The 288,358-nt window shown below is 40.5% G+C and overlaps 3 protein-coding genes and 1 long non-coding RNA gene across 5 annotated transcripts; 1 reads left to right on the forward strand and 3 right to left on the reverse strand.

Moving 5' to 3' along the window:
• Positions 1–82,977: 82,977 nt before the first annotated feature.
• On the reverse strand, positions 82,978–84,325 carry LOC116995720. Its single transcript, XR_004417773.1, has 3 exons — positions 84,230–84,325; positions 83,550–83,605; positions 82,978–83,065 (listed from the first exon to the last, which is right to left on the reverse strand). It is a non-coding gene; the product is annotated as an uncharacterized LOC116995720 (long non-coding RNA).
• A 14,772-nt stretch (positions 84,326–99,097) lies between these two features.
• MSRB3 (methionine sulfoxide reductase B3) lies at positions 99,098–179,076 on the reverse strand. 2 transcript variants are annotated; one of them, XM_033059049.2, is made up of 8 exons: positions 179,021–179,076; positions 159,163–159,289; positions 155,059–155,130; positions 145,767–145,875; positions 143,880–143,957; positions 133,191–133,219; positions 106,478–106,575; positions 99,098–101,573 (listed from the first exon to the last, which is right to left on the reverse strand). In XM_033059049.2, exons 2-8 carry the CDS (start codon positions 159,236–159,238, stop codon positions 101,409–101,411), a joined length of 627 nt encoding a protein of 208 aa, XP_032914940.2. In that variant the 5' UTR covers positions 159,239–159,289; positions 179,021–179,076; the 3' UTR covers positions 99,098–101,408. The 2 variants fall into 2 exon arrangements, with proteins under 2 accessions (XP_032914940.2, XP_032914941.2); XM_033059050.2 differs by lacking the exon at positions 155,059–155,130.
• A 1,037-nt stretch (positions 179,077–180,113) lies between these two features.
• Positions 180,114–223,111, reverse strand: LEMD3 (LEM domain containing 3). Its single transcript, XM_033058129.1, has 13 exons — positions 221,587–223,111; positions 205,945–205,982; positions 203,495–203,561; positions 196,310–196,377; positions 194,366–194,445; positions 194,138–194,286; positions 193,411–193,512; positions 192,344–192,446; positions 191,930–192,108; positions 185,470–185,551; positions 182,684–182,789; positions 182,515–182,593; positions 180,114–182,292 (listed from the first exon to the last, which is right to left on the reverse strand). Exons 1-13 carry the CDS (start codon positions 223,061–223,063, stop codon positions 182,129–182,131), a joined length of 2,694 nt encoding a protein of 897 aa, XP_032914020.1. The 5' UTR covers positions 223,064–223,111; the 3' UTR covers positions 180,114–182,128.
• Positions 223,112–240,452: 17,341 nt separating this feature from the next.
• Positions 240,453–278,256, forward strand: WIF1 (WNT inhibitory factor 1). Its single transcript, XM_033059189.2, has 10 exons — positions 240,453–240,636; positions 240,733–240,872; positions 258,534–258,642; positions 264,175–264,315; positions 267,283–267,378; positions 268,973–269,068; positions 270,417–270,512; positions 274,389–274,484; positions 275,098–275,193; positions 277,420–278,256. The coding sequence occupies exons 1-10, from the start codon at positions 240,501–240,503 to the stop codon at positions 277,539–277,541; spliced, it is 1,128 nt and encodes a 375-aa protein (XP_032915080.1). The 5' UTR covers positions 240,453–240,500; the 3' UTR covers positions 277,542–278,256.
• The last annotated feature ends 10,102 nt before the right edge of the window (positions 278,257–288,358 follow it).

Raw genomic sequence — 288,358 nt, forward strand, 5'->3', positions numbered from 1 at the left:
CAAGGGGGGCCGTGAAGATGCTCAGAGGCTGGAGTACCTCTCCTATGAAGACACACTGAGACAGGTGGTGTTGTTTAGCCTGGAGAAGAAAAGACTCCAAGGAGATCTTGCAGCAGCCTTCTAATACCTAAAGGAGACACAGGAGAGCTGGAGAGGAGATTTTCACATGGCCCTTTAGTGACAGGACAAAGGGGAATGGCTTTAAACTGAAAGTTTAGGTCAGGTATTAAGAGGAAATTCTTTACTGTGTGGGTTGTGAGGCACAGGAGCAGGTTGCTTGTGAGAAGGTGAGAAGCTGTGTGGATGCCCCATCGCTGGAAGTGTTCAAGACCAGTCTGGATGGTGCTTTGAGCAATGTGGTATGGTGAAATATCTCTCTGTCCATGGCAGGTGGCTTGGAATTACGTGATCTCTTAGGTCCCTTCCAACACAAACCATTGTATCATTCTAAACAGCACAACCCTTTCTCCTACAGACAGATCCTCTTTCTGCAAAAACCAGTTCTCAGTCTCGCTTACTTTCTCTTCACTTCCACAAAATGGTGCCAGCCCAGTTTTGATCCCAGTACTGTTCAAGAAAATTGGAGACAACAGGTATTACACACAGTTGGCTCTTTGAAAAGATGTAGGAAGTAAGCTCAAATTTGGGAGCTGGGAGTGGGGGTAGCTACCTTTCTGACATCTGTGCTCCCTCCCCAGCATTTTCTGGGAGCAGGGGACTGGACACAGCTTCCATGTGAAGGGAATTGCTGCAGATTCAGTTGGAGAAAGAGGAAGATGTGGACTGGGCCAGACTGGCATCAATCACCAGGAATGTATACATTAAGGAAAAGCTGTGAGTTCTCAACAGTGTCAGCGCATGATTTCTGTGTTGCGTTTCTTTTTTACAGCAGCTTTTCCAGAGGAGGTCACCGTTACATTGCTCACTATAAATGAGCAGGGTAGGGCTGTCATTATCATGCCTGCAACCTGCAGAAGGGTAGGAGGTGTTAAAACAGAAAGGTGGGCCTGAAGAAAAGGCTCTAAATGATCATACTGAAAATTTTCCATCTCAGAAGTTTCTTGGAGTCTGACTCTTGATGTTTTCATTAGCTGGGGAGACAGGGGGTTAGCAGCTGTGCCCACAGTGTTTGAAATAAATCAGTTTCTCCAAATTCAAACTCAAATTCATTGTCTCCAGCAGCAGGTCAGAAACTAAAAGTCATGACCAGAAGAGGGGTCTCAAAAGTTACAAGTGATGTTACAAGCTTGACAGAAATGAAAATATTTAAGCAGCATCTGGGGATGCAAGCCCATCAAAAGTGAAACTAATGTTTAGTATTTTCCATTACTTGTGCATTTTTTCTGAAGCTCCAGCTCCTGGAGTTCAATGATCTTCTATTTAGACGCAGAGATAAAGGAGCAAAGAAAAAAGCAAGAGAAATGTGTCCTAAAGGCTTTAAAGAAATCACCTGGGATGAAAAGGTTGTGTTGAGTTTGATTTTTTCTTAATTTGTAATGAATTTATTTTTCTTAAGTCATTCAGTACTGATAAACAGTGCTAAGTAGAAAGTTGTTTCCACTTAGAACTGTGGGAAAGCTCCTCCCAGGACAGATACCCCTTAACACTTTGCAACCTGTGCAACTTTGTCACCTCTTATACAACTTTGTCACCTCTTATACATTACTCTGTCCGCCTTCAAGACTAAAGTTCAAATGTTCCAGGGTGGTAATATATCTATTTTTGTTATGGCAAATCATTCACTGCAAAGACAAAAACCTAGAGTACAACTGCCTCAAAGGCAGTGCCTTTCTAAATCACAGTAAAAATCAAATTAATTTGTCTGTATTTTTTGCTGCTGCAATGGCAAAGAAACTCAGCTATACCTGAAGAAAGAGGTGATGTTTGAAAGAAATATCTGAGAGAATTACTGATGCTGAGACCTGTGTCATTTTATGCCATTAGTTTCTTTACAAAGCTGAGTCTCTGGCCTTTGGTTTCCTCATGTATCAAATGGAATAATTTATACTTTACCTGACATCATCTGTGAAATAATTAACATTTGTAAACAGTTTCAAAATCCCATTGAGAGGTGGAATACCAAAAGAATGCAATGTATTTATGGTCTCTGAAAGTATAGATCACAGGATCAAGCCTGGAAGAGACTTTGTCCATGTCCATGTCCAACCATCAACCGAGCACTACCATAATCACCCCTAAACCATAACCCCCACATGAGTCCCACATCCAGATGCCTCTTGAATCCTTCTAGAGACAGTGACTCCACCATCTCCCTGTACAGCTTACTCCAATGCCTGACCACTCTTTCAGTGAAATTTTGATTTCTTAACCTCCCCAGTCACAACTTAAGGCCATTTCCTCTCATGCTTTCACTTGAGACATAGCAGAAGAGACCCATTGCCACCTTGCTATAGGTAGGTATAGAGGGCAAGGAGCCTCTTTTTCTCCAAGGTTCCCCCAGCTCCCTCAGCCACTCCTCATATGACTCACTTTCTAGCCCCTTCACCAGCTCTGGATGCACTCCTGCACATCAGTGTCCTTGTGAGGTGCCCATAACTGAGCACAGCACTCAAGGTGCAGACTCACCAGTGCTGAGTACCCAGGGACAATAACTGCCCTAGTCCTGCTGACCACACTGTTCTTGACACAGGCCAAGATGCTGCGTACCACGTGGGCACACTGCTGGCTCATATCCTGCCAGATATTAACCAGCACCCCAAATTCCTTTCAGATGAACAGCCCTCCAGCCACTCTTCCCTAACTCTGGAGCATGGGATTGTTGTGACCCAAATGCAGGACCCCATGCAGAAAACAATTGTTTTATTTTACTACCAGCCACTTTTTGGTTAGAATTTTTGCTAATAAAATACTGTCTTTGCATGAAATTACTTGGTTTGAGCATTAGGCTTTTTCAACTCCTCCCACTTTTTAAGGTATGCTCTATGTCTGGTTTTACCCCGAAGTAAATGTGTATGGGTAAATTATGAAACCCTTGAAGCTATTTAATGGAAATTATGAGACAGTATGAGCTGTCATAGCATCTCCATATATGTAATGTTTGGTGATGTGTGTGTATGTATTCCCTTAGTGTTCAGAATGACTAGCTGTTATGCCCAAAATAGCCTTTGTACTTTACTCATGTGTTTTTTTTTCTCGACAGTCACACTGAGTCTTTGCAGTCAAAATTTCCTAGCCAGTCATGCAATCAAGTACAGATCAGCTGTGTTCACACTGCCAAAGACAGCCTGTACCTCAAAGGCTCTTCAGCTTAGCTACTTCTCACAACTTCTTAAAAACAGCTTCATAAAGGAGGCTTTACGTAGATGTTTAGGCTATTACCAAGACCACACTTTCCAGTAATCTGACCTGCCTTTCCCTGAAAAGCCAGCCAGGGAGGGATTGCCTTTGGAGGTGAGGGGGGAGATGTCCAGAGGCTCAGATTTCTTATCACGCACCATCACCTACCTTCCTGGGAGGGGGCGGGGTGTGCACGAATCTCCCTCTCCACCTCTCTATCCAAAATAAGCAACCCACCAAACACCAAAGCGACAATTTCTGCTTCTCCATCATGTCCTGGCCAATAGTGATGCTTTGCCCTTTTGCTTCCCTCATCTGCAAGTCTGGGAAGGTTGAGAGTGACGCTTTGGCGGAGACACAGGTCATGACTCCAGCTACTGATTTCCTTTGGGGAGGCAAGGAGAAACCTGATGTGAGACCTGTGAGCACCTGGTGGGTAGGTAGAAGCCAGGCAAGCAGCACTGTGCCCACCTGCATCGCTGAAGGTGCCTCTGGGCAAAGGGGGGCTGGAGCCACCGGCTAAAACAACTTCTGCTTCTCTGTGCCTTACATTTGGTGGTAGAAAATGTAGGAATTAGTTGAACAGACAGCAGAAGGCCAGTGCTGCCTGGCTTCAGCAGAGCCTGTTTGTGCCCCAATCAATACAGCCCCCTAAACAAGAAAAGAGTGGTTTGGTAATAATGAGGCTTTACACAAATAAGATTTGTTTGTTTTGAAACAAACCACATTCCATTTAAAATCCAGAATGGCTTAGATTTTTATTTTTTTTTTGTAAAGAAACTTATAGTAATAATCCCTCAAATGGGTATTATTCCTGTTTGTAAGCAAATAGTTCTAGAAATCACCTTTCCAACAAAGGAAACACTGACTTGTTATACAGAATTTACTGGAAAAAGTTACTGATTGTCCAGGCAGCCATTCAGGGGTGTGGGTGAGGGGGATGTTTAAATATAGAAATAGTCATAACTACCATGACTTCTAAAATTGGAAAGAAAAAAAGAGCACAAACAAAAATTTACAGTGTCAGTGAAATTATTCACTGGAAAGTGAGGATAATCCATGCTCATAAAAAGCAGAAAATAACTTCATGTGGTTGACAGTTTTATTATACGAACATAGGAAAATGGTGACAGAAAACGGTATTTTGATGCTGATTGTTTTACTTGTGCCTCTTTCTCCATGTTTTCTTTTCACACATCTGAGCATTTAATACACCCTGACTGTCAAGTAATAAGCAAATGGAATGGTGTGAATTAATTATCTCTTTCATTTAAATGTACATCTTAATTAGGATTATTCATAGGAGAATTGACATCCTGAAAAATTCCTTACATTTAAGAGATTTTAAAATAACAAAATCACTGAAGTTTAAAAAATATCACATAGGAATGGCATTTGTTTTCCTTAACTGACTGGGAGACATTAAAAAGTGCATCCCATTGACTTTTTAAAGACCGAAAAAACAAAATAAATTAAAATAATTAAAGAACTCTACTATTGTAAACTATTATTTTTTTAAGTACTGAATCTCTAATTAAAAAACAAAATCCAAAGTGGTAGCCATTATTAAAAGTGTATTCCACAGGGACAAATACAGATTTCTATTCCTAAGAAAAAGGAAACTTTTAAAGAAGAGTTTATAGAAGGCATGGTTTATTATTTTTGAGGGTGGAAGGAGACTTGGTCACCGACTTTTATTTTATTTTTATTTAGTTTTAAATAGAACCCTCTAAATATTTTTCACACAGAAACTGGTAACATGGAAGTATTTGCTGGCTTTAGGAAAGACTGAAAAGATTGACTTTTCCTCTGGCATAGCTTAATTGTTAGCAAAAACAAAGCAAAACACACACTAAAAAGGCTGTTATTCCACCAGCTTGGGTTTGGTAAGTGCCTGTTGAGTAGCACAGCAGAGAAAGGGAAAAGGTCAAAGTTTACATTGAGCTGGATGCTTTGTGGGGTCTCTGAATTATGCACTAGGGCTTGAGCTGTCCTTTCCTTGCATGTCCCTTGCCCCCGCTGCCTTGCTTCCTGCTCCTGCTTGCCTTAGCCCTGTGAAGAGAGGAGAGGAGGGGAGCGAAAGGGAGAGGGGAAGGGAGCTGGTTTTGACCCAGGATAAGCATCACTCCTTGCCACAGTGGGTATTTGTCACAGGAGAGAATGTGGTGCTGGGGGACGGGGTGGAGGAAGGCAGTTTAGAAGGGAAACAAAGCTGGAGGGAAATGAGTTCTTATAAATTAAAAGTTGAGCATCTTAAGAGATAATAAATAAAATACACCTTCTCCAGATACAGGGAAAAAGCACACCAGTGCAGTGGATAGCAGAGAAGCTATGGAAATACGGATTAAACCTTTAAAAGGAGAAAGAAAATGAGGAATTAAAAAGAGCTCCAAAGATACTTTATTTTCCAGCAAAAGGCAGGGTCAGACACATCAAAGCATCTTCCCTCCATGTGCCTTTTTCCATTCCTAGAATCTGTGTTTCCTGAGTTTCTCATTTTGAGTCATTGAGGGCCAAAGAGGGGGTAGGGGAAGGGGAAGCAGCTGGGCCACTGCTGCAGACTACTGAGCCTGAGCCTGGTGCCATCTGGGGCTGTCCCTCCACGCTGACCTCTGCAGGCATACAGGGTCCCAACCACACAGTGAAAAGGTAAATTTAACCAGCTGCTTCTCCGGAGGGCTCTGCCCAGCTGGCACACATGTACCACATGCCAACTGCCCCAGGCTCCAAAACCAAAACAGCAGAGGAAGGGGTAGGTATAGCAGGTGTAAAAGTCTCATGGGCTCATCACCCCCTCAACTGGTCCCATTTAGTAATCAGGGCTCTGCCCACCCCACTGTGAGGAAGCCAAAGTCTTTCCCTGCTGGCTCCTGATCCTGACTGGGCTGGAGGTTGGATGGCAGGAGATGGTTATAAATCCTGTCACAGTAAGGAAGGGATTAAACCTAAGTGTCCCAGCCTTAGGTAAATGATCTAACTCTACTGTGTTAACCATAACACACATATTGGTGCCCTGGCTCAGTAACCAGTCTCCAGGTGAAGGGAAGACCTTTTGTTTCTGGAGTCAGCATGAGGGCAAAGCAGCCTCTCCAGGGTTACAGGATGCTCTGCTGACCTCTGGCAGCTCCCTACTGGGCTGACAGGCTGTGTGGGGTCCCCAGGGAAGCAATTGCTTCCTCAGAGCAGAAGCAGCAGCAAACATCATAGTTGAGAGGTGATTTGGGTTGCACTCTGGAGGCAGGGACTTAAAAAGAAAACAACGTGCAATTCTTGGGTGCCTTTTTTTTTTCCTCCCTGGACCCACGTATGCAGTTTCGAAAAGGCTTTTGAAGTTAGCTCACTCCTGTTTTAACCAGCATATTTTTAAACAAACCTTTGTACTTTGTATCCATGGTGAAAATGATTAAAATCACCGCTAGTTAGCTGTGGCTACGCATGGGGCTTACCATGATTACTGAAACTGAACAAGACCTAAGGGTGCTAGAAGCTGCCTCTCTAACTAAAACTTTAACTACTTATTTAATCAGTTGTTGATTATTTTGCTGATAATGATGTCATAGTATCAGCAGAAAGAGTGCAACTCTTGTTTCGATTTTTGTAAGACAAATACCTGCTTCAACTGAGCTATAGGACAGCAAAAAAGCTGAATTGTAACCTCCTTGATGGCACAGACAGTGTCTTCTGTGCCCAGTATTCTTTAGGCACAAAATTAATCTGGTTAACTTAGCAACTAGGGTATACTGAAGGCTTTTTGTAATTTATATTTGTGGTAAGGTGTAGTTGGAGACTCAGTAGCTTAGATGCAGGATGGAGTTGAGCAGAGATGAAGGCACTGTTTCTTCCCTCCTCCTCCTCCTTCTGAGTTTTGCATGTCTGGAACTCCTGCCTAACCAGGGTTGGGACCTCAAGCCTGTTGTCTTGTCCCAGAAAACAATTCCACCGCTGTAAGCATATTTAGATCACATTGCAAGGGCTATTGTATGAATATACATTAATTCAATTAGGTTGCTTGTCATGTAGCTATTGTGGAGCTGTTGTGTATAAACAGTGGGCTTGTACCTTTAATATTTAACATTGTCTTATGTTATGATCTGGATTTTTAATGGCCCAAATGTCTCCTCTTTAATAAAAGCACTGGTAGCTATAATGTTTTTACTTACTTGAGTGGAGCCCCAAATAAAATTTTGTTGCAGATTAGCTAGTGCGCATGAACAGATATGAAGCAATGGAGGTCGCTCACATCACCTTAGTCTGTGACATGAGCGTAGCTCATGAAATACCAACCAGTCCCCAGCTTCTGGCACTCATGGCTGCACTGAAGCATATTTGCCACTCAGATTTGCCAGGGTAACATTCCCAATCTTCTGTCTTTAAGAGCATCTTTTAATTTTTAACTCTTTTATGGTCTTGTTGCATGACATATGGCAAATAATTTTACCTTTTCGGGCTATATTTTCCCAAACTACCCAGTGAGAATAGCACTCAAGTAGGACTCTGAGGACTGTAGGAGACTAAATTCATTAGCATTGTTAAGGTGCTCTAACACGGGTAGGCGGTAAGTCAAATGCATATTTAAAATTGAAGAAATGTCTGATTTCATCTCCAGCTGTTTGCTGTATGTCGCTTCTCTGACTCTTAAGAAAATGTTGCCATAGAGACTTTAAAAGCTGCTGACTATGGCCCTTGCTTTTATCATCACTGTATATTTTTCATGTCATGGTTCACAGTTATACCTTTTCCTTAGGCAGATTTCCTCTAACAAAACACAGCTTTTACTTCTACTTCTCTACTCGTGAAGAAAGAGTGCCTTTACATTTGCTTGCATATAAACTTTCTGCATTTTTTTTTAGTTTTAACACGACAGTTTTAAGTTGAATAGCTGGCTTTTATTAAGCTACTTTTTGTATTTTACTAGACAATACAATTTTGTATTTTACCACAAATCTGAAGTGATTACAGAAGATATTTCAAGTACAGCAAAAACCCAGAAGGATTCAAGTTTCATTCACCTTCCAAAAAAATTATGATGCATGTCACTAATGCTTTTTTTTTCCCCACAGTATTTGCTAGTTTAAAAAAATCATCTTAAGAAGATAAAGTTAAAAAATCACATTTGTAGTGCAAGAGCTTTCCTTTTATTTTTGTAACTGCACTTTCCAACAGAGCTCAATCTATTTGTAATTACTCAACACTACAGAATCTCTCCTTGAGCAGAAGATTAGATAATAAAGTGTCTATGACAAGCACCAATCTTTAAAAGGGCCAGAAGAACAACACCTAAGATAACAGTAAGAGCAAAAATTCTACTTGAAAGAATACACTGGTGTTTCTATTTACTAACTTATCAGCTTTGCTTAAATTAACTATGACTGAAGTATGCTCTACCCTTTTCGTCAATTAACTTTTCATTCATTCACAAATTTGTTGGGCCTCACCCTGGAATGAGACCCTTCATTCTTCAAAGAGCCAGGGTGACCTGCTACAGTTTCCAACTAATCAGAGAAAGAAAAAAAGGCTGAGATTAAACCCCAAGGAAGCCAGGCTATCTTGGAATTCACTTGCAAGAATAAACATTGTCACTTACAACAAGCAGATCTGCAGATATTTAACAAACCCCAGGGTTCTCTACACAATGAAGATTTCCACATTTGATTGCCATCCTCTCTGCCATAGGAGTTCTTTTAGGTCTTTATCTAATCAAAAAGTTAGCTGGTGTATTAGACAAAAGAAACTTCCAGCACACTTATAACAATTTAGACAACCCTCTATGTCACTGTCCATTGCAGGCTGCTCTGGTATTGTGAATCTCAAAAATCACATTAAAATCATAATTCAAACAAAACTGGAGACATAGTTTATGTGTGCAGTAGGTCAATTTATGTGTGACCTTTATTTGTTTTGCAAGAAGAACAGAAACTCAGAATTTACTGTGGTTAATGCTACCATTTCTGAACAAGCATGGTAATAACTTAGCATTAATGCATCCTTTTACAGAAAATGTTTGTTCAGATGTCTTTTTACTAGCAAGAATGGGAATTGTGCACAGACAGAATATTCAGAGTTAAACCGATATCTGTAACCAGTGTTACAGATATCCTGAGAAAATAAAAATACGGCTCTGGAGTCAGAAAGTTAGTAAGAGTTAAGAAAAAGTTTATCTGACCTGCTGGGCTGATGGCATTCCCCTCCAGTGTTGACTATTGTTTTCATTTTATGCAGCAGAGTGTTCAGTTTAGTCAGAGCTACCTGGAAGACACCCATCAAAAATGTCTGTCAAAGAAAGATCTAAAAGAAGTAGAATTATCAGCAAACATGGGTATGGGTCGTGAATGTTTTTTCGTAACTACTATGTTCATAGAAGGAAGGAGATAAAACAAGGGAGCAAGAAATGTGAAATAGAATGTGCTAACCATGCATTACATATGTCAAGAAGAATGAAAGCAGGATGAAAGGGGTGGCCAGATCAATGGTTTTCATGCCAGAATCATCATAACACACATAAACACATCTCCAGTGATTATTTTGACTCCCTGTAAGACATTTCTTCCTATTGCCTTTGCTGTATTCTGCAGAAACAATGGAAAATTAAATCATTCAGTAAATTGAAAGACAGAGATGTAGAAAATGGACAAACTTCCTTGGGCAGAAAAGTCTGTGTGTCCCAGCCTCTTATGGGATGTTTAGATGCAGATCAAGAGAAAAGACTACAGTGTGAGGAAATAGGATTGCTTGTGTAAGTGCACAGTAGCTGGGTTTTTTTGTCTGTATCTTTAAAGAACAACAAAAATGTACGTATGTATGTACGTACATATGCATCTGTCTATCTATCTTTCTGCTTACCTGCCCACTCACCTACCTACCTGTGCATAACGTTGCTGTAACTGTGAATAAAAAGATAAGCAGTGCTCTATAGGGTGAAGTGGGGTGTTTGTTTTTGGTTTTTGTAAGACCAACAAAGGTAGCTAGGCAAAAGAGAACAGCAGTGGTATTCAAAGCCTCCTTCAAGTTAGATAGCCGCTGGAAATGGATTGGGCCCACCCAGCAGCTGTTGTCTGCAGTGGGTTGCCTAAACTTTCCTGCAAGTCCTTCCACTGTAGAACTGGGGAGTGCTAAACAGATGGGGGGAAGTGTGAAGCAGGCAAGGATGGTGGATTCTTTGGTCAGCACAATTATATCTGAAAGCGGATGTCTGCCAACCACCTTCACTGCACTGAGAAAATGAAAACTGCAGTAGATGAGGCAGATGACTTACCCTCCATTTTAGCGTAGCTTGGGTAGTCACAATAAATTTTTAAATGACAGTTTGAAACTAGGTTTTGTTTCTTAAAACACAACATAAATGGTCTATGAACCTGTGGTTCCTCCAGAACAGCAGCAGTTCTGGTCTCATGTACGCATCTTAACTCCCACTAATCTAATAATCCACAGATTTTAGTGGTAGCAGTAAAAAGCCCCAAGGGAATAAATAAGGAATACTGTGGTAAACAAACAAGAGTTTGCACAACCTGTGCACCTTTTGCAATATATTGGGGATGGAAACATTTGAATGAATTTTGCAACATTTGGGATGGAAATTAACAGAATAGTTGTCTCCATGCAAGTAGCAAACACGTCTCAGACGTTTTCACAACTGACTTGAAAATTGGTTTCAAGAGGGCAGTAGCAGAGATGTATTAAAACCACTATTGTTTGAGCCCTTTATCCTTCTTGTTTAAAATTTTCTGAAAGACTTAAAATTGCCTTCCTTTGAATTCAGTTAACCTAGTTACTCCATATTTCTCTATATAGGTTGTGGAAAACAGGATTTCAAACTGTGCATGAAGAGTCTGTTAACAAATACATAGTGCCAAATTATTTGGTACACAGGACCACTGCAGTAAAAACAAGAGGGATGGATGGATTAAAGGAGGAATAGATTTTGCAAGGAATTTGTATTCCTAAAGGAAGTGGTAACTTCCAAAAAATCTTGAAAACCCATTTTTCATACCCGCCACTCTTACCACCTTCTTAATATAAATTGGGCTGTTCGGTAAGATGTAGTTTTCTGGCCCACTGTGCCGTGCCATGGTTGAACAAGTTGGGTGAAAAACAGCCATGTGAAATTTTCACAGCACAGCACACACCAATACAAAGCCTTGCCTTGGTTTCAAATTTCTTTACCAATCCAAAACCCAGACAAGGTTTATTGAAAGGCTTGTTAAGGTTCGCAAACCACAGGATGAGTTTGTGGGTGTGCCAAAGAAAAGAAAGGTCTGACAGAGCAAACAGAAACTGGGAGTAGATCTACTTTGTGCTTTGCCATGGGCTGTCTGTGGGTCTTGGTCAGCTTATCCTCCTTCTTCTCTGCGTCTCAAATTGCACTGCCTGAGTAATGCTGCTGAACTCCCTGTGCCTCTGGAGCATCAGGAGGATGAATGGCTGGGAAGCCCTTTAGATTAGTGGAGTGTTAAACTAGGACTAGAGCTGGCTATAGAGACTTCCCAGTAGAGGCATAACAGCAGAGCTCCAACAGACTCAGCTGGAGAACCCTTTTTCTGATTTGCGGGAGTCATCATAAGGAAAATACATAATATTCTCCTGAAGATAGTTTTTTTGACTTCTAGTGTGCCCCTTTTCATTAATTTTGTCTGGATACCTATGGCTGCTAGTCCAATTCTTCTAAGGCAAAGGAAATACTTCCATAATTATAAAATTAATTTTACCAATTTGATTCTCCTCCCCATTCCACCAGAGTGGAGGGGGGAAGAGAGTCAGGTTGGGCAAGCAGCTATGCAGTGCTTCATCTCCAGTCAGGCTTAAAAGCACATCTGAACAGGGCATTGGAGGGACAGAGATTTGGGTTCACGGGTAAGAAGCAGGCAGAGCAGGCAGCTTTACTCCCATGTTCACAGGCAGACTGGTGTGTGTTCGTGCATGGAGGAAGGTTCCTATCTGTTGTGCTACAGCTCCTTGCAAATTACCATGAAGTCACAAACTGGAATTAGACTGTTAGGAAAGCTGTGAACCTGGGTTCAGTTTTATTAGGGTCATTTAGCATTTCAGCAACTATTTTACCAAGGAAGGATGTAAGAAAAGATGGAAAGAAAGAGAGAAAGAGAGAAAGAGAGAAAGAAAGAAAGAAAGAAGAAAGAAAGAAAGAAAGAAAGAAAGAAAGAAAGAAAGAAAGAAAGAAAGAAAGAAAGAAAGAAAGAAAGGAAAGAAAGAAAGAAAGAAAGAAAGAAAGAAAGAAAGAAAGAAAGAAAGAAAGAAAGAAGAAGAAAGAAAGAAAGAAAGAAAGAAAGAAAAAGAAAAGAAAAAGAAAGACAAAAGGGCAAACACGGAAAACATGCTTAATAGTTTAAAAAAGTCCATATACTGATGTTTTCATTCAGGTAAAACTATGCTGCTCTGGACCACATATCTATACTTTAATGAAAAACAGGATGGCATGGAAAGCAAGTCCACTGACTTCAGAGAGCACTTTGTTGTAAAGCTGAGTAAACACACTTATCTGTTTGCTAATCTATGCTACTGTTTGGAGAAATGCAACTATTTAAAAATGTGAGATTGTGCTAAAAGTATTCAGGTGTGCTACAAGTAATTATATAAAATAAGGTATCTCCCTATGACTCCACATTTAATCAAGTACCTTTGCTTGCACTAGCACTTTGGTGTTTAAATTCCATGATATGTGGTTTTTGACCATGTTATTAGAAGTTTTTAACATATCTTGTTGTTTTGTCTATAAGCTTCATTTTTATATTGCAAGTCTGCAAAGCCCTACCCACAAATTCCTGGTATCGGCCAGAGGGAACAGAACTTTTTCATGTCTGTAAAAGAATTTTATTGGGTATTAAGAAAACTTGCTGCAACCACATTCATTGTGGGGTGATGAAATCAGAGGCTTTGTGACAATCCCAGTGAAGTGTCAAGATATTGATTACACTGAACAATTTTGGCCAAATATCATTTTGCAGAAGCCACACCAAATACTGTCCAATACATTCAGAAAGGGATTTTCTACTGTGTACGTCTAGACATACAGTCTCGAGAGGATAGAGAAATAATGGATACAATATCTGCAGCCAAGCAGTGGGAAACAGGGAGGTCTCTGTTATCTTTACTTCATATTGGATGGAGTGAGTCTGCTGCAGGTTAATTTTGAATTCAGTAGATATGATTCTGATATAGAGCTATATATCATTTTAAAAAAAATAAAAAAAATTAAAAAGGTGCTGAAATCAAGACTACCAGCTACACATAGGGCCCCAAAAATGATCAGAGGGCTGGAACACCTCTCCTACGAACACAGGCTGAGGCTGTTGCGATAGGACAAGGGGTGGTTGTTCTAAACTAAAAGAGAGTAGATTCAGATGAGATATAAGAAGGACATTTTCTACAGTGCAGGTGGTGAAAAACTGACACAGCTTTCCTAGAGGGTAGTGGATGCCCCATCCCTGGAAATATTCAATGTCAGGCTGGATGGGGCTCTGAGCAACCTGATCTAGTTGAAACTGTCTCTGCTCATTCCAGAGGGTTGGACTAGATATCTTTGAAGGTCTTTTCCAACCCAAACTATTGTATGGTTCAGTATTTTTCCAAATGAGGGGTACCTCCAGCTTTTTAATACATTCATATGATTCTCAGCATTTCTGAGGGGAAGAATTCATTCAAAAATGTGTGACCAGAAGCCAGAAGGTGTGCATGAAAGGACTTATTTTCTTGGGAACTAGACATGGCCCAGGCCAATGAATTTCTTCTGTCTAAGATAGGAAAGATCAGGGCACATGTGACTGACAATCATAGCTAAATGTAAAGCGCATTTGTTGAACTTGTCCTCATGAAGCTCCAGGAACCATTTCAGTGTTACTGGCTCACATATATGTGCACATGTGTGCACCTGCACACACACTTTCAAACACATCCCCATTTATCCTGCAGGAAAAAAACCCCAAACCCATTAGACACTGTTGCCTGTAATTTTCAAGTCTGAAGGCCTGGACACAAATAAACATTAGGGTTATAATGTATAAGCAGGATAGTTTCCAAAATGGAAAGTTTGCTATGAACACATCCAGTGACCACTTTATAGCTCCACCCTAAAACTTTACTGTTTCTTTGTCTTTATCACCACTAAATACCTTGTAAAGCCAACGAATCTAATTGTATTATTACTTCCAATATCTATACATGCCACTTAGGAAAAAGTCACTGTTTATGCAACTTTATGTTTATGCTGTTTATGTTTATGCTGGTTTTGCATTTCAGGATAGTTTATACCCACTGATTAAATATGATGACACATGCAAAACTTGTCAGCTTTAATTAGGTGACATACATCAAGTACATTGTTTTATAGAAGATTTTTTAAAATACATTACATCATACTTCTTTACCACTTACTGAAAATACAAGTGCATTTTCTAAATTCATACATTTTGTTTCCACATAAATCTGTTTGGAAGATAAGTCTTGTAGATTTATCACCTGTGTATCAACAAGGAAAACTGAGGACACAGGCCTAGGTCTTCACTATTGTAATTATTCTCTTGCAATCTAACAAAGTCCTGAAGTTCCCATGAAAAAAATATACATGAAAGAATTTTATTAAGTTACAGATTAATATTATGCCCTTTACTTATAAACTTCATGCTGATTAATCAACAGAGCGTGATTTCTTAAGAGCTGTAGAAATTTTCTGCGACTGTGACATAGCTGTGACACTTTGAATCTGTAAAACTCAGTCCTCTGCCTTGTGCCATGGGTTCTCTGGGTGCGATAACCACATGTTAAACACACACTTAACCTCCCAGCAGTGCATGTCACAAGGCCACTAACATGTACGTGTCCCCCAACGGAGCTCCGAGGAAGAGAAGAGCGGGGAGGCAGGATTACAGTAGTTGCTAATGATAGCTTGCCAAATCGGTCTGTGGTCATCCACTGGGCAAGTCTGGAAAACTTCCAGTGTAGCTGTTCAGACTGCTTGACCGGCTGATATACAGGAACTTCTCTGTAAAGTGCTGCCAGTGTCTTTATACCGATGTGGAACAGGACTCAATAAAAATACTTTTTCTGGGGGAGGAGGTAGCTGGTGCTCTATTTTAGCTGGGAGAAACACCGTGTTTCAGTCGGACCGGCTGGTAACCAGAACTCGCCGTCGGGAGTGGGGAGGGGGTGCCGGGGAGCTCGGCTCGGGCGGGAGGTCAGCGCGCCGCCTCGGGCTCTCGGTTATGTCTCGGGAGCCTCCTCAGGACCCCGCACCGCAACCCCGCGGCTGGGTGCCGAGTCAGGAGCGGCAGCCGGGGTCACTTGGGGCAGGATGCGCGGCGGCGGCGCTGAGGGCGCTGAGGGCGCTGCCTGGCACGGCCCCGGCCCGGCCGGGCCGCTCCGCCGCACGGCCCGAGGCCCCCTGGCGGCCGGGCTGCCCCCGCACGCGGGCCGGGAGCGGCCTGCTCAAACCGCGGTTCAAATCCACCGCCGCCACAGGCGGGGACCTGCCCTGCGTCCCGCCCACCTCCTGCAGGTTTTGTTTAAGGCAGTGAGGCGGGAATGGCTTGCTAGGAAAGGTCTGCGCCCGAGAGTGGGAGTATCCGGATGTACGTGCCCACATGACATCCTGCGTGTTTGTGTGGGCACAGGCAGGGCACGGTTGTGACACGGTTGTGACACGGCATCTCCGAGTCACGGCTGCTTTGGGCTCGTAGGGGCCTTAAAGATCATCTGGTTCCAATCCCACTGCCATGGGCAGGGACACCCTCTGCTAGACCAGAGCTCCAATCAGCTCCAACGCTTGCAGAGACGGGACATCCACAGCTGCTCTGGGCAACATTAGCATCGTCTCTGTACGAAAAGAATCAGAATAAATGCACACTAACGCACGAAAAAGGGTGTATGGAGAGAACCAGCTCTGCTGAGCTACTATTCTTGTAACTACATTACCAGTATTAAAAAGCAGCCAAACCCATCTCTTTGCTGTAATAAACACAACAGGTTTAAACAAATACACAAACTCGGAGGCCTATAAAATACAAAATAAAATTTTGAAAGAAAAGCATTTGTGACAGTTGTCAACAGCATTACAAATTCCTGATGCACACTGGAGGTTTTGCTAAGTCTTGAATGTAAGATTTCCTCATTTCTTAATTTGCTGCTTGTTATCCTTGTCAGAAAAATACCATCTTAATGCTGTTCTCCAAAGACATAAATAATGATAACTGGTTTTATTTTTTAAGGTTTTTGTTGTTGTTGTTTTTTTGTTTTTTTTTTACTTGTAGACAAAAAAAATTTCTGGAGAAGCCCACTGTGATTTGCAAACAAGCAAATATAGTAGCAGCAAACATATATATATGTATATTAAAAAATGTATGTATATATATGTGTATGTTCCAGTAGAAAGAATGCTTCCCTTTCCATCAAATCTTTGCCAGAGGAGATGAGTTCACTGTATCAAGAGATTTGTAGAATTTGTAACATTCTGGATTAATCTTATCTTCAGAATACACACAGTCACCCCCTTCTTTCTTTGTACTCACAACTGTTTTCTCAGCTCCTTTGCCTCACAGCTGCAGTGCTAATAATTTATCGTCCCAGTTGCCTCCCTCATAGTACTTGATCTGAGTCTTCTTCAAAGCCAAAGGAGTGAGCTATTGGACAGGGTGCGATACAGGCAGCATGCGAATGAGGGGGGTGAGAGTGAGCTTCAGTTTCTCTTTGGTCATGAGTTCATGAGCCTAGTAATGCTGATGGGCAGGGTAACCAGAGAAAGCAGAGATTATAAAAGACAACCTTTGAGATGAGGCCAGATCATCTTTGATGTAAGGTGAATTTGTATGGCTCTGTTTCTCTAAGCTTGCACTAAAACAGACCTAGCTGGCAGTGGGAGATGGAGTGGAGGAGTTCCCTGAGTGGTGTCAGGAGGCAGAGTAATGTTTCTTGCTGTCACCTCAGTGCAAATGTCATGATGAGGGTGAGTCTGAAAGGAGTTTGGTATCTCCATGATCCCAGTGCAGTAGCAACCCCTTTGGAAATACCAAGTGTTGGCACAAATGACAGCAGGCTCTGAGCTACTCCAGCGTGTGCCAGCAGACTGTTCAGCAGTGCGTAGGCCAGCAGCTGGGGTGACAGAAAGGTGTGCTTGGGTTGTACTCTGGGTTTCAGCGTGAGAGCGAAGAGCAGGGCCAAATCGTGTTATTAGACAAATATGCAAACTGGATTCGCTCACATGTGGAAGTAGCAGGCAGCCAAATACATTCAGTATCAAACATTTGGAATGGGATAGTTTCCTCTGAGTCTTCATGACCCAGGCTACTAGTGATAAAAGGAAATTCACTCTATGTGAGCTAAAAGTTATTTCAGTGCCAAATTCCACCTCCTGCACCTCATTATCTCTCCCCTTCTGCACTCCTGGCTGGCTTCATATGAAGGGCTTTCAGTGCTGAGCCAAACTTCTTTGCTTCCATTTTTTTCCTTTGCTGTTCACCTTGATGTTTTCCTTTCCTTTCTCTTTGCATCTCTCCATGCCATGTATGCAAAAACACTCAATCTCCCAGCCACTGGTGAGCAGGACTCAGCACCTTTTTACCTTGCTCCTGAGTCAGGCAAGACTCCAAGATGGGGGACCAAGTGGCTGTGGCCATAAACATGGTGTCCAGTGCCCTCTTAGACCCACCATGGTACCCATACATCAGCACAGGCTGGAAGCTATGACAGAAGTCTTAAAATAGACCTGTCTCTTTCTAGAATCGCAGCTTGAGACTAGAGGAGGCATCTTCCATACCTAAACATGCACTGGATGCCGTAGGTAGGCAAGTTCACAGCTTGTCTGTTTACCCCTTTGTGGTGTAAACTGTAGTAACTCATTGCCTTCACAGAAGACTTGTGCCTCTGTAAGTTCTGTTCTTTTTCCAAAATTATGTCCTGAAGTTAAACGAGCTCCGTGCTAAATTGAATCCATCATACATTTTCAATTGAAGCTGACCAACTATGTAAAGGTTTCATTACAATCACAGTTTCAAATTAGAAAATGGCTGTTCTTGAGAGCATTTTCACATTTTTCAACAGAAATTTAGAAATAGTCTCAATATAAAAAAATGAGACTATCCCAAACCCTGGACTTCTTGTTGAACAGAAATTTTAAACCACAGTGTTTTACATTGTTTTGAAGAGATCCCCCTTTTTTTTTGCCCCTTATTTCCAAACAAAAACATTGATTGAAATTTACCTTGTGTGCAAAAGAGTCCCATGTAAATCCACCCTGTGTGTAAAAATGTCCCATATTATTTCATTTTGTTTACTTCCTAAGAGGTAAAAAATTATATAGAAGTGTGCCCACTCAAACAGAGTGGCTTACCAGGGGCCTTCTCACATCATGGCTTTCTGGTGATGTGCAAGTTGCTTTGGAGCAAGATCTGCAGAGACCTTCCAGCAGTATAGGTTGATACAATTTTTCTAATGTGCAGTCTGATATGAGTGCGTTCACACTCTGATTGCAGTGCATTCAGAAGCAGATCTGCAATACCTTATTGCCTTAGTGACTGCTGTAAAAGGCTCGCCCGTGCCAGCACCTGAATCTCCTCCTAGGATGTAAAAGCAGGGCAGGGCAATAAGAGAAGAGAGTGAAAAGTGGGAGGTGATGGAAGGATGCAGACTAATATGTCTGACAAGGTGTACACCAAGAATATCCCTAGTGTTCCCATGAGCTCTAGGGAGGAGAATGGAGGATGTGAGGGCCTGGGTAAGTTTTCGGTCATAAGGTAGGGAAGAATAGCTTTGGATCCTAGACTGAGTCTAATGACAGAGAAGTCATGCCTCCTTGCTCCTGCATGGACAACCTGCCAGAGGACCAAGAGCTGCTACTCTGCTATTATGAAGGCCCTGTAGCTGCTGGTTTGTAGGCAAAATACATTTGGAAACATGGGTTTGATAATCTGCAAGTCTTTTAAACTCATTGTCTTAATAAAAGAGAAACAAACTACATTGCTCTTCTCAAGGACTAGAGGAAATGACTTGTTTATCTGCTTTTACCTACCAAATAGGATGTGTTGGTAAAGACTACATATTTATGACTATGATTTCCTTAATAAAAATTTCTTCCAGAGGACCCAAATGTCTTTGTAAACCTTGTCCCTGTATTAATGTGGGCAAACTGAGATGCCAAACAGCTGAGACATGATGTTTCCTAAATGACAAAGGAGTCAGGCACCCAGCTCTGCTTGGCTTTCCCTGGGAGCAGTGCATCTCAGCCCCCTTGTAAATTCCAGCCTAAGCGATTTGCCCCAGGGTCATGAAGTGAGTCAGTATGTGAAATGGGAACAGAGCCAGGCTATCCTGACGCTCTGTTTCCTACCCTAACCACTGCACTACTCACAGGATATTTGGTCATGCAAATCTCATTGCACAATATCTTGCCAGCAATGTTTTGCTGTGAAAAAATTGTCACCCCTAACAGCACATGGAAACAGATAGAAATAGTAAACCCGAGCCATTCTATATATTCAGTACTACAGATGACACATCCCACAGTCAGATCTTATTACAATCAAATATTTGTGGTGAAAGGACTGAGATGAAATGATGCAGTCCTGATAAAATGGCCATTAAAGACCAGATGTATGCACCTGGAAACTGAGACACACTGCATTAAGTATCAGGCCACAAGTACTCCATTTCCTATTTGGGGTCAGTTCTAAAGTCAAATGAGATCACTTCTCATGCTGAGAAGACTCCTTTTAATCTTAAAAATTAATGTAAAAAATGAAATCATGAAATAATGCAAGTCAGGTATTCATACATGTTCACTTAACCCAAAGAAAAATATGTTACAGTTTATATATATATTTATATCTATAAACTCAGTTAGCCAGTGACATAAATATCAATTTATTAGTGCAGCTGGAAGGAGAATTTGTCACTATAAATGAAACTGTCATTAGTATACTGAAATTAGTGAGTTATAGTCAGTTATCTCTTTGGTTATGTGTGCATGCGTGCATGTGTGTGTATATATATATACATACACAGATATATATATATAAATAGTACTCTTTTAGCACTTGCCCACTCAAGTATTGCACTGACATGATGAACTGATATGGGTATCCTCAAACTGCAGTTTCATCTTTATGAATTATTTTAAATATAAAGTAAACTTGAAAATAAAATGTGACATTTTCATTCTTTGGGAAGGAAAATGAGAATCTAGAGGACCAGATTAATAATACAATACAATTCTTTCCTTGATCCAGCAGTAAATAGTACAACAGTAAATAAATACAAATGTTACAAAACATTTCCCTTGGTAAAACATTTCCCTTCTTTACAAAGATTGAACTTGCTGTGAGTTTTGCAGTGGGTGTCCGGTAACTGAGTATAGTCTATCAGCTTTCCATTACACTGTCTTTAGTTGGAGCACAAGACCAAGAAAAACACCATTTTGCCTTAAAAATAGCCACAGTCTCCCTGAGAAGCAGATTACACTGAGCTACAGCAGACTCTGTGGATGGGGAAAATGTTTCTCATTTCCGTGTGCCCATAGCCTGTTAGCATTATTTACACTGTGGGATTTCCCAGATACCCAGAGGAGTGGAGTTCATTCTGCTGAATGTTATGGAAAGATGTCATGAGAAAATAGCACCTGCCTGCAGATATAAGCTTTGTGCTGTCACTGTGCTCCTCTGCCCTCCTTAGATAATGCAAATCTCTTTCAGTTGCCATTTTCCAATACAATACAATGCTACAGTTTTTCTATAGTTTTCAAAGGTGAAAAACTAAAATATGCCTTTTAATCATCACGTGCCACCAAAAATGGGAAAATGGAGCAGCCAGCCAGGCTTGGTTTTGCATCCAAGTGGTTAGAGGACACTACTAGATCATACCTTTTGCATGCCTTTGTGCCTGCAGGAGTATTTAGCACCTGCATTAACAGAGGAAACAAGTTTCCATTCAGCAAATTCTGTTCACAATAAAAAGTAATACCCCACAGTGTAGCTGAAATGCCATGATAGAGAAGGTCTAGGAACCGTTAAACATGCTGGAAACATGAGCAGAGACCTCCAATGAAAGACCTTTAAGGCAAACATTGATATCTCAGTGTTGATTCCTTTGTTATTAAGATTCAAGAAATTAGTGTATTTGGAAACTGAAGGGAATGAAAACTGAACTTCCTTTTCATTCCCATTGCACTTGGGTTTGAATTCTCAAAACCACTTCAAAACCTCTCTAGCAAGTCAATAACCTAGCCCCTGCTAATGAGGGCTGCCAGGGATGGAGGCCAAACTGGCAATGCAATTGCATTTTAGACATCTATGGTCGCTGGCCAACACAGACTAGAGAGTCTGCTGGGGTTTCTGCAGTGGCAAGAACTGATCATCAACCATCAACCACTGAGGTTGTGAGGGATGTCATCACTTGTCCTGCCGCAAGCACCTTGAACACGGTTACTTGCACGATGTTTGCACTTCCCTGTTTCCTGGCTTTGATAAATGTGAAGGTCAGAAGTCCACACAGAATCCGCCAACTGCTGTCCAGACTTAGTGTTGTCCCACAGCCATGATAGGGAAGCCTTATTTGGGAGACATCAGTTCCTCTTAAATGGGGCCTGACAAAAACTCACAAACAAGACCAAAACTTGATGAGCAGAGTGAGACTGAGGACTTGAATGTTTGTGTCCATCCTGTCCAGGCTGGGTTATTGCAGTTATTGTCTGTGTTTGAATCCAGAAGCAAATTAATCTGCTCTCCTCAGTGGAGCAGGTTAGCATGAGCTCTCTTTTTTTCCACTCTCTACCCCTTCACTGATTTGTTGTGCACTTTGTTCTCTGTTTCCAGCTTTTACTTCTGATTTTTAGAGGACTCTAAAGCTGACTTAGGACCCCTTTGAGTCATTTCACTACCACATTGCCACAACTGACTCACTCAGTTCAGCTGTGTTCCATGAAGATAATACAACTTACAAAACCTCAGATGAATCAAGTAAACAGAAAACACTTTATTAAAATCTAATGAGATTTTAAAGATAGATTTAATGGTGTATGACTAGTGCTTGGGCATGCGACATCTTCTGATTTTGTCTTAGAAATAGCATGACTACAATACAGGCGATTAAAATGTTTCCCACTGCCCAGACTAGACAGAAAATCTCTCCCTAGTAGTTCCCATGACATATACAGATCTCATTTACCTCAGTAGCATTTTAGCATCCCATGAAGAAATTCTATAAAACCCCTAAGAAATCCATTGCCTACAGTAGGAAATTGAGCAATTTTATTTAAACTCAGCCAGTGCTGGCTCTGGGTTCGCTGAAGGTGTGGACAAACCCAAACACATTAAATATGATACACATGGCTAAAACACAGTTGAAGGAAGTAGGTCAAGCTTTCTTCTGACAGGTTGGGGCAAGTCTCACCAGTGTATGTGCATTTGGCTTGTAATCCAGCCTGTAGTTTGGATCCTTCATTTGAGAATGACCTGTTTTGTCTTAATTTTATCCTCTCCCTCCAGCAGTGGGGGTTTTGTGTAACAGCTACACAGAACAGCTGCTTGGACTATGCATAGGCCAGTTTACATTAGCCGGGTTTTTCTTGAGAAAGTCATGGTTTAAACAAATGGTTATGTCTATTTTAATCATTTTTGTCTTCTTTTGAAGTGTTTTTTCAAACATTAGCTTTTTTTTAACTTCAAAATCAAGTTTAGCTTTACAAATTAGTCTGCTCTGTCATGTCCCCTTTAAACACAGCTGTTACTACAATGTAAACAGGGTTTTAAAAATTTAGATAAACAGTTACAAGAAAGAGGTCTTCAAGTGTTTTTAACACATGGTCAGTTCTTGCTTACTTGATTTTCCGTGGTTTAAAAATAGAATTCAAAATACATGCTGTAGTTCACAGATGACAACCCCCAATAATAACACTTACATAGTGTGTTACGTTTGCAGTGATGAGCAGAGAGACACCAACTAATCCTCCAAATGGCTCTGTGAAAGGGTGAGCATTATTTTATAGTAGCCAAAATGCTGTTTTGTTGATTAGAGTAGGAAACATTTGCAATGATTTCCTACCCTTTCAAACAGCTCCAGTCCTGTCAGTGATAAGAGCTGTTGGAGTCCCGCTAGTGCTGCAATTACTGTATGTAATATATTACTGTATGTAATATCTTTATGTAGCAGCAGCCTGCTGGAGCACAAGGCAGGGACCAGGGCTTACTCAGTGGAACTAAACACTTGGTATCTGTGAAAAAAAAACATGGAAGATTAGTGGTGAAAATGTAATTTTGTTTGTAGACCCCATGTTACCAAAAGAAACTGGTCAAAATAACCAACAGCATTATAGAAATTAAATGAGAGGGCCGGGGTCATCACCAAGGGACACAGTGTCTGGAGCTCAGAATGGGATTTAAAAGATTCTCTGCTGAGACTCTGGGCATTCATCCTTTCTTGGCAGCTTCATCTCTCTTTAACAGAGCTATGCTCATTCCTTTTCTGAAAATTTTGCCATTATGTTCAGAAACTGGCCTTGCCAGGACATTACCACCCTGTTAAAAGAATGTCAGTCATGTAATGACAGGGTGCACGTGATTTTAATGTGAACACTTCTGTGAATGAGAGAAAGGGCATGGGGATCATAAATCTGAAAGTGAATGTTTTCCTTTTAATGAATTGAGAATGACTTCAAACTTAGGAAGCACTAAAATAAAGTGAAATTATGAATGAGCTCTCCCTTTGTAGTCATCTCTAACAGCTAAATGTGAAGTGTGTGGTATTTGTGTTGCATTCGTATCAGGCAACTGGGAATGCATACAGAGCCATTAAAAGTCTAGCATACAATATCATACAGTTTTTGTTTTTTAGTATGAGACTCCATGCTGGTTCCCCTAGACGAAGTTACACGTATGCTTTCATCGTCAAAGCTCATTTTCAGATACTTACAGCTATGTTAAGACATCACCTTTTTGGAATGTGTGTTTCCAGTATTGGACTGAACTACTTCAAGCAAAACTGGATAGGCCTTCTGAGAAAATTTAGAGTGAAATAGTGTGTTTCAGACACTATAAAGACTACTTGGTTTGATTTTTTAAAATTGAGAACAGTTGCCTCTTAGGAATTTGCTCTGAGTGGTAGGACTCAGATATCATCATCTGTGGGAGTCAGGTACCCAGATCCCTTTTGAGGCTGTGGTTCTCAGGTTGTAGTTTAAGTCCTCTGAGAAGATCAATTTTGAGCTGGTATAGTTCAGTCCAATGACTTTGAGGGTTCACAATATATGTTGTCACATAATGGACTATTGGTGTAGGAAGAAGGGATTTTTATGGCTTAGACATTAAAACTGAGAAAGACTCAGAGGATTGAGACTCATTTCACTTTAGGCATCAAAAAAACTAGGCACCCAAGTTCAGACCATCCATGATCAAAGGCAAGAGACAAGGCACCGCTAAAGGAAGGCCCATTAGAAAGCAGTATTACTAAGGTAGAGGAGATGAATCACTCCTTAGAGGTATCCTTAATGAAACAGAGACCTGAAGAGGTTAGGTTTTAGTCAGCTAAAACTGATGAGATAAAAGCTGCTTTAATACCAAAAGCTTATTAGCAAAATAAAAATAAAACTAATTTCTTCACACACCCTTCAGCCTTTGTTGTGGACATCTGCAGTATGTGATATGGAAGGAGGGAAAACAAGATCACTCTCTTACACAATACAGTATATAAATAATATCAGTTTTCTGATATTTCATGTCGGCCTGTGAGCTGAGAGGAAATTTCAATCTGATAGTTGCTCTGCTGTTAGTTTATTTATAGTCAAATGCCAGAGAAAGCAGAAGAAAATGGACTCTCAGTTTTAATTAGTGGATACTTTTAAAATAACCCTGTACTTCCCCTCCTCCCCTCCTTCTGTATGGTATGCAAAGAAAATGGTTTGGTGAAAGGTAGTATCAAAGGGGAGAGTGCCAAAAGGAGACCTTCTGCCTGGTACCTGTTTCCAGACATTTTTTATAGGAGCTTTGCCATACTGAGCATGAAAATTGTGTGGAGTGGAGCACTGAAAACTGATATCTGGCATCTGATATCTGCTTGATTAATCTTCTAATGTACACCTAAGAAAATACCCGTATCACACACTCCCAGAAAATAAAATAAAATAAAATAAAATAAAATAAAATAAAATAAAATAAAATAAAATAATCAGGAGGGAAAAGAAGGACAGGAAGAAGGAAGGGAAAGGAAAAGGATAAAGAAAAGAAAATGAACGGCTGGATATTGAGTCACCTGCCTATCAAGAAGTAACAAAGGCAAGCTGCCCATCCATCCGTCCATATCTTTACCTGACCACAACAAAGCTTTTTATTGCAAGACCATGTGTTTTCCAACCCTCTCCCTCAACACACATTTTCTCTCCATATGATTTTCGTCATTCATGGTTGGGGATGAACAAGATTGAGATTTTTATGGCGTTTTCCCTTTTTTTAAAGGGAACTGAGTATAAGATGGACAGAGAGAAGAATTTTGTGAAGAAAAGGTGAGGAGTAAAAAGCCAGTTAGTTCCTTAATATCCTGGTTTCAAGGATAAATTTTGTTAGCTCTTTCAGAGAAGGGTCCTGTTTAAAGAAGAGAAGCTAGGGATGCTTGACATCTTTGCTAGTGATGCCACAGAGCTATCCCTAAAAGTGACCTTTGCTGCTTTGGACTAATGAACACGCATCATACAGATGTCTGTTTCCCTAGTCCCCAGCCCCACTGTGACCGTGATCTTACAAGGAGTCATTCTTTCCATTTGTAGTAGAAACATCTTCAGTACTGTCACGATAGCAGCCTCTCCATGCACTGGGCTACACAAGCTCTTTGATAGAGTAAGGCAAGAAATTTCATGTGTTAAGTTATACACCAGAGGGAGTTCCATGAATGCAGTACAAACATCCTGATACTACCAAAGAAAAATCTATTTTTAAATGACAGGACTTGAGAACCACAATCCATAGTTCACACTGTAGCTTCTCCTGTTTGCAAAACTTATTTTCATCCGGGTTTATTTGTTTTGCACTTTCCATAAGCAGCCAAACTTAGACACTGGTGAAAGCAAAATTACTCCTTGAATATTTTTTCCCAGGATGGATCCTCTTCTATTTCTCATTGAGAACACTATGTCAAACTGACTTCCGGAAGGTGATATTAGAAAGTGGGATCCATTTAGGATCGCATGAAACAAACGTAGTTCTCACATTTGGAACTGCTTTAAGACAATATCAAAGATTTTGCAGCCATTTGGCCCTGTGCAATATGTATAATGATGTACAGCCCTCCTCCTCTCCCTGTCCACTCCCTACATGAACATGCAGTTTTGATGTCAGTCTGCTTGCTGAAAGGGTTCTATCATTAATAACTCATCTTGTGTTTCATTCGTTATCATTCTTTGTCTCCTGCCCCTCTTGAAATGTTACAAATTCCTTTACAGAAGAGCAGCCAGTGTCTGACTTTTCCCCTGTATGCCTGAGTTAGCAATGTTGAGCTTCTCAACAAAATAAGCTTCTACAAAAATGGTGTCCACAAACCTGCCATATACTTTCCTAATGACTTCAGGAGTTTACTTGATTCTAGGATTTGAATTACGGAGGAGACACAATGTACCAAATAAAATTCCTGATGTTCTGTCAGGTCTTCTTTCCTGCTTTCTTATTGTTTTGTGTTGTGTTATCTTTTGCATTTAATCAGATTATTTTTGGACTCGATCTCACCTTGCAGCTGAATGTTTTCCCTGTGAGTAATGTAATTCATGAAAAGGTAGTGTCCCCATTGAAGGTCACTTTGTAAGTTAGAGAAAAGGCTTGTATATTATGAGTGTTTGATAACTCTGACTGTGGGCTGAGTTGCTACTGCTCTTTGTCTGAGAAACTCAGAATCCATTAGGCTGATAGCCACTGTTCTTCTGAGGAAACTACAGCCCTTGTGGCCCTTCCTGTTTCCTTTCAACATTCTTAATGTGATAGTGGAAGAGGATATCCTAAGGTCAGACATTAAAATGTGAAGTTGTGAGGTGATGATTAAATGGGAACACAGTGAAAACTTCACTCTTCATTATTTTAATATAGTCCAGCCTCTGCTGATATAATCATTTCCAGCAGATATTTAAGGTAGTTATAGAAACGATTAAAAGAAAGGCCTTTCATTTATTATCTTAATTATATTTTCTGTGTTGCCTTTTTTTCTTTCTTTCTTTTCCCAGAGACCAACACTAAGTGTTCATGTTTAAGACTTACAAGCCCATTTTACAAGACAGTAATATATTTTCAACTCTGCTTTTCTCTTTGATCTTTCAAAGTATAATGCCTTACAAAGTGTTATAGCACTGGCCACTTCAGTTGAAATTCATAAACATTTTCCATCATAGCTCCATTGTTTCACAGTCTTACAAACTTCTGAAAAATCTATTTTGGGCTGAAACTGTCCATTCTCAGTCACTGCAATTCATTTTAAAATAGGGTTATTTTCTGTTCAAGTTTTTTTTTTAACTTATGGGAATGGTAGAGAGAAAGAAGCACCACTTTCTCACGGTAAATGGTTTTCTGAGCACTGCTACAGCAAAACCAGCTGAAATATTAATTTTGAACTTCTTTCTGTGAGCTGACTGGAATTAGTTTCTTCATAAAGCATTCTTCTAAATCAAACCATACGATTAGAAAAAGTGACAGCATCCAGGTGCATGGTGCTGGTAGATGTGATCTCTCACTTGTGGAAAGATATGGTTCAGCAACAGGGGAGTCCTGCAGGAGTGTTCATGGGCTTGAAGAGAGACACACTCTTCAAAAATGGGGTGTAATCAAAGGGCAAACCCAGAGTAACCAAGGCAAGGTCCCACAGTAGCCAAGGCAAGGTCCCATGTGAAAACAACAGAGTAAAATAAAGTGCCATGCTCTACATGGTGAACAGGCACTGGGGCTCTGGCAGTCCTTGCTTCCCAGCTGCAAGGGAGGGGAGGTGTGGGCTGCATTGGCAGAACTCATGCAACCGCAATGGCTTTGCACTATCAAGGAGAATATTAGGTCAGCCACACAGGAACAGATTTCCATTCCCGTTTTCATTATTTAAATGCCAAAAGTATTATTAATTTACATTTGGATTCAATCCAGACTTCAAAATACAGAGGATGTGCAGCTAAATTACAGTTCGCTGCTAGAACCTTACTTTTGCATTTTCCAACATTTTGTGATTTTAACCATTCATCTGTAGAAAAGTATCGGCCCAGGCTTTTCCCCCCCATTTAATTTTAGGCTGAGTATGGAGTGAGTACAATAACCTCGGTAAATTAAAGTGTCATGTGATTTCCTTTCTGTGAGCTGAGCGGATGTGTCTGCAGAGCTGTAATGAAGGAGAGTAAGCACAAGAACAGAGAGCTTGCGCTCCAAGCACATCAAAGCCCTTCAGTGATTGTAGAGTTCATGTGCAAAAAATACAAATGCTGTGTGAAATTCCAATTTGAATGATGTATTTGGATGAGTTGCTGTCCTCTCCTATCTGCTATCAGGTCCTCATCTGGAAAGAAAGTATGACAGAAGAGGATGGAAAAAGCTTCAACAGTAAAGATGTGCTAAGATTAGGCACATCAGTAAAAGCCTTGCAACTGGTCTCTAAATTGTTACACCTGGCTGAGATTACAATCTTTTGCCAATTCATGTGCAGCACTTACTTGGAGCATAAGTTAACTGCGGGCTTGTGCAAGTGATCAGGAATTCATTCAGTTCTAACTTCAGGTCTGGTATTTTCACTTTTCGTTTAGAATCATTAGAGTTGTCATTACATCACTTCAAGGAAAGGGAACAGACTCATAATGTTTTGAAGAGATGTGAGGAACAGTTGTTGGCCAACGCTGACCTCTTTCAGCTCCCATTAGATAGAGTCAAAACCTTGCAGCACTTCCAGGAAGCATTCAGAATGAATGAACTCAGTAATGAGTTCTCAGGCTCTAGGTTACCTAATGAATTCTAGGAGAGTGGAATCACGTAATGAGTTGAAAACACCTAATAGCAAATACTTCAAGCCGGCTGCCTGTGATTTCTGAAGTACTTTTGACTTCCTTTTTAGTCCCAGCCCCATTGCAGAACTGTGTGGGGATGACAGAAGGATTTGGATAGTCAAATATCCAAACACTGGCTTCAAAATGGCATTATGTATTAATGATTCCCAGAACAAATTTGCTCAGTTCACAAGTGAAAAGCTGAGGGGTTTTATGTCTGCCAGCTCTCCAAATTCCCCCTGGGCTGTGAAGGTCAAGTTTGTGCTATTTCCTTCTCACACATCATCATCATCGTCATCATCAGTAATTTGGATTATGAGGGCCAAGCTGTGCCTCAGTTACACCTATGAAAACTCTAACGTGTTTCATGGGGTTAAGCAAATGTAAGGAATTGTCCCCATGGCTGCAGAGCTGTGCTGCAAGGCCAGCACTGTACAGGGACCTGCACATGGGATGAGTTTCAGCCCCCTCTCCTGTGCCCCACAGCACGGGGGGCACTGCCTGCATGTGAAAGGTGTGACCCTGCAGTGTTACCTCCTGGTCACCTGAGCTGCTACACCTCGTGAACCCTGCAGGGATTTGTGGATGAATTTAGGCAGCAGGCAGGCACCCTTGCTCATACGAAAGCTGACGTTCTGCTCGTAAATGCAATGGCTGCAGCTAGGTGCTGGTGCATGTGCTCAGGAAAAATTCTTCACTGTGAGTGTGGTGAGGCACAGGAACAGGAACAGGTGAAGTTGTGGATGCTCCATGTTTGGAAGCGTTCAAGGCCAGGTTGGATGGGGCTTTGAGCAACCTGATCTAGTGGATGGCATTGCTGCTCATGACAAAGTGGTTGGAACTCGATGATCTTTAAGGTTCCTTTCAACCCATACCATTCTATGATTTTCTGTCAGCTCTGGAAGTGCCTTAGACCTTATGTTTGCTCTCCTGATGCCTGGGGTTTTCTTCTGGATTACAGGGCTCAGACCTTGCACTTTCTTTGTACCGGACTGGTACAAAGACTGGACTCATACCTGGACTCATACCTGTGTTGTAGAGCAGCTCCTGTACCTTCAGTCAGCTGAATATGTAAAGGACACAAATTATTTCCCACAACTTTCTGAGAAGGCAATATTGCAATGAGATTTAGCCCAATTCATGAAGTAGTGCCTAATAGGGAGCAGACTTCCTGGGGAAAGAAGTGTTATTTTTCCTGAGAAGTGTTACTTTTGTCACTTCTCACATAAAGGCTGTACTACAAACCCATCTCAGTGTGACAGGGGTGGCTGAAACTAAAAGCTGTCCTGAGTCACACTGTCCCCCAGAGCACATGCCGGTATTTTGTAAGAGGCTCCCAGATGACAGCTCTCTGCATGCAGCGCTGGACAGGGCTGAGCAGCCAAGCTTCCTGTGTAGGATTTCAGGATCAGACTCTACATGAGTTGAAAGTCTTCCCATAACATGTGCACAACAATGCAAATGAGAAAGCAGGTGGCTTTCTGTGCCTGCAGAGTATGTTCAGGGGCATTCTCAACTATGTAATGGCTCTGTCTTTTATGTTGTTTGGTATTCGATGTCTACCTGATGCAGGCTGTGCTTGGGAGTAACTCCAAGAGCCTTGCTGCAGCCACACAGGAAGCATTAAAAGAGGAGAACTAGACCATACGTTTGTTAAATCTTAGGCTTATGGGGGATATTGAAAATTTATTGCTTCCTTAGATTATATTTTGAATATTGTGGGTGCTTGGATATTAAGACCCATCATCTAAGCAACACAATGCACAGCTGACAAAAGCTTTTTTGACCTACTTTTTCTGTACCCTTTCACTGCTGGACTGTTCTGGGGATGGTGGAGTTAATCTGGCGTAATTTCCATGGCACCAGGTATGTCCCCAACAAGACATAGCAGCTTTTTCCATAGATTCAAGGTGTTGAGAGGCTGCTGAAATCCTTTCAGCTGTGGCTTTACAGCCCTCCATCACCTCCTCTGTCTCTAATGAGTCCTTGGTACTGATGCTTCCACAGGGGTGTTGCTGTGTTTCATGACCCAGATAAATCTTTGCCAAAGCAGTGAGCTCCCTTTTAAGTGCTGCTTCAAGTGCCACATTTTGTACTAAGAGACTGGAATGGAACTGAATACTTCATTTTTGTACTAGGAAGTAATCTTATCCTTAAAATTTTTTTTATATGTCAAAGTTCTACCTATGTGAACTACACAAATGCTTGTGAACAGACACCCTGGTGAGCTACACCAGGTGAAATTACTTGGAATCATGAAATGCCAAAAAGATCACTCAGAATTGTAAATGTAGTGGGAGCACAGAACCTCTGCTGGCAAAAACGTGTTCTACCAACAAACCAAAGTCTATGGGAGAAAATAGGCACAAAAGAGTGAAGCGACTTGCTGTACAGCTTATTCAAGTCCTTATCTTATCCCCAAATGAGAGAATCAAGCAGTACATCAGAATCTGTGAATTTGACTTGATTCCCAATCATTTAAAAAACTTGGGATAATATTCCCACTTTGGGAAAAAAAAAGAGGTTGAAAAAACTGAGGTAGCGTTCTTCGTATTTTCATCTTGTTCTGAATAATGGCCTCATAAGACAGGTTCTTGTTGGCAAGATATATTGTACTTAGCATTTTTATTAGAATCTTCTTGTTTTCTCCCTTCTTCTGAAAGTTCTGAAACGAAGTATGTCACCACCATTCCTTGTGGTCTTTTGAAGCATATCAATGGCTCTGTGATGACATGGGGAAACATGGTGCCGTTCAGATTTGTCTCAAGTCTTTTTCCAATTAGTGAATCCAAAATGTGTGAAAGCTTCCTCTGTATACTTCATCAAAAGCAGTTTGCAAAATGGTAGCAACAAAGTACATTACTCCCATTAGCATCAGAAAAATAGGTCCACTGAAAATCACAAAACTGGGATAAGCATAAAGGCAGGCTTGTTTTTCTGAAGTCATGCTCAGGGAGAACCCTAAGTCACATATTCGTGAGGTGTTTAATAGTGTCAGGCAATTAGCATTTGGTTCTTGTTGCAGACGACACCGGAGACATGTCAATCCTACAACCAACTGAATTTGATCCACTTGTTGTTGAATGTCTGGTCTCCTCCTTTTTAATCAGACATGGTTAAAGTTATTCCATTTCTGCACTTTTAAAACTATACTTTAGGATTTTTCCTTTCAGTCAGTCAGTGATCATTTGGTAAGAATGGCACAGGATTAAGGAATTAGACCTGCACAATACTAAAACATGTAGCTGGCCCCTGGCTTTTGTGCAACCACTTGTTCTGTCTAAAAGGGTTTGCAGTGCAGCGGATGGGAGAAAGGAAACAGCCTTCACCTGATCTGTTCATTGCCCAGAAAGCAATTGCTTTTACACTTTGCTTATATAACCCCTGCTTTCCTGCCTCAGCCAAGGATCCTGACAAGGACAATGAGACAAATAAGATTCCAGTTGGCGGCCCCTTGACCCACAGGGCTATTTGTGCTGGGGTCAGAAATGCCAGGTTCTCTGGCCTCTCCCCTCCTTTTGCAGAAGGAGCTCATGGAAAACCCACAGGAGAGGCAGAGGAGCAGAACCATAGACTAACTCAAGAAACCATCCCAAAGTACGGGCAGCTGGCACCTGCACCCGTCCCAGGTGCTCAGCAAAGTCTGGTTGCTCCTCTGCCACATGCAGGAACTTATCCACGAGACATGGAGCAGCCTGAGCTCCCTGAAACAGCAGCTCCCTTTGGCCAGCAATGCCAACACCATACCAGGGAGGAGCCAGGGCTCTCTGGTCTGCCCGATGTCAGCTGCACAATATGCCTGGAAGGGAACAGAGTCTGTAGACATGGAGCTGGCAAGATCATCTGGAACTGTGCTTATTCATCTCTGCCCATCCTCCCTACAGGAGTTCAAAGCACTTCTCCACAGGCACCATACTCACAAACACAGAAAGAAAGGACGAGAAGTCCTTGAGCTTGAGAAGCAGCAGGACCTTAGCCTCACACCAGCACAAGGAGCTTGCTTTCACAGTAAGGGAGTTCCTGCTTGTGGAGGCATTTTTTCCCTGAGGAATAAAGGAGTCAGTACATGTCATAGGAAGAGATACTAAATGCAACTTTGCCTGACAAAAACTAGGTAGCAACCAGACCGGCAGAACCATTGGAAGGGTATGTTAATGTATCAACTGAGAAAAGCTAACAGTGAACTATCAGAAAACTGTTCCTGTTGTATTAATCAGTACTAAAATACACTTTGTTATATATGGCTATATATATATATGCATATACATGAAAGAAAAAAGGGTGTGTGTGTGTGTATGTGTTGGTTAATTCCAGTCTCTTACTCAAAATCAAAAAACAAAAAGAAAGCCTAGTAGTAAAGAGTGTTTCCAGGAAGTTTCTAGGAAAGTGGCCTGCTGCTGGGGTAAATGGAAACCTAACTTACCCAGTGAAAGGCAGTTACATTTATAGTTGCAGTACCTAGGTGACACAACGCTTATGAAGGCTTTGCTGGAAGACAGCCTGTAGACTGGCAGAGATAATTATATCTACAGTTAGAGTCATCTGCAGAACTGATTATTGATTACTGTTATGGGTCATGCTGCACTCTTTTTGTTTGGTAACCTGAAAACATTAAAAAGAACCACGACCCATGAATTCTTGTTGTCATGGGCAAGCTGTGACCTTGCTGACCATAAAGTATGCGATGCCATGGAACTAGAGCTCGATGAGGGTTGATATGGCAACAGAGATGGCAAAATCCAAAGAAATTGGTACTGATAAGATTTAGAAAGCCTTAATTATTTCAGTAGAAAATGCATGGATCATATGTTATGGTCAGAGAAGTTCTATTACCTAGAAAATTTTATTTCAGTCTATTAATCAGTTATTCTAGGAACAAATCCTTGAGAAACTTTGGAGTGAAGTAATTGAATTTTAAAGGTGAATGACATTTCCAGGAAGATATCAAAGGTGAAAGAGGAACCCAAGCAAGCACACTGAGAAAACTTATGGCCTCATCAACTCAAAATGAACAAATTATAATCAGTATTCAACCAAGATATCTTCATAAAGTTTGTCATTATGTGAAATTTCACATAATGAAATGCTGAAGTTCCCAAAATAAACTGTAAAAAAATGTGTTCAATGAGGCACACCACTTATTTCCATAAAATTAATTGATATTTTTCTTCCCCTCTTGCAAAATGGCTAGCAATTTTCCAGAGGACAAATAGGGATATTACAGATATGGTTCAAAGCTTGTGATCTTGAAATACTAAGTTCTAGGCAGAAGAAATGGGGTAAAATAAAGATAAGAAGCTAAAGTTTTATTCATAGATTACATAAGATCCCTGCTTTGACTTCATTATTTAGAAGGGACTGTACCTCTGATCATTTTAATTTTTATATATATATGCTCTACACTTAGCCATAATGCATACTAGCTGCTTTCTGAACTGGTGTAGTTGATAAAAATTATTTTCATGGGATCCATATTGAAAAACATTATTCTTGTGCTCAGCATGAAAGGAAAAGATGGCTTCAGTTTTGAGTAGGATGGTCATGACTCAACTACTGCAAAATTTTTATGTCGACCTTGACAAAACGAGAGACCAACAGCTTACATCTTCTATAGAAGAATTGTTTTCAGGAAATGATGAAATTAATCATAGAAAAGATTTTTTTTGTGTGTGTTTATAATTCATGGGAATTTATATACTGAAAATAATGGTTGTTTTTTAATATGAGTAAATGTCCAGTTTTGACAAGGTTAAGTAATATGGTTCTGTCCCATACTCCATCTTTCCTTTATAAGTAAAATCTCTAAATACTGTGGATGACACTAAATGTATTTTCCCAGTCTCTGTATCCTGTGTCCTATGATTGTGTATGGAAATGCAACACAAAACTAAAAAAAAGGAAAAATTTCCTCGACTGTACCACACCTTCTCATTCAAGATTTTTGGGAGATGTTGTGGAATACACATTTCTTGTGAAGCAATGTTTTGAATTTTTGAAATCAACTGTTTCTTGGTGCTAAAGATGAATTTTAAAAAATAATTTGGAAGTAAATGGGTATGGTCTTCTCAGCCCCAAGGACTAAGATCTCTCACAAGGCTATTTGTAAAAAGTCAGATTTTTATTTTGATTTTCACTATCCAGAATATAAGAAGAAATGTGAGGGGGAAAAATAATTAGGTGGTCACATAACATAATGACATGTACCCTGGATTTGTAGAGAACTTTCTTTTTACCAGGATGTTATCTGTCACATGAGAAAAAATTGTGAGTACAAAATTTATTTTTATGTGCGATTTGTCAATTGATTCGTACCATTTCTTCAGATTGCACGATGGTTCTACATGAGAGAAAATACATCCCTCTCCAGTCAGGCAGTAACAGCAGCCAGCACCTCTCTCATTCCAATCGCATACCTTTTTTTAGGCAATATATTACATACAAAGAAACCATTGTACTTTCACTCCTGCCAAATGTGATACAGCTTACAGGAGACAAAGGAGCAGAATGGTTCCTTTTAATAGATCCTAAACCTTCAAGTAAATATAGAGAGGTTGCTCAAGCGCTAACCTCTGAAAACTGAACCCTGCAGCTTTGATTGTAGTCGCTCAAACAAACCAAACTCGGCAGGGCTTGCCCAGTGGTAATTGCAATAAACAACACACAAGAACTCCCAAATATTGCTCAACCGAGCACAGTGTTGGCAGCCCGCCAGGCATCTGATGGCCACTTCTGATCTGCGTACAACTGCACGGCGCTCAGCCGCCCGCCGCTGGGAGGATGGCAGCAGCCCAAGGGACCAGGACGGCTTCCCTCAGCCAGCTCCACAGGTCGGCAGTGGAGCAGAGGGGAGGCACCGGGGAAGTCCTGGACATCTGTGGATCACATTTGGCCTCTGCACCTCCCCTGGTGCTTACGCACAATGAGTCAAGGAATAATACAACACAAGTCGTGGAGAGCAGTAGTACAGCAGAGTACAACCAGTGTGGCCAAAATAAACAAGACTAACAGCACCTTCCATTCAGAGCGGTGCTACTTGTAGCAACTAGGAGCATTTTATTATATTTAAAGCAAAATAGCATATGGGGAATATGTCACTTGGAGAAGAAAATCGCCTGTGTAGAGAAAGACCTGTTCCCATTCATGTTGAAGTCACCAACAAAACTCTGACTGCTCCTTCCCAGTAAGCTGGTTTGCCCTAATATCAGCAGTGATTTTTGCAGGTTGTAAGCCTGTGCATTATCATGGCAGAGCCCTAGTGAAACACTGGGTGGTAAAGGGGGTAGATTTCATCAGAGGAATCAATATTCAACTTCTTAAGTACGTGGGAGCAATTCCCCTGCTGCCACCACTCCATGCTGTGCTCCACTGCCTTCCCCATTAAATGTGTTTGAACACATAAAGTTGACCTCTGCGTGCAGAGAAGGGTTCCAAGGGAAAACAAAAGCTAAGTTTTCTTTCAGGATTGCCAATATGGGCAATATTACTTATTTGTAGTTATTACACTGGTTGACAGGAGGCTAGGGGAAAATAATACCTGCAGAAACACTGTACCTGATGAGGGAACCCCAGCTAGAGAGCAGTAACAAAGAGACCAGGCAGTGACGGTATATAAATTAATCATGAGTGCATGACAGGATGCTTTGTGCAAAAAAGCAAATTGCTATGTTTGGACATGTTCCAAGGGAACCTGAGTAAATCAGTGACATAAAGCATTCCCCTTTTCACAACTTAGAACTCAGGCATGAGATCCTGGCTCATGTTGGTGAGCACTTAGTCATACCAGCAGTCCCACTGACTCCAGGAGCATAACTCATGAAGTCTGTTTTGTTCTGGGCCCCTTGATTCCGAAGAGCTAGTAATAAACCAGGGCCACCTAAAATGCAGAAACACAATTGATGAAAAGGTCAGGGGTCAGATCTATCACAGAAAAGCAGGTAGAATTTGTTCAGGCTGGTGAAGAGTAACAATGATCTTTTCTCAGGAGGTGATGCAGGTGTCAGTGAACGATTTGGAAAAAAAACCCAAAAACACTCTAGGAAAAAAGTTCCATGAAAGACAGAAGAGAAGGTGCAATAAATGCCATTACAGTAAAACTCACAAGTGCAGCCATATGAAGAGGTCTTTAAAGATGTGTTCAGTCAGGCAAGAGCAAGCATACCCTGAGAAATCACCAAAGTGTATAGAGCTCCCCCTCCCTCCCCTCCCCACAATACGCACAAGACAAAACCAGACTTAATACTGAGGAGTGAATGTTAAACAAACACAGAATTAAAGTAACAGTACTAAAAAGTGCTGCAAACTTAGCCTCTCCAAAACCCAGAAGGGCACTCAGTAATGGTTCCCACCGCAATTTTGTTGCAATTAAGGGACACTCCAATCCCCACCCCACTGTGAAAGAAGCTAAAGCAGAAGTATAAACAAAACCAATAAAAAGAAATTATTGAACAGCAATAGTGGTTGTAACAATTTCATCACTGGTAAAGAAAAAACCCTCACATTTTAAGTCTTTTTTGATGTGAGCAGGAAAAAAATCAAGCTAGTTTTCAGAAAGAGGAAATCACACCATTTTGGGCTCTTGGAATATTACAGATCTGCCAAAGGTCTTGTGACTGAAAAACCTACTAAATTGACAAATTGATTCATATGCCTGAGTATAACCAGGCTACTTTTAGTCTGTAAATTCACACGGTATTAAGGCTCACCTAAGTGTCACTGTGTCTTAAAAGGTACCAAATATATATTTTAAAAAGACGCAATTAGACTGAGTATTGTTACAGGACAGAAGGCCATGAATACTGTTATTAAGTTGTAAGCCTGAGGTCATGATTCTCTACACTATCATGAGATAAATGGGGGACTTACTTTTGCAAATCACATAGCTGGAAGTCATGTTTTGACTCTATAGCCAACTCATGGCTTTCCAAGTGCATACAGATATTTTAAATTATGCCAGTGTTATTCAGTTGATTCACAGTCTCCAGATAAGCCCCTTCTAGACAAGAAGACAGTATATCCAGCATCAGTATTTCTGTCTATCCAAAGCTGAGGACAAGACATCCCTAATGCAGCCAAAAAACAGTAACATTCAGACATTACTCCATAGCTTAGACTGAATTTGCAGTGTCCCCATGAAGTACAAATATACTCTACCTTATATTGTATAATATTCTGCCCATCTGGCTGTACTTTAAAGAACACAGACAGCAAAGATGACCCATATTTCAGAGTCCTCAGTGAGGAGACCAAGTACCCATCACCAGGAGTGTATTCTAGTAGTCTGAAAGGGCAGGAACCACCAGCAATCTGCTTCAGTTAAAACAGCAATATCCCTGGCTGATGAATCAACTATCCATGATCAGATACATTACTAGCAGCCAAGAGGCCCAACACAAGCAAGGTAGCATTAAGATTTTAATCTTACATTATCAGGAAACAATTTACAGCTTCTCATGAAGATATTGACTCCAAAGACTAAACGATGTAACAGCATCTGAATCACTATCCCTTGAGGTGGAAGAATCGCTGCTTTTCCTAAACTGGAGATTTGTTAGATGGGCTCCAGCTGTCAAGCACTTCCCCCGAAAAAAAAGTAAGCAATGCTACAGCTGCTTTTATGTCCCAGTTTCGGTCATGTCCCCTGCTTCACATCCCAGATACCTGTGAAGTCCAACAAATTATCAGATTCCAAGATGCTTTTCAGTCATTTCCTCTGCAGAATGTAGTGCAAATGTTCCTTATCTCCCTTAAATGTCAATGGCTTCCCAGAGACTGAGAGGCTATGGGGATGGTATAGCATTCATGAATCAAGTATTTCTCATATTAATGGATCACTTTATGATGATCCCTTTCCTGGATAGATGAGTAAGTTACATCCATTTGTCACTAGAGCCAAGCACTGAAAGAGACTGCCCAGAGAAGCCTCAAAATCTCTGTAGCTGGAGGTTTTCAAGACTTCACAGGATAAAATCCTAGACATCTCGGGCTGAACTCTCTTTTGACCCTGGTTTGAGCAGGAGGGTGGAATAGGTGACCATGGGCCAAAGACCAATGGGTAGTCCAACAAATGCTGTCTAATGAGATGGGTACAGAGATTGCATGAAATACAGTGTAAATGGTTAAATTGTCACTTTGGGTCTATCCTCCACCTCCATCACAAAACAAAAGCAAAAGCAAAAGCAAAAGCAAAAGCAAAAGCAAAAGCAAAAGCAAAAGCAAAAGCAAAAGCAAAAGCAAAAGCAAAAGCAAAAGCAAAAGCAAAAACAAACAAAAAACAACACAAAAACCAAACAAAACCAACAAACAAACAAACAAGTGCCAAACACTGCTTGCCTTGGAGGCTGAAACATCTAATGCCATGAGTCCACTTGCCTCTCCCATTCTCTGTGAAACTGCAAAATCTCTGGTGGGGACAATGGAGAACTGCTTTGATGTTGTGAGGCAGGAGAGAAGTCATATGCAAATCTAAAAATACGTGGTAATTGCAGTGTTATTTTTGTGGTACCATTAAGACTGGTTTTTATTTCAGCAAGCTTATAGACTTTATGAGACAATTTTAAAAGTCAATTGAAACAACAAGAAAATATTTAATTGATTTCAAAGTTCTTTGCCAAAAGTTTAAGAAAGAACCCTGAACATTGCTTAGTTTCTTAGACAGATTTTTCTTTAATTTTTTTGGCTTATAGACAAAATTCTAATTTCAAAATATTTTACCATAAGCACGAAAAGCAGAAACATTTTTAAACAAATGCACTTTCTATTAAAAATAATATGAAACAAGTGAAAACCCTGAGAAAAAAAATATTTTGACAAAATACACTTTTTCATACCAACATCTCAACACTTCCTTAGTGAGAATTCTTTGTGTCTGGAAGTTATTTCTGATATACATAGTGTAGGAGAGGGAAGAATGAAGCTCTGGTGTGTATAGCACTGTCAGACGTATTGGAATAACCTCAAAGGCCTATGAATGAAAATCCCAGTCAGACTGTCTCTACAGGAAATAGTCCATTCAAGGTCTGGATCCCTTTCAGAGAATTTGCTAGCAATATATATTAGCATTTATCAGTAAGCATTAAACAAGTCTTACAGGTATGTTACCGGCTGTTTGTTAATAACCAGTATGAGATTTTTCCAGGGTCACTGCCTCCTTATTTGCCTTTCATGAATGCAGAGCCAGTCAATCTCCAGGGCATGATAATGCTTCATCTCTTGCAAAAGATACAGATTTATCACTCAGCTCTCCAAGGGAGTTGCAGCGCGCTTGGGTTGCGATGGCTACTTTCTGACATCTAGAATTTAATGTGTGATAAGTTACTGTTTGCATGTATGATTGGAGGAGACTTTTCTGGTTTTCTTACATAAATTAATCTGATTTATCACCCAAAGGTTGGTTTATTTTCCAGGTCAATTTGGAAATACGTGGAGTCGAAAAATATTAAAGAATTCCTCAGTCTGTGTTCATTCCCCTAGGAATGTGCACTTCCAAAAGAATGCAAGCAAACAGGAGACTGGAAAGCCATCCTGTCCTGCATGCAGGATTAGACATCAGTACAAACGAGTGTAGACCCTCAGAGACGTGCACAAGAGTAAGTGGGTAGAGACCAAGTGGCTGTTTTTCTTGGTCTTTAGGGTGAGCAGGTAGCACTTTTACACTGATCTATTTTATCTTCTCTTCAGTCTCCCTAAATACACAAAGTTCAGATTTTGTTTGGTATAATGCTAATGACAGCAACTTTCTTCAGTACATCCTTCTCTCAGTGTCCTTAGCCACAGCCAAGATCTGTGATTAATGAGAGAAAATACTGCAGCAATGTCCAAAAGTTCACACTGTCTACTGGATATTGTTCGGATATCTATGTGGAAGAAAATTTAATATTTTCCTTTATTTTAAATTAATTTTTATTGAATTACAAAGACTTTAGTGCCTGCTGGTATCAGTTTTGACACTGCTGCTGTAAGCTAAAGTCAGAATTTTAAGCCGTGACAATTCCTCCACATCTGCCCTGAATTTGTTGCTTAAGACTAAGAGATCTACTGCAATACTGCAGTACTGCAATACTGCAGTACTGCAATACTGCACTGCCAGTTGCCTCACCTGGAAAAGGCCTGCAAAGGATACTTCATGGCATCCTAAGAAATGAAATCTCTGCAATTCCAGGCAGTTTTTGAGGAACACCTTTATCTGCAGGTTTCATAGAACCAAAGAATATTTTGGTTTGGAAAGGACCTTTACTGGTCATCTAGTCCAGCTGCTCTGCAGTGGCACCTTCAACTAGACCAGGTTGCACAGGTCCTGGTTCAACTTGTCCTTGAATGTCCATCTGGACAGTCATCATGGAGTAGCCATCAACAGACTTCCATGGATTTGTACTAACCTTGATTTTAACCAATATATCCATTAAATCATCGTGACATCCTTGTGTCAGCACACTGCGCAATTGGGTGAAGAGATCTGTTTGGTTTAAGTCTTGTTCTGTCCAGACAGTGCATTGAAGTTCTTCTGGTTTTTTGATTGTGGTGAAAAGCTAAAAATAATCATTTCCCACTCTCCTGATTTCAGGATTTTCCTTTTTTACCAGCCGTTAAAACACACTGGGACACAATGGGAAACTTTGTGTCTCTCACAGAACATGGCAAGCACATAGAACACACTTTTCTGAACACATCTGAGTTAATTTGCAAGCTTTTTCTTTATGGATTCTGTGACATTAACAAAATCAGCCAAAGGAGCAGATTTGAACAAATGGTGCAGGATGAACCATCTGGCAGCCAAGAGGCATTGGATTGCATTTACCACAGTATGGGCAAAGCATGCTTACTGTGAAGCTTCAGAGAAGCTGAGTTGCATGTGGTCACCTCTGGGCCAAACCTGGCCTCTGTGATGCTTGCTACTATATCTCATTCATCTTTTATCTTTGGGAATTCTGTTAAGCCTTGAAGCACCACAGAAATGACAAGAGGTTTTCATTACAGATTGGTGAGTGTATTCCCTCAAGAAGGTTCTTGGCATCCTGTGAAAGTAAGTGAATCACTGGCTACTCTGGCTGCTGCATAACTACTTATTGTTTTATTGAACAAGAGAGTAAAAAGTCACATAAAACCTTGCATATTATAAATGACCAGGGTGTAATTCAGACCTGCCTCTATGTGCATTAATTTACACATTGGTCCTTTTGGAAAAAATGTCAACTGAATAAATATAGCTTAGGCTGAGCACTTGCACCACAAATGATTTTTATTATTTTTTGGTTAAATTCCACTCATCTTTTTTTCTCCCTTTCCTGGCATGTGAGTTTTTCAAGTGCAGAATGAAACCTTTTGCTAACAAGGGGAAAAGAACTAGGACTACAGAAAAAGCACATACCTTTTCCAAAGTCATTAAGAGCAACTTTTGGCACTTTTCGTATATGGGACATAAAGCTTTATGAACCCAATCCTTAATCTCTAGGTTCTCTGACTGATTTATATGTTTACTTATGGTATTGTGTATTTTCTTCTTCTGAAGAGCACAGTCAAGTCTCTTAAAATTTGTACGCAGGAGACCTTTATTATGTCAACAGAATAGTGTGAATTTCAAGAAAGGACTACAAGCTCCTCAGTACTTCAACATCCCTTGAGTCTTGGTTGGATATGTATGTTTTGGAAAAGGCCAATTTTAGTTTCTCTAACAGAGGCACATGTGTCCTAGAGTTTGTATGGACTTTCCTGGAGCCTCTCCGAGGGCCTGATCCCCAACAAAGCAGCTGTGAGGTGCTAAGTGCCCACAGTGCCCATGGATATCCATGAGTCACCACTGAGAAGTGTTGAGTACCTGCAACTCCCTCTGAAGTTAATGGACATAGCAGGTGCTCAGCATTTCTTCAAAGGGTGGTCGGGGAGACGGGGGAGTACCCTAACCCTGAAAAAAGCCTGCAAGCACAGGGAGGCCCTAAGGAAAGAAAATTTGCTGAGGCCCCCTACATACCATTCTTCACAAATCCTGCTCCTGTGAAAGGAACAGGGAGCCCTTGTGCTCTGGGAGGCTGCACACCTGAAACACCTTTTGTACTACCCTCAGGACTGCCATTTAAAGGAACAGAGGTTAAAAAGTCAGAGAGGTGCCTGCCAGGAGTCACCTCAGCAGGGAGGAGCATTCCCTGCACTTCATCCCTGCACACAGTATGTCCACAGCTGTCAACATCCTTCTGGAGAGCTCACAGCACTCTGGGGTGTTGGCCAGTCCTCCCAGCTCTGTCTTGTCCATGAACTTGCTGCTGACGAGGCCTCTGCTCCTTCATCCAAGTCAGTAATGAATCAGTTAGACAGTACTGGGCCCACTATTGAACCTTGGGGACACCACTTGTGACAGGCCTCCAACCAGACCCTGTGCCACTGACTGCAAACATGTGGGCTCTGCTGTTCAGCCAGTTTTCAATCCACCTCACTGTCCACTCATCCAGTCCACACTTCCTGAGGCTTCCTTTAAGGATATTTTGAGAGACACTGTCAAAAGCCTTGCTGAAGTCGAGGTAGACAATACTCCCTGCTCTCTGCTCACCCATTCAGGTTGTTGTTTCATTGTGGAAGGTCATCAGGCTGGTCAAGCATGATTTACCTGCAGTCAATCTGTGCTGACTACCCCTCGAGTCTATGTGTGCTGATGAACTTAAGTGTCAGCTTTTGTATGCCATGAATAAGGTGTAGTGGGCTAATAGAAAGGCTTCCTATAAAGATACAGTAAGGAGAGGCAATAATTGTGGGTCAGGACTTTGTTGGGTGGTGGGGGGATGGCATATTGTATACTTGTATCTATAATATAGGCAATATATATTGGCATGAACAGCCTATATAGCTCAGCAGCTGCACAACCACCTGTGCATTATGCTCTTCCCCATGCATGCCATAGATCTGCAATTGTATTAAATTGGAGACGGAAACATATGGAAATGGATACAAGTACTTGACATAAAACCAGCCAATCATCCCAAAATTTACACAGGATCTGTAAATGAACCCTCCTTCCACTGAATGTAGCACTAGCTAGCATTGCTGATATTTCCGTACACAAATGCTTAATTGGGAAACCCTTCTTTTGGTTTTCAGGTCCTTTGAGCTCAGCAGATAAGTTAAACTTCATGTATGTGCAATAGTGAATATCAAGTTTTAGGTAATCCATTACATGTGCAAGATGTATTATTCACCTTTGTAAAGGCACACATTGCTATTATTCCCTTTTGCATTGCTGGGATCAGAGTGTTCAGGTTGCTTGCATGTCAATCTCTATGAAGCAAAGGCAAGAAGGTGATGCAAAGATCTCGAGAAACTCGTGCTTTCTTCATTACTCCAAATCAAAATGTTGCAGGCACATTTGCCTTTCAGAGGATATTATCGAGTCCTTCTTCTCAGAAAAACTACAGAGGAGGTTCTTGATTCTGGAGATGAGATTTGTATAGGGAGACTGGTTTCCTGGTTTGCAGCTACATCAGTGTTTCAAGCTGGATCTAGGTATTAGTTCTGAAGTGAGTCTCTTAATTGCCACAGTTTTTCACACTTTGTATTGCCCTCCCAGGGTGTGCACACTGAATTCCTTTTGGAATCTCCAGAGGACCATCAAATGTGCTCCAACTTCTGATGGGCCTAAATCCAGAGGAGCAGACTAGAGTTAGTCCAAAATAAAAGATGGGGATGTCAGGGCCTTTGCATACACGGCTTTGAATTACAGAGATGCTCCTACTGCTCCAAGTGATGTCTGATGCAGAAATAGAATCATAGAATAATCGAATTGGAAGGGACTCATCAGGATCATTGAGTCCAACTCCTGACCCTGTTCAGGAAACCCCAAGAGTCACACCAAGTCCCTGAGAGCGTTGTCCAAACACTTCTTGGCCTCTGTCAGGCTTGGGGCTGTGACCACTTCCCTGGGAGCCTGTTCCAGTGCTCAACCACCCTCTGGGTGGAGAACCTTTTACCTGATATTCAACCTAAACCTCCCCTGACTCAGCTTCACACTATTTCCTTGAATTCTGTCCCTGGTTACAAGAGTGAAGAGATCAGTACCTGCCCCTCTGTTTTTCCTTGTGAGGAAATCGAAGACCATAATGAGGTCTCCCCTCAGTCTCCTCTTTGCCAGGATGAACAGACCAAGTGACCTCAGCTGCTCCTCGTACAGTTTCTCCTCCAGACCCTTCACCATCCTCAAGGGCCTCCTTTGGACACTCTCCAACATCTTAATGTCTTTTTTATTTTGTGCCTCCCAAAACTGCTTGAGATGAGGCCACACCAGTGCAGAGCACAATGCGACAATCTCCTCCCTTGCCCAGCTGGTGATGTTGTTCCTGATGCACCCCACAGGTGACCCTCCTGGCTGCCAGGACACTGATGACCCATGTTCAACTTGCCATTGACCAGGACTCCCAGGTCCCTTTCTGCAGTGCTGCTCTCCAGCATCTCCCTATCACTTGATAGTTATCAGGCAAGATGAATAAAGTGCATCATTGATGTCTCCTCCTTCCAGTTGTGGTGCCAGAGGGAATCTCCATGAAGCTATTAAAAGAGGTACCAATATAATGTGTGTAGGTTTTCCCCCTTTCCACTGCAGAATTCAAACTAATTAAGATGATGATTTACAGTACCTTTCCTTCAGGGCTTTTTGGCAAGTATATTACACAGTGTGTGAAAGGCAAACGCATGGTATCAACTATAATCTAAATAGAAGAGAAGAGATGTGACCATGTCAGTAGTACATTGTGGTGCACATCATCTTCTACAGAGGCAGCAGAGACAGGAAATGGTTTCTACACTATGTTGTCCATGTAATCCAAGAGTGATTTATTGTTGTCCATAGATTATCTGAACCACAGTGGCAGCATGTCTCCTGTACCTTCAGATATTTTCAGATGTTGCAGATGATGTTATGATTATCTGATTCTACTAAAATAAGTTTTTACATGGAAGATTTGCCTTTCCTCATAGAAGTTTGTATCAGCTTTTTATTTTGCACTTTCCTCTAAAGAAGGAAAGATTATGTTCATTCTGTGCAACAACTGGTTAAAGCAGAATGAATGTGCAGAGGATGTAAGAGGGAGAGCTGTGGAGAGGTTCCTCGTTTTTGTTAAGGAGTGGAAACATGCACAGATTAAGCCCAGAGAGATGCATCTGAGGGCAGAATATGATTGGAAGGAGTGACTATAGTTTTTATTGATAATACATGTTTTTGTTTCCCTTCCCTTCGAACAGAAAGAATGCTTCATCTGCAGGAATAATCCACTTCTTTTGCTGAGATAAATGACTCAGACTTCTTCCTCATGGTTCATTCCACTGTAAATACAATTAATGACTCAGAGTCAGAATGTTTCATTTCCTGCAAATACAATTATTGCCTTGTAAAGCAGAGTATCTCCTCCCATTATCCCTTTAGTGACAGAATAATAATTACTACAAGTACAGAAAACTCATCTTAGTCCAGCTGAGTTCAGTTGGAGAACAACTGGTTTAGATCTGCTCCTACTATTAAGGGAGGAATGTCTTTATTTGTATTACACATGATGATTACTTCTGATTATCTCTGCAGAGCTTTAAATAAACAGGGACTTTAGTGTCTGATTAAAGAAATAATGAGTTCTGAATTATTTCCTCCATGTGAGTGGAATTTAGGGAGATTCCTGATATGAACCAAGCCCCAAGAAGGCAAGGTTATCCCCCTTTAGAAGGCATGTATGTGGTTTCTCCAGCATCTACCTTGTCTTTCTCAGATGGTGTAAACCAACACTGCTTTTGTCAGCATCAGTGGAGCAGGGACAGTTTTCACCAAAAGCCTCTGGCTCTGTTTTTTCTGCCTTCCTATAAGAATCTGTTTGCACATGGGATGCTGCCTTGAATGTGCTTCCCAAAAGGGACACAACAATGCATTTTGTTTCTACCCTGTGAAGTATTTTACCACCCTGAAGAAAAATCTCTATGCTGAAGCTTCAGTTCTGTGTTACTGGAGAGCTGTTTTCACACCATTCATAGCTTTTACTGTCAGATGGTTTTCCCTGCAGTAAACATGAGACATGCATACACAGGCACTCAAGGCCAGCTTCAGCCCCATAAAGAATCCACAGCAGCATTTTATGGACTTCCAAACATTTGGCATGAGCAGCAGCAGTTAGAGATTTCCTCTACTGCTGACAGTCTACAACAAAAAGGAAGTTTTGGGGAAGTTTCAAAAGAGGCTAGCACAGCAAAGGAGTGGCAGCACTATGCTTGCAATCTAGATGGACTTAACAGTAAGACTCAAGCTGTGGTGTTGACTGCCAGAGAGACTAAACAACAGCACAAGGAACTTAAAAAGTATCGAAGGTATTTCCCCAAAGATTAGCTACCCACGTTGCCATTGTAAGGGAGGGAAGGAAACTTCAGGCTCTCTGACAAAACCTGAATTAGGCCACCAGAAGCAAGCAAACCTTGGAAAGCTTGACCTGCCTGACACTCCAAGAATTTCCATGTGCAAGAGAATAACGTGTTAAGGGAATTCACCAATATTGCTTCAAATTTCCACAGAAATTCCTCAGGAAAATGGAGCCTCAGTACCTAACCAAAAGGAGATAGTAAATCTCACATGAAATATCCACTAGGGAGAAATGTGGAAGGAAGCTAGCACATTAGTACATGGCCAAGAGCTAGCGGGGGGAGACAAATTCCTCAGTTTGTCTGTGCTGAGGTGGACCAGGTCAACATACCATTCTCTAGTTGAAAGAGGGTCTTTGTCCTGTTCTGGAGGTTCCCCAGAATTGTAAAGGAGCTGAGAAAAGAGAAACTCTCCAGAGTCTTCTTTCCTGAGCTGTATCTTACAGCTGCTCTACAGGAGGTTGCAATTTGCCCAGCAGAGCCAGTAGATGAAATGCACCAGAGCAGCTTTGGTTGCTGTGAAGAGAATCTAGCTCAATGTGCCATCACGGAGGCATGGGATAGATGAGGTTTGTATAAGAATAGCTGAACTTCAAGTCTTAGTCTCAAGGGTGTTGAAATTTCCTCACTGGAAATCAGAGGAACTCAGCTTCCAAGTTACTTTGAAAAACCAGAGTTCTCCTTTTTCATCATGTAGAAACCTTCCAAATGTTTATTCACATCTCAGTCTTTAAAGTGCATACAATTATTACATTTGCTAGGTCTTTTGTACAGCAGAGAAATTACCATAAGAGTTGGGGATTTTACCACCCATTTTTGGATTTTGGTGGGATGTGTGTTTCTGAGAAGATGTAGCTGGTAAAATTATTCCATTCCAGCAGGGCAAGTGAGAAAGCTCTTCTTGCAGGACCTAAAGTAAAAAACTGTCATATCAGCAGTGTTGGAAAATCAACCTATGCTGTGCAGGGGATTGTCCCCATATGCTCCTAAGTTTAGTGTAGAAAAAGTTCCGTGACTTTCTCCTGCATTTAGTTTGCTAAACTACAATTCACAGACCTGGTAGCACTTTAGGGAAGAAGCAAATTTTTCCACCCTTCATGCAGTGGTCCCTTTCCCCAAATCACTCTTGATATAAGTAATTCACAGTCAAGGATTGCACACCTCAACACAACCTTTACCCTCTGTTGACGAAAGACAACAGCAATCTGTTAGTTCTGCCAGTTATATAATGGAATGACTGAATATACTTTGTACAGCAGCATACATATGCCTCTTCTGAGGTACACTGTGGCTCTACACTGAAAATTTATCCACTGCTTATATGAGCTGGAGCCTAGAAATCTAAGCTCACCTAAGAGGTCTGGTCCTTTTTTCTCATTTTTCCATTGAGTACAATGGTTAGGCATTCACAATGTGGACTTTGAAAGATGAATAAAAAGCCACAGTTGAGCATTAACTTTGTCTTACCTTGTCAGGAGTAGATAATTGCTGCAGAGTCAACACCTCTGTTCTGAGTAGTGACAGGGGAGGACAGCATCAGATGACCCTTCCCTTCACTTCCTAACCTGTAGCCAGAGTTTGGCAGTCTTGGAGAAAACCTGTGGTACATGAGTGGAAGGATCCACACAATTTGTGTGCAGTGGCTGATGGAGGAACATCTCAGAGCAGGTGCCAGGACATCTTCTTCCCCATGCCTCCCCACTTCACTGAGAGGGAAGAATGAGGCTGGATAGGGCTGAGAGGCTGAAGTGGGGACAGGAAGATGGGGAGGGGGAAAGAAGGGGGGAAAGGGGCTGACAGAAGGAATGGGGTGAAGAGCAAACAGAAACCAGAAAAAGGAAGGATTTTCATGTCTCCCTGTGACACACCAGCACAATTCATGAGAAAGGCAAACTTTTGATAAGAAAAATATTTTATACTCCTTGTTGGCTAAAATATTTGCAGATCCCTGAGGTCAGAGAAACACTTTGGGTGCCATTACACATGCAGACAGCAATCACATTAAAGGTGGGAATAAGCACAGCAATATTACTCCAGTATTATTTTAGTCATGAACGAATCTGAACGCTGCAGTGAGGGCTGGAGGGTTACAGATGGGATCAAGAGGTGGCTCATAAAACAATCTTGACCTTAGGAGCGGTTTCACACCCGGCGAGAGCTTGTGTGCATCTGTGGGAAAGCAGCCCCCGCAGACCTTGCTGCTATACCTCCACCAGATGTGAGGGCCCATGGGCAGCATCTGGTCCTGCACAACTCCAAAATTGAGTGCACCAATGTTATATGAAAATCCACATCACACACTGCACATAATAAGTGAAAGCAGAGTGCAGCAGGGTAGATGCAACATCAAAAACTAGGCTGCCAAAAAGTGTAATCTTCTTCCAGGAAATTTATTGTTTGGAGGACTCCGTGCTATTCCCACAGGAAGATATTGGCTGCTGGTGGAGCCATGGGCCAGCCCCAGCTGCTCCTGCATGCAGCATGCAGGGCTGGGGTGCCAGGGCGCCCCACAAGTGGGCAGGGGCAAAGCTGTGCTTCTGCTCTAGGGGTCACAAGTGATTGCACACTTCCCCACCAACACTGTGCTACTACTCCCACCATCATGGTAGTAATTTTCTTGCTTTGGCTTATTTTTAAGGACTCAGCAGGTCCATTTCCATGCTGGCCCACCCCTGTGAAGTGGTACATGAGCTTGTGCTTTGTGCCCATGGAGAGAAGAGGGGTGCAACTGGGGGACTGATGGGAACAAGCCCTCTGTCCCTGATCCAGTCCCACTAAACAAAGGGTGCTTGTCCAAGGAAAAGAAAAATCAGCCCCCCACCCAGCTGGGGACCAGATCCAGGTGGTTCAGAAGTGCAAACAGCATATAACCTTGCTTCTGTCTTTCTCATTTCTTTTTTTTACTGATCTTACACACACACACGCACGCACACACACACACTATTTTTAACCTCTAAAAAGAAGTTAGTAGGATTATTTTTTTCCTATTGGCTACAAGCTATGGTGAAATGACTTCATATATTGACTAGATTTTGTTCCAAACATGTTGAAATATTTGTGTGAGGGCTGTGTATTGGGACCCGTCAGAGTGCTGTACAGGTTGATGCAAGCGATACACTGCTTGCCATGATACTGAGAATGCTGGCCCAAGCACAGCTCAGTGCACAAAGCACTTCTTATACCCAGCTCTGAGCAGCCCAGCCTCATGCTAACAAAGGCTGGGAGTTCATTTACCTCTTTGCAATCTGCAGATTCATTCACAAATGTTTTCCAGCACCTCTAGAAATGGCATATGTGTAGATGGCTGCATCAGGTATGAACATGCTTTGCTTCATCATTTTTAACTTACTTCTTAGGAACTCTTGGCTTTAAAAACACAGATTTTGTTTGCATGCAGAATTTTAGCTTAGAAATTACTCCTCTTTGCCTCAATGGCCATGTTTGTCCTAAGGTAATGTGACTTAGACAGAAGAGACTTTCTGTGATTCTCTTTCAGTTTTAGTTGACAGGGGATATGACCACTGTGCCATGGGGTCTGTGGGGTTTTTAAGCCTTTATTACAACCCAGATGGTTGGTACTGACAGAGCCAGTTTTGGGTGTGAGAGATGGTGGCAGGCACTGTGGGGCTGGCCTGTGAGGCTGGACCATCAATCCCCAGTAGCCATGGGGTAATATGGACCACCCTGTGAGACCCTCATTCTTTGAAGGCTGGGGCATGTACATGGTGCAACATGGCAGGAAAACATCAGGAAGCAGCTTTGGGAAGGTGGCTGCCTCCAGAGCCACCCCTTTTGTAATGGTGATGGAGAGGATTAGTTTCAGACAGATAGACCTTGACACCACGTCTGTCTCAATCATTTTGGCTAAACCACCAAGGCTACTGGCTTCAGGGCAGTCTGTGTGTCTGTGCTCACAATGACATGGAGGCTGCTGGCAGGACCAGTCTCCCTGTAGGAGTGTGGGTCCAAGGCTGGGAGTAACCATGAATGATCCTTTTGTCCCCTTTCCCCCCTCCCCTTCCTCACACCAGCACATATATATCCTCAGGTGGCCAAGGACCAGGGTATAAATTTGACTTCTCCTTAGTCAAAACTTCCACTAATTTGATCATGGTTTTGCCAAGGAAGGAATAAATATGGAGCAGGGACTTTGGGGATTTGTGCTATAAAAGTGAGAGCTGGAGAAGCCGAGACTGAAGCAAATATCTGAAGCAAGCGGTCACATCCAGGCATCCTGGCTCCATTCTATTTGTAATTCTGGCCAAGCCTCTACCCCTGGCCTCAACACCTGTCCACATGTAGGACACAGATTATCAATTGCCAGAGGGAGATCTCTGACATTTGATAACAACAACATCCTGAGTTTCCTGGGGGTCAAGTCAGCTCTAGGTCAGGCCAAGTCACAAGGGTTGAGAGCCAGCTTCCTACTTCTGACCCTGTACACTTGGGCTGTGCACAGCTCTTTGTCCCAAACTTCTGCAACACAATTATCAAGCATACTCATATTAAGATGAGTTGGAAATTTCACACTGAATGCAAAATAGATCACCCCATACAATTCTCCCATTTGTGTAGATGTATTTCACCTTGGTGCCAGCATATACATATTTCCAGGTATAGCATACATCCCTATCTTGTGAAAATTCAGACACTTCTTGTCCACTGCCTGAAAATTTGAGATTTGTCTTTTCCTTAAAAGCTTTGATGTCCAGTCTAGGAGCAGTTTAAATACCCAAAGGACTGGGGTTAAAACCAGCTGAATGATCGCCAATGCAGTCTTAAAAATGAATTTCCTGTTCCATCAGGTGTGGGGAAGTCCTTTACTGCAGCTGGGCCAATGAATCGGGCACCTTATTTCTTTCATTTTCCCATTAGCCAGTGTGTAATAAAGCACCACAGACATCAAGCATGATTTAAATCTCCACTTCTACTTCTGCTCAATATGCATGTCTGTGTAAGGTATAGGATTTTTTCCTTGGTCGCTTTTCTGTTTCAATTTATCTCCCTCACTCTGGAGTTTGCTGGTGAATACGATGGCATCAGACTGTAGAGACCTGCAGCTAATTTACTTATTCTGTTTGAATAAATGGCTGTTGACTCTTATAGAAGTAGGCTAGTCTTCTCATGCAGTTGTAATATCCTTGAGTCCCAGCCACAGAACTCCTAATGCCAGTTGCATAAAAAATACACTTTTCATACATGGTTGTATTTGTCTTTGTTTAATGCTTTTTCTGCATATCCAGCTCTAAAATTCTGACCTTGGAAAGGTCGTATTGTAAATGTGTTTTTCTGAACACTCAAGTTCTCCTTGCTCAGGTAGCTTTTACTGCTTGTCCTACCACAAAAGAGGAAGGAAAGCCTCCACGACATGGGAAAACTATAACTCTCTTGCTGTAGGAAGCAGGGTCCTTGTGGGACTAAGTGCACCCTGCTACATACCCTGCACTGGCCAAGGAAGCCACTGCACAGTGCAATCCTGGTTTGATGCTATCTTCTCCTGGAGCTCAGATGTCACCTCCCACATCCTCATTCTTCCCGCTGCGCTTAGGGTTCTTAGGATAGCACTCAAGGATGGCTGCTGAAATCGCCCCAGTATCCCCAAGGATACAAGGGAAGCTAAAAGCGTAGAGCTCCAACAAAACTGGCAGCCTGTCGTGGCGTCTTTTACCACAGCAAGCTATGCCCTGTGGTTACTCACAATAAACCAGGTGGCACCTAAATAATTTTTGCCTTCTATAATGATTCGTCTCTATAAAGGCTCAGGAATGAATCAAATCTATTGAATTAATCTCCTCCATTTCATACATTTCCATAAGGTGGAGTGGCCTCTGTCTGGATACAGTTTCTAGAAGAAAAAGTGTTGAGGTCTAAGGATAGAGGTTTATGGTCTTCTTGAAGGTACAAATGCAGCACACTTGACAACCATGCTTGGCAATTAGTTATGCTCTTGAGAACCAGTTACATACAATAAAATGATCTAACACATTCTACAGATTATAGGGATTGAATGTATCACTTATATATCTTTGGGATAAGGTTTCAGCATATGCAATCAAAACCCATGAGCATGAGGAAAACCAGTGTCTATCCACTGTGTCCTTTTCACAATGCCATTCTGTCAAACATAAATTGGTTAGACATTTCAATTTATTTACTGTCATTTCTCAGCTATAAACATTCTGAATGGTTTAAAACACTGAAACCTTGCCATAGCATCCACAATAATGAAAAGTGTACGTATTTTGCAAGCTGAACAGCATCTGGGTTGTTCAACAGCTAAAAGATACCAGCAGAAATTAAAACTTGGTGAAGTAACCTTTGAAGGACAACATACTCCTCCTTTTAATATTTGTTCTCAACTCAGAGGCTTCGGGTTAATTATTTTGTTTCCAGCATATGAATCAACAGCTTGACTTTGCTAGATGCACAGTTCTGTACCCCTGAATCCTAAAAGCATATTGTTTACACAACATAATCAGCAAATGAAAATTATCTTGTTCACAGAGGATCTGGTTCCCACAAAATATCCACACCCTTCCTTGCTCATGAATTATGGATGTCTGGAGCCTTTACCAGAAACTTGGCTGGGCTGTGTAAAATAATTTTCTGGAGTGTGTGTTTTATTTTGAATGAAGCAAGCAGGCAAGAGGCCAGTAGGATTAAAATGGATTCTTTATTTAAAACAACTCACAAAATACAGCAGCTCCTACCATTTTGTTAGTGTTGCCTATTTCTTTCCAGATCCCTTTTCCAGGCTTTGACTGGTGCTCTCAAGTACACTCTGCATCTCTCAGGGCACATCAGAGGGTGCCCAGGGCCAGTCGCCACCAGAGAGCCAGTGGACACGAGAACAAGGAGACTGTTATTGGAGCCCCAGCTGCCAAGTCACTGGGTCCATTATCCCAACCTAGCATGATGAAGGGACATCCATCTTCCTGCTCACTCAGCTTAAGGAAAATAATTCCTCCAGGTATAATCTGGAAATACTGTGAAGCTTTAATTCTCTGAAATCATAACAAAGAGCTCTCAGATTCCCTGATGAAAAAGGGAATGCTCTGTATCTGTATAATATTACATTGCATTCAAAGTTCTCTGAATTTATTTGGAGAAGATTAAAAGAAGTTTATTGAATACAGACAAAACAATAAATGAACCACGTCCACAAGAGCTGGGATAACATGAGGTACTCTGGCAATGCCAAGAACTGCCCTGCTTGACTAAGCATCATGCAATAACCTTCTCCACTCAAGCAAAATCTACCTGTGTCGTCTCATTTAAGTCACTGCAACATTTTTCTTGGTGTTGAATTTGATACAAAATTACAGACAAACCACACAAACCTGAAACAGGAGATATGGACGTCCTTTGCTGAAGAGGAGGTATCCTGACAGCAACAAACTACCTCTAATGTCAAGAAAGATATCAGAGTATTGTAAAAATATTTCTTGGTGCAATTGAACTAAATGCTGCCAAATCATTTAGCAATGACCTCTGACAGGAGAAGTCAAATCCATGTCTTAGACTCCCGCCACAATTACTGTTTCAATGTCAGCTGTCTTCTGCTGTCAGACCGGAGAGCCCTGGCTCCTACCCTATGCCTGTGTCAGCAGAGTTGAAGTGTTTGAGTTCCAGCAACAGCCATCCCTAAAGGCCCATGAAAGCACTTGTTCTTACCCACTGCCCTTGGGTCCTGATCATACAGGAATCCCTTCCAAGGCCACCGCCCTGAAAACATGGATCATCCTTTTGCTATCTGACCTCCAGAGAGCCAAGAAATGGCCTCTCCCACAATGAAAAATCTTTCCTGCCTGATGATACCCTCATTACAAAAGTGGCCTTGCCACCTCTTTAATCACTACACGTTCTTTCTTGTTTTGTCTTTCTATGTTCACTGCTTCTTAGTTTGCTCAGCTCAAGAACTTTGACTTTTACAGGTTATCAACACCATAGGCACTAATCCTTGCAGACCACGCTGAGCTGTGGGAACAACTGCTGGCCCCATGCCAGCCGCTCTCCCAAAATTGCCTCTTCTCTGTCCCACATCTCACAGTTCTGAGATCCCGCTGAGGCTGGGATAGACAGAGGTGAGCACTTCTAGCTAAGACAAATGATACTGAAAACGAGGGAGAAAAGGTAAAAAAAGCACAAGAGCCCTGTAGGTACAATTGGCAGCTGTGTAGCTAGGAGGACTTAGAGGGCTCCAGAAATAAAGCATTTCTCTGTGCACTTTCCAAGATTTGTTTTGAAAAGATGCCAGGCAGAGCTCTTCAGAGCTGAGTGCAAGTTGTAAGCATGATGGTGACATCTTTAAAACTGGCCAGCTACCAATGGGCTTTTACAGGGCCAGAGCGATAAGGCTGGTAGAAGATTATTTTCCTTGTTGTAGTAAAATCACAGTCCTAGTTCTTATAGCTGTGTAGGTATTTATCCAAGAACATATGCTAAAGAAATACCTATGTCACTGAGACAGGAGCAACCACCATAATTTATATGAGAAGGTTGACATTCCAGTATTAAGTAAAAAAAATATTCGTGACATTTGCCATTTTTAAATCACCTCTGGGCAGGATATCCAGTCAGACATTGCCACAGTCCAATTAACCAGATAAGAGGAGGGACAACAGTTAATGTTCAAAACTACACAATTCTCCCCCATTCCCTTGTCTGAAAATAAAAAATAATTAGAGTAGGATTATACATTTGTTATCATGTCTATTAATAATCGGCCCAAGGACGTGGAGAAGAGATCTCTTGACAAAGCAGAAATTAGTAAGAAATAGTTTAGGGAGATCTGCTTAGAGTAGATTAGAATTGTTGTTGAAAAGGTTTCCCTCTCCCCAGAAGATGCTTGGAGTTGCAGTATCATATTAGGGTAAAATACTACAAAGGCTGCCAAAAAAGCATCAGAAGAAAATAAATGTAAGAGGAAAGACTGAGGTGGTGTTTCAAAGATTACAGGCTTAATGTTCAGAATTTCTCCAGTCCAGTTTTTGCACTATCAGCAAAAGGTCCAGAGTTAAAATAAAATATATGTATTCTATTTCTACTTTCTAATACTATTGAATGGGTTGTTAAAATTTATTTCGTACATATGGTGTTTTCTTTGGCTTATAAGGCAACCAACACTGAGACATCCACTGTATTGCAAAAAAAAACCAAACAAAACAAACGAAAAAAGTTTTCGTTTTATTTTGGTGTCAAAAAGGGTCACGTCTCTGACTTCTGCTATTTCTGATCTGAGTGACTATGAAAACCATTTTTGTGTGCAGGACAAAAGGGTCATCTTGGAGCTTGTGGAAGTTAATTATGCTTCAAATCAGAGGGAAGAATGAAAGGACTATTTCTGAAAAGGAGTAAACACAAAAAATACAAAGCTACTAAAAATTATCATCCAGCCACTAGAGTGGCAGGAGTCAGGAGTGTTCAGTGCTTCAAACAAGTGAGAATTGGAGCCAAGGAGGGAGGGGAAGAGTAGGGAAATGCTTCTTTTGGTAACAAATTCCATCCTACACATATATAAATATCCCCAGACAGATGCAGACAAGAGGAAGAAGATCTGCCCAAGAAGACAAACAGTAAGACATGCTGATGAATTTATGTATTTTCCTGCTGTAGTTCCACTGCTGCATATCCTGTTTCCTTCTGGTCAGATAAGTATGTAAAAAAACCAAACTAAACAAAGCAAAATTCACTAGTGCCTCTTGTACTTCGAAGTGGAAAGAGAGGAAACAGAAAAAAAGAATGCTGCTTCCAAGGGCACACACTAAATCAATCTGTAGAAAAATGGAGGCTTGTAAGATTCTATTAATGAAATAAATTCTCTGTGTATGACAAAAACTTCCTAACTTAAAGCTTTCACTGATAGAAGAAGGTACATTCTCCCATGTACATTAAAGCCATCAGAAGCAGTTTTGTAATCACAACACTTCAGCTATTGCTTCCTGTCACAATCATCAGCAAAGTGACGTGCTCCTGCCCATTGTAAATTAGAAGCTCTTAGTATGAAGTAGCAGCAGTTGTTTCTTTCCCAGATGAAAGACTCAAAAGCAGAACAATTTTTCCTATGCTATTTAATGAGATAAGATGAACCTGAAGTGAAATCTTTGCCTTACAAGAAGACCCTAAAAGGTAATACTTGCATGCAATTGCACATGGTAAGATCATTCCTAAAAACACAAGACTTAAGTGCCTGAGAGCAATCATTAATGCAAAGAAAGGAAAGGTGGGTCATATTCAGTAGCTGCAGTGTGAAATTCTGTGTCTTTCTGTGTCTGTGGAATTTAACAATATTACCACTCAAGATTTGTGAGATTTGTTTTAGCAGGGCAGTCAGGAAAGTCTTCCTCTTTCTACCTGCTCTCCAAGATACTGTGGTAAAACAAACCATTTCTTTCTCAATCTGTCTGCATGGTTCCTCATTATTAATTGTATTTCCCAAGCTTCAGGAGTGTCTTCATTAACCTTAGGAAGTCTTGTTTTCAAATTCCAAATGTGGTTTCTTCTCTGATCCGTCTTACATCCCCCTCTTTAAAATGAAAGGCTCCCATTCATAGTTACCCTTTCTTTCCTTCTCTTTTGCCAGTTTTCAGTCCAATATGCTCATTGTCCTTCTATTCCATGACTTCAGACCTTAGACATTTTAACCAACAGTGGAGAATGTTGTCAAATGCTTTCTGAAAAACAGAGTCTATAATATCCTTTCCCCTTCCTTACCAGGGCAGTAATTTCCTCAAAGAATTCCAACAAATTAGTTAGGCATGATCTCCTTTCCCTGAATTGATGTTAGCTGTCTTTAATCAAGCTCTGCTTTTCCAAGTGTTCCCTATTTGATTCCTTAAAGGAGTTTCAGAGTCTTTTCCTTTTAGTGAAGTTAAACTGACTTTTCCCAGTGTTTGGGGAAGCTGTGTCCTTTTTTTTTCTTAAGAAAAAAATGGTGAGAAATAAATTTCAAGTCATTTCAATAGCCTCCCATCTAGAGACACTTACTCTCCCGGATTCTTAAGCACAACTTTTGCCATCAAGAAAGGGGATGCGTAGTAGGAAGGATTGAAAGAAGAAACACAACATTACAGATGACACCTTTGTGTAGTCAGATGGTATATTTTGAAAGCTGGAAACCAAATAATAAGTATTTCTGATGAAGCCTAAGATTTGCATGGATCAAAATCAGGTCCAGTTCCTCTGCAGGCAAGCAACAACTGGGACCCATACAACCCTCAGTGCTTCCTCATGATCTCACTCTGGAACCTCTGTTGAAACGTGACATGGGCTGTGCTGAAGTCTTCAGTGTATGTATTTAAGGGGCTTTTCAGGCTGCTCCCTGAGGTCATCCTTCACTTCAAGCATGAGTAAATTGGGAAGGGGGGTGTGGGAAATTAGTCCATCAGCATATCCTCCTATAAACACGAATGATGTTGTGCATGACCTGGCTTCATGATGGCATGAATCTTGCACCTGGCCATTGTACCCGGTCTCATGAAGTAGCAAAATACCCACAACATAAGTGCATCTTAGGGAAAAAAGTTTTCACCACTGTCATTGGTAGGAAAAAGGAAATAAAAGACGTCAAAGAAAATAAGGAGGTTCAGCCTTTTTGAAGTATATGTCATCCACTCAAAGTTACTGCAATAAGCACATCCCATGAAATTTCACATTTTGATACACAGTTGAATTGTATGCACTGTGCATTTCTTGGATTCCCACCTCTGTAAGTGATGCTGAATTGATCTAAGTCTAGAAATAAGACATCCCTATGTCAGTAGGTTTCTGCCCAGAGTGAAGGTGACTGCTGGATCCCTCTCATTTCAAACACAGATTGTTAACACAGACGGTTCTGGGAACATATCATTTACTGCTCAGAAGGAGAGGAGGTTCTAGAGGCTGCAGAATCTCTCACAGGTAAAGAATATGCAGTAATTTAATGACTATAAGGCACACCTTAAAGCCTAAAATTTTGATCGAAACCCAGAAGTGCGCCATATAATCCAGTGTGCCTTATATATGGACAAAGTTTGGAAATTTACCAACCCGGAAGCACGAGCCGCGAGCCAAGCTGCGAGCAGTGAGCCGTGTGGGGCCATGCAGCTCGGCAGGACTCGCGCGATTCCGTTGCTTATTGGTTACTTTGTTGCGCACAGATCCTTGCTGCAAAACAAAAGGGTGCCTTTTAGTCCAGTGCGCCTTATATATGGAAAAGGTTTGGAAGTCTGCCGACACCCAGAAGTGTGCCTTATAATCCGGTGAGCCTTATAGTCATGAAATTACTGTACATTTTAAAATATACCAAAGTCAGTCATTTACATCAATTGTGCTTGAAACACTAGATAGCCCACAAAGTTATTTCTTCATACTTAAGGGGACAATGCCCACTTCCTACTCCTGACTCGTCTCTCATTTTCTTCTTGCCACAAAGTACCATTCTTAGAGCGTCAGACTTCTGGGAAGAGAGTTTCCTAAACTCTCTCTTAAAACTTTCTCCCTTTTTAAAAAAAAACACAACAACTCTCCCATAAAAAAACCCAAAAAACCAAAAAACCCCACAAAAAAAACCCAAATAAAAACAAACAAACAAACAAACAAAAAACCAAATCAAAACAAATAAACAAACAAAAAAAACCCCAAAAATAAAGGTTGATTGTTTCTGTTATTTTTACACTATAAGTATTCAGAACCTCATCTCTCTGCTGTTCTGATTTTCTTTCTTCCTGTTTCCAGATTTCATGGCCCATCCATTTGTCCTTGTGCTAAATTTTCCCTTTGACTTATATATATATCTTCTTGTTACCTGAAAGATCTCCTCTCTTTTTGCCATTCTGCTTCTTTTCTCACTTCTGGTCTCTCCTTTACAAAGTCTTATCTCACTCATGACAGATGGTCTAAAAGAAAATGTTGGTGGATCAGGAACCAACTTTGTTCCACTAAACTGAAAGTCAATTAGAGTTTTGGTTTCAGGGGGAAAGTGACTCGGATGTGCTGAACTGCAGGTAACTGACCTTAGCTTGTGGCACATGTCAGGTAAATCATGTCACTTCAAAACACAGCAGAAGGGATTAAAATCAATATTTGAGACAGGAGCATAAGCATAGTCATTCAGTTGTGTTGCTTAGATTTGTTCTGGAACTAAATACAGCAGTCATCCCAGCTTCTGTAAATTTTCTGGGTTTGTTTTTTGCAGAACTGATGAGAATTAATGGCCCATAAAAGGCAGCAGACACTCCTACTTTATGAAGCAACTCCTGGGGCTAGTACAGGATCTGGCAAAATGGTGAGGGTGTCAACCCAACACCAAAAAGTTGCTCTCACAGTCAGAGAAGAGGGAAATCAGGGGAGTGGGATCCTCAGCTGCCAGCCCATGGGTTAGAGCATGTACTCTTCCCAGCCCTGGCTGGAGAGCTGAGCACACAAGGATGAGCCAGAGGAAGGGCCAGCAGAAAGTGAATTCCACAATATTACTCAGAAAGCCAAATCATATTAATAATCATATTAATCTTATTATTAATTTCTGAAATGCTAATGAAGGATAACCTTGCAAGACTGGTGAAAGAGCAAAACTGGAACAGTTTAAAAAAATATTTATAAACTAATTGGAAAGTATATTGTACATGGTTTTATGGAGCAGTCAGATGATGTCCTTTTATAACCAGCAGCTTTTCATCACAGTGGGTGCACTGTCTCCAGGGATGTCCAGTACAGTGTAGGGAACCCAACAGAAGAGCAGAAGGAGCAGACACACTTAATCTCTGTCATTTCAGTCCTGTCACAGCCCAAGCATACAGCAGTAACTCCATTATTAAATCTCAGCCCGACTCAGAGTGTTTACAGACCTTCTACAAAACCAATAAAAAACTATTTTTGAAAAGCCAGGAATGCTGGTGTTTTGATGGACCATTAAAAGACACATTGTACTGATACAATTTTATAATTTACCTGTGTTACTAGAACCTATAGCAGCTTCTTCCTGTTATCAGGTTTGGCGTTTTTGATAGATTTCTGATTGACCTGACACCACTGCACCTGAAAATGTATTCTTGCTACATATCTGGTGTCTTATTAAGTTCCACATAAAAATAATGAGATTCAGCTGATTTAAAACCGTGCCTTGGAAACAGGCCTTCAGTTAAAGATGTACCTCCTTTTCCAATTCCTATTCCTTGTTTTGGCTAGCTTTCCTATGGTGACTGCCAGGCTGGCCCTCAGCAGACCACCCTACACCACTCACCCTTAGACCTTACCAGGCCTCCACAGGAGTGCAGATGTTAAGACAGAGACCTGCTTATGTCTTTTTAAATCCTGCTGTGCCCCTTGTCCTGACTCAGCATCCTGGTGAGAGCAACGTGATTACTGCTAGCATTGTCACTCACCCAGCTGGCGAGGTCCCTGCAGTGGTGATTTGCCTGTGGTAGCTTCAAAGACTGTCAGCATCACCTCCCTGGGGTTTACCAGATGCAGGTTAGCAGTTGCCTGCTTTGTAGTACATGCCCATTGCAAAAGGACTTATGGAAGAAAACCACAAAGAAATGAGCTGTAAGTGCATCCCATCATCCTCCTATGGTGGGCCCAGAAGTCACAGTGTTGTGAGCCTGCCTCAGTGAGAAGTGGCTTCTTAGCTGACATTTGGGCATGTGGAAGGCTAATAAGGGCTCACGCTGCTTTTCAGCCAGCTAATCAAAATCACTTGTGGTTTATTTCTAGCCTTCACCTTTATATGCACTGAGGAAAAAAGTCACTGGTACCATCCACTGAAGTTGTCTGCATTTTTTCCATGTCCAGTCAACTCTTGATATTATTCTCAATAGACTAATACAGAACATATGTAAATTGGACTGTAAGAACATATTTAGTATATTTACCTTTGAAAAATGAAGTTATGATGAGGAATGAACATCAAGGGGGAAGGGGGTGGGGAGATGGCTGGGAATATTTCATCAGAACACAGCTAATCTCCAATCTGGATGCACTGTTCCCAGGTGATCAAGAGTTGACTGAGTTTCAATCAAAAATGTGGCTCCTTCCTTTTGTGCTTTAAACCAAAGTGAGCTTGAATTCTCTGGGCTAATCTACATCTTTTTCTCATTGCAAGACTTGTCACTATTCAGTACAAATAGCATGCTTTGCTCAAGGAACAGCAAGAGTAATGAAGGCCGAGGCTGTTTGAATTGTGCCTGAGATGCATTAGCAAAGCTGTGGGGCACTTCCCGCAGCACCTGCCTGGGCTGTTCCTGGCAGCACTGGGAGCTGATGGGTTTTCCCTTTCCAGATCTTCAGATGAAAACGACTTTTAAAGAGGCAGCTCCTATCGCATGCTTGACTTCAGCAAGGAAAGGCTGATGCTTAGGTGGGAAGAGAAATCATCCGTTCCTTTTCATCGTGACCTCTTTACCTAAGCTTCACAGCACATCTGGTGCTCTTACCCTATGCCGCTGCCTCTGATACACCCTTTCTTCTTTCCATTTTCCCCCCTTTGTAACTTATCCCCCTCTTATGTTACCACCTTTCAAAATCATAATAGCTTAATATGATGTTTCCTGCTATCATTCCTTCCTCACCTCCTCACCTGTGGTCCTGGTTGCAGCCATAAGCTCTTTGGGAAATGGACTTCCTCCGCCTCCTTTCTGCATCTGTTGGATGGGGGCCCAGGCCTGGTTGTTCTGCAGGCTAATAAACGTGAACAAAAGTAGTGATAACAAGTAGCAACTCTGCTCCTCAACTAATCAGTTCCTATATATGATGAGTACTTTGCTTCTTTAGAAACTGCATGTCCAATAGCAGAAAATGGGAATTAATCTGTAATGTTATGTGTTGTCAGTTCAAAGGTCAGTAATCACCTCACCTGCATTATGCTGACCAGATACAAAATTAATTTGGAATTGAAGCTATGGGAATACATTTTTAATGAAACATTTGAAGATGGAATTCCTGAAGAAATTAGTGAAAATTTTTGCAGAAGAATCAATAGCAAGAAAGTCCTGAACTACTCCTTAAGAGTTCACTAGTCAAAAAAGTACAGAACTTGATCCAATAAATAATACATTGTGAATTGTTCGCACAGCTGTGCTCTACTTGCGAGGGAAGTTCAGGGGGTCTAATAATCCCTCTTCATGTAGAATATTTTGTTACATGGGGAAAATAGTATTTCAGAGGAGTCTCAATTTTTCTCCTGTAATAAATTTAGAAACTGTTTGATTTTGGCATTTGCAAGGAAAACACTTTTTTTCTCACTGCTGCGAACTATCTCAGAATAGATTTTTTAAAGGAAATTGCTAGCATGGCTGCCATTAAAAAAATCAGCATTGGTTCAGTAATTACCACACAGTCCAAATGATGTAGTACAGGAAAATATATTTATCCCAGAGATAGTGTGTGGTAACTTATGGTAAAAGTTGCTTCTTTAGGAGCAGCCACCACAACTCCATCTGTTTTAGCTAAAATAACTGTCCAAGTGACCCCAATTTCAACTTTATGAGGCTCACACTAATAGGGAATCTGAAGAAAATGAGACAGAGTTTAGCTTCGTGTCACTACTCACATTTTCAAGCTCTTTATCAAGTATCTCTTAAAAGTGTCCTGTGTGCTAGAGCTCCAAATGTCTGTCTGCAAGTGATGGACTCATCTTTAAAGAAACAGATCCACTTAATGTGTCAAGCTACAAACATGAGCCTATTGGTGCATATGAACTAACATGTCACCCAGTGATTGATGTTTCCCTATTACTCTGCCAAAATACATTAAGTTAAGCTCCTTTTCATCTCCACAAATAATAGGGACTACAGATGGCCCTCATTTGTAATCCTCAGGAACTAGAACAACCAAGCAATGCGAGAGGGTGTCAGTACCCATTGCCCGCCTGAAAAGGATTAGGGAGATTTCAGTATGGAGCAGTGTTACAGGAATAAAGTAACAGAGCAAGAAATAATGGAAAGGAAGGGGTGCTGACAGTGACTGTGGGCATTGGTGAACTGTGCAAATGACAAAACTCTCTGAGCAGACAATCACAGAATTATACTGTCACAGAATCACAGAATGGGTAAAGTTAGGAGTCACCTGGTCCCAACCTCCCTGCTCAGGCAGGGTCATCCCAGAACACATTGCACAGGCCTGCATTCAGACAGTTCCTGAGTATTTCCAGTGAGGGAGACTCCACAATTTCTCTGGGCAACCTTTTCCAGTGCTCAGTCACCAGTAAGGTAAGGAAGTCCTTCCTCAGGCTCAGGTGGAACTTCCTGTGCATCAGTGTCTGCCCATTGCCTCTTGTCCTACTGCTGGGCACCACAGAGAAGAGCCTGGCTACATTCCACTGACACCCTCCCTTCAGATAATTACAGACTTTGATAAGGTCCCTTCTCACTTGTCTCTTCTCAAGGATTAACAGTTCCCTCAGCCTGTCCTCATAAGAGAGATGCCCCAGTCTCTCAATCACCTTTGTTGCTCAGTGCTGGACCTGCTCCAGGAGCTCCATGTCTCTCCTGTACTGAGGAACCCAGAATTGGACACAGCACCCCAGCTGTGGCTCACCAGGACTGAGTGGAGGGGCAGGATCACCTCCCTAGACCTGAATGCCATTCCCAATGCACCCCAGGATTCCACTGGCCTTCTTAATGAGAAGGACACTCTGCTGGCTCATGGACAACTTGTCCACCACAACCCCCAGGTCCTTCTCTGCAGATCTTTCTCAGCAGGTCACCTCAGCCTGTGCATGAGGTTCTTCAGATCCAATATTTTAGTAGTGCGCACAACTCAAATCTGCATATTCTATAGTGGCATTCTGGTCTCAGCGAATTACATGGCTCACCTACTGACTTCAGTTTAGGTCAGGATTTCATCATGGCCTGAAGATTGTTGAGATCCTGGATGAGGATATAAAAAAGTGGAGTTTGTTTCTTGGCACTGTTTGTCTAGTGAGCTTGTGTGACTGGGAGATGGCTGGGCATCTGCTTAGAGTTGTGCAAAGCAATTCCGCTGTGGCCTCAGACCGTTTGTGAACACTCCCACTGTAGGTGTCTTGGTTCCAGCTGGTCATAGAATCATGGAACAATTGGAGTTGGTAGGGACTTTAGAGATTGTCTGATTCCAATTGCCTTTCCATGTTGACGTACACCTTCCACCAGGCTGCTCAAAGCCACATCCAACCTGGCCTCCAACACTGCCAGGGATGGGGCATACACAGCTTCTCTGAGCAACCTGCTCCAATGCCTCACCACCTACACAAGTAAAGAATTTCTTCCTTTCATCTAATCTCAACTTACCCACACATTTGGAAACCATTACCTCTTATCCTGTCACTAGATGCCCTTGTGAAAAGTCCCTCTCCAGCTTTCCTGTAGTCCTCTTTATGTACTGGGAGGTCTCCCCAGAACCTTCTCCTCTCCAGGCTGAACAGCCCCAGCTCTCTCAGCCTGTCTTCATAGAAGAGATGCTCCAGCCCTCAGATCATCTCCGTGGTCCCCCTCTGGCCCCACTCCAGCAGGTCCACAGGTTAAGGGAGCTGTGATCCAGCAGACCTGGGAAGAAGAGTCTGACTGCCCAAAACACGTTTTCTTGGAAAGCCATGCTGTGTCAGCAGACAGAAGACAGGGCCCTGTATCACCTTCACCAGGATCAGGGCCAGCAGCAGCCAGGGCCCCAGCTGCCAGACTCTTCTCAGGGTTGCACACACCCTACGAATTGAAGGCATTTTTGGACACAGCATATGTGCGTCTGCTCACCAGTAAACGTGTCCTATCATTGTCCTCAGAGCTCAAGTACACCTCAGCCAGCCCTTGGCTCAGGAGCCTGCCACTCCTTCTGTGAGGAGGAGGATGGGAGGTGGATGCAGGTCTCCCTCTCCCATGGATTTCATTTTACCTCACATCAAAATTATTCCCACCTCTCAAGTGAAGGGAGCACATTGTAACACAGATAGTCTTCACATGATGCACATTATGAGAGTGAATTCATGTCACCTCACTTTTCAGAAGAGAAAAAAAGCAAAGAAAGCCAATTATGATAATTTTGAGCGAGGGATTTGTGAGGCAGAGGATGGTGGATGTGGCTGTGAGCAGACAGTGCCAAGTGCAGTTCAGAGGCCAGGCAGGAAGGGAGCCCGGCCTCCAGACAGCACAAGAGATAATGAAGGACTTTCCAGACACTGTTATCTGCTTCAGCAAAGTGCTGAGACTGGCCAGTGGACCTTCCCCAGGGTAAGATGTATGCTACTCCTCGGAGGTCCATGCTTAGCTGGGGAAGGAGGCTGGTGTGGGTCTAGACTCAGAAACTGCAGAGACAGGGATGTCTGCACCTTCTACAGGGTCGCTGCTTGCATCCAGAGGTTTGGCTGGATCCCAGACATGTGACAGAGGAGCAGACACCATTCTTCCACGTTTTCACGTGGTGTTGTTACTCCTGACTGATGGAGTGTAATAGCAGAATGATCATAGCAGAACGATCCTTCTGGAACTGGCACCAACCTCTGGCACTGCTGTGTTTTCCCTTCTGCCCCACTCGCTGCTTGCTTCATCAGTCCAGTGAAGTGCTGCAGCTGGCTCCTAACACCCAACATTCCTGCCATGAAACTCGCTGTCTGATAGAACTCCAAGTCTGGCTGCTCATCCTGGATAGTGCCATGGTAGCATCCCTCCACCACCCTTTCTTCCATCATGTTGACAGTCATCACCTTGCATTTTCCCCACTCGTTTCTTGACTCTCTGTGCAGAAAGAGATCGCACCAGGGCATGGGATAACCAAGAGGTATCCCAGCCTTCTCACCCTGAGCAGGCCCACACAACCTCTCTGTGTCCCCAGGGACCGGGGACAGCTTCACAGTATGTTGGATAAGTGCATTCCTCTCATTCTGCACCTTCCCCAGGATGCTTAAGGCCCCCAGCATCATGGTCATGGTTCACCGGTTTCCGCCTGTTGTGTTCACCACCCATGTTTCTCCCTCTTCTCCTGTCACAGAAAGCCCCAAGATGAACTTTCAGGTGAGATGGAGTTTGGAAGCTCCCTCTGGCCCCAGCTAGAGAAATAGTGGAGAAAGAGGGAAAGGTGGGCAAGGGATGGGGAGGAGTTCATGTGGTGAGACAATCTGGAGGCTGGAAGCACAATCTAGGCAGAGTGTGACTCTGAGGTAAAGGGTTCCTCCCATGCATGCTAAATTGTGCATAGCTTTTCCTTTACATTAAATATCCTACTTCATAAAATTGTATGTATTTTCTTGTCAGAGATCCAGTCTTAGATGTTGGATTCAATTGACTGACATATCTTTATCTTAATCTAGTTGAATTTAGATAGGACTGTTCTCATTACTTCTGCAGCACCAAGTGTCTCAAACCTGAACCAACTGTGTTTTCCTCTGGAGTTTAATATAATAAAGATTTTAACAATCATATTCATAGGATTCCAATTAGGATGAGGTTAAAAATACTGATACAGTGCAAAGATAAATGAACTTTGTGTGGTAACTAAGTACTGGATATCCAACATCAAATACATCAGTGATGACATGGGCATTAATGTACATGTAAAGTATGCATATGCAAATTACTGACTAAATCTTATATTTGTGTGCATAAGAACATGCTTCCTTCTCTATCTGGAAAGGATATAGGCTGAACTTCTGCATCTGCTTTTCAAAACAAAAAGCACTCCTGAGATGGAACTCATTAGTGCAGGCTGGTCTACATTTCCAGGACAGCTGAAAAGGTAGTAAAACCAGAATTATTCACTTCTCTTAAAATTTAAGTTTTGCAAATACTTGGATGTTTCATATCTACAGAAAGAATGTTCCCCTTTGGATACAAATAGCTTGATCCTGCAACCACTCCAGAGTCATATGGAATGAAATTGAAAACAAAAGCCATTTTCATATCTGCTGTCAGTCTTCATTTAAAAGGTGGGGATGAGTGAACCTTCCTGCTCGTTTTCTCATGACCATTTCTGGGAAAAAGATTTTGTTTTGAGTGAAGTCAAACAATTGTTGGCTTTCATGTGGGGCACTGTTGGTACTGATGTGGCCATGTTCAGTCTATGGGTTTTGAGGGCTTGGGAGAAGGGTTTTAAGCAACCCATCAGCAGAAACATAAGTAGGTACATTACTGAAGAGAAGGACAAGAGTCTTGGAGAGGAACTACACAATATAACTCAAATAAGAAGACAAATCCCATGGTCTGTCTGGGTTGATATTAATGTGCTGCACTGAAGGAACTTGAAGGAACCATGTGGGATAACTGTCAGGATTATTTCAAAATCTTGTTGACTCATTTCCCATGTCTTCTAGAAGAAAAATGGTGGAACTTTCTACCAGTATCTCTTTGTGTTACACAAGAGACGCAATCCTGATACTTTTAACAGAAGGAATATCCAAAAAAAGGATCTGCTCTCTAGTAAGTATCTTCAGAAGGGTTAGCTGCTGTGGTGCAGCACAGCCGTTCACTGCCATGAGATCCAAGGGCATCCTGCAAGGTGGCTGGGCTAAGGAGTGCAAGCATGGTTAATTCTGGACACTGTGGGACAGAAAGCCTTGCAAAGCATCGGAGCTAATATTGTTGGACTGGTATGTGGGTTACTGTAAACCAATTCAAACTTTCCTCATTGCAGTTCTTGTTCAGTTAAAACAAGCTTCCAAAAAAGAGTAAAAATATGTCTTTTCTAATGGCACGTAACATCTATGCTGTATCAGTCAGTAGGTAATCTCTGCAATATTATATGTTCACTGTATGTCACTATAAGAAACAAAAGCCTTTGCAAGTAGTGGTTGGGGTTTTTTTAAGTGGAGAAAGCAGCTCATTACGAAGTTATTGTATTAACAAGTTCAACTTTTCTGCTTATTCCTTCTCTCTCTCTCCAGAAATATGTTCTAGTTCAATGCAGTTAAGTGGAGTTTGAATTTTTCTCTCCCAAATCTCTGTTTAAAATCTCAAATGCCAACATAACCCCACAGTTCCTTCTCTTATCTAAAGTCCCCTTTCTGTAGGACATGGGGGGGTCTTTCTAGGGGCTAGCACAGAAAACAGCCAGCCTTCTGCATCCCAGTTTATTTTTTAATTTCTGGATCATCTGCTCAGTGGCAGCATTTCAGCTGTTCATGGAGTTTTCCAGCATCCCACAACCTCCATTGGGTGTGCTGAGGTTTTTATTTCATTGTTGGTTTCCCTGCTACGCTGCCAATGACTGACAGCACACATATGCCCCCTGAGAGCACGATGGACTGTGTATGGTTCACCAGGGACATCCTGGCGGCTTGTGAACCGATGCAGGATATATTGTCAACTATGTGTTACTGATATATCCCAGCTCTTCTCATGACTCATATCTTTGAAGGTTTGTTGTTTTTTTTCTACTCCAGCAATTGACGGTGCCTGGAGCAACCCAAACCTGGTCATTAACCAATAAATACTTGGTTTAAAATATCCTAAGTTAACTAATTTGCTTTAAGAGAACTGACTGAGAAGTCATTTATTTAGTCCTTACGATCATATCCTAACCGGGTGCCTAATTTACAGCTGATTCATAAATGTGCATCTTTAAAAAGCTGGCTCCTGTGAGTCCAGCTGCACAATGTGAGATGGAAATGAGCCGTGAGCAGCCATGGGATGTGGATGAGAGGGCAGGAATGGCAGTGTTGCCTCTGGGAAGTGCTTCTCCTGCACCAAGGGGCAGCGTGGCTTCCCCATACCCCCAGTCACAGTCCTGACCTGGGCTGTGGCCACCTGCCCCACTGCAACTCTCCTCTCTGCACTGCACTCACATCCTTTTGCAGACAAATACATTGCTCCTGCTTATGGTGTACATGCCTCACACCCACACTGTGCTCACTCACATCCCGCACACACATCTCACAAGTTCACAAACACACCTTGCACATCTGTTCCCTCTCTTCTTCTTGGTGTGGTACCAGGCCTATCTTCAACACCTCTGGGAGAAAAATTGAATATTAAATGTCACCTGCTAGTCTCTTTGGCATATCAACAGACAGTGCAGTGGGACAAAGAAAATTAGGTTTTTTCTAATCATTCAACCTCTGCTAATGTGTGACCCTAAGATAAAATTTTATTTAATCACCGCTAATTTTATTCTTGCTTTACCAGTCACAACAAAAGCTTCCCCATTGTTCAGGGAAGTCATTGAGTCATCATCCCTGAAGGTATTAAAATATCTGTAGATGCATGATTTAGGGACATGGTTTAGCGAGGACTTAGCAGTGCTAGGCTAAGAGTTGGCCTCAACGATCTCAGTGATCTCTTCCAATCTAAATGATTCTCTGATTCTACTTCTGAAGGAGTCCAGATCCTCAAGTTCCAATTTCTGAAGATGTTTTGGTCACACTGTAATGGACACTGGCTTCAGTGCAGTTAAGCAGGCAACAATTCTGGATGAATTTGATTCATCCCATCCTGATGACAAGATATCCTCCCACTTTTCCAGCAGTTCATGCTGGGGTTGCAGAACTGTGGGGCAGTCACCTCTGCTTGTGTGGGTAGCACAGGTCCCCAGGCTCTTTTCTACAGCCCAGAGGAAAGAGGGTGCATCACTGTTACAAACACACTGCTTTCGAAACAGCTGCTCTTTGACACCTACAGACACCCACCAGCTCTTCAGTGTCAATTTTATGTATTTCTGATGGTTCAATTCAAATTAGTAGTAAGTCAGAATGAACATAAGAAGATGCCTCCCACCTACTTGGTGCTGTGCTAAGGAGAGAAAGTTCCCACAGTCCAGTGATTGACCACCTTCTAACTCGCTTCCTAGCTTCTGTTAGAGTTCTGCTACCTGGACAAAAAAGGGGTGAGTCTGAGCTTTTGACTGATATTAATACCCTATTTTGTGAGCAAAAAGCATCATTTACCAGGACACCATAAATCTGGTACAACTTGTTCACTGGAATTCAAACTGACAGTTTCAGTAGCTAGCTGCAACTTCCCAGCTAGGCATATCCTAGATCAGAGGAAAATCCACGGAGTGTGGAAAAGTGGTTAAAGTTATGATAATTGCTACAGTCCTGTATTTTCTACCAACAATGAAATCAGCTTATAACTCCAGAATGGAAAGAATTATTCCATACCACTCTCCATTGTTCTGCATCATTACCAGGAAACAGGGCTATTACATAAGATTAGGTTAACCCTAGATGAGAAGATACATTTTGTTTTTAAAAGATATTAAATAAAGAAGAAAGTAAATACTTTCTGACCTGGAAAATTGCTATTGTGCACATACATCAGAAAAAGAAGACTTTTTAAAGAACATCACAGGCATAGCAAACAAAGTAAAATCCATGTTAAGGCACGTGCTGTGTGCTCAGCTAAACCAGGGATAGCATAGCACATTAAATCTTTTCAAGAACACCAAATGTGAATAGTTCTGCTCAGAAATAGCCACATCCATTAAGGGCTGATAGTCACCACCAAGGCTAAACCCAGCCATGGCTACCCTGTCACTGTGGGTGTCCCCACACTAGACTGCCTGTTCCAGCTTTGGTGGTGGTGCTCAACCTGCACGAGTCTGTGCCAGGTCAGCACCTGCACCAAAACACCTCAATAACTCAGGAACCAATATTCCCTTCTGCAAGACACACCTGCAGCTGGAGCTGGGGTCAGGACCACTGACATGTGCCACTCTGATACACTAGAATTTGGGGAGTTTGATTAATCTTTAGGCTTTTAGATAAGTTACCAGTAAATACCAGTAAAAACATAACATAGATTTTGCTGTGGCACACAGTCATCTTAACACAGTCTTTAATGTATTACAAAAAACCAACAAATCAGTCAAGGTGTCAGCTATTACATAAGCTTTGTTCTATAGAAGTGAAAGGATAATACAACAAACAGGTAATTTTCAGCATCATTACCTCCCCATGTGACATGGAGCTGTTTCTAGGCTGTTCCATGTAATGCTTTTTTGATGCTCCAGTCCTTGTTTTCAGCTGTTTTCTGTTGTTGTTTACTTGAAGAGAAGCAGATTTTCCTTCTGCTACAAAGTCATTCTGCTGCTTCTGCCAAACCTTTTGCATTGACTGGAGAGAAACCATGTAGCAAGAAGGAAAGGTTATTCCCCACCAGATGATGAGAAATACACTTCTCTTTCATAAAGTAAGAAAGCAGGACGAGGTGTGGCAGGTTCAGGGGTTGCCCACCCTGCCTGCATGTGAGTGCTGCAGACAGACTTTGGAGATGATGTCCTTTGGAGATGAATTGCCCTTTCCTGGCGCTACAATCTGACTCTGCCTGAATTAAGATGTAAACCATATGCTGAAGTCAATAGCATGGATTTTATTTAAAAGCAAATGGATGGCAGAGAGAGAGGTAAGGCAAAGGAAAAGAGAGAGAGACAAACAGATTAAGTCTAAAAAAGATATCACCACTCCACAGATTCTGACGGTATCCCATTGGTCTTTCAATGGTTACAGACTGTACGCATTAAGTGGTAGGGGAAAAGAATCCACAAAAGTCTCTTTTAGTGGGGTTGATATTGTTCAGGGGTTAGGTGGAAACGCCCAGGGTAAGTCCCCTGGATGATGTAATACTGGATCAGGAATATTTCATGAGTCTTTGACACTTTCTAAGATTCTGCAGCTGTCTCTTAACACTAGTTGAATCAATTCTGGCCGCTTATGGTCCATCACCCTAGATGAATAGCTCAGGCTACTTGTGAATGTCCTTGTCCTTCTGGGTGCTCCCCGGAAGGGTTTTCACAACTGAGTGATTACATAAAGGAGGACACTGGAATGATAAGAAGGACTATCCCACGACGCTTATCAGCCGCTTCCCTTATCTGGAAACCCAGTTTGTAGCCTCAGTTGTGCCTGTCCTTCTGCACTCTGTGCACCAGGAGCAAAGCATTCACCTGATTGTTTGAGCCATGAGCACCCATCTCTTGCAGTGGTTACTGCAGGTGTCAAATATTAGCAATTCCATCTCTTACAATTCTGGATACATTCTTCTTTGACCTGGATAGCTGGACAAGAGTACCACCTTATCTTATCCTAAGGTGCTTTTGCAGTCCAAATCAGCAGACATATTCAGGGAGGGGTGAGTTTCCGCAGATGAGCAGCTGTCTCTTTGCAGTTTGCTACAGGGACAGAAGTCTTTGGGTGCTCTTAGCAATGTTTAAGCTATTAACCATTTCAGTCTCTGGCACCTGGGAGTCCTGCTGCTCTCCAGCAGCATGGACTCTACCATAGCAGCATGGAGCATCCTGTGTGTGGCTAGGTCCTGTGGCAGGAATAGAGAGTCAGTCTGGTCAGTGCAATGCCCGAAGAGTGAGTCCCACACCTGGCAAGAAAACACATGCAGCTAAATTTGCACGTTGCACCCAGCAAAGATGCTCTTCTAACACCTCCTTTCCCCCGCTCCTGTGCCATCCCCATTGCCTGTGACTTTCTATAGTTACTTGGATGCTGAATTAGAAACATTTAAATATACTCTTTGATCCTCTACTGGAAATGGTAGCCCAACACATTTGGCTGTTAGCAGATTGTGGGGATTGTATGCACAGGCCTGTAGAGCAAAATATATTTGGTTTTGTATAGAAACCCAGCTGTGCTCACACACGTGCCATGGCACATGCTGCATTGAAGTGTGATGACAATCACAACTGGAAACACAAGACATTTTCAAGGCCTGTAATTGAAGCAAAGAAAAAAAGGCTGGGCTTAGAGCCTGTAGTGATCAGTACCAGGCCATGCTCTCAGCAGAATGCTGCCTTGTCACTGGCAGCATTTGACAGACTTAGTAATTGCCTTCCAGGCCTGGTGGCTGCTGCTTGTGAAGAATTGGAAAACATAGCCATGTGGGACCAACCAAGTGGCTAAAGTCTGTGCTGGCTGAGTTCACCTGCAGGCAGCAGAGTGGCAGCAGAGCTGATCCCTGAGGGAAGTGAAGCAGGGAAAAGAGGGCTGGGAACCTGCAGCTCCTTGGGAAGGTGCCCTGTTACATCGGTGCCCTGTTACATTGGTGCCCTGCATCTCAGCCCAGGGAAGGGTGTTTCTCCCTGGAGCAATGACTTCATTACGTGCCAGTGCCTTTTGGGAGAGTGACTTTTAAGTCTGAAGGCTGCCTTCAAGCCCCTGGGAGCCTCAGCTGAGATGCAATTGCTGTGCCACCAGCCATCCTGAGCCTAACAAACTGGGCTTTTGTATTTCCTATCTTGCCTTACTTGGCTTTCCATGGTGTGTTTACTCTTGCGCTCTCCCTCCTTCTCTCTGAATTCATGCCTGTACATACCCTACAAATATATGTAGAACAAAATCTACTAATTTATGTACTGTACTTGGGATACTGTTGGTTTATTTCCCTGGATTAGAGGATTACGTGCTAAATATGTCCATATATGCTTGAGTATTCAGTCAATCCTTTAGCAATTATTTACTGTCAGTCTGACCAGTGTGGCCTGGGTTTAATTTTCTGCTGGGAAAATTCAGTGTCACCAGCTTAAACTTGCTGTCTAGGGATCCAAGAACTAAATGCCCCATGTCAAGTAGCAGGAAGGACTAACCTCTTTACTTACCAGACTTTACCAGGGCTTAAAGAAATGAGCTTTACTAGAAGAACTGAAAGAAAGAAGGGAAAAACAATAAAGTATCAGCTTGGAAAATTTGGTGAATCTTCCCAGTCTCAGAGAAAACTAGGGAGAAAGTTGCTGTCTTGCACCTGAAATGCAAGAAGGGAAAATTACAGCATATTCCAAGAAAAGTAATCACTTTAATGACTTGGCAGAAAGGCCTAAGATGCCTATGCTGTTCTTTTTATTAGATTCAGCCTAACACTATCTTGCCAGATACTTGTTACTGTCAGTCTTCTTTGTTTTCACCACTTCTTGTCTACCACCACCTCACTGCCCAGAACATCCCCAAAGTATTCCAGTATTCCAGCTTTTCTAAGTAAGGAGAAGACACATGACAGTGTCTCTTAGAGACATATCTGGTTGGTCAGATATTCCTTCCCAGAAACTCTCCCCCTTTTCTCATGCTCTTACTCAAATCTTAGCCTAAATCTTAGCCCAAATCTTACCCCAAATCTTACTCTTCTTCTTATGTCTGCTGGCCCCTGGGGCATCTAGGACACAAGAAGTCAATTTTTCTCAACTTTAAAATGCAAATTTTTGTAACAAATAAAATTCCATTGCTTAATTAAAACTGGCAAAGAAATCCCAGGTGGTGCAGTCAGCTCCTTGTGCTCCTCTGCTGCTGGCTGGGGTCTGTCTTGAGCTCTCACAGCTCAGCTATTCTTCTCCCTCTCCTGTCAACAGAAACAAATTCAGTTTTTTTCCTTTTAAATCTCCCAGCCCCCATTTTGAGGATACGCATGTAAATTATATCTAAGAACACACGTATGTGTGCAGGGAACGCATTTGAGAAGGGAAGGCAAGAGAATCCTCCCACTGCCTTCCATTCTGTGGGTACACTGCATTCCGGGAAGAAGTCAACCATGTGAAGGGTCCTAATAACAATTTTAAACAAGTACATAAGGAACAGTGCAGAGTGCCTGTGTGACTGTTTAATGTTTCAGTTGAATTATAAACTACATGCTCCCATCTCTTGGAGTGTCTTTGGGCAATCTCCACATTGAGAGGAGCTCATTTTGAGGGCGTGGCCAAGCTCTGCTGTCTCTGAGGTTCCAGACCTGTCCAGAGAAATTCTGTCTGGCTCCAGGTTTGAAGACAACTCTGGCACCTGGAGATTTTCTAAACTGTGTCTATGTTAGTTGGCCTGTAGCACAAACCACAAGGCTATGACAATTCTGATTCTTCAGAATAACACAGGACCAATTTTTTCCTTATATATTTTCAGAATAGCTTGAGGTTATGTGCCCAGTTTCATTGTTTCCCTTAGTTCTATAAAACAATATCAGTCTTAACTTGTCTGCATGTTCATAGAGGTGGTTATTTTTTTATAATTAACAAGAACATTAAATCAAGACAGTACTTGTTTAACATTTCAACACATTTTTGTCTGAAGTGATTCACTCAGCTTGTTTTCCTGGAAAAGGTGTTTTCTGGGCTGTAATCCCCTAGGTATGTGTTTCACCTTCCAATACTGAACTGGTATGGACATATGGAAAGAAAATCTTATCTTCTTGAATAATACCTAATACCATTTCCAGAAAAAATAATAATGATTTGGCAAATCTCCACCTATTAATGTTTTATGAGTAACTAACCCCTCAATATGCTGTTTTCATCCTTCTTCTCAGTACAGGACAAAATGTCCCAGGCACTCCAATGCATTTGCCAAGTTTCTCAAGCACTGCATCATCATGGCTTCCAGAGATGCTCATTGTAATAACAAAAATCATGGTGTACTGTTTGATATTTATGTGGATATTTAATGTATTTTTATAAGCTTTCTTGCTCTTTCCTTCCCTTTTGGATTTTTACTTCAATGACAGGTATGAGCTGTATGCATAATACAGGGAATGTATTTAATACACAACAGTTGTTCTCTCACATGCAAGTGGTTTCTATAAAGAAACCATCCATCACTGCTATATAATAAGCCACATCTTTTCCTGAATGGTCTGTCCTTCTGAACTGACATATGTGAGGATAAATAATATCTACTATAAAACAGGGAATGTGCAAATACTGGAGTTACTCTTGGAAGAGTTATTAATTTGCGATAAAACTATTAAAAGTGCCCAAATAACTTATGAGTCCAAAACTTATTCCCAAAAGGAGGTGAGATCTAAACCAGTGAAAAGATGTAGATGAGTAAGCAACAAAAAACAACCTAAATCCTAGCGTGGCTGCTCCAGACTATTTTAGCTCTTCAGTCCTTCTCATTTCATACAAGTTGCACACTCATACTTTCATCAGTGACATTTCCTGGGCTTGTATATATCCATAGAGTCATCTCAGGATTTTTGAAGCTAATTCTTATGCCTCTACAGGTTAGTCTCTTTGCTATAACCCAGTTTTCCCACTGTTGACTGGAATAAGAGCCACTAGGATTGTCCAAGACCCATAATGTGCTTCAGTACCCACCAAACCTACGTGTTTCCTAACTAGTCAGAAACTGGTGATTGATTCATGGCCATATGTCAAAGTCAAAATGTTCCATGAAAATATTTTTGATTCTGGAAACTTTTGCCATACCCAGATTGGAGCTTTCTGGTCAGTCTCGCAGGCTGTGTTCTCTGGCAGTAGATGATGCCCAGCTCCAGCTCAGGAGTTGCAGCTCCCAGCATGCCTGGTCTGGAGGCCCAAGAAAGAATGGGACTGAGGAGTTTCTATGCTCCACACATCGCAGAAACTGTCCAGGAAATGCTGTGAGTCACGTCTGACACCATTGCACTTCAGATGCGGCAGCTACCCGAGATGGCCACTCCTCTCCTCCCCACGAGCACATCTGCTGTGTTTGATTTTAGACAGGGCAAAAAACAATGTTTTGAGCTTCCTAGAACAAAATACTTTTAGAATTTCATTTCCACAGGAAAGGTAAAACTTTTTTAGGCTTTGTTCCAATCCAGAACGGAACAAGAAACTGTCTGGAAATGTCAGCATTTCCACAGAAACAAAATGCCAAGTTTTGACCTACACTTTCTTTTTAAAATCTCTTTTTAATCTGAGTCCCAGAACATGAATTGCTAAATATTCTGTGGAAACTGTGGTTTAAAAGCCCTTGTTTCTCATGAGGATATTTCAAATTTCTGTACCCACATCCTTCACCTGGAAGTCACCTCATCCATGTGTCTCCTCTCCACAATTGTGTATTACGCTACTGTGTTGTGGGGTATTTCTGTCTAAATGTGGTACTGTGACAAAAAAATGCAATGTCAGACTATTTGCTAAAACTAGAATTAAATTAAATTATATGATCAAAGTGAGCAATGCATGATAAAAACATAATAATGTGCAAAGAGAAAGGATCTGTGTTTCTCTGAACATGACAGAGAATCATTTATACTTTTCCTGATAATATTGAATGATGATGGAAGGCATGTCCTTTTATATGCATGGGTTTTTAATTTCTCCTAGCATGAAGTGTGCCTCCCTAGGTGTTTGGGCTATCTGATCCTCTCCTGCTTTTTCAGGGACTCTCACTTGCTCCTTATGACGCCACTTGGGCTGCATGGGACATTTTATATCCACTTGCTACCTCTATGCACAAGTGAACCTGTTGGCCTGTTCAGAGAAGGGTGGTGATGGGAAGTGAAAGTGACAGATATCTGGAATTATTAATTTCTAATGCTGTGAAAAAACACCAGTTTTCAAAAGCGTAGAAGGCTAGAAATAAACTAAACATTACATCAAGCAACATCCTTCCCATTTCAGATATTTTGCCTGCAATTTTGCACATTGTCCTTCAGGTGGCAAAAAGCCCTGGCTTCTCTAGGCTTCACTCCTCATCACTGGAAAAATGTCCTGCCCAGCCTTGCAGAGACTCCCCTGAGTAGTCACAGTGAGCTGCCTTTCCTGCTGGCCAGTGTGGACTCTAAACATCTCTTTTCCACCTCAACTGTTTTCTTCACACTCCTGGTTTTAAATTCTTGTGTTGTGGTCTGCAAGACAGGAACCTGGAGATATAAATGTAGAATAATTTTATCCCACCTGAAGCTACAAAATTTTTCTTCCTCCTTAGTTTAGGAAACAGCATATTCCAGTGGAGGATGAGTCTCACCTGTTTATCATTTTTGTCTGGACATAATCACATGCATTCAGTAAAGAAGACACAGATTCTTTTGTAGACCTTCCTAATAGGCCTTAACTCACAGCTTCCTGATACCTGCAAGTGAACAATCCTGCTAGCAATAAAAAATAATCTCCCAGGAGGACCTCTGATCCTGAAGCAAATGTTGTTTAATTCACCACTCATTAGGAGTGTATCTGGATTGATTTATTGAGCACTTCTGACTCCAAATCTTTTGAACAGCATTCCTTCATGATTAAATAGGGAATGGATTCGGGCAACACTTCTGGCAGGCAGAGTGCAAGAACTCAAGTGATTCCTGAAAACATTAATATCATGTAACTTAATGAAAATATACTACATGTTGGCATGCACTTGGCCCAGACCAGGAGGGGTATGTTTTCCACCCAAGGCTCTGGTAACTTCTGTAGTAAATACAGCTAGAACAATTCATTAATTATGCATTTGTGGTTGTTCCATCTTTGTTTATTTTAGAAATATGCAGTCACATCCAATCCATAATAAAAGGGGAAAAAAAAGGCAGTATCTTTGTGTCCAGAGAAAATCAGTATGTTTGGTAAGTACACAACAGTCTGCAACAGTAGATAGTATTATACCCTCTAGGGAATCAGCTTCTACTTTTTGCTTAATATTCAAAGAACAGAGAAATGGATAAAACTGTATCAAAAGTCTTTTATAGGTGTCTGGCTACAGACAATTGCTTTCTAGTTGAGAAAAACAAACTTTCTCGCCAGTTGTACCCAAGTAATTGCAAACATTGAGAGAATCGGCCTCCGTTCTCTGAGCATATAAACATTTAGAACCTTGTAATAAGAATCAAGAGAGAAAAATGTAACCTCCTGCTATTTGCCTCACTATTCTCATTTGGCTACAAAAGCGGGAAGAAGCGTGGAATAGGCGGTTGGCTGTATGACTTGTTTGGCCGATGAAGGTACATGCAGCAAATCCAGTATGTGCACTCCCCTCTCTCCTGGCTCCCAGTTAACAAGAGAGCGCAGAATCTGGCTTGTGTCCCCCACAGAGATTCCAGAGAATTTGCCAGAATATTTGCATCTACATAAATCACTAAGAACAACTGTTGCTTTAGGTGCCACTTGAACAGTAAGCAATGTCATCAGCTCTCATGAATTCATCACAAGATTGCTAAGAAAGTGAGCTATTATCTTCAATCAGATCTCCTGTTCACAGGAAACTAAGTGGCTTTAGGGAAAAAACCTAATGAGAAATTTTTGAAATAGTTTATCTCAACTGACTTTTGGCACCTAGCTCTCCAAATCAGATGTCTATTTCTGGTGGGTTTTCTCTGCTCGTATCAGAGCAAGAGCTTCAAAAAGTGAACTAAATGACAGAAGAGCGAACAGTGAGTGACTAAGGTCCTGGAGTTAGGTGCCTGTTGCATAAAGTTACTAAGAATTATGCAGAAAGACCTGTGATGTTGAACATTGTCAAACACAATTTGTCATCAGTAAGGATCTGACAACAGGAATTTCTGTGTGGAGCAGACAGGTTCCTGTGAGTCTGCTTCATTTGAGATGTGCAGAACCACAGTTTTTCCCAAAAGAGGCACTGTGGGTTAGCTCCTTCAGCTACTGCACAGGGTATCAGAAGGGTTGGAGAGCAGGACTCCTTGCTTCATGAGCACCCATAGGACTGGGAAGGGTGAGTTGGCAGGGAGGGTGTGCACATCTCACCAGGCTTCCCTACACAGAGGCTCCTGAAATGGGATAGTGCTGTTCTCATCAAAACACTGATCCCAGAAGAGCTGACCTCTCTTCAGGTGGCTTCCCAGAACCACCCTACTATGATGAAATTTGGCATAGTCCCAGCTGCTTGCTGAGTGCCATGAGGGTGCCATGAGGGCAGCCTCATCTGGTATGGTTGGCAGGCTCCCTCCTGAGATGTAAGCAGGAGCCTCAGCAGAGAGGAATGGAATCTACCCATCTCCAGGCACTGTCTAACCAGGGAACAGGACTTGGTAGTGTAGGTGGGGGAGGGACCCTTCCCTCAGCAGCATCAACACACCGGAGAGCAGCACAAAGCCATTAATTACCTTGTGCTGCTAACAAGTGACAGAAAAAGCTTTGTGTCTTACACTTGCTCGCTGAAAATGCATGGAAAGTTTGTTCACTCTTCTGAGACCTTTCCAAGGGGCCACACAAGTGGCGAGCCAAATAAAGCCAGACACAGCCAGATCTGCCTTTTGCTTGGGCCTTCTGGATAAAAAAGTTTGTGGTACATGAAAGGGCTCTTTGAAGTGACTGATGTTGATGCTTGCAATGCTTTTGGGTGAGCGCAGAGAATACCAGGGCTGATGGTGTCAGGAGTCAGGGGGGCTCTTCCTCCTTGCGCATGGAGAATCTGAGGATATCCGAGAGCTCTTTCTAATACACTACGTGTCTGTATTTAAAAGACTGCATAAATTTAGATTCTGCTGAAAAAGGAGAAGAGTTCGTGACACGGGGCTGAGGGTAGAACAGCATTTGGTGCGGCTCTGCGTCCTGCCTCGCAGTGTGGCTGTGTCACCAAGCCCACCTTTCCCTGGGTGGCTGCTACAAATTATTCTGATGGCAGGGTACTGTTCTGATGGCAGTGAGTGGATTCGTTTTTAACAAAAACGAAATTTGTGATCTAGGGTCTCCAGAATAAAACACACAAGAACCTACCAAGTAGGTGGGCTTTTTACCACAGTTCAAAGAGCTGCCAAATTCCCTTTCTTCTTCTGGTGCTGAAACAAATCAATATCTTTGATACAGAGTTTTCCATGTAGATTAATTGCAAGAAAGAAAGAGGAAAAGAACAAAATGAAAAACCAGTAAAGAGAAAAAAAATCAGCTTTGTGTCAGTTCCAGGACAAAATCTACTCCACAGGGTGAGAGTTTGTGAGTTGGTGGAACTTTCCCTGTGTTGCGGTATATTTAAGCACTAATTAGAAACCAAGTGTTTAATGTCTTGGGGCAAAGGTGTAACAAAGAACAAAATCCAGTCTGCCGGCTCCCATTAGACCAAGAGGCATCCACATCACAACCTTGGCCCAGCTTAACCCTTCTGGATGCAGCTCGTCTCCCTCTTGGACAAGCAGGTAGAGAAGATCAGTGGCATTTTCTTCTGGGAAAGCAAATGGTGCAGAGGATTTCAGCTGGAATGACCTGGCAAGGTTCTGGCAAGGAAGTGGAATGGTGCTTGTGTAGGAAGATGGAGTAAAAAAAACCAAACAGTGAAGGAGTTACATGAGGTCATCTTTTTAGCCCCTTACCCCTGCCATCTTCCTTCCTCCTTATTTTAAAAACAGAAAACTCTAGGGCATAAAGCAACCCAAAGACAAATCCAATCTGTTCAGCTGGAAGCTCCTCCCTATTCGTAAAGTCATGAATAGTTCTCAAATATTTCCAGTGTGATTAAAAGGAGGAAATTCAAATACTTTATAAATTTGGGTTATAGGATTAGGCCTGTAATAGTTTTACTTGGCTTTATAAGCCCGATCCTGTCCCAGTGAACATGATGGGAGGTCAGTTATCAAGCCACAGGGGGCAAGATAAAGCTCTATATGAGTTGCTATTTTTTACTCTTAAAGTTAGTCTTATTGGGCCCAGCCCAGCTTCAGCTGAAGTTAATGAAAAGACTCCTGCTGACTTTAATGGGAGCTGGATTGGCCCTATTGTCCTTTGTTGAGTAAAGTAATTTTTAAAGGTCAGGAGGTGAATGAAAAGAAAAAGAAACAACTACATCGATAAGCTTTATTCAACGTGCTCACCTTATAGAGAAGTGTTGTCTTAGCTGGTGAGAGTAGCTCAAACTAGTCCTTGTAGACTCTGCAAGGATAACAAAGTATGATTTTACTCAAAAAAACAAGTGGAAATGAAAATTCCTGAGTTCCGATTTAATGATCTCCCAGTGGCTTCTATCTGCCCAATTTACAAATAAAACAGACACCAAAATTATACCCTAATCTCAATGAAAGAAACCTTATGCCAGTGCAATTCCACTGACTTTAATGGATTTCTTCTTGATGCTTCAGTGGATCTCTTCTTGACTGACATGGGTGGGAGAACTAAAATAAGATGTTAGGCTTCTAATTGCTATAGCCACACTTTGACTTGGTCTATGCACTCTGCTTTCAGGACAGTGTCTCCTCCATCTACTCCCAAAGCAACTTGGCAGTCAAAGTGACAGGGAAGAGAAGGAGGATTAGTTAATGAATCTTCTGACTGTGTAAAAAGGAGCACAGATACAGTTGATTCTCCAAATGTTCCCTTCATTCTGAAGGACAAAGACAAAAAGGAAATAAAAACTTACAGTTGTGCTTTGTGAACCTTCTGGGTTTTGACTTGCCCTCTGCATCTTCTCCAGCTCTTAAAAAGAAGCAGAGCACAGGTTTTATCACCGCAGTCAGCGGATAAAACTATCAAATGAAAAGTTGCTATTTTTACACAATACTTTTTCATTATAAATTATAGAACCGTCTCCCTCAGAACAACTCTCATGCACTAATTGTCAGAAGATGCTGTTGGCAATCAGCTTCACAAAATTTTTCTTTTTTCCTTTACCCTTTTTACAGGATGCATTTTAGGATTCAAGGGACATAAAACATGCTACATTTCTTGGGAAATGCCTGAAGGAGTTTGGTTTTGATTTCTTTGCATTGTCCTTGCTAAATATTTCATGCTGTGAAATTCAGATAGCCTTCTCTGATAGAGGAAGTAGCAACAGGAAAAATTAAAGTGTACACCCCCTCCACACCCCACACCCCAATTTACTGCCATTTTATATATACAAAAATAATCTCTACCAAGCTGAGATGAAACAGAACCATCTTTCCAGCAGATGGTTAAAACTAAAGGGAGAGAAGGATGCCTTCATTGGGCTAATCCAAGAAAGGGAAAAGCCCTCTAAGCAGTTCCCTTTCCAGGCAGGTTAACAGTCCTGCTCTCAGCGGGTTCTGACCATCAATGAACTAACCCTTTCCTCCAACTCACCTCCCACTGGGCAGGAATTCAATGCATGAGCAGAGGTCAGTGTTAATGCCATCCTGCTAAAGGCATCCAGCTTTCATTCACAAAACAAACCACTTTACTGGCTTCAGAGAGAAAAGGAAGTAACCCAGGAGAAAAAAATGAACAAAGATTTTCTATTAAGCGAGAAGCAGTTTATGATATAATACGAGTTGCAAAAGGGTTGAATCAAACATTGATATAATATATCTTTAAAGCAGCTTCTTAAGTGAGAATCAATGAAAGATTATTTTGCCCATGTCTAAGCTTAATGGCACACTTACACAAATAAGATGAGAAACTACAGCTGCAGTGAACACTTGTGCTGCCTGCTGCAGTTTATAGAACAAACATTTGGGATCTATCTGGCTAATCATGATATATTTTTCATGTGATCATCTGTTTATGCTTCTTTGGTTTATATGTCTTGGGACTGGGCTGTGTGCCAAGGGGCTGGGGGCTGCAGTCAGCAAACAGCCCCCGGTCCCACGGGACCCTTGTGGGACCCTCAGCTGCAGCTGCTCCAACCTCACAAGGGAACAGCCCCCCACTCCTCCTGCCCGTTTCTGAGGATGCAGTGTGTTTGGAGCTGCACAGCTTAACCCCTCCTGTTCTTCCCGCAGCCCCTCCTGCACCAGAGCCACAGACTGAGCATGTATATGTAAGGACAATGGTATATTCTGTTTAGTGCACGTTTTAACCAAAAGGCTGTATGGTGTCCTGGGGTAGCTCAATTGGGCCAGTGGTAGAGTCACTTATTTCTGTGCTTGCTTCCAAAAAATATTTCTTTTCTTACGTGATTTGTGTCATTTGGACAATGGCAACATGAGGAACTTGCCATGGCTGCCTACTCCGCTGGGTGCCCTGGGCTGGCGACTGTCCCTGTGTCCCCAGAGGCTCTGTACTGTTGTTCCTGCACTAGACCACCCCCTCTCTCCATATGTGATTCCCACGGCTGTTTCACCAGGCAGAAACCTTCATCTTTCAGCCATGTTTCACCAGGCAGAAACCTTCATCTTTCAGCCATGTACATCCACAGAGGTTGTGCTTTCCACCCCAGCTCCTTGCCTTTTGCCTCCCCATGCACATCCCCACAGCCAGCTTGCACCCCAGGGTACAGGGCTGATTTCTGCCCTCCCAGACCACAGCCAGCAGGAGCAGGTGGCACCAGCCAGGGGCCAGCCCATGTCGAGTCACCAGTGGTGCTGCTCGTGCCCATGGCAGCCCCCATGGCCTCCCTGCACCAGGCTCAGCGGGTGCTCCTCTCCAAAGCACAGGTGCACCACAACTCACTGCTACAGTCACATCATCAAAGCTGAAGGAAAAAAATCAGGGTGAAATCTGGGCTGAGCAGCTGTTAAGATGCTGTCTGCATGCGAGGTCTGCTTCTCTCCCATAGATGAAGAACAGCTAGCTCAGAAATCACTGAAGCAGACACACTTCTGTAGCCATTGCAAAATACAGAGATTGAAATAATTGTAAAATAAGCCAGTGATGGCCTATGCCTCCAGCTCCAGGTTATGATAAATTTTAGAAGTGTTGATGCTGCTAGTGGGACCTCCAGCTGTGATGAAGCAAAAGATCCCTCAACATCACAGCACTATGCAGGCACTGGCAGCAGGCAGAAGGGTTCAGAGCAGCACTTGATGACGTTTTGGCCAAGGAGTAAGTCACTGTGAGTCCCCATCCAGAGTGGCTGCACAGTATCAAGAAGGAAATGCAGAATGAAGCTGGGTAAAGCCACAGACATACAGCTCCATAACAGTGACCCATGCTGTACCTGGCCATTCTGCTGATGGTCAGTGGGGTTACCCACATTCCTGATTAACAGGTAAGTAGGAGATATCACAGTTCTCCATCAGTTGTCATGCATCTGCTCTGCAGAGGAGCACAGACTCCCCGCACAAACAGTGTGAGGGCTGTGGGGGTTGTGCCATACAACCCTCAAAGGTGCTTGCTCCATCTCAGCCAGGCTGGGGGCTCGTGGGGTTGCTGGCTCTCCAAAGAAAACTTCAGCTTGTTCTCGCCCTTCTTCACAACAGAGGCTAGAGACTCCATGGGTCTTTCTGCACACACAGACACTATGACTGGGAACAGTGGGGTCTGTTATGCCCTACCTGCTCTCACAGTAACTTAGGATTTTGTGGGATGGACATCACCTCTGTACCAAGAGGGCCACAAGCCAAAGTAGTCTTATCTACTGGTGGGATCTGAGCCATAGTGTGTGGAAAACTGCTCCTACAAAAATCCCACTGCTGGGGAAAAGACAGTTGAAGTCCCAGTAGAAGCAGTCTGCTCATCTGGAAAGTGCCTGTACTTTTCAAATGCCTCACAGCTGAAAGCAGTCCCACACAGCCTGGCATGATAAAGGATGAGTGAGTCACAGGACTCTGCAACCTCTGTGGCTGCTGGAAGGGCAGCCCTGCACACAGGACTGTCATGCAAAGCTGAAGCATGTTAAACTCCTGGCTGAAAAGGGTGAGTGAGTGTTTCTCTGTGCAGTCTTTACCTCCCTGAAGATGTTTACTTTGCTCCTTGTGCTTCCCCTCTATTTCCTTCCTCGCTACTTCACACCACTAATATGTTAAGCACAGAGTAGCAATGAAACACAAGACATGAAAATGCAGTCTCAGCAGCAATAGCTCTCAAGCTGTGCTGGAAGGAAAAGATTAAAGTAAGATGGGTGGCTGAGGGAAGGGAGCAATGTGCTTGTCTGACTGGTGAGTCCCCACAGGGAAGCCCAAGTGCAGTGGTCTCTGCCTTATTTACATCTCCATGGCATAGCTCTTCAGTCAGTAGGAGTACCATGAAGATAGAGGATTGCCATGCAATCGACCCTTCACAATCAGATGCCAGCAAAATTACTGGAATGTGTCCTTGCTACTATGCAGTGTGACCAAGGAATAAGAAAAGGAGGTACAGAGGGTGGCAAATGAAAGAACTGGGGAGGGAGGTCCCCCTCTCAGTCTGGAATGTCCCAGTTCATACACTTTTGAAAAGAAATTGTTTTTCATCATGCCCAAAGTGGGTTACACAGTGTAAAGCCTCCTCCTCATTGTTCATTAGCATCACTGAGTCTTTCAGACAGAGCCTGGAGGCCTTTTGCCCATGTTGATCATATTATGTCCTACGGAGGTCCTGGGGATGGCTGAGCGAGAATAGTTGGCTGCCAGAGAGGCTCGTAGTTGCTACACTGGCAATTTTTCTTTTCATCAGTCATTTTTAGGCAAGCCAGGATGTTTCTTTCTCACAAATTTTGATCTAAAAGTACAGGCCTCAGACTGCTTAATATTCTGGGTGCTGAGGGAATTTCAAATTCCTGCAGTGGGACATAAGTCTATTGAAACTCTTTGTAGTATTTGAGACCCTCTGTAATACTTGAGTGGGTTCAAGTTTTTTTTTTCTCTTTTTACAATAGCAATATGAGAAAGCACAAAGCTCACATATCTGATGATTGCACAAGTGGGATTTTTTGGGGGGGTGGGAAATAATTTCAGTCTGATCTTTCTCCGTTATTTTTATTCAACTCTACATTCCTTAGTTCAGCTCTACTTAAACACAAAGCAGAAACAATGAAGTGGCCCTTGTGTGAGGAGCAGCACTTGGAAGAGACAGTCCCTGGGAGACCACAGGTGCTGGTGGCCTCGTATTAGAGGACGGCGACTGATATCCACCAGTGTCTGGAAACACCAGGCCTATTCACATGAAAAATAAATCTCATGTGAAATATGGGCTTCCATGGATCATCTAGTAAAGGTGAACTTTTTTATATCGTATTGCACACTAGGAAATAAAAACCAAACTGCACTGACAGGATGCATTGACAGTGCCCTTTCTACAGCAGATTTTTATGCGTTTTCCAGAGTCTTTAATTCTCTTACTTCAGAGTCCCTCTCACTGTGGATTTATGACATGTTTCCTGCCTCCCTTCTCCTCATCTGTTCTCCCACATCTCTTACTTGAACTACTTTAAAGTGACACATTGACGCATATCCATGTGATGAAAGCGAGCACATAGCTCACATATTCTCTGCAGCGTGGTGACCCCGGACCAGCCAACACCCCCAGCCAATGTCTGAGCACAAATGCAGGGCACAGGCAGAGGGACAAAAAAACAGGGAGGTAGAAAGTCTTGGTCTCCACGGAGTAGTCAAGATATTGCTCTATTACAACCCTTTGGATGCCTTCCTGGGGCTACTGGGTGAGAAGTAAAACTCTTACTGCTGCTAAGTCAAAGGCTGTGATGGCAGCACTTTGACAGTCCCGGTTGGAATAGTTACCCTCTGGTAACTTCTGATACCTGACACAGATTATTTGCCTTCAAAACCCAAAGCCACTCCACCTCTCACCATCTCTTTCACCTGTGACAAGCACCCTCCACCCACAATCTTCCTCCTCTTCCTTCCTCTAACCCCAGGTAGCATCTGCTTGCTCAGCTTCAAGTAGCAAGGGAGCAAAGATAGTATCCAGAGCTAGGAGCCAAGGGTCTCCTGTGTGGCCATGCTTATCTGGGGACTAAAGCAAGGATGGTGAGTAAAAGGTTCTCCTCTCACTGACCTCAGATCACTCATAATTGCTTTTGTACCTCAGTTTGCTCCTACATAAATGAAACGAGTCTATCTGTTCCCTGCTGGGGGTTTTTTCTCCTTTCTATCTGTGTTCTTCCCCCATTCTTACAGATTCAGTTCAATGCCCAAGAGCATCTGTATTTGCTAATGTTTTGAATGAAATAATTTAGAACATGTTTTGAAGTTCTTCTGCTTCTCAATGCACTGCATCTCATGGAAGTGTGAAATCCTAGCACGAGGTTCAGACTCACAGATTAGTATACCAAATGCTGTAAGAAATCACTGTCCTCTCCCCACTGATGCTCATCCTTGTTCTCTGCCCAGACAAGGAATCTCCTTCCTTTGGTCCTTACACAGAAATGCTTATTTATTAGGACAGCCTCCCATCTCTCTGCAAAAAGTGAAATTATGAACACCCTTGTAAAAATATTGATCCTCAGCACCCCTTCCCAGGACATCTGTTCCAGGGCAGCCTTTCCAATGGATGCTGTGAGCAGCAGGGATTACTCATCCTACAGAAGGAGCAGCACATGGTCGCTTTCTGCTTTTGCCTTCTGCTGGGCAGAGGTTTTTGGAGGATGTGCACTTTTAAGGGATGCATTAATTCACCTTTCAAATGATCTGGCTGCTTTCTGCAGCTTTGGAGGCTGCACATGGTCTGGCTGCATCATCACAGGGAAATTCCTTGTTCCTGGTCAGTACAAACAGAAGTTAAATCTCAGTTGTTCTCTGTGTAAATGTGGACATCAATGCTGTGTGGCGTTACAGCTACTAAGACCCATTTCCCTACCACTAGAGTAAAAAAGAGTGTTTTCACTGTTAATTATGTGAAAATATATAGCTCTGCCTTTTGATATGCTTGCAAAATCCCCTACAAGGAGGTGTCTTCAAGGATATTAACATTTTTCCAGTGCTATCATGGATCTTAGAGCTTCCTATCCATTGAGATTAGCAAGGGGGCAGTTTTTAAAGAGGGCTATGGAAAATCATTACAAACATTCAAACCTGTGAGGTCATGCTCTTCCATAACTTTGCCAAACACCATGCATTTGGATTAGTTCAGACATCTATCACCTGTAATAAAAATATGAATTGAAAAAAAGCCAGTTCAAAGCAAGGCTTTCACAGAATTTACCAGCATCCCATAGCATTCTGCGGTACTGAATCCAACAGAGCAACTCAGTGTTGCACAGAAAGATTCTGTCTGTTGCTTCCACTAAAACCTCCTGCCTGGAAATTTCACTGGATTCCTCTAGTTCTTCTGCCACAAGAAACAGAGTTCCCTATCCATCTTCTCAACATAATCTTACAGTGTTCTGGTCATCTGCCAGGAAACATTAGACACAGACAAAGAAGCAAGGTTTGAGACGGAAATAGTTAAAATCTCACTGACAGCTGCATTAAGTGGGAAGCAGCCTGTTCATCTGAAAGTGTGAGAATGAAGCTTGCTGTGTACAGAGAAGTGGGCATTTGTGTGACTTCTTAGTTTAGACATAGTCCTTCACAGGTTCACTGTATGCCACCATTCCAACAGGTCTAAAGGGCTTCAGAGTAGCTTTTCAGGAAGATTTTGTAACTCAGGTTAACCCTGACCTAGAAAACATTAGTCCATTTCAATACTGTAGCTTTGCTCTCAGCTCAGAACTACATGAATCATATTGGGAGTTCAGCACATCAAAGAAATGTAGAAATGAGAATGAGTTGACCTCTAATTCCAGGGAAGTGTCACAGGAGTCTTGTCACCATTTAAAGTCACCTGCCTTCCAGCCCTCACCTTTAAATTCACAGGTATTCTGGCCATAGTCCCTCTCCTCTTCCAACACAGGCCATTATTTTAAAAGGTTTTATTTGAGTTTTGAGCATTCTGCAGATGAGCTTCATTCTTTGTCTTCTCTCATCATTTTCTATAGCATACATAATGCTATAGAAAAAGCATTTAATATAGCTACCGAAAGACTAACGTTAAACCTACTTTCAAAGGGACCTTAAAATCTGAGAGACTGATAGTCTGTGTGAAATCTCTTAAGTGCATCAAGGTGGTTATCACAAAGACCTCTTTGGACAAAGGCCTTTTCCATGCTTCCTGGCCAATTAAAACTGGATACACACCCATTAAGTCTGAGGCACACACTTCTGAAGAGTTTGCTAAAGTCGATAGTGGAATTTGTCCCAGGACAGCAAGGAGAGCAAAGCCTAGGGTCACAGAGCATAAAGCACTATGAAGGGGTTTGCAGGATATGGCCCTCAGGCATGAGAAGTGATCTTTTTGCCACATGCAGCTGAGGAGTCTCAAACAAATGTGCTCTGCACTATTGCTCATACAAATGGCATTGGGCTGCGGAAGCATGGAGGAACCATTTCTGCACTATGCTGTCAGCTGGCGAGAAATTTTGCAGGAAAGAAAGCACACAGCAGCTCCCAGCTGCCTTAGGCTGCAGGCATCAAACCTACAGGCAGCCTTGCTGACACTACATAATTGTCCACAGGTAGGGTAGGCTGAATGGCACCCTTTGAATCACAGGGTTTCATGTCTCTGGCAAATGGAAAAGCAGACATCAATAGATGATGAATATAGTGAGAATTGTATTCTAATTGGAAATAAGATGTATATTACCTTGTACTGGATCAAATAACATGAAGGATTAAAATGGCTGTGCTGAATAATTGAGATCCCAGTTGTATAATTTTTCCTATCATTTTAAAGTTATGCCACGGAACCAGAAATATTCCACTAATAAAAAGGGTTTCTCATAAAAAGAAAAAATATCAAAGAGCCATCAGTGAATAGGAACATTAGAGAGAGAAGAAGAATTTTCCCACTCCTTACCCCTTTTGTGTATCCAAGTGCTACTTTATAAGCTTTGATTCTTTTATAAAATTATAAACACAGAAAAATTCCTGAGAAGCAGCTAGTGTACTCACATCAGACATAAGGTGATGCTGAACATTTCCCTAATTTTTCCACCCGTGCATTTGAGGTGCTGTGCAATTAGAAAGAATTGGCAATATGTGATCACAGTAACAGCTGCATCTAGTTGTAAACCAGTGATTCAAAGCAGGAATATTCATGGGGCTTAAGACAACTCCATCTGAAGGATCACTTTCTAAATCTAGGCATGAGTAAACAGATTCATTCCTTTCTAGTGGGACTGTTTGTCCCCAGTGCCACACAAAGCAAGGAGCTGTAACCACAGGCACATTCGAAGCCTCTGTGTCATATTACTAGTAGCTTGAAATTCAGACTACAGCCTCTTTGAAAAGATAGTATTTTTCCAGAAATGTTTATTTTACATTTAGAGCTGTTATTGTTATTTCTTCTCAGTGGTGTAGAAGTCCAGTTGGAAGAGTTTTCTTTCCTCTGCATTGAAGCTGAAAATTCCTGGAAAGCCATGACAATATTCAGCATTCATGATTACACAGACAGACATATTTCATGAAAATTGCATAGGCTTTTAATACAGGATTATGAATGAGCTCTAATGTTGAAATTATATTAGATTGGATTTCAGAACGTATTTAACATATTTCCATACAGCAACCTTGGGATGTCTTTTCAATAACAGTGATTATTACAGGCAGGCTGTTTTTTAAGAAAACATTAGTTCAAGGTGGACAGGGCTTCCTGAAAAATGTTCTACATCTTTATGGCTGATGTTTTAGTTGTTTTGAATTAACTTTTTTCACAGCCAGAATGAAACGTTTCACCATATAATTCTTCATGCATGTCTTCAAACAAACCTGGAGCCTTTGCTGTGAATTTTCGAAGCTGTAACACAATCTCAGGCATGAAAACTCTTTGTGAGCTGAAGGTGAGCATTTTGCCCCAGGTTATCTGGTTTCTCTCAAAATACAAATATTCTTAGGTAATGTCTGTCTTTTGAAAATAATGGTTGCCCAAGGTGATTTGAAGGCATCTCTAAGTACCAACCTGTGAACAATCTCAGGCTTATTCTTTTACAGACCTCCAACAGCTGACTGCCCAGCCCACAGATCTTGATAAGGACAAGCTGCTTGAACGAGTGGAGTGGAGTTTGGATTTATCTGTATATAATGACAAACACATTGTAATTATGCATTGCCCAGGAGGCATTTGGAAAGCAGAAGTCAGTGACTCACTGAGATCTGCCCGTGTGAGCAATTTCTTGACCTGCCCTCATAGCGCTGGTCCCCTGGACCAGTGGCACAGCTCTGCCATTTTGCCCACTTTTCCTTCCTTACAGAGCTCATACTGCTTCTGTCTGGAATTGCAGTGGTTTTGAATGCTGTTAATTGAAATATATGTACTAGATTAGGCTCAAGGTAACTGGGTATGCCTTTTATGGTTCATGTAGTTGCCTCCTGGGGTTGCAGCGCTTGCCTCTCCATATTCACTTGCTGCCATAAAGAGCACATGGACTATTGTGGTACACTGCTTGCTATTTGTCTCTCTTTCACACTGGTGTCAATCAGACCTAAAGCTACAGAAAACACTTAGGTTTTACCAGTGTGAGGCACTGAAAGGCTTTCCTTCAGTCATTAGCAAGTTTGATAGCTCTCATTAGTCTACTTTAGTCACTGGAGAAAAGCGATGTGTGTTTCCTACACTGGTGGCACAAACACTCCCCTCACTTTTAAACTGCTGGAAGAAATGTGTATTTTCAGGGCTAAAACAGTAATCCATTCACAGTGCATTTCTGAAACCAACCCTATTCTATTCATCTCACTTAAATGGTCAAAACTGTGAAACTGGATGCCCCAGGTTCTACTCCTAGCACCTAATAGAGATTCTTTGAAGGGATGTTTTGAAGACATTTGAAATAGGAAGCCCGGTGCCCTATTCTCACTGCTGTTGTGAAACTCTAGGTGAGTCCACACAGATGTGGATTTTTATTGCAGTTTAACATTTCTAAATACCATGCTGGTTAAGAATAGGCTGAATCCTCTAAAATTGACTTTTGCTTTTGCCCTCTAACTTGACCCGTGGAATTTACCTACTAATTAAATATCAACAGGAAACAAATGTTTTCACAAAGGTAAAGTAGTTATCTGTGGCAATTGTGGTTTGTGGCATAAAAGCTAGGATGAAAAAACATCCACATTCAGAAAGACACATACATTTTTAAACAGTATATATGAACTCATGCATGGCCACCCAGTGAGAGATGGAAATGGCTGGAGACAGATGCTTTCTCCAGAGCGGATTTGATAAGGTCTAGGAGACTGTGCCTTTTCAGCCAAGCTGTCCACAGATATGACCATTCCTGTACTCTTAGAGAGAGCAGGCTTTGCTGGTTAGCAAGGAGGAGCAAAGCTGTGCGTCCCACTTGGTCAGCCTCAGCCCAGCAATGTCATTCACAAGGGATGCAAAACTGTCTCTAAAAGTGCCTCTACTTGTACTAATAGTAGGAACCCATCATATTTTTTTTCTTGCCACCCAATATAAACTTCTAAAAGAATAATTTCTTCTCTTTTTCTACTGATGACTGAGAAGAAAATCTGACTTTTAGAAATCTCCATAGCCTGAATAGTTGAATCAACTGAAAGATGAAATAAAATATCCAAAGGAAAGTGGAAAACCTGCCATCTCACTTTGCATCTGTTTGTAGGTAAAATGCTGCTCCACTACGACCAAAACACTTTAAGATAAAACCTACTACTGGGCACTGTCTAGCCTTTCAAGAAATCCCTTTCCACTGTAAATACTGACTGCAGTCAGCATAAAATATTTATTCCTCTCATCTGAGGATCTCCCACATGCTTTGAGGTACTTGAGTTCACAAGTGAGAACACCAAATATCATTCCTGTTGCATGTGCATCAGTGAGCTCTCGGACACTCTCCCTTGATGTCATGGTGTCAGTAAGGATGAGTGAAGCTGCCCTTTGCCCAGGGTGCTGTTTGGTTTAAAATACCAGATTTGGTTGTTGCTAAAAGCACCTCCCACTGTGGATGTCCTTGTTTTCCAAAGTAAACAGTCCCTGGCGTCTTGTGACCTGAACACCCCCAAGTGTCTGACCTTGAAAAACAAAAAAATATTTTATTTGAAAAGAAAAATCTGCAGCCTAAATTATTTGAGGCATTGCTTTCCTTCCTCAGCAGGATGCTGGAGTGTTCAGGCTGTAGTAGAGGCTGCTTATATGCCACAGACACACACAGGAACATATTTGCCTTCTAATGATATATTAGGCAATGGTTTTGAGTTGGCAGGCTACTAAAAGCCCTAGCCAAACAAAGATAAAATTGTAATTTGTCAACAGAGAATGCTGAATTCATGGTCACTGGTGACTGCTGGGACTGGTGGTAGCCCACAAAGCTGAAGTTCACAACATAAAGACAACAAATTCCAGATACTGTTTGGACTTTTCTCAGCTTTGGGCGGGGGGAAAATGGCTGTTTGGATTTTCTTCCCTTGAAATTGCTCAAACTAGGAACAAGATAAAATGATCACCTTTCCCTAAATCCAGTACGACAGGGCTCAAGTAGCAAAAGTGTATGAAACTACTGTGATTGCAACTATCTTCTGCAGCATGTAAAGGGAGGCACGAAAGCAGAGCAGTGGGGGTGCATGCAGAGAGGCAGCCGGGGCACTGGCTCACTGAGGAGTCAGCAGTGCTGGGCTTTGGTGGTACAGACCTCTCTTTTGAGAATATGGTCCACGGCTTTTAGGACTTACATATACTAGTTACTTCGGGAGTAGGATTTTCCAAAGGCCTCTTCTTCCTGTCAAAGATTTTAAGGATTCTTGAAAGTATTTTATCTCAAGTATGTTGAGAAACCTTTCCCAGTAGTTCTTTCTATCACTTCAGATTTATAGAAGGTTTGTTTCACTAAAGTCAGGGATGTTAGACACATACCAGAATGAGGTTAAGAATTTTTACAGCATTTCACAAGTCTGTGTTATTTTAATTGTCCTGAGTTAAATGTGATCTTAACAGTGCCATGATGGAAATCCATGCAGTTTAAGGTGAATCAGAGGTGCAAACAGCATGGGGCAAAATGCGACTTACTTTTCCCTTTTCCTACCCTCCATGTACCCTTCCATCTCCTGACTGATCTCTAGAGGGAAACCAACTGTTCTTAGGGTGAGGAATTCAATCTCTTCTCCAGTTGTAGCATTGCCACAGTGATTTTTGTAAACTAGTCCCAGCACCAAATAATTTCACAAAAAAATCCCCAGTGAACAACTAGGAAATCACCAGGGATGCTGGCTGTTACAGACCGAGGGCAAATGTGGAGTTCTGGAGGTGAAAGTATCTCTACACCATTACTGACCTTTGAAATTTCCCAGTCCCAGAGGTGTACTTTCATGGGAAGAAAAAGCTGTTTCAGATCACACCAGATATTTTCTGCACTGCCCAGCAGTTATACCTGAGGATGTTCTCCAGATGTTTGTGTTTCTATGAAACATACAATAATAAAGTTGTAAACTGGAAGAGACAATACTAGAAATGTACGAACAAGGGCTTTAGGGCAGCCTGGAAAAACATGAACATTAACTAGCCCACACACGAAATCAACTTGTCCTCTTTAAGAGGCCAACAAAGATGCATTTTATTTGCTTTTCCAAAGAACTGCTACTTTTCCCAGCAGGTGGGCACATACAACTTGTCATGGTTCTTACATTGCCAACAGGCAATTGTTTGTATTTTGGGGAACAGATACTCCTTTCACTTGGGCATACAAAAAGTGAGAAGTACAAGGTCCAAGACAAGACGAAGCCACAGTTTAGACAGGTTTTATTCCACTGTGAAAAGAAAAGAATAATGTACCATTGTCTGGAACACTATAGAGAGCAACACTGAGAGCGCACTGGCTAAGACATCTGCAGAGTGAAATGTCTTAACTGTTTGCAAGCTGTCTAACGAGAGTGAGCAGGACTTCGAAAATGGACGCATGTCGTCTTTTCTTTTCCAGAACTGTTTCTCTTTTCTGCTGGCTATATTGGCTAAACAAAATGTCCAAGAAGACTGGCTGCAAGTCCTAGGAGACTTTTGGGAAAGATTTCTTTATTTTTCCTGCTTAATTTGGGCTGATCAAGTGGGTCCCAATCCCAAAAATATGTGGATGTAACGGAGACCTTTCTGTTTAGTGCACTTAATACTACACCAGTAGCCTAAGTATAGGGATTTCAGAGTGTCACCTGCCTGCACTGCTTGTGGTTTGGCTATTCCACTGGGACATGTTTACAAATATTATCTCACTTTTGGTTTTTTTTAAGTAACTGTAAAAGGAAGACAGTTGTTGGCTGCTGTCATGGCTTTGATCTGAAAAGCCTCGTCAGGCTTTGCGGTGTATGACTTCTCTTTTCAACAAAGCGGGATCAAGCCAGACTGGAATGCAGGTCTTCACACAAGCAGGATTAGACATTTTTGCAGGTTTATTGTGGGACCTGTAGGTGGCCTCATTTTAATAGTCAATAAAACAAGAAGTATTAGTCCAGTTTCCCCATGTGCTAAGCAACATTTTGTCATACTGAAGTCGGAAGCTGACAAATTTGCTTCTGGTGCCGTTGAAAACTCTGCGATTCGTTCTATAAACAAGTGAGACTAGAACACACTGATTGGAATGCAGAAAGTGCAAACATCCATTTTGTTTTCATCCTTAAATTCCTTCAGGGATAGGAAAAGAGAGAGAATAATCTTGAAATGCTGAGTAAGGACCAGAAAAGTAGCCTGTGTCGTTTATTTCCCATTCCCTCCCAGACCGTGCAGACAAGAGGACTGCTGGCTATGCAGTGACATTAACCACAGATATTTGGTAACAAAATAAATGATAAGAAAAAATGAATATGTATAACAAATTCTGTTAGAGAAGGTCTAACACAAATTCAATTGGGTAAATGGACTGCAAAACAAGGTAAACTGAAATAAGACTGAGACCATTTAGTACATTGAGTACCAGCATTCTCATCCACTTGGCATCATGTTTGGGACAATGCCTTCTTTGCTGCCACCTCAACAGAAACCCTGACTTAGGATGTCTTATTTACGAGCTGTAGTCACTGTGGTAAGGCCTCAATTTTAAGTACTTCATATACACACACTGGGGGTTTGTTTTACTGTATGAGATCTGATAGAGCTTGTGAAAAAGGCTTATGATTCAAGTGCCTTTTATATATGGAAGGCATAAAGCTACAACAATAGGAGAACCTCAAAGCAGATGGTTAACTGGCCTCGTGTGGCTGATCCTGCCACCACTGCTTCTCACACCCTGTGGCTGGGGCACCCTGGTGAACACCAGGAGCAGCTGGGAGAGTGTCTCTTACTAGAAATTTCGCTGGTGTTGAAGTGGTGGGGTACACATATGTGTTAAGAAAAACTGCATGCCACGCACTGCAAGACACAGCCTGCCTTGAGCTAGACTGAAGCCCAGAGCCATCCCCCGTGTCTGCCGCCAGGACAGCACCAGCCAAAGGACTGAATGCCTCTGAAGGTCTGCCTTGGCACAGCACCTCTGAGTGCTGACAGACTGGTCAGATTCTGCTGGGAGCACAGGGCAAAGCCACCACAGGGCATCCAGCTCTGCACCTCTTTCTAGAGGGTACAAGTTAGTACCTCATTTAAGACATATCAAGCTACTACAGTATTGAGATGGAATAGGTGGGACACAGAGTCCCAAGGGACTCGTTTTTGAACTAACAGGGATCATACTAAACTTGCAAACAAGTGTGCAGTGTGTCATCTAGACACTTGACAAGGTTTGAGAATGATTAGCAAGGGATTTCATTTTGATGTAACTCTCTGGTTCCCACAAACATGAACATGGAAGCCAGCTTAAAAACTGCCTGCAACTCCTACCCCTCCCTTACACTTACCTTCTAAAACCCGCTGCAGGGCTGATGTAGCAAGTGGCAATAACCTGTTGCCTGTACAATACTCCAAACCTGCATCTTTGGAGATGAAACTTTGGCAGAAACCTACTTACCAGCTACATTTCTCCACTGCAGATGGAGCCTGGGCACTGCAGGGCTCCTATGACATGCTTGCCTGCAACTTACCGCATCCCATACTGAATCTTTCTGAAGAGGCTCAAACTTCTGCTAAGTTAAAGTTGAGCCTTTCTCTAAACATTTCCGTGCTCTGCTGAGGGCTGGGTGTTTGTGGTAGTCTCTTGAGAGCTGGTAGGTGCAAGGACACCTGGTACCCTGCAGTGCTGTGTCCCTGCCAGAAACCTGCTGGAGATAAGGCACTGTATGTATAATATTCACAGTAAGTTAGGGGAAAGCAAAGTAAAAGCATTCCCTAAGACATCTTGCAGTGAAGGATGTAGAAATGTGACATAAAACCAAATATATAAGGAAGCAGAAGTATTTATAAAGAAATTTATTTTATATTTGTGTACAGCAAATATATGAAAACAAATTTGACTTGAAAAATGTATATTTGATTTCTTAAAAGTATTGAACCCTCTTATGGAAAGGTTTTTGTTATTAAAAAGGTACAGAAGGCTAAAATTATACTCAAATAATATGTGTGTGTACGTATATATATATAAAAACATGTGCAATTTTATATATATATATATAGTATATATAAATAAAGTGTGACTTACATGATTTTAAGGTATCTTATTTAAACATCTGAGTAAAATAGAGATATCAGAAAATATAGTTTTCTATTTCTACACAGTTTGCATTCAGTTTTTATAAGCATCTAGACAGTGCAAAATATAAACATACAGAAATATTCTATTATTCTATACATTGTGCTCAGCTCCCAAGTTTCCTCTGTCATGATCATCACCAGACTGAACCAAATTTGGAGGGTTCAATACTAGCCCTTACTAGCATCTTCTAAGAGCAATAAAAAAAAATCTGTCTTACCTTGCACTATGCTATGGTATAGCTCGTGCACGAGAACAATGCATTTCCTATATTAAATGATCTAACTCCCAGAGATCACATACACCTCACCATATTGATTCATTTCATTGCATTCCATATCCTGCAAAAATAAATCTCCTGTAGGACAGCATACATTACTGTGTTCTGAAGCTTAAGTAATATATTTCTTTAACATAAGGCAGGAATATACTGAAATTTGATAATACTTAAATCGAACAGCAATCTGGAATTAAACCACATATATGTACCACATTTTTATAGATGCTGCCTTTTTAATGTTTTTTCATGTCTTTCTAATGTTGCTTTAAAAAAGGCAATTATGATCATTCCATATGCTTTCACAGTAACTATATTTTAACTGGAGGGTGTTTGAACTTCAGATAATATGTTTATTATCACTGACATAAAAACCTCAATCCTGCTTCCATAAAAATCAGTGGTTGCTTTGTTCCTACTAAAAATAAAATTGGATCCAAACATGTTAGTCACTAAGTTTGCTAGTATAAGTAAATACTGTATTCATTAAGTCTCTCAGTGTTTAAAGGCAAAGTGGTGTTAGCAAATACTAAACAGTATAGCTTAAAGAACAGTATTATGCACAATTCTAAGAGTTATTCAACAAAAGCAAAAAGCAGCTGTGAAAAACATCTTATGGGACAGTGATTTTTGCTACATGAAAATTTCTGGAACAGTGACAGGCTTTTTTCAAATTAATTTCTTATACCAATGCTGTCACTCATGTCCTACAATAATTTGCACAAATTAAAGACTGGATCTTGTATGCAGTATGCATCCAGACCAGCTAATCTTTAAAACTGAATACGTCAGGAGGGTCTCCCTCTTTCCACTGCATTCATTCCTAAACTTCTTTCTAGCAGAAACTGTCATGTTTCTGAATCCTTGTAGCAACTGACAGGATAAAGAGCCCAGTGTCATCCTTCATCTACTTCACTTTTCAAGTTTATCTCTGCACTTGCCCACATAATTACCCCCTGCAGATTTCAACTTTAATTCAGATTTGCATTGCATTTGTTGAACAGGCCTCACGAACAGACAAAGCCTCATTAGCAGCCTGCAAAAGTGAGCCTTACTAGTTAAAACCTTGATTTAAATACCAAACAAAGGGGAAACACAGATGCTGAGACAATGTTTATATCCTCTCAACCACACCCTTGAAATTTTGGCAGTAAATTAGCCAAAGGATGGTTTTAACATCTCATCCATCTCTTTCAGTTGGGAAGGAACAGCCATAGCTACAAGTTTTTGCAAGGTGCGGCTGATGCTGGGAGATGGTTGAGTACATAAGACCAAAGGCTGCATGCCTCACAAGTCAGAACAAAGCAGAGATGTGCTAGGAATTCAGGATTTTCTTATGCCCAGAAGTTTCCTATAGACTGGAGATAAACACAAGTCCCATTTCCTATGCAAAAAGGAATAGTGCGTAAATCTAGACTAACGAAGTATTAAGAAGAAACTAATAACTTATGATGTTAAAGCCTCTCAATTTAAAGATTCTCGAATGCAATCTCAAAGAAAAGAAGAAAAAAGAAAACCTGTGGACTCAGTCAATAACTTTTTCAATCCAATTATACAGTAAATGCACTGACAGGCAAGGCCTCAGTTCTGAAAAGGTGAGGAGGAAGAAGAATGGTGCAAAATGCTTTAATACATTTGAACATTCTTAGGATATAAGAGAGCAGGCAACTTGAAAACTAGAAAACATTCCTTGTAAGCTGTGTGGGATCAATGCAGTTTTCTGCAGGCTTTGCTTCATCCTACAGCTCAGCTTTGCCTGTTTGGGCAGGACTGGCATTACCGCTGCCTTCTCCAGCGTTGTTCTTGTCTGCTGGCTTGAAAGACAATGAAGCAGAGTTTGTGCAGTACCGTTTGCCAGTTGGGCGAGGTCCATCATCAAAAATATGCCCCAGGTGAGCACCACACTGAAACAAAACACAATAGAGTATCACTGTGTCTGTGTGCCGCTCAATGGCATCACTGTGGGGTTAAGCAATGACTAGCAGCTGCTTCCAAGGAGTGCACCGGTGCCTACATCACCCTTTCAAGTGGGATGTGCAATTTAGATTTATTTTCAGGAGTGATTCAGGAAGATGATCTTCTGAGATACCACAGGCGCCTAAGACTCCAAGCCCAAATTTCCTGGGTGTTTCCTGTCATACCACTTCATATTCTTGGTTGGACCACCATCTCTGAGGAGCTGCCTGTTTCTGTAATGATTTCATGGCAGGAACACAGCTGAAAACATGCTGGAGAGGACAGCACTGCCCATGTTTCACTTACTGCTGTAAGAATATCTGTGTAAGAAAAGGACAGCTTCAGCTCTGGGCTCTCCTCACTCTGCAACACCTCTTGGTTAAAAAACATTAATCCTGTTGGCAATCCTGGCAAGGACCTAAAGCACTAAAGATATTCTTTAGAGTGTGTTCTCACATGTATTTTTTTTTTCCCTTTCTATAGACTGGCACCCTTCTGAGCATCAAGATCCTTCTGGGTGAACTTCTGTCCCTGGAGGGGATGGAGCTCAGCCTACTCACCTCATAATAATTTCTATACTATATATAAGATACGGACAGGTGACTGAAAAAGATCTGTAGTGCAGATATGTAAAATATTTCTTAATTAATAATCTTTGTCTGGGAGTAATTATAAATTATGCCGAATTTTGCTTTTTGTAAGAAAAACGAAAGTACGAATGGTCTGTTGCCACTTTTGCTCTGTATGAATCAAACCCAAATACTTGCAGTGCTATTCAGGGTGAACACTACTGATGCTGTCTGTAAGGCAACAGTCCTTTGCTTTACAATGCCTCCTTTACAAGTTTGAAGAAGTTAACCCTGCTGATCCTTATTCAAAAATTAAGATTACTATCACTGCACATTATGGCTGACAATTTATCTGGATAATAAGAACTTCTTGTAATTAGTCACTAGAATTCCACAAGTTCATTTTTACAGTCTGCCATGAGAAACAGAAAAATAAAACCTTGAACTGGAGAAATATTTATCTTGAACAGGAAAGTCATGCTGCTTTACCAAAGAGCCTCAGCCTTTCAAGTCAATAGCAGATCTCAGTGAGAGGTGGAATGATGTAATTGAGATCACAGACCTGCTCATGGGCTCACAGTCAGACAGTAAAAATTAAAGACTGCAAATTATTCTTAACATTTAATTAATTCATAGTATTCCAAATACAGAAAGGCAATAGTGATTATTCCAAACTCTGAGTGAATTTGTGATGGCAAATCTCTACCCTGCAGTTAATGTTTTGCTAATGTTCTCCTGCTGCTGTGGCCTTTAACTCACCAAAGCAGCAGAAAAGGAGTCTGTAGAAGTCACCTCCAGGTTAAACTTTCTCAATAGACTGGGGAGGCTCTTACACCAGCTAGGTGGGACAGAAACCCTGCTCATTTAATGACAGCTGAAACAATAATGTTCACTGCCTTCAGGAGCAGGGCAGTAGACATGTGAAGCTTCAGTGCTCCCACCTGTTGGTTGCACCCATGCAGACACATCCCACAGCAGGATCCCTGCTCCTGAAGAAGTGTAATTGAGACAGCCATGACAGTCCAGCAACGATTCCAATAACAGCTGATGGCTTCTAGCCTATGGTATCAGCAGAATGAGCTCCCACAGGCAATAGAAAATGGCATGCATGACTGAGTTAAGCAGAAGTTGCTAAGCTTTGTAAGAAAGGAAGAGAAAACATGGGAAATAAGTAAAAGGAAGTTGAATGTGACCTAGAGAAAACTAAGCTCTAAGTCCTCTTCGTGAAAGACTGCTGTCTTGCCATCCTTTCCTCCATTATCTGTTTATTCTTTTTATCATTTTCCTTTATACTGAAGGCCTTTTTCAGGTTAGTATGTGCAAAAAAACTGAGCTGTTTCTGAAATTGGGGTATCTAACAATGAAGCATTTCACCTGACTATAACCATACCTTTGGAGGGGGAAAAAAAGTAAGTGTCCCAGAGAAAGTATTTTTCTAAATGCTCAGCATCCTAATTAAATCATCTCATCTCAACTAAGAGTGCTTCAAAACCTCCTGTCTGGAAGTGTTAAACAGATCTTTTCCAGACTAACATTTAACAAAAGATAAATCATTCCCTCTCTACTGGATAGAAACAGAACAAGAGAAACTGCCGAGAGAAATGGTCTGTAGAAGTAATATATTCACACACAGACTACAAAGACAATCTATCAAAAAGGTTTTCCTCACAAAACCTGAGAAGCTGTGTGAGAGTCCAAGGTAGTCTCATTACACCTTTTTGTGATGGCAGAATCACTCCAGGATTGAATTACTGCAAAATTTGTTACCTTTTGAGATTACCCCTCACCAAAAATTTATGTGGAGACTCTCTGTACAGAGGACTCTATAACTCATCTGCCCTAAACAGAAATGTATTTCAGTCCTTTGTATCACAGTATAAGAAACTCGGCACTCAGCTGAGAGTACAAAGGATGAATTGACTTTACTGTCCTCCCCTCACATAATAGGTGCTGACCACTTTTTCTAGGACATATATACATGCCTGCAGAGCCTCTGAAAAAGAAACAATTATCTGTTGCAGCCTTGCATATAAATATATTTGGCAGAATGAAATTGGACAGTGAAACGGTTAAAGCATTCCAAGTATGTGCTGGGGAGCAGGAAAGGGAGGGGGTCACTGCTAACTGTCAGTATGCTTGGATCTCCCAAGCCTCCTGGTTCTAATATGCTGCTGGGAGGCATGGAAAGCAGCTTGCAGTCAGCTGCTGTAGTTGAAAGTCCAAGCTATTGGTGTGCAAACACTACTCTTGTGACTATGGAACTTCATTGATTAGTCCAGGTAAAACTAGTAGGTAGGGAAACCACAGGGAAAAGGACTCCTGAACAGGACAGAGGAAAAAAATTATACGAAAGCAGTTTTACAGTATTCCTCAACTCTATTTGTATTAACTTCCACCTGTCATTAGTGACCATTTAAATACACCCAGGGTGTGTTCCAAAAACTGTGAAAGTTATTTCTAGGATAACCCCATGGATGTATTTGATTAATATTACAGTGATTTTCCCCCCGTGTTTACTTTCAGTAATGAAGAACATTAAAAAAGATTTCTCTTATTCTCTCAGACTGGTGGGAAGAACTTTTAAAGAAAAATCAACTACTTTTTCATCTGCAAAGGATTTGTAAGATTTTAGGTGTGGGAGATGGTATTTCTCTTTGGTTCTACCAAGGTCTGTCATATCAATCCCACTGCTTTGCAGGTTGCAGTAAAACTGCATTTTTTTTGCAGCTGCATGTCTGATTCACACTCCAGGGGCAGATACACAATGGAACAGTATTAGCTTTGCTGAGCACTGGCTGCAAAGATGCTCACCACTCCTCAAGCTATTTTCCTGTGTGACTTGATCATCTGTGGAGTTATTGCCCCAGGAAGTTGGAATAGCTCGTAAGAAGTTGCTATTGGATTATATAGCAACCTTGGTCATATTTTTTCCTTCATATTCTGATTTTAGTTTTGCTTTGATTTTATGGTGTCTGCATGTGACTGTTGCTAATATTGCTGGTCTCAGGTCTGCTAACACTATTTTGTTTGGTAACCAGTAAATGACATTTCCAGATTCCTTGGCCTGACCACAGGCTTCCTTGGGCTTTTCCAGGAGCTCTGGCCATTTCCTGAAGTGTGTCAGCAGATACAGGCTCAGCAGGTTGGCAGTAAGAAGATTTTAGCACTATTCAGGCCTACTAAGCAGAGCTAAAGAGACTGGACTGTATTTTAGATTATGCCAGTAACCACTGGTGAAGCATGACCTTCCCAATCTGCAGTCTCATTGCTACCTTGCTAGCAAATTTAGGGAAGTGGATATTCCCACAAAGTGTTGAATTAATCTTATACAGCATAACATCCATGTAAAAACTTCAGAATTATTTAGTACACATGGCAAACTAGCAGACACGCTAATTTGGTCATTAACATATTGGGCCAAACGCTCTACACAGAAGTTAATGGATATTCTTGAGAAATTTCTAGACTTACTTTGAGCCTTATATAATGAGAACTAGTAAGGATGCATATTGTCAGGAATAAAATCAGTTATCTCCCCAACAACTCTGGAAGAACAGCAAATTACCGCTGCCCAAACAAAGCCGCTGTTTCTCTCAGGAGGAGTTTGAGAATGTGGAGCTAGAGGACTGCAAGCTGTTGGCTACAGCTGCTGAACATCAATGCAGCAGCTTCTCCCTCTGCTAGGTAATGATTATGCCATTCCCTTCACAGAAAGGAGGGCAGCACAAAGGATGAGAGAAAGTAGAACAAGACAGATAACGGAAAATTTGGGCATGTTTTGAATGAGTACTGACTACATTATTATGGTAGATGGGATTATTTGAGGCAGCCATTAGGACTGTGCTGGAAATGAGTGCTGGGAATGAGTTAGCATGGATGCACAATAATGTAGAGTGATGGAATCAGCACACAGACAGTCGCTCCACTGCTTTCGACTTCTCTCAACTGCTCACATGTGGAGCCAGTCGGACAGGCTCCGGCTCAGGAGCTCCTTTGAAGGGACCCTCTTCAGGAAGACTATTTTTGTAAACTCAGCACTGAGCCCAACCATTTACATCTGCTCTGTTAAATCTCACACGAGACAACAATGCGCATTCCAACGATCCCTTTGTGCCTTCAGCTCGTTCCACCCAGCCTTTATACCTACAACCCATTGTGCTCTTTCACAATTATTACTATTTAATAGAACTGAAAGGTTTGCAAATCTCAAGGAAAGTACAGCACACTGTAATGGCTTTTGCAGCCTTTGCCATCGGAATGGTCTGTCTGTGCTATAAACTAACCTGACTGCAGGATATTTCAATCCGATGCATCCCATAGGAAAAATCATCGTTGAAAGAAATTGCATCGGGACTGATCACATCATAAAAGGAAGGCCAACCTGGAAAAGAGAAACAAGATAGGTAAAACAAGAGGGTGTCTTTGTGGCAGATAGCATTGCAAAAAGCAGGACAGAATCACACTTTGAAAAATGTTTATCTCACTCCAGAGCATGAAAATAATGAAATAGAGATTTTTTTACCCAAAATCACTTAGGTACCTTGGAAAACTTCCCCCTGCCAAGTACAGTTGTTTACAGGAAAGAACTAAGCTGCCACTAGCTGCCCAACATCCATCTCCACAGGGATTCCTGCATTACCCCACAAGCAGTGATAGAAGTTTAGTTCGGCGACAAAGGTCCCAGATAAGTCAATTCAGCTTTAACCACCAGTTTAAAAAACCCCACAAATTCCACCCTGAATATAAACAGCAAGGCTTTATGGAACACAAATGCTTTTGCTTTCACAATAAAGGTACTTTAAAAAATGAATTGGGAAATTGCAGTTTAGAGCCCCAAAACATGCCTTAACCTTTGCCTTCACCGAGGAAAACCCAAAAGGATGTGTTCAGACACTGAACCATCACATATTAGAGGCAGTGAGATGATTATTATTGCGTCTCATGACAAAACAGTAATGGGTGCTTCAGATCAGACATGGACAGGTGGAACCATAACTATGCCTATGTTAGGCACTAGTGGATGATCTGCATGTGGTCTGCACCCAGGATAAAACAACTGCACTCAGTATTGCACATGTTCAAAGCAGCTGATAGCTGAGAAATGAGCTTGCATGACCTGATACCAGATGATGATATGTGTACATGACCTTCCAGTAGTGGTCACTTACCAAAATAATGACCTTCCACTCTTTAACTATTCCACATTAAGTCTCTCCCTCTCCACAACGCAGGTAAACAACTAGGCAGGTCTATTTGGTGACCCAGAAGATACCCATTACAGGGTAACTTGTCAGCCACTCCTCAAAAGCCATCATAATTCTCCATTTCCTGAAGCAGGGTTCCAACATTAAGCACCTGACAGGCTTTAAGGTCATGTCAGCATCTACCAGTGCCCATCTGAAATCTCACCAACCATCTGTGCTTCTCATTCAGTCTCTTGCCAAATACAACATGCACAGGCAGCTCTTGATCTCTCCCTGTACTACACACATGCCCAAGAATAGAGAATTTCCTAGTTTCTTCTCCTAATATTTGTTGAGTATTTGCTACTGATGATTCCATAAAATAACTTACAATAAGCTATTATGAAACACAGCAGCAGCTGTGAATCACTGCATGCAGACGAATAAAGGGTGTATACAGCTTTCCATAAGAAAAGTGAGTAAAATTTTCTAACAGTAAAAGGAGATGTGGAAACAATCAAATTTTCTGAATGCAGGTAAAGAAAATGTGCAAACTGGAAAAATATCTATATCTCTTCAGTTGTATCCTAGATTATTAAATATTGAAGAAGATTTATTAGGATGTAAGCATAACAAGCATATTTTTTTAAACAAAGAAATTCTCAGAAATGTGTTTCTCTTCCTTTTTGGGACACAGATATAGTAGAATTTCTAAGCTACCTGAAGGCATTGCAAGTCACAAGTCCTATGCTCCCAAGGTGTCTACTACCCCTACAATTGTTTCCAGAACTTACTGCAGAAACAAGAAGAGCCATCCCCCTCTCCCCAGCTATTGCAAATGGAAGAGTTACACACAGCAGGCAGACTGAGGAGCAAGCACCCTGAACAGGGAAAATATCTTGCAAAACAGGAACTCAAAACAATGCAGCAATGTTAACTGTAAAAAAACAATTTATAAATCCTTCCCCTCATGCAAAATGTTGTGGTTAAACAACTACCTTCACAAACAGAAAAGGAGTAAACATATGACAAATTTTGTAAAAGAGGTTATCCTGTTGGCAGAAAAATTGATGTTTCCTAATTGGTAGCTCCTTTCCAACACCATTTGTCATCTTCGTAGCTAGGCCTCTGTCTAATGAAAATTGAGGCCTTACATAGAGCTAGTCAGAATATTTCAATGAAGTCTTTTTTGCTTGTTTTTTGGTTTTTGGTTTTTTAAAATTTAATAGTTTTGCAAAGCAGACATACCAGTTTGCCCTTGTGTGATGGCAGAGGAATTCCAAAGAGAGAGCTCTTTGGAACAACCATCTGATCATGTGAAAGCCTTTAAAGAAGGCAAACTTCAGACTACAGAAATTCTCAAAGAGAAAGATGCCTCCTTTATAGCAATGAGGGGGAAGCTTCAAAGACTGCAACACAGAGATTGACGCAATCTGTGTCTTGCTGAGAAAATTATCTTGAGAAGAGTTTGGAGGAGATGTGTTTATGTCAGCTTTGACATTAAGAAAGACCATCCATACTTCTTTCTCTGGACTTCTCCTCTTAGTCTTCCCATTCACCAGAGAAAAATTATTTGCTTTGGATGCACTCCATGCACTTCTAAAAATGAAGTCATCTGAAACCTATATAAACAGGCAAGCTTCTCCTAAAGTAATCTTTGTACCCAACTGGAGTGACTTCAGATTAGACTGTCAGTTCATGTTACATGTGACACATGTTCCAATCCACCACTGCCACATATGGTCCTGAAGAGAGGCACTAGGAAACAGAACTCTACAGTGAGTACTTTTACTCCCTGCCAAGACATCTCTTCTCGAATAACATGGCAGGCAAGGCACCAGCATTCCCAGGACACACCACTAATTCCATGAGGGTTAACTGAAAACTGAGCAAACCTTGGAACACAAAAGGTCTTGAAGGGCACAGTGAGACACACTGTCATTCTGTTGACCTTGAGAGGAAGATAAGTGAAATGCTCATTGAGTTGATGAGCCAGACTGACCTGAAAATCAGTCCCCTTTTGCAGTCTCATTTCCTCTCCTGAGGTAGGGTGGAAAATCCTTCTGATAGTTTGCTAAGCCTTCTTGCACCATCTTGTGTACTTCAAAAGCTGCCAGGAACAAGCTGTAGCAGCAGTAGTCTGCTTGCCTGCATATCAGGCACCTCCCAGTGGTGTAGAAAGCCAGCCTCACACTCTCTGTCTATATAAGTGGCAAATGGCCCAGCAGAGGAACATTTGGCCCCAGGCAACCTCACCTGTCTCCCTCCCTGCAGCCCCTCCACTACTGCCTCCTTCCCACTGTAAGGCTCCAAAATGGTTGGCTGCCTTTACATTTTAGGGTGCTCTAAGCTGTGCATTAAACCTTCAGCCCACCTTTGAAGGCTATCTGGTTATACTTGTTAAGAGCATGCTCCTGTAGAGATAGGGGTGAAGATGACCATTTTGGATCTCTTGTGCTTTTGCCAAGTTGAGAGAAACAGCAACCCTTATAACTGCAGAGGCTGAGTGCTGATGGAAGCCCTGGTCCTGACACTCAACCCTCCTTGGGTGACAGCCTTCTGTCAAGTCTAGCCCATATCTGATGGGCAGCAGGAGCTGGACCATCTTTTGAAGGGTGGTAAAACATACTGCCATGAAGAAATAGCCTCTGGAGGAAAGGGCCAAAGGGTCATTGCAAGAGAGAAGATGAGGGTGGGAGGAGTTTCCCAGATGAATGAACAACTTCAATGACACTCACACTTTGTGTGTGAACAGCAGCTAAGATTTGTGAATAAATTTATCCTTGAATGTAAAGTTTAGTTTGAGGGGCAGCATGACACAGTAATCACCAGCAGTTTTTATTGTGTTATGGACATTTTAAATGGTTTCATTCTTAGATTCACAGCCACTTTGCATCACACTGGCAATATAAACAGGATTTAAAATAGGAGTCTGTCGTGTTTGTGTTCACTCCAACAACCTTTTGCATGGGAGTCAGGCCACTGTGTACTAAGCGCCAGTTTCTGGTAAGTTAATAAGCAAGACACAGAGATGAATAGTTTCTCACATATACAACAATTATCATTTCTTGGATCTAAAATTCACTAAATAAAGCAACGAAACTTTCCTCTGTCAAGTATTTAAGTGAAAAGCATGTGTAAACTGAACATTACTGACAAATCTTTTCCGCTCCATCCTGCATGAGTAACAGAGAGGATTTTACGCTGCTCGGAGTCATGCATAAAGAGTCATCTCTATTCTTTCTCTTTCTAGGACATCCCCCAAATATTTTGTAAAAGCTGTGCAGCATTTCTAAAATTCACTCTACATGCCCTCACCAAAACAGAATTTTTTTTTTTTATAACGGTACCTATTCCGGGAAAGAGGAGGAAGTGCTTTATGCTTCTTTGTCAAAGAATGCTTTCTTGCCTGGCACTGCCCTGGGCAGCAACAGAGGAGGACAAGGAGGAAGAGAAATGTTCAGTCTGGCAATCAATGCTGGATGCTGCTTTTGCCACTCCAGGCAGAGAGCTTCAAATCATTCAGAAGCAGCACCTTCTCTCTCATTTTCAAACCTCCTTTTCCAGGTACCTGATTGAGTCTGTATTTCTAATAAGTCACCCACAGTGGGCACCTATACAGGCAACTGGCATGACGTGAGTACCAGGACAACTGCAAACACAACTGCAATCCCAGACAGCTGACAAACTGAACAGTCAAACTGAGATGCCAAAGTAGTTATAATGCCAGAGGAAGGCAGCAAGCACAAACAGTGGGCCCGTAGTCCAGCCCCTGGTTTGCATTCCTAATACAGGTATGAAACTCCAACAAGAGCAGATTATTTCTTTCATATTAACCTAGGAAGCTCCAAAGACCCTTATCTTGTGGGCTACTCCAGGATTCCTTCTTGGGGCAAGACTGACCACATGCGAAAAAAAAAAAAAAGAAAGACGTTTTGTTCTCATAAGCTTTTGGAAAGTAGTTCAGCTGCTGACTGACTGAACAATTTTAGAAGCATCTCAAACCTTCTTCCAGTTTTGCAAGTTTGTACACATTTTATCATAGTTAGATCTCCAATTTCCTAGTAGATGGATGCAACCACTTAGACATCTAACCATTAGAATGTGCATCTGTAATTATTTGCAGAAGTGAAACAGCAGGTTGCTTTTGTAAATCAGCCCTGCTAGACTATTTTCCCCTTTGCTTAACTAATATGCCCTTTGACATTTTTTTGAACAGCACAACTGCAATCCCAAAGCATGTAATACTCTGACATAATTCCCATTTCATACACCTGCCAACTGGAGAGTTCCAGTTTTTCAATAACTGTGATGTCTGTGGTTGTTTTTCATTTTAGATCCCTAGGAGATTAAATTCAACCTGCATTTTATCATTCTTTGCTGTAATTATTCCAAGCATTTACTTCAGTGAGTTATTTACAGATGGAGAAGTAGGGGGAGATGGAAGATGTTAGAACTACCAAATGGCACCAGATGGAAATGAGGACCTTGACCTGAAAAATACCTTGTTTCTCTGATGTGCTGTATTTTTAGAATTCTGATTCCCTTTTAACCTAATGTGGATTAATGAAAACCCAAAGGCTTTTTAAGGTAGAGTCTCATCATTTATCTTCACTGAGAAGCCATGCCTTTGTAAAAACATAAAGTGTATTAGGATTTAAAAAAAAAAGGTAATAAAGCTTCTGCTTTGAAACTGCTGTAAAGCTGAAGGGCTTTCACTTTTTTCTTTCTCAAAGGTTTATTGAAACAGAATCTGAAAGACATAGGCATCCACAGCTGTAACTTCTCACATAAAAGTTTAATGTAGAACTACAAAGTGACATGTTGCTATTATGTAGGATGCCTGTACAGATATAGGGCTTTTTTCTTGGCTAGCACAGAACATACTGGGTTATTTTTCTTAATATCTCCATGATGATGAATGAATAATGAATATTCTTACTAACAATTATTTTACCATCAGGTAACACTCCTTTCTGTGGAGGTTCATGTCATTTACCCAAATGTAGCTAGAAATAGAATCAGCCACTGAAACATTCTTGTTCTCCAGCAAACAGCTTCACATTAGGTATGTATTCCAACAGAGAAAAAAAAAGGCCATTCCTTTCCAGCACCAGACACAAGAAGGACAACACAGTACTGTTTTTCAGCAGACCAGGCCAAAAAAGCACCACAGTGGTAGCTAGGCAGGGGTTGAAGGGAACAATACAAGTACAAAATGAAACTTAATTTTGGAGGAAAAAGTATAGAGAGGGCTTCTCTTTAAACTACCTGTCTCTAACAGCAAAGTTGGACTATTGCAGCAGGCAAATACTGTGGTAGCAGAACGGTGTGGGAAGGGAATTTTTCAAAACAACTGAACTTCTAATACCAGCTTTTATGAGACAATCGCCATCTGTTTTTTCCTTTATGATTCTCACTTGGGAAATAAAAAAAAGTGAAAGCCATGAATAAAGGTGGTATTTGTTTTCTTCCTTTACAGCACTCTGAGCATCCAAACAACTTACCATGAAGCAGCATATGCAATCCAGATTTATTTCCTTGTTAGTGGGAGGAGGTTATATTTGTTTAAAATTATTGTTAAGGGAGATCTGAAACTTAGTGTCTACAATTTGACTTGACATCCAAATTTTTCAGAACAAGAGTGCCCCTGATGTCTCTAGAGCAATTAAAGCATGGGACCTACTCTCTTTAGCAATTAATAACTCTATCACAATACTGCTCTCGCCCCAACTGCTTCCTTTGTGCTTTCACTGTGGTCTAAAATACTGATAAATACAAGCTGGTTCATTTAGAATCTTCCTCTGCAATGTTAGACATCTGAATATACAAGTCGCTGCTAAAATCTACAGGTAGGCAGGATCTTCCTCATGTCTTCTTACAAAGATTGAGTTACTAATGGTTTCTTTCTTGGTTCAGGTTCAACAAAACTACTGAACCTAACTCACTTCCTCCCAAAGGACGGGTTTCTCCCCTCATCTGAATAGTGTCTCTTGTTACTTTAAATCACAGCTAATGTTTTTAAAAATATATCTTACACATAAGTCAGCTGTAGATCTTCAGCATCAAAGGAGCCAAACAGAACTGTGTGAAGCAGTGTAACCTTAAGCTATAATTTTAAAATGCCATCACAAAATCTCTCAAATAGTTTTTAAAATTTACTGTTGACCTAATAACCTCAGTCCAAAGCATTCAACTTCAAATAGTTGTTTTTGTTTTCCCGCCAAAAGCAGTATTGGTAAAACAAATGTATATATTGCAAAATATCTTGAAATTTGTATACCAATGAGTTATGTGTGCAACTCACTAAAACAGCTAGAGATTTCATAGAGGATGAGTAAATCAGGATAGCAATAGAGCTGGCAGGCCTTAGATGGAAGTGATTTGATAAAATTGGAATTCTAATGCAGTATGTTCACAGAGAAAGTTTAAAAACACCCAGTAAATGCAAACTTTTAATAATCAACATCTGGCACTGAAATGAACAGCAGTCACAGATGAAATACATATTTGAAAAATTTGTCATGGTGTCTTTCAAGTAATGAACATCCACAAATTATTTGTTGAAATATTTTCCTTTTAGTATTGTTATGCATGTCTGGGAAATAAAGGTCATAAAGAAGAGCCAGAACTCAGCTACACGCTTAATGAAACTACAGAGGTTACTGAATTAATTTTAATTCTAAAAGAGCCTGTACCATCTTCCTTTTGCAGCTATATTCCTTCTATGAACCTCCTTCACTAGTGACTCCAGTATTGAGCCCTCTAGCAGACAAGCTATTTGTCGGACATTTCAGTAGAACAAATAGGTTCTCGTCTCAATTGTAAAGTTATGAAACAAGGGAAAGAGTTACTAAACTGATTAAAACAAACAAAACCCCCCAAAAGATCAATAAAAATAGAAAAGACAAAGACTCCCTTTCTCCTGTTTACTTTATTAAAGGAACATCTAGGAGGGATCTTGGTCACAAACTAAAACCAGACATAATTTTCTTGGCCATGAAGGAAAGCTTTTGTCAGGATTGGGGCAAAAACCTGGAGCAGTTAGCTGATGGCAATGTCTGCCAAGGGTTGACAGAATAGAGCACTGAAAGCAGAGTGAAGACAGAGCTTCAAACCACCAGGTCTCTAAGGGCCACTTGGCCACAGGACAAGACTCTTCAGGAGGAGAATATGGAGAGGTGGAGCATAGCTCCTTCTCATGCCACCAAGGAGAACAAAACCCTCCTCTTTGCCTAACATTATAGCTTATCCACAAAGCTGGTCCTTAAGATTGATACTTTTCTAGACCAGGATTTTCATCACACTACAGAAACATCCCACCACGAACTACACACTCATCAAGCCCTGCAAGCAACCTAGCCTTGTAGCCCTGCCTCTCAGGGGGAGCTCAAGATCTACTCACTGAAGTTTTATGTAGACTTTTGAGGTACTTCTGTCACCCTAGGCCTCAGGGTAACTTTACATTACCCTCTGCCTAAGACTGCGACATAAAACTGAACACTATGCCGCATGCATAAAAGAATGCGAAAGCTACAGGCACTATATAAAATCCTAAAAGAAGAAAAAAAATGAATGATTGTTTGGAGTAGCTCTTGGTTTGGGGGGAGGTTTAAATCTTTTTAACAACCTCTTATGCAAACAAAAAAAGGTAGGTAATAATGTGTACTAGAAAATAAAGGCGTTTCTTCACAGAAAACCCTGGCAAAAACAATACACATGTGCACACACGCTCACACATGCTTCTTTTAAGTTTTCTGTAGAAAACTTTGTACTTTGAAAAAAAAACCAAAAAACCCTGAAAGTATTGAAATGGAAAAGGTAATATTTCTGATTGTAAAGTTCACCTTTTGTTTTCTCTTGCAGTTTCTAGAGCAAAGCATGCCCATTCTCCTAAATGTTACATTTTCTATCAAGGTTTTAAAAGGAAACCGTTTCACAGCCATACAATGTCGTCATAACACAGTCCATGGAAAGAAACAGCAAAGCAATTAAGATCAATCTCATGAGGAGCTGTTCTCCTTTAATGCTTTGTTGGGGAACGCCCAGCTTGCCTCCAGAATATCGCAAAGACTGAGTAAGCATTAACGCAAATATGGCTTCTGCACAGGTCAGCTCAGCACAGGTCTCTTACTCTCTGTGCCTGTGCTATTCCTTTCACGACTGCTTCTTCTATGCCTTCTTTTCCTTCTCCATTAGCATTTTATTATATTTTTTACTCAAATAAGTAACTTTAACAAAAGTACCATACATTAAGCGTTCAAGACAATGAAAGCAACTTTCAAGGTAAGCTATGAACATTTGTAATTAGGCACAGTGCAAATGTTCACAGTGTTCAGTTATACTCACTGCATGTTTTATATTGGTTTATAAAGATCCAACTCACTTGTTTTCTTTTAAAATACTCTGGTAAAGAAACACGTACAAAGGAGTAATTTGCTTGGAAAAGAAACACGTTGCAATAAACAAGAGGAGAAATAAAATATTTAGAGAGAATCAGCAAAAGGAAATGGGACCCGATACAGAAGAAAACTGGAGAGGCAAGATGCTAAGGAGTGGACATGCAGATAGTGCCGCTCATCGACGCATTCAAGCAACTCAATGAAAACTCATGCGGATTTGCCTCCCATGGCGCTTCCCTCAAAGCCAAGCGAACAGTAGTAGCTTGCCATTCCCAACATCAGCTATGGATGCTCTCTGGATACTCTTTTCTCTAGTGCTGATGGCTGTTTGGTGTCCGTGTTTCCCGGGCCCCCTCCTCTGGCCATCCCGACGTGGCAGTGTCCCCTGCAGTGCCCGGGCCATGGCCCAGCCCTGTGTCCCCCCTGCCCGCCGGGAGGGCAGCGGGGCCGGCACCGCACGGCTGGGACGGGCTCCGGCCGCCGGGAAGAGGCGGGGGGAGCCGGCAGGCTCGGCACCGCGCATCGCCTTGTTCTTGTCTCCACCTGCCGATCCCATAAGAGAATGGACTCGGGGGAAAGCAGCCTCACGGCTAGACAGACAGACAGACGGACAGACACGGGTCGGTGGTCGTGCAGCCGTGGTGCAGGGCAGCCCGGGCAGGCGGAGCCCTGTGCGAGCAGCCGAGCTGGCACTGCGAGCACTCTGCGCATTTCTGCAGCTCACATGTCACAAAGCATCACCTTCAGTCCGCTGAGCCCTTCAAAAGGAGCACACACCAGGGCTCCAGCCTAACCTAGCCCTCACCCTCCTCAGAAAGGACTCAAAAAAAAAGACAGGGAAGGGATCTACAAAGGCATTTCTCATCGACTGCTAAATGGCCCGATATAGCCGTAACCTCAGCTTCTCTGCTTTATAGCAAGAGAGTGATCAAAACCTGATGGCACTGCTTGCAGGCTGCACTTTGAGCCACCGGGGTGCAGTTTTGGAGTTGGATAAATACTCTGAAGTGGACACCTGGGAAGGGCATGGGCAGCAAGGGGAAATACTGTCAGGAAAGGAAGAGTTTAAAAATACTAAAAAAAATTTCTGACTACAGTTTTAAGAGGTGAAGTGCTGGCACGGATCAGTTTTCCTGAAAAGCAGGAATCGAGCTTGGAGCTGGCTCCTGATCTGCTGTTTGAAGACCTCAAAATCAGAGCAATTTAGACAGCAATTTAGCAGCTTCTTCAAACTAAAACTACTTCAAGTAAAACTACAAGGACATAAAATTCCAGTCAGACACAGGAAATTCTTGGGGCAATTCAAGAATTTTATGAGTCAGAGGATAAAAATCCCTCTGAATATCTAACTAAACTAATCTAATGAAGTAGTCACCAGGAAAGGAGTGTGATGAATCTGCATGTCAGGAAGGACAAATTTAAACAAACAGGAAATTGAATAACCTGAAGCTGTTTTCATTTTTACTCCCTGTGCCCTGCTTCTATTATTTTTTAAAGGTGCAAACTGAGTTGATGGCTGCAGAAGCTGAGGGGACTTTTTAATTTTAGAGGAAGTCTCGATTTAAAATAAATTAATTACCTGGTTTGCTTTTGAAAAGGTGGTACGTTGTTTATTTGTGATTCATTATTTGCACTATTGTAGACCCTTCAGGGCCAAGTTGCCACTGATGATTGCAAAGGACTGAAGGGAAAATCATTGATGTAAAGTTCATAACCTAGCATTCAGCTTTTCCCCTGGCAAGCAGAAATGAAGTTAAATGCTTCCTATCAGATATTTTACCCATGCTAGTAACTAGAAGGTTCATTCCTAAGTGATAGCTATACCTGTTTCTGGTTCGTATTGAGGCAAATACTTAGATTTTGACATAGAAAAATTGACAGAGAGGCTTCCAGAGAGATCCTCATCCCCACAAACTTTAGGTAAATGGAATTTTAAGACCATCTGTGTGAAGCAATATTGTACAAAATGTTACCTCCCCTGTGCTATGGAGCTATACATTGTCTAGACCCAAAAAAGGAGGTTTACAGTTGAATAGTATTGCATCCTAAATGCCTTTTGTCAGGAGGAGCTTTTTCAGTTTATAACATTTTCATTAAAAATACTCTCATTTAAGAAATTAAATAAATTTTAGCAAATTGCTTTTTGTAATAATCATATTAGAATTCCTAAAATTACAAAGATTGACACTAGTCTCATCATGTTGCCTGTATACTAAAGTTGAGTTTGCATTTAAGCCCTTTTGTTATCTCAGGTTTGCCTCAGCTTCACGGAAGTAAACCTATAGAGAAGCTGAATTTTTTGCTTTATTTAATGAGGTCTCTGATTTCAAACCTCTTCATTCCAAAAGAGACAAAAAGGAAAATTCCATCTAAACAAGCTTTCCTCCAAAAGAGAACTTGGGTTGACTAAAATGTTTCATTATACAAAGAGTTAATTATATGAAAACAAAAATATTATATTTTAATTTTGATTTTCCCCTTTCATTGTATATTTCATACTAAAAATTGCAGATAAAAAGTTGTGCTGAAATAATTTTGAGATGAAAAATGAAACTGTCTTCCTCAAAAGCCAAACCACTGGTCTCTCAGCTTCCACAGTGTGATGTGCTGCAATAGACAATTTATTAGGCATAGGTTGAGCTGACTGCAAACTGTTTTTATATAAATTTAGAACACTTCTTAGTTTTCTATCTGAACTGCCTGTCTGGATCTTCCTATTTGGGGTTGATTCTGGACTTAAAATACTAATTGTTTATATTAAACAGACAAGAGAATGTGTGATGTATTTTAACTGTCAAAAGTGTTGTGAACAGCAGCAGCTGGAAGAGGAATGTTTAATTCAGTCCATTACCCCCAAGCCTTTTAGAATCTTGTATCAGCAGCTATATCTTAGTCTTGCAGGCAGAGAAAACAGGGTATGAAGGGGTGGTAGCACTGCAAAGCTTATTCTACAGGGGAAAAAACCCAAAGGGCATTCAAAAGCCTTGACACTGTCATTATTATGCCAAAATAGAGTATCACTAAATATACAACAGTATTGATGCATCTGTGAAAGCTGTGCATGGTTTTGTGTGAACAGTTCACATATTATTGCTTGTTTCTTGTGCTGGTTTACTCACACTTAGCTGATGCCAGAGACACAATGCAGGTAGTGGTGGGAGGTACCACTCAAACTATTCGCTGTGTGATACTCCTGAAAAAGTACTCTTAAATCTTCTGGACATAGAGTCAGCAGCTTGTGTGAAGCTGTGAGTAAGAATAAGTTTCCACCCCTGCACAATTTATTCTGACAGGGCACCTCAGACAATGTGCTTGGGACAGTTCCCCCACCATAAATGTTGCAGCATAAGCTTTTGCTATGACCAGCAGATCCTGAAACAAGAGTTGTTACTTAAGGGAGATTAATAACGGCCTTGCCAAGTATCAAGATCAAGTTGTTTTCAACATTTATAAAAACTTCAAATTTTCAAAACAGAAAAGCATCCAACCACATTTATACTGTTTTGTGTACTTCCTTGAGAAAATCTTCTAAGTAAAACAGCAAATTAGCGGCACAAGGAAAAATGATCCTTCTAGTGTCTGAAAACATTAGGTAAAAGATGTGGGAGCTTGTGCAAACTGCTGTAGTGCAGGTTTTCTTGGTTTTTCAGGCCTGACTTCTGCCATGTGGTTTGGGGTCCTTTTTTTTTTTTTAATGTCACATTTACAGAATGGATTTGGCATACTCGGGGGAAAGGAACACTGCTTTTGTTCATTCCATCAGTCTTTCACTTGTCCAATTGCCACGGCTGTATTAGTAGGAAAAATAGACCTAACGAGGTGTAAAATAATGCTCTACATTCAAAACCATCGCTGTAGCTCCTTTCACTTTAATATTTACTCCAAAAGTAAACTGCTGAAACCTTGCATAAATAGTGCCAAAAGAGGTTGCAAGGTATTCTAAACTTACTGAAGTAAAGTCGATTAACACCTCATACTTGCTTATTTGGTTCCCAACTACCAAAACTTCTGCCAGGAGAACTCTGCTGAGAAGCAAGAGAGGAGATACATGTAGGGCAGTCTTGACTGGAAGAATTCTTAACAAAACAGAAGTTAGGCAGCAGAAATATCATCCACACCAAGACAGTAGGCAAAAATAGCTAAGTTGAAAAAATGGCTGGAGGTAGAGATTTTAATTTGATTTAATGCTTTTTACACCCTATATGTACCACATCTCATTGTCAGCCCTTCCACTTTGTTTCTTCTATTTATTAGATTATTCTTTCACTACTTCCTTCTTTCCTTTTTTCACTCAGAAAGGCAGCAAACTGGGTGTTTGAGCTTCCTCTCAGGTAATGTGTGCTTGGGAATGAGAAGTCAAGGAACTGTAGCCTTGATTTGCCCTTTGAAGGAGCTGTACAGAGACTTTGTTCAGGTTTGAGAGATGAGTTTGTGGTTCCTTCTTAAAGGAAAATTGTACAAACACTCTCACCAGAGAAGGCAAAATACAAAATCTTGACGAGGGCTCTGTAGGAAACCTTTCATTTCAAAACGCTGAATTTTAAACAAAAGGAACATGAAACACTTAATTGCTGGAAACAAATTTTTTCATAGACATGTCTTTCACCAAAGATGCACTCAACACAGAACAGTCAGTAACCTGCTGCTCAGGAGGTCCCATGGAGATACATGGGAGGCTTCTGTTCTGAACTTAAAATATTCTGTATCCAAAGTGGGGAAGCTTTGCAGGACAGACTTAGGTGTCATGGAATGGCTGAAACAATTGATCAGCTTCTTTCCCTTCTCCCTCAGTGCTGCTACCTTCTCACTGTTCACCACCTCAGGTGCTTATCCATTTATGGGGAGAAAGTTCAATTCACTAAATCAGAAGAAAATTATTCAACTTTTTTCCTGGGCTAACAAGCTCAATCAGTTAACTAAGAGGTTAAACAAGCATTGGAGGTGGAAGGTGAGAAAACAGGTCAAGGAGCGCAAGGATGACTTACTGTGATATCCCTGACTGATAAAAACTCTACTGTTAGAGTAAACTAAACCTCTGAACTCAGCTTTGACACTACATCTGTGCACTAGTATCACAGAAACATGATTATAAGCTGACCACACAAGCAATAGATTTGACTAGAAGGCTGCTTGAGGTCAGTGCCTTTATAATTCAAATAAGTCTGTAATCCTTCAGTTCCAAAGATGTCCTCTGTCTCAGCATTACAAAAGGCAAAGTATGTGAATTTAGAACTTAAATACGTAGGCTAATATCTTTTCACAGTGAGCAGGTAGCAGAGGGTGCACATTTCTGGAAAGGGACTGAAATACATTGTACTTTTTATTTCCTGAGCATGGTATGAACTGTTAAAAAAAACAGGTAAGAAAAACTCAAAAGCTACAGAACATCAGTTCCCAGCCCTGTCTTAGTTACAACAAAGTCTAACCTTTGACACCAAGCTACTCCACTACTGATCCAACCTATTCAGTAAACTCAAGACTTTTATTTTTTAAATAATTCATAACTCCCCACTAGTACAATCTCTGTTTGCTTAAGTTCTGAGTGGTCAAAGGGGATTTAGCAGCATTACAACAATGGAAATTGCAGGGACAGGGAAGGACTGGAATGCCAGAGGTTGCTGGGTCTTCCCTCTGTACCTTTCATGTCTTCATGAAATTGCAACCAAAACAACATGCATTCTGGCTGTAGGGCAATCTTAGCCTTAGAAAAAAATATCTGCTTTGAGTCACCTCGAAGGGACTGTTCTAAGCCCAAACCTCCATTTAAATGTAAAGGTTATCTAGTACCCTGATTGGTTTGCAGTCACACTAAAAAAAAAATTATGAGCTCTGTAACTTCTTCCCAGCTCCCCAGGAAACTGAGGCATATCCATGGTTTTAAATGCTCCTGTTGTATTTGTATCACTTCAGGTGATCTCAATAGGATTCTTTCATATAAAGAAACTAAAGATGTAAAATACTGTCCAAATTGCTGCAGGAAGATAACAGAGACAACTGCACTGTCAATGGCTGACAAAAGACTTGGTTCTCATGCCACAAGCAACAGCTCATAAAGCAGCTCACTGAAAACCTAAATAAGCCTTGCAGCATCTGGCTTTAGAGCAAGAGCTAGAGGACCTGAGGACCTCTGACCCACATTCCAAAATGAACCTTATAAATGTACTTCCCTCCCCTGCAGGCAGCTTAATGATCTGCACAGGCCGTATCTGACATCGGCTTCAGAGCCTCACCTTCACCCTGATTAAAACTTTCTGGCATGAAACAAGACAGTACTTTAGTTGCACAAGGCACCATCCCATTGGTGTGTTTTTGAGGGAGGTGGTGGAGTGAGGAGGAGGAAGAAACCTCAGTAGCAAGATTTCTAACGTTCAACCTTTATTTTTCAGTTTTAAGCACTACTACCACTAGTTCCAATATTTTTTTCACACTGCTACTTTAACACATTTTTAAATCTACTCCATAAGAAATGTTAAGTCTAAAATACTTGCAAAACTTGAACCATTTTCTAGAAAGGCCTGAAACAAAGTGATCACCCTTTGGAGAGCTGTGTGTGCGCAATGACTGATCATCTCTATTGTTGGCATTCCCAGGGGTCACAGAGGGGTTCAGTTGCATTGTACCAGGGCAGAACAGAAAAGAAAGGCTGACACAGCTGGATGATTCTGCAATCTAGGAAACCAACCTGTGGGTGCCAGTTATTAAGCATCCAATTAAATGGGCCTGAGTTTTAAGTTGATGGCAGGTTTGGAAAGTTGGTTTTAGTTTCTTTCTACATAATAATAGTGTCTTAAACCAGAGTCTCTAGGTGTCTCAAAAACTTTCTGAAAAATTCTTAAATTCTGTAAAAAATTTTGACTGGAAAAGTTAAGAGAATTCGGATAAAAATCAAACAGCTCAATCATTTCTCACTTTTCATTTTGCAAGCATGTAGTGCAAGTCTTTAAAATGTTTCCTTTCCAATATTAACCTACGTTTAAAAATCTGAGCGGTACATACCCTGCCCCAGTTCAATACATAGAAAAAAACCAAAATATTTTCCTCCAGCTTGTCAATGTAAAACAAACTTGCCTGGATACTATACCTGGATACTTGCTGGTCCCCAAATGAAAACTCTAACAGTTGTAGCTCTGGCTATCCCCCAACCTCTGGGATTAAACTTAACATCTTCTGTTTGAACATTTTTCCTCTTTCTACAGTAAGAACATACAACAAAGACTTTACATTCATCTGAATACATAAACTGGGTGAGCAGGACGAGCAGTAATTTTGTATGTAGCTTTGTATAGCATATCTTTCTACTCTCCCTGTGTTTAACAATCTACTTTCTTGTGCTCATTCCATGCAACTATTTTTCTTATTTTTTTTTCTTCACTGATCTTTATTAGATGATTTAAATATTTGCATAAGGTTCAGTAAGTCTCAGTTTGTTTCCTGAGAGGGTGACATTCTTCACTCTTGCTTTGAATGTTTTTTAAATACCTGCTATCACTGTTGTAACTCCAATTCCCCATCATTCATTAGTTCTAAAACAAACCCAAACAAATAAACCATATAATTGAACTAATGAGATATGGGTGGTAAGTTTCTGTAAATACAGCCTGAATCAAAGGTAGAATGTCTGCATAACTTAGATAATCTTATTCTTTACATTGCAGTGAAGATGACACTGAATGCCTTTCATCTATTAATCTTCATGAATTCAATAAACACTCTGCCTTATTCTTTCAGCTTCTTTAACAGAGCACCTTTATCTTATTAAATTTGAAACAACTCAGTCCCATCCAAATGTTAAAGCAGAAAGCAGGCTGTAACACATTTGATTACTTAGGCATTTTAGTATTACTGTCCATCTCCATCTGTGTGAGGTTTAACCCTGACACTGGACAAGACAGTTAACGAAAACTAAAAAAAACCATGAGGGAACTATTGGCAGAGGAGCGAAATAAATATACTGTTAGTGCTTGTACAAATTATGAGAAACTCATTAAAGCTCAGTCATTTTGTGGATAAGTAGAAACATTCTCAGAGGTAAAGTGCCAGGAGAAATCTCATTAGTTTGAACTTCTGAAGTTTCCCAGTAACCCTTTTCGCTGTGGGAAGGAGGGTAGAGGGTGCAGGGATGGACAGACTCTCTGCACAGTCCATCCCTATCTTGCTCATCTTGAGGCCTTGGGCATTTGGATGAAGGTCCGTGTCCTCACTCCCACCCAAATACAGTCAAGCTGCCTTGCCACTCTGGGTGCCATACCAACAGGCACCCAAGTAAGTGACAACATAGGTCCCAAACTCAGACTTGTGTATACTCTTCACAGGAGGTGGGGAGGTGGTACCCTCTCCCTCCTCCCAGAAATAGGAGCCCAGGAAGGGCCATGTGCCACCGGGCGTCTGACTGGTGTGTTACACATCCTGGCCAGGAGTACATCCTTTGTGAAGAGACCTTCCTGGCTGAGAGAGCAAGGGGAGCACAAAAACTTATGTTAATGTATCATTAAATATTTTTTTTTTTTTACAGATACTAGAGCAAGGAAGTTAAGATTGCATTTCTGCTATGTATATTCCTTTGCTTTTTTTAGGAGTGAGACTTACTTTTTGTATGGTCTATACTGTGATGCCTAGAACCAAAGGAGTGAAAGAAGTTGCTGGCACAGATTTCAGCATTGTGCTGAGCTTCAACAGCAAAGTGCTGCCTCGTTTAATCATACTACCATAACAATACAGATACAGGTACACCTGAGATATGTTGACATTGTGAGATCAGAGAAGAGTCACACATGCAGGCAGTAAATAAAATAGAATTATTTTAAAAGAGAGCTCCTGTAATTCTCTTCTCCACCAGTTAATAGGGGAAGTGATGACCAAAGTAAATTCAGTTTGCCACAGTCTTAATACTATCATAACCTAAAGTACAGTTCTGACAGTAGTCTTTCAATCAGGTTTTTCTTACTATACTTGAAAGCAGGGAGTGCTTTCATTCCAGTGAAACACTGTATCTTGCTCTCTTGCATTTTAAAGTTGTTTCAAGAACCCTAGCTCTCAACAAAGTACTTTATGCAGCACCAGATTTTTTTTATTGACAAGCACATTTTTGCCACTCTTCAACCTAAATATGTCTTAATTGGTTTCCAGATATTCTAACGGTGCTGAGCATTGACATTTTAAATCCCACTCCTCTTTGATTCAGTATTCCTGGAACTCCATTTAAATCCCTTCTAGTGTGTGTGACAGGGGAAAAAAATCACTGACTGAAGGGGAGATAATAGCATGGAAGTGAGTATATGAGTACTTTCAAAATCCATAAATCTTAAGGTAAACACTTTTAAAATGAGAATATAAACACAAGAATTCTGTTCTCATGACCACCTCCTTGAAAAGTAAGAGGCAAAACCAGAACGCTTCTGGTTTTAAATGTTAATTTTTCAAAAATACACCCTTCAGCTTTCATATCTGCATTTATTGTGTCAGCATTCCTTAGCCTGGTTAGAGCAGTTAACAGAATAAAAGACTTTCACTTTCTAAAAGTTTCTCAATAGTGATTTAAAAATCAGCAAAATCTCTTCCTACTAAACTTTTTTAAAATTTCACATGCTTTCTGAAACATGGCAAAGACCACTTTAATATTTAGGCCCTGACTGAAGCTAGATTGAATATGATAAATTTTTTATTCACTCTTATTATCCTTAAGCCATATCTCTTTGAGTTACATATTTCTCTTCCTGCCTGTGAACAGATAAACAGTGGTAAATGATCAATGTGCAAAACATATTTTATCAGTTTTTTCACATCTGACAATTCTTTCTCATAATTCAAGAAAAATTGATAAAATGGAGCAGTTCTCTGGTGTAACCATTACTGGAGACACATAAGCCGATTTGGGTTTGTTCAGGAAAGGTGAGATTAAAAAAGGGAAATTAAAATGCATACAAAGAGAAACAGAACTGACATAATCACAGATAAACACATCTTTCTCATGAATACACTCCACAAAAGCTCTGTGTGCAAGAGGTTTCCTGACACCCAGAAGAAGAACTTGGGAGCACTTAAGATCTTCTCTTAAATTTATGATTTTTATCCTACTGAATCTCCACAGCATCAGCCATAGAAAATGGCTTGGGAATCCCATCCACTCATCCCCAGCTCTTGGTACATCCATTCCAGTGATAATCTATTGCAACTTTAACCATAAAGTTACGTGCCTAACTCTAAAATTGATGGGCACTCAAAAGGGTGATTCACTGTATCCTGAAACAGACTTCTCCAGCAGAAGAGATGAACTCATCTGAGGATGTTTATCTCTTCCAACTGACTCAGAATGAAGCTCAGAGGGCTATGTTAAGGTAGGTAGTCACAGTTAGTTAAGATGATCCCACTCCCCTGACATGGTAATAACTTGTGTAAAATGTACCTCCAAATGAAATGCTACCATTTCTCCACAGACGCACAGGGATTGTGTGAAAGCCAGACACAGACATAAGCTGAAAGGGATATTATGCAGAAAATGAAAGCACCTCCATTGCTTCAGTTAGTAAAGAAGGGAAAGGATTAGTGCTAAATTGGGTGCTTCAGTTCTATTCACAACAATCAAACACTGTGAATATGGATTCTGTGATCTTGATAGACACAGTCTTTGGATTGGAGTATACAGTATAAGATTGTTCAGACACCTGGAGCATGGCTATGAAAAGGTTGGAACCATTTGGTAAAGAGCAATAAGTGGGCAAGACAACTATAAACACAACAATAAATGGTAATTCACCCCTCAGTGGAAAGGAAGGTTGGTAAGACTCCTGATCCAATCGCATAGGACTACAATTCTTTCCTTTCAGAAATGCTTTCAGGCCTTGTAACCAAATTCCCTGTTGTCTGGCATTAGACCGGATTGTCATGCCCTTACTCACATAAAACCCAGTGCAAATTGTGTCTAACTTAAACTGGCAGCATTAGACTTCATTGGTGTTTTGACTTAGGACTTAATTCTAAGCAGATGGGCTGCTCACATGTACAGTGGCAGTTGCACTGGTATGACACAAACTTGTCTACCATTACATCTTAAAGGCTGTGGTTGCCACTAAATTAAGTCAACAAAAGACAAGTTAATCTTCTTTGCTTCATACTCAGATCAACACTAAAGATTGTGATGGTGATCACTGAACATTCCAGTTTGATTAAAAGCAGCTTGCATTTTTCCCTTTACTTTCAGTACTACAAAACCTGAAATCAGTTTTGATAAGAGACTAAAATGTGAAATAGCAAAAGCTGACAGATCTTTCATATGGTTTCTTAATGGTCATAAATTTACAGCACTACATCAATGAAAGAAAAACATTAAATATTTTAATCTTTATTGAATCTTCTGTCATTAATAATTATCACATAGCTAGTTTGTACAGTCTCATTTTTTTTCAAATAACAGATTTATTTCAGTTTCAAATAATACTGTATGATATCATTCTCATCATCTTGTATAAACAAGATGTTAAGTTTTTTTTTTCCTGTAACAAATCCAGAGGGAAGAAATAAAAATACCTTGCATCTCATTCAAATTCATAACCCCATAAACCATGTTAATCAAAACAGAAGATGTGCTATTTTGGACAACATTCATGCAGCCACAAAAGATACTGTGCTTAATGAAACATTGCCTAAAACCGAAACAGGAAAATGCACTGTACGGTAGTGAGAAAATAATGAGAACAAGAGTGAAAACATTGACCATAACGATCCTGTCCTGTTAAATTCGTCAAGACACACAGGCAAAAACCACCCCCACAGTCCTCTGCCTGGTGTTTGGCTGCAGCCTATCCCATAGATAAGCTGTTGAAGTCCAAAGAGCTATCTGACACACAGTGTATGGGGGCTCCAGCAGGGCACCCATTGAACACCACGGTCTCGCCCCCTCCTCTTTTCCAGAGGCTGATGAAGCTGGCAGTGTGGTGCTTGTCCCAAAGGCTTTACACAGCTCTGGGTTTCCTTTGAGCTCAGTTCTGGTCATAGCAGTGCCAAACACCTCCAGATTGTCACAACTGAAATGATGCCAAGCTTTATAAGTGATACAAGAACAGGTGATAATCAGTTACCACACATCAGCACATAGTTCCCTGGGATGTACCAGTGAGATGTCCCAGCCATCTAATACTCCAAGTCACATCACAGCATGGCTCTGAAACATTCACCAGATGGTTCAGTTTGGGTCTGACTAAATGCTCATCTTGCTGCTGAACAAATATAACACACCATGCTCCCCAGCCATTGCATCCCCAACAATCTGCATGAAGAGTTGTTAATGCCAAGAACAAAATAGCACTGACAAGTAACGACAAGATAATCTGAGCTGCTGTTCTGTTTTTGCAGCAACTGTCTCCCACAATTTCTCTGTGCCAGCTCATACACCTTTTCACGCATCCAAGCTGGTCATGCCCAGAGAGAAGGAAATAATTTCTCTTAGTTGAAAGAGAACCTGAAGAGGTCATTTACCTCATCCAAAAAGCTCTGGAGCATTCCTGTTCTTCAGTGTCTCAGTTTATTGTGCCACTTTTCTCTGTTACAGATTCTGCAAGAGATCTTTTAATATTTTTAAATCAAATACTCTGATTGAAGGGTGACTGTAGAACTTGCCAAAATGATTTTGTTAAGACTTCTTCCTGTTTCTGAAACTACTAAGCCTTTCTAAGAAGAAATTAAGAACTGCTCTAACACAACTGGGGTGGAGAAGCTGACATAAATAAAATTAGGAACTTACTTTTTCATCTGTATTTAAATCTTTGATGAGTAAGATCAATGGATGTTTTTACTAAGTACCTTGCTGCTTTGTCAACCTAAGGTTTCAGGCAAATTACATTTTTTTGGTGCTTCCCTGGTAATAAAGGTTGGTAAAAGTTACTCACTTTCAAAATGCCTTTTGGTATTCACTTCTTTCTTACTTGGGCAGAGGGTTCCTTACGGTCTTAGTAGTTATACTGATGACTTTCATACAAAGGGACTGATGACAGGCTAGTGGAAATCAGGTCTGATACAGTGAGTTTGGAAAGCCAGAACATCTGGAAATGTAGCCAAGAGGAATTTGTGAGAGGAAAACATCTGATCACCCCCAACCTTATAGTTCTTCTGTTCTCTAGCACCTGTGCTGAATCATGTAGCCTTGCAAGTTAGTACATTGTGGAGGCCACATTAAAGGAAAGATACCAGTAAACACAAGAGGTGAGAAAGGAAAGGATGGGAACTTTGATGGGGATATAGGGATGGCAGCATTGCGCAGTTCTGAAGACATGGGGATACACTCACTCTGGTGGAAAATGCGATGTGCAGAGAGGAGAAATGACCTTCAGAGTCACTGGCTGACACTGTGAGTCCAGACTAGGCAGGCAAAAGAAATTCCAGAAACTGCTGGGGGCTCCTTGACTTGCTTTGTGTTTGACTGCTGGGGCAGCAGGAATCCAACAAAAGCTCATGTGTAGCTGTCCCTCAGGACAGCTATTATATCTTAATTCCTGATACTAATTGGAATGTGTCCAAAGTACTGATGCGAACAGTGACATAAAATCACCTACATTATCTTTACATTTCATTTGATATGTAGAAGCAGGGAGACAGAAGAACAGGTTTTGGAGATACATCTCTTTTTTTGAAAGAAGAGTGGAGCTGGCATAGCAATGATGGACACAGCTGAAGGCACTGTGTGTCCTTGGGTGCTCTTTTGCTTCAGTGTACAGGTATGTTTCTACAGCATGGTGCTTCCATGACTTTCCCTTTTGCACCCTGTGTTCTTTGACTTTCTACATTCCATGGTCTGAGTGACAGATATACAAAAAAGACTCCACTGGAGTCCTTGCATATCATCCATTAATTTTTCCTCTCTTTTTAACACAGAACAAAATGGGATTTTTTTGCCCATGATTTCATTTCAACCACTCTAACTTGAATATCACGTGTCATCTCCACAGTGACAAGCAGGATGCAGCAAATATTACGGGAGAAGCCCCAAGAAAACTCTAGCCCTCCAGCAGGTTGTAGGAAATTCACCATTGCCATTCCCTGGGGCACGCTGAGACAGTTGTTTGCATTTTCTTCGCTTATTTTTGCTATTGAGAAGGTGGGATTTAAAGTGTTCAGCAACAGCTTTTGAGACCTACAGTTCCTTTCTGTTATGGAACAGCACCCTGAAGACCTATTTTACTATAAATTTTTAAAAGTGCAAAAATCTATTTATCATTCATCAGATTAATTCCATTAATTATTCCAATATAATTATTATATTCTTAAATTCTGAAATCTTCTAACCAACCACATAGCACAATAAGCATTTTAGACACTAACAAAATACTGATAATAAGAACAAAATTGTTTCAATTGTTTCACCTGTGGTTTTTTGTGGCTTACTTTGTTCTCCAAAGAATTGTGAGGAAAAAAATTTCCTACAACCGTTTTTGCTTTTAAGTACTATGTTAGGAAAAAAAATCTATTTTAAGTACCAGTAGAATTCATCATATTATGACAGGAAAGCAAAACTGTTTCATTTATAAGATCTTCTAACAGCATGAAGCTAACCCCATGGTCTCTGAGACAGAAATTCTGCCAGCTATAGGCTTATAAAGAGTAGAGGAAAAGAAGTTTCTCAGATGGAACTGTTAGTCATGATGTGAAGAATGTGTGTCTCCTACAGATGTTATAGCTGTTTGTATGATAAATCCTGATCATCACTGTAGGAATTTTGCAGCCTTCTTTTAAGTTAATGCTCAAGTTCCAATTAATCTTCTTTTGACAGTGTTTGTCTAATATTTCAGTGCTGAACAACATTTCCAGGGTTACATTTGGAGTGAGCCTACTGGGTACTTTAAAAGCTGTATTTCTGACTTTGTACTTGCTTCATAAAGACTTCTTTTAATTTTTCAATGCTTCACAAATATTTCTAGGAAAGACAAGTATAATAGGCACTGATAAATGTTTATTAAGGGCACATCTAGACTTGCAAGTTAACTGGAATTAACACTGGGGTTAATCTAGAGCAAGCAATAGCTGTGGAACAACTCCCTGGGAAAAAAAATGTATTCTATAATAAAATTACCTCATTCTCACATTCAACACTTGAACTGTTTTGAGTAACATAAGATAAATGAGAACAAAGCATGTTTGTTCCAGTTTGTGGGATCATTACTTTACTTAGGAATGACAGTCTAAAGAACTCAAAATTAAATGAGGGATGTGAAAATACCTTAAGGTGTCTCCAAGAAACTTGAGGTTGCATAAATACAGACTCAGATGCCAGCAGCCCTTTTAAAACCAACACTACATTGATACTTTTCAAAGCCCTGTGTAATGCAAAACATGGTGCTACCTAGGGCACTGCACCCCCCATACAAAAGAAGGGTTTTTTTACAAGGGTGGCATCACCAACACCTCCTGAGTGAACACATCCCGTTCACTCAGAGGCAGCATGAAGTCTGGGATTATTGTCTGGTAAAAGTTATAGCAAATTCTTTGGTGGGGAAAGAAAACCAGTGATATTTTATTTGGTGGTAGATATTGAGTTGATGTTGACAGTATCTTCACTTCTCTGCTCTTACATATTGGGAACAAAAGAGAAACTCAGAGTCCTTGTGCCGTCTGACTGTCATTAAGAGCTTTTTGGTGGAAGAAATGAGTGCTCTCCCTATAAAGAGAAGGCAGCTGTACCTCTCACAAAGATAAGGGGATTTTCAGCCTTGGTGCTGCCTGGTTTTAACATCTACCTTTGGTTGTTAGCTGAAACCTGTGCCGAAAGACAGCACTGATGAGACCAAGGCATTAAACCTTAGTAATTCTCAGTTCCAAGTACAGTGTTTGGGGTATAGATTAAAATGGGACCAGGAGCCCAGGGCAGAAAGGCCTGGTGACGTTCTAAGTGGGCCCACACCACAGCTGCAATAGTGCCAAATTTTGCCGTTCCCTAGGAAAAGCCGTGCCACTGCCTTCGCTGCCAAGGGAGTGGCAGGCAGAACAGTGTACCTAACAGGAGAGCTGCTTCAAAAAAGAGTTAGAAAACTATGAGGCTCTGCAGAGAGCATTTTCCTTTCAACAGAAAAGCAGACATGTGACATTCTGCTCCGCACCCTAGTTTTGGTGACTGCATTAAAATAAAAGGGGTAATGGCAGAAAATGTGTGAGGCTATCCCCCATGCAATCCCTCCATGTTTTGTCAAGATCCAAAAATCAATCTTAGCATAGAGTTTATTCAATAAATATTTAAAGCAAGTAACATCAAACTCACAGACTAAAATCATAACAGAAGCAAGATGATGCAAGTATACAAGATGTAGGCAATGGCTATTTAAATGCTTCCTGCTGTAGATTTCACTCCCATATAGTTCCAAAGATAAAATCTTATGTGGAAAGAAAAAGCAACGTAATGCCTCACATTTCAAACCCAAATCATGCTGTAACTGGAATAAAAGGAAATGTGCTATTCCATAAACACCCTGATTAATATAATATTGTAAAATTCATAACATTATAAGCAATTATAATCACTGCATTAAGCAAACTATATAGAAGATAACATTGGCTTAAAACCAAAATTGCCATAATAATACCAGGTTTCCTGTTTAAAACAGACTTTTTCATCTTAACAAAAAATGTATTTTGAATTACCTTTTCAGGCAATGGACATTTCACCTGGCTTCAGGACAATAGCCTATTCTTAATTTATTATTATTTAACTTCAGGGAACACCTAGGAATAGTTAACTGAATAAGTAACATTTTGGTATTAGGATATCTGTTTTTTCCTCCAGCTGCTCCCCTGTCTTTACTATCCTGCATTTTTTGTCTTGTTAGATACGCATTAACCTGTTAGACTGATCTTCACTTCCCTCCCAATCCCTACAACACATTACAATTCTTTAAAAAGACGTCTTGGGAGAGACTGCCTTTTGGTAATCCTCCTCAACTGAGCTCTACAGACTGGTCTGGCATGCATTGTGTACCTGCATCTGTCACAAAAATTTGATGACAAATCATCTGTTTCCTGACAGATAGGCTGCACTGACTTCAAATTCCCACAAAATGTTTTTGTCCACCAGGAAGAAAAACATTCTCCTCTCTTGCAGTGATCATTTTCAAACTTCAGTACTACATTTGTTTTAGTCTGTATTATCATTTATTTGTATTATAATTTTTCTGGATCAATTAAAGCCTGCTGCAAGATACATCTTCCCAATCATCTCTTGGGAAAATGTAAAGAGACCGGAACTAATGAAAGGAATGAAAGCAAATGTTTCACAGTAACAATGCTGTTTTCAGAGGGTGAGAAATGAAGATCCTTTTTAAGGCTGACCTACCCCAGTTTGTTTAAAACTAAACTGAACTTGAACTGATAAACTACTCTTTTGAGATTAACCTGAATAGTGTACATTCAGTAAAACACTGTAAATGTAAACATACCTGAATTGGAGTCAAACTTTGTTTCTGACCTGGAAAAAAAAAAAAAAAAAAGATCGTAAGTTACAAGAACTGCTTTATGCCATAAAAACCATTTGTCAGACTGATCCCTCCAGCAAATACCATCTTCAACCAGACTACCTAACTCTATACATTAACATTTAATGCATTCAAAGGCATTTGAACCCAAAAAATAACTATTATCTTTACTGCTATCTTTACTGTATTTTTACTGTTTTCTATGCTGTAGAGTTACAAAGAAGGTATTTTAAAAGACAAATCACAAAATAAAGGAAATAAAATATAAATTTAAACCAGGATTAAATTATATACTGTGAATCATAGCATACAGCTGTTTGTATGAATTAAATAGTTTTCATTCATTTTCATTTTTGAAAAGTCATTAAGAGGATTTAATTCATTCATGAGTGTTTCCAATCTATTTTTGAAGCAGATACCATTTCATTAATGTCATACGTATTGTATCCAATGATCTGTACTTAATTGTGCAACATCCTAGGAGGTTTTTATTTGTGTGTGTCTTCAATTTACTCATTCTGCACATAGGGGTAAGTGGTTTGATTTTCTTAAAAGTGGAAAGTAGGGGGTGGGAGAGAGGAAGGGAGCCAGACCTAAATTTTAACTTGTTTTAAAGTCTTTGCAAAAAGACAATGATGTGTGCATTATGCACCATTAGCTTTGGTTGTGCACTGCAGATTTTTCTCTCCCTAACAAGTAGTGTTTTCTTCTAAGGGCTTAGCACTTAGCAAATGAACCCTATAACCTGTATATTTAATAAAAGGAAGAAAAAATTAGCCCTTGTGGGAACATCATGTTTCAGATATCGGTTAATAATACTTGTAAATGTAGAAGCCTTTGAAGGTCTCAATTCAACTGTGGGAAAACTTAAGTTGGGTAATTACTCAAGATGCTGCTGATGTGCTGTCAAGCAGAATTAACCCTATGACTAGGGCTATCTACACAATCTGCTACAAGACAGCATTGTCTATATTGAACTCTCAAACCAATTAACAGACATGTTCCAATCAGATTTATATCGCCCACTAACAATCACTTGTACACATGGTCATGGCTGTCACAGCAGGACACAAGGTCTGGCCAGCAGGAGACCTGTTAAAGCATGTTACGTTGGCAGCAAAATGCATTTCCCCAGAAATTCTAAGGAGGAAGTACAATGTTGGATCCTTTTACATTGCATCAAGGAAGGGATATATTTTGGGAAGTTACAGTCCTTCTTTTTTCAGAAACAAATGACTGAAGCTCAAAAACTAATTGCAAATCTAATTGCAGATTTATTTTCAACTATTATTTTATAAGCTTGTACATGTTGTTACGGGTCTCTTACATACACTCTATATTTTTATATAATCCACGTTTTAATTGAATACCAAATATCTATGCTACAGCAAATAAATAGAAAATCAATCATAACTTTAAAATTAACAGGTTTACACTATTAAAGTCATTAGAAAGGAAACAACTCTCTTCTCCCATCCTGCTCATTCTGCACCTTCCTCCAGTGCTCACAATATTTTGTCCTAAATATAACTCTCAGGAGATGAAAGGATGAAGGGAAAAGATGTATCTTCATAATTAATATTTTGATAGTACCACCAAAAGCACTGAACAAAGAAAGCATGTTGCTGACATGCCTTCACAAATATCAGTATCAGTAAATTCCTGGGGCACCAGTCCATGCTCAGTTTGGCAGTATAATTCAATTGGTATTTACACCAGCAGGATGAAGTCCCCACCCTGTGAAATATGGTAACCTGAGGGAAATTCCACTGAGTTGCAATTAAAGCCACTTAGTGTTTTATTTACAATATTCTCCTCAAGTTGTTGTATACCTGCCAACACTATTCTCTCTTGCTCATCACTGTATCAGCAACACCTCACTACCTACGTTGTCAGACACAATGTACGAATCTCACCCTCAGCATCTGTTTACCTGCACGATCAACTTCTTGTTGCCTGAATTAGATACTCCCTATGAGTTGGTCAAACAGAGCTCTTGCTTCTCAGCCTGAATGGCTCGTTATGGACATATGCAGTGCAACTTGTGGGTTCAACAAACTGGGCGAGGGGCCAAGGTGGCAGAGCGTGCATGGGGAGGAGGGTCACAAGGGTCACTGGGCACTGTAATGAGTACCAAAGTTCCAAACAGTCATAAATTACTGGACAACACATCAGAAAACTGATATGGGGGTGATAAATGAATCGTACTTTGTCTGGCAACAGCAGAATAGCTATGAAAGAAAACACAACATGGGAGGTAGTTTTAGGAGCCATAGGAGGGTCACCTATGTTATGGTCACCATTTGTCCTTGGGAAAATAATGTAAAATTTAGGACACAGTATTACAGAAACTGTTAGTGACTCTTAGTAAGGCATAGAAAAAGTGGAGGAAAGCAATGAACCATCTTTGGCATTGTAAATAAGCAACAAGTGGCAGATGTGAGACAAGCAGAGTTCTTCAAGAACACAAAGTCACTTTGGCTACTTGAAGGAAAGACAAAACTTAGAGCAATTTTAATGGAAGCAGCATTTTTCCCATCTTCCAGGATTTATATATGCTGCTCAACAGCACATTAGACAAAAATGTCAGAATCTAATTGCACATAGGCGTTAAAAATGCTCAACTAAAATACATTAAATAGGATAACATTAAATACTGAAAGTACATTCCCAAGGGATGTTCTACTACACACAAAAATATTCACTCTGACACCTTTATACCCTTTATACTTTTAAAACTACATTAACTAGAAGGAAAATACTCCTCAGTACATTGTTTGTTATCATAGTACATACTCTGATATCCAACCTAAGCATCCTTCCAGACAAGATGTACCTTACAGAGCCAGGTCCTGAATGTACTTATTGTCTTTTATCATTTATGATAAGAAGAGGGGAACACCACAACACCAGGTCCCATCATCCCAGCCTCCCTAAAATGAACAGATAATAGCTTTCTGCATATTTTCTCTACTTCTGTCTCCTATACAGGTGTATTCTGAAATCCAGGTAATCATTCATAAATATCTTTGGAAAGGAGTCTGTATGAATAAAGGGAACAAGAGGGTATTTATAAAGTGCTTTTCATTTCCAACTTCAATATGGCTCAAATACACACAAAACGTGGCAATACAAATGTCAAGTAAGCTCAGTTACCAACACACCATATGCAAGGAAATAGTCACTGGAAAGATTTAGCTCAGCACAAGCTTCTGCAATACTTGTAAAGATCCCAGGAATAATTAAGTCAAACACAAACAGTAGAATATATGATTGTCATTTCATCTGCACTGCAAAGTTGCAGGGTTTCAACCAGTTACTTTTAAAAGACATCATATACCAGATCTTCAGACTGCCAAGTACTAAGAGAGAGAAGTTGAGTAATGATAATCATCACGGGTTCCTATAGTCCGAATTTTAAACGACTGCCTTCCTAAGTATGACTAAACTGCAGTTGTTCACTGCTACATATTAGAGTGTCAACAGACACACTACTACTTGCTAGGAAAGCAGGCCTTTGTCAAAGAGAGAGGAAAGAGGACTTACTGCAGAACCTCTGCTGTTGTGTTACAACTGCCTTTCCTTTACTTTTTATGAAAAAGTATTTAACAGGTTCGTATAGGTTTTGTTGAGGGAACATGGGGAACAGCCTCTGGAAGCTGAACAACTCTCTCAGAAAGTACTCTGCAGTTCTGATCCTTGCATTTTAACATGGAATAAATAATTTATTCCTCTTGGCTTTATTAGGCCTTTGCTTTAGCACTTTATACCAGGCTGTTCCTTTGCAAGGCTGTGCTTCAGGGGTGCTAAACAGAACACTGGTAGGGGCAGCCATTTAATATACTATTTCTCTCCAAAAAGGACTTTGATAAAGGTCTGTTACAGCCATTAAGATGGTGCATCTTTGGTATATCTTAATTTTTAAAGAATTTTATTCCATATTGGCATGGGCAGTTTGCTGAAGAGATGATGGTCTAGCAGGGTCCTGATGCAATCCAAGCCAGTCCGTGTCCTGGTCCAGGTGACTGAGCAGAATACAATCAATCCTCCCTCTTTTGTGTTCGCCTCCCAGTGTGCAAAAAATATCTAGCTGCAGCATCAGTGTTTCTGCTACAGGATTGCTAGCAAGCTAAGGAAGGCCAGGACAGTAATGCTCAGTTGTGAACATATCCCTGGGCACTGCACTGGCCCTTATCATGGTGATGAGAACCCTAGACAGGACCTAGGCAAACTGCAGGGGAGGTTAAAGCCAAAGACCGTTCCCCAAAAGCAGGATGAACCAGGCCACTCTTATTCAGAGTAGAGGAATTTATGCTAAAAACACAAACCATGTCTTGTCACTTGCCTTTAGGGTCAGAGAAGAGACTTTTGTCCATTTTAAGTGTAGACATAACCCTTCTGAAAATGCAAACTATTACCTGGAAAGCAGTCACAGATCATAATAATGAGGTGGAGCTCCAAATAGCTTCTGGCAGCTTCTGAAAGTCAAGCTTCCAGAAAGAAAAACGCAGCAGTATTCCAATGTAAAAATTAATACCTGATGTAACTACTTAGGAATTTATAAGACCTGTACCATCAGGGAATTTGAGAAGTCCCCAAGCTTTAAGAACCAAGCAGAAAGAGCTAAGCTGGGCTTGCTGGTGCTTTGTGGCCAGAGGACAGATCCTGTGGTGTCTCAGACAGCAAAACTAGACACAGATATTTCCCAGAGCTGGACATCCCTAATGCCTGTCTCTCTTCAACCCTCATGCTGATTTTCTGTTATAATACAATAATATATATTATTTACAATAATATTATCTGCTATAATAGTAATATAGTTGAACTCTTGTTCAGTTCTCCCCTCAAAGAGAGCTTGAATATGTTCTCTACCCTGATTTTCTTATTGCTTTAAGAACTTAATATCTTTGAGGTTTAATAACTATTTCCCTGAAAAATTTGGCTGAAATTGGCAAATGGATTAAATGATATAGTTTTATTATTACTAAAGGATTGACATGGAGTCAGCATGTCAATAATAAATTGTGTTGTATTAGTTCCTTAATAAGCCTGGTTAAAGAAAAAAATATTGATGGATGATGTGATAATTTCTGTTCTGCATATTGATGAAAAACCAAATTCAAAATAAGCATTTTAACATCAGAGAATTATTTAGGTTGGACAACCTTCAAGGTCATTGAGTCCAGCCGTTAATCAAGTGCTGCCAAGTCCACCACTAAACTGTGTTTTTAAGTGCCACATCTACATGTCTTTTATATACATTCAGTGATGGTGAATAGTAGTCTCTGGGTGAGCTGTAAACAAATACAGTAATTTCACGATTACAAGCCACACTGACTATAAGCCGCATTGCTGGGTGTTGGCAAACATTTCGTTCATTGTCCATAAATTAGCTGCACCCAATTATAAGCCCCTCTGTTGTTCGCAGTGAGGACCTGTGTGCAACAAAGTTGCCAAATAGTAACAGAACGGCGGCAGGGCGGGGTTTACTGGCTCAGCTTGGGCCGTGAGGGCTCGGGGCTGTCGACAGGGCTGGGTGACCCAGCTCGGCGCTGCCGCTTGGCGGGGCCGCTTGGGGCCAGCTGCCGCTGTTGCTGGGCTCGCTCGCTCCAGCCCGGCACTGCGCCGTGGTGGTAGGGAGGCACGGAGCCTGCCGGCACCCGCGGCGGTGGTGGGAGACGAGAATGGAGTCCCCCCGCTCCTGCGGTGGCGGCACACGGGGACGGGAGCCCCCTGCCTCCCCTCGAGCCATGGGGCCAGCAGGAGGGAGCCCCCCGCCTCCTCTCCAGGCCACGGGGCCAGCAGGAGGGAGCTTCCTCGCCTCTCCCTCCCTGCGCTGCCTGCATGGAGCCTGGCTCCACCCACCACACAACACAGTAACCAATTTGTAACAATTGCATAAATGCCAGGTTTTACTGGCAGGTGTTCGACCTGGCAGTTTGCACTGACTCAGTTTGCACTTGGAAATGCCAGGAAATTATTCACATATTAGCCGCTTCTGAGTGTAAGCCGCATTTCCAGTGTGGGAGCAAAATTTTGGTCAAAATGGTGCGGCTTGTAATCGTGAAATTACTGTAAATACAGAAGTACCTTCTGCAGTCACAATCCATAACAATCCACCCTACCTGATTTTTACTTGAGGTACATACATAACCATAGTAAAGCATTAAAGTAGGTTAAAATTGGCTGAAAATTATTCCAGGCAGAGTGACTGATGAACAGTCAATACAAAGCAGTGTAAATTTCAAACAAGGCAAACAATATATCAGACTTAAAAGTTTACAAAGAATATGTTGTACTTTTACACTGAAAACAGCAATGAAATTAATACTAGAATCAGTATCCATACAAGGATGGTAGAATCAGAATCTATACAAGGATCATCTCCTGTACTCAGCACTGGTGAGGCTGTACCTCCTGTTTTGGGTCCCTCACAAGGATATTGAGATGCTGGAGTGTGTCCAGAGAAGGATAAGGATGCTGGTGGAGGATCTGAAGCACAAAAAGGATGCTCAGGGAAGACCCTGTCACTCTCTACAACTGAAAGAAGGGCATAGCCAGGTGGGTGTTGAGCTCTTCTCCCAAGTAACAAGCAACAGAATGAGAGGAAATAGCACCAAGTTGTAGCAGAGGAGGTTTAGATTGGCCATCAGTAAAATTTCTTCACGGAAAGCATTGTCAAGCACTGGAACAGACCGCCCAGGGAAGTGTTTAAGTCACCATGCCAGAAAGTATTTAAAAATGTGGAGGTGTGGCACTTGAAAACATGGCTTAGTGATGGGCTTGGCAATACTGGGTTAACAGTTAGACCCAATGATCTTAAAAGTTTTCCAACCTAGACAGTTTGTTGATTCCTACGCTGGTGAGAACCAACTTATTTCAAGTATAAGCTGCTGGGTTTGAAAGTCTTTTAAGGAAACTAAGAGACAGAGAAGGCAGATGAAGTTGCTCAAGTAGTTCTCTTGGATCTTACTAGAGAAACCGTATCATTGATGTCATATGGGCTCTCCTAGACAGATAACTGGTGCTGATTTTTCATATGCCTTCCTTAAAGAATACAAAGATAGTAAGAAAGCTTAAAGACCATTCATTAAGCATGCAGCACTGGTGCAATTCCTTCTAGAGATCTAGCCTGATGACTGAAATCTTTACTTGTCTTGTGAAGGCAAGAGTGGTACTATGTTAATGGTACAGTAACATTGCCCAGCCACTCTTTCATTTTCTCCTGATTGGATGTCTGAGAGATGTTGAGAAGACCTGACAGCGCTCAACAAAACTGAAATGGAAATGCAACATGGATAAGGCTGGTGCTATATCAACTAGTACATGTTCAGAAGAGCCAACACCATTACCAAGAACTCCTTCCAGGAAGCAATAAAGGCAGCAGTGTTTCATGAAGACTTGGTAATTTGGCCCCAGAAACTGGAAACTGACAAAACAATCATATTTCTTTTTTAAAAGGAAATCATTCTCCTAGGCTTCCCAGTTCCCATCTATACATCTTTCTCACAGTCCTGCATATGGTAAAGGACATGACCATGTTTTATTAAATATGGAATAGATTCTTTCCTATGGCAGTAGCATGAGTCATGGATTTCACTCAGGTCCATTTTAACCTCCTGTTTCCATGGCTGTGGAGAGAATGGTATTTTTGCATAGTGTATAAGAAAATGCCTTGAAAAATTAAAGTAGGCACAACCTTGCAAATACAGTTGGCCCTTAGAAAACACCAAGGATTTGGGTGGCATAGGTGGCTCTTGGTGAACTGACATAGAAAAACACAACCTTGCTGTGGAGACTGTCCAGCCATGATAAACCTGACTGATAAGAAATTAACACAAGCAGGTATGGTTGATAAGTATAAGGACTTTTTCTTTGGCTTTTTAGTTTTCTATCAGATCCAAGTTCTGCATTGAGACATGATCCAGCCACACTAGGTGAGGTCCAGTGAAGAGAAAGCCATGAAAAAACACCCTAGCGAAAGGTGGGGGCCCAGGGTTCCTTCTTTTAGCGTAAGCCTACAGCTAGATTAGAGTAACACAAAACTGCATAAGGACTGGCTTGCAGAAAAGGAGGTTCTTGAGATTAGTTTATCGGCTCTCTCATTTAATTGCTTTCTTTAGGCAGCTGTACTGGGATGTAGGAGAATGCCTGGCGTGAAAGTTCAGAGATGGAGTAATAAGATTCAATAGCATGATTATGCGTTTTATGTGTGAGGCACCTTTGATTGTGGACAAAGTTAAAGCATGTCCTCCATAAAGCTTGGGAGGTTTCTCATAACACTAGCACAAGTAGGTAGATGAAGAGATGTGACAGTCCTAATTGTTTCTTTTATCTTCCATGTGATAGAGACAAAGTTCTATTTTAAAGACTTACCAAAAAACAGGTCTTTCATCTGGAGTGTAAAATTCATGTGTTCCCTGACCTCATGTGTCACATGGTAATGAAACAACGTAAATCAGAAATGTTAAAAGTTGAAGTTTGTTAATATTACTGCTGAAGCTCCAGTCTCTTTCCTAGTTAAACTGACAGGTCCATAGTCCAAATATATATATTTACAGATTACAACGACATAAAGACAAAAAAATTAATGGACATCAATGAGAAACAAATGTAAATCCAAGTTTCAGATGACTATCTGGAAATTAAAAAAAAAAAAAACCAAAAAAAACCCCAAAAAAAAAAACCAGAAAAAACATCCCATGCCACCACAAAAATTGTGGTGCAATTTAAATGGGGCAATAGACTTTCTTTGTATTATACCCCATCTTACTCCTAGGTAAATACTTCAGTGACTTACATTCTGTGGTGAAAATATAGTGAAAAGTATACATTTTGCATTCTCTTATCTACGTTTCCTTCTCACTTTCTTTTAGTTGTCTTGGCTGAATCAGAAACCAAGATTCAGTAATCTATCTTCCCTGGTTGAGGAAGACATCATATACTGGTATTTTGAGGTCAATAAACAAAAGAAGATGGACTCCTACTGGCTTCTGCATTTTTTCCCACTGTTAGCAGCCACTTCAGAACAACTGGCTGAATTAGATGTAAGCCAGAGGTAGCAAGAGCTCACAAGGCAGCACAAAGACTTTGGGGAGACTGAGCTGAAGCCAGTCTAATCTCAGGACACAATAGGTCAGGTGTTTTCTTCAGGTGCCTGCTGACCTGGGAATTATTAAAATTAAAAAATAACTTCCTTCTTTCCCTCTCTCCTCCTATAAAATCCACAGGAGTCTCAAAGAGAATCTGAAAACAGAAACATTTCCATATAGCTCATTTTACAAAGAGCGATCCAACTCATTAACTCAAGACTATGCCAGAGCACACTGTGCACTTGAGATAATCACACAGTCTCATATTGCAGTTTTTTCCCATAATAAAACCATTTTGAAGGCAACTGGGAACTAGTTCACATTCATTTATGTATACTACTGCTGTCCAAAACTCGCCCCACAAAAAAACTCTACTCTTTCTCCATCAGATGATAGAAAGGAAGCTAGTCTTGAAGGCAGAAGGTGAAATCCTGACTCTGTTGTATTTATTTGCTAAATATGAATTTGCTTCAACAGAGTCAGAATGTCCCCTCACAGAAGACTTAGCTCTAGCAAACAGTGGAATGTCTAAGTTGCAGAGTAGGAAAGCAGGTTATGGAGACTTTGGATCCCCACTTTGCATCCTCAATCCAAGGACCATAGTAACACATGATATGAGACTATTGTCTTGTCTGTGTCTGTAATCATCAGATTTTTAACCCAAAAGATTCACTTTATTATTAGTTTCTGCAGGTAATCCTTCTAACAGAGGAATCAAATATTACAAAGATGAGATGCTTCTTTTCTTTTACAGTCTCTTGAGGACAATTATCACTACCACGTCTGGTGACTCTAGAGACATATCAATTGTATTTTCCTTTAACCTATTACTGGCACAATGTTCTGTACTATGAGTGTTATCCTGACTATCCTACTTCATGCTCTTGTAAAGGTACCTCTTCAAGTGAGAGGGACTGAGTTAGGGGGAACTGAGGAGGAATAAAAAGAAAAAAATTAAATTCTTCATCAAAGTGAACACAAGCAGCCAGAAATAAGAAAAAGCACATAAACAAAACTGAATCTATGCAGAACAATGCAGTGATCAAGGAAAATCAATCAGCACAGCTTCTAGCATCAAATTCAGGGCCATAATTCCCACCGAACTTCTAAAGAGTGTTTTTTAAAAAAGCATCTACTTTTTTCTCCATCATCAGCTAAAATGCTGTACGTAAAATTAGCATCGCCACGTGGTATCTCTTAAAGCTACCTGTAAGTAATTCTAACAGTCAAACCTCAGTATCTGTTGACACAGTGAAAGACTGTTACAATTACTTGACCTAGCTGCATATAGAAAAAAAAATTAAATTACTAACTTTTTTCCTGTCATATTTCCTCTTTTGCCTGAATGCTATCTTCCTTATTTATCCTAATTTTTAATATTTTCCATAAGACTAATTTTACAGCATTATTTACATTGTTTCTCTTGTATTCCTTAAAAGATTGAATGACTTCACCATTCTGTGATTCTGTGAAATGACCTTATACAGTTATGTATGAAATATATACAAGATTACACATAACTTAAGAGACACAATCTTGAAACTATATTTAGCATACTCACTTGAATAAAGGAGTTCCACAAACAACACATTTGTATATTCCTTGAGCTTTATGGTGTGTGTACTCCCCCTCAAAGGCACTGGGAAAACAACAACACTATGTTTTAAAATTCAATAAAGGAATTTGGTGGTTTTTTAATTATTAAAGTAGTCGAGTCTTTAGAAAAATGTTATAGAAGAACCCCACAATTTCTAGGTTGGCAGCTGTTTTTCATTAAAGGTAGCAAGTAAAGCAGGCACAGGAAAAGGAGAATGTCCTCGTTAGTGTGCCTCGGATGTTACACGTCATGCAGAAGGAAGCAAATTGTCCCAGAGTTCAAAGGCTGGAACAACAACAACAACAAAAAGGGGTAAAACGGGAGTCTTCCCCTATCTGGCGAGTGAAATGTCGAGTTTTTGTAAACACGGATTGTTTGGCACGTAGCTCAGCGTGCCGCACCTCGCTGTGTCCACGTCTGGGCCGTGTGCAGGACTCAGCTGCAGTGGAGCGAGGTGTGAGGCCGCCCGGGCGCTGCAGAGCCGTGGCGCTGGGTCAGGCCAACACCGGCTGCCCGGGCGGCAGAGACATTGTAGCTGAAAATGAAATAATTGGTCCGGGATTTCAAGCTGTGCGCGCCTTATATTTTCAGTTGAAAAGCAATATTCCAGCTTTAAGGGAATATTTTTCTAAGTTAACAATCTAAAAGGCTAGGAGGTCATTCACCTAATACGAATCAGCTGCGCTAGCCCAACAAAAAGCCTATGTGCTCAGCAGCTTGTTTTTATTATCCTTTCACCCTTTTTATGAGGTCCAATTTTTTTTATAAACAGGATTTTTAAGAATGACCTAATCTCCGATTGTTTGTGTGCATTAAATCACGTTGTTGGTCCCGTACACAAGAGCGTGGAGGGCTGGGGGAAGGCAAGACAGGCCTCCCAGCAAAGGCCACCATCCCGTGCCCCGCCAGGGCTGCGGCAGGACGGAGAGGGCTGGGGTGGAGAGGGAGACTGATCCCACCAGCCTCTCTGGCTCATTGAGCCACCAAACTCAGCGCTGTCAGGAAGAGGTTTGCCTATTAACCAGGACCCCACGTGCAGCGGGGAGCTCTTTCAGCTCATGAATGAAAACAAGCAGTTACATCATTAGTACGTTTAGAGCAGAGGTAAAGTCAGGGCCTTACGCCAAATTCAGGGGTATAAATTAGACAACAAAAAATGGCTGGGCCTTGGCAAGTTACCTTTGGCTGGAATCAGCTGAGAGAGAGACTTTATTCACTAAAAACAATTTTGGAACCCAGTCCTTTTTTTTTTCCCTTCAGGACTTGAGGCTGGGTTCCAGCGACTAAAGCCATGTGAGGGCAGTTATTGAAAATTTTTGACATTCCAACCACAAATGAACCAATAAATACCTTCTCCACATGTGCTTCAAAAAGAAATTGGAGTGGGGTGGAAAAGAACTAAATTATGCTACCTTCTTTCTGCAGCCAAAACGTCTATACTTACAATGACCACCTTCAAAACTCCAGCCTCCTGGCACAGGGCCATTTCCCTCGTGGTTCTGCTTACTGCGATGTCTTCCAAAAAAAGTGTACCTAAACCACTATTACTTCCACACGTTTTGTAGTAAACTAAAAACAGACTCTAAATATGAGCCTGGTGACTTTATAAGACATGCAGTGTTCATTAAAAGAAAAAGTCACACAAGACCCTTGGCCCTGGCCCCCCTGTTGCAGATGCTTGTCTTTGCAGTAGTGTTAATTTGTAGGGGTTAGTAAACAAGTGCAGAAATCCTGGAAGAAAAAAAAAACAACAAAACTTGGTAGGGAAGGTGAAAAAATAGCAGTAAGAGGAGGGGTGGAAAAGAAAGATGCCTGTGTTTTTAGATCCGAGTTTCCTTCATCCTGCCTTACCTTTCAGTCCCCTTTTCCTGAGTGACATGGTACTGCAGGGGTGTCAGCCGCTTCCTCAGCTCCTCCTGGGAAAAGACCACCTTACAGTCCTTTTTATCCCTACATGACCCTGCAAAAGGAGAGGATATGGGAGAAGGAGCCTTTTTAGCTTAAATCCTGAATAATTGCTTTGGCAGACAGCCACAGTATAGCTTCTGCATTCACTTGTCAATGACCAGACTGGTCCCTAATGCACAAAGAATAGCTCAGCTGAACTGCAGCTGATTATTTCTTCAAATGTAAGTATGGAAAAGAATTTTTATAGGGAGCCAGGTGATTCCACTGGAGCAGTGACAATGTGCTACAGCCAAAGCCCTTTGGTGTGTTATACACTAAATTGCTGTGCTCACAATCATTCACGAGAAAGCACCATTTTTCAACCATTAAAAAAAAAACCTGCAAAAATCCCAACTACAGCTGAAATATTCTTTACAAGACATCTATATTGGAGACTTACGGTAATGGGCATATGATGTTTAGCCGCAACATCTGGCAATTTCAGTACCCTTTAAAGTAGCTGCAAAATAATTCTAACCTTTAGAATTATAGTAAGGTTGATTTAACTTGTAGTTGTAGCCTCATCCTTTATAATAGTAACCTTTTTCTTTTTTCACTGTTGAAGCACTAAAATAGGAGTTCTAAGGAGCAAGCAATTTCTTTATGCTGTACAAACTTGTAAAATTTGTTGCAAAGGAGGGCTGCTGATGAAATTACTCTCTTCTGAAAATCTAATCTTAACACTTTGCTTAGCTCACACAGAAAATCCAAGGAGTACATAAGGATTACTGTAAAAATTGGCATTTGTATAGTGCAAAAATTCACATTGGGAAAGTAAAAAACAACAATAAGGTTACTTTTGGGAATGAAAATTCCCAAAGTAGAAACATAAATTCCAAAATATTCAGGTAACTTTGATAATCATTGGTAAAAATTAGCTGACAAAATACAGCAGGGAAAAAGCACTCTAATTATGGTAGCAATTAAAATATGGTACAATAAGAAATAAACACTCCCGACAAAAATATTTTTTGCTAGTAATGTATATACACTCATAAAAAGACCAATTGTGTTCCCAAAGTAGAGGCAACAGAGCTACCCATCTGTATGTCATTTAGTACAGGAGAGGCAATGGCAGGTTTAAATTACATGGTATTGGATTGCAATTTCCTAACATTGGATGCTTTTCTGCTTTTTTACCTTGAGTCATTACTAAGGAGCGTTCATAAAAAGTAGCTTAGAGCACAGATGCTTGCAAATCATTTAAGAAAAGATGTTTCTTTCTTCCTCCCCCTCTTCTTTTCTCAATTTTTTAATGTGTGGGGGTGGGTGAATAGGGGAGAGAGAAAAAGAATAATGCTGTTGGTCACTACCGACTAACCCTAGGAAGTATTTTCAGGAAGAAAAAAGTAAAATTGAAAACATCTGATTGAAGTAAATAGTGCAAACATAAAAAGCTTTACTAGTGAAAGAAAAGTATTGAAAAGCGACTTTATTTCATAGATTAGAAATTACTTTTGATCTAAACATTCTTAAAAACAGATTGTTTTCCACTCTGACCCATCTCATTAGCTGTGCTGCAGAGCCTTCGTTTTAATGGCAAGCTTTGAAAGAGCGCTGCTGTATGCCTTTGTTAGCTTCAATCTTATTTGGGAGAGGGATAAAGATTTCATTCCAGGTCTCTTTGTTTGTCTTTCAAGAACCACTAAAGCAGCATTCACACAAATTTTGCAGGAATGTGCCCTGTGCCATAGCTTACAAATTATTTGGTTTTGGTGCACTTAAAGGTCACCTTCCAAATTAGCAAAATTTTCCTACATCCTGGCTTTTCAACCTTAAATGTAAATATTGTTTCCTAACTGTAAGTGAGGTTTGTTCTTTATAACATTTGGTTGCTTATTTAAGGATGTCAAACTTTGGAGGTTTTTATTCTCCAAACGTGCAGGACTCTAGGACTAATAAGTCTTTCAAAGTATAGCTAACAGGGAAAGGAAGCATATGCATTATATAAATAGCTATTGTTATCTTGCATTACGCAGCTCAGAAAGAAACTGTTTGAGCTTTAAAAAGTAGTCTAGAGAGCAACAAAGAATCTTACAAACCAAAATCTCTTCACTTTTAAAAATATCTACCCATAGTTTAAAAAGAAATTCTATTTGCTACTTTGCTGCTGCTGCAAAAAAAGGCAAACTCTAATTATAACTTCACTTTGAAAAAATAGAAAATATGAAGTGTTTTTAAAACTGGTCAGTATGCCCCCTTTACTTCAATCATTTTTCATCTCTTTTACAAATTTAATGTTCTCCAATCTATGGTTTCACTATATGCATAAAAAAAATTCTAGATGCCACATGATTCACAACAATGATCAGGAGTAGGAAGCATGTTGAAAAAAGATCCTTTGCATGACTTCTTTTAATAATTAATTCTGCACTGTGGTAAAATGCAACTGACCCCAATAAAGGATTCTTCAAGTTTGTAATTTAAGTATTGATCAAGAAAAGATTGCACTACAAATTATAAAAGAAATCTCTTGGCCCAGCCCTCAGCATTCCAGAATGGCCCTATTCAATTAACTGTACTTATTATTTAACTGCTGGCAACAAACAAATAACTCAGTAAATGGATCATGCTATTTCCCTACTGTTATAGAGGCAAGGAGGTAAAGCAAGACTCATCCCTGACTGCAGAGGAAATCAGGGTATGTTATCTGTACAAGGGATAGCCTACAAGCTTCTATAAAAATGCAGCGAATCCTAGAAACTACTGCTGGATGAGATTCTAGGAATACATTCCTTCAGTTAGGAAAAAAATTACCTGCAAGAGGGACAGAAGTGCACAATTTTCAGTAAAAGAGTGTCTGCTTCTGGTTTTACAGCTGTTCCTTTATGACATGACTGTCACATTCAAGCCAACTGTTTGTGTCTTGGGAGGGGACAACATAAAGCTACACAGAGATATGCCAATAAGATATGCCCAATAACTGCCACTAGTAATGGAGCTGTTATCGAGCTCATTATTAAACCAGAGAATAAATGGGCCACTTTCCTCAGTCAGGTTCTCCATAGATGGGATAAGGTTTGCGCTGTGGAAAGGGTCCATACAGGCAGCAAAATGTTTGAGCAGCTCAGCCATAAAGGCAGGCTCACAGTTCACTGGCAAAGCATACAGTTTGAGGCAAACAAGAGAACAGGACATCATTTCTACAAAAAGCATTATATCGGTGTGGTTTCTGATTAAAGGTGAAGCTAAATTAAATACAGTATAAGAATGCCTGGATTTATAGGATTTATATTGGCACTCTTGTCCTTTGGAGGTGGTGTTCTCAGCAATGATTTTTAGAAAAGCCCAGGACAGCTATGCTCTGAACTCCAGTTAGGTGCAGCTGTTGAGGTGAATGCTGGCCTGCAAGGGCTAACAAAATCCACTTTTCATTCCACTGCAGGATCGAAGGCCAGATTAAATCTCTCTAATCAGCACTCCATGGTGCGTTCTTTGGAGTTGGCACTCCTAAGAGCAGTGTGCAGGCAGCTGTCACCAACAGGCACTTGCCTTCAGTCATTTGGCAACATCTACAGCAGTGCTAAAGGCACTTACGAATCTGGAGCAGGATGGAAGGCTTTGTGAGGAAAACACCAGCCTCACAAATCATAATGCATTTAAAAAATAAACAAACAAACAAAAACCAAAACAACAAAAAAAATTAAAATAAAAAAAAAATTTAGAAAAAAATTAAAATTGAGGAGAGTGAACCAAACATCAACAGAAACCCTTGTTGGAGCCTTCACAGTATTCTTGTTTTTAGGAATGGGTTTTATTCTGAAAAGCAAGACAGTGCATGCTACCATTTACTATTCACCTGCAGACTATGGGCATTTCAAAGTTCAGCTCTGAAGTCTGCTGTACAAATTAAGTGAACAGAAAGTATTTTCTGGGTGTTGACCTGATAATGAAGACATTAAGCATCTCACCTCACATATAAGTTCCAACTGACCTTTTCAAACCTGTGGTTCATAACATTCCTTCCCTATAAGCAATCAAAAGAAAACCAGCAATAAGATACATTCAGACAGACGGACACAAGTTAGCAGATCATTACTCCTCACCACTCAGCCCCTCACCTGTTCCAACACACCAGAGGGTGGTGATTAGTGTCTGACATGCCCTGAAATATGGTGGCATGTTGCCTGATAGCTTTCCTATATCAAACAGTATTTTGAACCATTCTAACAATTTTCTCTTATGTTTTGTTGCTTCCTATCACTGAAATTAACTCAATATTTCAACTGCATGGAAGACACAACACACATTTTCCCTCTTCTACCTATGCTTATATTGCACTAGCATTAATGGACATTACAGTCATGCACAGAGCACATACCACTTAGACTTCCTGAACTAAATACTGCAAGATCAAATGTTCCAGCAGAGCACAGTCATATAATAAATCGGGCTTCTAGTCTTCAGTACTACTTCTTTTAATATAACCAAGCAATTTTTTGGGGCCTCCCAGTACATTTTATTTTTCATATCCCACCCCAGTCCCAATCCTGCAATGTGACCTGGGTAGGCAGACCACTGAGAATATGCATAGCTACTTAAAAGTCTATGAATGTACATCAGACTACAGGATCTGGCTCTAAGTATACATCTCTTTGCTTCCCAAAGTCTGTCCCTTCATGAGTGGTTCAGACCTTGGTAGGTCGATGGTAAATTAGCTCAAATTGATATTAAGAGGAATTCCACAAATTTAAAAAAATATTTGCATACATTTCTTTAAATAAATATCCTTACATATGCTATTGCTAACACTTAGTATTATTAAAAGTGAAATCTCTCATTTCTTATTCCTTCAGATTTCATTTACACAGTTTATGCCTCTTGTTGCCAGTTTTGCCTCACTGTCTGATTAAGAAAAGGCAAATTCACAGTTCTCTCTCACAAATTTTAATTTCTAATTTGTTCTCTGCAGCCTCTACTCTTCATTCTTGGGAGAATGCTGCAGTGTTCTCTCACTGCAAACAAACCAGGAACTGCTATCTAGTTTACAAAATAACAACTCTTGAGAATGGTTTCACTGCAAACAGTTATATTGGCTTGTACTTGGAAAACACAGTTTTATAAAACCTGTATTTGACATGATAGTTCTTTTTATAATCCACTCATGAGCCATTTCAAACTACCTTAGCCTGCTTGTGACTAGGATAGATGTTGCAAAAGAAACTGAAACTTCAGTTTCAGAACTCCCTCTGAAATGTTGGGAGGTCAGATATAAATAAAATTCAAACCTCATCATTAAAAAATCCCTGTAAATGTTTTACACATTGAAAAACAGATCTGTGGCTCCTTTTCTTTCTTACTGTAGGTAGCTAACTCCCACCTGCTGTTGGAATACCATTTGCAGTTTTATGCAAGCATTAGAAGTAATGAAGCGAAGACAATTTCCACTATATTGTGCGTTGAAAATCCAAAAGCCAGGTACCAGGATAGCAATTTGAATTTTGGGTCAAATTCCAGGTTCTATCTCAAAAGAACACCACCCAAAAACTAACTGTCTTTAAAAAAAAAATATTTACTTAACACCCAGGAGGGTCAGATGGCCACAAGAGAAGGGCAAGTCCCTTTTCTGCAAATTTGCAAACTTCCCATACAATCAATAACAGGGCTGACACATTTATTTTTTCCACCTAGTCATCAGCACAGTTCTTGTTTAATTAAAAAAAAATAATAAAATCATCCCCAAACTGCCAGCTAATGCATCTCTACGCACTTGTTTTCACTCCACAGAAAATGGAATTGGGACCCCAGCAGGCCCATATAGGTAGCATCTGTTGTTTCCACAGATCTGCAAACCTGCTTGCAGCAAGTTACACGGCTAAGGCAGCCATAAGAGACATTCCCTGGAAAAGAAATCTGAAGCTGCCTCTCCTCCCTGTGAATGTAAAAAACATTTAACAAAAGACTGAAATATTTTGTGTTATGGGAAAGGGGAAAAGAAAATCAGCTCCTTTTGTCATCTCCAGGCATGTCTACTTTACTTCCATATCTGACATCAATGAAATAAATGTCACTAGCAGACACAATCTTGGTCTCACAACCTTTCTAACAACTGAGAGGAGTCACCACCACTCTGCACTAGCTGGTGGAGATAAAGACAGCTTCCTCTGGAGCTTTCTGAGCTGTCGTCTTCACTAGTATTGCTGAACAACAGCATGTGGCTGCTCAGCAGAGGTTGGTGAATAGAAGAACCTTCAATTAAGTAAAGCAAAAGCTCATTATGTTATAAACTGCCACATTTGTTATCGTTTCTGCTGAGATGGCCAAAGACAGAGTGCACAGGGCAGCTGACCTATTTGCCTTACTCTTGGATGCAAACCAGGCAAGACAAGATCAAGATCTATTGGTACAGCAGTGGAGGAGGGAATATTTATAATGATGGATTTCTCTTCCTCTCCCTGCTAATAGATAAAGAGACTTTTGTTTTGCTGATATTATCCTAGCACCTTTCGCAGGCACTACATTTGTTTAAATTAAAAACAAGACAAAGACACTGAACACTCTTTATCAGGTCAGTAGATTTCAGACAGAATCAATGAAAGGGTGCCCAACATATGGAAAGGCATTTTATTAACATTGGGATTAAGATTAATTTAGTAAGAGTGCTTTATACTACCTTTTGCATTTAAAATATTTCACTAAGTCATCAAAATAGGTTTATTCACACAGCTTTAATAAAGGTTTAAGTCTGCAGCAGAAACAATTAAAAAGTCAGCATTTTCCAGCAGCGGTGTGTAGCTTATTTTGGCATTCAGGCTGTTGCTAAATCCTCCTGCTGCTTCCTCCACAATAGTGATGTGTGGCCTGTGAAATGAGCACTGGATTTCAAGACTCAAGGTGCCATAATCTGTACTTGGAGTGGGGGTGGAGGAAAGGAGAGGGCTGGGGGCAGGTCTTTCCTCCAATTCTCTGTGACAGTCCAGATCTAACCCCCTACAAAAATTATCTGTCCCCAGCTGTGGAGGGTAAGAAACATTTTTGCAAAAGCACTGCTTGCTCTGTGGCCTTTCATCCCACTTCTCCAAACATGAGGGACATACCCAGCATGAACATAGGAACTGCTGGGACACTTTGCTCCAGTTCATGCTCTGCTATGACCACCACAGAAAACACTGTAGTCCCCTCCCCTCTCAATGTGCTTCAGTCAAAAAGGTTTGTAACTGCCAATTTCATACCCTAATGGGCCTTCTGGAATTCTCTATATTTCATTAAAATTCAGCCATGCCTTATGGGTCAAGAAGATAGGGTCAAGCCCTGTAAAAGGGCTTTAAGAGGATTCAGTCAAGCCTTTTCCTGCTCTGCTCTCCTTGGGGTTCCCTGACCTGGGCCAGAGCATTGATGAGGGAATTCTTACACACAGTGCACAAAGCTGCCAGCACCAGACGTGGGCTGCCAGCACCTCCCATCCCACAAGAACCTCTTCTCCAGACAGAGCAGAGGGCACTTTTGTACCCTAGCCATGCATCCCTTCCCATCACAGCTTCTTTTGAAGGAAATCATAAACTGAGGTACATACTAAGTTTGTAACTAAGCATTCCCAGAATTCTCTGGGACACAACTCACCTCTACTCATTTACCCCCAGATCATGATTTGTGCTGTAGCAACCTATGGTTAACCTAGCAGCTAAGTCATGGTAATGTTTGAGACTCTAGTGCCTGACTCCCAAGTCAACACTCTAGACCATTCAAGGTTCCATCAAATTCCAAGCTCATACATTCCCTAAGTAATCATCTCCTCCACTGTTTCCCAACACACTCTTACTGACTTTGGGACTCACATTCACTTCTTACACATTTTCTTGCCTGTCCTTCCTCAGCTTAAGCAATATAGAAAATCTCCTTCCTTTCTGTGTGCTGTCATCTCTTCTTTACATCAAATTCTTCTCTGAAACCTTCATTACATACTCCTCAGAGCAAAGATAAAGCCAGGAACTGCTTTTAATTGGAGGGAGAACAGTGAAGGCAGTCCTTAAAGGACTTCTTAGTCCTCCTGTTAGACACTCCAATAACTAAGAAATTAACTTTTCATGAGAAACTTTACAACTCAGAAACACCCTGCTGAAAATTCATCTTTTCCATACCCAACTGAGCAAAAAACACACTAAGTTGGAGCAGCAGAAGGCTCAGGAATGGAACACAGGAAATTTATGAACTCCCAGGATTAAAACATTCCTGCAAGAAGAGTGGAAATGGTTTGTGGTAGATCCTTTATGGGGGCAGGAAGGGAATGAAAACAACCTTAAAAGATCCATCAGGGAACACATTAAGGGACTGTCTTTGTGCATGATCTGGGAGCACAAGAAATGTCTCATCATCCCAGTGTTGCTCAGTGCAAGAAATACTGAGGAGCCTCCACCCAGGTGGAGCAGGGACAAGCACCATCTGTCTCCTAAATAGATGAGGGAGAGTACAAAACTTCACCAGAATAAAGACTTTAAAAGAGCAAAAAAACAGAGTAGAAATTCTAGGGAACATTACAGAAGGCTTCTGCTCTTCTTTATGATCCCAAGTTTGGCAAGTACTCTTAAAAGAGTATTACACCCAAAGAATTATCAACTAATAAATTTCACCTTAAAATGCTTTAAGTAAGGCATTCTAGATGGAATACTATTGTACAAAAGAAACATTTGTAAATACACTACAACATCAAATATACTCCCCTTAAGACAACTACATGTAATTTTAAAACTCATTTTAAAGCCATTCCAAAAATATGAAAATGTTATGCTCTATTATGATAATACAGTGTCCTACTATCATATGACTAAAAGGCAAGCATATATGCAAACATTTATATAATAATGACACATGAATGGTTTCACGTGCTATTTACTATTGTGATCACAGAGTGCATATTTTCCACTCTTTTCAAGAGTCTTCCTAATGACTGCTGGGAGGTAGTAAAGTAGGTATTTGTAAGACTGTGTTTTAAATTTAAAAATCTATGTTCGATCGAAATTGATATTTGCATTTTTAAAAATTTAGCTGGATACAAATGAGTTTTAATTTTAACACTCCCCCCAGCCAGTTCTGAGGAACACGTACATTCATCTAAGACCTTGTATGGCATACTTTAATCCAGAGCAAATTTTTATGTTCAAGATATAAACCCCAGAAAATGAGAATTTATAATGAAAACATTGACAGGCATTTAACCATAGCAGTATGGATGGTTTATGCTATACAATATCACTCTTACTTTTATTTTCTTTTGGACCTTGTGAACAGACATCTGTAGTAGTACATCTCTGATGATACACATAACGGAAAACTATAGGGAAGTTATAACATATGTTATAGAAATTGCATCTTTGAACATAGAAATAGACAATATGAAATGTTTAGTCATACTCCAGTCACACAAAGTTTGACAGCAACTAACAATACTTTAAAGCCACGAGACTAAGGTCTTTACTAGACTTTTGGTTCTTAAAGTCATATCTGGAAAACAGTATGCACACAGATATTTCATTGACATGAGCAGTTTGAGAGTTCAGAGGAACAAATGCATACAAATAATTCATGTATGCAAATGTTTTCAAAATCTGTTCCTAAAAGTACCTCTTTATGTTAACAGATTACTGCTAAAAATCCAATTTTGAGACCAGTAATTTTCTCTTCACTATTAATTTCAATTTTATGAAAATACATTGTATTAAAACTTAGAATTAACAAAGATTTAATAAAATAATAAGAAACCATACTATAGATATTTACTTAATAAAGACTTACACCATATGCCCAACACCATCTTCATACAGATGCATTGTAGTTTAAACTAATGCTAGAAAAGTACGGTTTCCTACTAGTAGTTATTTTAGCAATTAAACGCTACACAACAATTTAATATTACCTAGGACTTCATTATATGGAAAAAAACCCCAACTCTAAGTCTACCCCTATAATTTCTTCATCATTACTTTTACTTAATTTTACAAGCACCATAATTTTCTTTGATCTACAGGCGAGGAAAAGCCAAATTATCACATGCAAAAAATGTGATGTAAGCAGCACAACATTCAAAGTGTTAAAGAAATAAAGGGTCTTTTTAAGAAATGAGAACCCGTAATAATTAAAAGACACAGCAAAGCAAAATAAGCTATCTTTTTACATTATAGCTTGGTGGTCTGCTTCAGAAAACATATGTACATGGAATCTGCATAATCATGATTTGTATCAGTTGCTTCTTACTATGCATAAAGCAGATTAAGTAGTTTTTATACTAAAAGTTTGGTGGGTATTGTTGTGATTTTGAAGTGTGTTTTTTAAAAAGACTTAATTTCTGTGAATTAAATGCTGGCAGGTGCTGAGGGCATTCTATATTTTCAAAGAAATTCAGAACATTCAACTATAATAATGTGGGCTCAAGAAGCAACACTTCGGTGTCACACAACAGACACAATGGAGCTGTAGTCATCACTGACAATGAAAAAACCTTGAACCAATGTGATGGTAGTTTGCATATGGGCAAAGATTTTTCTTTTTTTCCCAGTATTCTCGCTTTTCTTAAAATACTTGTAAATGTTCCTAAGGTCCCAGGGTGTACTTTCTGTATGAATGACTTCTAGACGGGAAGCTTTTCATATAGCCCTGGGTGTGCAGAACAGCAAATGCCTAGTGCCATCTACTGGGAGCGTCTGCTCCTGCGCAGACTTGCCATCTTCTCTACAAAAAATGTTATGGGCAAACGGTGCACTAGGTGTGCACACATTGAAATGTTTAGTCCTAACTTCAGATAAAAAAAATATTTTTAAAATACAATTTGAAATAATAGATCCTCACTCCACGTGCTAATATACAAGCAGAAAAAGAACAAGTAAAAACACTTCACCAGCACAAGTGAAACTCACAAGTGCTTGCAAAATAGTAGTTCAAAGAAGGGACAGGTCACTTCTATTCTAAGATACCTCCCAATAGTATGCAATTAATTTAATGGGGGGGGGGAAGGAAAAAAAATCCCTTGCTTCTGATCTACAACTATATATTAAATATAAATTATATATTGCATTGTGCTACTTTGTTCCTTATAGGAAGGACAGAGGTACCATTCCAAGCATAGAAATTGAAACAATACTTTCATTCAAGTCCTTGTCCTGCAAATATTTAACTGCATAGTGTTTAAAACATTGTTTGAAAGCCCAGTTTACTGCTCTGATGGCACTTTGCTTCCTTACTCTGAGCACAGGTTCCAGACAGTTAAAAAGTCTCATTCCATATTGAATTTGCCACTGAATTAGAAGGTGGCCAAGCTCCACAGTGTCCCAGACTTGGTGGACACATGGCATGGTGGTAGGGTTACAGGACTGCAATTCACACAGAACTGGATGATGGGAAAAGTACTAGTTTAAAGTGCTATGTTATCAAAAACTCATGAGAACTTGGGATGTTTTCTGTATATTCAGAAGCCAAAGTCACAGGGCATTGTGGCACTTAAGCAGATGTTGGCTCTACATTTCCTTCCCATGTTTTATTTGATACATGCTTTGCCATTTACTTGCAAACCTTAAATACACCACACACAAAAAAACAAACCAAAGGCAAAGTAAGCCTATGTTAATTTTTAAGCATTTGAGGAATTTAGATTACTCTTAAAATATGTGAGATATGTGATTGTATATTATTCCACTGTTAGCAGATGAATTTGGGCTTATTATATACAAATACCTCTCTATATATATCTCTATAAAGTAGTCAGTGGAACTCAATCTATGAATGGTCCCACAATTAGGGATCTAAGGGGTGGGAATAAATACTAGTGTTAACTTTTTATTCCAAAATGTGACTACTGGATTATGACAGAAAAACAACATAATGAAACAGTTAATGCAGTGCTTTGGAAACAGGTACAGTACAGCAAAACTTCCCATAGGCTGTGTGTGTTCCTAGCTGATCAGCTTGCAGATCTTTTCAGAGTGGGAACAAAATGGCCAGAAGACTCAGTGCCCCCATGTTAAGGTAGACACCAGAAATATGAGCACACATCAAAAGGTGCATAATGAGAGCTAAGGAAATTTGCTTACCCTATATTTTTAGGATTTTAAATCTGGCTCAGCAGCAAATATAACAGGAAACCGAGATCAAGCTGACACAATGTGGGTTATTCTTTCTCTTCCTCAATATGTGTTTGCAGTTCCTATCAAGGTTAATGGGAGTTTTGTGCACATGTGGGAGAAATGGAATGTAAATGCTGCAAAAATTGGACTCAGATTTAGATCAAATAAAGTCTAATAAGCTTTAGGAAAATCCATCAGCTTGAAAACTGATGTCTTATCACCAAAAAAAAAATCTTTAAAACATCACCTCCATATGCTTGCTAAGTCCAGGTCTGGTAGAAACTGCTTTTAACATTCTGCACTCTTACGAATCAGTTGTGAGTGTAGCAAAACACCCAAGCTGGCTCATTTTTGAGGCTTCAAACACAGATCAGCCAGGACTGTATCTTTTTTATTTGGGCATCAAGAAAATTTCTAGCAATGTTCAAAATTAACTCAGTACAGCTTATATTTTCTCCCACATAACCCTGTACACTGACATTATTACACTGACATTATTACAACAGTCTGTAGACTGTTGCCGTTTAACTGAAACACAAAACACTTAGGTTCAAGGTTTTCATGTTATAATCAATTCATGGAGATGGGGTCTCATGGCATCCTTCCCAGATCTAATGGACAAACCTGGACCTTACATGAAAAGTGCAGCTGCATGTGGGCATTAAATTGCACGTTTCCACTTAGTTATGTAGAGAAGTATCACGTAACTAAGGAATATGCTGTCAGAGGAATGAAAGAATTAACTTCTAAATTCTGCACACTTTTTGTACATGATTTTCAGTATAACCTACTTGATTTATAATAAAAATGTGAAAAGAAACACATGGAGTATAACTATGGTACACTGCTAAATATTTTGGAAAACATTTTTAACTATGCTATGATTTAATAGCAATCAATATGTGAAATTCTTTTAGATATTCTCTTTTAAAATTAGGAATTACATTTAATAAAATATTTTCAGTTTAATAATACACAGTTTTTGCCAAGAATGAGGAAAATAATATAAAATTTAAGAGTCAGTGTTTTGGACAAGTAAGTCAGCATTTCCAAGCTTCTTTAAATCTCGCTCACTCAACTCACTGACTTTCACCAAAAAAAAAAAAAAAAAAAAAAAAGTGCAAATAAGCTTCTTCTTCAAATGAAAATTTAAACATAACAACCCATTGCACATTGTTTCCTGCAGCAGAGACACCCATTTCTACAAGGGCCTTTATTATGCATGACACAACAAGCAGCACCCATTCAACCTGAGGGAAGCCCACAGGCTCGCAGGGCCACTGGCTGGCTCTTTGTCACCAAATGCAGCAGGTTGAATGCAGACATCACTGTGATATCCTCACCAACAAAACCAGAGGCAAAGAACAGGGGCAAGAGCTGAGTAGGGAAGAAAAAAAAAAAAAGAAAAAAAAAAGGATGAGAACAAATTAAAACATCAAATATGTTAAGATACATTCACAGAAAAAAACAATATTTAAAATTTTATAAGACTACCACATGGAGCCACAATTCTAAATGTACTTTTCTTAGTGCATTTAATCCATTTTTGCTACTCCCACCCCCCAACATTTTGATACATATTACACAGTATTCAGTGAAACCATTTTATATGCTACAAAGTGAGAGGGACTGGACATTTTTGTAAGGGGCATTCGTAACAGCTGCTTTAGATACCCAACTGAAAGCAACTTGGCCTAGTCACAAGTGCAGGGGTACTAAGAAAAAAAAACTTAGAACCTCAGTTAGATAGTAGGAATCCTGCTTGGAACACCTGGGAATGCTGGGCAGATCAAACACGCAGCTTTTTCTATTTATTTTATTTAAACCAAGATCACACTCCACAACATTTCTGAATGGTGAATGCTGGAAACCAGTCATTGCTAAAAATTGTTCTTTTGATGACTTGTTTGAGGAATGTGACATTTCATTGTAATAAACTTGCCAGATATCTTAAAACCATGGCTTTTCAAAGGCAGGAAATAATTAATGTTGTAAACTGTCCATGAGATATATTTAAACAATCTTCCAGCCAGTTCAAATACAGCAGACAGAGAGATGGCAGTCACGAGATTTTATTTCAGAAGAGTTTAATGCACAAATACTAATTGTTCCGTTCACCCTGCAATGGGAAAGAGGAAACGCAGCTGCCTTAGAGCCCAGCCGTGCACAGCCACTTCAGATGATTATGTGATCCTGGAGCCTATCCCCATCCCACCCATCCTATCCCAACATCCCCAAAACTGGTACAGAAAGCCTCTGGGACTCTCACGGAAGTAGGATCAGGCCCCAAGTAGCCGTGGAGCAGCAGGGCAGGTGGCCCAGCCTCCTCCCTGTCCTACTCTGTCCGTGGCAGCCCAGGAGCCGCGGGGAGCAGAGTCCTGCCATGGCCCACAGCAGGGGCTGTGCGAGCGGGAGTTGAAGTTGTCCCTGCCCATTGCTGGGGATTGGATTAGGTGACCTTTGAAGGTCTCTTCCTAGCCAACTGTTTTGTTATAATTCTATAACAAGGACACAGCCACCAGCCGAACCCATTACCAAACCGGAGCGCATCGGACAGAAACCGGCCCGCACGCAGACGCCTCAGCTCGGCCGCACCCAAACCCAACGCGCTGCGAGACCCCCGACACTTCGGCGCTGCCCAACCACGGCGGGGTAGGGGAACGAGCGGGCATTGCCGGGCAGGCAGCCCGTGAGCGCCATCACACACACACAAACACGTCCCTGTCACAGCGGCAGCGAAGTCGCGTGAAAGCCAACGCGAGCCCCTCCGGAGCAGACAGCCGGGAGACCAGAGGGCTGCGCGTAGCCCCGCTGCAATTCTGCCCGTAGCCTCTCAGCCGGCACTGTCCCGCTGTCCCACAGCCGGCCCCGTCCCACAGCCGGCCCTGTCCCACAGCCGGCCCTGTCCCGCTGTCCCACAGCCGGCCCCGTCCCACAGCCGGCCCCGTCCCACAGCCGGCCCTGTCCCACAGCCGGCCCTGTCCCACAGCCGGCACTGTCCCGCTGTCCCACAGCCGGCCCCGTCCCACAGCCGGCCCTGTCCCACAGCCCCGGGCTGAGGCCGGTGCCGCGCTCCGGCAGCAGCGGCACGGAGCGCCCCCTGCCGGCGCGCAGCCCGCCCCGGCCCGCGCGGTGGCGCCGCCTGGCGGCCGCTGCCGAGCGCGCTGCTGCGAGGCGCTGCACTGACCGCCCAGACCGACACCTCCTCCCTGCCCTCCTCCTCCTCCTCCTTCTCTTCTTCAACTGTAAACACGCTAAAGGAAATTTGAAATTCCCGAGAAGCATAATAGAAATCCTGGCCTCTTGAAAATGTTAACTATTTCAGTGTTCACCAAAATATTATTATTTACTCTCATATATTCATAAAAACTTGGAGCATATGCACGTCCTGAGAGCCCAATGAAATATCGCTGAGCATCCATGAAAGTACTTTATTTCAGTTAATCTAATTTATTCTTTTATTGCTGATACTTGGACTGCTGCTTCTATTTAGTCTGTAGATTATACCAACGCCCAGTAGTTCCAGTGGGAGGTGACCTCCTGGTGCCAGGTACTGTATGCGCGCAAAGCCTGCTGCAGGAAGCTTACAGCCCCCGTAAGAATGGCTTCCGAAGAATCAGTAAAGACAACTGCAAAGTTAAACTCATTGCAATTAACGTGTTTGGTTTGGAGGTGCTTCACCCCACCTGCTAATTCCATGGGTACAAAGAACAGATTTAGGGAGAATGAAACATTGTGGCAGGTTCGTATCTTCCCTCTGCTCTTCCTGTGGTGCACACGAGCTTGGCCATAGACTTTAGCAGGCTCAGGTGCCTTATTTATGTCTCTGATTTACTTTAAGAGGAGCAGCCAGAGCATGACAAGAAACATAGAAAGAAGTCCAGAGAAGGGTGATGTCATTGGTGAAGTGTCTGGAATACAAGTGTGATGCGGAGTGGCTGAGGTTGGCTAGCCTGGAGAAGAGGAGGCTCAGGAGTGATGTTATCACTCTCTTCAGCCACCTGAAAGAAGGTTGTATCCCAGTGGGAGGCAGCCTCTTCTCCCAGGCAACTAACAGTAGGATGAGAGGACATAGTCTTAAGTTATGTCAGGGGAGCTGTAGGCTGGGCATTAAGACGAATTTTCTCACAGAAAAGGTGATTAGACATTGGAATGGATTGCCCAAGGAAGGGCCATGGTCCAGTTGACAACGTGGTGCTCAGTCAAAGGTTGGACTTGATCTCAGAGGTCTTTTCCAACCTAAATGACTCTGTGAAAACACCATCCTGGTCTGGTTTAAACTCCCATGCTGTAGATGCATAGCCCTCTATAGGTTTTGCAAAGCCCCCATGCTGGCGCTGGAGGTACCCCCCTGAGCCCCAAGGGAGCCCTGCTGTACTGGCACCCCACCCTGCCAGCACTAGGGCCAGGTGGCCTGGGGACAGCAGTGCTAACACAACTGTCACACGCCTGAGCCACAGTGAGACCGCAGCACTGCACTTCCACCACACAGACTTACCACTCCCATATCTTTATTGCAGTACTGCAATATGCCACGTTCCTGGAGGGACAGATGCTACATGAAGAGGTCAGAGCAGAACAATTCAGGGAAGGGAATTGTGCTTTTACACATCACTGTTTGGGTTTATTTTCGTGGATTGCCCTTTTAAAAAAAACATGTGCTGCTTGCTGTGCTGTCTGCAACAGCCTGGACACTGTTGGCTCCTCCACAGTTGTCCCAGGGCATCATCAGACCTTTTGGAGCCCCTTCACTGCACTTCACTCTTTAACAGAATACAACATGGATATTCCATCTGTCTGGATGGAATAAGATGGACACCATGCTCAGCAATAACTTGTAAATCTTGTAAATACAGATAATACAAATACAGCAGTAATTATGTCATTAGCTGGGTTTCAGAAGCAGTTTTCTAGGATATACATTGTAATTCCAGGGAACCTTCTTTGTAGGAGCCTAATGTTGGCAAATACTAAGGAACTACCAGCTTTCAAGAGCTTCTATATTGTCCATTGCAGACATTCAGAAAACATAAGCTTGGGCCTGAAATTATTAGCTATAAAGTAACATAGGTGGTCTGTCGAATTTGTCCTTCGGAAATTAAGAACTTTGTATGTACTCAGGTTATGTTTTTTCAACCTCTGTCTGCAACTAGAAAAATTTCTTTGGGTGAAGGACAACTTGAGAGGTTAAATTCTGATATTACCACATCTTGTTTTTAAGAGCAGTAGGGGAAACATCAAGGGTCTCAGGGGCTCGTAACACTATTTGTTTAAATTTTTCCATATTCAGTGTTATTTCTGACAACTCGGGTCCAGAATTCCTAAGATTACATGAGAATCCCAGATCTCACAAGAAAAAAACATGAAGTTTTAGCTCTTTACAAGTAAATTAAAAAAACATCCACAAACTCTTAAGGGAAGGATCAGGGTTTTTTTCTTGTCCCAATAATAAGACCTTAGTAGTGTGAGGTTTCTACTTTTTTCCAATTTCCCTTCCCCCAGTCCCAAGTCTCTGGCCTCACTTGGAGGACAGGAAACAATTAAGAGATAGGCACACACTAGTCAGAGAGCCAGGTTCCCAGGCTCTTGTGAGGAATTCCTATGTCACTGGAAAAAGCAAAGAGCAAAAAATTGCAACACTGAAGAAAGCCAAACAACTAGAAGTTAGAAAGAAGTAAAGGCTTGGGAGTCTACTGTACTCAAGTGTTAAATCAACAGTTTAATTTTTATCAGTATTTATTTTGTAAATTTTTTTTCAGTCCAGCAATAAGTTTGAACAGTTGTTTTGTAAAGGATTTACTTATTTATTTTGACACAAAGCAAACTATAACCAAATGTTTCCCTGACAAAATTTAGTGGAGTAATTTGTATATATATCTATTTCAGTTTTAAAATTTGGATATTTATATTTTTTTTATTTGTCTTTTGCTCACTTAAAGCTGCTGTGAGCCAGAGTCAGCAGACAGGACAGATCAACCCTCAGGAACTGCAGAAACAAAAGGTGCAGCCTAAAGAGAGAATCACATGAGCAAGTGTTTCAGTAGATCACGTCTTTCTGTGTCTAAACAATTATTTACTCCCTTGTCATTTTCCCTCAATACATTCTGTGCTAACACCAAAGACCTTGGTCTTTCCTGCTCTCTGCACTGCACTTGGTGGTTTTAAGGGACTTTACTGTTTGTAGGTAATGTGTCAGGTTTGTCATGGTGTGTGCTACAGTGGGGACAAAGGCAATGTTGGATAGCTTGTGAGAGATATTTAATAAACCTTCATGAAGCTGCTAGCTGTGGCAGGAGACTGGAGTACAGGAAAACTTTTCAGCAGGGGCCTGATGACTTCTGGTTATTTATCAGTGAAAGAAGGAGGGAAAAGTTCCAGTTCCTACTCCAATCCAAGATCTCTAATCTTGAAACTAGTACCCTTTGCAGTGCACAAAGTATTCTCACTTTAATATACCTCATCACCTGGGCTGTGCTAGCCTCCCAACAGCCTGAGAGAACCATGAGGAGGCAGCCTTCAGCCCTCAAAAAACCACACATCCTGTGAATATGCATTTGTGCTTTATAATTATATTTTTAGACAACTGCATGTTTCAATGCACCATACTGTATTTGAAGTGCTCGGCACTAAGCAATAAAAGTAATTGACAAAAGCCTGGGAAAGGATAATTTAGATTAGATATTAGGATGAAATTCTTCACTGTGAGAATAGTGAAACACTGGAGCAGGTTGCCTAGTGAAGTGGTGAATGTCCCATCCCTGTAAGTGTTTGAGACCAGATTGAATGGGGCTCTGAACAATCTGGTCTTACTGTAAGGTGTCCTTGACCACAACAGAGGTTTTGGAACTAGATAAGGTCCCTTTCAATCCAAATAATTCTGTGATTCTATGAAATTTACCTTTAAAAAGAGATTTTAGGCTCTGGATGTTCATATGCTTGTACATCTCTTGATAATGCAAACTAGGGGTCCTCAAGTTTGTGATTTGCTATTTGCTATTTGGTATTAAAATACCTTGCAAAAGCTCACTGTCTGATGAGAACAAAATACTTTAGTCATTAACAGCTAGGATAAAGATAAAGACAATTATAAATTTAAGCTTCTCAAAGACTTACTAAAGAGGAATAAAGCATTCTAAATTAAATTAATTGCATTAATCTTACAGGTCTACAGAAGTACTGTAGCACATAATTTTCATGCTCAACAGCATATATTCCCCCCTTATACAATATTAGCTTCTCAATTACAGCCACAGAAATCTGAAGTATTAGACCTGAATTCCCACTTCACTTTTAAGACTCTCAATTAAAGCATGTTCCCCTCAGCTGCTTGTGCTGGAATGTGCAAACCAAATAGCAATCCTGTCTACTTTTAGGAAGTTTACATTGTGCCCTGATAAAAGAGGTAAGTACTGCCATACCTTGTAATATTTGAATGGAACACCAGGAAATATCAAGGTTTAAACTTGAAGTTAGTACTGCCATTAAAAAAGAGCCTAAACACTATTGTTTTTCGTCTTTTTGTTTTCTTGAATTTTACATATTCTCTTGTACTGAATTTTGTTCTTAAACTCTTCCCAGAGCAACTGAAACTTCAACCTAAAAACCTTCCTGCAAAATGCTCAAAAGACATTTTCAAGTACCAGTTTGGCTCATATATGCTTTAGGATACTGTCAGATCCAGGTGTTTTAATGGCCCTTACTTACAGGAATGATCATTTGCAAAGTAACCAGAGAAGTCACTAACTGGGGGTTCTATTCAGTGCTCCATAAGATGAACTGTAAATTGTCCCTGCACCTGCAGAGCCAGCAGTGCTGGAGGTGGCAGAGACCTGTCTCACAATAAGCATGACACACAGCACAGCTGCTCAAGCACAAAGGGTGCACAAGGCCCTCCCCAGTCCCACGGCTTCCTCACAGTGCCCACATCTTGCTCCTGTGAGATGGGGTTATACAGTCCAGTCTACTGATGTTCCTGAGGTTATCATTTTCATACTCCAGTTTCAGCAGCAATGCCTTCTATATTCCTCTTGTTCATGGCAGGAGTAGGGAAGGAGGAAGAAAAGTCCAAAGGCTGAGATCAGACAAAAAACAGAGGAAGGCAGGAAAAGAGAATGAGCAGAAATACTCATCTGCTCACACCAAGTCCCGCTCTGTGATACACAACTGACAAGCACTGCCTGATAGATTAATACCCTCCATACTTTATCCTTAGGCTGCATAAAGTTTCCTACTGAGGTGAATCAGAGATATTTTTAGGAGTTCAGCCTTTAGTCTGAAATCTTTAGTCAGATTTCAGTCCTCCATCTAAGAGAGATGAGATTTCCACAAAAGATTTCAGATTATAATTCAGCCTAAAATTATTATCTTTCCAATAAAATAATCATGAAAAATCTTGGAAAATAAACCAAATTCTTAAATCTCTGCACACGATTCAACATAATCTCACTGATTACAACTGCTGACAAAAATATATGGTATGTGAGGAGGCACCATAAATCTGTGTTTCCATTTGTATTAGAATGGTTCTCCAGAATAGAAAAAGTATTTATACTTATAAAAAAACCCCACTACCTCTGAGCAGAAAGCAAGTATGCATATTTAATTTTCATCTAATTACCGAATTGAGCTAAAATTCTGTCTAGCATCAGCTGGCTAAAATGGAAAGGTCACTATCTCTCACAGGAATAACCCTTTCTGTATGCTGAACTGGCCACTGCATTGCTCCCCTCTCCTGGCAGCAAAAAAACAGCTCGGTGTGACTAAAGCCCGAGTGTGTGTCCAGGGGCCAAATTTAAAAAGCCTGAGAAGTGAGAAAATAATCAAAACAAATGAGTTTTGGAAGGCTGTACCCTCTCAAAAAGCAACAAGGGGAAAGACATATTAATGCCTCCCTGTTCAGCAACTAGCTCCCATGGACAAGAAAACTGCTGGCTTGATTTCTCCTTATTTAAATACTAACATTTACACACAGCAGAGTGGTGAGACTGATCCCCTCGAAACAACCAAAGGATGCGGCCTGTGGGGACGTAGAGGACATCCATGCTACACAGAGTAGGAGCGGAAGAGGGAGGCGATTGTTGCTGCTTTAAGTAACACAAAAGAGGGTCCTTGCTCAAGGGACTCTCGCTTGGTCCTTAGGGAGGGCAATAAAATGGAAGGAGATTTCGCTAATGTAGAGACAAGATGGAAAATGGAAGGAGATTTCACTAATGTAGAGATAAGACGGCACAAGTCTTGTGAACGACAGATGAAATGGGAAAAGTGAAACTGCAAAGAGACACAAAAATGCAGTGACCCCAAGGAAGGGAAGAAACAAGACAAATAAGGAGTCCCCAAGCCTGGGATGAAAGAGGATTCTTGGTTAAGGGTAGAAACCAGTGAGTCTCTCAGTCTTGCAAGTGCTCATACATCTGTCATTTGCAGATTGTTTCCCAATAGTTATTACTGGCAATATTTCCCAAAGGAAAGTAAATTTAGGTCAATTGGGATTCCCCCCCAACTCCTGCTCCTCCCAGATCTGATGCACTAAAAGAGTGCTAAGCTGCACTTTCATTTTCCCTGACTTGGTAGCCTGCCAACATAGAGCACATTCCTTTTATGGCAGTGAGTTTATAACTACAACAGTCATAAACTATTCTTAAATGGGTCTTTTCCGAGAATCACAATCCTTTCAACATCTTGAAAAATTTCTCATCTTTTCCATTCCAGGCAGTCCTCTCCAGCACAGTGGTAAAGATTTAATTGCTTCTGATCCTCAGATGATGAGATACAAGTGTTCTGGAAATAACCTTTTAATTTAACAATTCCTACTGGCAAGCCCAAAAGCTTTTTGTGTTGCACACCAATAAAGAATTCATTTGCAATACTGAAAGAAAAAAATAAATAAAAACTTCTGTGTTACTGCTGTGAATAGAACTATCCAAGGGGTATCCTAGCACTTGATGACATGAAACCAATTTTTGCTATCAGGTTGGTTTGATTAGGTATGTCTCCCTCTGCACCACTACTTGCATTGTCAGGCTTTCTAATACAGCAGGGATAACAAGCTTTCTATTCTGTTTTTAATTTGGGACAAATCCCAGGCATCATGTTAAATACAACTTCCTTTTATAGCAATGAACAGAAGCTCTTCAACAGAAATTTCTATTTTGCTTTCCTGAAACACCTTTGTACTAGCTTTAACTTTTCAATTAAAAAAAAAAAAGACTGATTTTGAAGATTAAATAAATACATAATTTGAAATTTGCGTTCTTTTAAATTGTGTTACACATTACTCTGTAACTCAGCAAACTTTTTCCTCACCTTACAAAGATTATTTGCCTGGGTAACAACACACAATAGATACGTGACATGAGCAGTTTCTCTTAAGTAGAATATCTCATAAATGAAGCAAAGAGAAAGCCTCCAGCTAACTGGTAAGATTTAACAGGACTTCAAACCAACACAACAAAACAGCACGCTCATTTCAAAAGAGCATGGTCTCCCTCATTCCACAATGAGATGCGTGCAAACCAGCCCTGCAGTGCTTTGTTTGCTGAGCGTGTACTCCCGACCCGCACGGCACACACAGGCTGTGGGTGGGATGAAGGAAGCTGCCACTTCTGCTGCATGGAGAAGCTGAATTCTCAAACATCACAGACCACGTACATTTGATGACTGTCCTTTATATGAGGCACTGTAAGGAAATGACATTTACTAGTTCACTGAAGGAGATAAAGTCCCTGAACACATCAGAGCTGAAAGAGCTGTGGTTCCAGACATGGCTTTGCCCTGCAGTTCTAATGATTCTCAGAGTAAAATCTGTACCAGGGAATAAAAACTCCCAACGCTCCCTGCCACAGTAGGAAACTAAGGCATTCTCAATGGGTGCCATGGAGTTATTACAGTGTATATAGGAAATTACCAAAAAACAATCAGTAGGCCTATCGCCAGCAGATTTTTAAGATATTTAAAACTCTTTTAATTGAAAAAGTGGTTAGTGCTAACATCTGCCAACATGTATATGCACATAATGTGTCTATAGATGCCATGCACACTGCTAGAAAAATAAACTTACAGTGCAAAAGGCACACTGTCTTGTTAGTGTAATTTCATTCATTCTGCATTCTTCAGCACAAACCATTTGAAAGCTGAATTATCTCCCTGTATTTGTATTATTTCCTACTTGAGAAAATAGAGTTTTAGATCAGACTCTGAACGAAATCTATCTTGTATTTTGTAAAAAATATTTTTAAGTAAAGGATTTATAAAATTTAGTTATGACCTCTCTATCAGATAGTATAACTTCATCTCAGAGCAATTCAGGTGGTGCTTTCTTTTTTTATCATCCCAGTTGCTAGAAAAGCACTTCGAGTTAAAGACACCGTAGCTGCCAATCTCTCCCCAGCAGTCTCCCTTACATGGAAATTTTCCACGTGGCTTTCTCTACGAACCAATACCGCTCCTCACCACCGAGCGGTGCCAGCTCCCTTGCATACAATCACACACTGCACACCCCCGTGAGTTGTCCTTCAAACATCCTCAGCACACACAGGTCTACGCGTATGTCGACAGAACAAAAGCATCCTTTAAAAATGTACCTTTGATCATACAGATTGCGACACAATGGTATGCAGAGCTTTATGAATATACAAGAAAACCTCAGCCTTTTATCCAAAAATATAAAAAAAAATTTATAGACTATAAAAAGTCTGACACAGCACAAATTAAAAAAAAAAAAACCAACAAAACACATAAAACAATGTGTTGCATACTGCAATAGGAACATTTACCATCCAAAAACCAAAGAACCTTTACACAGCTGAAAAAAACCCCAAACATCTAATACATAACAAAATAAAATAACATCAAGGTTGTACTTTTATTTTTATGACCAGCAGTGAGAAGGCACCACAGCAAGTAAGGAAAGAGTATAACTTCTTAAGCTGTGAGTGAATACTGAATGTCAATGACTGAAAAGTGACAGAGCAAGGAAAAGTATTTCTGTCCTAACAGCAAAAAAATTGATTCAAATATAAAGACCACTTGATTTTAAATCACTGCCCAAATTTTCTGACATTTAATAACCAGGATTATATGTACATCTACCTGTATTTAGGTAATTATAGAGATAAAAAACATTTATTCAAGACTCTCCTTCTTACAAGAGAAAATGTCATAGGGCCATAGAATCAGAGAATGGGTTGAGTTGGAAGGGACTTTAAAGATCATCTGGTTCCAACTCCTCTGCCATGGGCAGGGGCACCTTCCACTAGACCAGGTTGCTCAATCCAGTTGTTGCCCATCCAGTCTGGCCTCAAATGCTTCAGGGATGGGGCATCCACAGCTTCTCTGGGAAACCTGTTCCAGTGCCTCATCACCCCCACAGTCAAAATTTCTCTCTTATACCTAATCTAAACCTACTCTCAGTTAAAAGCCATTCTCCCTTGTCCTGTCACTCCAGGTCCTTGTGAAAAGTTCCTCTCTAGCTCTCTTGTAGCCCCATCAGGTACTGGAAGGAGGTCTAAGGTCTCTCCAGAGCCTTTTCTTCTCTAGGCTGAACAAACCCAGCTCTCTCAGCCTGTCTTTATAGGAGAGGTGCCCCAGCCTCTGAATACCTTCCAAAGACAATTTTTTTCTGTGAAAAACGTTATGTGGAATCTGTGAGATGAATTGTGATTTTCATTCCAGTGCAGTTTAAAAATCCACAAACATAGCATTTTATTTTTAAATTAGTTTAATTTATTTACATAGTCTGTGCAGCACAAAGATTTGCACCTTTAGGCATCCTACAGCTGTTCTTCAAATCTTGAACAAAAGAAGTATTAATTCTGGTAAAACTTGCTTAAATTTATTTCCCTTCTCTTGAGTTCTCTTTGAAATGTCCAAAACACAAAGGTGTCTCTTCCATTTCTTTTGATTGAAAATACTTATTAAAATTTAGATTTTTGTCAATCCACATTTCCCAGCCCTAAATGCATTCAAAAAGCAAAAATACACATCCTATACCCCTCCAGCTGGAGTTGCAATACCCATGCAAAACCTTCTCTGCAGGGGGAAAAGCACTTACCTTTGGAGAAAAACCCCAGAAATACTTTGTCCTGCTCTGTTAAAGCAGACTTGCAGCAGTGCCAGACCTGGCAGCAGCCACACAGGCGTGCCTGGAGCCCCCCCCCGCCAGGCAGTGCTGGTGCAGCTGGGGTGGCACCGGTCACAGGGTGACAATGCAGCCACCAACTTCGTTCTCCTCTTTCCTCAACCTTCAGCTACTTCCAAGGCTTCGTAATTTAGCCTTCCTCTGGATCAACATTTTAAGATAAATGTTGATATTTTCTTTGCATAATCTGTCCCTAAAAGTGACATCTGTTCCACTTCTTTCAGCAGAGGCAGCAGCAGGCACCCGCAGGCAGCCCCCCCGCCACAGCCTGCTGTCAGGAACTTCATTAAGCATTGCCCCAAAATGCAGTTTGTTTCTGTCCTACTTGACTTGTGCTCCAAATAAAGAAAATCCTGCACTTAAACTATCAGGCCCCCTCTTTCCCATCTAGGTCCTGATATTTCACACCACTCTGAGACATTAGAAATTCCTCAGTAGCTCAGCCATGTCCCCAGAGCATCCTCCGACCCCAGCATAGGGCCCTTCTGTAGTTCACTTCAGCACATCTCAGTGAGAGCCTTCAGCATCCCCAGTCAGGATAAAACAATGAAGGACATGCCAGCTCTATGTCCACCTGAACTATTTTTGAAATAATAATTACATTTGCTCAGTATGTTATTTTTATAGCCTTGCTATATATGTACAGAAAGATTCACATTCTCTTACACTTATCTATATGTTTAAAAATTCTATTTAGCTGCTTCGCAAAACAAATGAGAAAATTAATAAACCATAACCTATAATCAGTTAAGCCCATCTGCAAATTTCACACTTTGTAACCCAACACAAAGAAAATAAAATCAACACATCAGATTATCAGGTTGGAAATAGAACTGTTTAAGAAACAGCAAAGGCAACTGCCTGAAGTAATTGCAGTGACTACTTTAAAACCTGAAATCTGTTGTGCAGACCTTGCTCTGCACAAAAATTGTCACTGGAGCTGCCAAAGCTACTTTTTCTTGTTTTTCTTGGGGTTTTTTTGTTGTGGTTTTTTGGGGGGTTTTTTTGTTTTGTTTTGTTTGGTTTGGGTTTTTTTGGGGTTTTTTTAAAGAGAAATCTTTATCAGAGTCTATCAAGCTTTCCATATCATTCTTAGGAACTGCATCTCAGGTATTTAGCTGCATAAACATGAGACTATCAGAAATTCAGCATACTAATGTTGATCACTATATTCCAGGATGATGGAGCTGTCCTGTGCCTTTCCCTGAGGTTGCTCTGCCTCTTCTGACAGATTAGGAAACTTATCCTTAGCATTTGGGGAAAAAGGAGGGGAAATTGTTCAAAAAAGAGCGTGTACCTTGGAGGATTTTGAAAGGTTTTTGCCTTTACAAAATCTCAAGAGGAAGAGAGTAATATCCATTTTTTAAAAGGAAGAAAAGACTGACTGGTGAATTACATGGCCATAAATCTATCTTCAACACACAGAAAGCTTTTGAAACAAAATACTAAACAAACCATAAACAGGCAATGAAAATTAGAAAGCAGTAAGCCACCACGATGGGCTTGCCAAAATCTAACCCCATAACTAACATATTTTCCTCCTTTCCTTGTACTCTATAGGCAGAAAGAAAGCAGAAAATCAAACAGAGCACAAATATAACATACTTTCAGAAAAAGCAAACTGAAAAAGCTGATTCTTTTGGATCAAGGTCCTATATCACAGGTGCAGAGTTGCTTGAATAAACACACTCGCTCAGCACTTCTACTGACCAGCGCCAAAACCCAGCAAGCAGTCCTACTAAAACTGCAGAGACACCAATCTGCAAGGTGTGTGAAACACCTGAAGAGCTGAGCAGAACTCAATATGGTCTTAAATGTATTAGAGAAATGGTCAAAAACCAGCAAGGTGAAATTCAATACAGCCAAGTACAAAGAATCACATTTGGACTTTAAAAGAAATCTTCAAATGCACAAAACGATCGAAAGTAAGAATGCCAGACCAGCAGCAGAAAAGGATGTCAAGGTTACAGTAACAATAAATTGAGCCAACAGTGTGAAACTATTAAAAATAATTTTAAAAAAAAAGGCAGATAACAATCTGGAGTTTATTAAAAAGAGAAACATAATGCATGACAGGAGGGACTGGGGAGGAAGTCTGCTCTGCTCTGCTCAGTAGCAGTGAGGTATCAGTTGGAATATGCTTCTGTTTTGGGGTGTAGGACAGAGACAGTTGAGAAAAGCCCAGAGGAGAAGTGAAAACAAAGAGTGGTTCAGAAAGCCAAATCCCTGAAAAAATTTTTAGCACTTGGCTTGTTTAGTCTACAAGAAATGGGATAATGCTCTGAAAATCTTCTTCTCATCTTAAACAGTATTACCTCACTCAGCTATTACACTGTCTTTATTGCTACCACAGTTATTACTTGACTGTCATTAGAGCAAAATGTACTGGTCTGTAATTTATATGTAACTGAACAATATAAAAGGATTGTTTTTCCCCAGACAGCTACCACATTTCACATTTTAAGACTTCATGGGAAGAGCCCAGAGTCTTGCAAAATATCAATTGTACTCCTATGTACTCTATGGCTCAATAACTGCTAGAATAAATTGGTGCAAACCAGCACCTCTCTCAAGTTCAGAGGCAAGTATCAAAGCTGTTGTGTGCTTTTGGATGACGTAGCAGTTTAGATACCAGGAGCATGTGGTGGGTCCTTTCCCCAGAGAGCCACTAACTTGCTACAAGATCTTGTCCCTTTCATGAGCTTGTCTTTAATAAAAGCAGGAGTACACAGAACAAGCAGGTACACAGACAATTTGGTTTCTCTCATGGAAAGAGATGTTAAGAGGTGTGCTGTCAGCACAGTATATTTTTCCACTGTGCACACAAGATGTGATGAAGCACTGATTCTAATTCTGAAAAAAACAGAAAAAAATAACGATATAGTCTAAAAGTACATAGCAGTTAAATATTAAGGCTTTGACCAACATAGTTGATTTTCCTTTTCTGCAGCCATACAAAATCAGAGATGATAACAATATAGAAAACCCAAATCATTTTATTTGTGGAGTTTCTGAATTCACATCTCAGGGCTGCAACTTCACACAGTTGACTGATTCACCTCTACTTTTCCACCTGTCCCTGAGCTGGTAGCCAAAGCATCTGCTCTTGTCTTATTCCTATCTCTTTCTCACACTTGTGCTATGGCTACTGACAGTGGTGTTGGTGCGCAGGAGTAGAAGCCCAACCAATCTGACCTGCAAGCCTTGGTTTCAGCATTGTGCGGACTGGATCAGTGCACTACTGAGTCACCCATTAGTACAAATTTGACTTTCACTGAGTGTAAGCTCTGCCTGTTCATCATCAGGACACATTAGGATGGATCTGCATTGGTTTTATATTTAATATCAAGTTTCCTCCCAGCAGCAGGATGGTGACAATCTGACCCAGGTAGCAAAGCCTGCTTGTATATTCATTTTTCTTAGCCAAATGAGCAACTTTATATCAAGCCAATTCTTGCTCTTGAACCAGCTGCAGGAAACCCAAGGCCAGACAGTGCTGCATGAACTGAAAGAGACCTCCATGCAGCTGCCACCCACCAATCCACCTTGAAGATCCTCAAAGTTGTTAAAATCACACACACTCTCTGTGCAGGCAGCTGGAACAGCCTCACCTGCAGATTTCCCTGAGAACCACACACTGGGGAATGGAGACGAACAAGAACAGGGCAATCCCTCAGCCAGAAGGAACACTTTGTAGGCTGTTTCCTTTTGGCAACGACTGGCACAGATCACTTCCCCAGGAAGTTGCTAAGGTTCCATGTGTTGAATATTTTTTTTCATTTTCATTGTGTGATGAGAGTGAAAGTGGTGGCATTTGGCAGCTACATTCCATCAGTGCTATTGTTATTCCCTGGTAGTAGGGATTTGTTTTCCGTCAGGTGAAACGCAAAGGCGTTGTCCCCTTTTGGAAGAACACAGAGTTCAAGAGACCCTTGGGGAAATACTTCCAAATGCCCTGTGTGACATTGCTCTTAAAATTTCTTGGATGAGGTAACACTTCCCAACAAAACAGTGTGTTAGCACACTATGTACATTTTGCTAAGCTGCTGCCCACAGTTCAAAAAAATCATCAATCCTAATGTTCAGATGCTACTGAAAGGAAAAAGTAAACAGGGGACCTCTGCAGAAGTCCTGTCCTTAGACTTTGTCTGTGCAACACTCAAAAGCTCAATCACATTTAAATCCTAAACTTTCTGGAAATAAAGAAGTACTTATGCTATTAATTATTTTACAAAACAATGCTAAACTATAATTTAAGCCTGTGAGGACAGCAAAACTGTTTTAGCACCTTATAACTGTAAGTACTGTTCTTGCCTGTTTTGGGCTAGTATCGTTCCATTCCTCCGATCTTAAAGTCCTTATTGCAAAAAGCCTCTTTATTCCCAGTTCCAGTTGCTAGATTGTGTGGTTTTCAGATAATGCTGAATTGAAGTTGCTAAATGAGAGCCAGAAGGCTGGAGCTAAGGGGGTAAATTATAAGTTCCAATTACCTCACCATAAATGGGGTTCCCAAAGAATTCTTCCACCCTATTTTCATGCAAAAAATACAGATCAGCATCTTCACAGACTAAAGACACAAAAACCCCTGCTAAAATACACAATGATATTCTTCAACTTCTGGTAGAAGTTAATAATGCAATATGTGTTTCCTTCCTTTTAAGTGGTTAGTTGAAAATTACTTTAAAAACACTGCTAGTTGGTTATACATTCACAAATTGCCACAGAGAAGGACTTAAATCTTTAGTTTTGTGGGGTTGTTTTTTTTAAGTTAGTACATATTAATAGTTTACAGAAAACCAAAGATCCTTCTGAAGGAAATGAAGCCTCTGAAAAGATAATAATAAATCCTACCAAAGCAAGGTGAGTAAGGGAAGGAAAAGTTAACCTGTAGGCACTTTTTAATCTATGAGACACAAAAAAAAAAATGCCCCACAAGTTCTCAGGTTTTTTGTTGTTCTGATTAAAAGACCTCTGTCTTGTGTGGAGAAAGTAACCTTGAAATAACTCCATGTATGGACATGATACTCCCGAGCAAGAAACACCCTATTTCTGTCCAGCCTTGTAGTTTGCTCCAAAATAAGCAAACCAACTTCAGAGCTACTTAGGGAAAGGTAAATCCACACCTGACTTTATTCGACAGTAATTCCTAATTACAACATCATGAACACACCAGAATTTGAGGATCCATTTTTGTGGGGGCCTTTTGGCTAAGGAATCCTTAAACTAGACACAGACGCAGCTACAATTAGGTGGATGTTTATCCCACTTTCCTATCATTAAAGCCTCCATAGCTTAAGTTCATACATAGCCTGGGCGCTGCCCAAACTGCAGCTTGTAACAAAAAAGAAAAATAATAGAAAGGAGAAAAGAAGGTTATATTCCCTACCTATAACTAATATAATGCTGCATGTAGCTTAAGAGTTGCTCTATAATGAGGACACACTCACTTGAATTATGCAGCTCAACAAAGCCATCTCCAAATTGGATGGCTTTACTGCATTGCTGGCTTGTAGCAATGACGGTCAGATGCAGACAGGCAGACTTCTTAGCCTTCTGTCTGAGAAGATTAAATCCTTAACAGAGTGTTCTCTTCTCTCTCCCTACTGACTCTTATTACCCCATCTTTTGAAAAAAATAACAAAAGAACCGTTAACAATCCACCTAATAGGAAATTCCATTTTCTAGGATTTCTAATGTAATAAATAGGCTGGATCTCCAATGATACAGAAACAAGTATCAGCTTACAAAGCTGACAAAACATGAGCAGGTAAACAAGATCCTTCCATACCTTCATAAATAACAGGGCAAAGGACCAAATACCTCCCTCATGAACAAGCTGGCCCTTACTGAACAGCTGTAAGGAATTCTTATGGTATGAACAAAAAAAAAAAAAGAAATTCTTACAGTAAGTACTGCTGTAAACATCTGAATTAACTAACCCCTCTGAGAGCATGTAACTGCTACCACTTGGAAAAATGAGCAAGGTCATTCAGTCAAAAGACTTTATTTTTGTCTGGGATCAACTGCTTTATATGGCTTTGCTACCAAATATAGAAACATTACCCCATCTACAAAGGCACTATTTTTAAAGATTGCTCTTTTGGCAGAAAAATAGAATTGTTTTTTCCTTCTAAAAGATCTTTTGAAATGTGTATTATTAAGATCCAACATACATCAGATGGGAAAAGGACCGACCAACCACATTCTGGACTGAATTATATATTGTTTAACTCCACTAATTCTACTGGTTTTAACAAAGCAGTGCAGAGGTTTAGTTTTTTTTTAAATCCTTTTTAAATCGCGGAATTCTAGGATTATTTAGTAATTCTGGTTAAGCTGCTAACCATATTTAATTCCCTACATAAATTTTAAAAGACAGTTGACAAATACTGTTCTAAAATAAGCCATGTCTAAAGCAAGGCAGGCGATTCTTTTAGAAACTATGAGCAAATGTCTGATTAAGATGACAAGCCACATGGAAACTACTCCCAGAATCAGATTCAAAGGGCACTGTTACCAACCAAATTTGGCAGACAAGGAATCATGACGAACCGCAAAGGCACGCAGCAACGTAACAAAAAGTTGGGAATCATCAGCAAATAAGACAGAAAGAACTTGTGTCTACTCAGCAAGGGCAAGAACATAAGCAGGACAAATTCTAAGCATTAAATTCTGGATTCAGATGAGTGGCACTGTGCCATAGTGGGAGTGGAGATAGCTGTTCCATTTACAGGTGACTTGAAATAAGCAAGTTGTATCAATAAGGCAAAGTATCTGGCTATTGTAATTTCTCATTCTGACTTCTAGCTGTGCACAGAGCACACCTTCAGAACCGTTTTAATAGTAGCGGAGAAAGAGCTAAAAGCATTACATAAATGATGTAAGGCTCTGTACTTTCCTAAATGCTGTGTTTAGGCTCAGAACACTTTCAGAGACTGACTTACAGCATTTATCACTAGGTAACAGTTGACATCCGGCCTTATCTGCAGATAACTACTGTTAGATTTGGCATTTTTAATACACAGTTAAGCTTGTTTAAGACCTCTGTGCTTTCAGACAGTCTTTGTGCTAAGAGGGTGATGACTGAAAATTCAGCTCAAGCAGGAAAGACAGCATTTATAGCTAATTTGTCAAAAGCTATAGGAAACTTTAATAAAGTCTCATTTCTGTTTCCAGAAATATTATGATGCACCAAGTACAGCTACATCAACTTGGGCAGGGGACAACAAGAAATTAGTTACACTTTATCCTTTGCATCGATTATCTGTCAGAAGAGGAACACCAAACAGACCCACTCAGTGAACACACTGAGCTTCCTTAGAAAAACTCAACTCAAATTCTGAGCTCATTTGAGAAGTTTAAGCTCCTTTTTTTGACCAAGCGCTGCACCATTTGCCGAGCTGGGGATCGCGGCTGAACTGGACTCATTACGCACTCGGTGCGTAAAAGAAGCGCTGTTTGCCCCCGAGCCGGCTGCTCCGCCGTGCACCCCGTTCCAGCCAGGAGCTCCAGCGGCAGCAGGACGCCGGGAGCCAGGGGCTGCGCCGCGCCAGGGTCCAGGCGCTGCGGCGGCCACAGGAAAGGCACAGCCGGGATACAGCCAGGATACGGCCAGGATACGGCCAGGATACAGCCAGGATACGGCCAGGATGCGGCCGGGATGCGGCCGGGATACGGCCAGGATGGGGGGGCCAAGAGCGCTGTCAGGGGCTCGCTCCGCGACACGGGCACCCACCCGAGCGACCCCCGAGCGCAGCCCCGCTCTCGGCCGCCACCAGCGCCGGCCCGCACGGTGCCTTGCGCTCCCGCCGCAGCCCCGGCAGGTGCGGCCCGGCCCGGCCCGGCCCCCCGCGCCGCGGGGCCGCTCCTCCCCTCGCCCCCGCCGCAGCCCCCGGCCCGCCCTCCCCGCGGCACGGCAGCGGGGGCCGGTGTGGAGGCGGGGGCCGGGCGCAGCTCCTACCTGCGGTTCCTACCTGCGGCTCCTGTGGCGGCCGCCAGCGCCAGGCAGAGCGCGGGGAGCAGCGGCGGCGGCGCAGCGCGCATGGGAGCGGCCCGAGGGAGCGAGCGAGCGGCCCCGGCCCCCCCGCCCCGCGGGAGCGCAGTGACGGGCCCGCCGCCCGGGGAGCATGACGGGAAATTCCTGGGCACCGGCGGCCAACGCCAAATATGAACATGGAGCCGGGAGACTCCCGCCGCACGCCCGGCAGCGCGGGGAGGCGGCCGGGACCCCGTCCCGTCCCGCCGCCGCGGCACGGCCATAGTGCCCTGTCCTAAAGGGTGCGCTCCGGGCAGGCCGACGAAGCGGCTCCTCGCCCCTTTCAAGAAACGCTGCTGCAGTCCTAAGGAGAGCCCCCCCGGCCGGAGTGCAGCGGCCGAGCGGAGACAGCCCCGCCGTGACCCTCAGCTGCCTGCGCGGCGCCGGCCGGGAGCGGGGACAGCGCTGCCAGCGCCGCAGCGGCTCCGGCCCGCGGCTCCCACCCGGAGCCAGCTCCTGCCTTCAGCCCCGGCCGCAAAACTACGGCAGCGCTCAATGCCCACCGTGCCCAGCTCCCAAAAAGGAGAGAACATCGAACAACTTCCTCCTACTGCTCCCCTGCCCCACGGGAAAAATGAATGTAAATAATGGACTGACATACCCTTCTTCGTTCCTCCTATCCCCCAAACCTTCAACCTGTCACTAAAACAATTCTAAAACAGCGTAAGATAATGAGAAGAAAAAAAACTCATCTATTCTGTTAGTCTATCAAAAGCCCTTTGATGCCTCTTTGTATCTCAAAAGGATAAGGTTCTTCAGCCCTGTCCTTTAACAGGGGAGACAACACGGCATGTCCACGACTTAGGAATCAAGGTAATGTCTCTGCACTCCCTGTGTACAAAATCAGGACAAAAGTCAAGCCGACAGTTAAGTGAAACTTGGCTGTGTGTCAGCTCATAGCAGCACCTGTTCACATCCTAACAAATGCCAAAAATTAGTTAGGCTGTAAAAAATAAATCTCCTCCTCCATCCCCAGATGAGAAAAGCATTTGAGTCAGAGACACCCAAATATCTAGAAGGTGAGACACATATAAAAACCCCTAATAAACCTTTAATTCGAGTCTGGTTTGGTTTTTTGTTTTTACAGGATAGGGTGACAAGTTACAACAAACATCTGATATTTCTCAAATGTTCAGATATTATACATATTCCCCTGTCTTGCAGGAAGGGATATCAGTCAACTTAACAGTTTAAGGTAAAATAAGCTGCATAATAGTACATATTACAATTAAAATGTACAGTGTTTACAGGAAATATATCTTAGAAGCAAGATAGATGCATATGCATCGAGGCGACCTTTCAAAATGCCACAGCTATTTTTACATTCACTCTTGCAACAGGTCACAAGATGGGGTCACTAAGGTCAGGTTAACAAATCACTATGATGCACATCAAATACAACAAAATTAGTTTATATACATATATATAATACATATACATGTATATTATACATATACATATATGTATATAATAAAACTCATCAAAAATCTACCAGACCTGGCACAATCCACTTACGCATCAAAAATATGTACTTGTCCTTGGTAAGTAGAATTCTGCATGGCTGATTATATATTATATATACTCATCCATTAGCATCTGAGACATAAAACCGAGGATTTAAAATTTTTCGGTTAACAAACTCTCCAATTATAAACATGGTGCCCACAAAAGCACAAAGGTAAGGCACAATAGGATTTCCTGTTGCAGAATAGTGTGCATCATGTTTACTTAACCGTAAGAAAAACGTGCATTATTTGTGCAAGTTCATGCTGCAAATCCATCATATCTACAAAGTAAAGTGAGTTTCAGTAAAATTTGTGGGACTGGTGTGCTTCCAGTCTCACCTCCTACAGGATGTTCAGTTGGATAACTAGGTAAAATTGTTGTAGGAGTGGGGATTAGTAAAGCCAATAATCTTAGATTTGCAACTAAGCTTCTCAGCAACAATTTTGTACTTCTAGGTAAACATTAGTAAATTTACAAGCTTGGAATTTACAAGATTTACTGTCAGCTGCACTAGTTTGCATGAGCCAAAATTGTTGCAAGGAAGTATGTACCTTTTAAAATTTTAACAGATAAATGGTTCATTAAAATATGTTATAATGTACTGGGAATGTCAATCCAATGGTATTTTGTCACAGCCCTGACACTTGTATAATAAATACAGCTTTTCACAAAATATTTTTCCAGTATCTGCCAATTGCTTCTTTATTGCTCACAAATTTGAATTCATTACAATTGGTATCAGACCTTTCACACAAAATCAGTCAGGTATTTTATATAAAACCTATAAAAGATATTTAACCTGTATCCGACACTTATAGGTATTTGGCCTCTTGTCATGGTACAGCCAAAACCATATAAAACAATAGGTTTTGAATAAAATAGGAAGCTTATTTGCTGCTTCGATGCAGACATCCTCACAGAACACAACCCTTTTTGCCACCACCAGCATTTACATTTATATACAAAACCCAGTACATCCGCAATCAGTTCATCTTCCCTCACATTGATATGCAACCACTAATGCCAAATTCACTTTCCCCACACCCCAGCTGCAGAAAAAGATTCTTATACAGCAACAAAAAACTAATATTGACTGAATTTTTTTTTTAACTTATTCACCATCAGGAACTGTAGATTGCTTGTTACAAAATACCCACAAAATTATTTCACAGGAAACTATGGAAATACAGGAAGTCTTCTTTTCTCCATGCTTTTGTATTATCAAAAACACTTCTTGGTGCAAAAATACGTCACCACATCTGCAAATGTATAATGAAATCGGTATTCCTCATGCAAAACTTAAATGCATCGGTTTACTATAGCCCCGGAAAACTTCATGAAGCAACTTTTTTTCTTTTTTGTCAGCTCAGTATTACTGCCTCATTGCTAAGTCCCTTTGGATACAAGACTTCTGGAACGTTCAAACTTTTATTTAATTCATTAAAGTATTACATACAAAAAGCACTAAAAAAGGAAGACGGCAGCCAAACAGGAACATTCCTGTTGCAAGTAACAGTCCTAACAGTTGTAGAAAGTTTTCTCAGGAACTTCCCTGAGAATTAGTTGTGCCTGTCCGAAGACGCAGATGTGACATAGAGTTCATGTGTTTGTTTGATGGCTTCAGTGGAGTGTTACAAGTAAGAGCCTGGGGAAAGCGATGATGATACCGATCTAGTCGCAGGTATTTTACTGTTACCAGCTTTCCTATGAGGCAAAGAAATAGGAGAAATCTTCTAGTTCAGTATTATCACATTTTGCTTCAGGATGTAAAACACAAATATGTCATTACATCAAAATTAGTTAACCAGGTTTTTTTTTTACTGCTCAGTACTTCAGATACAAAACATTTCACCATTTAGAAGAACTCCAACTGCACCCATGTTCTGCATTTCTACCCATGTTTTATAATAAACTCCCATTGCTTACCATCAAACCAAGAGCCATGTAATGCCTTGAAAGCCTTTCCAGCATACTCCGGGGAGAGACATTTGACATATACACAGCCCTAAGTAAGAGAGAGAGGGGTTTGGGGTTTTTGCAAGTCCAGCAGAAAAGGATTAACAAAGTACTAAGATGTTACTGGAAAGACACTCACCTCACGTGAATTTTTGTCTACAGCAATATGAACAATTCCATCATTATCACTGCATTTCTCCAAGATTGCTTCTTGAATTGCTAGATGCCAGTGATCACCTATTTCCCTAGGCAAACAATGAAAGATTTCACAGATTACATAATTTTTAAAACATTCACAACATTCTCATACTTCCCCACTGAGTCTGATTTCTCTGTAACTTGACATAATTTTCAGGTAAATACCTCTGAGACAGATTTAGTACTTTTCATACTGAATACATTGCAAATTGGCTCCTATAGTTCACTTTAGAAAATTCAACTCTACAAATCAAAAGGAATAACCTCTCTTTGGGGTGTGGGGTGTTGTCCTAAAATGGGTCTATCCAAGTGATGCTTAGACTGATAGTTAAAAAACATGTTTATGCCTCGCATAGTAAATGTCTAGAACACACAACAAAGTCTGCTGCAGTGATGTGAGGGTTCACAATGCACAACTGAACAAGTTGGACAAGTTGTTCCCTTGATATGAGTCCTCCCTGACTTTTCAATAGACAGATAATTATTTGCTGTGATAACATTAATAAAAACAAATTAACTGGTATATTCCCAGATGATTCCCAGGTCAAGAAAAAAAGACCTGTTTCATGGGGTTGCTTCTAACAGCTACTGGCATATCCCTGAAAGGAATTCCGCAATTACTGTTAGCACACAGTCACTTAAAAGAGCAGGTAAAACTAGTTTAAACAAATACCTTGCACCCATAGCAAACATCAAAACAGTACTTGACAATCTAATCACAGACACTGGCTCATTCTGTATTTTGGGGTCAGTGAAAGGATTCATCCCTTTCAAGTCTGGGACAAGAACATAAGCCTCCTTCCTCTAATGACACAAGCAGATTAATAATACAGTTTGTCTTGCACTGAAGGCTTTGGATTTCTGTTTGCGTTTTCTTTAAGATAACTCCAAGGATATGATAAGAACTTTTTCCTTAAGCAACAGCCCTCTGAAAGACAGCTCACAGAAGAATGCACTAGAGAGTACAATATGGAGTTGGATGAGTATCCCACTATGGATGTAATCCTGCAGTAATGGAGCTAGGTCAACTTCGAAAAGAAAAGGTCTACAAAAAGCCAACGTATTAGAAGTCGCAATGTTCAAAATAGCTGACTGGACATAGGCACTGAAGGAAAGTGTCAAAACACAACTTCTTGTCTGTAAATGTAGGGGCTTTTTGAATGCACTTATTGGACATGGACTGGCTCAGTACTGAAAAACATCTGATGCTTACAGCAAAAATGTAGGCTAAAAAGGGAGATTGCTCTGACAAAAATGACATCTCAGTAATTAGTTCCATTAACAGCAGACATTTTGAATTGCTAACATTCTGAAACAGGAAAGTAGCCAATAGAATATACCAAAAAATATTACAGTGAAGCTTCAGGAATGGACTTATTTCAGTACCACTCAGACTAACCAATATAACTCACAAAGTTTTCTTTGAAGCAAGGACAATAAGGATGTTGATATCTATTCCTTAAAACTCTCTGTAAATCTCATGTTTTATTTAATTCTCTTACATGAGGATCAATTTGCTTCAAGAACACCACCTAAAATTTAATTCTTGCTCATCCTACTGCAACCTGAAAATTATTACAGAAGCCACAGAAGCTGGTGTCTTCAACCAGCTATTAAGTCTTAAAGCCATTGAGAAATGTTTTTTAGAGTACTTCTCTATGCTAGGGGTAACACTGCCTAAAATAACTATGAGGTTTTCAGTTAATAAAGCAAGGAACTAAAGTAATTAAGTGTGGCTAGAAAAAAGGCTGAAGAAATACACCCAAACTTTGCAATCACTTGTGCCCATACTCTGATGTCCTCCCCTATTTCCTGTCTGAATCAATAGATTTTATTTTCCACTCAACTTCTTATATTCTTCAGTCCCAAGTAGCATCTCACATTTACCCTGTATGACATAGCATCTGTGTTTTCCCCTTGTATAATCACATTAAGGAATAATTTACTCCAGAGAAGGTACTGGAGTCCCTGTATCTCTTTATAGTGGACAAAGAGACTTCAAAGATTATAGGTAGGATTATCTGGCATAACCTATGTGTTAGTTTTCAACGCCTACCATGATTTAGTCCAGAGCCAAAGGGGACATAACAGAATAGTGGAGCAGATGAAGATTTAAAAGACTACAATAAATTAATTATTTTCCTTAACTCTTGGTACATGAAACAAGTCTTGCTACTTATACATAGTACATACTTTAGAATTATGAGCATTACAAGAGCATTAGAAGCCAGTACACAGTACTGATTTGTTCCCACTAAAAAAATCCATTTGCTTCAAAATTAGGCAGTCACAGTACCATAAAGTGAGTTAAATTCAGCCTTTTAAATGCAAACTGGGCAAGTTCTGTAGCACTCCAAATACTCCAGAATATTTAACAATACTTAAAAAACTTACAATCTGTTGTCAGGCCACATGAGTCTCCTCTGTTAGTTGATACACTTGAACATTTACAAATTTAATTAATGAAGAAAGATCAGTCATTGCTCGAAAGAGTTTGACTGTATGACACATTCTTCAAGAAGTGAGCCAAAGACACAGAGCAATACAATGAAGGACAGAAGATTTTTTGTCTTCTCATAGATGTTAAGATAAACATTTTTTTTCCAACCCATTTGTTCCTTTTAACATATTCATGCTTCTTCACTTCTTCCAAAGCCCTCTCGAAGGTAAGAAATTGACTCTTCCAAGAGAATGCAGAAATACAAATAGATAACTGGTTTTACTTACATAACTGGATCAAACATATTGCGAATCTTTAGACATGGTGTCAAGCTGTTTGGTGGTGAATTTCTTCTGTCTAGATGAAATGCTGTAAAGAAAAATTAAATACTAATTATTGACAGGCATAATGCATTGAGTTAAGAAATGTCAACTTCATACATTCATACCTTTCTAGTTTTACTCAGAACAAAGTTTCCTTCACATATGAAAGAATTCAAGCAAATTAAGTTTTGCAGAGTCTTCTACCATACTGAAGAAAACATTTGGCTGAATTATTTATACTTAAAACTTCTATATTTAAGGCACTCTCTTACATTCAGGCCACATGGAAGGAATTCAGGATATTTAAAAAAAAATAACATATACTTGAAAAGAAAGGATTTGCACTACATCTCCCCGTGAAAAGACAGATATACATAACGTCTGGAGTAAATGTTTGGAATTAGAAGTTAACCATACTGTTTTAACTGCCTGATGAATTTCAAATTCTTCCACTTCTGGGCAAATTTGCTGCCCATCTGGCTAATAAACAGGGAGACCTTAAGATGGATGTTGCACTGCATCTGAAGTGCACTAACATGTCAAGAATGTTCTACAAGGACAGGGCTTTTGTAGCCCTAAATTATCACACATGATAGAAAGCTTCTAAAAATCTGAAATGAAACATACCAGAGGATAAAATACATGCAAGAAGAAAAATGAAAATCAAAATGTAGAGTAACTCAAAGCAGAATAGTGCCATGACATACATTCTGAAATCATAAAATAAATATTAACTTCTCTAAAAGTCACAAGTTCTACTATGGGAGTCACAAGAGAAGACTGTGCCATGAGAAAAGGAATCAATGAGCACTTCAGATTCAGATAAGGCAGTTTCACACCTTGAGAAGGGCCAACAAAGCAGTAACAGAAATAAAAGGGGATAGCCTAGTAAAACAGCTTTCAAGGCAAGGAAGTTTTACTTTGAAGACTGAGATAAGTAAATTCAAGAGTTTAAACATAAGATTAAAAATCTCAACAAGAAAAAATTTTGTTCCAAACTGCTGCTAATGATTCTCCTTTACAATCTCTGCTTTAGAAAAATTTGACATGTTCAAGATGTTACACTCCAAGGGTCAGAAAGTCTCTGTTTTGGGCAGATATCTGTGCTTCTTACTGCTGATCTTTTAACATCTTGAAAGTACATCCAAAATACATGAACACTGCCACCCAAACAAAAAACAAGTCACACAAACACAATTAAGTCATGTGGAAGACACTGCTTGTGAAAGACAAGCACTAACTAAGAGAAAACTCACTGCCTGGAGACACAGCATAAAAACCCTGCTTCTTATGTAAATTCCCAAAACAAATAAAATACAGTTACCAATTAGAAAAGATAGCCTCCAATTCTACTATCAAATCTACTGCCAAGTTCTCTAATTAACTAAAAGCCTTCTTATTAAGAATATACATGCATAGAGAGTGTAAGTCACCAACACCTGTAACAACTGTTTTCCCCTTGGGAAATTTCTAAATATGCTGGTGATATTGCGTCTATCTCTGAGCTGCCTATAATTTAAGGACAAGTCCTTTTTCAACAGTACATGGTTTTGTAAAGTTTTTCGCCCCTTATTAAAAATTATACATAGGGTATACAATAAAACTTTACAGAACTAAGCAACATTGAAAAATGCATGGACCAACCTTACTAATGGAGGCTGGCTCCAGCAGGTCAATGGTGGGGTGAAAGGTCACTAGTATACTGTACACTGGGGCATCACACCATACTGGAGAAGGTGATCTGGGGTGGCCTAGTCATGGACTGGACCTGAAAAGGTGTGGGGTTGAGGAAATTATGTGCTGATTGTTTGTAACTAGGTTTATCCAGCACATGGTTTTAATCCAAGGATAGAGAATGGTGAGATTATTTGCAGAGATCCTAGACCCAGAGGATCAACATTTCTGCAAGCTGTTTATGAACTAAAAAAAATCCATACCGATATTTACGGAAGGAGCTACACCACTGAGCTATTCAGAAGTAACTAAATGGGGAATTCACCCTATATAAACCAAGCTTTGCCTGTACCAGTTTCTAGTAACTTTGATGTCCTTTTGATTGCAAGATCTCAGCCAGAGCCTACCATCAGCACAAGACTAAACTGTTTCTAACTCAATGTAACATCCTACTGGTAGAGAAGCATGCCCAGGGCACTACAGCATATGAAAATAAAGATGAACTCTGTCTTTTCTCAAAAAAAATTTTCAAAATCATGATAAATTAAAAGCAATTTTTGCAACTTAGATGGAGCTTTTCACGTATAAGGGAAAGAATTATCATGGAAATAAGCGAAGTGTGAAATTAATGCTAGAACAATAACAAGCCTTAACAGGTATACCAGAAATGGGACCAAAAAGAGAATTTAGAGAAGACACAGGCAAGTATAGTTAACTGATGTCTCTTGAACTTCATTACACATGTGTAACAACTGATTCTCCCCCTCCCCCAAAAGAGGAAGTTTCTGTGACAAAGCTGTTCAGAATACAGTACTGATTATTTGAAAAGTTACATTGGTGTGGAGCATACAAAATATTCTTGATAAGGGCTTAAGTAGACATTCTTGCAGGACAACAGACTAAGCTAGACACTTATTAACTAAGCATCTCACACCTTTTTTTACACCGGTCTAAGGAGTAATGCTTACAAGACAAAAGTAAAAAGGTAGAGATGAAATAGGAAAGCAGAAGCACAACTTTGTGCAGTAAGTCACTGGCAGGAAAAAATTAGGACTTTCATAAATTCCTGTTGGGGATTACTGAGCACTTTCAAGAAAAGGAAGCTACTTTTTGTTTCATTCTTAATGTACTTTGTTTTACTACCTTAAACTGAATATCACTGTATCATTCCAGATTTGAAGAGCAGCAGCAGCAAAACACAAGTGCTTTTGTCAGCCCCTTTATCACTGTCTATGATGGAAGAAGTGTCTCTTGCACTGGATTCACTGAAGAGATTGTAGTACAGTTTCCTATGCCCCTTGAATTACTAATATGTTACTGCTAAAGGAATACCCAAGTATCATCACCTTGAGTTACAAGGCAGCCCAAAAGACCTTCAGATATGAATTTGATGAACCTGATTAAGACTGAAGACTTGTATCAAATATAGGTAACCATGTTTCTTAAAGCCAGGTTGTTTCAATGTTAAGTCACAGATCACTGCAATTTATTAGGTACTAACCCTTACATTCAGAGAAAACAACTATCTGAAAATATTGAAATTATGTCCTTTCACACAACATGAGGTTCTTTAACACATGTGGAAGATACTGAAATTAATATCTTACCAAAGAGAAGAGTATGATCAAACTGAGGTTTAATACAGTTAATTCAGCTGTAGAAGGCAAATACAGCATGGATAAAGAATTTTACAAGCAGCAGGAATTCCAGTTTTCTTGCAATAGTTAAGAGTATAATTGTGCTTTGGGGTTTTTTTGCTTGTTTTTGTTCAGAGAAAGGATTATGTTCGCACAAGCCAGGGAGGAGGGGTGTCATTCACAAAAGGTAACAGGTTATCTTCCATGCTGCAGGATGAAATATCACCCTAGATGTGGTACTTCAGAGAACCTCTTTATCTCATTTCCAGAGCTGTCAAAGAACTTTAGCTTCTCCTGTTAGCTTAGCTACACTGCAGCCCTGCCTACCTAGTTTTCTTCAGAGCTCCAGTTATCACAGGTGTGGTAGGACAATTGTAGCTGTTCTTTCAAAAGCAAACTGAACAGACCAGAATTGTGGGGTTCTCTCCCCTGATTTAATTAAACCACTTGACATGATCAAGATTGTTTCTCTGTTGACTATTCTATTGAACATTGTTTTCAAAACACTGCATTTGTCCATCCTACAATGAGCTTACCTACCCTTCTCTTTTTAACAAACACATCTACTGTATCCCATAGGTAATTCAAAGGGATGGCACCTGAATTTATTCTGATCCAGAAGAAAAAAAACCAAAACAAACTGTCAAAACACAGGCTTCATCCTAAAAGACTGGAAAAAATGTCACAGTGATGCTTTAACACACTGCTAACAGATAGCCAGCATTAGATCTTGCAAGCTACAGATCCCATAGTTAAAATGCACACTAGCATTCATGGATAACCCTGTATAGACCGGTAGGCCTTTCTGAAAAGGGTTTCTTCTTCAATTGCACATGCCCAGGAGCTGTTCTCTGCTACAGAGCATTACCAGATCTCAGATGGTTAAAAAATTGCAAGCTTAAAATTTATTCACAAGATTCAGGCCCAATAATTCATCATGATTTTCTATCTGCTGAGTCTGTTCCAGGCATAGCAGTCTTGAAGAATATTTAGATTTATGAACTTCTACATTCAAATATCAGAACTGGAGTAAGAACTTAAATTCCAGTTAATGTATACTTCCAAGAAAGGAAGTAAGCAACACATACATCTAGCATTCCTAACATCAGGAAAGAAATAGCTGTGCAAAAAGCATGAGACTTATGCAATGGAACTATTTCCAACAGTCATCTGAACATAAGGAGTACAAAGTAGAAAGCCTTTGCATGTGGAAATTGCCTTTGCCTGCTGATTTCAAGAGCCCAAATAACCCATTGTCATTTCAGCCACCCCATTTCCACGCCCTTCTATTAGAGCTGAAGTATGCAATTTCAGTTCTTCAGAGAACTTTGGTAGACTTCAAACTAACAAGAAAATTAGGAAAAATGCAATTAAAAGGACTGAAATAGAATGGATTTTGATACATCATATTCAACAGGAAACAGGGAGTCTTGAGTACATACTCTAAGGAATATACATATAAAAGCCACAGCTGAGAGATCTGTTCACATTTCAATGTGCTGAAGTAGGTATCAGATGCTTAAACTGGGATGCTGCATAACAGTAGCTACTACAGCAGCTGACTTTCTAGAAAGTTTTGGAGACCACTGTTCTGTTTACAGTCTTGAACGTATATATATTACAGGTAGCAAAACACTACTTGAGCTATCACGCACTGAGGTGTCTCCAGGTGGGGAGATCTGATCCAATTTCTAATACAGGACAGAATGTCATGGAGTGATTTATACTCCAATCAAACAGGACAAGAAAAACTGAGAGCAAATGAGTAGTAAATTAGAACTAGAGCATATTTCCCAGACTGCATTGAGCAATACTATGTAGAAGATTCAGATTTATAATACCTATATAAAACTTGCAAAAGCTGTGTTCAATGTAAGTGCCTGAAATTCAGTCGTGGCCGCACTAGAGATGCAACAGAAATAGCTGTTGAAAAAACTCACCATTTCTGTATTGCAACTAAAGCACTTGCACATTCCTAATGCACAATGTCCTGGAAAGAAAAGGTTGCACGACTCTTGGAATAAAGTTCATATACACGCCTTAATAATAAAAACTTTGAGAAATTGAGAAATCAAGCTTCTTGTTGTTGTTGAGAAATCAATCGTCACAGCAGAATGCCACATTACTACTACTGCAAAACACAGAACCTCAAGCCTGCAGTAGCATTCACATGGTATTTTTAACAAAGCAACCCTCATTTCCAATGAATTATTTAAAATGAGAAATGCAATGCTAAAACCATAGTATGTTTGAGAAGTATATCATGCTATTACTTACTTTCAGACTCAGACAGAGATGGAAATGACCATTCTTTTTTAATTGCAAACCAGAATTTGAGTCCTATAGTGTCAATTTTTCATTTTTCAAAAAAGACCAAACCAAAATCTGAAGCTTAACATGAAGAAAGTTAAAAAGAAAACAAACCAGGAACATGTGACCACTGCAGACACACAAACTGAAAACCTACTAAATTCTTGCCACTTGATCTCATGATAAAAGTGAAAAGTGACAGACCGTTGCAAAATCCATGTATGACAAACTGCCTTCTCTACTAAAGCAAGTGCTTTACACTACAGAGTTTGAAAAACAAATGCAATGTAGAAAAACGTTCTCCTAATTGAGGAGTTTTTTGTCCTTACTGTTTCCCTTTTAAAATAAACATCTCTTCCTCCTAACTTTGCCTTTAGGCATCTTACTGACAACTTAACAGTAGGAAACTTAAGTCTGCAAGATCCAATTTACCTGCTGTCAGATACAATCAATCACATTACTTCCATTAAGTGCAAGGAATGCCAGAATTTGACCAACTAACGAGTTGTTTTTTTTTTTTTTAATTCATGAAAAGGAAGTAACTCACTTTGGCTAAATACCCACTGCATATTTCTGCAGTAGTTAAAACAGAAAAGCTCATTTTCTTTGAAAACACGGTAGACACAATGCACCAAAAAGGTAAGTCCATACAACAAGATAATAGAAAAATAGCACTGACAGTTTATAACAATCCTTAAATGCATGAGAGAAAACAAGCCTTTCATGTTCAAGCAACAGAGTACCATTTCTAAGTCAGACGCAAAAATTAAGACAATTATATCTGCAAAATATATCTTCAGTACCTTGGCCTTGCCACACTTTCGATGGTATTACTAAAATTTTGTCACATGCTGCAGAAGGTTGCATCCACTTCCAAACCAAGAACTCTGCTCCACCTACTCTTCGTGTCTCTGTACGAACTCTAGATTCATTTGCTGCAAGAAAGTCAACTGCTCTGTTCCAGACTTTATTCATCTTCCTCCTTAAAAATTGAAGCAAGAATTACAAAGTTAGCATTACAACAACCTGCATAGTTGACATCCACCACGTAAGAGAAATCCAATGCTCTTCCTCCCACCTGTATCAACAGGAGTCTCCAAAATATTACACTGTGCAATCTATTAAGAAATTAAGTTATTTCTATATGAAATTAGGTTAATTGACCAATTTCTTTTTACTGGTTTTCCCTCCTTTCAGTACTTCTAGTGATAACGTACCTGTCCTGAGGTGGTATTAGAGAATCACGCACATGTAAAATTGGCATGTAAGGTTGCAACTCTTTGTTTTCCGAACATGCCTCGCTGTGGCTTCTGAGAACATCTGAGGACACCATAAAAAGAAATCAAACTGGTAACTATGTAGCTCATGCAAAATTAACAACAGTACCACTTGTGGCAATTAACAGCTACTCTGAACACCCCTCCCAGTTTCAGTAGTTACGTTTTTCCAATGTTTTGAAACATTGTTTTCTCCAAACCATTCGTAAGGCAAATTAACCAAACACTGTATCCATGTATCCCAGATGGGTACTTTTTAAGTGTTAGCAAAGATGGCCATCACTGAAAATAAAGTGTCTTCCTTACACTTCAACAAAACTTGATTTGCTCACAAAAAATGTGGGCACATGGTTAAAATCAAGCAGTTCTGATTTCTCTACCATCTCTCTATTTATGGTTACTAAATGAAAGTAACAGAACAACTTAAGTAAAAGCTTAAAAACTACATACACAAACTACTGCAAACACTGTGGCTTCAAGTAGAAAGAGAGGATTTCAGAGTTCAGTTATGAACACATTTTAGTAATGTAATTTCTGCTCAAATTAATCAAAAAGCTGCTTTTTTAATGAAAAGCCATTAAAGATGGTATCGAGAGCTACCACAAATTTTTGGAGCGGATATTTTAACTGAAGTTAGCTGAAGAAACAGATACAGAAAGCAAACTGTCACCATACTTCAGTAAACAAACACTGCATTTATATTTGTGCTCAACAGTAGGACAAAATACTACCAAGTCAATGGCAACTTTATAGCCATGCTGGTGCAATTCACAAATTACAAGCTTTAAACCAAAAGCTTTGATTAGGTTTAAAGGATGGGGTACCAAAAAAAAAAAAAAAAAAAAAAAAAAGGAAAAGAAACAAAACACATGGATCACACTGGACCAAGAACTCTAACAGCATGATGACTAGTAAACAGGAAGAAATATAACTGAATTAATGTCAGTACTTTGAAAGCTTATACAAAGTTGCTACAGATAGATCAGACACAACGGAACAAGCCATACCTATGATTTTCACCACCATATCATACATCTGCTTTGTTTCTTCTTCTTCTTTTGCCCAGCGGTATTTCATGTAGTGTAAGACTCCCCAAACCATTGCTATACCTGCATTAACATGCATAATACTCTTTAAACAGTAATAGAGCATTGGATATTTAACAGAGTTTACAGGGTTACAGTAGACTGAACTACTTAACAAGCACTGTACATTCCAAAACTAGTGAAATACACCGTACTTGCTGTCTGTATTTTATACTCTTACACACAAACACAAACTCTTTCACTTGAAAGAGCAGCTGCTTCTAGAAAAACATTTCATTTTTTTAAAAACAGCTCAGCATCCCAGATGACCTTTTCTGCAGTTACTTTTTAAACTTCTTGGAACAACAGTGAAATATCCTCAAAATTAAGGCTATAATCTTTTTACTGAACAGTTTGCTTTTTCTGATCAGTTCAACATGGAACTTTTGAAAGGCACAAGATTGCTCTGGCAGGGAAAAAGATTTCCTTAAGAATGAATATGTTCAGTTGACTAGAGAAGGAGATGATAACCAGTGTGGAAATACAGTGGTGCAAAGGAAATGCAAATCAAACCACAATTTAATTGCAACACCAATATAAACTCCAAGTTTTATGGTTGAATAAAAATTTTCTCTAAGCTTGCTCTTCCCCATGCATTTAGATAATAATGAGTTACAATAAAAAGAGGTTGACTGTTTTATTAACTTACCCCAAAGCAATATTGATAATCTGTGAGTTACATTGACAAATGCACGGCGAAAACGACACCTGAAAGACATCTTTGGACTAGTGGATTCCAGATACTTCACATCTGTCACATTAGTGACATCCATGTCATTAGGATCATTGCTGAGACACCTATTAAAAATATACAGTACTAATGAGAAAGGATACAGTCTCATAGAAGAAATTAAGTTAAGAAATAAACACCACTTACTTTATGCCAACATCTTCCCCACTATTCAAGATCCACTGTAATGATGTATTAAGTACACTTTCATATTCTGGATCTAAATTCTGTCAAAATACAATAGTAATTAGCAACTTCATTAACAACCTGGGAGTTATCAAGCCAAAAAACCCCTGCACAGATTAGTAGTCAAAACTATTTTGTTTTGTTGCTGATTCTTCAGATTTTGAGTAGCTGTTCACTGCATAAAGTAAGTCCATTTTTGCTACAAGCAGTTCTCAGACTCACCAGCATCCATCAAACTAAGGACTATTTGAAAAGCCAAGCCACATTCACCGCTTTATTCTCAACCCTAACTTTGTGCAAGAAAAAATTATTCAGCCACTAGGCGGCGATCACTGGAAATCTACTCCGAGTGAAACTCCATCGAGATCCAAACTCCGCTGGAAATGCCTCCTATAAAAGCAGTTCCATGCTCCGTTCTATTTTAAGAAGTTTAAGTAAATATAGTTTTAACAGATATTTTGAAAAAATAAATCCAGTATTTGTAGATCAAGAACTGACAGCACTACACAGACACTGACTTTTAAAAAAATTATTTGATACCAACTCCAATAGGACAACATTCACAGCTATCTAAGGCTTTCTCCGTAGCTCATCTTGCATGTTCTTTCTCAGAAAGAGAAAAGTGAAAATGGAAGTTATTGTTGTATTTGAAATTATAGTCCCCAAAAGGTTTTATTTCATCTTTCCTCTGAACCTCACATTGGCTTAGAATTCAAGCATAAGTACTTAAGAAAATACAGTAATGGTTTTATTTTACCTGTGAGATTAAAATATTGAAAATTTTATCATTGAGCACAGAAATTCTGCAAAGCAACTGTATGTTTAAATAAGACTTTCTACAAAGCAAAAACTTCTCATATTAAATTTGAGCTTCCTAGCAGAGCTAATACAGTTATGGTAATAGTTATATCATTCTTTTCAGCATAATAGGTATGGTAACAGTTATAGCATTCTTTTCAGACATTCAGCTCTAGGGCATCGCCTCAATTTCTTCCACAATGCACTGGTTTTAACAGATAGAGATTATTATTGCCAAACCATAAACCAGTGTTGGCAGCTTCTCGGGGATGCTCTAAAGCATTGCTCCTTTTTGTCTACTACATATAAGTCTGCCAAAATGCAAAATTTCTACACATTTGTATATTAAACACATTAGAGTTTAACTCCTCCCTATCCAATCACAGAAATCTTGCACTCTCTGCTTCTTAAAAGTTTCAAGTAGTTTTCCACTGAAGGGAACACTAATGTGGGCTAAAATAAACCCTACAGCTGTCAAGACAAGGCAAGAGTCATCTTTTATTTGGGGAGTGAGGCAGGGGAATGACAGAGAGTGGGATCTCATAATACTGCACAGCGATCAAATTAACTAAAAGGGCTTTTTTTGACCATTTGTATTTAAACCATCATTGAATAGCCTCTCCAAACAGTTGCTGCCTGTCAGGTTGCTTGCACAGATCTACACATAAACCTTTCTCCACAAATAAAGGAAAACAGCATCCTTTTCTATGAAGTCTCAAAACCCAATACAGTGATCTCTGGAGAAGCTTCTAGATATTTGAATTTTATAAATTTATTATTTTCATGTTGGTCAACTATTTCCATCAATCCAAATAATCTCCTAGTGTTTTAATGAAAGAGAAAAAAGCCCTGAATGTCACTGAAGCACTACTAGCTACACTTTACTTTCATTGTAACTAAGTCAGTTTCTTTTACTCTCCCTCTCCACAAATGCTCACTACATCCCCAAATAAAAATCATATGTAGCATATATTCAAGTAATCAGTTCCAATAATTTCCAAATAATATTCAATACCAAGTCAATACATTAGATACGAAAACAGGCCTTACAAATTACAACTTATACAAATCTTCTATAAATCAATGAAAAATAACTCATTCACTTACTTTTAAATATGCAGCTGCCTCCTGGACGGTAAGGTTTCTTTGAATAGAGCTGCCACATTCGTGTTCCCCTGGTAAAATGAAGACTTTTATTTTGAGCTATTTATTACTGCATTATATAAAATAACATCACCTAAACACCAGCTTATGGTTAACAGAATTTACACAAGCAGCAATAGCAGTACAGTAATCCTCAAAGGTTCCACTTAAAATACGAAAAAAATCTCCACACAAATTTCTCCTCAAAAGAAGTTTAAAAATCCCGATGATTTTCAGAGCTAAGAATATGGACAAATCAAAGCAGTACAATCCCATGTACTGCTCAGAAAGTGTATTTTGGTATTTACACCAAAAGCAGAACAGTAGGCAGCATGTAGAACTATCAGAAAGACATTACCATATAGAAGTTACTGTACCCTAACTCAGTTTCCAGATATTTTTTTTCTTTAACTCTAGAACCTGTCTTATCTTTTATAGAGACCAAGTTCCAGTTGCAATACATCCATAATATCTCAGGCACTATGAATTTACTGCTCTTTAGATTGGCCTAAGTGAATCTGGTAATTCACTGCTTTCCTGAACATGCACAAAATTCCACTATGGCTTGAAATGGGCGCTTTTACCATCTCCTAGTGGTTTTGGAATGTGCGTAGAAGTAGCCAGGAAATAAGGTATTTATATGCCTAGTCAGTTCTCAGAGCAATGTACCATCATCTGCCTGGTTTTCTCTGCTAAAGTAAAGGTACATGGTTCATACAAACACAACAAAAAAAAAGTAGTGAAAGTAGTGACAGTCATATCAACACAAAGCCATACAGAAAAGGAGAAGGTCTAACACCAGTTTTTCACCTACCACTAGGCCATCATTTCTGAAGAACTGAAGAAGTGACAAGTCACTTCTTTTCCCTGATATTTCTTAAAAAAAAACCCAAACTAAATCTTGGCACCTGCAACTATCCTTTTACTATGCCAAAACAATAAAATACGAAACAACAAACCCAGCTTTTCATTGGCTCAGTGTTATGCCTGCCTTACCTTCTTGAATCTATTCCCAAAGCTATAGCAAGGCTAAGAAAATTTAAGATACTTGTGCTTCTATAAAACATAAACCTTCATTTATATTGGAATATACTTTAAAAAGAGCAATTTCAAGTATTAGTTCCCTACACAAACAGGAACATTCCAGGCAATGTGAACAGAAGTTAGGAAACACTAGCAAGTTACAGGGAAGCACCTTCATGCCTCATTCAGTTGGAGTTTCAAAGAAATACATGTTTCTATGAAGCCTAAGTCCTTCTCAGACTGCTGAAGTTTTGTTCAGTACACTTCAACAGATTTAAGAGAATTTGGCCCAGCAAGCACATTAGCGCAACAGGGATGCTCTTACTGTTTGGATATAGAGAAATAGGAACAGTGTTTTTAAGAATGCTCATATACTAACTGGGCTAGAAGTGCTGCTGGAACTAAGCCTGTGTGCATGCATGTATTTTCAATCAAGTGCTGAGCAGAAAACTTTACAAGCTGTTTCAACTGAAAATTAGCATGCAACGTCTAAGACTTTCAAAGTGCCTGAATCCACTGTAATAGCAAAACTAGACAGATCACTGCTGAAAATGGACACCACTTTCATAAAAACCCATTCTAATTTTGGAACTCAGCACCTGAACTGGAGCTATGGGCTTTTCTTGTATATAATGTAGGCAGACTTTGTTTTTGTACAGCATAAACTGCACAGCCTGTAAATTTACGTGTGTAATCATCAGTGATTTAATATTTCAAGATTAGCAGACTTGAAATAACTATACATCACACTCATACAGTCTCTGGTGTAAGCATATTGTTTTAAATCTAGAACTGATGGAGTAAATACAACAAACTCAAAACATATCTCTGTAAAAGCCATATGAACAATTTACATCACATATTAGGTTGTATGATATCAGCAAGTCTGACAGGTGTTCGTACATTATAAGACTTTTCTCTTGTTTGGTAAGACCTGAAGTCTTTCTGGGGTCTTTTAAATACAGAGAAAGCATGTCAGTCATACTTTGAACAAAACAGCTTGTGAGAGAAGGGGGATGAGACCCTTCTGCTAAGAAGCTTTTCTTTGGTTGTTTTTTTTTAATTATCTAGATAAGCAGAAAAGCCCTGTTATGAAATAAATGAGGGAGAATTAAAAGGGTGAGGTTCATACAGAGACAAGAAAGCAAACCAAACACACAAGCAGGAGACAGATCATGAAAAATGAATTCTTATAAACAGGTTTCAGAGTTCATGTTGGATTTTCCACCTTTTTAGAACACAGGGCAAAAGCTCCCTTAGGTAGGGGACTACTGAATTACTTTAGTAGTTTTAAATGCTAATCTTATTTGCCTTCTTCCAAGAATCACGTTTATGCAGCACCCAGCCAGCACACTGACTTAACAGCTTCTGGTCTCATCTTCAGAAACCAGCAGTTTCCTCTCAGTCCTGCTGTTGAAATATTTTTCAAACTCTATTCCCTCTGAACAAGTTTAACAGTTAAGAACACCTTTGCTGCCTGGACTCTGACAATGTCTAAGGCCCATCAGTTCAAATTTCCCTCAAGCAATACTGGGGTGGGGGGTAGAGGAAAAAAACCACTTTCATGTCATCTCCCACTCTCAAAAGAAGTCAGCTAATTAAAGTTATGGAGTTTCAGTCTTGTACAAAAAGCTATTGGATACACAGTTTCTTGTTCCAACACAACTTCTGCTCAGAACCCTTTAACAGCTTTCTTTTGAGAAACTCATGAATTTGAAAGCTTGCAGAAAGTTAGGCATTTCACAAGTCAGACAACCTTCTGTTTTACTGCAACAGCAGGATATTCCTATATGCCATTTCAGTTACTGCGTTAGCTAATAGTTCTGCAAATGAAGGCTTACTTTGAATAACTTTGGTGCAATCATTAACCACTTGGCCCGGAAACCCACTTTCCATAGTCTGAGCCAAAAATGTTTCCCAACTGTTCCATTTGAGGCCCTATATTCAGGAATAAAACTGAAGCACAGACAAAAAAACTTTACACAAGTCTGCTGCAAGATACATCTTAGGTATTTATAAAAACTGCCCCACTGTTATAATGTCTGCTGTGAGCTTACAGAAAGCTTGGATCTTTGAGCTTACAACTTTCCTTGGGCACCAATCACTGATTTCAAGACCAATCAAAGAACCTTTCTATTTGCTTTTGCAGGAAGGCAAAAAGTAGCACATCCCAGCAAGGATCACAAAACTACACTTTAGCTTACTTAGTGTATTTGGGCAAGCCACTTAAAAGTCAAATTCTTCTAGAAATACTACCAAAAAGCAACTACCAAAAGCTTCAGTTTTAAAGAAATACTTATTATGTCTCAACTGCTTATAATACAGAAACCAAGTCAGATCATCTTTCCCATGCAGGCTAGAATATTTATAACTGGTTTTAATTTAGGCGTTTAACTTATGAGCTGCAGCATATACAGGCAACAGAAATATTAAAAATTTTGAAGTATTTGCTTTACACTGAAAATAATTTTCTTGTTTGGTAGCAAAACAGTGGAAATCTAATATTTCAAGGAAGATGTGGATTTAGCACAGATCTCTAGCTTATAGCTTGATGTGATATGGCCACTGATACAAACTGCGAACAGTTTATACAAGACCTTTGTTTAGTAGGTCTCATGTTTTCAGGTTACTTGCAGCAGAACACAAAAGTAGGGAGCTCAAGAAAAGCAGAAGCAGACCAAGAGCAAGTAAGAATACACGATCTTCCAAAGGCAAATTCAAGACCTCAGTAACACACCAGAACTTGCTAAATAGCTATTCAGTCACTGGTTGGAAACAGCACAATTACCTGAAAAACCAAAGATCAAGGAGAGTGACAGAACAGAGAGCCTGTGACAGCCATCAGATACAGTAGCTGATACCTGAAACTAATATTAAGTAACATTAGATGTTTTGCCAGGATTTTCTTCTAGCCATGGATTTATCAGGAAGCCTTATTACATATGAAAGCCTAATTCAGCCCTGCATCTAAAGAACCTGTGAAAAGAAGGAAACTGTCTAAATCTGATAGACTGTCACACTCAAAAATGCCAGGCAAAAGAAACAGCTATCTAAAAAAATCTTTTATCTACAAGAAAGGGTCATACCCATGGGTAGCTGGTTGCTTCTTGTGAATATAGTGGTTAGATTTATTCATTTTGCAGGTCTGACTGAAAATGGATGTCATCTATTGAAGTCACTCCAATGAAGTAACTCTTGGTATAAAGTTCATATACACATGTTAAAAGAAGACATCTTCAGATGTCTTAGCAGAAAGTGTTGGGTACTGAAATACATACAGCTAGTAAAAAGTTGCTGTTTTGAAGAATGGCTAAACCGTTCAAGACAAGAACACAGGAACACAAACTTCAGTTCAAGGGAGAAGCACTATCTGCTCATCCAGTTCTGAGTTTCTTGAGGCAAAAAATTACTCACAGTAGGTCTGGCAGACTAGTAATTCTGAGAATAGTGATGCATTAAAGGTAACCTATTTTTATATTGGATAATTAAATAATTTGACATCATATAGGAATGCCACAGTTCAGAATAGGTATCTACAGATGGAACATGGTATATTAAGTCAAAATTAAGGAACTGTTACTTTGACATTTTTTTCCTTAAAAAACCTTAATGTCCTACCTTCTGAAATAAAAACCCCATCACTGGCTCTCCATTTGAAGCTGACAAAGAAACTAGATCAGTAAAAATATTAAACAGAGCTAGAAACCAAATTTTAAGAGGACCATCTTTATGGTAGTCAAGATGTTGAATAAAGCTTAATAGAACAGACTACTTCAAGTTTCCAGCCTGCCTTTTTAATATTAATAGTTATAACATGAGCAAATGATTCATAGCCAAGTATGAAATGAGAGAAACTTTTCCAAGTATGTGGCAGAGAGACCTGAAAAGCACCACTTTGAGTAAATCTGTATTCCTTAACTTCTTTGATGTGACACACTGTGCACAAGATCAACACTCTTAAATCCTGCATCTCCCTTGCAGCTTTCTCTGTTTTATGGCTTTTAAACTGCTTCCAGATATTGTGTCAGGTCTACATTAATATGGTATTCAAAAATGTATGGTAGACATCTTCCCCTTGTTTCTTAAGAAACTTGGCATTGAGGCAAATTTCTGCCTAAAATGGCTTAGGGCCTTCTTCAGACTGTATGAAAACTATTCTGCCGAGCAACCAGGTAATCTCATATTACAGCTCCAGTCTGGAGTACCACCTAACAAGAAAGGAGAGTTGTATTTTTCAAAAGGAAGCATTTGAAGATCCTTGCTGCCAGAAGTAGACTAATAGAGAATAATGCATCTTTGAGATCTGGTGAAGCAAGCAGCTGTCTTGAAGCATACAAATTCTTCCTCGTAAGGCACCCAAGTAAAGATTTATATATGTCTATGTGCACTGAAGTAAGCCTCAGCTAATAAAGAAAACTCCATATTTTTCATAGACGTAGAAATTATGTGCCAAACCTTTTTATCCATGTAAGTACTGTATTGTTTACTGTATGGTCCCTGGAGGGCCAGATGACACACTGAACAAACAGCAAGCTGTTACACTCTTTGAAAGACAGAGGGAAGCAGCATGACAATGATCTAAGCAAGGAAAAGCAACAAACACCTTGAATGCTCAGCTAGAGGACGGTCTGTGTCAGAAGACAAAGATTAAGAGACTGAAGCATCTCTCTTACGAGGAAGACAGAGGGAGTTGGACCTGCTTGTCACAAGAAGAGACAACTGAGAGGGGACCTCATCAATGTCTGCAATAATCTGAAGGGAGGATGTCAAGAGGATGGATCCAAGGCTCTTGATGGCACCCAGCAATAGGACAAGAGGCAATAGGCAGAGACTTATGCACAGGAAGTCCCACCTGAGCATGAGGAAGAATTCTTTACTGTGACTGAGCACTGGACCACATTGTCCAGAAAGTATGTGGAATCTCCCTTGCTGGAGATGTTCAAGAACTGTTTGGATGCAATCCATGTGCTCTGGATGACCCTGCTTGAGCAAGGAGGTTGGCCTAAATGACCCACTTTGATTCCTTCCAACTTGACCCATTCTGTGATTCTGTGATGTAAACAAACCAAAACGTGTGGGGTTTGTCCAAACACCTATTTTATTCACAGTAGACACTGTAAATGCTGTGGAAACAAAATGTTCCTGCAGGAAGATAGATTACTGTTGCAATTTAAACGGTATTACAGAACTGCTCAAATTTCTCACATAGTTCTTACACTGTCTTGACATATTACATTGTCAGCTTTGTATCTGACACAGAGCTGTTTCCACATTTTTTCATGTTTGCGAAATGTCTGTAGCACCTGATAATAACAGAAGAGCCTTCTCGGTAAAACCTGCTGATGCAAAACAAAGGGTTGGCACAAATACCAGTAAGACCTCCTGAACACATTATGGGTTAAATATGCAAGGATGATAAAAACAGTCTAATAGTCATGACACAGTCTCAGTTGTAACTCTCATTCACCAGATGCCAAAGTGATAATCACAGCCTTAACTTCACCATTCCCTGATTGTGATGTGTAAGTACGTGTGCAGTTTAAAACTGTGTTCCTTATGACTCTAGATAAAACCACCCTATTTTTTACTTTGAATATTCAATAACACTATCCCTAAACACCAACTCTGACACATTACTATATACAGCACTTTTTATTACTATATAACTCATATAGTTAAGTTGGACATTTTGTCTAACAAGGCAATCTTGTTCAACCACTACTGTTCACTTTATTAGTAACCATTTTATTATTGTTGCAAAATATTTTGATTTTCACCACAGTGAATTAATGACTTCTAAGAAACCCACATAGTCCTCCTCACAAATAGCAAATTTAAATTAAACCTTTTAGCAAAATCTGATGAATAAGTAGTAAGACATTGGGTCAAAAAGCACAGAGGATCGCAATATTCAAGAGCCTATCTCATTAGAAACATTGCAACAAAAGGTGCTGTACTGGTGGAAAAGGACAGTGTAAGTGAACTAGAAACAGGATTTCAAGTTTCCCAATATGGAACTCTAAACGGATATCAGGGACCCGATCAGTTATCACAAATCACTATCTGAGCACAGACTTTTTTGTAGTTGGTGCCATAATGGTACATCACAATCTTTTTAAGTGTTACCTGCTACTTGTGCCAATTTATCATGAAGTGCATACAAACTCTTCATCATGAGACTTATTTCATCTTCCTAGAATGAGAAAAACATATTTATGTTAAAGAAAGCAGTAGTACAGATGTGCTTTTTACCATTTATCCCCAAAATCTTTATATACCAGAAAAAACCCAGGGTTTACACATACTCTGCAGAAAGTTACAACATCTCACATAACAATGATGCAGGCAACAGATTCTGAATCCAAGTATTGACTACACTGAATTTTCAGATCTTTACTGAAGGTAAACTAGATCGCAGTTTGGATTCTGTCGGATCTGTCAGTTAAAACCAACAAGCCCACAGTACTATTTTGATACTGCTGAGAGATTAGTGAAACGACTCAAAAAAAGTCTGTTTTCTTTGGGGTGGTTTTTGATAGCTACTATGTAGAAGTTTTATTCTTTATAAACGTGCACTGACGTTTTATACAAGCCATGCTACCAACTGGTCGTACTCTGGCATAAAATTCAGAGCAAAGGAAGATTTTTGTTGTCTATCTTCAAACTACAGTAATTTAATTAAAGAAAGAAACAATCAAACAAACCACCCCCACCAAACAAAAAGCCCAAACAAAGCATACCATAAAGCTGTGGACTATTTTGTTGATACTTCCTGCATAGACCATAATAAAAAAAGGCCTAATTCCCAAAACAAACATGAATATGAGATGTCATATAACTGCTACTTACAGGGGAGTTAAACATATCAAGATATTGAGCAATTTTATTTAAATATAACCAGGACCATTTTAGATTAGTAGTAATTATTCAAAACGTAAAGACAAAGAACATGCAATTACACACACAGGCATTACATAACACTAACATAAAAAGGCGTAACATAAAGGTTATTCTGAAATATTGAAGTTTTATCAAATGGCTAAGACTAGAGCCTTCATTCAAAAAAAATAATTTTCCAGTTTGTGCATGTGCTGATTATACTCATTTTGAAAAACAACTAACTACATCAAGCTTAATTCCCTGATGCACCAGTACTATTGACTTAATTTTAAAATGTGAATAGTCCAATTCTTTTCTGTAAGAAAATTACTACCAGAAAAGGAGAATACTTCTTTCACAATGGATTAATTATTTCCCAACAGCACTATCAATTACCAGCATCTCCTCTCCCTATTCTGGTACTACGAAATCATCACTGAGATTAAGATGATGTAGTTGATACTCCTCAGGAAACCAACCAATCTTATTAACTCATTTTCTGGCCAGAAAACACTGTGAGTGGCAGAAGAGGAAAATCAGTCCTCTAGCACACATACACACCACCAGGAGTACTTCAAGTTCCATTTATTTGCCATGACTTCACTAATAGCTACAGTGAGTTGAACATGAGAAATATTACTGCGACCAATTTTTTTCTTCTAATTAACAGTTGGACCGCATAAAATAAGGAATTGAACAGTATAACCTTTGTAGCTGACAAACACTCAAGCATGCAATAGGATTACTATGGAACAGCCCAGTAGAAACAGTAGAAAGCAACATATAGAACAGGTTCTCGGGCTGAGTCCAGTGCACAAAATGCATTCTCTCTGCACTAGTAAAGTCATTTTGAAAGAATCCCCAGAATCTGCCTCAAGAAATTTAATTTGTTTGAGAGATTCACAAACATTTTCTATCCAAGAAACCAGCCAAGGTCACCTACTTAATATCCAATTATTCACTTTCGCAGAGTTCAATCCTAGACACAAGAACTCACCAATCCAAACAAAAAACCAAACCCCAGACAGTAAACAAAAAAAAATGTGCCTCCCCAAATCCTCCACAATTATCCTGCAATACTTGCTTGTATATGCCTAGCAAAAGCAGATCACTATGTTTACAATCCAAGGCAGAAGAGAGAACTACCTGAATGCATGCTGCACAACTAAGAATAATACAGATAACTTCAATGGTGACATCTCAAAAATGGTTAGCCTGATACTTCAGACAAAAGTGACTATAAGAACAAGTCACAGAACGGAATCCAAGTTAAAAAGACAAATTTTAAAATCCATTTGAAAGACTTTAACCCTTGCTCTTCCATAGCACTAAATAAGATCTTGGGGTTTCAGGTAAATAATCTCTTGCCAGCTGTGCTTTCAAGGTTGAGAAGCCAAATGGTAACAGTAAGTGAAAAACTGTTAAATTTAATCTCAAAATTTACAACATATTTTTCTTTTTACAATACAAATTATGTACTATTTTCACTGTATATGAAGCAACCAGCATGGCATAGCCAAATCTTGCAATCCTATTTATATTACCCACGATTAAGAAAATATTAAAACATCAGTTACAAGAAGTGCATTGATTTCCTGCAAATTATACTAAAACTGCATCCTTTTGAACAGATCTATATTGTTTTTATACAATCATGTGACAGATTAAAAATCTCAATGTTAAGTGGTTTTACTTACTTGTATTTTTTGGAGCTCTTCTCTAAAGGGATCCTTGACTGTCAAAAACAAAAAAAAAAAAAAAAAGAAATTACTTTACTCTAGGGTCTGAAAATACTAAAAAGGTATACCAACATTATAGCTTTATGACAAAACTGTAATAGTTAAGATAAAAACAATGTCTATAATAAGACAAATAACAAAGAGACATCTATTAACCTTTGCCCTAACTGCATTTAACAATGCAGTGTAGTAGCATTTACATTAAACCAGAATTTTCTATGTCAACAAATTTCACAGCTATTTCCTTACAAAGTTGTGCTTGCCATTTGCTGACCTCTCGCTTTAATAACTCAATTGCTTTGAAATAATTTGAAGGTTTTACATTTTAGTGGACAATTCAGAAAAGGAAAACCACTTTTTTACTAACCACTAATACATACAACAAAGCTCTACAACTCAGCATTTTCCTTTAAACAAGAGTGAGACGACACACTGAGAGCTCATGCACTCTCATGCATAGATGCATCCACAAAACATCAAGAGCTGCCCACCCAAGAGTAGATTGATTGACAATATCTTGATTTTTGAACTACAACCATGCTGAAACGGATCCATTAATTCCGTTATAAATGGAAAATATAAGAGAAATATAAAGGTTGACATATTAGATCAAACTCATGGCAAGATTTCTCACTTAGGAGAAATGGAGGATACAAACGAATCTAAGGACCAACTTATAAAACAAGTTTTCCAACCTTTGTCAAGTGTAAGTGAATATGGATAAGAAACCCATAAAAAACCATTTTCTAAGAAGAAAGCTAATTATTTTTAAAATAATGATTTTTAGTAACTGCATGAACTTCAGTAGCATTCTTGTCAGCAGACAAATGCTGATCTACTACACCTTAGTTTTGAAAGAAAGGTTGAAGTACACACCATTACCCTTTCTTTGCTCCTTTACCCTTTCTTTGCTCCTACACATAGCAATGGTAGGATTTACATTCCTACGGTTACAACCAACAAATGATGTATAAAACAGTGTGACAATGAAAATGTTTTCTAAATGAAGAAGGCTTGACTCTCTGCAACTTTGCAAAAAAGTCTGTCCATGTGCCTGAGCTCAAAAAATTTTAGCATGTTACCTATCCAACAAGCCCTTCTTTGGCTTCTTCTGATACAGCAAATAGAAACAAAAAAACCCCACCCAAACACAGGGACTGGTTTTCATAGGCATCCAATTATTGTATTCAGATATAAGATTAATTAAAGCTGATAAAAGCATATGTTGAAGACTCTTGCAAACTAAGCCCTACAGCACTTCACAGTTTTGTTCTACAGGTCCAAATTCATAGCCATTGCTTACTGGATTATCAAGCTACCAACTTCAAAAAGTTTTAATATTTCATTCATTAGCTCAATCAAACATGCCCAGCACACTAAATGTTCAATGTAAACAACATAAAATAGGAATAAACACCTAGTTTGAGCATTAGTTATCCAGACAAGGGTAATTACAGACTTCAGGGTCAATCTTTTTGAGTATACATGAAATCTTGATTGAGTAGTGGTTTTAGATTGGAAGGGGGGTACAAACACAAGACACAGGAGTGTATAGATTTCAGTATACCTGACTAACATATTTCAGCACTGAACAAAGTCATGAAACAAACATATATGCAACATTTCCATGCCTGCAAAGACACAAATTGAAAACTGAAATTCTAGATATACTAGGGCAGTCCAGCAATTAAGTGAAAGTTATTGTGGTGGTTAGACTTTTCCAGCATCACAATTCCAGTGTAAAGTCAATCTCACATTTAGGCAACTTCATATTTACATAAATTAACATCTTGAATTTATTAAGCAAGTCAGATGAGATGTCACCTTCACGAATACATAGTAGTTACAATGACCAAGAATACCAACCACCTCTTCAAAATTATCCATCAAAATTTTAATAATCTTTAAAACTCTTTATTTTAACTCATACAATAGGATTTCCACGAAATCCCTCTGAAGTTAGTGATTATTACACCTAATCAAAAACTGAGGTACATTTTATGTATCATGCTATTCAGTTTAGCATGACTGGTACCTTAAGAGGTAAGTATACAAAATGCAACTGCAGCAATTTATCAGTTGCATATGCAATTACAACTGTTAATCAATCTGCATTTATTTACCACATAACCTCAATTCACTTGAGTTAATAAGGCCACTCCTTAACTTCTTCAGTAATTCCTCTTTTGAATACACCCTTCTTTCTTTTGTCCAGAACCTAAGCTCTTACCAAATCCTCCCACATACTCCAGTCATGGATGTAAAGTTTTCACCTACTCCAACATGCCTAAGGTATTTCAATGTATTACATCAGCATTCTTGGTTCCAAAAGCTTTCTTGACAGTCCTTAGAATATCTAACTATATTTAAAAGAGTGATAAATTCCTATTCTACCAAACTAAACACTAAATTAAGAATTATTAATATAAGATTTTTATCTGAATATGTACTTCCAAGGCTCTTCCTCAAAAAGGGTTTGAGATTTCTACCTTGCAACAATTGCCAGACTTGAAAACAGTCTATCAAGCTCACATTTTAATGGAGTTCAAAGAACAACTTACCATCTGCTTATGTTACAAAGTTACAATACCTATGTTTGTACCAGAGAAAAGTATAGACTGTTCAGCCCTTCCATAATCATGCCTTCACTTCTTTCCTCACTCTTCCACTTTTGAGAGTCCTCTTCCTCCCTGCTATAAAAGTCACCTCTGAACCCTTCTGCAGCTCTATGTTCCTAACATTTAAGGTGACATTTTTAACAGATCCATTGTAATGCCATCATCTATTTCTGAATGTACAGATAATTTGATTTTAAAGATGAAAAAGTAAAATTCCAATGCAAGTTTAAGATCTGTAAAGCAACAGCTGCAGAAACAAAAATGATTCCAATTAACCTGTAAGCACCTCATTTCTCAGCGTGATTACACAAAGCATCAAACACCATTCACCCGAAGGATTCAGAGACTCTGCACTACAAGATATACCTCCAAGTTAGCGGCTTCTGCAGAAGCAAGAATGTTCCTCCCTGCAAAATACTTTTCTGAACCTCCTTATCCAACGTGCCACAGGCAGACTAATCCCAAAACAGAAGCAGCAACATTTCCAAAATCCGTCTTACAAAGATGTGTTCTGTAAGCAGATAACCTAATGTCTTCCATCAGATTTCTTTCCCTCTTACAACAAATACATTAGCTGGGTAATGTACTGCTACCAGAGTAAGAAACAATATTAGAAGCACTGCTACCAGAAATTGGCCTTTAGCCCAGCCTTTTTCTACATGATCTCGAAAACAAGTTTTCAATAATTTTACAACCCAAGTATTTTCAATGTCAGCTAACAGATTGCTAACTTTTTTTAAGTCTAGGATCAAGGTGTGACTTCATCCAGTGACATACTGTGTACATGTCAAGAATAATTCCAAAACATTGTCTCTCAGAACTCCTAAACCTTAAAACGCCAGAAAAATACCAAACAAACAAGTTACTGCACAAAATGTTATTCCAGAACTCTGTATTTCAAACTTCTTAAATAAAATAATCCTGCCTTTATTTTCCTGTCTGCAATTATTCAAAGCTCAAAACAGATAAGCAGTTTAGCACAACCTTCCAGCTCCATATTTCTCTAATTCAGGCAGAAACCACTTCGAACCAGTAGGTTAAATCAGTCTGTTTTCATATTAAGACATCAAATCGTACAGCAATTCCTTCACTACAGATCATCTTTGTGTGCTTTGGGAAATGGTTTTTGCATTTCTAAATGAGTCTCCCATTATAGTTTGAATAGTCCTTGGCCCTGTCAGTTTTGAAGAGCAGTACAATGTGCCACAAGGATTAGGGAACTCTACAAATGGCTGAGCCTTTCCCTAACATCTAGTCACTTTTTCAACTGGCTCAGTTTAAAGTGCTTTTACTGATAATTTTTCCAGCCAATACAATTTTAATTCATTCTGTTTGTAAGTGATGTAACGACTGATGACATAACCAACAATTTCATGTTGTTCACTTAGTTTGACAAAGCCCTCCTCCAAAAGAATTAAAACAATCATATTTGTGATATATACTTCAGACACATTTTCTATCAGCACTGAAAATAAGAGTCTTCATTATTTTAGGTAAAAGGGTACGCCTACCAGAATTTCTCTTTGGAGTTTTTCACTACTTAACAAAAAATAGAAAGCCCAACAAATTACAACAAAATAACCTTCTCTTTTGTTTAGCTTCCTAGAAAGGTTAAAATCTACTGCTACCTACTTAAATGCTAGTAAGAATAGACCGGAATGTTGAAAGGTGTTCCTGCAGGTCATGCCAATTCCATCCACATTTAAGAAGAGACACAAGTGTTTTGGGAAAGCTTCTCATCAGATTATTCAGTTTCACTAGAACATTAGTTTCATTCCAGTACTCAATAGTGATCAAAAAACCCAGAAATTATAAAAGCTGTCAGCTCTTAAGAATATTTAAGGAAATACTTTTAGTAACAGCATTTACACACATGCTTTTTTGCATTATATTACAAAACATAGATGAAACAGCCGTCTCTGCTCTATGAGGGAAAATGGTCCAAAAGTGCACTTGCCACACATTGTAAGAATTAGATTAAAATCATGTTCCTTGCACACACATACACACAGTATTCACTACAGGCTAGTGTGTATACATAGAAAATAAAAAAAAACCCCACTACACTATGACTGTTCTTATGAGCAGTTTGCAAAACATTACCAGGAGAAGCATTAGACTTCAGACACAGATCAGCATTTTACAATGGGTAGAGAATCCGAACAGGCCTCTGAAATAGCTCTTCTGCTTTCTTCTGCAACTCCCCCAAATATTTGAGTTCCCCTACATTTTATAAGGTCAAAAAACACTCACCACTTCAACAAATGAACAGAAATTTAGAAAAAAAGGGAAACTCCATCTTGAAAGCATGACAACACAACATGGTTTACGTTAAACTAAGAAGTGTTCTACTTTCCTCAAACTCTAAAGTTCAAAGTATCTTGAGTAACACTGCTTATTTAGAGTTTTCAATTCCTTCAGCTGCTTTAAATGACAAGCTGAATTGTTTAAAAAGGCTGTTTAATGTGGGGAGTAGAGTAGGGGCTTAAAAAGAGAAGTCTAAGGTTGAGTTAAGAGGCACTAAAACTTACTAAGTATTCTCTAAGATCCATTGAATTGTAGCGATCCTCTGCTAGGTAAGCAAGAAATGGGTCTGTTCATAAATGAGGGACTGTAGAACAACTCCTCAGCTACTTTTTCTTTGTTTCATAGAAGACCATTTACTTAAATAAAAATTTAAAGATGGCTTATTTCATATACATGCTAAGATTTCTTTCATACTATCTTTATTCACTTAAGTCTTAATACATGGTCACATCCCCTTAACCTATTTTTTGAAAAAGTACAAGAAATGTTTATACTTGGTCTTACAGTGGCTTGGGTAAATGCAGCATCAGCCTGTCTTTTCTGAGTGTCAGCTGAATAAAACTTTATCACAAGAGGACTGCCGGCATGAGGTGGATGAATGTAGTATTTTTCCTAACACTGGATTTTAAGACCACATCTAGATTTTAATTCTACTTTTGTCCATAGAAGAGTGTCAGTTAAATCTCTGAATTTGAGAAACCTCATACTGTTCTTTAATTTCATAACTGTTTTTTAAAGTTAGCTTTAGGACCTTTTCAATAGGTGTATCAAAGCCACTTACCATAACCATCTCAATACTCATCATCTCACCATGTAGTTGCGCAATAAAACATCCCACAACACTTCATTTAGTGGTACTTATCCCAGTGTTTGTTCAGCATCATCAACCTGCACAGCAGAAGCCCCTCATATCCCTGTATCCCACTTCATCAAACATATTTTTTATCTGAATATGCAGATGTTGGTGGTCATAGAGAACAGAAGTCTAGCTATAGAACTAATCTGAAACCTGTCAGTAGATACTGAGCAATGGAAGATTTATTGTGAAGGATGGGTTTCATAGCTCAGAATGTAGACACATGATTACTTTTTTGTTCTGGTTTGGGTTTTGTCTTGTTACTGTTGCCTAAAACAATGCTTGGGTTTGCTGTGAGGTGAATTGGTGCTTGGTTTGGTTTTAATTCTCCATCTTCTGAGAAATGGTATAAATTATCTGTTAAGCAATTTCTATTCATCTCTGGCTATATCTAAAGTTTAGAGTGCTATTTGTTCTTTTGCAGGTATCATGCCTAAGACAACCAAAGAGGATTTTGTTGAGTGACAGACTGGGTGGTGCACGTGTGACAAACGCTTGAAAGGCATTTTCACAGGCTGTGGGAATCCACAAACCTAATTGTGGGAAAGGCCAGTCTGGCAGTGTCGTTCTCTCTTTGCAAATTCCTTGGAAATAGTTTACTGTTACTTTGTAAATAAAAGAAAATTATTTATGGTGGTGTATTGCAAAGGAGCGGATCATATCAGGTTCAATCTGGTCTGTTTTTGTATTGGTGTGCATCCCATGTATGACCAAGAAAATGTGGGGAGGAAAAAAAGCATAGCGTATTTAAAAAAAAAAAAAGCTGAAAAGTGAGGGGTTTTTTATTTGGTTGTTTTGGGGGTTTTTTGGGGGAGTATGTGTGTTTCATAATTTATTTTTGGGTTTTGTTTCTCTTATCTGTAAGCATAAGAAGTATTTATGCTTTTACAACTGCTTATGTAAAAGTAGATGTGGATAAAAATGTTTGTAAGGCACTATGGGAAATAGGGAATCATGGTTGTGTTTAAAAGATATGTTCATGTTTGGGTACTTTGTCTTTTCCATATAATAATAAATGCATGTTCATTTTAATACAAACTCAGAAGAAAACTAAAAAGGGTGTGTTGAGAACATCTAAGAGAGCTATATTGCTGTACTGTTTGTACAGTGACCTTTGAACTAGGAGAAATACCAATCTTCTGAGTACTCCTGATAGCTCATTCATTCAGAATGGGCAGGTACGCATGCACAAGTCGATTTGGTGATCCTAGGTGTATTATGATCAATGCCTGTTAACTTTTACTTCCATCAGAGGTGGTACTCCCTGCAGAAACACTGTAGATTGTGTTGTTTCAGTTGTTTACATTGAGCATGGATGTGTCTGCATACTGTGGAATTGTACAGTGCAATGGCTTTTTATTTATAACTTCAAGCACTTTTTTTTCCCATTTGACATTCAGATACAGATGCTGCTTATTAAACCGACAACAAAAATGTGCAGATTGAGTACAAATGCACATGAAGTAGAGGTGGGAGGAAAACCACGAGATGTTAAATCCAGACTTGCTTTATTCTGTTGTGTAGGATGCGTGGTATTAAAGTGATTGCTTTTGAGGGTGAGCAGACTGGAGGGAAAGGACATGAAAGCAGCAGCCCTGGGAAGGAGCTGTTCTGGTAATTGAGGACCTGAGGCTAAATAGGGTCTGCCTACTTCCTCTGTAAGGGAATGAGTTAACATGTGATATCCTTTGCCATTTAGAAAATGGGAATGTACCAAGATGCTTACACCAGCCTTGGGATCAGACTAACTATATGACCAGCTCTCTTGAGCACGAGATACATGGTTTGAGGAAATGGAGTTAGGATCTTGTTCTGTAAACTTTTTTTTCATAGTTCAAGCACTGAGCTTTGTGCTACTATGTAGTGACCTACATACTACAGAATTCCTATGTGCCAAAGGTGTGGTACGGTTTTATTGCCCTAACTGTTTGAGATCTTGGTAAGATTCACTTGTACTTCCCGTCTTCTTTTTTTCCTGTTTCTGCATGGCAGGTGAGTTTCTTGCCAAGAAGGGTTTTGTTTTTTCTTGTTTTTTTTCTCATCTCTAGATCCACCAGGGTCACAAGTGCACACAGTACTGCTAGAAGATTCATCACCTTAATCCACAAGCTGGTGATGTAACCTTTTAATGGGCATAACCTATTTAATTAATGAACAATGATGATAACATTAGTTCAAGTTCAGTCTTAGTTCAAGCAGACTCTTCATCTGAGTAAAGGATAATGGTGTGTTAGTCCAGTTGTTCCCTTTGGATAATTTTTATTTGAACCAGGTAGATTAATCAAACAAATCATCAAACAAATGCAGTTGCCATGGTAGGCAGCCTGGGAGGTTAGCCAGCTCTTAAGAGTCTTAGTCCAGTGGAGTAAAAATGCAAGTAACTCAGTATTGCCTGCTGTTACACATGTCCAGTCAAGTGTGTTATGTTGTGTATTACTGCTGAGCTCATCCTGATTTTGAGCTCTTCAAACTTCCACAGTATGTGGTGAGTAGTTTTCCTTCTTAACTAGCATGGATACTTGTGGTAAACTGGCTGCTGTTTCTTCAGTGAAAGTTCATCTTTTTCATGCCAGGAGACCTCTACCAACTACCTCTGTATGCACTGCATAGAGCGCCTATTTTTAGAGTTCTGCTGCTTTGTAAATATACTGTTCAGCAGTTCTGCTGCTCTTAGTGCAGCAAGAACTGATAGACCAATGTGTGCTGAATGGTTAAAAGGATGGAGGCACAGCAGAATCCCAGTTTTAAAAATGAAAAATTCCTATTTGATCTGTATCTTGACTTTGTGCTAATGATCAATGGCCTTTTAAGAGTTTTATTGTCAGTGCCTTTGCATGTTACCTTTGGATGTTGTAAACTGTTCATACTATTACTAGTACTTTGTAATTGAAGTCTGTCTGGAAGAAGAGGTTGTTACTGGGTGTTTTTATGTTGGAAACTCTTCAAGACGGAAACCCTTACCACTTGTACAAAATCACAAGATATTTTTATCAAGACTGGGCCCCTTGGCAGAGCGACAGTAGATTCAGTGTTTAATTGCAGCTTCCCATTGATTCTTAAACCTTCTGTGTTTCAGTAACACTTGCTTTATTAAATAGGCAGTGTTACTCAAGATACCTTGATGTTAACGAATTCTCAGTAATCAGAAAATTTGATACTTTCCTCTGCAGTAAGAATTCACCTCTGAAAAACGCCAGACATAACAGCGCATCTCCTCCAGCAAGCTATGCCCAAGAGGCACCACATTTGCCTGTTTCACGGTGAACATACACCTACTCTCACACTCCACAGCAGAATGTAAACACAACCAGAACAGAAAAACAGCACTAAGTAACACTGTGGGAAGTACAGCACGGTGGGACTCAACATAGGACATTATCAACTCTAGCAAGCCTTCTAACACAGAATAACCTGCATAAGACCAGCTTTAAGATGTGCAGTGGTTCTTCAATCTATCCCTGCACAGATCACTTCTTTCCATCAGTACCACTGCTCATTTTGACAAGTTTTTCTGTATCAGAATGACTCAGTAGGTAGAAGGTTATTTTGATCAAGACCTAAGTTACACCTATAATCACAGCAAAGGCACTGTCACCTTCTTCCACAAATCTCTATCTACCACAAGAAACAGAAGGAGCCAAGAACAGACAAGTCAAAGACAGTTCTAATGAAGTTTCATCAACCATGGGAGTCACCAAAAAAATCTTCTCTTTTTAATATACCTTGATTTCACAGTCCACTGACCAGTAAACTTATTCCACACAACCTAATGCAAATACAACAGACAACTAATTTTAGCAGAGAACACAAACACAAGAACTACGAAGGTAAAAGGAATATATGCCTCATGATTACAACACTCCACGATTCTCCACAGCATTGGAATAGCACTTTCATCAACAAAAAAAAAACCCAAAACCGTACTTGCTTAATTTACTTGCCTAAGCTTTTTAGTGAAGTAACTTTGTGAAGTAGCAGTTCTGGCCTGTTCAAAAGTTCATACTATACTGAAACTCAAGTCTAGAAGCATGACAGGGATCAGTTTGGTACAACTCCACAACTCCTGCCAGCTTAGCTGGGTAAGCAGTCAAGCTAAAGTTTGCAACCTACTACTCTCAGATGAAAAACAGATCTCAAAAGAATTCAAATGTACATGATTTTTAGAAACACAATTGCTTCCCAGGGATAGGAGGACTGCAGGCCTGTACTGTACTCCTCTTGTACTGGGATAATTATAGATTATGAAACAGTGCAAAGTAGGGCTCCTACAATGTGAAATTCTCATCTTTGTGTATCATGGGCTCTTCTTTAAAATATTTCCATCGCATCCATTATCACTCTACACATCTGTCCGAAGAAGAAAGACCAACATTGCACTCGAAAAGTATTAGAGTTGACAGAGGCTCTTAACAAATGCAACAAGTATGCATTTTGCTTTCCTACACATTTCTAGTCTCTAATGCTTTTTAAAATGGAAAAGTTGCAACAGATCTGCTTTCAGATTCTGGATCACCTTTAATTTTCTCACATCAGGAACTGAATTTGCTTTTGAGAAAACTATGCACTGCAGAATGCAGTGCAAACTTCTGATTACTTTTTGATATTCAATGAAAACAGATTGACTCCTGTCAGCTCTTTTGCATCCCTGCTCTCCAGGCAAGCTATTCTAGCGCAGAGTTTCCATTATTTACTTCAAAATAAAGCATAGCCTCCAACAGCAACTTTGAAAAAATGACATAAGAAGAATCTACAGTAATGGCATAAGGAAGGTTTTGTGCACATCCTCAAACAACAGTACATTTAAGAACATGAATGGAAAGCAGTCATAAATATTCTGAACAAAGTATCAACTACCACTATCTCCTTAAAAACAGGAATTCTGAATTTCCAACATTTTTTTTCAAACACTGTTGAGTAATTTTCATATTTATACTTTATACTCCAGACCTGTTACAAAGATAAATAGACTATTTATAATCCTTTAGGAAGGACTCAAAGCTGTCAGCTGAGCTATTTTGTACTATATAGCAATTATTTACACTTTCCTATATGAAAGTCAACATAATAATAATTAACTTTCCTAGATAAAAGGCCAAATTATTCCTCATTCTAAAGAATAATTTCTGACATACCATAAGGAAGATGAGAGTTTAAACTTGTCAAGAATCCTAAGGATATCCAACTATTCTGCCTGGCTTTACCTGATGAAGGCATCCTAAGGATTCTTTTGTTTGATCTACAAAACTCATCGAACCTTAGAATTGAGATTGCTACAACAGGGATTAGTCTTTAAGAAATACACTAGGATTTTTTTTTTTTTTTATTTCACCTAGTTGAGAAATGCTTGCTAACTAGGATTTAAAGCAATACACAGAAAGTGAAACAGCAATGTGCTAATATTTCAATAGAATTTGTGACATTGTCAAATACAAGTCAGGGTATCCCTTGCAGTGTTAATAGGCACACAACATAGGAATTCTGCAAATCCTTTAATTTTTCTCCCCTCCTTTATTATATCCTCCTCTATAAATACTTCTTACCCACAACTAATTTTCTTCCATTAAAGCCAGCACTGCCAAGAATATAGACTCTTCTGAGAAGGTGATCTTAGAAGGCAAGTAAATTTGTAACAGTTATCTGTGAAATACCACAGCACTTCAACAGTAATTTGCAGGCCTGAGAGCGTAACAGTTATCTTGTCTTTTACACAGCAAGTCTGACTTCTTAGTAATTAAATTCCCTGCATAAAATTCCATAGAAATTTTAACACCTGAGAGATTTACACTCAAGAACAAAGGAACACCAATAGAATTGAATAAAACTCTTAGAATTGTGATTTGCATCAGCTTAGATTTGCAATATACATAACTGCTAAGTCTCCCTGAATTAACATTTCAAAAACACAACTTGTAGCAAATATAGTACGGATTATCCTCCTAGCAGCTGTTTTCTAACAAGTATCATAGAAAGACCAAAATTACTAGCAACAGATGTCACTTTTAAAAGCCGCTTCCTATAAGAAAGTAAGATTTTAAACAAGATCTACCTGAATCTTTCAAGATTAGTTTTTTTGTTGCGGTGGTTTTGTTCAGGTTTTTTCTTTTGTCACATCAACTGCTTCCCAGACAAAGTACTGGAGTACGTACAACTTACATACAATCTATTTCAGATTACAGACTTCAACAGCATCTGTACTAGCGTCCACATTTTTCAGAAAGCAAGTGAACCAGATCTGAAAGCAACATCAACGATCTGATGTTGCAGTTATCAACTTTTCATGAAAAAAAACTTTACAATTAACTTCCAGGAACAGACACTTGAGATGCTCAGAGTAACATCACAAAACCATGGAAGTTGGAAGAGATACACAACTCTTCAGGGTTTGAAGAACCTAGGAAGCAGACTAAAGTCTACCATTTTCCTGACAAAATACTAGGCTGGTTTGGCAAGAAGTCGATATAACCCCATGGTATTTTGAAGGCAGGTGCAAACAAAACATGCTTCACAGCCAGAGCAAAATGAATGAGGTTACCAGCACCAAGCCCAAGCTGATCTTTTTCAAATGCAGCACTGTCAGAGGTAGCAAGCACAACATGTACTTACATGCATTAGTTGGTCTTTTATGTGAGTTTGAAGAGCAGTTTATTTAAATGAGTTTACAAAAAAACCCACAGACATTTATCTGTATTTTAGACAGCAAAATGCATAAAAACCTTACTTCAAGTGACCTTTACAGCTTAGATACAGAAGAATTAGCCCTGTACTGATTTGTCTTTGAACATCTTATGCTAAATGTATAAAAACTAAAGCACTTCATAGCTATTTCACAGCTCTGAATAAGAAATCATTTGAACACTATGCATAGTGTGACAAGTCTCTTCTGAAATTTTCTGCTCACTCCTTCTCATATATATTACTACACTTGGCCCAAATTCAACTCCAACACCTGGTTTTAAGCCTCCTCTCATTAGACGCACTCTTAGATTACAGCCTGACAAATATTTAAGTGTTGATATTGAGTGTACTTCGTGATAAATATTTTTCAGTGTCACAAACATATTATCACTTTCTTTTGACTGCATTTAATTTTAGGCAATTAACTATTAAGAAAACCAACATTAAGCTCATTGTGCTTAACTCCCTGCATATTTAAAAGAAGAAGCAACCGAATGTACAAATAACTTTAAAAGCCTTTATTGCTTTATCACAGTAAGAATGATAATTACAGAGATGCATATATTGCAACTCTGCTGAACCCTAAAAGTTTTTATTACACAGATTGGAGTTTAAAATAATGGATTTTTTTCCACAATCAAATCACTGTAACCCAACAGAACCTTACCTACAATCACCCAGAAGACAGAAAAATCTCAATATCCAATCACTTAAATGAAAAAGTTGTTTTTGAGATATACTATTATATTTTAATTAAAAAGTATTAATCATTTCTGCTTCTATTAAAAAAAAAACAGACAATATACCCATATAAGCATGAGAGTCAAAGCACTCACTTGGATGATGTTTAAGCTTAAGAAGAATATAACAGAAGACAGGGTTCTCCCCCTTTTCAGTAAAAATCAGTCTTTATTAGCCTGTCTTGTCTGTTCTTGCCTGTTCTACAGACCCGCCGTGTTTTTGTTCCATATGTTGATTTGAGAAGAATTTAGTAAGCACATGCTAAACATATGGGCAAAGTAATTCCCTGCTCATTCCCACATTACTTAAAAGAAGTGGCCTGTTCCTCTTCCTATCAAAAGAGCTAGCCACAAAACCTGCTGTTTGCTTCTGCCAAAGGACACTATTCCCCCTATTCCCATTTGTTATGTTGCAGCAAAGCCTGGGGCTGTGAGGAAGTAGGACAGATGAAATACGAGTGCCATTGCCAGAACAATTCTTCAGGAAATCCACTTTCAGGAGTTCCACTGAAAACACAGCAAGTAAGAACAGGCCAAGAACCGGGTTACTTGAACTACCAAGCAACACTGGGCTACCAGAGCACTGACTGGGCAGCAAAAACTAAGCAAGGTTCTCTAAGAAGAGGACAATTTTTCCTGTCTAACAGTTTCAGCTGGGTTAACTTTTTAAGAGCAATATACTCAGCATAGTAATCTTACATTCTCTATAGGAAAGTTCACACATTCAAAAACAAATTTTCTTTCAATACAAAAAAAAATCCACTCTGAACTTAAAGAACTATTGCTATCTGCACTACTGAAACACTCAGTTTTTATCAAACAGGATGACAAGCCAGGTTTAATTCAACCACTGAATTTGGTAGTTTAACCCAGCAGGCTGACAGATCTTCTTCCATTAAAATCATCACATTTCAAGACTGAAAGAGGCATATAATACATACTAGTAAAAGAATACAGCTTAACAATACATAAGAAAATGTAGGCATGTCTCTAGCAGTTATGGCCAGAAGCTAACCAGAGTATGAACAGTCCAACAGTCACACCATACTTTATCTAATTATAACCCACCTGCATATGTTCACATCCCGCCCAAAAAACAAGACTGAACAGTACTTAAGAGCCACGTGGACCATTGCAACGAAACCACTGCAAACCCCCAAGTCCTTGCTGCTACTGTCCTTCCTCAACACCGAATCTTTTACTCACCCCCTCCCCTCCAAAGAGTGCAAAACAGAATTAAAAATCATTCTGCTACCCTAATGTAATGAACAACGTTTGAAATGGAATAGGAAAAAAGCCACCCCACACTGCTGCCCTGTGACATCTAGCAGATCCCAAGATAAGTCAGATCATTCCTTACAAGGCACTGTATACATGTCCACAAATGAGCATATAAATCCTCTACTCTCTCTACAAAAAAATGTACACTCTTGCATACACCTCACACAGCATCCTCAATCAAGAAAAATGCAAGTTGCCAAGAACCTTCTAACACTCTTACATCCCAAAACCAGGCTTTTGCATAATTTCTCACCAGGAGCAATGAAAAATCAAGACAGCAATGGCATGATTTTTCTTTCTGATGTTAGAATCTCCACTGTCCATTTCAGAACAGTAAAGAACTGAATTAGCATGAATCACCACTCTTAGGTGGTATGTTTCCATTTTTGTATTCTTCATTAATAGAAAATTGTAGTTTTTTAATTCATTCCAAGAAATTACTTCCACATGTTAAAGAAGTTCCCATATAATTCAGTATAAAAAAAATTGAATGCTCTGAAATTCAGACTAAAGCACAGCAGTATTTCATGTATAAGTGTTATTCTCAACTAAATTTAGAAGGAAATATTAATTAGAAAACAATACACAATAGGTCAAGCATTCACTGCATAAAATCTGTCATAGTGCATAACATCTCAACCCAGGATCCTTTCCAAGCCTCAGCACACATGAATGAAAACAACCTGCTTTATTACCAAACAACTACAGTCAAATCTTAGCCCTGCAGGAATCCCAGGTATCTAATTGTGCACGCTTACTCCCGTGAGATTAACATAAAGTCTTACCTCGTCAATGCTCTATTAACCATACTCCTGCTAAATTGAACAAAACCCATAGAACTGTTTTGGAAAGAAGACTTGCTAGAAAACAAGGTATCAACAGATTATAGCAGGGGATGCTGGGATTTAAGTTTATCCTCAAATGTCTTGCAAGCTTATTATACCAGCCTGCAGATGACATAGACAAGGAAATACAATTTCTCTGTGCACCATCCTCTAAAGAGAGATTATACTAAGGTGGAGCCCAGAACTGTTCAGTAAGGGATGTCTAGGAACGCAAAGGCATATTAACAGTTGTTACATCCAGTTGCAGAAACTGCTCTTACCCTTCACCTAATACTTACTGTTGGCTCCCACATCCTCAGCTACTCCAGAACCTCTCATTCTCAGGTATGTGAATCCCAGTATCAGAAAGAACAAGCATGCAGCAGTTAAGAGGAACATGGACAGGTAATGTGCACTGAAGCCTCCAGTGGTGGATACCTCCTCTCTTTTGAACTGTTGGAGAAGCTCCTCCTCGGGCTCAGAGAGATTCTTCTTGTAGGTGTTTTTCAGGTAGGTATGATTTGAACCCGTATGATTGGAGTGGTTGAGTCTAAGGGAGGAGGTGGTTCCACCCGGGGGAAGGCTATTAGTAGATGAATAGATCCTGGATTCAACATTACAGCTACCAGGAGCACCGCTGAGAACATGATTATTGGTCGCTTTCCTAATGGTGCCTGGAGGGTCAGTGATTTTGCCGCTGTCCACGTCCGTGAGCGGTGGTGGCAGCAACAATACTGATGGGGATTTCTTGGATAGGCCAATGCGGTATCTGGGGCTGGGAGGACTACAGTCCAGATTTTCACATCCTCCTCCTCTTCCCCCCGCCGCCGCCGCCTCCTCCTCCTCCTGATTTCTGCCCCTGTCTAGACTGCCGGCAGCAGCCGCCCCCGCCGCCCTGTCATTCGTTACGAGCACACCAGCACCGCAGCCTCCGCCAGCCCTTTCTTGGCCCGTCTCCATCACGCCAGCGCCGGCTGCAGCACATTTGCTTGTTATGAATGGAGCAGGCGACTTGCTGAGGCTCCGTCTGGGCCGGCGAACTGCAGACTCCTCCTTCGGTCCCTGCTGTTTGGCCCTCGCCCCCGCCGCCTCCTCCTCCTCCGAGTCCGAGTACTTGTCCCTGCTGCCTCCGTAGGAGAGGAGCCGGTTCCCGTTAACGGTCCGATTCTTCCACCGCTGCTGCTCGCTCTCCTTCTCCTCCTCCTCTTCGTCGTCCTCCTCCTCGCCGTCCCCGAGGTCCCTCGCACCCTGAGTCGCCGCCGGTCTCCTGGCCGCCGCCCCCCACCAGGCGTTGGGCTTCCGCCGGGCCGCCTCCTCCGGGGGGGAGCTGCTGCTCACGCCGCAGGCGCCGTGGGGGGCGGCGGGCCTGAGGCCGCGGAAGAGGGGCGCAGCGCGCTCCCTCCGGCCGGCGGCCTGGCTCCGGGGACTGCTCTCCACGTCCGACTCGTCCGAGCTGAAGCCCAGCAGCACTTTGCCTCCGGCGGCAGCCCCGGGGAGAAAGGGGTGCTCGGCGCCGGCCAGCCGCGCTCCCGGGGCCGCCCGCCCGGGGCCGCCGCCTCCGCCCGGCGCCGCTCCGGCTCCCGTGTTATTGTTGTTGCTGTTCCGGGTCTTGTTGGCGCCGCCGCCGCGGGCCCCGGCCCGTTCATCCTCGCGCAGCTTCTTCAGCTTCTTCAGGTAGACGGGCCGGGTGCTCTCGGTGACCGGCCCCGGGGAGAAGCCGAAGCGCCTCAGCTCCGAGAAGAGCTCCTCGTCCGTGAGCTGCGCGGCCGTCGCCATTTTCCGCTCCCCCGCCGCCGCCGCGGCGCTTCCGACCCACGCGCCGCGCCGCGCTCCCCGCCGGAACTGACGCGCCGCACTCGGCTGTGGCCGAGACCCGCCCGTCACCCCGCGGCGCCGCCCGCCGGGAACGCGGCCGGGCGGGCGGGGGAGCGGGGGGATGAGCGGGGCGGGGCCGCCCGGCGCCGCCGGCCCTTCCCGGCCGCCCCCGCTCGGTCACGGCCGTCGCGCGGGGCTGGCGCCGCTCCCGCCGCCCCGGCGAGAGATGGGGCCGAGGATCGCGCCGTGCGGGGGGCGGATGGCAGCAGGGAGAGGGCCCCGCCGAACGGGCGGCCCCGGCACCGCGCGGGTGGCCTGCGGGAGGCGCTCTCGGCGGGGCGGGGGGCTCCGGGGCGGGGAGGCAGCGGCGGCTGTCGGAGCGGGAAGGGCCGCGCTGGTCGGAAACGCGGCTGTGTCGGGCACGCTTGTGGATAGACAAAACCGCGGCTGCTGCGGAGCGTCGGAGGGTTCGGGAATGTTCAGACTGAACACTGAACCTCCATTGATGCCATTCCCGCGTGTCAATTCAGCCCAAAGGTGGCTGGAGAAATGGGAAGAGGCTGCGTGGCGGGCCCTTCCCGAGGTGGCAGGCAGCGGCTCCTTTCCACCAAAGTGCCTGGTGGGAGCAAACCTTTCCCTGTTGTAACTCAGCATCAGGACAGCTCAGCTGTGAGGAGACATACAACCTCTCATACCTACGAGAGGATGTAGTCCTAAGCTGCGCCAGGGGAGGTTTAGGTGGCACATCAGGAAGAATTAGGCGATTAGACATTGTAATGGACTGCCCATGGATGTGGTGGAGACACACCTAGAGGCGTTTGAACCAAGTTCCATATCTAGTCTCAGTGCTGTGTTCTAGTTGCTGTGGTACTGTTCAGTCGTAGGTTGGACTTGATGGTCTGGGGTCTTTTCCAGCTTAATAAATTCTGTGTGATTTTTGTATGTTTCATGATTAATTTTCCTTACTAATTTTGGAATTACCTGGATATATTTTTCTTCTTTCTTTTGGAAAATGTGGTTCTTCGTATGCATTGCAGTTGAAATTGTCAAAGTGTATTCAGAAATATGTATTTGTCGAATGGTTGTGCCAATATAAAGAGATGTCGTCTTGGCATTTCTCAAAGTGGTTGGTGTGTGCTGATCCTTCTGGATGGGCCCTTTGGCCACAGAACCTCATATGGAGGCTTCAAATTCTCCTGGCCTGCCTGTCTGTATGTATCCACCCTGAATGACAAAACCTTGGGCTCCGTTTCTGCATGCCACATCAAAAACACATGAGGCTGAATTCCGCTTTTGACCTAGGTCTGACTGGCCTTGCACCATTGGCAAAAGTGGTCTGGGAGCCAGATCCAACTGCATGAAGAACTGTTGCTAGTTTTGTTATTGAGGAATGTTTGCAGAAAAGGAGTTGAGGTTGCTGTGAGGCTGCTATGTTGAAGATCAAGCCAAATCTACTGAGCTAGAGGAGTGGCCAAGGGTCTGTATGACTGCTGTGCTTTTTGTGACACCACTATGCACAACCTCCTGTTTCCCTGGCAGGAGCTGTTTCACATACAGCAGTACAGTGCGTTGGAGGAATGCACAGAACTCCAGCCATAAGGATGATTACACTCAACAGGACCTCCATCACACATTAAGCACATTAAGCCAGTAATGTAAATGTACCTGTTCTGTCCTATTTCCCAATCTACACTTGCCAGCTGATATCATAAATGCCATGAGAAATGCTCCTGACATTCCATTCCTCCTCATCAGTGAGAAGCAACCCACACTTTCCAGCTGCTAGTTGGGATATACGTGTTTGAACATGCCCTGCCATATTCAGCACCGCCTCCAGCTCCTGTGACACTAGCAAAACTAACAGCAATCAGTCCCAGCCCAGGTACCATTCTGGCAAGCACCTGCTTGGACACCTTCTATTTAACAGAAGGTATGCTGTCCTGCAAGAAAGGGAGGATCCTGGCATCCTACCAATGCAATTCATACCTTCTCTCTGTTTATTACAGCAAGGGTGTGAGTTGCTTTATAAAACTGTTTACTGAACAGTGCAGTAAATACTATGAATTGTTAACAATTGAATAATCTCCCGCAAAACTATAGCGTGTAGATAAATAGAACAACTGTCTGAGAAGCCTAAATATTCCAAGTCATGATATAAAGTCTGTGTGCCAAAATATTTTGAAATGTTTAAAAAATATGTCCTCTGGTTGTACTGAAGTAAGGATACTTCCACTACAATGCAAAATCACATTTCTTTCACAGAATACATTGGTATCAATACTTTATTTTTTTATCTCCACTTAGCCAATTTTTAAGTCAATACTGAAAGTGGTTACTTTTCTAAAGGTAAATTTTGAAGGGAGTGTGGAGACTGTTATTCATCAGGAAAAAAAAGGTGGTTGTTTTTTGGATAAGATGTTTTAGGTTATATTTTGCCTCTCATCCTTAAAGGAGCGGTGTTTTAAAGAAAGTGCCGATTCTTCCATTGGGTGAAAAGCTGTTCTGGAAGTTAGCAACCATACTTATGTTGACCTCATTAGACTGGTACTTGAAGTTGTATCTTAGCACCTCTTTTATTTTTCTTTCTGATTCCAGATTTGTGTGATATTTATGCTTTTTTACAGTTCTTAGAATGTGTGAATGACAGCTGCCTTTCAAATGTTAGCAAGTCTCTCACTGCAGCTTCCTCTTCAGTTAATGCAGCCCACTCCCTATACAAATCACTGTTGCATACCCGAAGCATGTAGAAATCATGAGTCACATCTAAACGAAATATTATCCTCTTGTAAAACTCCCAATATTGTAAATGCTGGTGTACTTCTATCTGCTTTTTTGATTTTTTTTTTGATTGAGCCTTAAGGTATGCTGAGATCACATTCTCTTAGGAATGTGATGATAATGAATGTGAATGTTAGTGAAAAGTAGGAATGTGCCTTTCCTGTCTTTTGTAGTGGAAGTGGAGATAGTAACACAATCAGAAACCTCCAGGAACTAGTGGAGTTACTCTTGTGACAGTATGCCTCGGAAGAAATCAGTCCACTCTGAAATCAAACTGTACTACCCTATTTTTAAACCTATTTACTCTTGTTTATCCAGTTGTTTCAAATACTGCATAATGAACATGAAATAACCTTTTGCTTTTAAAATTGAATAGGCTTTTTTCCAAGGAAACTAATTTTAAATATTACTGTTGCTGCTACATTTCTGAGTGAACAGACTCACTTGCATATCCTTCTTTTAATTCCTTATTTCTCCTCCTTACAACTCCCATATGAATTGTTTTAATGTGAGCAAGTCCATCTTTGTTAAAGTTAACAGTGGTGTTACAGTACTAATACATACTGTTTAGGTACTGACCCTGCCATTCAGCATGTGAGTCTGTGTATACATTTTTCTTTCCTGTGGATATCTTATTAATGTTCAAAAGGTTTGTGCTGTCTCTTGCCTTTGCACTGCTGCTTTTTTGTGGCTAAGATGTGGGCACATGCAAAGTATCTCTTGCCCGCACTTCCCACGTGGTGCTGGACCACTCACATATTGCAGCAGCATGAACACGGTGTGCTGGATTCCCCACCTCCGGCAAAGAGGCCGTGTGCTGCCACATTACAGTTCCTTCCTAAGTGTCCCACTAGTTCCACTCCCACAAAGTGTGTGATGACCTGCTGTGACCGTGCAGTTCTTGTTGCTAAAAGCGAACCATCCTAGTTCATGACTCTGAGACTTCAAAAAGGCAACAGAATCCCCTCTTGCAGTTAATGTTTATACAACTTAAACTGATCTATAGCATATCCTCAATTGAGTGGTCATCCCTGATCAGGTCATATCATTCCTGCTCACTTTATGATGTCTGTATTCCTGGGCACTGGCCATTTTGATTAAACTGTTGGAGGCATTAGTGTGACTCTGTAAATTGAAAAAAACAATCCACAATGCAGAACTCTAAATATTAAGGACTGGCTTGAAAAACTGTATTTATTTTTGGAATGACAGTTTATTTACATATGAGCTTTTCACTTAAATTCACTTTCTGTATTCAGTTCTCTTCTCAGGAACCGGAATACATATATTTATTTTAAAAACTGAATCTGAGCCATTCAATTCTCCCGGAACTGAGCTTAAGAAAAATGTCATCTATCAGAAAACAAGAGATTTCATGACAAATTGTGACAAATAATAGAATTAAAGAAAATGCCAACAATAACAACAAAGGATTTTGCAATAAAACTAAGAAGTAATAGTGACTAAAAGCTGATGTTTATTATGATAGTCAATTTTTGCCTTCTAGCCTCTTATTTTCAGAAAGCAAAAATGTAGTTACAGAGGCAGATGGATGAAATCTTGAGTGCAGATGAGTGGTTGAGGGGATCATCCTGAAGATACTCAGAGAAAAATCTCATTAGTAGGACAGTATCAAAATGCCTACCTACTTGTTAGTCCCTAGAACCTTCTTGCCCTTTTATATTATATCTCAGATTAATTATTGCTAAAGACTACTGCATGTTGTAATCCACACTTCTAGGGAGGCGGCAATTCAGTTCTACTTCATTCTCTAAAGCATAGTACAGTTACATCTAGAGCCTCTTGTTTGCATTTGAAAGGGAAAAAGTGACGCTGAGCTTGGTAGTCAGGCAGAGTACTTCATTATTGGTTACCCTTAACACACAGAAACTCTGGCTGGGTAAAGCACCTATTTGCCGTGTGGAATTGGCTGAAGTACTTGTACATATACAATGACCTCCCAGCACAGTTATGGCCAAAAGTTGCAGCAATACACTTCTCTGGCTTTTGAGAACCTACTTTCCTATGATTAGGTGTCCCTTGCAAGTATTTCCAACACCTAAGGAATGGTAAGAACTGGTGTTGCATGCTTAATCACAGAAGAATACTGGGAAAGGATCCTGCCTTTTTGAGATCAACAGAAAACAGAACCCTGAAAACCTGGAGATGCCTTATTCCCTACGTTCTTGTACCTTTCTCACATAAGGAAATACCTGTTAACACCATACAGGATGTAGACATGTTAACTACATCTGATGAGATTTTTTTTTTTTTCCGATGGCCTAAACAACCTTTAACATGGTTGTAAGTATGTTACTGTAGCCTGAAACCTTGATAGTGTTTGGCAACAAAGTGATATGCAGCATAGATGGAGGTGTGAAGAGCTCACTATTTATGACTGCATCCTTGACTTTGATCCAAGGCTAATATCTTTAAAATTTAGGATTATTTAATTCATTTAATAATGTTTAAAAGAGCCATCATGTGCAGAAAGAAAAAATGAAATTTACATTTTACATTTTTGTACAAAGGGAATTGTGTAATACCTTTTCCTGTGCCACAAAACTCTAATTTCAGTTTGTTCAATAACTAAACAGAGTAGAAATTCATAGAGTTGACAAAAATAACCAAATCCAAGAAGACAGAATAGGGCCTGTTTTTTTTTTTTCCTTTTGTACCTGGCTCTATGCAAACACAAGAGAATATACTCTCCAATACTCCCTTCCCCTTGAATACCCACTTGCCTCCATTACCTCTTACCTGAAGTGCAGGTAAGGTACATAAGCAGGAAGCCAGTAGCCTTTAGAAAATTCTGTTTCTAGAGAAGCACTTGTACATCTCAGCAGCACAGACTGCCACAAGTCTCTCCATCCCTCCTACTCTCAGCTTCTCACTGAGTATTGAATCAATCCTTTTGTTGTGTCGTCCTGGCACATGTTAAAGATTTCCTTAGGCTATGTTATTTCCACTGTTAATAACTCCACTCACATAGAAAATATCTCACAAAGAGGAAGGAAGAACTTCCATAAGAACTACTCACATACAATGGACAAAAAGTACCACTGGCCCCAAGACTGCCATTTAAATCTCAAAGTACACGCTACATTTCTAGGACTTTGTTTTCTGCTGTAAAAGTCAAGTACATCTAGGGAACATTAACAACAACCAATTTTTGGCCTGTACAAGCATCTCCATCTAAAAGCAGCTTGATCATGTCTGAACTGAATCTTCTGTATCACACATCATGGGAGTCTCTAACACACCCCACACACTCTTGTTTTCTTAACACATGTGAATGTCATCATTGCATTCAGTTTCCTTCTGTGCTTAATTCTTTATTGCCCTTACAGGCCAGAAATCTCTCTCTCCTCTTCAACGTCAGACTTTGTATGAAGACTGGATCCTTCAACTCCACAGCAGACCGCGTGGCATCCTGTACAAAGGTTTAATTTCTCAGTCCAGAGACATATCTGACACAGTTTGTTATTGTACCTGAAAATAAGATGGCCTTCACCTTGCTGAACTTGCATTAGAACTGCAGTCCTTTTACTGTAAACTGTTGGAACAGCTCCAACATCACTTCTGAGAAATCCTCACAGCAGCAAAACCCTAGTCCTCTCCCTGCACAGCCAGACATGAGCAATGGTTTCTGCCAGCTCTCTCCATGCCTCTATGATGAGTTGGCCTAGAGTGGAAGACCTCCCTTTTCTCATGGAAAAGAAGCATAAAAAGGGTAAAAACCTACATAGAAATGAAACTGAGCGACACAGCAGAGAGAGTAACAAAAGGAAGTAAGAAAGTTAAAGGGAACAGAAAAAAGAAGAGGGAACTGTGAAAGTAGTAATACTGAACAAATTAAAAGCCAAATACTGAAATGCCTGCTTTATACCCCATGAGACTTTGTAGGACAGTGAAGAGGTATTTTTACAAGGAAACCTAGAGGAAATATTTGGAGGAGCAAGGGAAGAAGTGGGTTTTTTTCATTCATACACACTGTGTAGGGAGCAATAGGTGGAGGAGTGCATTCCCCTCTCATCCGCACCCTGAGTTCGTCGGGAGTGCAAACAGTTGTTCTCCAGATGTCTATGAAAAAGGAAAATAGTATTTGCAAATCTGAAGAACTGGGGGCCCATAACACGCAGGTGTTGTACCCTTTGAGCAACAGAACAGAGGGTCGTGTAACTCACTATTTTCTATCATCCACACAGATTTCCCCTGGCTAGAATTAGTCTTTGTGAAAACTTTCTGGGCAAAAATAAACACAGCATGAAAAATAAAGCATTACCTGATTTAACAGTATGCTGAACAAAAAATTCTCCCTTTCAAAGTACCTGAGAGAAAGGATGAACCATCTCTGTAATATGTCTGATGTATTAGTGGGAACTTTTCATCCAGTTGTGATCATCAAAAATATAAGCTCAAATTAAGTATGCACTTCAGTGTTAGGAGAATAAAGGACCCTAAAGGTCTTACCTAAGGTCATAAACAAGACTGTGGCAGAGCTGTAGACTGAGTTAATGTCATGAGGGCACCAGGCAGGAAATGAAGAGCCTTGTTCTTTGCCCTTGGCTCTGCCACCGACTTGCTGCGTGGCAAATTACTTCCTCTTCAGGTGACTCAGTTTCTCCCATAGGCAAATTGGAATAGTGATTCATCTTTGCAGAAGTACTTCAAAAATGATGGAAAATGTTATAGAAAAGTGAAGTAGGAATTCCATTCCAGTGCACTCCCCAGGCTATTGTTTGTCCTCTTGTTGAATTTTTTGAAGAGTGATGTCTTTGTTAATGTGAATGGTATTTTGTGAGAAATAATAAAGCTGCAAAATTATATAGCAAAAGGAGAATTAAATGCTGGATGCCTTCTATTATGTGCTATAAACAAACAGAAGATGTGCTAAAAGGAAGTTATCTGTGTAGCAGAGTCAGCCAAGCAAAAAATGAAATGCCAATCCAGTACTCAGTTCGGAGGGAAAAGCAGTATGTGACTAAATAATTTTAAAATTTCTCATACTATAAGAGAAACAAGGTGGGCCTGTATTATTACACCCTTAAATGTGTCCTGAAACAGGCATAGATTTAAAAAACGAATGAAAATATGTTAGACCATAAAAGGAAGGTTATGAAGTCAACAACCTTATTTACAGCAGAAAAAAGGAAAACATTGAGTAATTAAGGAACAACAAGAAGAGCATAGGCTTTACCTTGTGGTTGGTACCCAGGGAAACTGAATTAACCCTGCAACAATCTTCAAGAACTAAAATGGGAAAGACAGATAAACCAAAGTTTACAAATGAGTCTTTTGTAATGTATTCCTTATCATCTAAGTGTCCAAATTGAGTTGGACATAAGACCAGCTTTTAGAAAAGTTAATTATGCCCAAATCTAAATGAAATTATTTGGAAAACCATCTAGAAAAATATAGGAGGGAAATTTTGCCAGCTAAGATCTTTAATAGCTATTATTATTTACTTGAATGAAAGTTTTCAATATCATACCCATGCACATTTGCAAACTAGTGTACATCTGCCTTTTGTTATAAACCATATGAAGAAGCCAGCAGTATCTTATATTGACCAAAATGGTACATTCATATTAATGCTTAAATCTACATTTTACATATGCAACTGAAGCTACATAATATAGAAATTATGTTTTGATTTTATTTATAAAATAATTTAAACCCTTTGACATTGAGAATATTGCTCAATCTCAGTAAATCCAATATCCAACAGGTCTTAAAACATGGGGTTTTTATGCTCTTACCCAGGCAAGTTTTTCATACTTCTTTATCGTCAGCTCTAGGACAACATCCTGTCCATTCCTAGATATGTCTGGACTTATTTTTATCATATGAAAGAACATAAAGATGTATATGAAGCTGAATTGTTCTGTGAAAACACTAACTGCTTTCATTGTTTCCATATCTTTTGCACAATGCTATGACATTTATTTTGTATCACTGCCTTGTAATTTCAGTTTAACTTCTTTAATAACATTTATTTGCTTTCCATGGCTTTTTTACTAACTCTTTGGACCATTTCTTACTTAAATTATCATTTACAGAAGCCATTCTTTAGAATCTATTACTTACCCCTTGTTCCTTCCCTAAGGAAACATTTTACTATGCACAGTTCAGCAATTTTTATATCATTTTACATCATTCATCTTGATATTGTGTTGGCTGTACAAGTTCCCTCATTCATTCTGTGAACTGTGGAAGTCAGGACGCTTTTAAATCCATCTGCAGTTGTCATTAGGATTTTCTGAAGAACTTATGCCAGGCAAAATTTTCTAAATACATCTTGTAGATAATATATACATTTTAGCACTGTCATTATCCATCTGTTGCTCTCAGATTTCATGTTTTACTTTCAGCTTTCCCATAATCTCACATTATTTCTTCTCTTTTTGACAACTGGTAATGGTTTAGTGCTGTAACTTACATAATGAATGGATTGCTGAGGATATGTACAAATTCAGCTACCCCCTCACTCCCTCCACTGAATCTCTTCCTTCTATGGCTTTCTGTGTTGAATTTGTTTGTATTAGCATACTTGCTATGCTTTTCCTGTTTGGCACTCATTGTAGAGTCCTCAGTACTACACGAACTGTGCAATTCAAGAACGTGCTGTGTTTAAAGGAGTACTTTAACTTATTAATAAATATGCTACGAGGTGGCTGTTCTCATTGTTTCAGGTACTGTGCAGTTTGGAACTAAAAAGGCTCTTCCTTGTTCTCTCCAATCTACTACTTGTGTGAAAATATTTCTGGTCCTGGCTATTGGGAAAACTCTAATCTCCAGCATTTAGTATGACAAGAGAAATCCCTGCAGTGAGCTCTCTAAGCAGTATAGTCCATTTGTATGTCACTATTTGCCATAGACACATCTCAGAATCTCTGGAATGCATACTGCTTTCAGATAAAAAGCAGCAACAACCTTCTGCAGAGATGCAGAACTCTTATTTTCTCAGAATATCTTATTTTAATTAGATGATTTCCAAACATGTCATTACCTAAATATGAAAGACATTTATTGCAATTAAAAAGGCTTGTAATTATTGTGTTCAATGCCAGACATATCATATGCCCTTGCTGATTGGATCTTTTCATAGTTTTGACTTTGCCAGCACCCCATCCTTCTACATCTGTTACTGTATTTCTTCTCTTAGGTTTCTTCCCTGAGCGCTGGGCATTACATCCCTTGGCATTCTGTTCCTCAATTCCCTTACCTGTCATTAGAAAACAGACTGGCCTCAGTCCAGATGTTTTGATTCTCTCCATACAGTGCCATGTGAAACCTACCTCTTAGTCTGTCTGCCCCGTGCCAAGACAGCAAAAGATTTTATTGAAAGTTGAAAGTCAGCAAAAGATGTTATTACCTTATATGTGATAAATTAGGCTTAGCAAGTGTAATGAACATTAACAGAAAATAAAAAGTGCCACTTGAATGAACAGGAAGCAGAGAAATCAAAACTTACGTGGTAGAAAATAATTTGCTAGGGAAGGAATATTTCACAATTAGAGAATGTAAAATTATATTACAATATAATTCTTATATAATTATTATAATAATATAATAAATAAAATACAAATAATATATAATATAAAATTACATTAATTATAGGTTCTTTATTTTCATGGTGTAGTCTTCTGGTGTTTCAAATCATCTCAGTGTGTAAAGTTTCTCCTCTTTTCAGCTTTATCACTCAATATACTGCACTTGTTTCTAAAGGATGCTATGTTACACAGCTTTTGTATTGGGGTGAATCATTCTACCTTTGCCTGCTTCCTGTGTAAGCAGAACTGCCACATGTCCTATCTTCTGCTAACACATGGATTTTGGAATGAAGCACTTCTTCCAGGTTTCCCACATGTTTCTCTGGCTGCATTGTAAAGAAAGCAGCAAAACTAAGGGATTCAAGGGGTTTTGCTCCAAGGGGAAGGGTAACTGTATTACTTTTGCTGTGAAAAAAAAATGGCCAATAGACTGTGTGAAAAAAAAAAGGACAGGAAAAGAAGAGCTGACAAATGATTGGATCCCCAGAGTGCTATAGATCCCATATTTCACACACTACCTAAAATACACACACACAGAATGTGGGGTACAGGTGGTCTAGCTCCAAATATGTTCCACTCAATGTCATATCCCCAGATGCTGTCAGAAAAGCTGTGGGGTGCAGTGGCACCAGCAGTCCAGGGTGTCACTTCAGCAGCAGCTGCACAGTTGTTCCAGGAAGATGGGGGACTTCAGGATGTGTAATGAGACAGAAATTCTGGCCCTGTTAGGTCAAAGGCAGTTTTGCCACTGCCTTTATTTAGGCTAGGATGGCATCCTGCTTGCCTGAGTCATGTTCTACCAAAACTGTGAACTGAGTATCAGGCAGGGTCTGTGCTCTGCCCATCCTTGCTCTTTTGTTTTCTTGCCTGTTCCAGCATAGGGAATGATTGAACACCTATCTTTAGCACAGTTCAAAGTATTTTATAACTTCTCATGCCTGCTCTGGGTAGTGTATAAAGGCAGGAGGAGGACATAGTTGAATAGCTGTGCTTCAAAAATTACATTATTTTTGGATTACTTTGTTCTCCCTTGCAGTTTAATGCCAGAGAGGAACATATGGCTCAAAGTGATTCTTTTCCACTTTACAATTCACATATTCTTTACCATATGTGAGGCATTATTGCATGCTATGGCAAGTATAATCACTCCCATGTCTATTCTTCCTTACAACAGAATGGACAATATAGATTTTCTCTTTCTGCTCCTGAGGCACAGTCACTCTGATGGTCTTTTTGGACACTGATTTTGGTTTTCCAAGAATGTTCCTAAAAGATGTTGAGGTGTTTTTTTTGTTGTTATTTATCTGATAAATTGTAATGATACCTTTAGTTTTAACCTTGATTCTGGAAGTGCCTGAGGTTTTCTTGCTAGGCAAAGTCACAGACCACTTGATCAGCTATCAAAGAAGCTTGCATGATCCCATAGTCACAGAATTTGAGCTTTTAATCTCCAGTGTATGACAAAAGCACCAAAGGCTTTGTGGGCAGCCATATTCAGCAACAAATCATACTGCTGTCATACATTTCATTCCTTTTCAGTGAGTAATATTTATACAATCTGCCCATTATCTCCTCCAATAGATGTCAACATTAAACACACTGGAGCTGATGCTGCAGGTAAGTAAATTTGATTTTAAAAATTGCTTCGTTTGCAACAATACTAAAAAAATTTTGTGAAGGATTAATTGCTTAGATCTGTTACTCATGTTCTTTGTAATTCCTAAGGCAGAAACTTAATTGCACCCACTTTTCTCTCCTTCCATTTTATCTTTTACTTTGCTAAAATCTTGTTTCTCTCAGCTGGATGCTGGAACCACTGCCTAAGCTAAGGCTGCCTTTTCTGGATAATGCTACATCCTCACTGAAACAACTCAGGACAAAATAACTTGGTGAGTCTGCAGTGTTCTCTTCATTCACTAAAAAGTATTAAAGAAGTTCCATGAAGGCAAACAATAAAAGGAAACTCATAGAAATAGTTTTGTATTAGGCATATTTCAATATAAACTTTTCATTTTCATTATTTCTGAGACTATTTCACAACTAAATGCTTCAATGAAAACTTGACTAAATTAATTTTAAAATCCAATTGTGAATCTTGTAAATAGGAAAGGTATGATTAATTGTGTTAATACTAATGTAAGTATTTAGTTTAGTATGTTTTTCAGTGCTTTAAGCACATATAATTTGCATTGCAAATATATTTTTCAGTAAAAATTTAACAATCAAGATTCAAGAGAACAGAAACAATTAAAAATATACTTGCATGGAAATTATTTAGAAAAGCAATACACGAAAGTCAACTTTTCTTTCTTAAAAATTGCTTTAGTCTGATAATTTAGACACAAGTATTTACATCTCCCGGTCATACACAAAATCGGTTTCAGAAATGGAGCTTGCAACCTAAAGCAAAGTTAGAAATCATGGGACCAGGACAAAGAGAATCACCGGGTGAGCAAGCAGGAACTGATCCCTCTAGGATAATATCAATGATTAGTTTGAAGATTAATTAATAACAATAGTTAGTGTGCACTGTTCCTTTTAAAAATTAAAAATTTAAAAATTAAATTGAGGTCTGAATTTACTACAGCCTATTAAAGTAATGGAAAATACAATAAAATTAATTAAATTAAAGCAGTGCAATTTACTAGTGAAGTTTAAAAGGTCAGATCTGCTTTTTTAGAAGCAGGGAAATGTCACACAAGTTTCATATAAAAGAAAACCCCAAACCATTGAAAATTCAATTATTGGAAAACTTTAAAAACCTCTGGGATAACATAACCAGATTCGGGGATTCTACAGACAAGATCAAAGATCTGACGTCAGGCATGTTGAAATGAAGAACAAAATTGGTGACCAGCTGGGAAAAGGGATGAAATAACTTTCCTATTGCCCCTCAAGAATATGATGGAAGCAAGGACAAGGACATCTCTCTCTAACTTCTCTAGCAAATTGATAATTTTTATTTCTTCAAGCTTTCATTTGCTACATTTTTCAGCTTCAGTAAAGAATGGGGCAACAGCTGTAAGAATAATTGTCTTCCTCAGTATCCAGCTGGGTTTGAAGCCAGACTAACTCCATGTTAGTCCTGGGATGATCCAGGACTATTGTAGAAAAGTAAATTAAAGAGATAATGAAGCGTATCATAAGTGACATAAAATAGAAGACTTCTGCCTCTAGAGTGTATGTTGTTACAACCCTCAGTATTGCTTTGACATAATTTTTGAAACTACAATAAAGACTGTGTTATAAAATAAATAATTGGAAAGTTATATTCAGAATAATTGAAGGTGGAGTCTTTAATTTCCCATTTGAAATTTTGGAAACTTCCATTTATTCCAATTTCAGCAAAACTGATTTTTTGAATAAAAACTGATTTTTCTAATAAAACTAGTTCCGTGGGGTTTTCTCCTGATAGCTCTTAATGACAGTTGTTTTGGCTTAAGCAGAAAGAATTTGAAGGGATCGAATTCCCAATGCATAAGCTTTGTGTCAGCAGACACTGGCAGGAATTTTATGATTCACTTCAGTGAATAAACCCAGCGAAGGCTGAGCACTTCTGAAAGTCCTGCTGCAATTTGGAATCTTCTTGTTTATTTAAATTGTGCAGGTGTTAGTTATTATCTACCAGTGTTCACCACATAGAAACAAACCAATAAAATATGTATTTGCTATTTCTGTACACCTGAGGTGAAGCAGCATCTATAACCTTTGGAATGAAAATTATTGCCTCAAGCCATATTTGTACCCAGTACGGTTATTATTTATGTCTTTTTCTCCCTCTTTTTATACTGTTTGTAGCTGATGATCAAAGGGCATCAAGCTCTGACATCCATATCCTTCCCTGGATATGTCATCATTCAAAACATCCATTCATTAATTCATTCCAAGGCTGTCATCAGGGGGATGCTGTCAGTTGCAATGAATGTCAGAGCAGCCCACAAAAGCACTAAATATGCATTCTTATGAAAGTTAGTGGAACTTGAAGCTGTATTCACAACACAGTTCTGTTTTCATATATGTTTTCCATTTCATTAAACAAAGAACCACAAAATATTTGCTTTCCTGAGGATATTCCAATTCTTTCTTCATAATGCTCTCAACTCCCTTTAAAAGAGACTATTCTTCCCTGAAATATGTCATGTAATTTAAGAGAGACACTTTTAAAAGGGATCAAGAGCTATACCAAGCTAATACCTAGATCTCCACATTGAATGCAAGCAGGCAGTATGAGCACAAGTTTAGCAAACCTTACCCTCAGTGAATCTCATTGTGCTACAGCAATACAGCAGAGAGAAACTGGGGAGAACAGACACTGCAGTACAACAGGCCAGTCTCAGCAATAACACAGGGCTCACCTCAGCCTTGGCAGATGCTGGAGGAGAGAGGCAGGGTTCAAACACCTACAGAGGTGTCTCTGTGCTTGGATAGTCTGTTGGTACAAACACATACCCATCACACTGTACTTCAGTCACCAGGTACCAGCTCATTTCTGCAGAAAGTAAGCTGATTGCCGTTGCATTTTTTGCTCAGGAATGATTAAATTGTACCATCACAGTGTTATTACTTGGCAATTGAATTATCCTAATTTATCTTAAGAAAGTCCCTTTACGTGATAAATAACAATGTGTTAGAATCTTAAATATTCTTACCTATCTTGAGGACCCATTTTAACCTCTTCCTGAAAGTTTTGTTTCAGATATTATTTATCCCCCACTATATTTCTCTTTTGTAGTACAGTTAAAATTTCTTGTGTATTTTCAAGCTAGGAAGATTCAATCACATCTGAAAGTGAATCTCTCCAAAGGGAAGGGGAAGGGGAAGGGGTAGGGGAAGGGGAAGGGGAAGGGGAAGGGGAAGGGGAAGGGGAAGGGGAAGGGGAAGGGGAAGGGGAAGGGGAAGGGGAAGGGGAAGGGAGCTGTGCCGGGGCTGCAGAGGCGGCGGTGGCCGGCAGAGGGCGGCCCCGGCCCGGCAGTCTCCGGAGCGCAGGGAAAGCCGCGGCCCGGCGCTTCCAGCGGAGGGAGCGGCACATCCCGGGCCGCCGCGCTCACTGCCCTCCTTCCAACAGCGTGCAGCCACACGCGGCGAGCACAGCCGAGTGTCCGAGATAAAGAAAGTATTTTACACAAAATAAATGAGGATATCACAGAATCGCCGAACCTCGGAATGGTTTGGGCTGGAAGGAGGCTTGCATGATAATCTCAAGTTTCAGCTCACCGATGAGTAGGTTGTGCAAAGTCCCATCCATCCTGGTCTCTAACACTTACAGGAATGGAGTAGCTTCTCTGGGTAACCTGTGCCAGTGCTTCAACACCGTCACAGTAAAGAATTTCTTCCTGATCTAAACTCACCCACTCTGGATTTGAAGCTGTTCTCCACTTTGAGATTGAAGCCATTCCCTTTGTCATATCACTATAGGCCCCTGCAGAAATTCCCTCTCCAGCTCTTTCTAGGCTCCCTCTAGGTACTGGAAAGATGCTCTGAGGTCTCTCTGGAGCCTTGACCAGGATGAACAACCCCATCACTCTCAGCCTGTTTTCATAAGAAAGGTGCTCCAGCCATCTCATCATCTTGATGGCCCTGCTCTGATCCAGCAGATCTACATCCTTCCTTTGTTGGAGACCTCAGAACTGGGCACAGTGGGGCCTCACAAGAGCAGAGTAACAGGGGACAATCACTTCCCTTGACCTGCTTGTCACACTACCAAATAACCAAAAACCAGCAAATAATCGCTAGAGATATTTTTGTCGGAGTACATACACTGACTCCAGGTTTTCAAGCCTAAGATTTTTCATCTGGGCATGTTACTAGGGAACACCACTCAATTACATCTATCTGGAAAAGAAAGATCAACTTCATGTTGTTGTCCATGACATAGAGAATTCCAGTCCTGCCAGATAGCACTGAGGTAGCTTTAGCAGTCACACTAACAGGATGAGATGGAGCGCCAGCAGCATCTAAAGCAGTAATCACCGGGAGAAAATACCCTCCAACTCCTTCCAGAACATGACAGACAGAAACTTGGGGGATTTACTCAAACTTCATCTTTCCTGCTAAGTTGTGGCTTTTTGGGTGGGTTTTTTTTTTGGTTGTGGGTTTTTTTTGGTTGGTTGGTTGGTTGGGTTTTTTTGGCTGTTTTGTTTTGTTTGTTTTGTTTTGCGTGTTTTTGGTTTTTTTTGTTTTTGTGGTTTTGTTTTGTTTTTCTTTTTATTTTTTTAAGTGGTTTTTTTTTTTCCTAATGGAAGAAAAATTTAGAAACAAAAATATAGTAACAATATTTTTTTTATTCCTTTAGAAGGTGTGATTCTGTTTAAATAATTTTTTTAATAGAAAAGCTTTTCAAGCTTTACTAAGTTTCTATATTGAGCCAGTTTCAGTTTCTGTGTAAATGGCAACATTCCAGTGTTTTTCAGTCTCCACTGTTCTCAAGACCTTCGGACAAAAGCCAGGTGAAAGCCTATTCTTCCTTTAGCACATTGCCTCATATTCTGCGTCGTTCCCTGGTGCTGGGAAGCGTGTCCCTGTGCCGCTGTCCGGCTGATGGCTCGCTTGAGAGCCTGACCTATCCAGCTTCGTGGCTCCCCGCTGCACCCACCTGCCGTTCGGGCGATGCTCCCCCCATCAGTGACTCAAACCCCACGTGCGCCGGGGCACGGCTACGCACAAACTTTGTTCCTTCCCGCAGACACGAGTATCTCCAGCGTGACCCGTTTGTGACGGCAGCGGGGCCACCCTGACGGCCGGAGTGCCGGGGTGCCCCTGCGAGGAGGGTGAACGCGGGGAGAGGGGCGGGACGCGCGGCAGGGCGGCCACCGTGCGTGTCGCGGGTGTCCTGTGACAGAACGGGTGTGGGTCACGGTCCCGGCTCTGGGCTCTGCTCTTGCGGGAGTGGGGGCCCTCCCGGCGGGGGAAGCACCGAGCGAGCGCCGCGCTCCCTCTGCCGCAGCGCCGCCCGCCGCCCTCCCCGTGCCCGCCCCGCCGGGGCCGCCCCGCGGCAGAGGGAGGGAGGGAGGGAGGGAGGGAGGGAGCGGCAGCGGAGCCGGGAGCCCCGGCGGGCGGTGCGGGAGATGGCCCCGGCGGGGCGGCTGTGCTGTGCCGCGCTGCTCTGCGGAGCGCTCAGCCTCTGCAGCCTGCGGGCCGCGCCGCGCCAGCCCGACACCCTCTACCTGTGGATCGACGCCCAGCAGGCGCGGGTGCTCATCGGTAAGTGCGGCCGCTGGCCCCGGGAGCCCAGCGGGAGCCCGAGCCGAGCCCGAGCCGGCGGGGCTGCCGCACTCTGCGCCCCTTTGCCTTCCGCAGGCTTCGAGGAGGACATTCTGATCGTGTCCGAGGGGAAGATGGCCCCGTTCACCCACGACTTTAGGAAAGCCCAGCAGAGGATGCCCGCCATCCCCGTCGGCATCCACGCCATGAACTTCACTTGGCAGGCGACGGGACGGGTGAGTGCCGAGATGGGGCCGCGGCAAGGGGCGAGGGAGGCTCTGTAAACCCGGGCAGGTGGCTCCGGAAAATGGTGGAGGAAACCCTCTCCGAGGTGTGCTGGGCCAGCCCTGGGTGCGGGAGTCCGAGCCGCGTTGGGATGGCTGGGAAGGCGCTGGGGAAGGGGCTGGGGAAGGTGCGTGGGAGCGCCGGGCGCCGGAGAACCCGCAGGCTGCTGAGGCGTGAGACACAACCCACAGGAACGCCCGGTCCCCTGTGCTTGCCGTAAAAATTTGTACCGAACGGTAGTTACGTGGATGCAGTTTTCTTTCGGCTTTTTTTATGGAATACACTACAGGCTCTTCATTGATCTCTGTGTACTAAATGTGCAGGTTTAATCTGTAATTCTAGTAAATAACAGTTCTCTTCTGTAGACTTAATTTTACCAAGTTAAATTGCAAAACCACATAAATCTGCAGTTTATTGAGTCCTGTTGGATTCTTTTGTTGAAAATGTAAGAATCTGTGACATATTTTTATGAAGAAACATATGTACGATTTGACACACTGACAGCATATGTTGAATTTGCATAAAGCTGAAACTTGTTAGTGTACATTATCATGGATACAGAAAAAACATGGTGGCATAAAATCCTGATATAATTGTTTCACTTTTACAATGCTGAACATTGACTTTATACAATAACAACTTGGTAGAGATGAAACAATATTTACATTTAAATAGTGAACATTGATTGCATAATTCAGCTAATTGCAGTTTCACAAATTTGGTTGTGGTTTTGGTTGTTTGAAAGCACTCTATCTACAGGACTTGTTTGGCTTCAAGGTGGTGTCTGACGCCCTTGCAATTTCTGCTGTCCTCACAAAGCCTTTGGGTTTAGGAAGTGCTTCCCCCTCTCCTCCAGAGAGGAAGGTGAATGTGGAGAGACAAAACTTACTCACAAAGGCTAAATGACTTGCTCTAGGTCTTTGGCGTTCCCATCAAGCTTTACAGAGAAAACAGCTTTGTACGCCAAGGGTTGGCATTTAAATACCTAGAAATAATTAATGTCTTTTGGGACTGTATTTCCTGCTCCATTTCTCTGCCAGCTTCAGTTACTGTTGATGATAAAACTCTTTTTTGAATGGGTGATCAAGATGTTAGGCTGAACACTGTCATTTTCTTGTATTTCTTTCTTGTGCTCTCCTCTCCCTCCTTTGCTGCCTACAGGTAGGTCATTAGGAAAAGGTGGTTCCAACATTGATTTCAGTGAGAAGAGTCATATAGGCTTAAAGACAGTATAGGAAAATGTTCTGCTTGATGCAACTTGCAGGATGAAATCCCTTCTGAGCAACTGCAAAGGTGTTTAACTCATTAATCCTTCTATTTTCTGAATTACTGAATTCCTCTTAGATAAAGCATCATTAGTAAGTGAAATACCTAAATGGTTAAAAAATTTATGTGTTTCTCCAGAATTTCCAATATTTTATGAGGGGAAGAAATGAGTACACTTTTACTTTTTTTTCCAGTGTTCTATTTTGGTTTTAAGTATAGGTGTTCTTAGAAGTTTCCATTAACACGTCCAGGGAAGTGCTGAAAACTTGCTACCTTTATTCTGTACTTTTCTGGGAATTTCATAAGTCAGGGAAGGGAAAATGGGAAACAGAAGGGAGGAGAAGAGAAGGAGAAGAAAAGAAGAGAAGGGGCAAAGAGAAGCAAGAAAGGAATAGGGAAAAGAAATAGAAACTAGTACTTTCTGAAGGAAGAAAGGCATTTGAAATGCTGAAGTTCTAGACGGCTTTCTGCAAAAAGAGCTGTTAACTAGCGTACTGTTGCCTCTCATTTGGTAAAACTGAAATAGTTCTTCTGTGAGACTTGTGCTTTATAGACCTCTTCACCCTGTATCCCACTTGAAATCCAGAGATGTTTCTCTGGGACCCAAAGTTTGGGGGGGCTTTCAGTGCCTCACCTCTAGGAGTAGCCTGACCCTTTTTAGGTTTACAGCTATTAGGCTTCTCCTGAGTAGGTGCAGGAGATCCTGTCTATGGCATTACACGGTTCCTAGTGCTGATATCAGCAAGACAGGGGAGTGAGAGAGCAGCTGGGTGGGTGGGTGGCAGGCAGACAAGGCCAACCCACCATGCCTGGGATCCCCAACAGGACACCCTAGCATGTATAAATATCTTGTGGGTAGATCCATCTACCTGCTCCTGGGATAAATGATGATCCAAGTTTGAGGTGAGTAAATAAGCCAACCCAGGAAGTGGCAATGCTTCTCAGTCCTGCGTGGCTGAATATTCTAACTCAAAAATGTCTTGCAAAAACCACACTTCAAGGACTAGAACATCTGTATTGTGTGTAAACAGAAGTGCTTGAAACTCACTACATTTAGGTGTTATGCTTCTGATGCAGTGGCCTTTGTGTCCTGAATACATTTTATGTGAAAAAGATTTTCTTTGATAAACAAAATAATTTTCATTAGAAAACAATAACCAAAGAAAAGCATTAGTTGCTTTTAATTCCTAGTCCATTGCTTCTAATTAATTATTAAGAAATATAAGGGGAAACCCAAAATTTAAGGGTTTGATGATGCTGAATATATAGGGTTTTTGCTAGTGAAATCAGGATAAGCCAGGGATGACAAGAAAGTTAAAGTACTGCAAAACAGGGTTGTCATGTTTTTATGCACTTTATGCTTCTGCCTATAAATTAAAACATACCATTACAGACACTATATTCTCTTTAGAAAATAAATGTAATCTGTGTAAATTGGCAGCAAAAATCAGTGATAATATGTAGTATATAGCATGCATCTATGTAACCACTAGAGCTCACTGGTGTTCTTCTTGCTCTTATTGTAGATTATTTTTGCAAGAGAAAATACAATGGCCTTTAGGAGTCTTGTCCTCTATGGAAGTTTGAGCTAAAAAACTCAGTTTCCCATGAGACCTATCGCATTGATTAATGCTGCAACATGTTTACTGTGTCTACTAGTGTAAGTTACCAAGGATTTCAGTGATAACATTATCTCTACAGAATTAGGAATTTATGACAAGTATTTAATCTCCAAATCCACAAAACCCAGTATGTATTTTTAACTTTCAGTGGGAATTCTGACAGAGGTAAAATTAAGTTTACATATGGGAGAGTACTGGTGGGAGAGAACCATATTAAAAAAAAAGTTGATTATTGCCCAAACAGCAAGTGCTCAGTGACAGAGCGGCAGCGTGGTTGATTTAATAGAAAGGATGTGAAAAAAAGAAACCAAAAATCAAGTTGGAATTTTCTCTGATCTGAGCCACAGAAATAGTCAGTCTGGGCCACAACCTGCCCAGTCTGTGTTCTTCCTTTCAGATATGGGAGAACTATTTTTGGTCAGATGAATTGTTGTAGCAGTTCACTTCCCCCCCACCATTTGTCCTGGTTTAGGGCAAATTTGGGAAGAACCCATTTGAGTACCCATGAGTATCCCATAGCTCCTCTCCTGGTGCATGGCTGAATGCATGCCCATGATGTGACAGCTGAAATAAGTCTCAAAGAGTTATTGATAACCTTGTGTAAATCAAAAGGTGCCCACCTCTGAGAAAGAGGGAATGTATGTCTTCAGTGCATTTTCTATATTGTAAAGTGAAGGTCAGAAATGCTGTATAGTTAACAGCTTCTGGAGCCTAGTCCTGATCTCAGCAATGTCAACATCAGCCCTGAATAGCTCTGTTGAGTTCTCTGAGATTGTCTTACATTGCTGAGATGCAGCCTGACCTAAAGATCAAATGGAATATCCAGCTATGCTAGGAGAAGGTCTGTTTCCTTGCTCAGGGGAAAGCTAACAGACCTCCAATTTTAAGGCATCAGTGTTGCAATAAGGTGCTCCAGTCAAACATGGCTATTTCCCTTATAAACTGAAAGAAACCAAAAAGTGTAGAATTTCAAAACCTACTTCTTCAAAGGAAACTTTTCGTCAAAGAAAGTGCTGAATTTTTTGTAAGTATCTTATTTGCAACAGTCATTACAGTGATGCTTTTCAGCTTAAAAAATGTATAGCATGCAAAATTTAGGAGATTTTTTCCCAATAAAAGTTGGTCTCTTCTCAAAGTTTGGTCATGGTAAGTGTGTAAACTCACACTCTTGTGATTTTCAGTGATATCTTCACTGCACTTTCATGTCACCAAACCAGGGAAATACTTTGTTTTCCATGTGGAATGTGAAGATGTTTACATACTGTGAGCATGATTTTTAGACAGGGGGTTCTCATATCAAGAGCACAGCTCCAGACCTTTAATATTTAGATTCTACTCAGCTGTGGTATTTTGCATCTCAGTGTTGTAGACATGCCACCAGGGATCAAAGTAGTACTGTAGAGATCCCACTTTCTTAGTAAAGCAGGCATGTGCCAGCCATCTGTTCTATCTGCTGATAGAAAACAGCAGTAAAGTTTCTCAAAGTTTTGCCAAGAAGAAAAGAGGGGATTTATTGCTCAGCAGAGATGAGTTACAAGGCACCTTGTAGTGTAAGCTGCATCTGGTTTCCATAGTAATTTACATGGCATATGTGTAAACTGGACAATTATTCTTTTTACACAGCAGTGTAAACCTGTGCTAACTAAACAGTTCTTCAAGATTTTCATTGTTTATCATTTCTATAAATAATCCATTTTTAGCAAAAAAAAGCTGAAGTCATAAATTATTTTCACTACTTTTACAGTAGTGGCTACAATGTACAACATAAGTGTTGAAAAGCATTGGAACTAACAAGGAACCCCAAGGTTCAAGACTATATTTGGTGAAAATGTACAGATTTCACTCCCTGTGTTACTAGCAATTTTTCTGAAATAGAAAATCCAGGCTTTCCTCTTGTGTTGCTTTCCTCTGTGTTGTTTTTCTGTTTGTGGAAGTGAAAATGTTTTCTGGCAACATCACTTCTTTTTACAGGCAGTTTCACAGGTATGTTCTTGGTGGTCTAAAGTTAATGCCATTAACAAGGAATGCTGTAGAGAAAGAACTAACAAAAATAAGAACTAACTGAACTAACAGCAAGAATTTTTCATATATTTAACATTTTCTCTTGCTTTCACACTTTCCAAAGAGATTTTTTTGGGGTAGCTGCAACTGTTATTGATTTGATTCTAACCAAGTGAATTTTGTACATACAAAAAAATGTAAGAAACCACACTCTTCCTAGGACAGGCAGGCATGTGAGGAATATGATGTGCCCCAGAGTTTTCACAACTGATATGTAGTAGATATTTGCATCACGTTGAACAGAATTTCAAGAGCTGAATACCTTAGTTCAGAACAATGAATTCCTGATGATTATTTTTAAAGCTTTCAAGAAAATGCATCTCAAAACCTCTTCTGTTTTGCCTTCCTTTGGGTTTACACTTGGCTTGTTAGGGTTTGTTCTTCTTTTATTTGCCTTTTTCTGTACAAATTCCACCATCTGAAAGATTCTACTTCACTTGTGCTAGTCTCTTTTACCATGTTGGCATTTTTTTTTGCTTTGCTGGGAGGTTTTTGTTTGCTTGTTTGCTTTTTGACGGTTTATTTGTGGCCAAACTCGTCGCTGCATCAAACTGAAGCCCAGACACATGGAAATGTGATAGCCACCTGGACTGGCTGGCAGGGCTGTGCCTGATGTAGCCCAGCCTTCAGCACTGCCTCCCACCCATTGCAGAAGTGAGCAAGTGGCACTTAGGTAGGCAAGGTGCATTGCTCCAGCTGGAGAGCAGTTGCTAGTGCTCTCAGAAGTCGTACTCACAGTGAAACAGCAACCCAAAATCTGCCTCAGAAAAAGTACAGTAATTTCACGATTATAAGCCGCACTGAGTATAAGCCGCACTTCTGGGTTTCAGCAACTTTTTGGTTTTTTGTCCATACATAAGCCGCACCTGATTATAAGCTGCATGTTACAATACAGAGTGTGATAAAAGGTATCTGTTCTATCACCATCTGTTGAGGGTGGGGTCAGCGATCCTTATCTCAATGGCAGATAATCTGCTAATGGGCCATCCATTGAAACCAGGCAGGGCATTGTTCTTTATCTTTTCACAACCCATCCTTCCTCCAGGTAGTCATTGTCTGCTAATGGCCATTGAGTCCCACTGTGTCACTGATAAAATTACTTCATCCCATTGGAAGTTGCTCCAGCCAGGGGGAATAGCCCAACATTTCTTACCAAGATAAAAACAGAGGCTTTGGGACACTAAGGGAGCCCCATTCTCCACTGGACTCCAGTGGAAATCCGGATTTCTCCACGTCACCACTGGACCTCTGGAGGGAAACTGCACCTTGTACAGGAGCACTGCTCCAACTGAATCACATCTGTCACTGCAGGAGGATGCAGCCACCATTTAATGGGACTGCTACCAACACCCTGCCTGACAGGGTGTCAGGTTGTACTCTGACTCTGTCAGGGTTTGGAGTTTGTTTCTTTGTAGTACTGTATTTCTATTTTGATTTCCCTAGAAAATAACTGTTATTCCTAATTTCCATATTTTTACCTGAAAGCCCCTTGATTTCCAAATTATAATAATTTGGAGAGAAGGGGTTTACATTCTCCATTTCAAAGAGAAGTTCCTGCCTTTCTCAGCAGACACCTGTCCTCCAAACTAAAACAGCAACTTTTTGTTCTTTGTCCATATATAAGCCGCACCTGATTATAAGCCGCACTTTGGGTTGGGACCAAAATTTTAGTCAAAATGGTGCGGCTTATAATCGTGAAATTACTGTAATGTAAATAAAGACGCTGATACTGTTGTACAGAGGCATTACCCAACTGTGGTACCTGAAGTCCACCACAGTATGTGGAATCAGTTCATAGAACAACTTAGCAATGGCTTGAAAAGGTTTGGGGTGGATTTGTTTTTTCCCAGCCACACAACAAGAAAACCTCTGCAGTTTTTCCATCTAGAATGAAAGTTTGCTTTGTTTTCCAACCAGCTGGTGGAGTCCATCTTTTTTTGACCATGCAAGGAAAAATAGGCAATTACCTTTAAGCTGCTTCAGCACTTGCTGTCATCAGTGCTAAATACTTCAATAAATAACTTGAAGACCAAACACTGCTTTCAGAGCTGGTCCCACAAATGCTCTGAAGTTGTCCCTTTGCCTGGATAAAAAGCTATCTAAACCCAGCTGATCCTAAAGGAAATAAATATGTCTGACATCAAACCTGGCAATCTCCCAGCCTCAGGTTTTGGCTCATCACCAGACAAAATAAATTCCCCAAACAGCAGCCCCCTAAAGAGAAGATCTGTCACCAGCTCTGAACACTGAAGCACAGAAAGCAGCAGCAAGAGCCAGAGAGCCAGCCTTTGCAATGACAGCTGTCCAGAGAAGCAGAGGGCAGGCTCCTGGACCATCCTGAGAGCAGAGTGTCAGTACTGTGATTATGAACCTAGCTTTTCCTCAGAACAAATGGAAGACATGGACAAATCATGACTTGTTCATGAGCAGAAGTTAAGCTCTCCCTGCAACATTTTCTACTTGCCCTCAGCTTGCAAATGTGTGAATATTGATATGGCCAATGGGAATCTGAGACTTAAAACCTCATAGGCAAATAATTAAGTCCACTGAACACCTTTAGTAAGGAGTACAAGTACCAGCTTCAACCTGTTGCTTTTAAACTGGTGCAAACACTGGGCTCATTTTGCCAAGTTTGAGCCTTAGCCAGTTATCTTTCTTGCAGAGGTTTTGGGAAATAAATTGAGCTGTTGAAACAGAGTCTGTTTGATTAACCAGGTTGAAACAAATTTATTTTCCCGTTGTGAAGCCACAGATACATAAATTTCTGCAAGCACCTATGTAGCTGCAATATTCTGGAGACTGTCAGGGAGAACAGGCAGGTTGCACAGTCAGGGAGGAAGAAAAGGCAAAATACACTTATCTGGGTCTGTAATCACGAGCAACAGACTATATAGACATAGACATAGACATATTGAGAGGTGAGAATTAATTTACCAGCAGAGTATGTTGGCAGTTACCTTGATTGATATTTTTGGTTTTTTTTTTTGTTTGTTATTTTATTTATTTGTTTGGTTTTTGTTTGTTTGTTGGTTGATTGGTTGGTTGTGCTGGCTTTTCTTTCTTACTTCCTTCCTTCCAGTTTTGCACAGGAACCTCTATTTATATTGCATAGGCATGATCTGATTTCTGACCTGGCAAGGGAGGGGAGCTGAAATCTTGTAACCCAACACATTGATTCCCTCTGCTCAGACCTGTGATGTGTTGATATTAGATACAGGGTGGAGCAGCTTATGCTGATCCTTACAGGCAAAAATTAAAAGCCTTCATCACATCAAGAACCATGGGTTTCACATTTTTACTTGATGTAACTGCAACTTTCCTTTGATGGGATAAAGTCTGCACCTTATCCCGCCTACTGACAGCATTCACATTTGAATTGTATCGGTGTGAATATGCTGCTTAATTAATAGTCCCTTTTTAGTTATCTTGCCAAATATTCACAATAAAGTAAGTTTCATAATTTTTATAGTATCACGATACCATTGTTGCTTGCATTCTATGATTCTATGAATCACCTGACACTAAAATTAGAAGATGTAAAACATTTTGACTTGCATATTATATTTTAAAAATATCTTTATTCATCCAAAAGTAAGGGCTTTCTCATCCTGTAAAATATAATCAAACAGTATAAATTCATTAAATTATATTAATTAGGAAATACTTTAAAGGACAAGGAATCTGCGAGTTTCTGGGCAGGAGGAAACGTGACCTGGGAAAAAAAGCTCACAATCTTGGCAAATTCTTGTAGAATCTCTTGCTTTTCCACCTCTTCCCAAACTCAACAACTCCAACAGAAACTTCTGTCTCTAGGGTTATACACATGTTCCTGTCCCTGGTTGCCAAGACTGATGTAACTGCAGTGAGGTCTGTCCCCCTTCCTGATTTAGGGTGGGTGATGGATCATGCCGAGGTTCTCCAGCCATTTCTGTGCCCTGCAGTGATGTACAGAGCAGACCCGACCCCTGAACAAGGTTTGTGGTGTGGGACATTGCTCCCCTCCAGCATTTTTTTTTCTTCCTGCAAGTATTGTGAACCCCACTCTGCCCACCCAGTACTACTCACTTCATTTGTCAATAAAGGCTGGTTTGGAGTATTTGGGGAACCTCCAGCACCCTATAACTCCAGCAGAAATTAAGGTTTGTCAGCATATCTGGAATGTATTGAGTGGCAAAAAGGACAATTTTGTCCCAGTCTACAAGAACAGACCAGATTTACCATAGATATTCATCAAGGAATAAATTACATCTCTGATCTTAGCAAAACTCTTGAATCCCAAATAGGATGGTTGTTTTGTAGCAGAGAGCAGACTTTTGCTGTCATTAGACTCCTACTTGTTTTTCATCACAAGTAAATTTGGGCTTGGAGAGGCCTGCACATTCATTTCTGAGGCTACTGTTCCTCTTGCGTTTTCTGTAATAAATATGAGGTTAGGGTCTCTGCAGAAGATTCAGCTTCTGGCCCTCCCTGTCAGGATTTAGACTGACACAGGACAGGTCACATTATCCAGAATTTAAGAAAAACACAACAGAGGAATGCAGCTTTCCCAAAATAAACTTCCTGACTTTCTTAATAGGACTTATTCCTGCAAGTGTGTTTAAAAGGTCTATCTGGAAGCTCAGCTTGATCCTGTGTCAAGTCAGCAGAGTCCAGGCTTTGTGAAGATGGCTATGCTGCAGATAGACTCCACCTGCACCCAGGGAGGGAAAGAAAGGTGGTTCAAGATAGCAGGTAAATAAGATTCTAGTTGGGCTGAACTTTATTCTGCAAGTGCTGGTCTCTGTCCTTTAATTTGAGTGTACAGAAAGTCGAGGATGAGCTATTTTTAAACAAAATACTTCATTTAAATACTGGGCAATACATTGGACCTTAGCTCTAAAGACTGGACCTATGAGGCTGGTACTGTAACCCAGGGATGAAGCTGTGCTGACCCTGCCTATGGAAATAACCCAAAAGACAGGAAAGCTGTTTGTAGAACCTGTTCAGTCTCCCATCAGAAACTGGAGATAGGATTACACTTCCTTGCTTTACTCTGAAGAGAAGTCCATCTTGCTTTGCATAATTCATTTATAGAGGACAGAACTATGTGGAGGTCTCTACAGTACATAGAAATATGACAGCAATATTCATCCACTTAGCAGAGTCTTCACTCAGTAATAAAATCAGTGTGATTTTAGGTACAACTGCAAACATACAAGTTCCTTTTCAGATGTGCTTAGCAAACTCTTACTAGTGAATTTAGTTCTTCTTTCACAGTAGTATCTAGAATTTGCTTTGATCAATGACGGCCTGTGAAGTAAGAAAAAAATTACTCTGAATATCCACATAAAAAAAAGGAATTTGAAAATCCAAAGAGAGCAGTGTTAAGGAAGTCTTTCCTAATGATTAGTCAGGAGGGAGTTGAATTTTTGCAACTTTTTGAATTTTAAACACTTTATATAAAATAAGGCTGAAGACTAGTATCTGTTGAGCAACAAATACAGAAACTCTCAGTCAGAGGTGCTGCAAACTTTCTGTCACACTGGTGCACAAAAGTGGAGTCATCCCTCTTTGAAACCCTTGAAGGACTCCAATCTGACAGAAGCTGCTGTGAGATTTCATAACTTTTGAGAAAGTTCACTGCTTACGTTTTGAAGAGAGATATTTATATTTATTATACAGGAGTGCCAGTTAAAGCCAAGATTGAAACACATGGACTCAATAAAGGCCAGTTATGTGACCTTTGCTGTTTGCCACGCTTTTAACTTGTGTAAGTAATTGATTACACTTTCATGAGATCATAATCAGAAGGTTGTTTTTTGGTAATGGTGTGCTAGAGGAGCTTTATCCTCAACTTCAAAGCTCTTCTGTGAGGCTTAAGAACAAAGGGTTGGAAGTTTGAAACGTGGCCAAAATGAATCTGTACGCATTATCCATGTTTACTACCATTCAAGAGGTGGATTAGCTTATTCTTCATCTATGAGCTTTCCCTCATCACATCAGATGAGCCACCATCTCTGAGGTTTACATTTGTGCTTTTAGAACTATTCTGTTTAACTAAATACAATGTCTGTTCAGATCCCCATCATAACTAACCTAAATACTTGTTAGTGCAATCACTTCCCTAATTGTAAATGTTTTATTGAAATTATTTTACGTTCTCTGTGAAGAATTTTCAGGGTAATTATTAATTATCAATAAATCCTGAAAGCCTGAAACTGTAAATAGACTATAATCTAAAGATGCCCTTCCAGGATCAGGCAACCAAGCTATTAGCTTCCTTTTTAAGCTGTGAGAGGGAGAAAACAACCCTGTGGGTTTTTCTCAGTACAGACAGAGCCACATAGAAGTGTTGCAGGTGACAGTGGCAGACCTGCAAAGACTTGTTTTCTTAGGAAGTAACCTGATGAGACAGTATTTTGTATTTTTTTTCTCTAAGGGAAGTAATAATTTTCTTCTTTTTTATTAGTTTTGGGAGATGGGTATTTAGAATGTCTGTGATCATGAAATGTCCACCAGAGAGAGCACTAATCTTCTCCTGGGTGAACAAAGTGTTCCAACACTAACCCTTACTGTGCTGGAACAAGAATTAGCTTTTCAGAGTAGCCTTTATCAATTTTCAGGATACCAGAGCAATATGTTTTATTGAAGATTTGAAGATAGCAAAGGCTTGTGTGTCTTTTACTTACTTTAAATCTGAACTCTTAATGCATTCCTCTTTTTGGTATACTGTTTGATTGTCTTCCCTTCCCCAAAGCAGAATTATCTAATTTTCATCTGTAAGACGTAAGAGAAAACAACTTAAGAGAAGCTCGTGCATCAGGCCTGGTTCATGCAGAGAAATATCATTCCTTGCTAGAAATTTTCAAGATGTAATTACCTGTGCATATTTGTCAAAACCTTAGTGATTTTGTCTTATTTCAGCTTAATTTTTTTCAAAAGTAACCCTAGTGAAGGTGTACTAAAATGCATTACAGAAAATGTGTCAAACAAAAACAGTCTAAATATGGGAAGTTGGGGTATTTTGCTTTCTTTGTTACCGAATAAAACAAGATAGAAGAGTGAGAAACTCCAGACTTTTGTTGTTGAGGAGCTGTAAATTTGTTGCGACTGTTTTAAAAATATTGTGCATGCCACATGCCTTTGTCTCTTCGTGCTTGTACTTAACCTGGAGGTTGCTGAGCCTCTGTTTGCACACATGCTGCTCTCCAGGGCCTGGTGAACAGCCCCACTGTCCCCAATGGAGGCACCTGCTGCATCAAGGGGTTGCCTCTGATGTAAACCAAAACCCTATTGTATTAGCAATCTAATAATGGACAGAGTGTGTGCCAGGCTTTTATTTGTCCCTTGTCTCAGGAGCTTGTTTTTTCAGCACAGTGAATTAATCCTCTTCTGGAATACTTGGATTTTTCTTTTACACCTCTGTTCCTCTTGAACACTAGTCTTTCTAGCAAAAAAAAGCTTTCTAGCAAGCTCTTCAACTTCCAGTCTGAGATTGGTTTCAAATGACTGCTTCAAATGCTAGAGTGTCTCCAGAGCTCAGGGTCTGGCAAGAGAAAATATTTGCTCAAAATGTCTGAGTAGCTGCCCTGTTTCCCGTGTCTCCCAAAGAACAGACAACTCCCAGAAATAATGCTAAATGTAATCTAAATCTATTGTGTTGTGACCTCACTAAGCTTCTTGATAGTGATTTTTTCATAATACTTATCTTTATAGAAATTACTTTCTCATTATTTAGAGGAAATGTATTCTGCAAAGATTTCAGTCCATCTCCCCAGTGCAAAGCATTCTTGGAAGCCTGTAATGTCACCTTTCAAAATCTGAGGCTTCTTATAAAAGCAAACAATAAATCTCACATCCCCAATTTCATAAATCATTCTGTTGGAGGATTTGACCTGCCATCCACAGCTGAATGCCACAGGAGACATTAAGCACCAGTTAGTCATCTTCCGTTGGCAAAATCAGAGAGTTTTATACAATTCTTCTAAAACCATTAAAACCACAAGTAGTTATTGTTGAAAGTTTCATGCAGGGATGCACTCTATTGTTAAAAAAGTCTTCCTCTCTTGCATGGATTTTCCTCAGTCTGCCACGATTTCCTTAATGTGAAGAAAGCAGGCATAGAAGAGGCTCTACAGATTTGTGAGCATTTCACTACAGCATTGTCTAATTACTACTGTCACATAATGTATTTTTCTTTGAGATTGCCATTTCTCTGAGTTCTAGTTTATGCCCTTTTAAAATTTCTTTGAAACACTAAATATCTCTATTCTTCCTTTTGTGTGCATTTCTGTTTTTTGCTGCTTCAGTCTATTCCCATACCCTTAGCAGCTGATACTGAAAGACAGCCAGGGTATCCTGTCTTCTGGGTAAACTGATTTTCTCAGAGCAGGTTTCAGTTGTTGAGCATGCCTCCCATTTTAGGTCTGCCTCTTGAGGCTGACAGCAAGTTTCTGGGTGTTACACTGAGGTGTGAAAAATGGTTTACCCATTCTGTGACAGGACCAATTAACAGGTTCTGTCCCTAGCACAAAAATAGGCAGTCTCTAGGCAGGCACTTTGTTATCTGCTTGTCTAAGGAAGCCACATTATGTTACTCATTACAGCAGTGTCTAGACTGCACTACAGTAACAAAATTCTCACATATATGTACATATTCCTGCTCTGGCCAGACTCCTCCAATAGCCTGGTATGCACAGTATGGATAATCTTTGTTGGAATTCATCATTGGCTTCATGCTTCATCTTGGAACACAGACCGACTTCTCTGACCTAATGCAGTTAATATCCTGGAGAATCAATGGTCCATGCTATAAACACCTAACAAACACATACACTGTCTTACTTTGTGACTTTATTTATGGCATATGGAGCTGTGAGCATCTGCTATGGATAACACAGGGAGAATCTTCCAGTGTGTGCAAAGCCAGAAATATTCATGGATCTGGGATAAAAAAGAATTTCTTTGATGTGTTTCTTTCTTTAAATATAGAAAATTGGCATTAACATATATTTGTCATTTAATTGATAACAGAACATTCATCATTGATCTCTTTAAAATAATGAGAAGAAAATGTAGTTAATTTCTTACATCTACTTCCAAAGCTAACATACATTTGCTTCTTAATTAGGAAGGGTGTAGATTTCATTAGGTTATTGAACCATGACATACAACAGTTCAAGCTACTCTGCGTTGCTTTAGGTACTACAATTCTGTGTGCATCGTGTAAAATGAAGAAAACATAGAGCATATTATTGTGAATTCTTTGATTAAACATGAAAGAAAAAAACAGGCAGAAACAACATGGCATCTGAATGACAGGAGAACTTTAATGCAGTAGATCTTGAACCAAGGAAGGGAGATCTGCAGGAATTTTCACTGTATATCATTTAAAACCAAACTGCCGACAGATGTTTGCTACAATACTTGTTAGAGGGCTTCATTATTTTTATACCCTTTTAAATTCCTCTGATTTATAGAAAACAGCCTTTCAATGTCCATAAAAGTTAATCCTGACCAAGGAATTATTTGCCTAAAGTGAAATTTCCTCTCTCTGCTGAGGGCTTTACCCACATGGGGAACAGTTAAAGGGCAGCTGCTTGGGGCTACCTGCTGCCTGAAATCACCAACTCCCCAGACTGTTCACACAAGGTCTGCAGGGGTCCTTGCCTCAGTTTCTGAGGATCTCAAACAAAGATTTTCCACAGAAGTACAGCATACTCTTCTTTGGGTGCTTCCTGAAGTTAAGCCAAAAGTGCTTTGTCCGTGCAAAGTGTACAATTGTCAATGATCAGCAATTTCATGCAAACCCTATTTTCTCCACCATTTTTGACAATACTGTTCCTCTAAGATGTAGCTTCACTACCAAATTTAGACCTTTACATACCAGAGAGTTCATAGGCTGGCTTTAAAACAAAATCAAAACACAAAAAGCATGAGATTGCCTTTATAATAAAAAAGGGATTACAGATTGTGGATTTTTTCCCTTTATCTGCCAACAATACCCAAGCAAATTTCATTTTCACTGCCAGGTCATTCACAGTGACCACTTACAGCATAAATTACGGTAGTCAGTAGACAATATTTTAATTGCATAGGTCTATATCTTCAATTAACCATCATCACTAAATTTCATGGTGGGCTGGAGCATGGTAAATATTTCCTGAGTGCATGTTGTTTGCTTTTCAGTCATGATGATTAAAGCAAGTTAATTGGCAATCAGCTCCAATTACAGCAGGACAATACTGGAGACTCGATGTAGGGTTTGTGTCAAGATAGATCTTCTCCAAATAGACAGGATTTATGGCAGTCAAATCATGTTTTAGATTCACAGATTTGAGGAGTTAAACTACTCTGCTTTACGGTGCAGCCTCTCTAGATTGGGATTTTTGACATAACTTTTATGTCAAAATTTAACCAACTCAGTCCAGCACACATGATTTGCAAACATACTCTGCAGCACACAACTTTGAAGTTATGCTAGCTGATCTACCTGAGGTGTTTCAACTCTTAGATACTATCATTTCAAGGAGTTCAGTTTCTGTCAACTCAGCAGATGTACAAACCTTTGCAGAGACACGGTGAGAGCAGTTATCTCTCCCCAGTGCAATATATGGCTTTCCTTCTGAGCAGCCTGTTGCTTGTGCAATATCTCTCCCCATCTCTTTAACGTGCCATCAGAACACAGTCCTGCCTCAGGCACTAACCGCTGGTATGCCTCTCCCTGGTTAGAGGAATTGCTTCCTTGAGCAACAGTGGGTGTTGTGGCTCAAGCAGCAATGGGTCCCTTTTTCCACTGAGAGCTTTCTTTTTGCCTTTACCCTTAGGCTCTAGAAAATTTGCTCTAGAAAATGAGATTCCAGTGCTTTTCCTACAAATTGGGGATCTGGCTCACAAGCTGACCTTCTACAACAGTGCGTCTGGAATGGAAATATGAGAGTGGAGCTATTTGGTCTAGTTACCAGTTCTTGTTTACTAGAATAGTAAGAACATAATGTTTTAATATCCCAGGTCATAACTCATTATGACCTGGTTTAGATACAACCAAACATCAAAGCTAACCAATGAGAAACAGACAGGGGAGCCTTGACTCACTCGCTGCACTATTCTATAGATGTGTGGAGACATATAATTAATTTTCTGAACCAAAGTTTTATTTGAAAACAAAAATGTTCACAATCTGACTTTACGGCTTGTTTTCATATTTTGGCATGGTATATTGTATTGGAAAAAAATGTCTTTAATTAAAAGCAGCATTTTGAACATTACCCCAGACTCCATTTCTCATCTCTGGTTTTACTGCTTCTCTCCATGTCCTCTCTCCCTCACACATTTACTCCATGTGTTTAACCCCCACTTAAAACCTTTCATTGTTTCCTGCCCTATTGTTTTGCAAGTCCTCCTCAGAGGTCTCTGTGCCTACACAACACCCTCTGAAGGTTGTCCATGTAGAGTGTAGCCCCTCATGCTATCTCCTCTCTGTTGTGAGGTCTCCTTGCTGTCCCTACAGAGCAAGTGGATGTGCTGCCAGGGCTGATCAGGAATTCCATAACAACCTTTCTACCCAGGTCATGAGTGCTTTTCTGGTGTCATCAGGAGCTAAAGGGAGATGGTCAATCACACCCTGTCAGGGCCTGGGTCCATCTTCTTTACACCTCCCTATCAGCTATTTACACTCATTGATTAGATCCCCCAGCAGCCTTCTCCAGGCTGAATATTCCCAGCTCTCAGCCTCTCCCTGTACATCAGACACTCCAGTCCTTTGATCATCTTTGTGGCCCTTCACTGGTCTCACTCCGTCAAGTCTTTCTTGTACTAGGGAACCAGGATATCACAGGAGAAAAAGGACCTTGTTCTGGCTAAGGACATGGACAGACAGACATCTATAGACATAAACTAGCTAACTAGCCCAAATTTTGGTTTTAATCTCTCGTTGCTGTACTGTTTTGTCTAAAAGGTAGACAGAACAGTACTGTCCACTGTCAGTGACCAGATGGAAACACGTTTTTGCCAGTGCCCATGCTAAGGTCTCAAGCACTTAGCTGAGACCTGCAGATGGAATTACTCGTAATCCCTTGTATGCTTCATGGTAAATGAGATGCCACAATTTAACATAAAAGTTTCATTTCCACTTGCTCTGCACACCACAATTGTGCTGTTGACACTAGTGGAAGCTTCTAGTGACTGGCTAAGGTGCATGCATACATCTCAGGTGTGCATGGTGTGTACAGCCAAGCTGCAGACAGGCAGGTCCTCCAGGCTCACCAGTCAGTTCCAGGAGGATTCTGCCCAAAAAACAGCTTTAAGAATGAGTTAGTGTTCTGATTTTTTTTTTTAATATTTATATTTTTATATTTTTTATTTATTTATATTTTTGTTGTCTGCCAGATGAATGGTGTGGGTTGTAAAAACGTTTTATCTCTATAACATTTGTCCGCCTTATCCATGCCATTTCCCTTGCTGATATCCTGATATTACTGTATAGTCACTTGTAATCTATGAAATAAGAGGAAATTATCTTAAAATTATGTTTAGATGAAGAAGCACTCAGGGAAATTATAGAGACTAATCCAGTGAATGGCATCTTGAAAAGTATAATATTTCTCTGCTATAGTTTGTGTTCAATAGTTTGATTCCGTGAATACAATTAAAATAAATATAGATTTTTCATTTATTTTGTCATAGGCCGAATACTACTATGAATTCCTGTCTTTGCACTCTTTGGATAAAGGCATAATGGCTGATCCAACTATAAATATACCCCTGCTTGGAACAGTTCCTCATAAAGCATCAGGTTTGTACTGTTGATATTATAAATTTTGTTTCTGTAAAAAATATTCTACAACCAGTAAAGTCTAAATATTTCATTATGAATTGTAGTTCTGAAGTTTATTGCCTAAAACAATGCTTGCCACAGTGCTTGGCACTGAACAGTTTGTAATCGTCTTGCCTAAGTACAGCACATATTTTGTCTGAGCCAAGACACATGAAGCTTTTATGTGTAGATAAATCAGCAGAAACTTGTGCAAAATTGTTGCATAAAATTAATGAATGCTATTACTTAAGTCATACAACTTTTGGAAAACAAATTCTTTGATCACTGTCGGGAAAGTGATGAAATTATTCCGTTTCTCAGAGGTTGCAGTTTGTGGATGTTTTGCTTTCATTGAGGTCATCATGCATTCAGTTCAAAGACACGAGTTCTAGTTTAGGATATAATCATTTATCATTTGTCCCTTAGTTGTGCATTCTTAATCCTTCACTGGGATTTACAGCTCCACAGCAGAGGCTGAACCCAAACCAATGCAAGTGCTCCAGAAATACCATGGAGTGTAGTGAGCTGATTTGAGTAAAAAAGCTTTCCATGAAACGTTATTGAATCTGGTTAGCTCTGAAGTGGATGAATAACAGTTTATGTCATGTGTTTCAGGGTTCATATGTGGTAGCCTCTGGTAGGAAGGCAGAAATGCATATCTTGATGACAGTAGTGTCTTAGTGGTCGTCGTTTCCTAAATTGCCTTAGCCAACCTGTGGGATAAATGTGGGAAATAAATGGGTAATAAAACAGGAGGATTGGACTGCAGATGAAGCACTGATATGTAAGTTTTCACCTTTGATGAGTCTTTATTGTTGTCTCTTTTTCAGTGGATAAATCCTGAAAGTTTGTGTATAATATTCTCCATTTTAAGCTTGCAGTAGATTGGCATTGAAGTAATGTTTCAATACAACTTTTTGCCACGATGCCTGGAACTTAGCTTGAATGGCTGGTCTTTCCATTCAGTGTGGATTGAAGGAGTGGTATTAAAAATAGTTTGGGTGAAAGATGCTATTATATTTGTTTCCAAGCCAAATAAACGTCGAACAAAGCAACTTAAAAGCAACTTAGAAGTCATAAAGGCCATGTTCTTGTTATGCATTATTTCCATTACCATATAAAGCAGGTGAAGAAAGCACTCTCTGCTTCACTCAGCACTCTTGAATATAAGCTATCTTCTCCTTTAATTTTTAACTGTCTAGAAAGGCTAGACCAAAATTACCCCTTTCTGACTGTGTTTAGGAAAACTTAATCTACAAATGCAGGGAGGCTGGAGATGAGAGTTCACAGCTACAGCAGAAGGCTGTTAACCATCATGATGGGGGATCTTGTTCTTACCCTGTTGGCAGCACCAGTACCTCAGTTCCAGGACTAATAGGGGCATGTCCATGGTGTTCCCTTACATGGATCATGTGCAGGACACCACTGTACTGGGTGCATATATAAGCAGTATTTAAGTCCTGTTTGGTGTTCCAGTGCTCAGTACCCCTACAGTATTTGAAACATGTACACTGTTAGTGGTTGGACACTACTATGATGGTGGGTTTTTCACACTCCCTGTTAGCTGGCCAAAATTAACTCAGTAGTCCTAAGTAAATATATGCTATAAAGGTAGTGATTGTTTTCTACTTTGTAGTTATTGCTATAACTTAAATGTAGGCAAAACAGAGTTGACAAATCTAGTCTAGTTTGCCTGGTTCTACCGCATTACCAAAGCATTTTTCTATACATACAGATGTCAGAAGAAATTCAACCACAAGCTTGTATTTAGTAACAAATCAACAATTGGTATTTTTTGAAAAAGTGTTTTAGCCCAAAGACAATTAGTTGCCCTTAAAGACAATTAAGGAGAAATAAAAGGGGAAAGAGAACTATAGTAAAACATGAGCATGGGAAGCAAGAATGAGGATTAACAGATACCATATTCAGAGGTAATTGAACCCAGTGGTTTTATAAAAACCAATAGACTCTTGAAACTCCTTTGAGGATATTTGTCTCCAAACAAGACATATGAATGGCTTCAGTGCAGTAGGGCCTCTCTAGCCTATATTTTGCCTTATGGCCAATGGTGGCCATAAGAAGACCTCTGGGAGAGCAAAAGGAGAACAAGCATATGTGATACTTCTGTTTACCCTCTCAGCTTTTACTACCTTCAGCTTGGAGGATTTCCTGTGCCTTAAGTGATTTGTCTATTTCATTAGCCCACGTGGGTTATAGATCTCTCTTTCCAGTACTTCTCCAGGTTCTCCTTGAGTCCATATCATCTTCTTTATCTCCAATCACCTAGCAAGGAGTTCACTGCCATCCATTACATGAAGATCACTCTCCTGTTGTTTCAAGCCTGGCTGACACAGCTTCATCTGATGGGTACTGGTCCTTCACTGGTAGAGACAGTAGTCAATCTATATGTTCATCCTATCCATGATTTTGTACACATCTATTATGTATCCCCTGATTTTTTTTCTCTTTACCTGACTGAAGAGTCTGATACTCAATTGCTCCTCATTGGGTGCAGCTTTGTCCTTCTCTTAGCTTTCTCTAATTTGGTAATCCTGAGATGAGGTACCAAACTCTTGGATTTAGGTGAGATTTAAATCACCTAGGTTCCTTAGACTTACTTGAAAACCCATTCCCAAGTCCCAGAATTGGTACCTGATTCAGTGGTCACAACATGGATATTATTGCATCTGGTAAGATGTTAAGAAGGCTGTAGAAGATGCTTTTCAATGGGAGGTTAAAGAGCTGACTGCTCAGCTTGTGCAAAAGAAGATCTTTGGGAGGAGTGTGGATACCTGCCCAATGACAAGCAGCTGGCTGCTCATTTCTGCCTGCAGGGGAAAGCCTGTCCAGTGGTTCAGTCTGAGGTTAGCAAGCTCAAAACAAAGTGAGTCATTTTTGTGGCAGTGATTAACATCTTGAACACCACACTTAGAGAGGTAAACACAGTTCTAGGTCTGTGCCCAGGAGCAATGTAGTGGCCTGTGGCTGAGAGAGAGCTGGCCCCCTGCGTGCCCTTGGTTGGCTCCTGCTGTCCCTGTCTGACCCAGGCAGTGCCGTGCTGGGACAGGCTGGTGTGACCAGGCTGCTGACATGGTGCTGCTTGGTGCATTTCATGCAGCCCCCACTGGCCACTGGCCAGGCTCAGGAGACCTTCTCTCCCTGCCCACTGCTGGTGTTGAGACATACAGGTGCTGAGCATCCAAAGATGCTGAAAATCTCTCCAAGCTCAGTGCCAGAAATCGGTGTCTTCTCTGAGCACAGCACCACCTCTGCTCTGTCAGCCGTGCTGATAGAGAGTGACAGTGGGCTGCAAGGATGTGTATGGGCTCCCACTCCTCTCCAGACCTTTCATGCCAGCTTTAGAGAACCTCAGTTTCCTGAACAAAGGGAAAAGGCATGACCTCCCAGACAAAAGGTGTTAAACCTGCATCCTAGGAGAGCATTCTAATTAATACCTAAAACTAAATTAGGTTTAAGTCACTAGGTTTGCTTAGGTTCCTTTTCATATTGGTTAAACTTTCTTCGCTCCTGTTAGAGCCATCTGCTCTGCAGCCCTGGATACAAGTGCTCCAGAAAATACAGAAATGTTTATGTGCAGAAGAGGCTGTTTTCTGGCCTGGTGGTGGGAGGATGGTTAGCAGAAAGAAGCCCATATCTGTGATTCCCTCTCCTTGTTTTTAGCCAGGGATGGACAAATGCAAACTTCATCCTGAATTTGGGAAGCAGAGACCAGAGCTGAGGTTTGCCTTGCTCATGGAGCTCCTGGCTGTGTTTTTTGATGCAAGGGACTTCTCTCTGTGCTTTGGTTTGACTGTGGTGCTGTTGGTGGGTATTAGCATTATTCAAACAGGCATAAAAATGCAAATATTCAGGAATAGCTTAAGGGCTTTATTTCAACTCTGAACCACCACCGAGTTCAGCCAGGATCCAGGCGGTTTTTGCTCACAGGAGGGTCCTTTACTCCAGATCTGTGTGCCTAGCTGTTCAGACACATGGTAAGTAAATTTGGATGCTTCCAGAGTTGTTCCAGTTCTGGAATAAAAGATTTATGGTCTGTTGCCTTGGACTCTAGGGATGCATTGCTGGGTTTTTCCCTGGGCATTTAAACCACAGCCAAATCTCAGGGGAGAGTTCAGGGGTTGTTGTGAATTCAATGAAATCCAGATACTGCTATAGTGGTGTCAATAACACGCATCTTCCTCCTCGTTTGTTCAACTAAAACACATCCCAACCCAAGCACTGATTTCCTGTACTTATGCTATAAGAAGGTTACTACAGTTTAAGAAGTTCACAGCATTTAAAATGTATTTTTAAATAATCTACTGTAAGAGTTTCCTTCTTGCCACATGGTTACATGGTTTTGATCTTTGCAAAGCTTGGTGCAAAAGCTCTTGTGTAATTGCTTTAGAATGAGAACTGCAAGGGACCTTTCAGTTTGTAGGACTTACCAGATGCAGAATATGTTTCAGCAATAAAATATTCTGTGTTTTACCAAGGTGCCAAATAACAAAAATAGCCAAATTATGGCTTGCAAAATTTTTATAACAAACAATCTAAACCAACTCAAATGTAGGGCTTTTAGCTCTGTATTTAGGTTGGAAATCTCAGGCCAGCTTCAGAAGAAAGGAATAAACAATTTCTATTAGTTGGATTTGGCTTATAAAACAGCTAAGAAGAGCCAATTTTGAAGAAAAGAGATAAAATCATTTCATCTGAAGATTATTTAAGATCTCTTGTGACAATTACAGCAGAGAATTCCATAGTTCTGAGTTACTGGGCTTAATTCATCATTAAAATACTCCAGATTTACTGGCCTTAATTAGTTGCCTAAAGTCTTTGTATTTCAAAAGTGTTGGATTATTTTTCCTGGAAAGGTAATGTCCAAATGTCACTATGCTTAACTGGTTCTGTCAGAGTGAGGTGTCTATGTCGTCTTTTTAAAAACTGCCCCCATGATCCTGCTTTCCAAGGGTACCATTTTGTCAGCACTTTATGGAATAAGTTTTGGTTAGATCAGTATCTTATTTAGGTATTCATTGCAACATCCAAATCAGAAAAACTTATCTAAAGTAACTTTTTTCCCAAAATATATGTTTTTACAGAAGTCATGTGACAGAAAATTTAGACTCAGAAGTGAGCAGTTCAGCTCAGAAAATTAAAAGTAGGCTTCCATATTGTTTTGATATATCCTTAGATACTTCCACATGAGTAATTTCCTCACCTGCAAGAAAAGTATGGTTGTATTAAGATCACTGTCTGTGCTATAGACTCTTGGGGTTATTTCAGCAAATGAGCACAAGCTCTTCTCCTGTGCTGCTGCACTTCTAGCCCTGGAGCACCTCTGAATAAAGGGATCTGTGTGTCTCTGTGTTGCAAGTTTTCTTCAGTGGCATTCCTCCAAAGCTTAAATACATCTATAGTATTTTTTAGTAGTGTTTCAATGTATACTTTTATATGTTTATGTGCATGTTAATATAAGTACTATATTATTTTATATTATTATCCTTTTAGTTGTTCAGGTTGGATTTCCTTGCCTTGGAAAACAAGATGGGGTCGCTGCATTTGAAGTGAACGTGATCATAATGAATTCAGAAGGCAATATTATTCTCCAGACCCCTCAGAACGCCATCTTCTTCAAAACCTGTCAGCAAGGTAACACTGAAGAAAACATATTGGAAAGCTGTTAGACCAGGTCACTGAACTGTCCCATGTTTCATTTAGGATAAGACTAAAGAGGATGGAAATGAAGCAGTCACACAACATGTAGCAGTCGTGGTGAATTCCAGGCTTTCTGCCTCTGTGTACATTTGTTGATCATTTACTGCATGTTTATTAAGCCTTTTCTTACTGAACTCATTTAGCAGACTGGGTTGGAGACATTTCTCCCTCCTCCTGTTCACAACTCATCACATGAAGGGCATTGATAGAGATGTATCATACGAAAAGCCCCTGTTAGCAAACGATTAGAGGTGCTTGGAGGAGAGCTAGTTCTGTGAAAGCAGACTGACCTTAATGTTCCCAGAAATGGCACATCATCTGGGGAACTGACCTTCTGGGAGCTATAGTGGGGACACTGGTATCAATTAATGCTGTCAGGGCCTTAGTTCCAACTTGGTGTCTTCAGTTCCCTAAATCTCAAACTTGCACATCCGATTGAATACAAAAATCTTAAATCAGAAAACTTCTGCAAAGCTTGGCTTTACCTTTTCTGTAGCTCAGGTGCAACCTCTTGACTTTTGATACAGGTAAATGGTGGGAGTTGGTGTTCAGTACTTTCATGTATCAAGCAGAAAGCACACAGAGAACACACTGGTAGAAGAAGAGCACCATTAAGTTATTGCAGTGTTTGCTTGGAAAGGAGAGTACTTGTTAATCAAGTGATCTGTGAACCATAAGCACTATTTAATACAACTTTCTGAATTAATTTGATACACCACAAACAACTATAATTATCACTTTAAGCTGAGGCTATGGAAATTTAAAAATCAGTGTCTAAGATAAGATAATTATCCCATATCATGTGCAATTGTACCAAATTAACCCCATGACAGGGTGATGTGCAAAGAGCAAGATTTTTATTCTCCTACTAAATCTTCATTCACAGTCCTACATTTTCATCTCTGCACTATTTTCTCTGAGATAATTGGCTGTAGTGTGGCTTCAAAGAGTGAGCAGCAGGAGCAAGAGCCGTTTATTCTTTGAAATCTCACTGTGCCCAAATAGCAAAGCTGCTTGTCTCCTTTGAAGCTTTGCTGCTGCCAATTAGCCCAGGAAAAGTGGAGGAGGGGGAGAAGAAGTGGGCAGAGAAACAGGAAGAAAAATGGAGGCTTAAAGGACACAAAATCAATCAGATCTCATGTATGAAGGTGTGTGTCTGGTGCAAATGCAACACAAAGCTTTTCCTATCTTTTTGTTTTCAGTTCAGCTCAAAGATACTGAACTCAATAAACTTTGGAAATAGCATTGGGGTATTCTAATAGGGACAGCAGATTTACAGATCTGTATTTTGGAAAGTAGTGGCTTAAAGAGGAAGGGCTCCAAACTCAGTTTAGAAGTAGCATTCATCCAAGTTATCATTTCGGTGTTATTATTTGTTGTTACCATTTTTATGTGAGTTGTAATATCTAACGATTTAGTAGTATTGCATCATATGACCTCTCAAGAATCCTGGGGTTGATTATTGTCCAGGTCCTTTGTTCCTGGAGCCAGCTGAGAGACACAAGGAAGATTTTCCCAACTCTAGAGACATGCAGAGGAGGAGCTTTCTCACATCTCTTCCAGCCCATACTGGAACAACTCACATTCCCTCCCTGTGTCTAGTAAGGTGAAGAGCTCCTGTCAGGGCCCTAGTCACTGTTTCCAGTTATCCTTGGCCCTACAGAAAGGCCCCAGCTGAGGAAGTGAGGGAAGCAAGGAAGCAATGTTATGGATAAGAGAGGACTTGTTGTGGCTAAGAGGTGATCACAAAGAAAAAATACATATTTTCCAATTTTTCTTCTTGAAATGGTATGCATTTAAGCATGCATTTTTTTGGTATTGAGTAGCAGCTCTGCATTTGAGTACAAGGAGAGAGAAAGAGTCCTAGAATATAGTGTTAGAACACAGTAGGACCAAAAAACCTTCTCTACAATTACTGCAACTGCAAACAGCTTTACTTTTAAGGCATATCATTTTACCTCAGAGGTTTTGAACCTTCTCACTTGGAATGTCACACAACAGAGCATCAAGATGAGGAGGTTGTGCCTGCCACTGATCCCTACTGATATTAAGTTTTTCTAATGGGAATAGGCAGTGTCTCCTGCCTTCCTTATTCTCTGTGAGGGATCTGGGAAGGTATTATTGAGTAATTATTTTTCTACCCAGCATCCCTTTTTGATGGTGTTCCATAGGGCTTGATTTAGTTTGCCTTCTCATTTGATGGACTCTGGTGTTTGAAGGATGGTGGTGGCACCCACAAGTATCTCTCATCCTTGTATAATCCTGCCAGTGTTGCCAAATGCTTTTATGTATTTGATCAATAATTGAGATATGAAGGAGAGTTGATAATGATACAGAACTGTTGTGCAGGAGTGCTTTCATCTTCCTTTCTGGCCTTCTTCCATTTAGCCTTAATGCTCACTCTTTCATATGAACACAGATTTCATCACTGTCACCTCAGTAGTAACAGATGTGGTAATTAATGCAATGCAAGTTGCAGTGATGTCTACTTCAGGCTGCAGAAATCGAAACTGCTCCTGCACACTAAGGGTAGGTCTAACCAGCTGTGCAAGTTCTGCACTAAGGTGCCTGCTCATTTCCACACAGAAAAGGAAGTGATAGATTGAGCAGAGCATCCTCATTGCTCAAGCACTTACAGAGCAGTAGAGTAATGAAAATGCAGAGTCCATCAACAAGTACATCACCCATGTGAACGCATGATGGAACTTCTATTTGTAGACTACTAAAAGAGAAACTAATTTATCTTGAAAAAAATCTTAACTGAATTTCCATTTCTTCAGTGTTTGTCTGCCAGTAAATATTTTAACTGCTGTGTCAAAGAAATATATTGATCCTGCTGAGATCTGCCTGGCAGCTGAAGTATAAGCATTTTAATTAAGCTTGTTGTTATATTTTATGAAGCGGAATGTCCAGGAGGATGCAGAAATGGAGGGGTTTGCAACGAAAGACATGTCTGTGAATGTCCTGAAGGATTTTATGGGCCTCATTGTGAGAAAGGTAATTTAATAAAAAAAATCTCAACTGTTTTCTTTACCACAATCTCAAGAAAACTGTATCTCCTGCACTGTGGACTATTCTGAAGATTTGGTGTATTTTGAGTTCAAGATTGTAAGAGAATTATTATTGTCATCCACGGTCTGGTGGAAATACAAATTGCTTACATGAAAAATATTTTCTCTTTCACAAATTGCTCTTAACAAAAACTGATGCAATAGCTAAGTGATCCTTAATCACAGGGGATCCATCTGGCGAGAAGATTAAATAAAATTCTTCTGCTAATGAGGACTAGCTGGGAAACAAAACAGTGCTTTAGTCACTCTGCATTTGTTTATTTGCAGATAGGATCGGATTTGTAAGCAGACTGAAAACAAAAATGGGAAGATAAAGGGAAGATTCTCTTTCTCTTTCATGAGTGAATAATAGCCCAAAACAACATTTCCAGGAGTGAAGAACCGGGAAATTGGTGTGACTTAGCAAGGAAACTTCTTCCTATCTCTCCCTTCCTTTTCCCAGTGGCAGTCCCTCCCCAGGGTGACTGGAGATGCCCATCCCCATGGGCATCCTACTCCAATACAATCATTCACTCCCAGATACCCTGGCTACATCAAAAATATTAAATACAAAGGATCAAGAACTTTTCTCTGGCCTGGAGAGCAGCGGGAACAGCTTACATTCATATGTTTAATAAACTTACCTTCCAACAAACCCATTACTCCTGGGAGGAGCCCGTGGTCGCTACTCAACCCAGGACCATGGCCAGGAGGATTTGCTGGTCAGTCAGGACAAAGCCAAGCCACCAACAATTTCACAAGCTGATGTCACAATGCAGTTTGGCCCCATGTCTGGGTGCTGTGTAACTCACTAGCATGGACCCAACCTCACTGCATGTACCAATTGTGGGCAACCACAGAGTGAAGCATTGCCCCCTAACATGCCTCCCTGAAGAACCTTTTGGGATGGCCACAAGGCAGAGAGGTCTTGGAAGAGCACAGAGGCTCCAGAGAAGATTAACTGGGAACATGCAGGACAGTTTGGCTGTGCGGCAAGCTTTCCTAGCCAAAATTAGATAACCATGCTTATGCTCTGGTGTGCAGCTGTTGGGAAGGTTCATTGTAAAGCCTGTCTGGGAACACCACTGAGTTACTGACCCCTTTGGGATAGCCCTGCCTGCACAGTTGAGGAATTGGAATATGGTTATAGAGAGAACTTGTCTGGGAAGATTTTAAATATCCAGAGATATTTACGTGTATGTGGGTGGGTGTATGTGGGTACTTTTCTCCCCCGTCTGGGAGAAAAGCATTGTCTTAAACATTTAATACAGTATTGTATTAAACTATACACAAGCAGTTTCTGCTTACATATGGAATCAGATTTGAACTTGAGTTAGCATACAGTTTTTAGTAGCACTATACAGAAATTGCCAGATACAAAGAAAGATGTAACAGATTTAACCCCCTACCAGAGTCACTTTGCAAAGGTGACTTGAACAATAAGCAGAAGGAAAGGTGGCTTAAGGAGTGAATGTGCCATGTATTTAAATGCCAGTTGCTGTCCCACCAGCAATGCTTTTTCTGCTCTCCCCACTCCTCAGCCCTGTGTGTTCCTCGCTGCATGAACGGCGGGCTCTGCATCACACCCGGCCTCTGCATCTGCCCCCCGGGCTTCTACGGCATCAACTGCGACAAAGGTAAAACCAGCAAAACCCCCGGGCTCTGCATGCAGCAGCCTCTCCTTGTTCACCTCTGGCAGTTTCCCTCTAGGACCGCATTTTGGAAAGTCAAGCAAGCGATAAGTAACTAAGTTTTTATAATACTGTGATTCTTAAAATAGAAGCTGTAGTAGAGCCTGGCAGCTGTTGGAAGAATATAGGATTTGCAGGACATACACCCCAGCTCTGTGAAGGGTAGTTTGGAGAATCACTTCAGTTTATACACTGAGAACTGTGGATCTTAACACAAAAATTGCTTATATTTCTGGGGGAGGAGAAAAAAACATTTTCAAAAAAACCCTCTATTTGAGCTCTAGTTTGCTGTAGTAAAATTAATTTTACTAATTATTTAGCACATTAATGCGCTGCATGTGAACACATGAAAAATATGCAAACTATTCATTTTTTGTTGCTACATAGGGCCTCATGAAGGATAAAAACCAACAATCAGTTGTTCGGAACAGTAATTTGGAACAGTCTAAGCTACCATGTAGAACAAAACAAGTAATTTCCTGCAGAAATCTGACTGGCCTGCTCATGGCTGAGCGGAACATCGTGCTGCATTTGTCGCTGCAGGTCTATATGAAGTAAAGAATGAATGCAAAAGGTTCTAGAGGACTTTTCATCAAAATAGTGGGAACCTTCCTATTATTTTGCACAAACTGTTGGTGTCAATGCCCTCATGTCCTGTACTTAGTCTTTGAACAAACTTGTACCACATTTAGAAAATGCTTCAAATGTGAGCTTTAATTAAATGCTCCTGATGCCTTGAAGGATTAATGTGAATCCCAGCTGTTTGGTGAAAAGTCACATATAACACAATGTAAGTCATTTGGCAGCTGAAAGTCAGAGCATTTGCATCTATGTCACCACACAGAAAAACTCACAGAGGTTTCTTTTTAGTCAAAGGATTACTCAAGAACTGCAGTGAAGTGTCCTCTTGTAGAAGTAGCTTCCAGTCCTAGGCTGTGCTCCTTTTATCCTTTTGCTGACAGTTTCAATAGCAATAGTGCCTTAATCCTTCAATGAGCTTTATGTGTGGGGTCTGATAAAGATGTAGCACAGTCTGTCCTAAGAGACCTCACTGCTGTATTGTTCACTTGTCTCATTCTGTATTGCCTTGTGTGTGTGCCCATGTAAAGCATTATGCAGGAATAAATGCATTTCAGTCCTACTTTGTAAACCAGATGACAAGAGGTTAATCCTGCTTTTACAATCTACTCGATGTTTATTTATGATGAACAGCAGAGAATGTCCAAGTTAGAAAGTCCAAGTTAGTCCTAGTTCATATTAATGACTTAGTTAATTCCTCTTTCATTTGTTTCAGCAAACTGTACAACAACCTGTTTCAATGGAGGGACATGTTTCTATCTGGGAAAATGCATTTGTCCTTCAGGCTATGAAGGAGACCAGTGTGAAATCAGTGAGTAGCATCTCTGTGTGCTTGCTTCCATGTACATCAGTTTCTTCCAGTGTCAATGCCTGAATGATAACGTGTTCTGCCTCTGCTGGGTGCAGAGCAAGGATCTCACACAGCAGTTTGGGACCCTCAGAGCCAGACACCACATGCCTCCAAACAAGTTTCCCTACTTAGAAATGTGATTCAATGCCGGACCACCTCACCCCCCGCCCTGTTCTGTTTTCACTGGTAACCAGGCTTGGTAACAATCCTCAAGCCATAAGTATGCAAGCAATACCCTGTGACAGACAGATGTGCTGCCATACCAAGCCTGTGGAGTGCATCTATTTTCAAACATTACAGGAAATCACACTGGGGCACAGCAGATTATGTTTGAGCTGACACCTCTGAAAGGGCTACTGTAATTTGGGAAGGAAAAGGTTTGGGGCGAAAGGAGGACTGAACTGTAAGAGCTGAGATATTTCATGTAACATGTAAAGTTACATTCACAAGATAACTTGAAGATGTACAACCAGACCTAATTCTTCCTGGACTTAGAACTTTGAACAGGACACTGTTCAGGAAAGCTTTCCCTGCTGTAAATAATCCCACTGATATTCCCCAGCACCATCACAGAACCATGGAGAGCAGTATTTGGCCTAGGATATGTAAATGCTGAGTTTTTAATATACATCAGTAGAAACAAGCTCTTTTCACAATTAGAAAATTTTTATCACTTTGGAAACACATGGAAATAAACTCTTAACTTACTGTCAACCAATACACAACAATAAGTGAATTACTGTGCAAAGAAAGTACACAGATACTGTAAGACTGCACTTTGTTCAGTCTTTTTGTGGACATTAACAATAGGTGTATGTAAATGTTTCACCATGTCTCTATGCATTACAACGCATTTTGCAACTCCTTTTTACATCATTAAAATTTAGGGAAAAAGAAGCAGCAAAGCTTTATTGTTCTTAAGTTAATAAAGATTACCCATTAATATAAATTCAGATCATATGCCACAAGAACAACAGCATGGGTTTTCATTGGATTTACCTTTGATTACCTCAAGTTCAAATTTGACTATTTGGCAGAACCCCATTTCTTTCTTCAGTCTCCAAAAAGTCAATTGTTGACATTTTTCAGATGAAGACTAAAGTTGGGTTCAAAGAGAGAAGCATGTATTTTATGTGTGGTGGTGCTTTTTTGAGGAGAACTCTTAGAACTGTCATTACAGCATGTATAATTAAGGGCAGTACGTTTAATTGATCTATCTGAGGAGCCGAAGCTCATATTTATCTGCTGCTGCTTGGGATAACTGCAACTGTTTTGACTTCCTGGAAAGGCTTATCTGTGAAACTCAAATTAAATTAATCAAAATACAGGCAATAAACTAGTTTCTGTACAAAGAGAAAAAAGCAAATTCAGGATCACGGTATGCTAAGACCTAACCTGGGACAATGTCAATGAGAGTAAGGAAAGCTGTGCTCTTACTCTGGCTCTTGTAAAGCCAGGACTGCAATTGTTAGACTGTGATTGACAGCGTCATCACCTCTGGGCATTGCACCAGCACAGCACAGCAGTAGAAGATTGCAAGAAATCTAGACAAGACTTAGAAACACTGAAGCAGAAACATAGCTCATTCCATTTTCTAAGATCCAGGGCCAGCTACATTCAGTCATGGGATTCTTAAAATAATGAGGGGAGAAAACCTTTCAACAGGCAGAAAGCCATCTTCTGAAAATTGCAAGGTTTTGTTGTTTGGGGTTTTTTTGACATTGGGTATAGATACTCAATGCTTGTGTAATAATTGGATCCCTCTATAAGACTCCTGGGAAATGTTCTGAGCCCAGTCTACAGCACTAACAAACATTCACAGTCTTCCAGATTTTTTTCTAGTTATAGGTATGCATTGTCTCTAATTAGTGTTTCACTTTGAGTCCAGAGAGTTTTATTTTGCTTTGGATTCCTCCTCTACTTGTCACCAGCTGTTTTGTTGCTATTTCCATTTCTCAGTCAATAACAGAGTTATTACTCTTTCCTTCATTCTGTGACAATATCTTAACCCAAAGTTAATTGAGCTGTGCTGAGCCAAATGCTTGCCTGTTGCAACTTGGTGGAAGTTGGTGTCACGTCTCTTGACCCATATCCTCCAGATTAATTAAAGAGCTAGGAAAATTCATTGATTTCTTAAGCATTGCTCTCCCAGTTGTTAATTATTTGCTATGCAAATGTTTGCAAATTAGAATGCCTGAAGTTTCCCTTCCCAGAGGCTTCTGCAGAGAAATTGCGCTTTTACAGAAACTCTCCTTAGCATAGTTTGTTCCATCAGCTAGTTATGAAACCTGTTTCAGGGTTATTAAAATAATTCTGTACAATAGGAACGAATGTTTCCTTTATATTGACAACACACACGTGTATCACAAAGGCCTGGCTGGGGCTGAGGTCTGAGGAGCTTCCTGTGATGTTGAGCTCCCAAGAGGGCAGTCTGTGATCATGAAATGAGGTTTTCAACATAGCAAGCCACTATTGATGCTTACATTATGGCATGCAGGTCTTTTAATGCCTTTCTTAAAAAAAAAAAAAAAGGAAAAAAGGGAAAGGGAAAGGGAAAGGGAAAGGGAAAGGGAAAGGGAAAGGGAAAGGGAAAGGGAAAGGAAGCAGTTTGCTGCCCCAGGTTCCGGTTTTTGTTTGCTCACAGATTCAGGTAAATATTAGTGTTAAATCTGGGAAGGGTGCCTTTTTTTCCCCTCTTTTCTGAAGAATCTAGGAAGTGTAGTAGCATTAGAAAAGATAAAAACACGGTTTTGGACAACAACAAGAAAAGCTGCACTGGTACATATGGGCACCAAGGTGGTAGGAGAGTGAGGGTGCAGTTCTTGCTGGCCCAAAAGTGCCCAGGGAGGTGACAGAGAGCCTCTCTCAGCCTGGGAGTGACTGAGCTCATAGGAGCTCTGCTTGCCTTCCTAGAGATGAGTGAAGATTTAATTAGTTCAGTAGTGCAGACAAATTCTGGCAAGGTAAAGGCAGTCTGATGATGGGACATTGGACATTAAGTGCGAGGAAGGTCCCTGGTGTGTCATGCCCAGCATGAAAGAAGGAAATTGAGTGTGCTTCTCCTCCACCAGCAGGGGCCTCCTCAGTCCCAGGCGATCAGGGTCAAACAAGACTTCCTACAACAACACCACCAGATCCAGCCTATGCCTAGTCTGTTTGTGGAGGAAAGTAATCTCCAGACCAAGAGCCTGGAAAAATGTCTGCCAGTTCCAATTACTGTTAGCAAAGTTGCTCTGTTCTTTGCAAACAGGAAAGAAGGGCATGTATTTTTAACGTGCCCTTAGTTTCTGAGCTACCGTGTGGAACATCCTCATTGCACCATCCACAGCACCCCAGTGCTCCCCAGCCTGTGCTACAAGCTGATGGGCCCAGCCCAGCCAGTCCATTTACTGTCTGCAAGTAGCAGCCATGCCTGTCATCTCCTGAGTATCCTACTGCTCTCAGATGTCACCAGATTGTTTTCTGCTGGGACTCCCCAGGTTTGGATCTCTTTGTAACAGCGTAATCTGGGCAGTGCTGCTTCCCCTGTGAAGGGTGAGGAAAGCAGGGGTCAATGCTGACCAGGCATTCTGCACAGTCAGAGTGGCACAAGCCTGGGCAAGAGTTGCAAGGTCACACAGGCTTTGGCCACGCCAAATTATTGTCATATTTTCAAAGGATGTTGTCATATTTTCATAAATTGGAAACACAGACTTGCAGCAGAGTCTTTCCCGATGGATCCATAGGGCACACTCTAACATCTGATGGGTTTTTCAGGCACAAGGCAAGCTTGTCAGACACTTGTCTTCAGCAGGCACAGGGGACTAAGACCATTGTTTCTATGTTTTCAATTTCTAGGTAAATGCCATCAACCCTGTCGAAATGGAGGCAAATGTACTGGTAAGAATAAATGCAAGTGCTCCAAAGGCTACCAGGGAGACCTGTGCTCAAAGCGTAAGTACCAAAGCCACTCCACCAGTCCTGGGAACATCGAGCTCACTGTGCAGTATCTCTTTTACATAACATCAGTACTAATTGTTTGTTGTCAAAATAATTCCAGTAATTTTATTTTCTGGACGTACATCCTACACCAGACTTACGGAAATTACAAAGCCAGAAATATTTTTTTTACAGAAGTGTCCTCACAGTCTCTTCTGTACTCTTGAGCTTCTATAAAACAGCAGCGTGTCAGCTCAGCAATAGCAATTTAGTAGTAGAGAAATGCTTAATAAGATGTCAATACTTTGCCATGTTGAAATACAGTGAGAGCATTTGTGAGTGGGGTGCTGGGGACTACTTTCATTCTCCCACTGGTTCTGGTGGATGGTTAGCTCTGCTGTACAACCTGATTTTCTTGCCAGAGGCTGAGCCAGACCTTGCAGGTGAAGCGATGAGTGTGAACTGTTTCAGGATTCTGACTCCACTCAGTCCAAAGGCATAGATTTACTTTGAGAGCACAGCCTGTGCCAGGATCAAGCCATCGTGTGAATCAGCTGGGAAAGCAAATGTGTGACTGTCTCTGGATGAAATTCCAAGAGGCCAGGTGTATGTGTTCACTTTTTTACAGCTGTCTGTGAGCCCAGCTGTGGCCTCTACGGCACCTGTGTGGAGCCCAACAAATGCCAGTGCAAAGAAGGCTGGCATGGGAGACACTGCAATAAAAGTAAGTGAGAAACAAACCCTGAGTTGTATCTGAGGTGTTACACAGCCGATGCTATACAGAAATGACTGCCTCAAGAGCCTTTCCAGCATCATTAATGACACCACACTCCTTTTTCACTATTATTTAACCAAGCAATAAAACAAAGGTTTTCAATACTCCATCATTTTATTTACTTTAAAAAAACTCATAATAATTTGAAAATGTTTTGTCAAGATCGTTTTTGTATTAGAAATTCCAGAATCTGGTATCCATCAGAGGAGGACCTTACATATCTTCCAACCATAGTTTGGAAGGGATCCAAGTCCTTCAATTCTCTGCAGTAGTAGCAGCTAGTTTTGAAATGCTGAGTAGGTACTTTTAAAAGTAAAATTCTGACAGTTTTTAAAACTGATTGAAACTTAATAAAAATAAAATGCCCTTTAGAAATTTTGTGGAATACTTGAAGAATTATGCAAGAACTGTTCTTAGCAACTTCTCAGTTTTCTCTTCCTCTTCGCACCCATGTTCCACAGCATACAAAATACATTGCCCCAAAGCAAAGTAAAAGTTCTCCAAATTAATTTCTGTTGTGCTTTTTGGTCCATTTACCATCTATTGTAGCAACTGATCATTTCTCTGGACTTAAAATTATTTGAAATACAAGTGGATATATCCAGAAAGAACTTCAGATTTAATTTTATGTTTCATGTGCAACAGTACTATAACAGCAGATCTTCAATATGATCTTTATATACTCTCAAAAGATACTAATGTTTATCACTGGTGGCTTTCAATTCATATGTTGTGTTTTATGTGTCAATAATAAAAAAGTTGAAAAATTTTGCAGCTACAAAACCAATCGGCCGCAAGGAATGTGAACCTTACATTGCAGCATCAACTGAATGTTCACTTTTGTTAAAAATTGTTGATGCACATTATTTTTGTCACATCAAAATGTATTAGAGTAAATATAGTATTTTCACTAAAAACTGAGTGTTATCCAATTAAGATGGGTTTTGCTGTGAAAATTAGATTTGCTGTGAAAATTGGTAGTCTGCTTTTCTGTTGTTACCTAGCGGATCTGTGTTTAAGCATTTATGCTATTCTCTGAAGGAGAAATACCATTAATATAAGTTATGGTTAGAAAAAAGATATAAGGAAATGAACCAATGCAAAATACAGTTCATAAGTTTAGTATGAACTTTTTCTTCCTGTCATACTCTTCCTATAAAGAGCTCTGATAGCAGATGAGAACAAATACATACCTTAGATGACCATCACCAAAGAATTATCTGTACAACAAAACCAAAGCTCATACCTGCCTTGTGATGAGAAGTCAATAGTCTCACATTATTGTAAACTCCAAGGTTTTGCATCCTGCATTACTTAGAGTTTGGGTACAGTCCTGCTGTGTTTAGTACTGCAAAACTCTCTTTGTATTCAGCAAAGAAACTGTGAAATGGACATTTGGGCAAAATTCACCCCCATTTTAACTGTCCATTAATGTCTATACACTGCAATTCACTCTTAAACTGAAACCATAATCACCAGATCTTGAGAGATGTATAGTTAACTTGAGAGACTTGTTTCATGTTCCATCAAATGAATAGCTCTTTGGTAATGCTGTTTTCTTGAAAAAGAAGTGGTTCTAAAAAACTGAACAGAGGACTCAGTTTTTCAAAATAATTTCCATGAGCTTTAAGTAATGAGATGGGTAAATGAACCTATAAAGAGTTACAACACAATACTTTGCATTCCATTTTTATTGTTCACTTTCATTTTCCACAACAAAGCAGCTGTAGTAAGCCTGTTTCAGATGGCTTTCCACCCCCCCAGGTGTTTATGATCACTGGTGTTCTTTTTCTTTGCATTCATCCATAAACCAAAGCCCAGCTCAAGTAGATGGTGCAGATTCTCCCCAAGGGGTTGCTTGCACCTCACTCTAGAGCCTTTTGCTGGCAGATCATCATGACTGTAACCCAGCTAGTGTGGGGGTTACACATGTGCACCCCAGGCTGAGTGACAGCCTGGCTGTGCTGAGGTCCCTGGGCTCCCTGGCTGGGCCAAGCATCTTTCTGCCTGGCAGGACTTGGTTCATCCTGAGGGGTAACACAGGCATGAACACTTTTGTAAGGCAAAGCAAAATCCTTTGTTCAAATGGGCAAGACAGTTTCTACTTGAAATATTAGCTGTGGATGGCGAGCTCATTTCTGTGAATTCCTTTTTCTTGACTGGCTAATTTTGCAGGGTATGGAGCCAGCAGCGTGAGCGCCCTGAGGCCAGCAGGCAGCAAGCACAGGCAGCACACGCCTTCGCCAAAAAGGGCCGAGGAGAAGCATGTTCCACCCGAATCCAATTATATCTGGTGAACTCCAACATCTGAAATGGTTCGTGTTACACAAGGTTCACAGCCTTCATTAACCTCTCATGGGTTGAATGTTAAAATGCTGTTCATTACAGTTAAGATTACCGGCTGGAATTTTATTAGCTTCATTATAAACCACTGAGCTGACACTTACTATTTCTTTTAAGTTTTATAAATACTTCTGTAGCATGATTATATAGGCTTCTTCTTTCAGTGCTTGGATGGTGTTTTGTACTATACTTCAGTTACATTTAAACTTCCTTTTTCAGTTATGTAGCTGCAAATGTTTTCCAAAAATTGAGTAACAGTGTTCAAGCAGAAAACCTTGTAGATGCTAACCCTGAATTATTTCAATGACTACAGATGTAATTTGCCTAAAACAAAAGAAAGGTGCATTTTGCCAATTTTTACAAATTGTGTATTTAGACTTTTCCCTAAGAAAAACAAACAAACAAATAAATAAGCTGCCTAATTTAAAAACTGGATAACTCAATTCCATGTCATTTTTGGCTTTACAGTTTTGTGTATTAAAAAGAAACTGCAATGGTTCCATTTAACCGACATAATATATTGTAAACAAAGTAGAGCTATAATGTATGAAGTTTATGCATCAGCTTGAAGCAATATAATATATTGTAAACAGAACAGCTCTTATGTAATAAACTTTTTATACTGACGGTTATGTATAAAATAAAGATGCTGCTTTAGTTTTTTGAGTACTGCTCTGTGTGGCCTCCTGCGGTCTCATCAGCGCTGGGTTGGGACGATGGCTTTTCTAGAGCACCCTCATAAAACAGTGGCACTGTGGTTTCCCTGTGTCTGCTTTTAGCCCCACAGTTCTTAAAAATATTTCAGAAGAGCAACTTCTTCTTGTGCCTTTGCCAAGGAGGGGATAACATGGAAGGGCACGTGTTTCACTCCCTATCCTCTCCCCCAGCACTGCCAGTCATGTGCTGTGCCCAGTTTGTGGTGCCTCAAGTACTCAGAATATTCTTCTCACAGCTTCTGTCTGAACATGTAACAGCCCAGCCCTGGCCGTGTTTCCTGTTCAAGGGGATAGTCCTGTTGTGTTCTGATCAGCCTGTAGAAGGTTTGGGTGCTGCTTCTTGCAACAGTCAAGGGCTACATGATTTGTAATTTGATGTGGCTTGGAAGCAGGGAACATGGTTTCTGTCTGCACTGAAGAACAGTAAATATCCAACAAATTATTACTGGCCCTTGCTATGTTGTATTTCTAGCAGTCTAATTATCTGGGAGACAAATAAAAAATTAAGTAACATGTTATTGGAAGCATTAGAGGTGGGCTTTTTCCTTTACTGAGGCCAGAAAGGGGGGATGTGGGCAGGAAAGGTGCTCAGCCTCTGCCCACAGTCAGTGCTGTCCTAAAAGCACCCTATTCAGTTTAAAAAAAGATGGAAAAGAGGCAGCCTGAGGCAGAGGAGAAAACACTTAAGCGATGAAAACCTCAGGGGAACTGTTCATGAAGGAAACATTTCCGGATTTTTTTTTAACGTAATGAAAGGAGGAGATTAATATTAGGTTGAGATTAAATGTGTAGCTGCTCTGTATGTCCAGGGATGCCTCAGTAGCTGTGTACGAACATGAATGTCACATTTGCATGCTTTTTGTTCTTTCTGTAGCAAAGGTTAAGTGGTTTGTCACACAATACAGTAAAAAGTACAGAAAATTCTTACTTAAAATTCCTCAGGTATTTTGGTTGAACTTTTTCTGCTCCCATCAATTTCTTAGAAAGTACTCCCTTAAAAATAGCAAGTGTATTCTTTTATACAGAATACATTTTTTTCTACTTTAAGACGCTTACTGTTGCTGTTTTGCTTTCAGAGTTTCACCACTGATTTTTGGAAATACCATTAATCACAAGAAAAATATAATCAGAAAGGTTACAAAAGGAAGAAATAGTCTTCAGTGTGCACACTGTACCACAACTCTGTTTCTTAAATAACATCGATTGTCTACACAAAATTTCCATGGCTTTACAAGTATGAGCTTAAAGTTTCCTTTGTAAGAAACAGTCCTTGATGTCAGAGTTTTAAGTTAAAAGTCTGTGATAACTGAGAATGCTAAAAGAAGACATGAATTTTCCAGAAAAAGTCCAGTTGGAAGTTGGAAGCAGTTTTGCCATTTGAAAATAAACTGCAGAATTCATCAGACTCTGTCACTGAACAGGACATATATATGAGGGAAAAAAAAGTGCCAGAGATGAAAGTTATTTTAAAATAGCAGAAAAAAAAAGTCAAAATATGAATCCACTGCAGTAGGTCAGACAGAAACTGCCTTTTCAATGATATTTGGAAAGTTTGTAGTTAGCCAGAGCAAGATGCCAAACACTGCACTTGTGAACAGCAGCTGTAAGGTGATGAAAATGAGTAGAACATAAAATGTTAAATCACTATAGCTCCACTGAAGAAATCTCAACTTTGAGCAACTGACAAAATTATAGCTTTACAAAGGGCTTCTAATGGTACTTGGTAATTTGGGTATCCAATATTGGCATCCTACTATGTCCAGGTGCACACAACAGTTCAAAGGACAAATACACAAGGCACACAAAGAAAGCAGAAGCAGACGTCCTAAGGGCAAACTGCCTTTTTTGTACTGCTGCCATTACTGAACTGATGCACATGCTCTTGGGGGTTGGTTTTGGTTTGGGGTTTTTTTTTGGAATTTGCATTTTAGGTTGGTTCTGTCTACGCTGCTGGATTTCAAACATATCTCTTTCAGTGCCTCTTCACATCTTCACCTGACAGTTGGGGAGCTGGAGAGAATTTGGCCTTTTCTTGTTCATGCTGTGCATGAATTGGCAGCCTGTGTTGGTACCACCTGCAAAGCAGAGGTACCAGGGGCAGCAGGGCCAGCACCACTGCACACACCAGGTGCTGCTCACAGGGTCTTTCTGACCAGGAGGCACCACTGGCTGCTGGACTCAGCACACTTTCTCCATGTGGTGTGACTGAATAGTCCAGTTGTTCTTCTTCCAGCTTCAGCTGCATTTCAAGGAATATTAAGGGAAAAATTATAAAGACAAAAATTCAAAATTGTTCCAGATGACTCGCCGCCTGTAAGATTCAAACTCCAAAAGCCAGACTCAAAGCTTTGGCCAGACTTTCTGCTATTAATTCCAAAATGTCAGCTTTGTTTCTGCTGGACAGATTTGTTACCTCTCCTTTCCTCTCACTTCTCTACATCGCTTGTTCTGCTGGGATTGCCTACTGTGGAAAAAATTCCTCCTTGCAGATACTGAGGTGAGACCTGGCAGCAGCAGAGATTGAGCTGCCTGAAATGGCCTGAAGTCATGCCAGGATTCCCTCAGTGCCTGCCCTGCCCCCAGCATGGCATTGGGGCAGGGGGATTGTGTGAGTGGGTGTTGAGGCATTACTCGGAGGCATGGCTTCATGGCAACTTCAGGTCTTGTAGTCATTTCAGCCTAGGGGAACTGCATCAGTCAAAAGTGCTCTCATCCATTAGAGGGATTAAATCCTACTGAAACCCACAAATCTTTCAGTGTGAATACTACTGTGTTCAGTGAGGTGATGAGGTGCTGTGATTAGCAAGGACATCCCCAATCCTTAAGAACCTGATTAAACCAGTGACAGTCTCTCCACTAAAATGTGCCAGCAAGATTAATTCACAAGATGCTTTAAACAGAAAATAATCTAGTTTTTAAAAAATTCTCCAGTGAAATGTGTTCCAGTTGCTATTTATTTTTTCTTGCATCTCCCTGTCAGGATGGCTGCTGAGCCACAGACCAGTGCCTCAGTGTCTCCCAGCATCCAGCTTCTGCTGCAGCACAGCTGGCTGCACACTCCTTGGTGCTGGCTGAGGGCAGGAGCCAGTCCAGCCATGCAAGTTCAGCCACACTCAGCAACAGTGCAAAGCCGAACTGGGCACAGAACAAATGGGTTAGGAGAACAGCGAGGTTTGGGAAAAGGCATGCAAGCAGATCTGGGAAGATTTATTTCTCATCTCTGTGGCTTTCTGAAGTTCAATTTCAAGGAACCCTCACAATTTTAAGTTAGAAAAAGCCCCACTCTATATTCTTGACTTAGAACACCATATTCTATTATTCATATTAGTTTCAGAGATTGCATTTTCAATCCATTTCCACATAGCCCTTCAGAAGACAGAGTAGCCTCGTTGCAGAAATCTTTCCACAGAAATGTGAAATTTTTTTTAGGATTTAACATACATACCCTGTCTGGCCAAACCACAACTCAAAAGCAGTTCAGATACTTTGAGGGACATCCCCATAAGTACTTTCTAACACTTTGTTTCCTGGCGTGTGCTTGGAGGATTTTACAGCTGAGGAGCTGGCACTGGGGCACTGCATAGGGTTTACAGAGTTAGCTGGCTCTGGCTGCTCTGAGTGCCCAGCTTTACAACCCTTAATTATATATATATATATATATATATGTTTATATATCACTTAATCAGTGTGCTGCACTCGTACTGCATCCTTCCTGCCCAGACATCTCAGTGAGCCTCGCTCCTAGGCAAGGACCAGTGGGACTCCATGAATTCTGCAGTAGGTAGTGTTTGGAAAGGATGCCCCACAGTGTTTGTACCTTGTGCATCACGTTTCTGTGCTATCCATCATCTCTAGCTTGCAGGAGCCTTGTCCAATATGGAACCTGCCATGACCCTAGGCTGGAATTTTCCCCAGTCCTCCTACTACAAATTGCCAGACTTCGTTGGACAATTTGGCTGCCATGAGAGCTGCCTGTGTGCTGGACTCTGGCCTTCTTCAAATTAGAGTAATCCAGCTGAAAGTCTGAGCAGTTAATTAAGCTCATGGCTGTTCTCAGCATGCACAATTCCACCCTTCAGTGGCCACTGTGGATGTCACCTCTCTCTTGGTCTATCTGGAGAGTGATTGCCAAATGTATGAATCTCCTAGATGGTGTCATTGTCAAAAATGTTAAATGAAGGTTCAGCACAATCCACTCAGTGTTTTTTCAACCACTCTTTTTGTGTAAAGGCATAAAGATTTCTCCCCTTTTACAGCTACACCAACAATATAGGAATTGACTGTACTGCTTCACTGTGTTTATCCTGTGCAAGACTGACTCAGTAGTGATAGTTCCACCTTCAAGGCTTATTCCTAAAAGGAATCAACTGTGTTTGAAATGCAGCTGAAATTTTAACCTAGTTTGACAGTAGAGGGGTCCTGAGTGGTTTAGATGCCACAACTTACAGCAATCCTCTGAAAAATGGGATTTCTATGGAGAGGTGAGTTTGGAGTTTATACTCCTTTCCATGTGCCTTTGACATCAGTGAGAGTAGAAACTTCCCCAACCAGAAGACCCCACTAGTTGAGTGTTTGAAAATAGGCAGCAACACCTTGTGAAGTGTGCACAGTGGTCCCCGGAGGTGCATTTTTGTTGCCACCAGGGAGCTGGAACAGGGATCACTGAGGGTTTTGGTAGTTGCTCCTGAACATCTTTACAATATATGATTTAATAATGTAGAACCACAGAATGGTTTGGGTTGGAAAAGACCTTAAATTTCATCTAGTTCCAACTCCCCACTTTCACTAGACCAGGTTGTTCAGAGCCCCATCCAGCCTGACCCGAAGCACTTCCAGGGATGGGGCATCTACAACTTCCCTGGGCAGCCTGTTACAGCGTCTCACCACTCTCACAGTCAAGAATTTCTTCCTTATGTCCACTCTAAACCTGCCCTCTTTAACTTTAAAACTACAGGACCTGGTAAAAAGTATTTCTGTCTTTCTTATAAACCCCCTTTATATCTGGGAAGACTGCAATAAGGTCTTCTTGGAGTCTTCTCCAAGCTCAATAACCCCAGCTCTCCCAGCCTTTCATCAAATATTCTATTTCAGGTTTTCCTCTCTACTATGCTTTCTTTTTTCAGGTTGTCTTAAAACATAGTAACATCAAATAAACAAACAAATAATCAAATAGACACAAAGTATCTGAAATCCCCAGTAATTTTTTGGTTTAGGATACAGCACTTCTGATCTTTTTAGAGGAACAATATGATATTGCAGTAACACCATGTTTAACTCTGCACTTGTCCCTGGAAGTACAATAGTACAAATGTTTTCGAGCACCTTGTGGACCATCCACAAGGAAGAGGAGCAGCAAAAATGTGGCCAGAGGAATGCCTTGGATGAGATATCTCCTTGGGTTTTTAGAGGACAATAAGAAAATAGTTTGTTGGTTAGTATTTTGACTGAAATAAGTTTTGATCACTCAAATGAGTCTATTCTGCTTGAGACACAGCAATCTTCTCTGAAGCAAATGAATGACATGAACACTTAGGTAAAAAAAAGTGAGCTGATAATTACAGAAAGCACCCAAAAAGTGCCATGAGAGTAGTTAGGTATTTAGGTTCCTTTTCATATTTCAAGTTTATTATTTGAAGTATCATCATGCAACAGCTCTGACTGCACTGCAATGCTTTGTTGTCCATAGTTGTTCTGGAAGAGTTTAAGATAAAAGAAAAGATCTGAACACATCTTGATCAAAAGAGGAATGCAGAACCCTGTGTTTCTTTCTAACTCAGCTTCCTCTCCTAGCAAAACACATTTCTTGTGTATGTGTGCCCTTTTGCATTCCAGAAAACAGAGAGGGAATAATTACATGGAAAAGTGGCAAATTGGGAGGTGTGCTTTTTCTGTCATACCCAGCACAACAATTCAGGTCTTGAAAAGACAAGACAGTGAATGTCCCTTTGAAATTGGCAGGGGTGTAAGGGGGAGACTTTTAAAAGCCTGGTAAGCAATTAACAGTAATTATAACTTCATCATTACTGCCACCTTTCTATCTGTTGTCTAACATTCCACTCAGGTTTCCTGATCTTATAAACAGACAGTGATACAACACTGCTGCTTCATGTCTGTGAAGTTACTGGAGATAAATTATTTTGCTGTGTAACTGAAGGGCATCTATAAAGTTGCTGCCCCAGTGCCTCAGACCTGAAAACACAGCTACATGGCACAAACGTAGCTTGGCTCTTTTACAGGATGTATTTGGAGCCTAGAAGTAACTCCTGCTGAATGTGTGGAGGTCTATTTGACTTTCAGGCTGTTCTGGGCCAGCAGTGTTGGCCAAGCCCTGGAGACTGTCCCAGACTCAGAGCCATCTCAAGCAGTTTGATCCTGGCTGCTTTTCTCAGTTTAGCAGAGCTCTCCCAGCTGAGTTACCCATCAAAGTACAGAGGGCAGCAACAATCAGAAGCTGACAGTGGCTCTTTTCCTTTTCAAACAGTGCTGAATCACAGCTCACAGGAAAGGGCAAGAGTGGACCTCGCAGTGTAGCTGGTGTCATTTTCTGTCATAGAATTAAAGATCTTTTTATTAAAGGTGTGTAGCACTAGTTCCAAGAAAAAACCAGTCTGGTTCCAGTATCCATACTTCAAGAGATCACAGAAAAAATATGAGAATTCAGAGGAAAGTTGCAAGAGCTATTCAGAATAGTAGGAAAGTGTGTGACACAGTGAGAGACTTCAAACATGTTTCAGGAGGACTGGTAGAAGAGAGGTCTTTTCTTCACCCCATACACTATCCTCACCAGAAAAAAAACAAGCAGTTTTCTGCTGAATAAGTGAGCTTGAGCTCTGGTAGATCAGCAGAAGGGATGAGATCTTCAAAAGGTATCCCAGCCATTTCAGCTACTTACAAAACCAACTCACTTTCACAAAAATACCTCATGGGTCTGAAAAAATTCAATCTAGAGAATTTTCAGACTAGTACCAGGGTACATGTTATTAACAGGGATTAAGTAAGTGCTAGGTTTTACCTGGGACTGCAGCAGATTCTTCATTATCTGATATTAAAAGCAGGACCTCCTAAAAGATGTATTAGTAGCTAAAAAATAAGTTACAAGCTTCATATAGAAATGGCAAGACAAGGCTTTTGTTCCTTCCACACTGTGGTCACCTGAGATTTGGTCTAAGAGTTTGATCTGGTCCTAAACATATAAAGCAGTGAATAACCCCAAAACTGAAGCCAAATCCTAATGCAGGTATTTCATTCTGAGTGCATCCACAATTTCACTCCAGAGGTGGAGAAAGCCATGCAGTAACTGGAGACACAGCTAGGTGCTGTTCATACACTGATATTTGGTCATATATCATGACTTCAGCTTGTCGAGGACAAGGCAAGGAACTCAAGGCCATGCCAAACTCCAAAATGTATAATTAGAGAAGACTAGTGGCTTTTTTATTTCCTTCCTTGCTCCTGAAGTGTATTTTTCACTGTCCTATGGCAACTGTTTCTCCTCAGCCTGTTGCTATCTGAGAATTAGAAATTTTAAAAGCTATTGTGAAGGAGTTTTGTGAAACACTTCAAAAATTCACACCATTTAAAGAACAGGAACAGAGAAGAGTTCACAAGGGCACAGAACTGCAGCGTGCTTGTGATACAGGTCTTAGTAAAGGCAACTACTCACGAAAGCCCAACAGCAGAATGAACATCTCAGTACATTTCAAATGATATGTTTTCACAGATAGAGTCACAGTTGTGGTGCCTTCACTTTTCTGAGTACCAAGTGTGGGTCACAGGGGGTTACATGTTTGCTCCTGTGTATCTTGGCACAATGGGTTTTATAGTTCTGGCCCAACTCCACCTAGGACAAGTGTTGCCTTTATTTTCTGGCAGATCATTCAAGGGATCTTTTTGTGCAAGTGACAGCTGAAAAGCATTAAACAGTACAGTAAATCATTTAACTGGAGCCTAAAATGTGTGAACACCGAACCACAAACTCTGCGGAAGAAAATTTATTTTGTGTTTTGAACAGTTCTTAGTATTAGTGGCCCAGTCTAACCACATATAACAAGCATAATCTGTTCAGTTTTCAGCAAGGTCCTTAACCAGAAATTGTATACCTCTGGGATGGTTTCCTCTAATTATTTGAGGTTTCTTACTTGGGAATTCTTTTGTTAAAATGAACTTTTTCATTTGCACAACCATCAGAGAGAAAACCTTGGTCTGAGGGAATATCAGCATGCTGCAGCCAGCCTAGGTCCTGGAAAAAGGTGATGGATTGAGGCTGGAGCATCCAGCCAATCTGTTTGCTCCTAAAGCTGGACTCCCCAGGACCTCCTACTGCAGAGGGAGATGCAGAGGTATCACCTTCTGTCCAGGAAAGGTGCTCATGACCACCAGGCTGCCTTTCCTCCAGCCTTTCCCACTCCAGGCATCCATCCATTTCTTGGCTGCAGCTTTTGAATAGGCAGAGCCCATTCACAGTCACCAGCTACCAAACCACTGGGCTTAGCAACATTAGGAACCAACTCCCAACAGCAAAACCCACAGGAACCATACATCCCCAAGACACCAGCTGAGGAAAGGGTCTCATGGACACAACAGTGACAACATGACCCTGTTCCCTGAGTCTTGGCTGCCACCTTCTCCTTCCCCACCTTCTTGCAGATGGACACATTAGTGCAGCACAGTGAGCAGGGTCACTGTGTCACATAAACACTCATTTCAGCAGAGTCAGGGCACACGTGTCGCTGTCATTCCTGCCAGCAGCTACCCTCCAACAAGCAGACAGCCTGTCCCTTTGTGCTGCCAATGCTCACTGCACCCTGCCACCATCCTACTGGCCTCTCCAGCAGCCCCCACCACCGGGAAAGATGCTCCAAGAGTGTTGGAGAGCAGGAGAGCAGAAGGACTCTGTGTGTGTGCATCTTTGGTACTACAAGGCACTGCCAAGCTGCCCCACCACCACTCTGGACTCCCACGATGGTGGAGTTTGAGCCTTTTCAACTTCCAGCAGTTTGGATGCCTCCTGCGTTTGAAGCTGTTGGAACCACATCAAACAGCCCTGAGCGAAGAATGCCGTTAAAGGACTTATTCAGCCTGGATATGAGTGCTGCTGATGGGAGAAAAGGGAACAACAAAGATTTCTCAGCCACCATTGTGATCCATCCATTTACAAATATATTTAAAAAAAAAAAAGAGAGAAAGATTCCATTTACTATCAACACCATTTGGCTGAGCATTTTACTGCAGACCCTGAGCTAGTTCCAAATTGCTTAGCTTACATAAATACCTCTACCACAAATGGACCTTTGCAGAAGGAAAACATTTATAATTGAGTAGCAAATGACAATCATGAGATACATTTTTCAAAAGCAAAGTGTCAGAATTTTTAATTAAAAATCTGTTACTAGAAATATAAATCCCAAAACAATAAGTAAGTTAAAACAGTACTGTAATTAACACTGTAAGAGTAATGCATCTGTGTAAAAGAGATAATAAATTCTAACTTTTTCTGCTCAGGGAAGGTGATTTGTGGTAACAATCATTTTCCTTAGCTCCTCTTCTTGTTTCCATATTTTATTCCAAATGCAGGGAAGAGCATCAGTTCAATATATTTTCATCTTTATGTTATGTTTAGTGCATTCAAAGGAGAGCAGAAGTCCAGACCACAAGCGCATTTTCACTAACCAAATCCACCCATTTTAAGAATTAGTTTGCAGCGAAGCTTTCCCTTCCCTCTTCCTATCTAACCCCAGTTATGTCTCTTTAAACTGGGTGTTTCCATTGCCTTCCATGCTGGTCTCTTAGAAGGAGAGGAGCCATCCAGATGTTCTGAGCCCATCTGTAGGGATTTCCACAGTCATTGGTGCTGTTCCTGCTTTAGCGCCGTGTTCCATTAGGTTTAAGTTACACTCAGGTTTTTCTCTCCCTTGGTTTTATTTTTCCTTCTTTGCTGCCATTACAATGAGTGCATCTAAACAGAAGGTATGGAGAAGAAGGGAAAATACTCTTCCAGCAGGTGCACAGAAATACAAAAAGAAGCAACAGACATAAACCATAGCAAGAGATATTGC

The sequence above is a fragment of the Catharus ustulatus genome, chromosome 4 (assembly GCF_009819885.2).
Source record: "Catharus ustulatus isolate bCatUst1 chromosome 4, bCatUst1.pri.v2, whole genome shotgun sequence".
NCBI classification, from domain to species: Eukaryota; Metazoa; Chordata; class Aves; order Passeriformes; family Turdidae; genus Catharus; species Catharus ustulatus.

Excerpts from the sequence above, each read along its gene's own strand:
- WIF1 (XM_033059189.2), top strand. The coding sequence starts at position 240,501 with ATGGCCCCGGCGGGGCGGCTGTGCTGTGCCGCGCTGCTCTGCGGAGCG. Across the intron at positions 267,379-268,972 it reads TGGGCCTCATTGTGAGAAAG|CCCTGTGTGTTCCTCGCTGC; the intron begins GTAATTTAATAA and ends CCCACTCCTCAG. Across the intron at positions 274,485-275,097 it reads GGGAGACCTGTGCTCAAAGC|CTGTCTGTGAGCCCAGCTGT; the intron begins GTAAGTACCAAA and ends ACTTTTTTACAG.
- MSRB3 (XM_033059049.2), bottom strand. The coding sequence starts at position 159,238 with ATGTCTGCATTCAACCTGCTGCATTTGGTGACAAAGAGCCAGCCAGTG. Across the intron at positions 133,220-143,879 it reads TGTGGAACTCCTTTATTCAA|GTCAGAAACAAAGTTTGACT; the intron begins GTGAGTATGCTA and ends TTTTTTTTCCAG. Across the intron at positions 101,574-106,477 it reads TTGAAATATCCTGCAGTCAG|TGTGGTGCTCACCTGGGGCA; the intron begins GTTAGTTTATAG and ends GTTTTGTTTCAG.
- LEMD3 (XM_033058129.1), bottom strand. The coding sequence starts at position 223,063 with ATGGCGACGGCCGCGCAGCTCACGGACGAGGAGCTCTTCTCGGAGCTG. Across the intron at positions 185,552-191,929 it reads GAAAGTGTGGCAAGGCCAAG|CATTTCATCTAGACAGAAGA; the intron begins GTACTGAAGATA and ends TTTTCTTTACAG. Across the intron at positions 182,594-182,683 it reads TAGACAAAAATTCACGTGAG|GGCTGTGTATATGTCAAATG; the intron begins GTGAGTGTCTTT and ends TCTCTTACTTAG.